The sequence below is a fragment of the Miniopterus natalensis genome, chromosome 12 (genome assembly GCF_054644295.1).
Source record: "Miniopterus natalensis isolate mMinNat1 chromosome 12, mMinNat1.hap1, whole genome shotgun sequence".
Taxonomy (NCBI): Eukaryota; Metazoa; Chordata; class Mammalia; order Chiroptera; family Miniopteridae; genus Miniopterus; species Miniopterus natalensis.
In genome coordinates, this window is record NC_142092.1 from 71447514 (window position 1) to 71694459 (window position 246946).

The 246946-nt window shown below is 52.3% G+C and overlaps 5 protein-coding genes, 2 non-coding genes and 1 pseudogene across 19 annotated transcripts; 3 read left to right on the forward strand and 5 right to left on the reverse strand.

The window, feature by feature from the left end:
* The first annotated feature begins 930 nt into the window (after nucleotides 1-930).
* On the forward strand, nucleotides 931-123246 carry RAPGEF1 (Rap guanine nucleotide exchange factor 1). Of its 5 annotated transcripts, XM_087823001.1 has the most exons (27): nucleotides 20134-20218; nucleotides 59416-59555; nucleotides 60096-60209; nucleotides 64734-64912; nucleotides 69402-69558; nucleotides 75415-75503; nucleotides 76118-76270; nucleotides 76741-76864; nucleotides 77251-77434; nucleotides 78714-79211; nucleotides 84496-84698; nucleotides 86221-86379; nucleotides 98245-98517; nucleotides 99310-99402; nucleotides 101138-101226; nucleotides 103763-103874; nucleotides 105651-105726; nucleotides 108522-108606; nucleotides 110414-110506; nucleotides 111319-111504; nucleotides 112184-112268; nucleotides 112372-112466; nucleotides 113674-113752; nucleotides 113891-113992; nucleotides 114678-114775; nucleotides 115820-115948; nucleotides 116482-123246. In XM_087823001.1, exons 1-27 carry the CDS (start codon nucleotides 20155-20157, stop codon nucleotides 116630-116632), a joined length of 3810 nt encoding a protein of 1269 aa, XP_087679127.1. In that variant the 5' UTR covers nucleotides 20134-20154; the 3' UTR covers nucleotides 116633-123246. The 5 variants fall into 5 exon arrangements, with proteins under 5 accessions (XP_087679125.1, XP_087679124.1, XP_087679127.1 ...); XM_087822999.1 differs by lacking the exons at nucleotides 20134-20218; nucleotides 86221-86379; nucleotides 98245-98517; nucleotides 99310-99402 and adding an exon at nucleotides 931-1002 and having other exon boundaries at nucleotides 116482-123243; XM_087822998.1 differs by lacking the exons at nucleotides 86221-86379; nucleotides 98245-98517; nucleotides 99310-99402 and having other exon boundaries at nucleotides 18048-20218; nucleotides 116482-123244.
* Nucleotides 123247-130616: 7370 nt separating this feature from the next.
* PRRT1B (proline rich transmembrane protein 1B) lies at nucleotides 130617-133927 on the reverse strand. The gene is made up of 3 exons (XM_087822568.1): nucleotides 133334-133927; nucleotides 132428-132568; nucleotides 130617-131117 (listed from the first exon to the last, which is right to left on the reverse strand). Exons 1-3 carry the CDS (start codon nucleotides 133925-133927, stop codon nucleotides 130968-130970), a joined length of 885 nt encoding a protein of 294 aa, XP_087678694.1. The 3' UTR covers nucleotides 130617-130967.
* An 8035-nt stretch (nucleotides 133928-141962) lies between these two features.
* On the forward strand, nucleotides 141963-146132 carry UCK1 (uridine-cytidine kinase 1). Of its 2 annotated transcripts, none has more exons than XM_087823010.1 (7): nucleotides 141963-142256; nucleotides 142488-142647; nucleotides 143466-143562; nucleotides 143752-143894; nucleotides 143983-144077; nucleotides 145135-145183; nucleotides 145544-146132. In XM_087823010.1, exons 1-7 carry the CDS (start codon nucleotides 141963-141965, stop codon nucleotides 145723-145725), a joined length of 1020 nt encoding a protein of 339 aa, XP_087679136.1. In that variant the 3' UTR covers nucleotides 145726-146132. The 2 variants fall into 2 exon arrangements, with proteins under 2 accessions (XP_087679136.1, XP_087679137.1); XM_087823011.1 differs by having other exon boundaries at nucleotides 142152-142229.
* A 1043-nt stretch (nucleotides 146133-147175) lies between these two features.
* Nucleotides 147176-161005, reverse strand: POMT1 (protein O-mannosyltransferase 1). 4 transcript variants are annotated; one of them, XM_087823002.1, is made up of 20 exons: nucleotides 160916-161005; nucleotides 160044-160196; nucleotides 158976-159082; nucleotides 158777-158827; nucleotides 158103-158249; nucleotides 157229-157340; nucleotides 156834-156899; nucleotides 156653-156746; nucleotides 156352-156507; nucleotides 155597-155727; nucleotides 155074-155169; nucleotides 153656-153748; nucleotides 152919-153015; nucleotides 151352-151444; nucleotides 151003-151123; nucleotides 150596-150693; nucleotides 149897-150010; nucleotides 149201-149327; nucleotides 148239-148416; nucleotides 147176-147622 (listed from the first exon to the last, which is right to left on the reverse strand). In XM_087823002.1, the coding sequence occupies exons 2-20, from the start codon at nucleotides 160163-160165 to the stop codon at nucleotides 147430-147432; spliced, it is 2196 nt and encodes a 731-aa protein (XP_087679128.1). In that variant the 5' UTR covers nucleotides 160166-160196; nucleotides 160916-161005; the 3' UTR covers nucleotides 147176-147429. The 4 variants fall into 4 exon arrangements, with proteins under 4 accessions (XP_087679128.1, XP_087679129.1, XP_087679130.1 ...); XM_087823003.1 differs by having other exon boundaries at nucleotides 160912-160987; XM_087823004.1 differs by lacking the exon at nucleotides 156834-156899.
* A 1081-nt stretch (nucleotides 161006-162086) lies between these two features.
* PRRC2B (proline rich coiled-coil 2B) lies at nucleotides 162087-241336 on the reverse strand. 5 transcript variants are annotated; one of them, XM_087822995.1, is made up of 32 exons: nucleotides 241270-241336; nucleotides 217037-217204; nucleotides 216053-216230; nucleotides 213215-213317; nucleotides 210524-210596; nucleotides 206355-206498; nucleotides 204247-204488; nucleotides 203678-203799; nucleotides 203099-203241; nucleotides 196990-197080; nucleotides 194061-194247; nucleotides 193093-193408; nucleotides 191823-192016; nucleotides 188777-188972; nucleotides 184545-184761; nucleotides 181772-183856; nucleotides 180643-180836; nucleotides 179921-180066; nucleotides 179222-179363; nucleotides 177443-177525; nucleotides 176695-176883; nucleotides 176353-176550; nucleotides 175895-175981; nucleotides 175118-175222; nucleotides 174772-174958; nucleotides 173756-173853; nucleotides 172764-172891; nucleotides 171992-172232; nucleotides 170229-170405; nucleotides 169476-169567; nucleotides 167404-167485; nucleotides 162087-166188 (listed from the first exon to the last, which is right to left on the reverse strand). In XM_087822995.1, the coding sequence occupies exons 2-32, from the start codon at nucleotides 217149-217151 to the stop codon at nucleotides 166054-166056; spliced, it is 6690 nt and encodes a 2229-aa protein (XP_087679121.1). In that variant the 5' UTR covers nucleotides 217152-217204; nucleotides 241270-241336; the 3' UTR covers nucleotides 162087-166053. The 5 variants fall into 5 exon arrangements, with proteins under 5 accessions (XP_087679121.1, XP_087679120.1, XP_087679119.1 ...); XM_087822994.1 differs by having other exon boundaries at nucleotides 193093-193405; nucleotides 194061-194253; XM_087822993.1 differs by having other exon boundaries at nucleotides 194061-194253.
* LOC148091890 (small nucleolar RNA SNORD62) lies at nucleotides 171154-171239 on the reverse strand. Its single transcript, XR_015715498.1, has one exon. It is a non-coding gene; the product is annotated as a small nucleolar RNA SNORD62 (small nucleolar RNA).
* Nucleotides 174164-174249, reverse strand: LOC148091891 (small nucleolar RNA SNORD62). Its single transcript, XR_015715497.1, has one exon. It is a non-coding gene; the product is annotated as a small nucleolar RNA SNORD62 (small nucleolar RNA).
* Nucleotides 198336-200060, forward strand: LOC148091892 (non-histone chromosomal protein HMG-14 pseudogene; annotated as a pseudogene).
* Nucleotides 241337-246946: the final 5610 nt, after the last annotated feature.

Genomic DNA, 246946 nt, shown 5'->3' on the forward strand with positions numbered 1-246946 from the left:
GACTTTTAACTGAACTCATCACTGTGCTGGAAAAGGCCCGCAGCTGAGCTCCAGGCTAGAGGGCGCCTTGGTCCCTGTTTGGGGGTTGAATGAATAGGGGTGGTTGTGCCCTAATGGGCTGGGTCCAGGCCTTACCATGGGGACTGGGAAATGGGGTCAGGCCCAGACCTGGCCAGGTGGCTTCTGCCCTCAGGGGTCACTGGGTTCCAGAAGAAGGGGGAGTGGGGAGGTAAGATCGGACTGAACCCCTGGCCAGGTCCGTCCCAGGTCTGGAGCTTCTGGGATGGCTGGGAGCGCGGAGTCTCGGCGGGGCGAGGCCCGGGCAGGGCCCGTGAACGAGCAGCAGGGGCTGCTGAGCCCCAGGTGGTGGCGGGGGATCATCTCATGCTCGGCGTGGACTCTGAGCCTGCAAGACCCGGCTGGGGCTCCGCCTTCAGAGGGCGCTGAGTCCTGCGCGAAGGGGGTGGGGATGGGGCGCCCGCCCCGCCCCGGGTCCTGCGGTGAAGGCTCCGCGTGGTCAGGGGCGCTCGTGGGGGGGCGCCTAGCGCGGGCGCGGGGACTCCGGGCCGCAGGGGGCGCTGCGTCCGGGCGGGAGGCGCAGAGCGGCTCCGGGCCGGCAGGGGGCGCTGCGCCGGCGGCGGACGCCCGGCAGGTGGCGCTCTGGCCGCGGCCGAGGCCCGGCGGGCGGGCGGCGGCGGCGGCGGCGCGGCTCCGGCTCGCGGGCCTGAGGAAGCGGCGGCGGCGGCGAAGGCGGAGCGGCGGCGGCTGGCGGCGGGGGCGGGAGCGGCGGCGGCCCCGGGCGCGCTGCAGCGCCGCTGGCCGAGCGCACAGGCCGCGGCCCGGACCCGCCATGCCGGCGCGCGTCTGAGGCGCGGCGAGCCAGCCAGGGCCGAGCGAGCGGCGGCCGCGCCGCCCGGGCTTCCCGCAGCGGCCCGGGCCCGAGGAGCGGCGGCCTCGGCCTCCGGCGCAGCCCGGAGATGTCCGGCAGGGTCGAGAAAGCAGGTGAGCGCGGGCGGGCGGGCGGGGTGCGGGCCCCCGGGGGCGCGCGGCCGGGCGCCGGGGCCGGAGCGGAGCCGCGCCCGGGCCTGCTCGGGGCGCCTCCGAGGCCCCGCGCCGCGCGCTCGGGGGCCCGGCCCGGGGGTGGGGCGCGGCCGGCGCGCGGCCCCGCGGGCACTGGCGGACCGCGGCGGGGCCCGGGCTTCCCCGGCCGGCCGGCCGGCCCGCCGCGCGTCCGAGCGGCCCCTGGGCGGCGGCAGAGCCGAGCCGTGAAATGTGTCACCGCTAACGAGCCTCGGGTTTAAATTTAACCGGGAGCGTCTGCCTCGGCGGCTTCAAAGGCAGCGGGCGGCGGCGCCCGGGCACTGCCGGGGCCGCGGAGTCGCCCTCGGGGGCCCAGCCGAGCGCGGAGCGGGGCGTGCGGGCAGCCGGTGGGCTGGGGGAGCGTGCGCCTCGGGGCAGACCCGGCCCTTTGTGCTGCGGCCCCGCGGGGGCGGCCTCGCCGCCGGGCTCCCGGCCCCGCGTCGCCTCCGCGCACACCCGGCGCGGCGCACGTGGGGCCCGGGCCCGACCCAGCCCTGGCCCCGGGGGGTCGGCGGGCAGCCCGGGGCTCCCGTGCGCGCGGGGCTGCTGCTCCCCGCAGCCCCCGTCAGCCCGCCCCCCGCCCCCCGCCCCCCGAGCTGCGGAAGGCAGGCTTGGGGCTGGGGGGGCTGCACTGATTTGCAAGTTGCCCGGGCTCCCCAGGCTGACCCAGGACACTTTTCTGAGACGCGCCTGGGAGTGGACCCAGAGGAGGTGCAACTCTCAGGCTGCGGTTCAAGCACAGGAAAGATAGTGTATTGTAGCCTTTATCGAGGGTTTTCTATACATCCGGCCCTGTGCTGAGCGTTGGGTTTTTTTTTGTTGGTGTTTTTTTTTTTAACACTGCTTGTTAAATCTACTTGCAGATTCTCTGTGAGCGAGAAATCGGTCCTGGTTTTTCCGGGGCTCGGGGCCCTTGGGTGAGTGCCTGCAGGCCACCCAGCAAGAGAGCCCCGGGCTGAGCCCGGGCGCCTGGCCCTCTGACCCGCAGCCCCGCTGCCTTCTTCAGGGGCAGGGCCCTTGGTTCCAGGCGGCGCTTCTTGGGTATTCTCTCTGTTCTTCAGACCTTGACGGGCGACCATGAGTTGCTTCCCTGCACATGTGCTGTTCCAGAAATATCTTGGGTTAATCTGGGAAGCATTTCCTAGGAACCCTCTGCTGGTGTCGTACTGGTGGGGAACTGGGATAATTTATTTTAAAGATAACATTAATAGGGTGCTCTTTGACGATTAGGATACGTTCATGGTCAAAAGCTCAGAAATTGTGGAAAAGCGATAGGAGCGAAATGAAAAGCACCTGTCGTCCTGTGAGCTGCTTTCCGGGGTCAGACCCCCCCAGAGTGAGCTGAATCTTCATTTGCCTTCCCTGTTACCTGGAGAAAGGAGGCCTAAGCCTGGTTTCTGTCAGCATAGGTTCTCCTTGGGCCTTCTCTGGGCACCCCCCTCTCCTAGGAGCTGTAGTGAAGATGCAAAGAGCAGGAAGCCCCTGCTTGTCTGAGGCTGGAGAGCCCGCCCCAGCGTAACCCCGGGTCCCAGGCCGCAGGCACACTGTGGTGTTACAGGAGTCCGGGCCGGTGGGCACAGCCGAGGGAATGGGGAAGGCTCTGTAGGGACAGCATTTGTGATTGGCTCTGAAGAGAGGGTATAAGGGTACCCTGGTGGAGGTAGAGGTGGGGAAAGAGGGCAGAGTGGAAGGGGCTGACCAGGGGCTGTGGAAAGCTCAGGAGGAAGGTGCATTTGGTGAGAGGCAGCTAAGCAAGAAAGTTCTGAGGTTGGCAAGACCAGGGTTTCTGTTGGAGTTTTCTAAGTGGACCTGCTGGTGAGTCGTCAGCAGAGTGTTTCATTCAGAGGAAAGGCCCTTAGGTGAAGCCGGACTCCTGTTAGCAAGTGAGCAGCCTGGTTAGTCATGGAGCCTGACGCCCAGTAAACAGTCATTGTCACCCGTGTCTGTTGACTTGAAGCAACAGAAGTGTTGCCTACACGTGTTCATAATCTCTTCCTTCTGAAAATAGAAGGACTTTGACTTCTCAGGGATTAAGTAGTCCAAGGTGTGTTTTTTTGTTTGTTTGTAAAATGTTTTTATTGATTTCAGAGAGAGGAAGGGAGAGGAGGAGAGAGAGATAGAAACATCAATGATGAGTCAGTTATCAATCGGCTGCCTCCTGCACACCCCCTGCTGGGGATTGAGCCTGAAACCCGGGCTTGTGCCCTGACCGGAAATCCAACCGTGATCTCCTGGTTCATAGGTTGATGCACAACCATTGAGCAACGCTGACCAGGCTCCAAGGTTGTTTTTTAGTGTAAAAGAAAACCCCTTTATCCATCCGTAGGGCCCTGCGACTCTTGCCCATTCTGCCATCCTGATTCGTCCTTGGTGAGCAGCGGCCCTGTTAGCATCTGGGGAGGTCTATGGGTCTTCCCTGCTGCTCTTCAGTACATTTAGTTATTCAGGGTGGCCTGGCTGTGGGCGGGGCCTGCAGGTCATACATGCTGCCCTCCTGTGAGGCCTGCCATTGCATAGGGACACTGGAAGGCAAACCTCAGATGGGGCTGTTCCCATTGTCTCTGCTCCAGGCCTTATGGGGAATAAGGACAGTCTGGGTTCCAGAGGCCAGCGGGGGTCATTTTGCTGTCTGGGGCCTATCCAGTTAGGCTGAGTGGGGGCGGGTTGAATTTGGAGGGCCAGGGAGAAGGTTGGGGTGGAGGGGGACTTTTCTAAATTCTGGTATTTTTCAGAGATAATGAGGTGGAGGGTAGAGTGGAGCCCCGTGGATTAAGGAGCACCCTGGGCTGAGCTTGTGGGCAGAAGTGGCGAGGAGAGGCGGTGGGTTCCTTTAGGAACTGAGAGGACTGGTTCTGAAAGTGAACATGGCTCTGGATAGGCACCAGTGGCAATGGGCCTCAACTGCTCATCACTGACTCCTGTTTCCTGCTTGGACCATTGACAGTGGAGTTTGCATCCCCCTTCCTTGGAGAAACCGTTTGCGTTTGTTGGCTTTCCATCTGCACTTTGAAAGCCTTGCCCTGTTCATTGATTGGTTCCTTGATTCTCTCATTGAGCGGCTCTGTCAGGTGCTCTGGGAGGCTCTGGGGAGCCCCTGGTGACCTCAGCAGACAGTGTGGAGGCACTGGGAGGTTAGAGGGGTGACATCGGCTCCCGGTGGAGGGGTGTCCAGCAGCTGCCTCTCTGGGCAACGGGGATGAAGGTGAGCTGTGGAGGATGTGTCAGTAGCTGGCACAGCCGTGCGGGCAGGGAAGAAGGGGCTTCACTTTTCCTTACGCATCTCAGCTGCTCACTCATTCCTTCCTGCATTAGGTAGCTTACCCAGCACCTCCTCGGGGCTTGGAGTTGTTCTAGGTCCCTGCCCTACCTTCTGCCTGGGGCAGACAATAAAATAGATGCCACAGAGATGGGAATGTCAAAACCGGCTCTGTGTTCCCAGCAGCCACAGTCAGTGTATGAGTTTCACCATTTAGAAACCATCTGGCCAGCTCAGGGTGGCCTCGAGCTGCACCAGGGGCAGGTGAAGCGGAGGGCTCACCCATCACCCACCGCCTGAGGACAGGAGTAATACGTGTCTCAGACCCAGTGCCATGCTTTTCAAAAGGCTGAGGATGCTTTTATTGTAACAGAAAGAAAATTTACAATGACCACATTCACAGTAACTCTTGTTATGAATTTTCTCAGAACAGATAGAAAGTGCGTGTACTGTCACATGGGCTGCACTTGTTTTCGCCTAGGAAAGAGTCCTTGTGGATTAGCAGTCACTGTACTTTGATCAATTTTTAACTCCTCTCAAATCTTATTAGCAATATTTGGGGTCAAAATGTGTCCAGTCCTTAAGTAGGACATTTTAGGCCCCTGGTAGTAATTCATTCACTCACTTCTGCAGTAGTTACTGAGCACCTCCTTGTTGGCAAACACTGTGGCGCCTTGCAGTGGCACAGAGCGTGCAGGAGCCCAGCCTTCCCCAGGTCACAGTCCAGCAGTGACATCAAAGCAGTCTTGAACATTTCTGCAGTTTCCTATGGTTTTCAGAATGCACTGACATAGGACCTCATTTCTGATCCTCACAGCAGTCCTGAGGGCTAGCGGGGCCGGTCATCCTCATTTTGCCAGGGAAGTTTGGTGACTTGCCCAGGGTCACAGCCATAGCACGGTGAAGTAGGGAGCCAACTGCCATCTCCAGTGCCCGGCTGGCCCTGTTTCTGCCTTCACAGAGCTCTGCTCAGTGCCTTTCGTGTTGCTGAGGGCATAGTGGTTTTCTATCTTAATGCTTATTCACATTACTTTCTTTTTAACCACCCCCCCAAAAAAAATCTCAGTTAAATTAAGGAAGACCCAGTGTTGTCTTTAGGCTTTATGTGGTATTGCTCATACTAATAACATTAGCAATAGTATAAGGAAGTAAGAAATAGCATGAACATAGGCTAAATAGGTTTTAAAAAACCAACCACAGCCACCCCAAATGTTCCTGGTCTCCTGAGCAGCTGTTGGCAGAGGTGGTTTGAATGGGATTCCTGGTAGCCAGCAGACCTGATAGGAGGCCTATAAAGATGAGTCATGCATGAGCTTGCAGAAAAATCATTTCCCAAATTAGCCTGGACTGGAGAATGCCTTGAGCACAGGGCTGCTCTTACCTCAGTCCAGCTGAATGTGTCCCTGTTGCCATAATAAGATGACGCACTGGAAAGAGGAGCGGCCTGGCAACGCTGCCTGCTGCCGCACCCACGCGGACTCCGGCTGGGCCCTGCTGCTGGGACAGGTGTTCTTCCGACTCTCCACCCACCTTGCCCCAGAGGCTGCTTTATGATTAAAAAAACAAAACCCACACTCTGAATTTCTAGGGGATCTGTCATCTTAGTTTCTGGTCCGTTGTTTCAGACCAGCTGACTAATAAATAACTTGAGACCTGGCATTGTGACCTTGAGCTGGTCTTTCCCTTTTCTGGTCCCATTTTCTCCATCAGTGGTGTAAGGAGGAGAACTCTGAAATTAGTGCTTTCCCCCGTTGTGTTGTTTTAAAGCAGCAGGTCCTTTCCAACATCAGAAGGCTGTTAGATAATGAGTAGCGGGGGCTACTTAGCTCCGCTGTGGCCCCTGAGGCTCCTCCTCGGTCCTCCACCCAATGCAGGGTGAAAACCCACTTCCTGGATGCTCTCAGCCTCGTCTACCCACCCGCTTCCTCGGACTCTGCACCCTCTCTTCCCCTAGCAGGCAGTACATTCCATGGGAAGCCCCCAAATAAACAAACACTAGGTAGAATAATATCGTTTAGCTCGTCCAGAGGCCGAAGCCCCAATTTCCTTTCTGCACGGTGAAAATCAGCAAATACAGTCTTAAATAGACTGTTAACTCCACGAGGGAGGGTGCCTGTCTGGTCCACCATGGGGTTGCCACTGCACAAAGTAGGTGCTCAGTAACTGCTTACTAGAAGAATGGGTACTGTCATAGAATGAACTTAGGTTTCTCAAAATTGTCTTTAAATTGAGCTGCTTCTGGGTTTTTGAATTGCCACTTTGGATGTTTCCTGGTGAATTAGCAGCACCAGTACTCTGATCAGGTATACAGTTAGTTGGGGCCTCTGTGTTACCCTGATCACTGTAGTCTTCTGAAAATCGATGGCGAGGCCAAGATCAGATTCCTGGACCCTGGAGAGAGGTCTAGGACGTGCTGAGAGGCAGCCCCATGCAACCCTGGCTCTGCAGCTGCCTTTGGTGGAGACTTTTGTGGCTCTGGGGACACAGAACCCAGTTCTCTAGGCATTGTTCCTTCACCTCCAGCAGCTGTGATCCTGCCTCATTTACAAACCAGGGCATATGCCAGCTCTGCCCAGCCTGCCTCCCGGCCAAGCATCCTGAGAGGAGTTCCGTCTCCATTTGTGATTTTCCTTGGGTGGCCTCTGAGCGTTATTTAGGACTAGTTCCCTGCACCATCAGCTCTCATTGAGAGGCTAGGAGAGGTAGGCTGTTGGGGTTCTCTGGCTCCCCCTTTCTTCCTTGTCAAGGGGCTTAGGAGAGTATCTCTTGCCAGTTCCTCCTCGTGAGCGAGGGAGACGCAGTGGAGAGACTTACCTAATGGATTGGGGACCTGGTCCCTGGTGATCACAGTTCCTCTTTGTCCCTACTTCTTTCTCCCGGCCTGTGGTCTGGAAGATGGATGACAGTCTCTGGACCTGTCCCAAAGCACCGTCACTGCCTCACAGCAGCCTAAACCCAGCGTGCCCACTGGGGTCTGAAGGTGGTCTTTCTCCTTGCTTTCCGCTGGCTTTCTGGCACCACACACTCATTTCATGAAGTTTTGTGATTGGGAAACACCGCCCTGCTTCTCAAGCATCTAAGAGCTGGGCCTGTCAAGCACATGGTGGTGTGTGGCACTTTCTGAGGCTGGGGACAGGAGGGCCGGGTTCAGGCTTTTGCTTTCTAGCTTTCAGAAGTGTATGCCATTGGTGTGGAATTGACAGTCACGCTCCCAACCATGCTGTTCGAAATGGCAGCCAGCCGTCCGGCTCCCTGTGCTTGCAGTCTGGGAGAGGAAAGGTGTGGACATGAATTAGGAGAGAGGACAGCAGAAGTCCAGTGGGATGTGATGGCTCTGAGTAGCCACTTAGTTGACTCAAGGCAGGAAACCTCTCGCAGGAAACAATTATGGTTATGGGTGCCTCTCTCCTTCAGGTAACTGCTGTGGGTCACTTAACCCACATGGAACGGCTACTCTTAACCCCTCCTATTCAATGCTAAATACAGGTAATAGTCATAGCTGACTCTCATTAAGTGCCCACTACGTGCCAGGACCATGCGCTGTTGTATGTTACACACGTGGTTTCATGTAGTCCACACAACAGGAGGTTCTCATTCTACTGAGGAGGAAACTGAGACCTGGCGCTCTTCCTCTTTTGTGCTTGGGACCCTGAGATCCTGAACAGTAGGATTTGCCTGTGCAATGTACCCAGCGGGGCCAAGTCCGACTAAAGCCCCCATGGCTGCTTCCCATTTATCCATAGTCTCACTGGCTGTGGTGACATTTTCTCTGGGCTGTTTTTACTTGGGTAAAAATGAGCCTTCACGTTGCCAAGGACTCCTCTAACATAGGCAGCAGCTGCTACACCAAAAGGACCACTTGATAACACTGGAGGGGATGCTTGAGAAGACGGATCCCCCAGGCTGGCTGGTCCCAGCTCACGGGGGCCTGTGAGCCCTGCCTCCTGGTTGGTGACCTTGGGCAAATGCGAAAGTCTTTCTGAGGCTCTGGCCCCTCTGTTGCAGCCTGTGGTCAGACCCATCTCAGGGCCCTTTTTAATGCTGACTCTTTGTGAGTCTAATCTGCAGTAGAAAAGGGACAGTTGGGATGTATTGGGATTGTTTTGTTGGTTTTTCGTGACACTAATGTTGCATGGCGCTTAACTATTCATCATCACAGTAAAACTTACATAATCCTTTATAGCGTTCAGAACACTGTAGGACATGAGCTTGTTTGCTGTTGTTTTAGGTTTTGTTCTTTTGTTTGGTTATTATAAGGTATTAGAGTTACAGAGCATTTTTTCCCAAATGAGTAACATTGAGTATTACTTCTGTGTGCCTTCAAATGCGGGTGTGATTCAATGAATTCTGATCTTACTAAAGAGAAATGGCAGGCATTGTGCCCATTTGACAGTTGAGGAGAGGGAGGCGGCAGGAGGAGAAGGCTGTGTTGAGTGAGAGGAAGAGCCAGTTGGGGAACTTGGGTATCCTTCATCATTCTCTCCCTCTTTGGTGTGTGTTCCCCTGGCCCCGTGAGATTCTGGATCTTGGGTCTAGTGCTGGTCCACTGTAGAGCCACCAGAGGCTGGCTTGGAGGTACCTTCATTGTCTTTGGTTAGAAGGGCTCTGGCGTTCCCCTGGGGGAACAGCCTCTGCAGGACTGTTAAGGTTGCCTCCACATCTGTCTATAGATCTATGAAGCAGCTTCCGGTTTCTCAGTTACAGAGGTGGCTTAAAAAGTGCATTTGCTGGAAGTGTTGCATGAGGATCTGCTTTGGATGTGAACAATGAAAAGTGACCCCACCCACCTATCTGTCCACTCACCCCCTCACCCACCTGTTCATTGATGCAACATTGGCCGAATGCTGAGTGCCAGGCAGCCTGCCAGGGCAGTGGAGGGTACTGAGAAGACATCTTTGCCTTTAGGGAGTTGACAGTCTTACCCACTGCCTGTGCTATGAGGAGACTTCTGATCTAGGCTTTCATACTTTCCTCGATGCTCATCCATGTTGGGAGCAGCATGATCCTGGGCTGGAGGTCGGGAGGCCCCTGGGTTTGCACCGAAGCACTCCATGCCCCTCTGAGCCCCCCGTCTCCCCATCTGCAAAATGAGCGGGTGGACTCAGTATGGAGCAGTTGTGGGATCTCGGGCAAGTCGCTTTGCCTATCTGAATCTCAGTTCCTAATCTGTAAAACAGAGTCATAGAAGTGCCCGCCGTATGGTGTTGATGGAGGATTGGACAAGATGGTGCAAGTAAAGCACAGTAGCAGTCTTGACACCTGAGTGCTCTAGAAACACTGGCCCTTGTTCTGACCCAGTGTCCCACTGTGCTCTGAAATTCAGACTTCAGGGGCACAGAAGGGAGGCCTCTGGCTGTTGAGGTACAGTTGACCCTTCAACATGGGTTTAAACTACACAGGCCCACTTATATGCAGGATTTTTTTCTTTTTAGAGGATTTTTTAAATAGTCATATGCTACTTAATGATGGGGATGTGTTCTGAAAAGTTTGTTGCTAAGCGATTTTTGTGTGCAAACATCCGAGTGGATGCTGTAGCCTACTGCACACCCCGGCTGTGGTGTACCACTGATGCACATGTGGCTTGTCCTCGACCAAAATGCCATATGCATCGCATGATTGTACTGCAAGCCCAGTTCTCTTCCTTATGATTGCTTTTCTTTAGCTGACTTTGTTGTAAGGATGCAGCATAGAGTACATACCACATTCAGAATATGTGTTAATCGACTATTTACGTTATCCATAAGACTTTTCCTGGTCAACAGTAGGCTATTAGTAGTTAAGTTTCTTGGAGTCAGTAGTTATACTTGGATTTTTGGCTGTGTGGGGGTCAGCACCCTAAGCTCTGTGTTGTTCAAGGGTCAGCTGTATTCCTTTCACGATCTCTCTCCCTCTCCTTATCCCCCTCCCTCCCTCCCTCCCTCCCTCCCTCCTTCCTTTCTCTCTCTCTCTCTCTCTCTCTCTCATACACACACACACAAACGTTTGAGAAAGTGAAATTCCAGGGAATAGATTTTTACAGTTAAGAATAAATCTCCAAAGAAATCATTTATAGGGAGAGAATGGCATTTCATTTCAGCTACACATGAGGCCCCAACTCATGGAGGCAGAAGGACAACAGTCCTGATTTTATTCTTTCTTCCTGTATCTGAAAGGAATGGGCCTGCCCTGGCCAGGTGGCCCAGTTGGCTGGAGCATCATCCTGTGCACCAGAAGGTTGCTGGCTCGATTCCCAGTCTGGGAACATACCTAGATTGTGGGTTCAACCCCCAGTGGGTTGTGTATGGGAGGCTGCTGGCCAATCAGTGTTTCTCCCCCCGCCCTTCCCTCTCTCTAAAATCATTAAAACACGTCCTCAGGTGAGGATTGAAACAAAAAAGTAAAAGGAACGGGTCTGTGCTTGTGGGGGGGCAGCTTATCTTAGAGCCAGAGCGGGGCTGATCACCGGCAGGTGTATTTTTGCTCCATCCCAAGAGACACCACCTCAGTTTCTCCTTGCAGAGGTGACTCAGGATTAATTAAACCACCTTTGTTCAGCACTGAAGGTGAAATATTCACAATGTGGTGCTTTTGTTCTATGACAGTTAAAATACCATATGCCATTCAAGGTCCTCGGTACAAGTCACTTACAAATTGTGTTCAACGCTGCAGCGGTGTGATTTTAGACCCTTTATTTCTCCCCCTTGATTAATTTTCACAGTCGTAAATTCAGAAATCCTGGCGTATTGTGCGTGTTCCTCAGCCTGAGCTGCCCTGGGTTTTTCTGATCTGCAAAAGTGAACGATCGCTGTCTCCTTGCTACTTTGTCCGTGCAGCCAGCTCAAAACACAGCTGAGACCAGAGCCCAGCCAGCCCTCTTCACTTTGTCTCATCTTTCTGTCCTAGGGTTACAAACCTCTCACTGAATTAGCATGACACACTGTTCCATGCTTCTGCCCCAGCTTGTCCAGAGCACCTTACAAATGTTAATTCTCTGAGCTCATCAGAAAAGCAAAGGCACAGATTGAGAGCATGCTTTCCTGCATGGCCTGTCCTTGGTTTGTTCTTCCTATTCATGAGGAGCTGTCTCTATTAATTGCCCTAAATGTGCATGGTCGTGGAATGCGAAAAAGAAATTGGGCTAAGGACCTGGACTACATTCGGCCCCACATCGCAGGGAGCCCAGAGTTCCTGGCCCTGGCTTGGTGGGTGGAGTACACATACCAGTGAGGAAATTGTGTGGCCTGAAGTCATCCTGGGGAACATGTGCATCACTGTCACTAAGAGGGCTTGGGACTGTGGCATCTTCAGCTCATGGAGAGAGGACTGGCCAGAGTGACACCACCACAGGCCCGCAGTGTCCTCCAGGGCAGGCCACTGTCCCTCCCTGGACCTTGAACTGGAACAGTTTCCTGAGCTTTTTAACGATCCTAAGTCCTGCTTAGGGTCTGATGGGAGCTCTGCCCATAGGGACTCTGCCCCCAGGGAGAAAGATTCATTTATGTTTGGACATGGTTCTACAAACTCTAAATTCCTGCTGTTATATGATAAATAATAACTTACAAACACCCCAGGTCCTGGAAATGCGAATGGAATCTTGGGCATCTGAAGTAATCAAGATATAGCTTCTCCTGGTTCAGTCAGCGTGGGTTCAAGTGCCAGTTAATACTTACACATTCCTGGAGTTTTATAAGGATTCATGGGATGCTGCTGGCAAGCTGCGTAGATAATGCTGATGTGGGCAAAAGGAGAAACCTTTGCCCTCTGCATGAGAGTATTTTTAATTTACATACAGGAAAATTGACCTTTCTGGGGGTATACAGTTCTCTGAATTTTAACTCACTTGTAGATTTGTGAAATCACTACCACAATTAGGACTGAGATCAATTCCATCACCCCGGGGGGCCAGGGGGTACTTGCTGCCCCTTTGTCATCAAACCCTTTCCTCACCCCTGGCAACTGTTGGTCAGTTTTACATTCCTGTAGTTTTGCCTTTTCCAGAATACTGCCTTTTCCAGAATACTGCCTTTTCCAGAATACTGCCGTTGAGACTCATGAAGTTGTTGTTTATCAGAAGTTATTTTTATAGCTGAATAGTATTCCATTGTATGGACATAATCACTGCTATCTGCATAGAGTGTGACTTTGGTTAACTAGCTCTGTTTCCTGGAAATAGATAAAGATGGCATTTGACCAACAAAAATCAAACAACTCAATTTAAAAACTTAAGTAGATATCTCCAAAGAAGATGTACGAATGGCCAGTAAACACATGAAAAGATGCTCAGCATCACTGATCATTAGGGAAGTGCAGACAGTGAGACACTGCCTCACACCCGTTAGGATGGCTGTCCTCAAAACAAAGTAACAAGTGTTGGCAAGGATGTGTAGAAACGAACCTGTGCACAGTGGAATGTACAGTGGCGCCGCCATTGTAGAAAACTGACACTCCCCAAAAAATAAAAATTAGAACTACCATGCGATCCAGCAGTTCTCCTGAGTCCACCCCCAAAAGAAATGAAAGCCAGGACTCAAAAGATATTTGTACATTCGGGTTCATAGCAGCATTATTTACAACAGCCAGAAGGTAGAGGCAACCAGGTGTCCATTGACGGACGAAGAGGTAAACGAACGTGGCTGATGCACGGAATGCACCCTCACACAGCCTCCCAGAGGAAGGGAACTGGCGCCTGCTTCAGCATGGATGAGCGTGAGAACAGGAGGCTGAGTGAAACGCCCACGTACAGTTCCACCAGTGTGCATGACATTCCTAAGGGGAATCGGAAGCCTAGGGACAGAAGGTAAGAAGAATGGTGGTTGCCAGGGACTGAGGGAGGGGAGAGAGGGGAGTTAATGTTTAACATCTAATTAATGTTTAGTTCAGTTTTGCAAGACGAGTTCTGTGGCTGGATGGTAGTGATCATAACACAGCAGTGAGAATGTGCTTATTCTGAGATGGGTTTATTAAGAATACACTGAACTAAACTCTTAAAAATGGTTAAGAATGTAAATTTTGTGTTATGTGTATTTACCACAATTTGTAAAAAATTACTATGGATAACATAGTTTTCAGTATTTATTTACATAATCATTATTTAATCTTAATTATCTTAATACAACAAATTATATTGAAACATTAAAAACACGACATGACAACTGTATTACTGGGCAACGATGCTTATGGTAAAAATGCTCGGCTTTAATTAACTCCATCTGGGCTGGGGACTCTAGATGGACTGCAAACACCTGGCAGGACATCCTACGTGGCACCGCCTTGAACGCAGTGACCCTTGTAATCAAGCATGTCACTTGAGGGATCCTGTGCGATCATGAGGTGTTGGCTGCTGTCGGGCAGGAAGCTTTGAAGCCAAGGTGGATCCCGTACCCACCAAATGTGGATCTTGTCCCCTTGGACCTGAGCTTCTCAGCTGTGCTGGGCTCCTTCACAGACCCTCACAGGGCACTGTCAGTGCTGCCCTCTGGCAACCTTGGTTTCCATCCTGTGTCCATCTAAATAGGTCAGTGCCAAGACCCGCTGATGGAAGCCCAGGGGCCTAAAGAGCCCTAGAGCCTGGTGGGGGCTATAGCCTGGCAGTAGGAGTGCTTACTGCATGTTGGCTGTTAATAAAGACTCTCGAGCTCCTCAGAGGCTTCTACATGAGACTCTGCCTGGGTCCCGTTGTCGGCACGTCCTCTCCGGGTTGACAGCACAGATGGCATTCACTCCAGCGCTGTTTGGCAGGGTTCCAGGTTGTTGGCCACATTCGTGAGACGGCATCACTGACCTAGGGGAGGGGAAGACAGAGGTTGATCTCTGAGTCAGGGTCCAGAAGCAAGATCAAGGCTTTCTCCAAGAATTTTAAGGTTGCAAAAGCTGCCCAGCTGTGATTGTCATGATAGGGTCTCTGGTCCCATGAGTGTCATTAACATGTTTCTGTATGAGTGTGGGCTGACAGGCACCAACACATGTAAGACATTGATTGAATAATACTTCCCAGGAAACAAAAAAATAAAATACATTAGCAGGATAGGTTATAAAACAATACCCTGATTTCAAAAGTTGTGCTAAAGAATTACACATCTTAGAATCAGGGAATCTGTATGAAGCGTTGGTTCACTCTTCCAGGTGGTTTCTTGAGCACCTACTGTCTACAGTTCCTGGCAGCAGGCGCTGGGATGTGGGGGTAGAATAGCCAGTGCTCCTGCGCTCAGGCACTCATGGCCTCACTGCAACTGGCCCGGGTTCCCGCCTCCAGGCAAGGCCTGGCCTTAGATCGCAGAATCAGACTCTAGAGTTCGGCTTATAAACGTAGCTCTGTTCTAGCCTCACAGCTAGATGTCAAGACAGCAGAGGACTGCTACTTGGGGATCACCGTGCTCATGTAGACTGTGACAGATGGGGTGACGCTCGCACATCCTGGCTTCCACCTGCTGTTGTGGCATGGTTATTAATAGCACCCTCCTGTCGCTCTCACAAGTGCCCTGGTTTGGAAAGGAAAACACTGAGGGGGAATCATTTACCACCACCGAGTTCTGCGAGTTTGCGTAGGTGAGGGCTGTGGTCTGCTCTGAGAACTAGCTCAGGGACGTACCTGGTCCTGCTAGGATCAAGCCCAGAGAGACCACAGTAGGGGCAGCTGTATTCGGGTTTGTCCCATTCTCCGTGGGCATCTGCCACTTCGTATGCTCCAGTCCCGAAGCATCAAAATCTGGAACAGATAGTTTCTTTCTCTCGATTCCAGGTGGAATTGATAAAATTAGAGGTGTGGGCTTCTCCTTGTCATGTCCTGCCAACTGGGTTGAGTTCTTGTCCCAGTCCTGACTTGAAAACGAAGAGTGAATAAACAGCTTCACAAGGCTGGAGGCTGACTAGCAGTGAGGCCTCCACCTTGACTGCCCTTCCTTTAGTGAACCAGCACCTTCTGCCGAAGCTGTCTTGAGGGGGTGCTTTGGAATTGGAGGCGGGGGGGCAAGCTCTGACTCCCTGTAATTTGCAAGTTAGGTTGGACCCCGAGAAGGATGGACTGACCCACTTTACAGTTCATTTCTGTCAAGTGTCACTTCTCGTCCTGCCTAGACAGAGAAACAAAGCAGCCTTGTTTGGGATACAGTATCAATATTCAGCGAGGATTAGTACTTTGTTGTTGACACACCCCTGCCAGAAGTAAGGCAGTTGGTTAGCTGTGGAAAAACACCAGACTGGGAGTTAGGGATTTGGGTTCTCTGGCCATCTGTGAGAGCTTGGGGAAATGTCTTTCCTCTCTGGACCTGTTTCTTCATTTCACAATGAGAAGGTTGGACTAGCTCTTGGTTCTTAGCCTTTTGGAATTCTGAGACATTGATCAGATGCCATGGACTTCCCGGAAAAGTGAACACAGGTGATTGGGCCAACACTATTGGAACCCTCCCCCCCCCCCAAAAAAAAAAAGCCCATAAGATGAAGTCCTGGACCTCTAGGGCCCTGGCCCATCTGACCTTCCCCCATTCACATACTGTCAGCTGCTCATGGCCTTTCCACTTGCTGCTCCTGCCCAGAATGCTCTTCACTCCTTTGCTTGGTCAACTCATGCTCATCCTTCGAGTCTCAACCTTCCCTGACCTCCCAGATTAGATTAGGTCACCCTGCTAGACTGTTCCCCTACCCTGAACTTCTCAACACTGATTACAGTGGAAACTAAGTAATTCTTTGTGCATGTTATCTGACTCTCCCTAAGCCAGGACATTCTGAGGCTGATTGTAAGAGTGTGTCAAAGAGAATCCCGACCCCTGCTTCCTGTGACCGTTTTCATGAGATGGACCTTTGCCTTCGATGATTTCCTCCAGGGCTGGGCAGGAAGTCACTTCCAGGTAGGGTCTTTGTGGTCCCAGAAGTCTGGCTACCAGGCTTTCTGCCTCAGTGCTCTGCGGGCCTGACCTCCAGGCTGATCGTTCCCCTTTGTTTATGTTCTGGACTGAGCTGGAACTCCCACTTGGAACATTCCCACGGTGCTGGCGCTTCCTCGTATTGTTGTATTTTTCTCTGGAGGGGAAATGACCAACATCAGACTTTCCTCTCAGCAGACAAATTCCATGCACCCTGTCCGTGTCAGCTACTGGGCACCGCTGGAGAGCCTGCCTGTCTCGTTGCCTCTGGGAGTGAATGTGCACAGACAGTGATTGCTGGCCTTTCCCTTCTGAGTCATTTCTGTCTTAATCTCCCTCAAGAAGCAGGACTCCCTGATTCTGCTGTCTTCTAAACCCAGTAGAACCTTGTGGGAGGGGAGAGCTCTCTGCAGTAGCCACAATGTTACCTCCCTGGTTTACATCGTTTTCCACAATCAAAATATTATTACCATGGGACAAATGTTTGTAAGTGAAATTTTATTTTATTTGAGCTAGTTACCAGAGTGTTGCAGTGGATCTTACTGTGATGTGGAAGAAGGATCCCTTGTGAGGTTAAAGATTTTCCTTTAATGTATTGCATCTAAAGCCTGGATGTTTATGTATAATAAAATAATATAAACAGCAACAGTAGCTGTTCTTTAAGAGTATCTCCTGAGTGTGAGCACTTTTTAAACATCGTGTTTAACCTCTAAACTGCCTTATGAGGTAGGCAGCATAGTAGTACACATTCTACAACACAGGTGAAAAAATCAGATCCAGAGAGGGTAAGTTCTATCCCAAAGTTGCCCAGCTGGGAAGTGCCTCCAGAGATTCAGACCAGGCCAGCTGCCCTCCAAAGCCAGCACCTGCCCACTGCTCTCCTACCTCCTCCGGCTGCGAGGAAGCAAGTAGCAGATATCCTGAAGGAGAAAAAAATCTGGGGCTGGGGCTGGCTACATACCTGGCCCTGATGCAGCCCCACCCTACCCATGGTCCCATCCGTAAGGTGTGGGAGGGGCTTGTGATGATAATGCCTCTGGGAATGACTTGGCCAATGTGGTGAAATACAGTGATTGAAAGCACTACATGCATCCACAGCATCCTCGAACCATGTGTTGGGGACATGGAAGCACGTTAGAGTGGCTGCACAGTGAGCGCTCACTTCTGGGGCATTTCATTTTCACTCTTACCCGTTAGAGTCCCAGGCTGTCTCCCCGAGGTGTGCACTGGGATGGGTCCCTTGCCCATTTTGGATTGTGAGCATAGGCACCTTTGGGGATGACTCTTAAAGACACCTTTCGAAGCTGGGCATCAGAGAGGCATTCTTAAGAACAGACTGTCCTGTTTATCTTCCCCTACCCCAGCCTGTTCGTGTTGGAACCATTTTGGGAGCCATGATTACCTGAGAAGCAATTGAACCACAGGGTCTTCTTTTCAGAGCTGTTCTCTCAAGAAAATTTCCAGGTTGGAAGGTTCATCAGTAAATTAGTGGTTTGTAACTTGGGATGCATTTTCTCATGGCAACAGTTAAGGATGTGGCAGTCCCCAGCTAAGGAAAGGGAGAGCCAGGCTTGAGCCCCAGTTCCCCAGCTGACCTGTTGATCTGCGTGTGCACAGGCATATGAGGAACTGACTTCGAGGGCTCTACAGCCTAATAAGGGAAATTAAAAAGATATGGATGAGACTCCAAGGCAGGGGAATTCTGCCCGAACTGAGGGGTGGGGACATGGACGAGACAGGCCCACACCCCTGGCTCTTGCAGGAAGGAGAGTTTATTTATGAATTAGAAACCCTGGTTAACCCATTCTCAGTGGTGGGGGCAGTCGGGGTGTGTGTGTGTGTGTGTGTGTGTGAGAGAGAGAGAGAATTCTCATTTGTTCACTTGTTTATCCCTTTATCCACCCATTTGTTAAGCACCTACTGTGTGCAGGTATTCTGCCAGTGCTGAGTGGCATGTGTGTAGAGCACTTGGTAAGTCGTTTGCCAAATGTTTGTAGTTAAAACTGTCTTTAGTTGAAAGGAGACTTTAAGATGCAGGTTCGTAAGGAGAGCCTTTCTGATCTGTTGTGCTTTTGCAAATACATTGAACTTCATGTCTCATGGAAGAAATGAGGTCAGATGTCATACATACATAAGGAAAATTGTTATGTATTTAGAAGGAAACTGAGGTCTCTTCCAAATGTATGGAAAAGGTGGGGTGATTATTGGTGGGGGTGGGTGGGGCACTGAATTGAAGTTGGACGTTTTGACCAGCTGTTAGGTTTCAGTGCCCCTCTGGCATGGCAGGACTTCGGGCCTCTGCTCTTTCCCAGTTGGTGGTTGCAGTTTGATGGGAGGAAGAGCTCGTCAGTGCAGCGTGTGGGGCGGGGAGCTGGCAGTGGTCCGTCCTCATGCTTTTCTCTCCTGCCCCACCACTGGAGGAGTGGAATGGGCCTCTGCTGCTATTTGCTTTTCCGAGTTTGGAATCTAAGGCTGTAGTCTTGAAATGTGGTTTCTATATTGTAGATCAAAAGATGAGGCCTGAGCGCTTGCAGAAGTTTGGATTTAGCTTCATTTGTTCTTATGCACCGTCAGGATTTCTCCCTCCCTCAGGACAGGCAGCGCTGGTGCCGCGGAGGCCAAAGCACGCTGAGCACAGGCCTGCGAGTCAGATCCCCGTGGCATTCAGTGCCTCTCGTACTCGGTCTCCTGGTTCTGAGGGCCTTTGGGAGAACATTGTCCTTAAGTTTTACTCTAGTTCTGTAATTTTCTCCCATATCTTACCACCTGATGCCAGTAGAATGAAATTCCCTTTGATTGTGTGCCTGTAGCTAAATTGACTGAAACCAGAAGTCTGCCATCTGAGCTAATATAGTTTCACAGCCTAAGATTGTAAAAATGTTGACGATACATGTTTACCAGAGGATTCCTAAGTGTCCGTCAGCATGCTGGGCTCTTCATAAACGTTTTCTTCTGTTTGATCCTCATTACAGCTGAGGAGGTGGGACTGGAATTATGCCCATTTAACAAATGAGGACACTGAGACTGCTGTGCTCAGTTGGGCAGAGCTGGGACTTGAACCAGGTGGTTGGGCCTCCAGGCTTACTTGCTCTGCGTGCTCCAGGGCATTCTTTAAGAGCGTTTCTGACCTCAAACTCTGGTATTGAAGTCAGTGAAATCTCTCCATCTACTTTGACATTTTCCTCTTTTTTTTTTTTACCAAAAAAGGGTATGATTCCTTGCCCTCCTTTTGTCCCAGGAAACCTGTTCAAAATTTAGGTGGTGTAACACTTTTTCCAGAAAGATTCTTTATTTACAAACTGTAGTAGATGATTGGAGCTTGAGGTTACAGATGTTAGCTGAGTTTGTCCTCTGTGGTCTTCCTCCTTTGGAAACTGGGGTGTAGCTAGCAGTTTGATGTTTGTTTGTTTTCCCTTGGAAACAGCACTATTGAAGTCAGTTTGTCTTCTCTGACGAACTCTCTTGTGATGTGCACTGGTCTGAGGGTGAAACCTTAAACAGAAGGCGTGGCATTAGGGTCTGTATGACAGTGTTTCTCCCAGTGGCACTCCCAGAATTGGCCCATTTTTAACTTTCATCTTTTCGATCACCTGATTCCCTGCTCAAGAAAAGCAGTAATGAAAGTGTTTGGAAATATAGTTCATACTCTGAGGCTGCTCTGTGCCCGTGACTAAGTGTCAAAGGAAGGCCGGGGAACGAGTTTCTTAATATAGACGGTTACTGAGACCCACCGGTAGGGCGACAGCAAGCCTTTTCTTCTGATTTCCTCCGTGGAAGTGGAGAGAGTTGGAAAGGCAGGAAGCAAAGACCTTTTAGAGTAGAATTCAAGTTTTACTTGCAGGGGTTTGCCAGGGCTTGCTGCTGAGGGGGTTAAGATGTCCCAGAGATGAATTAGCCCTCTTTCTGCTGCTGAGTGGGTTCTACTCGATGTTCATCAAAGACACCTGGCCTGGAAGGGCTCTGTGATCCTCTGGCTTTAGAATGGGCAACGCTATTGAAAAACAGGAGCCCCTCCACCGAAGCCATCTGTGCCCCTGGAGACAAGGTAAGAAGGCCCTGGACTCCGTCTCCAGGAGGAAGGAAGGCGACAGCCTTTGGTGGGAATACTTTGCCCAAAACCAGAGCTAAACTGCCAGGGGAAATACCCTCAGTTCACCGTAGGTTAAAGAAAATTAACAGGAAGTCCCAAGAAATAAAAGTATACTTGTGTATCAATATGATGGCCTGGTGCGGTGCAGCATCTGTCTGTTGGTTGAACATTTTTAGCTTTAAAAAATATTCCAGCCTGGCTGGGAGTAGCTCAGCAGTTGAGCATCAACCTGTGATCCAGGAGATGGTTGTTCAATCCTCAGTCAGGGCACATGCCCAGGTTGTGGGCTCGATCCCCAGTAGGGGGCATGCAGGAGGCAGCCGATCAGTGACGATGCTCTCATCGTTGATGTTTCTCTCTCTCCCATTCTCTCTCTGAAATCAATAAAGATATTTAAAAAAAAGAAAGAAAAAATATTCCAAATATTTTTATATCCGGGAGTTTAAATCTTTTGTGACAATTTGCTCTAAAGAATGTTATTAATAGCTTTTAAATGTATAGATCCTTTCTTCCAAAGCGTTTAAAGTAACTTCTGTAAAAGAACCTCATGTTTATCCATCCTGCCCGCCCGTGATGTGGGTCAGCAGCATCTGTTAACACCTACTCTTTGTCTCTCAAGGGCTGTGTTAGTGTCAGCTTTGAGGCAGAGGAAGCCAGCAGGGCCACAGAGCAACACGGTGGTGCTCCTGTAGCCGAGGACCTTATAGCAGCGCCAGTTAGTTCCATCTTCTAGTGCACGCGCTGCCTGTTTTCACTGTTACTAACCCAGCCTACCAGCAATTGGCAGACCCAGCAGGCATGTCAAACTGTCAGAAATGGTTCCCTCTGGACTTCATCAGGTCCTGGCTTTTTTACCTCCACCTGCCAAAAAACAACCACCATATAGGGAGCATTTGACCTGTAGCAAGACAGTTTGATCGCTGCTGTGTGTGGCTGTGTGGTTGTGCCGATGTATGGAAGAATTAACTGAAGAGCATGCCTGGTCATGTGATCAGTAGCAGTCTCCTGTGGCCAGAGTATGATAATCTTTTTAAGGGAAAAGTAGGTGAGAAACTGATAAACTGTCAGATTTTAGCCCCTCTGACTTTCCGTCAGCCATTCTTTGTCCATCCAGGTACTTTGACAAAGGTATTTTTTAGTGGTCTTCGGTCAGATCCTGGTTTGAATAGAACAGTGATAACACATTGGGGGCAGCTCAGGAACTTTGCATGGGAACTGGGTAATGGATAGTGTTTGGGACCACTGCTCATTTTACTGCGTACATTAAGGGTGCTGAGTCATGTGGGAGAATGTCCTTTTTTGGATAGTCATGCTGAAGTATTTAGGAGTGAAGGGTTATGCTGTCAGTAAATTTATTCTAAAGCAATTCAGGTTAATGAATGAAGATATACGTACATACAAAGCAAAATAGGGTAAGTTTAGCAAGTGTTAGAATCAAGGTAATTGATATATGAGGTTTGTTATATATTTTTAAATGTATTCTTACTCTTTTTTGTGGGGGGAAACAGTTGCTGATTACGACAGCATAGCACAGTGTCCTCAGGAGAACGAGCCTTAGCAGACCTTCACCAAGGCGGGTCACGTGCAGCACTCCTCCTCAGCACCACACGGGCTGGTAGCTCTGTCCTCCAAGAACAACATTGGCATTGACTTGATAACTCAGAAGCACCGCTTTGTAACAGGAATTTATTTACTTTCAGATTGTCTCTGGTTTTCCTTAGAAAAATGTATAGGAGTTAAAACATCTTAAAATTTCCATTGCAGGCAGCTGGATTTACAGAGAAAATTAAAGAAAGCTTTGTGGGTTTTGTTACTATGTTGTTTAGTCACATTCAGTAATTTTACTGAGAGCAGTTGTAGGACCACTGTTGATAGTAGGGACTTCAGGCTCCACAGTGACCGGGGAAGGGGAAGAGGAAGAGCAGCTCATTGCCCCTGACTGCTAAGTCTCCGTGGTCCCGTTGCCCAGGAGCCTGCCTCTCCCAGTGTCGGGATTTGTTTGCGCAGGTTAGACTCTGGGACGGCACTGTGTCTCCCCAGCCAAAGTCCATCGAGGCGCTGCCTGGGACCTAGGGTGTGTCCTTCACAGTTTATCTGTTTGTTGTTGTCCCTAAGGGTGGTTTATGTTTTAGAAATTCGATTTTAAAGCAGTGTTTGGGAACCAGATTTAGTGAATCCCTGGCACCACCCTGACCCTGAGTCCATTTTCCTCATTCCACGTTCCACACAGTTGTGAATCTCAGTGGGTGGCTGATGGCTCCAGGGCCAGCAGCATGGTGTCAGTGCCTGCTTTAGGGGCAAGTGGATGGTAAACTGGGCACGTCCTCATGTGCATTTTCTCCAGGCACCTGGTCTGCCCAGACTTCCCGAACTTCTGTCTAGCTTGTCTGTGGCTCTGTGATGGCAGAACCAGGCGGCCGTGGTTAGGAAGGTCAAGCCCAGCACACATTCTGAAGGGAAACTTCAAGGAAATCATTATCTGCCCTTTAGGGTATTTACTTTTCTGTTTCTAGGTTGTACACCTGGAGTGTTGAAAAATTGAAGTGACAGAAGACTTAGTTGAAGAAACATGAACCTCACCCACCCCACCTGTTGTTATTAAAGAGCATTTTACACCCAGTAGAGAAACGTCTCTCTGATCTTAAACAATGTGGGGTGTGCCCCCTCAGAGGGGACCAACATCTGACTCTTCCTGGTCTTGTTTTGCTTATAGCTCTCAGAATCCAAAACATAAGGAAAAAACAGGACTGCTCATTTTGGTTTTTACAGTAGTGATGCCTGTATTGGTTGGTCAAGTTGAACCATGTATATTACCAAAGTGAGTTCTAGCAGGCCCCCATACCAAAAAATAGGATGGGAGGTGGGGTGAGGCAGAGCGTGGCTTTGGGTGATCCTGAGAGTTCCAGCCAGCCAGAGCTCTGCCTCCCACTTGCCTGCTGACCTTGAACAAGTGAGTTTTGTAATCCCAAATCTCCTCATTCCCTCTCCGAATGAGTGCATCTTTATTTCAGTGCGGCCTTCCCACAGGGGCTTGTCTTTTATCGGTCTGTTTGCTACACTACCTGATCGGAAACTCCTGAGGGCTGTCTGTCAGGACCATTATCGATGTGTCCCTCCACACCAGCACAGTGTGTAGCACTTGGTGCTCCTACCCCACCTCCACCACTGTGAGTGCACAGAACAATGTTTTCTGGCTCCTGTATAAATGAGGTGTGAAAGATAGAGCCTGGTTCCTGGTGCATGGTAGCTACCAGTGCTGGCGGATGTAGGGTGGTTATATGGGGCTTGGAAATGTGCATCCTGAGCCTTTCTCTGCCTCAAGGCACAGGGATGAAAATTGACGCACCTTCTTTATCCCACTGCAGTTCTGGATTTACAAAGAGTAGATTTATTGATCACAGTGCAAAAGATTGATTCACAAAAGGCACCTAATTAGTCAACATTTAGTTGTTGATTCATTGACCCAGACACCTCAGAAGACACACTCTCTCAACCAACCTTCCTTTTTTCCTTCCTTTTTCAGAAATAATTTGAAGGACTGCTTACAGGGGTCATTTTGGCTTTGGGGAGTACAACACGGGCAGAGAAGTTTCCTTGGGAATAAATATTGCAGCAGTAATTGCAAATGGAATTGTTCTCCCTCAGAAATCCCCACAGCTCTGGGCTGCACCAGCCTATTAAATGGAAATGTTAATGATTTGCATGTTTGTACACAGTTGGGTGTGAGCTAACCAAATTAACACCCTCAGTGGAAAAGCTGACTATGAAAAGTGTCTTTAACAGGCCAGCTGACTGGGGTCTGCAGTGCTGGGAAGGAGACTGGCCAGCTGAAATGGAGTAGAGGTGGGGTGGGGTGGGGGGTGGAAAGTCAAGGCAAGAATTTGCATGATTTCCACATGCTCCTTGGTTCCTGTGCTGTGGGGCAGTTTTATTCCAGTTTTGGATTCCAGTCCACATTGGTGTTTAGACTTGCCTCTGCAAGCTTGGTGGTGAGGAAGCATCCAGGGCTGCTGGACGCCTATGGGCGTCCATGTGCCAGGTGATTAATGTGATGGCTTTTCTGGCCAGAGCTGAAGCCAGCCCCTCCACCAGCTCTTTTCTGGTCTTTGTCGCATTGCATTGGGGCTGCTGTGGTGTCTGGTATCCACCTCTCAGGCAGTAGTACTCCAGAAAGTGCAAGGGCTGGTTGCTGCACTCCAGACACCTGGCTCAGTGCCTTCTAGCTGGATGAGGCCAGCCACATGACTTCACAGTGGTGAGCCTGTGTCCTGTTCTCTACATAAGATTAACAATAACACCCCCCCCTCAAAGGACTGTTGCAAGGATTAAATGACATAAGTCGTGTAAAGGGGTCATAGCCTTTAACATACAGTAAGCACTCAGTGAATAATAGTAATTCTTATTATGCATCCCAGCTAACGGTGTGCATTTGGTTAACTCTGTTTCCTTCCCTCAGTTGAAGGGATCACATGTCAGATGATCTCAGAGGTGCCTTTGCAGACTGTGAATCAGTGACCATCCGCTTTGGCCACTGCCACTTACATCTGCAAGCTCCCTGGGTGTTGAGGACCTATAGAAGGCATCCGTTCTGCTGAGCACTGTGGTCACAGGGGGCTTTTTATGGTGAATTTCTTTGAAAATGGTTATCACAGGACCAGACATAATTGACCTATTCCTAGTTAGCTAGAATATTAAACTAACCAGGACGATTCATTTTCCCATTCTGAGTACTATATAGTGTTGAATTTTTTTTTCCCCCCATAATTACAGAGTAGTTAAGAGCATGACTTCAGGAGTCTGGGTGGCCAAGGTTGAATCCTTGCTCACCCACTTTCTAGTTTGCTGGTCTTGGGCCAGTTACTTAACTTCTGGGCCTCAGTTTCCTCGGCTATAAATAGTACCTCATGGGGTGACATAAAGTGCTTAGAACAGTGCCTGGCACAAAGTTAGTGTTCAGTAAGTGTTTATTATTGATGTTATTTTCAGGTTAAATACAGAGAAGTTGCATTTAATTTTAGTTGAAAAAATGTTACATTATTAAAGAAAAAATTGGAAAATATTGACAAAGTGCAAAGAAGAAAATGTAATGAGCTTCTGAATCTAAAGAACCTAAAACTGAGCAGCAACGTTAGCTGTCGGTGTTCATCTCCAGAGTGCTGCGTGCGTGCATAGTTTTCGTGGAGGTGTCATCGTGCAGATCAGTTCTTCTTTGATTTCATGACTCTGTGTGGTCTTCATAGCTACTGTAACAGCTGTGACCATCATGTTGATGTTCCGTAACATACCGAATCACCCACCTGCTGCTGGGTATTGGAATTATTTCCCCTTTTTGCTGTTGTAGGTAAAGCAATAGTGCATAGCTTTATTTATATGCATTTGTGATTCTACTAGATGATTTCCTTAAGACAAGTTCACAGTGTAGTTTCCAGTCCAGGAACACAGGAATAGCTTTAAGGCTCTTGCCACGTTGTTTCCCAGGAGTGTTAACATCTTCATGAGTGATGGCTAGATAAATCAGCCACAACCACATCAGCGTTGAGTATTATCATTTTGAGGTTGTTTCTCTTATAAAACTTTAACAGCATTTATTAATTCTATAGTGGTGAGTTACTTGATGACATGGGCATCAGAGAAAGGGCATGGGAAGTTCAAAAACCATTATCGGTGCTAAAAATCTGTTGTTTCAGAATTTCCCCCCACAATCGTTTGCATTAGTCTCATTCAAGCGCTGAGTTTCATAGAAAAGAGGCATGAGAGTTGAGGATACCACCTACCATCACAACTTTTGTCTTCTGCCTCCCAGGGAGCAATGATTATTAAGTACTTTAATTTTCTCACATGAAAGGGATAGAGTGGGCCCAGAAGTGTTATTAACATCGTTAGTGTGATGCTTACTGTTAGGCAGCGTGACTAATCACCAATGTGACTAATGACCCAGCTCTTCCTTTTTGCCGCTTCTGTTGAGGGCTCGCTCCTTACCATTTTCCCCAGCTCTTGTACATGATGGGGGCACCAACTGAGTTGTTATTAAAATAGATATCCTGCTATTAAACAGCTTAAAAGGGTGATTTGAGTAGACAACTGCAGAGCATCAGGGTGTTAGAGTAAATGTAATGGACAAAGATGATGTCTGTGCCTGTTCTTGGTGAGGTTCAAAGCTATATTTGGATGTGACCATAAATAGGCTTCAGGGTAAGAGAAGTGTTCAAAGCAAAGGTTATGTAACATGCTTATGGAATCACAGTCTCGAGCTAGAAGGGTATGGTAAAAATCTTCTAAAATGATTCCCTACTTTTACCAACAAAGAAATTGAGGCTTAGAGAAGAAAAGCAACTTGTCTAAAGTCCCACCGCTAGTTTGTGGCATGTCTCCTGTGACAGGATAGTAAGATACCAGTATGGAATAAGGCATGTAATGTTGCCCTGGCCAGGTGGCTCAGTTGGTTCAGCATCGTCTCATGCACCAAAAGTTCACCACTTTGATCCCTGGTCAGGGCACATACCCAGGTTGTGGGTTCGATCCCTGGTCAGGGTACATGCAAGATGCAACTGATCAATGTTTCTCTCTCTCTCTCCCCCCCCCCCCTTTCCCGTTGTCTCTCTCTAAAATCAATAAAAACATTTTAAAAAATAAGGAATGTAGTATTAATACAAAACAATACAAAGTAATATATTATGATTATATATTTTATATGTATATATTTATGTTATTGAATATAATATGTTCAGTACACTGTATATACATTATATATTATGTATAGCTATCATATATACAGTACATAATATATAATAACATGTAATAATTATACAATGTTAATATATTGGGCTATAATATTACAATACGCTGATGGCTTCCTGTATGCCAGGTGTGGTACTAAAAGATCTGGTGTACTTTGAGGGCTTCCATAAGTCAGTTTTTTGTTAAGTGAAAGATCAGATGCAGGAAATGGAAACCATGAATGTGAAGGAATTTTTCTCATGAGAAGTGTGGGTTGTTTTGGGTGTGGGTAAGAAAAGGGAAGGAAACGTCACTTTGTCATCAGATATTTCCAAATTTAGAACAATATCTGTGCCTCGCCATTGGCTTTAGGCTATGCTTTACCCTGGGAACAGGCATAAAATACATTTCCGTGTTTGGCTAATTCTTTTCTAGCTGCATAGAAGCTGTCACCATTATTTAAGATAATAGCAATGGCCAATGCCCACTTTATAATTACCTTTTGGCAGTTGCTTTTAGGGCACTTGATTTCAGAAGTCACTCCATGCTGAAATACCCAAATGACTGTTTCTGGAGACCATGTGAGCCACAGTTGAGGAATTTGCCCCAGGATGGTTCATCTGTGTCAAGTGGGTGAACTTCTTAAAGGGCCAGACAGTGAATATTGTAGGCTTTGCAGGGCCAAGAGGTAAAATCAAGACTATCGTAAACCACCTAAAATGAAAACACTTAAAAATGTGAAAACTGTCCTTTGCTTGCAGGCTATAAACAAGCAGCCCACACAGGCTACCAGGAGCCTGGTGATATTTAGGCTGTGGGCAGAAGTTTGCAACACCTGATCTCTGGGGTCTTCCTCGTTCAGATGCGCTCTGCTGTCATTATTACTCTAGAACTTGGAAGCAGGTTACTTGTCAGTTACCAGAACCATCTTCAAATTTTCAGGCCGGAGGACTTAACACCATCCAGCTGCCTCCTTTTCATAACTGAGGTTACATAGCTGAGCCCTCTGGTTTCTCGCCCACCGCACACACATTCAGGTCTTCATCTATAAGCAGAGTTTTTATCATTCCAGTGATGGGAAGATAGATGATGAGAGGTTTGAAGAACCTGGTGCTATTGAAGGTAGAGGCCTTAAATAGTCTTCTTTTACCATTAAAGGGAACACTGTTTTAAAGAACTCGAGTCATTCATTCACTGATCGATGGATACTCATTCATTCAAGAAATACTTATTGAATGGGTCCTATATCAGCCACTGTACTGGGCACAGGGATACCTAATGAAAAACTAAGACATCATGCCCTCCTGAGTTTATAGTATGTATGTAAACTAGTAAACATGGAGTCTGTTGGATGACAGGCATCATATAGGGAAGGAGGCTGGGAAGGGGATAGCAGGCTCTGGGCTGGGGGAGGGGGACGGGGGGTTCCCGGGGGAGGAGTTGGAGGAGAGTGCTGCAGCTGTCCGAGCAAGAGCACTCTGGAAGGACTGGCTGGGTGAGAGGGCCTGCGGTGGGAGCGCTGGCTTGTCGTAGGAAGACCACGAGGCTAGTGTGGTTAGAGTGGAGTAGACTCGGGGGGCCGATAAGGAATGGGCCAGGATGTAGCAGAAGATCGTGCAGAGCTCTGTGGGTGACTGTCAGGAGTTTGAAGGGAGAGCGGTGGGGTTTGCTGGGGGGTTGAGTGTGGGGCGTGAGACAAGAAGAGGGTCAGGGGTGACTGTGATGTTCTGGCCTGAGTGTACCGCCTGTTACAACAAGCAGGGTGCCAGGGGAGCAGACTGGGGGAAAGATCAGGAGTCATGTTTGGTGCAGACTAGGCTTGCGGTGTCTAGTAGAGATCTAGGAGGAGGCAGCCTAGGCAGGCAGATGTGAGAATCGGGAGTTCAGAGAAGAGAAGGCTGGACGTTTTGAGTCTTTGACGTGTGAGACTGGATGAGATTACGAAGGAAGTGAGTTAGAGAAGAGAAGGGGCCTAGGCTGAGACCAGGGCACTCTTGCATGAGGAGGTGGAGGAGGTGTAGCTACCCTCTGGTAAGGTAGGAAATGCAGGACGCTGTGGTGCCCTAGGTGCCAAGTGTAGAAAGTTACAAGCAGGAGGGAGCAATGGTGACAGATGATGCTGACTTGAGCCAAGTCACAAGAGGACTGAGACTTGACCATGGGATTTAGTCACGTGGTGGTCACCAGGGACCTTGACAAGAAGGTTCAGTGCAGGGTTGGAGGTGGGAGGGTTTAAAAGAATGGGCAGAGACAACTTGGACAGTGAGCATGGACAATTCTTTAAGGAGCTTTGCTGCAAGAGGGAACAAAGAAAGGAGGTGCTTGTTAAGGGTAGTGGGGTCAGGGAAGGCTTTTTAAAAGGAAGAAATAATGGCGTGATTGGATGATGATGGCAATGATGCAGTAGAGAAGGGAAAGCTGATGGCTGGGAGAATTACTAGACAAGAGAGAAGTTGTAATCACAACAGCTACTTGTTATTGAGTAGCCCTAGCAGTCAGCAAGTGCTGACAAATCACCCCAGTGTTTAGTGACTTAGAACAACAGTTATTTAGTTCATGCTTCTGCAGATGGCAGTTTAGGCTGGGGTCTGCTGGGAGGGCTCATCTCTGGGCCTCCAGCAGGCTAGCCCAGGGTCACTCACCTGGCAGCTGGCAGGTTTCCTAGAGTGTGGCACACAAGGCCTTCTGAGGCCCAGGGTCAGAATTGGCACAGTGTGACCTCTACCTTGTTTCACTGGTGAAAGCAAGTCCCAAGCCAGCCCAGATTCCAGGAAGCAAGAGAGAGGTTCCCCCCTCCCCCGACCCCTCCCCCCTTCCCCCGCCTTGATGAGAGGTGCCTAAAGTCACCTTTCAAGAGGTCGCTCCAAGGGGAAGATTGCTTTGGCCATTTTTGCTAAGGATCTGCTACAGCCGTGTGTGGGCCGAGCATGTGACCTCTGATCCTCATAGTTGTCTCTGGTAGGTAGTCTTACCTTCATTTCACATATGGGGAAATGGGTTCACTGAGGGTCCCATAACTTGCTCAAGATCACACAGCTAGTAAGTGGTAGAGCTGGGACCCAAACCGTGGTGTCTCCCTGATGTTCAGGTTCCTTTCCCTGTTCTGCTTTCCCGACAGTGTTGATTTACAGGAGCACACCAGTGTCGCCTCCTCTCTTTTCTTGTTTGAAGAGGGAATCACAGTTTTGCAGATAATATCTCATAATTAGAATGGCTGAGGGAGGTGATTATCCTGTTGTGGTTGGCATGTTTATGTGGGAGGATTGGACATCTGTCGTTATTAGAGTCCCATTGAGGTCACAGTGCTGTATGTAATTAGGACCTTTATTGACACATTCACGTCTCTACTCAGCTTGACCGTCAGCGCCCTTTGACAGTCTTTCCTGTTGTCCTTGGTCAGCGGACTTTCCTGTTCCTCGAAGCAGCCTGTCCAGATAGTCACCCCTGTCTGCAAGGCCCCCTTCAAGCCCCCTTTGCCTCCAGGCCTCTGACTTCCTGCATCCGCCTTTATCCCTGCCTTTCGCTTTCTGTCCCTGACAGGGGACACCCTGCCTTTAGTCCAAGGTTAGCCCCCTCTGCTCAGCTCGTCCTCCCTCCAGAACCTGTCATAATATCTGTCTCCTCAACCAGCTGGACTTCAAGCTTTCTAAGAGCGGAGTCCAAAAAGCAGAAAAATTAGCAGTAGCATCAGGGATCTTTGACTCTGCCACTGGTTGTGGAACCTTGGGCAAGTCAGTTCCCCTCTGGCTTATGAATCTGAGAAGAGTGGATGAATTGAGCCATTTCAGAGACCACTCAGGGAGAGCCAGGTCTGCTTATGCCCACATAGGAAACCCTCTGTCTAGAGCCCAGTTCTGTGTGTGGTGGCCAGCAGGGTGTCCTGCGCCCTGACCTTTGTGTGTATCTGACAGCCCTTGTTCTGTGCAAGAGCCACAGCGTTCTCTCTGCCCCTCTCATCCTTCCAGTGGCAGAACCTGTTGGCATCGGCGTTCAAGCAGCTCCCTCCACTTACCTTCTTAGGAAAGCAGCTGGAGAGATGGTCCATCTGGGTGCTGATGTCATAGTTTCAGAAAAGATACCTGGGTGGCAAGCAGGAGACTACAGTGAAAATATTTTTTAAAGCTGTCTGGATAGAGGGAGCAGATAAATGAGTGATTCGGTTAAATCAAGTATTTCTTTGCTATAGGGAGCCCTGGAGCTCTGCCCTTCCTTAAAGTCCCTGCGCTGGGATTCCAGCCAGCTGGGGGGGGGGGGGGGGGGGCTTCTGTCTGCTGTGTTCTCAGCCAACGGATGCCTGGGCATGAGCTTACAGAGGCAGAGCTGGTTTTTATTCTTACATACGTTGCTGTAAGAGTAAATAGTCCTGCTTCTTTCTTATGTAACCTGAGGAAAGTACTCAATTCTTTCAACCTCAATTTGCTCATCTGTGAAACAAAGATGACCAATAACACCTCCCTCCTAGAGTGTGAGGAGGGTGATAAGCGAGCATTTGGCAGAGTTTGCACTTAATACATTTCAGCTGTGATTGTAATCATGGACAATCCACATTTTGTCTTGCGTATGTTAATAAATCATTCGGTAAAGATTTTACACTTTTATGATTGCCGTGTGCTACTTTCAAGATGTGTCCTTGTAGTATTTCTTGCTCATTCATTCATCCATGTGCTGAGTTTGTACTTAGCAAGCTCAGGATGCCGTTAATTTTGTTCCTGCTCGGGCTGTAATGAGCTGTTCCTTTCTTCATGGTTGACATTACAGTATTCATAGCTGCCGCTTGCTGAGCACCTGTTTCAGTAGAGGTGCTCCCTGGGGTTGACTTCTAAAGTCAGGGCACAGGGAAACACTGCATGTAGTCAGAACTGCCCTTGAACTCACACCATCTGTAATAAGTACATTAGACTTTCTCTGTGAAGAGCCATATAGTAAATATTTCAGGCTTTACGGGCCATATATGTTCTCCGTCACATACCTTCTTCGTTTTCTGTTTTACAACCCTGCAAATGTCAAAAAATTCTCAGCTCTGGGCTATTGAAACACAGGCCTTGGTCTACCACAGGTGGCAGCCTCCAGGACAGCCAGTGATCCCTGCCTCCTGGTATTCATATTCCCAGGTGCAGTCTCTCCCATTTTGTATCAAGGTTTATCAGGTGACCAGTAGAATATGGCAGGAGTGACGGATGGTCTATCAGTTCTGACTTTGGGTGGTCTGCCTCCTTGCTTCTCTTGGATTCTCTGCTGTGGGGGAGACCGGCTGCCCTGTTGTGATGGGAGGCCCACTGGTGAGGAGCTGAGGCTTCCTGCTAGCAGCACAGGGGTGAGCTTGGAAACACTTCTCCAGCCCCAGTCAAGCCTCAGGTGGTACAGCCCTGGCCAGAGACCCTGAGTCAGAACCACCTGTCTTTAGATAATTACAAAATCCTCAGCTGTGAAAGGGAGAACAGCGAGGAATTCTAAAGAATGTCTGCTTGCCTGCAGAGTTTAATCAGTTCCTTTCTGATATTAGTTGTTTATATCGATTATTCAACAAGGCTGTTTATGGATAGGGTAGTAAGTTACCTGTGAGTCTGATGCAGCTCTTCTGGATGGGCCAGATGATGACGTAACCACTTAATCCCCACAGAAGCTCTTGCTAAGGCTACTATTGAAGCTAACTGTCTAGCTCAGCGATTTCCAACCAGTGTGCCACAGGAGTGTTTAAAAGATGCAATACTTGACTATTTAGTCAGGGACACTGACCTCTTTTCCCTGAGATTGTCAAATAATAAAATGACAACAGCCAGCCCAACAATAGCCGTCTGATGTGAATGAATCAATATTATACCTTATTTTTTTGTCGGATCAGCAAAAAATATATTTTTTGGTGTGCTGCAGATTTTTAGTAATTAGTTTATTATATGTGTCATGAGATGAAGAAGGTTGGAAATGGCTGGTCTAGCTCTGATTGCTTGCGCCCCCTTTAGGTTTTCCCCAGTATCCACCGTGGCGCTCTGCTCTACTGCAGCAGCGTGCTGTGATCTGGCAGGGCATGTCTCCCACACCCGATATCTCCAGACGGCTTTGCTCTTTTTCAGTTCCGCCCAGAGGACCTTCTGTACTTATGGCTCAACCACGGGCAGCTGTCCATTGACCTGTGTCGTGTGGCCTGCCTTGTAATGATGAGCTGGGCAGTTGATTCTGGCCCAGGAATTTGACCCAGGACTCAGAGAGACAGTCTAATCACTGATGGGCGTTTGAGCTAAAGAGGCTTCTGGATTTGGAGGGAAGCAGCCATGATATGCTTCAAATTATGAGGGAGCAATAACTCAGAAGCAGCATGTTCATGCATTTAAGTAACAAATATTGATTATTTTTGTCACAGAGGTTACAAGATCTCCATCCTTGGGTAACTTGCATTTCCAATAGGGAAATATAGACAATAAACACTGAACATTAGTGAATTATAATGAGTGTGAGAAGGTGCTAAGTGCTGTGGGGAGCAGAATCAGACATCAGGAGTTCCAGGCATGAGGGATCAGATCGTAGAGGTAAATAGGGCGTACTGGGTGGTCTCATTGGGAAGGTGGGCTTCATGTCAAGTGTTGGGGAAGGTGAGGGTATTGGCCAAGCAGCTATCTGAGGAGCAAGTGTTCCAGGGGGATCAGGTAAATGTGTTCAAGGAACAGTGAGGATGCTGGTATGAAGGGAACAGAGACAGCAAGATCCTCTTGCACCTTGAGGACCATTTTGAGGGCTTTGACTTTTATGAGAGAAATGGGCAGTTGTTGTTGCAGAGTTTTGAACAGAGCAGGGAAATAATCTGACTTCAACTTTACTAGGCTCTCTCTCTGTGTACTTGGGAAGTAAAGGGAGCCAGGGCCGTGCAGGAGGCTGGTGCTGGGATCCAGGGAGGGGTGGTGCAGATGGTGGGGAATGGTTGGCCCAGGACCGTTTGATGATTAGAGCCCGCAGGGTTTTCTGACTGCTTGGGTAAGGGTCGTCGGAGGAAGCGAGCAGCAAGGATGACTCCAGGGTTTTGGCCTGATCATCTAGCTGTAAGGAGGGAGTTGCCATCGACTCAGGCGGGGCCGACTTCGGGGAAAGATCAGGAGCTCCATTACAGGTGCCTGCTATGTTCAAGTGGAAGTACCAAGTGGACAGCTACACATGCAAGCCTTAAAAGGAGAAAGATCTGGACTAAAGGTATCAATCCGGGAGTCTCGGTGTAAAGACCGTAGTTAAAGCAGGGGGTGGGCCAGCTCCCTGAGGGAGCGTGCCTGATGGTCAGTGCAGTGGGGACAGGTGGGGGGTGGAGGAGCATCTTCCTTCCTACCTTTCTTGTGGTTGCATGTTTTGCTTTCCTTGGATTCCTAGGAGTCTCCTTACATTCTTTTTATTATTAGTATTATTTTTTAATTTATATATATTTTTTTATTGATTTCAGAGAGAGGAAGGGAGAGGGAGAGAGAGAAACATCAATGGTGAGAGTCATTGATCGACTGCCTCCTGCACACCCCTCCACTGGGGATCGAGCCCACAACCCAGGCATGTGCCCTGACCGGGAATTGCACTGTGATGTCCTGGATCCTAGGTCAATGCTCAACTGCTGAGCCACACTGGCCAGGCTTTTTTTTTTTAAAGTATTTCTTTTTTATAATCCTCACCTGGGGATATGTTTTTATTGCTTTGAGAGAGCAAGGAAAGAAGAGGGAGAGAGAGAGAGAAACATTAGTGTGAAAGAGAAACATCAGTGGGTTGCCTCCCATAAGCGCCCTGACCAGGGACTAAAATCGTGACCCAGGTATGTGCCTTGACTGGGAATCGAACCTGTGACCCTTCGGTGCACGGGATGATGCTCCAACCAGTTGAGCCACACCACCCAGGGCTTCTTACATTCTTATTTACCTTAAACCTTCCTTTCACTTGAACATGTTTCAGTGGGCTTCTATTTCTTGCTACCAGAAGAGCTGCGGCTAAAATGGTGGTATCATTCCCCTGTACAGGCAGAATCAGATTCGGGGGTTAAACTCGGTCAAGGTTATTCCAAGTGGCCTAGCTGGGATTAGTGTTTATGTACATCCCTCTGGCTCCAAAGCGGGTGGCAGCCCATTGTACTTCCTGAGCTGTGGGTGGCTTTTGTGCTGTGGGTGGTAATTAGTGTAATTTGAATGGTTTATATTGTCTCATGCACATTAGAAGATGGAGTGAGGCACCCTGACTGAGACAATCATTGGCTTGAATTTTAAATGTCAGGGGTCCCAATGCAGTGAAAGAAACTGAAGTGTTGGGTGGGTGGTTTCATTGGTTAATTTTTTTCATTTTTCTATCAACAAATATTTGAGCACCTGCTCTATGTCAGATACTATTAGGCACACATCCTTTCGAACCTGAGTTCCTCATCTGAACCACAGAACACAGAATTATTTGAGTGATTATTTTCTGAGATCTGTCAGGGATGGTACATAGCTGGGGTCATTCTAGATGCTTAGGGGAGAGGTTAATTTATTACAGCCAATGGGTTTAGGGTCCTAGGCTTCATTCTCTTCTGTAACCCACCTTAGCTGAGAAAGGCAGAAACCCAATTAGCCCCCAGGTAGATACCTATTACACACTGATAAATACTATGAAAGATCAGAGCTCTGATGGAAGGGTTAAATCAGCGGTAACAAGGTGAAGTGCGGTGGGCCTGTGGGTGGGGGAGCACTGTCTAGGTGAGGGAATAACGTGTAAAGGCCTTGAGGCAAAGGTGTGCGGGTTGGTAAGAGGTGAGCTCAGTGGGAGATGACTTGTACCTGTCTTGTCAAAGCCTTAAGTTTAAGAGCATTGACAAGCTGAAAAACCATGAAGTGTTTTGAATGGGGGTGTGTATGTGTGAAAGAGACTGATTGAGAGAGGAGATCATGTGTGTGCTTCTAAAAGATCTCCCTGACTTCAGCCAAAGAATGCACGAGAGAAGGCAAGAATGGACTCAAGCTGAGCCTCTCATCCCCACAGATGATGGGCACGTGGATGAGGGTGGTAGCAGTGGGACAGAGTCACTGGCTATTTGAACAGTAAAATGGGCAGGATCTGGGGGATAATAGGGCAGAAAGCAGGTCAAGAGTGACACCAGGCTTTTGGCTTGTGCTTGGGTGGTCAACATCCACTGAGATAAGACGTACAGGAGGAAGCCTGTTGTTTATTTGGTTTACATACAAACAGTGAATTGTGGTTCTTTTAGGCTTTTTCTATTTTTATTAATCACTGGAGTCAAAACCGTTGATTGCTGGTGTTGGCAAACTTAGAATAATTGACTAAGCTTTCCCTGAAGTTCTTGTGGGATTGGGGGCTTTTACAGGGAGGGACTTAGAGGGACTGGGCTCCACGTCCATCTCAAGAGGTCTTCCTTCTGCCTGGCATGACACCTCAGTTTGTCACATGTCCTGACCTTCAAAAGGGGTAAGGAGCCCTTGCCTGCGTGGCTCAGTGGTTAGAATGACGGCCCATACACTGAAGGGTCTCGGGTTTGATTCCCAGTCAAGGGCACATTCCTGGATTGTAGATTGGATCCCCAGCCCCTGTCAGGTGCATATGGGAGGAAACACATTGATGTTTCTCTCTCTCTCTCCTCCCTCTCTCCCCCTTCCTCTCTTCCTTCCACACTCTCTCTCTCTGAAAATCAATGGAAAAAATACCCTCAGGAGAGGATTAACAAAAAAAGGGGAAGGGGGGTAAAGACCCAGTCTTAGGCTCCTAATGAGATTGTTTTCTATTAGGCCCCAGAAGGCTCCATCCAGGAGTGACTCACAGGATTATCAGAACTGTGGGGTCAGAGGTGTGCTCATTCGGGTAGCTGACACTTTCTGGTGCTGTTGTCCAGCCATTGGGACCTGTGAGGGTGGAGTGTCAAGATTGACAAGTTAATTTTTGAAATTAACTTGTCAATTTATATGAAAACTAATTTCTTTTAAGGCATGGGGATGGAGAATGCTGGGGTGGATGGCACAGAGGGAGAGAAGACAGGGTCTCCAACTTGGCATTAATCATTTGTCAGCTACATTAAACTTGTCATCCTTGGCACTGACCCAGCGTCTGGGAAACTGAGTTCTGAAGAGGATCACAGGAGCTGGTTGTATAAGTGGCTGAAGTCTTTCCATGTGTCTCCTTCTTCCAATTAAGAAAAAGCCAGGGACCAGCTTACACTTGAGGCATTTTTTAGATATAAAATTGAAGGGAAGCATACTCACTTGAGAACAGGCTTATGCGGAGGCCTGGATAGGAGTCCCTGTGCAAGTTATTCGATTGGCCAAAAGTTATTGATTATGAGTTGAATCTGTTCCAGCTTGCTTTTTCATATTTTCCAGTATCATTAAGTCAGCAGCTAGCAATTTGATTTAACATAGCTAATGCTATTGGTGATTTTGTCTTTGTGTGGTTTTGAATTTCAACACTTTAAAATGTTCACTTTATTTTGTATCTTCTTTCATCAGAATGCCATTCATAGTTTGACTAAATAATTATAGTACAACTATATAATTACATTTAAGTGCAATGAATGACAAGTATGTGGGGCTGAAAAAGCATGTAATGAGGCCTAATCTTTTACTTCGTCCAACAAATATGTACTAATGAGGACTTTGTGTGTCTAGCACTGTGCTAGTCACTGGGGATACAGCAGTGAGTACAGTAGACATGGTCATTCCTCTCGCTGCCTGGTGGAAAGGGAGCAGTAAACGTAACCTGCAGTTCAGAGGGGTGGGTCTTATGCAGGGCCTCTGACCTAGTTACCTCGCTGGGAGGCCTGCGAGAGCAATTAAGCAGAAGGAGTGAGCATATTCTAGACTGTCTGGGTGGCGACTTCATTTTGATTCGACAGCTCTTTGTGTTGAAGCCCGGTTGTACAGTGGAGTTGCATTTTATGTAGGCGCAGGGGTTGAACAGTTGTGTATGGTCAAAGTTACCCTTGAAAATCCTTATTGGAGACCAGCAAAGCCTGTTATCCTTTCAGCACTGAAAAAATGCTGTCCCTGCAGCAGGGCCTGCCAGCCACCACCCAAGTCATTTCCACTTGGCTCCCTGTTTTTGTAAATAAAATTTTATTTGAACCCAGCCATGCCTATCGTACATATTGGCTTGGCTGCTTTCCCACTAAAAGGGCAGAGTTGAGTAGTTTAACAGACTGCCCCACAGAGCTGCAAGTATTTATTTACTCTCTTGCCCTCTAAAGAAAATGTGTGCTGACCCTGCTTCAGAGGCAGTACAGGAATTAGTTTTATATTTAAGCACCGTGTTGTAAAATAAAATGGTTATCTTTAAACAGCAGAATCATGTTAGTGCAGAGACGTTCACACCCCAGGAGGCATGAAAGAACTGAAGAGGTGGCATCTCACCTTTCCTGCCTCCTGTCACCTGGGGCCATCTGCTCATTAACCATAGGGACAGTGATTTGCCTAAAATAGGCCTCTTCCCTTCCCTCTCCTCCCCTCAGTCTGTGTCTGCTCTTCCCTGTGCATAATTGAGTCCATCTGAGGTTAATGGAGTCTGGCATGTGCTCTCTGTACTCCAGTTGTTGGCTGATGACTTAACATGCCAACGGTACTTTTCACAACCTGAAAGCCAAGATGATGTCATAGTGATTTCAGTAGAGAAAAGTGGTGAGAACGTTTGAGACACAGTTGAGCGTCCTGAACCGAAAACACCATCCTGCGCTCTCCACGCTGCATTGACATTATAACTGGTGATGCAGTCTCAGGAAACCACTGTCCGTGTGTTCAACCAGTATTGTTTGACTGGATATTTGGGGGGCTTCCTTTTATTTGCATTGAACTGTAAATTTGGTTTGATTTGATAGATGTATAGGGGCTATAAGCATGTGGCAGGCAGACTTTCAGGCGGCCTCATGGGTGCTGTCTCCTGATGCTCACACCTTTGTCTAGCCCTTGAGCGTGGACAATCCCTTGACTCCCTTCTAACATAGAACATGGCAGAGGCGGCGGGCTCTCCCCGCCTGCTTGTGAGCTGCTGTGTGAGACTGCCTTGCTAGCAGCCACTGTGGAGACAGTCTCCCTTGCTAGCTCGGAGAAGTAAGAGGCTCCAGCCTGCAGTCAGCAAGGTGCCAGGGCCCTTCACCTCATAGCTGCAAGGACATTACTTCCACCAACATGCGAGGGAGCTTGGCCACAACCCTCTGGTGGTCAAGCCTCCGTGAGACCTCAGCCCTGCCAGCGCCTTGGTGCAGTGTCAGAGGGCTCATCAGAGCTGCACTGGGACGCCAACCGACCCCCAGGGACCGTGAAATAGTGAATGTGCATGTTTTCGTTACCCAACAATAGAAAAGGAATACGAAGAACGAGGAGTCTGCGCCAGTTTTTATTGGTCTGTAGTTAACATAAAATCCACGCTGACCCTGAGAATCTGCAGGAGGTTTTTTGCCCCTCAAAAGTTGTCCTTAAATTGTCAGTTCACTCAGCAGAATTGGAATGGGACTGGTAGCTTAGATGAAAGTATTGCGTCAGTGTTAAATTTAATGAAGTTGGTAACTACTGCGGTGATGTCAGCAGTACTCCTGTTCTTAGGAACTGCTCACTAAGTGTTCAAGGGAACGTGCCGTAGTGTATGAAACCGAGTCTGCAGTGGTTCAGAGAAAACTCGTACATGTAGCATACAAATGAAGAAATGTGTGTGTAGTATTTCCCCCTCGTCATAGAAGTTCAGTCAGAGGTAGTCTTGCCTCTGAGGGTGGAGCGTTGGAGCTTGGCTGTTGCTTTTGCCTGCCCTGTGTTTACCTCCTGAGGCAGAGAGGCTCGCAGGTGGAGGGTCCCTGTCTGATGTGGCTACTTGTGTGAAAAAGCTTAATTCTCAAGTAAATACATACTCTCTCCTTTATTGCTCACAACAGCCCTTTGTGATAAGTGCTGTTGCTTATCTCCATTTTGCTAACGAGGATGTTGAATTAATTGTCCAAGTTTTCAGAGCAAAGTGGTGGTGGGCCTAGGTTTGACCGAAGTTGACCCTCAGCCCTGTCCCTGCCTGGTTACCACAGAGCTGCAGCCCAAGGGACCGTCCCACCTCATTCCCTTCTTCCCCTTGACCCCAGGAGGCCTCGACTTCCCAGGGGGTTGGCTGCTAGAGACCTCATGATCTGCCCTTCCTGCCGTGGCCTGCATGCCCTCGTCTTGTGAGGAAGGAGTTCCCCATGTGGCCTGGGCCTCAGTGGCTGTGGCGCTTTTGTTCACCGCAGTCGCCAGTGCTGTTGCTCCTGACTTTCTGATCTGTCTGTGCCTGCTGCCCTGTTTCGTCTCACTACTGCCCTTCTAGACCTTCTCCAGTTCTCATAAAAAGCTGGGGAAATGGTAAAACCAAACCTTCGCCTCCCTGTATAACCTTGGGCTCTTTGAAGCAAGATTCTCTGAGGAGGAAGTGGACTGCTTGGTTCTCTGCCCCCCCCCCCCCCAACTCGGGAGGTGGCCTCCAGGCATTTCTTCTGCTCCCTAAGTCCCTGCTAGTACCAGGAATGCTGACAGTCCCGTGGGCACAGACATGTGTCAGGCCTTAGTCATCAATACTTTAACCACAGAGTTCAGGCCTCACAACTCAGTCAGTGTTGATGTGACTGAATTCATTTCTGCTAAGAATGGGTGGGGAAAAACCATATTTCCATTAAGTTTTTTTTGTGTGTTTTTTTTAATATATCTTGATTGATTTCGGAGAGAGGAAGGGAGAGGGGAGAGAGAGCTAGAAACATCAATGATCACAGTCATTGATCGGCTGCCTCCTGCAAGCCCCCTGCTGGGGATTGAACCCACAACCCGGACATGTGCCCTGACCAGGAATCGAATCTCAATCTCCTGGATCCTAGGTCGACACTCAACCACATGCAGCCACATGGAGCCACATGCAGCCGGGCTCTGTTAAGTTCTTTAAGGGTTATTTTCGTATTAAGTTGGAGCTCCTGACACAACACACCAGGCTCTATATTAAGAGCTTAGATTCCCTAAGAAATGCTTTCACTGATAAAATTTTTTAAAATAAAGAGCTGATACTAAATGGTTATTTGAAGAATGTTGTAGAGTTTGTCAAATTAAAAGAAGACCCAGCTCACAGTGTTACTCCACACCCCCCTTGAAATCCCTTTTGGAATGCTGTCCCAGGAGAAGTTTCCCTCTGTTGAATTCATATATTTTCTGGTAATGGTCAAAATTAATCCATCTTGTTTACCTTTTTTCCTCTGCTACTAGGAAACTTAGAACCAGATGGCCATAGTTAAGTAGCAGTAAATCTTGTGTTCCAAGCTTCTGGTTCTTTTATTTATTTACTTATTTATTTATTTATTTATTATTTATTGTTACTCCTCATCTGAGGATATTTTTTCCATTGATTTTAAGAGAGAGTGGAAGGGAGGGAGTGAGGGAGAGGGAGAGAGAGAAAAACATCGATGTGAGAGAAGCACATCGATTGGTTGCCTCCGGCATGTGCCCTGACAGGGCCAGGGATTGAACCTTCAACCTAGGTACCTGCTCTTGATCGGGAATCGAACCTACAACCCTTCAGTGCACGGGGCGACGCTCTACCCTGCAACCCTTCAGTGCAGGGGGCGACGCTCTACCCACTGACCGACACAGCCAGCGCTGACTCGCTTCGCTTTTAAACTATCTCATTTGATATGTTTTAGTGTTGCCTAAATCAGTACCCACCGTCAAGGGAAGAACTGCTTTGAAACTTTGCATGTTCTGTGTTTTGCTTTGACCCCGCTTCTGAGTAGAGGCAGCAGTGAGTGTGTTACATTAATTATCAGGTGAGTGTTTTAACTACTGTAGACAAGAGCTTGTTGACCTGTGTGTGCCCTGGTGCGAACTCTGAATCCTGCAGGATCCTACTTAAAGGGGCCAAGCCCCATGATGTAATTTTGATTGAGGAGGATTGTTTTCAGACCTGGAGTGAATCTGTGGGGTTGGTGCAGACCCATACTCACCTACAGCGAGTGTTCAAGACAAGCCCTGTGGCAGATGGGTCACCTGTTTGCCTCCTGGCCATGTTTCATTTTTCATTTGCCCTCCCTGTCACTTGGACACAGGGGAGAGGAGAAAAGGCTCTTTGCAGATGCTGTTAGCAGGACCCTTAGGCTAAGGGAGGAAGCTCATTTTAGTTCTATTTTTAACATGGTAGCTTGGTTACGTTTTTCCTCTGAGAGTAGAGCATTTTAGCTTTTGTTTTTGCTTTTGCATTTCCTGTGTGTACCTCCTGAAGCAAAATGGACTGCTGAAAATGTCACTTGGTGTTTATTTTGTGCCAAGAATAAGGTTTAAGACTCGTGAGCACCGAGTCACTAAAATAGTTTCGGGAGGAAAGAAATGTTATCTGTTACTCTTGGAGGAGTTTCCTCCAGAAAATTTCCAGTTTATGTTCTGTGCATATTTTAGTTGGACGCACATAATCTATTTCTTTCATCAATGGAGACAGCAGTGTTTTACTTGCTGGCACCTCGCACCTCTGCTCATATGCAGAACACCTCATTTTTCAAAGGACGGTAAGTTTTGGAGGGAGATCCTGGTTAAAGAGGAAAGTTGCTGGCAAACACAGTTGTGCTGCTGCTCCAGTAAACACCAGCGAGCAGCTGTGTGCACATCCGTGTAATCAGAGCTTGCACACGTGTGCCTGTCAGAGTGCAGTAAACACTAGCTAGCAGCTGTGTGCACATCCGTGTGATCAGAGCTTGCACACGCATGCCTGTCAGAGTGCAGTAAACACCAGCGAGCAGCTGTGTGCACATCCGTGTTTTTAGAGCTTACACACGCGTGCCTGTCAGAGTGGACGTGGGCTTGTTCCCCAGGTGTCCTCAGTGGCTGGCGAACAGCAGACACTTTATAAATATTTCTGGGATAAAAAGTCAGTATAGTAAGTTCTTAATGTCATAGATAGGCTCTGTTAACCAGCCTATAATGAAACCAGTTTTACCACAGGCTAATGGGAACAAGAGTAAAAACATTCCTGCGGCATCTCATCAAGGTAAGAACGAAACAATGTTAAACAGATTAGTCAGGGATCTGCTGTATTTTGAGGTCCCTAAATTGGCAAACTGCTGTGGTGACCACATGCTCCAGTTTCTTTCTTGGCCTTTATTCCCAGGTAAATGACAACCTTGGGACAGAACAGGAGGACCAGGGTGTTTCAGGTGTTCATTAGTTACTCCTGCAAACCTGCCCTGAACCAGTAGCCCATTTGTGACCGGACAGCATCCTCCACCCATCAAAGGAAATGGTTTGCTTGGAGCCAAGTAAAGACCTCTCTTTATTTCCACTTTATTTCCACTTGCGTCCCTGAAGCCTCTCCACTGTCTTGGAGATCTTGACACAGCCCTCATGCTTCACCTGCTGTGGATGGGACGCTGCCTGCAGGGGAGTCGGCGGCACCTGCCAGGGCCTTTCCATGCAGTACGTAGGTACTCAGGTTGGGTGGGAGGAGCACTCTGGATAGACCGCTGGAGTTCGCAGCGCTTTTACTCACAGCCCTTCTCTTTCCCCTGGGTGAAGTGGTAAGGATCCCTGTGGGCAGCCGGCTTGGGGCAGAAGCTGCTCTATTTGGGTAGAAAGGTTATTGTAGGCATTTCCTGCTCACACTTTTCCCTTTCACTTCCCATCCAGTGTACTGTTGGCACCACCACCCAGGGCCACCTTCCCAGTACCTCCCACTGAAAAACACGGTCACTAGTGACGCTTAAGGAAGGCACTTTGATTTCATGGCTAAGAGAGTGAGTTTGTAGCCCAAATGAGCAGCTGAGTTTAGGCTGTTTCCCAATCGCTGTGTGACTTTGGACCTAGTTATTTTCTCTGAGCTGTAGTTTCTTCATCAGTAAAATGGTTACTGAAGTAATGTCTGCCTGTCAGGGCTGGCATAGTAAGTGCTTAATAAATTAGGGGCTGTTTGGAGGAGACTGTGGTGTGGGATAGGTTGGGTTATATGCAGTCCCTGATCAACACCGTCTTAAGTTCCTCTTTACCCTCACTTCCCGTGCTCTCTGTCAGAAGAAGGGCTGCACATGTGGATTTTGCCTGTGGCAGTTTCTTTAAGGCAGGGTTGGGGGGTTAATTTTTTCTGAATGTCAAGACCACCAGTATGTTGGTAATGAATCTCTGGTGAAAAGAAGACAGCCTCAGGGTGGCTTCTCACCCTGCCGGGCACTGCATTTAGATTTCTGACGCCTAGCAGGTGACAAAGCAAGTTGAGAACCCTGTGCTATATCCCCCCTGGAAACGCATTGTGCCTGTCCCCCTCAGGAGCTGAGGCCGGGTCCAGCAGCACCCACCTCCGCACCTAGACCTGCTTCCTCTTGCTATTACCTTGGGCTGCCATCTCACCTTCTGCCTGGTCTCCTGATTCCCTGTGACCCTGCTGGCCAGGCCTTCCCAACATGCTCTTCCCTCTGCCAGGAGCACCTTTTCTCAGTCCATACCTCAGCACCCTCCAGAAAGAAAAAGAAAACCTGCCCAGCAGCAGCCAGCCTTTGAGGCTTCAGTTGAAACCACCTTCCTGCAGGGTTAAATGCAGTCACCCACCTTGGAAGCTGACTTTAAAGCACACCCCTTCTCGCTTCCCTCCCCTTCCCTTTTCTGTCTTACTACCCACTCCACCAGCATTCCCTGTGCCTCCCTCGAAACTGCTTGCACTTAAACCCTGGTCTCAGTCTGCCTCTGGGGGTATCCAGACCAAGATTCAAGCATTCACCACCCTCCCCAGTTTGTTTAGGAGGCGTTGGCCCCACTTCTGTCATCACCCTTGTAATGGGGTGCTTCGGGTCTTTCTTCCCTGCTGCTTACAAGCATTGGTGCTGGGTCTGTCTGACACTGCTGCAGCCCTGGCACTGCAAAGCTTGAAAAGCGCTGTGTGCCGTGCTACCTTGTACAGCCAGCCTTCTCTGCAGGGGTCTGTTTTCTCTGGACAGAACTGAGGGAAGGGGACAGGATCTCCGGCACCTTCAGACTGGGGCCTGGTGAAGGCCATCCTACCCTTAATAGGTGGGGTCAGTGCTGGGGACATTTTCATCACCAGCTGGACACCATCAGATGGTTGATTCTTCTCTGAGCTCCTGCCATGCCCAAGCCAGCAAAGGTGCAAGAAGGGGGACATCATGGAGGAGAATAGGTTATTCCTGGACCAGGCGTGGAGCTCTAAATTTCCTTGTACCTGGGAGAGTCGCACTGGGGGCCACTAACACTTTGGGGAACTGGCCCAGGGCCCATTCACTGGCACAGAGCTGAGTTTTTACCGGGCTGACTTCTTTGAATAAGAGATCAGGATTTTAAGGCCAACCAGTGTTCTAGATTAGACAGGGGAGGCTTCCTGTTCTGGCATCTCAGAACGGGTTTGTCTCCATGTTGGCTTTGGTTCCTCCAGTGGATGTTGGACATCAAGTGGCAAAGCCCCACGTGAAGCAGCCCAACTTCCCCGAGCTTCAGGACGCATGAAGTTTTGATGAAAAATTTAAAAACTACTCTCAACCTCCACCACAAAGAATACAAAAATATCATAAAGAAACTAAATATATTTCAATTTCTGCTTTGTGGTGATGCTTCAATTTGTAAAGCGAGTTGGAACCAAAAACACTTTGAAAGGTGGCCTTAAAAACTGTGCTGAGCTTTCTGCAGAGTGTAGACCCATTCTCAGATCCAGTTCACTGATTTTCATGCATTTTTCAAATATAGCCACTAGCTTTTTGGGAGCTGTGTATTTTTATTAGTAAGGTACCCTTAGTGCTGAGGCCACTGGGGCTGGCAGGACACCGTAAAAACTATCTGTGAGGAGATCTCGGTCATGATGAGTATCCGAAGTAATGTTTTTCTCCAGGGTCCCTTGGTGGCTCTTAGAACTTTCTAGTTTACCCATTGGACTTTCCCCTGCCATCCCCTTTCCTCTAAAGGAGGTTTGGTAGGCCCCACGCAGACTGTGTGATGCACCTTCCTGCTGCCGTCAGATCTGCGGACCTGTACCTGAAGGAGCTGGGTCCTCGGCACAGTTCTTCTCTGTTGATTTTGCTTTCCTGGCTAGAAAATTAGACACTAACATCTCAGCCCCTCTCCTTTTGACCTCTAAGTGTTTTGTCCAGGTTTGCTTTCTCCTGACTGCAAATATGAACATGAATAGTTGTGTCGTGTCTGGTTTTTCAGACCAGGCACCCTGTCATTGGCTCACCTCTCTATCCTGTTGAGAATCACTGCCTTAGAACGGTTACTTAAGGGCAAAAACCACATTTTTGTCCAGCACAAAGTAGATGCTAAACAAACTTTACAGCCAAATATAAACAAGCACAGCCTTAAGCAGAAGGAAAAGCAATGATTGATCACTTTGGTCCACCAGTTCTGGGTGAAATATGTTGTCACCTCTGCACACAGTAGGTCTTCGGGAGATATTTATTGGCTTGTGCTCTGAGCCTTGTACTAGAAGAGACCTGGTTCAGCCACATTTCCTTGTTTGGGGTGGCTGGTTAGTTGGAATCTGGCAGCTGGGACTGATGCTTACCCCTCCCTGCCAAGCCCCATGGATGTGCTAATGCGGCCTGTTGTGGGTACGGCATTTACAAACCCACCCAATCAGGAGGGGCGTATCCCGAGAAATGTTCTGACCTGAGATGAGAACTTCCCCTGCTATCAAAGTCACCTGCCTGTCACTTTGTGTGCAGTAGGCTCTGCTGGGCTTGCAGTCAGCCCCTCCCCCTCTTCTTAACAGATGCACTGCTTTCCCCAGCTTCTGTCCTCTTAAACATTGTTTGCGGGTAGTTTTTATCGCGCGCTCTACTACCAGTCAACGTAAAAGGTATAAATACGTTTCCTGCATACCATGTGTTAAAACAGTGTGCTGCAGTCACCTGGAGGACTAGTTAGGGCCCAGGTTCCAGGGTCCCTCCTACAGGGACCCCAGTTGCTCGGTGAGTGTTGAGGTGGGGAATGGCATGCTGACCGGCTGACCGGCTCTGGTCATGTCGATGCTGCCATCCACTGTACAGCCCTCCCCTCCTCATCACTTCCAGTCGGGGGAGGATTAATACACTATTGGGTCATAAAATCATTTCAGTGGATTAAAAAGTGAAATCGAGCCTGGCTGGTGTGGCTCAGCAGTTGAGCATGACCTATGATCCAGGAGATCGTGGTTCGATTCCCTGTCAGGGCACATGCCTGGGTTGCAGGCTCGATCCCCAGTCGAGGGTGTGCAGGAGGCAGCCGATGAATGATGACTCTCATCATTGATGTTTCTGTCTCTCCCTCCCTCTCTCTTAAGTCAATAAAATAATAAATAAAGAAATAAAAAGTGAAATTGAATTTAAATATTTTAGATTTTTAAAATATATTTCGTGTACTGATTGTAATAGAAATTTCTTACTGTGGTTTGTGGTCAAAAAACATTTGAAAGCCACCAGTAGGCTCTGCCTTAGAAATGACTCTCCTGTTGGCAGGTGATCCTGAGTTTCAGACCGAGGGCAGGACGCTTAGCCAGTGTCCCGGTGCCTTTGGGTAAACATTGAATTTGCCCCCTCATAGGACCCCTGACCTGTAGCAGTTCCTCCTTGTCCTAGTGGGGATTTCTTCACCCCTGCACCCCAGGGAGAAAGGTCTTCAGCAGTTCAAATTGGTTGTAATCAAAATAAGTTTCATGAAACAGTGTTTAGTCTTATTACCTGCAGTTCCTTCTGATATTTTCTGTTCTGCTTCATGTTTAACCCACAGAATTGATTTGGGGACCTGCTCATGGTTGTGACTTGCAGTCAACGTGAGCAGGGGAAGTAGGCCACACATCTGCCCGCCGCCCCCCCCCCCCCCCCCCCCCCCGTGCATCCAGTGCCTGCTCAGTCAGCGCCATCTTTCAGGAACGCCCTTTCTCATTCACAGAGGATCCTGCAGGGCTGGCTCAGCTCACAGTTCTAGAGCTTCCTTCATGAGCTTTCCCTGGACATCTCAGGAAGTAAATCCATTATTTCTTTTGCATTTGACTCACTCTGCTGTGCTGGAGGCCTGGGAGTGTGACTTTCCTTCCATGTTAGCTTATAAACCACTTGAGGGCAGAGCCTGCATTCCCATTCAACCACGGACCCTCTGTGGATCCAGATGCCCAGCGCCAGGCTGGTGGAAGAAGCTCAGCCAAGTTGTGCTCCATGTGTGGGCGGCCCGGGGCCTGGCTCAGTTTTTAACATTGTTTCAATGGGAAAGTGCATTCTGATTCCACACAGCTGACTGAGAGGACAGGCCCTAGCCCTCTCCCTTCTCCCCAGTGTGGCTTGTGCCAGCCCTTCCTCTCTGGCTGCTGGGATGGAGCTTCAGACAGAAGGCAGAAGGCTGCCTCCTGTGGGACTGTTTGGTCCTTTAAAAAGAACTTCGATTCTGGGAGACTTGAGGAGTACAGCTGCTGAGGGAGAGCAAGGGGAAATGAGATTCCTTCCCGAAAAATGCCCACTGTTTCCTGCTCTGAGGATTCTAGGATAAAGCAACTGGTTGTCCCTACAGGCAGTCTCTGGGTAGGGGTGAGTTTTCGGTGTTCTGAACAAGAGAGAATTTGGAGAGGGGAATGCTGTTTGGCTGAGTCCAAGATCCAGGAGAGGAAATCTTGAGCCCTGGCCACTGAAGAACTAGCTTTTAAACACATATTGTGAAACCATTTTGTTACTATGCACAGGCTGTAAAGGTATAAACCTCGTGAGAACTGGGGGGCCTCTTTGACTTCAGAAAATCTCCTTTCATTGCTTTTCAGCCAAACATGGGCAACCTCAGCCATCACTGGAATATATAGTCTTCTGTAACTTGTTTTGGGGGCTGTTTAAAAATAGTGTGTTGGTTCCATCCACAATCCCACCTCTCAAGTTGAGAGCTGGTATATAAACTTGGCCTCCCCCCGGGCAGGAGACTGCAGGGGATTTCACCACTGACAGTGTTGCTAGCCCAGGCGCTGGCCCAGCCAGGAGGCTTTGATGTGCTGCTCTGGGGGGGAGCCGGTGTGGCCTGGGACTTTTGCAGAAGGATGTGATTCACTTTTACAAGCAGTACTGGCCTGGAAGTCTTTTCTTCTGCTCTTGTGGCGACTTGCTTCCTTGGTGATCAAAGTTGCAAACACATCTAATAAAAGGCACGTTTGCTAGGCTTCGGCTTGAAGAGGAAGAGGAGCCCTGCGCCTCGGAAGGTGTGTCCTCCGAGTCGGAAGCCAGGGGTGGTGGTGGGGGACACAGCCGCACAAGAGCCCTGCACCTCGTAGGGCTGGCTTGTTGCAAGTGGAACCCCAGCATGGTGGGAATAAGAAGACTCCTGCAGGGACAAAGGCCATGAGCCCTCCTTCCTGGGGACCTGTTTTCTGCTTTATTTGGGCCATCGTCTCCCTCTACTAAGTGTTAGGAGACTGCATGGCTGGCATGTGAAGCCGTAGTGGGTTCAAATCCAGGTCTGCCACTTACTCCCCAGCCTCAGTTTTCCTACCTTGGAGGGTCACTCTGAGTTTTAAATGAGATGGGCCTGGGATGGTGCTGGATACTCACTGTGCAAGAAACAGTCCCCGCTATTGCCGCGTGGTCACTGCCATCCACCCTGCCTGTTACTACCTCATACAGTGCCTTGTGCACAGGGACCCGTACATCTGACTGGAAGTACATTGGATTTCAGGCTCTAAGCCAATGAAATTCTGGCCTTGACTAAACCAGCATGACTTCAGATTTAGTCCCAGAATTTAAAGGGCCCTGGAGCCTCTGGTTGGACATCTGTGGCTGTAGGGAATTTGCATGTAAAGAGTAAGTGGTGTCTCAGGAGGAGAAATGATGGCTGCCAGGCTGGTTGGTACTTTTTCAGCCATTACTGAGGAAGGAGCTGGCCTGGCTTCGTTCAGGAGGCCTGAGTCCTAAGCGCCAGGTAAGTCAGTTCCCAGGCCCAGCTTCCTTTCCAGCTCTCACGCTGCACGAAGAAGCTGAGAGCCTCACCACTCGCTTGGCACCTGGGCCACCTTAGCCGTTACCTTGGAGAGACTGCAGCTGACCAGCACGTGATTCTGAATGTGTAGGGCACAGTGGGGTTTTCCCCCCATGCATATCTGAACTGTCATGTAGTAGATATTTTTGCCAGAACAGGCCCCCAGACCATAAACACATTTGAGAGACAGGAACAGAGGGTCTGGGTTTGGGAAGAAACGCTCATCACACAGCAGCCGTTCTGTTTCAGAGAAAATGGTGAGAATACCGCTGCCTCTCTTCCATCCCCCCCCTTCCCTCTCCCGCCCCTTGCCTCAGAGGTCAGAAGGGTGCCTTTGGAGAAGTGGTCGTTTCCAGAACCCTCTGTGTCCTCAGAGATTTCCCAACCAGCCCATTTGCTGACTCTGCTAACTTGCTGGCTCATGTGAAATGCCTAGAGCCTGGAGCTGTTCCTGTAAGCTCAGCTCTCCCTCCTACCCTGGGGGGCAGCCTGGGTTTTCATTCAAGGACCTTGGGCCCAGAGCACTTCCACTGGCACCTGGAGCCTGGAGCCATCCTCCCGAGTGGGGCTGTCTCCACCCCAGCACTCCTCACTCCCGGCTGTCCCCACGAGATTGGGGGCTCCTTGGAGGGAGGAGCTGTGTCTCCTCTTTCTGACCCTAGCACTTTCAGAGGCTTGGCATGAAAATATTTGTGGAATGAATGAATGAGTGAATGAATGCAGACTCCATATAGTACCAGCTCTGCGTCCTGTTTCCCTGAGGTGCTAGGGAAGCGAGGGACTACAGGTGACCCTTGTCCCTCCACTTTCTTCACTGTGCACAGTGAGCTCTTCCAGCAGTGTCCCAAGTTGCTGGGATTGTGGCTCCCAGCTCCTCTCCCTGGTGCCTGGACGTAAATGAACGGATATGTGCTCACTGACAAATGAAAATCTTTTTCCTCTGGAGCCCAGAGGGTGGCTTGATGAATAATGAGTTCCCAGGGCCCCTGAGCAGGGCCTAGCACAGCTGAGGCTGGGGAGTCGCTTTCTGCTACAGTGTCCCTGCCCACCAGTGCCCATGCATCCCATCACTGCAGCCTGGCCCCAAGTAAACAGGCTGCCTGCCCCCAACTCGTGCTGCTTTGCTGGTGACATGGTGCTAAAGAATATGCTTTGTAGCCCTTGAGGAGCATTGTTTGGATTCAAAACTGGCACCAGTCCTAACATCCAAGTTCGTCTGAGGGAAGGAGGCTGCTCCAAACAACTCCACCTAAAGGGCAAAGGTTAGGGCGGACTCGCTTCCCGCTGTGGCCAGGATCCCGAGTGGTGTGATGCGCCTTGGCCAGGGTACTGGTGTGTGCACCCAGAATAAACTTACTTCCCTCCCCCACCCGTGTGGTCTCCAGAAATAAAACTCTGAAGGCATCTCTGGAAGTTTGGCTTTAAGAATCTGTAGGTCAATTCCAAACAGTAATGGAAAGGAAATACTTCCTTGGGAGTAGGCCTCCCTGGGGACAGGCTGACCTTGAGTGGTTCACGGCCCATGTTAGGGCTACAGTTGTGTTGTCTGCGATGTGTGCATGACATATGTGGGGTGATCAGGGATAATATGTGGACTCCCCGCCCAGGGACCAGCTTCTAATGGGATGTTTAAAAACAGAAGCTACTGATCTAATCACTTAATTAGGCTGGGGGGGGAGAGCAGCTCTCCATCCCAGAAGAGGCTTCCTTTCAATCTCTTCATGGGATTGTGTGTTTATTTTTTTTAATCCTCACTGGAGGATATGTTTTTCATTGATTCGAGGGAGAGGGAGAGAGAAACATCAATTGAACTCACAACTTGGGCATGTGTCCTGACTGGGAATCGAACCCGAGACACTTTGGCACAGGGCATGAAGCTCTAACCGACTGAGCCACACTGGCTAGGGCTCTGTGTGTTATTTGATGAGTGTTTTATAATAGGAGGAAGTCTTAGGAAAACTCTGTGTGGGTTGATTCAGAGTCCTGTCTGAAGGTGGGGGTGCTTTCTTCACAAGTAAGTGTTTATTTGCTGGAGACTATGGCTTCTGTTGAAATCCTATAAGATACTGTAGTTACTGGATTCTCCTCTTTTTTTTTTTTTTTTTTTATGTTGCTGGAAGTTGAGAGGCAGTTGCGCATCAGGTACAGCTGGTTCTAGCAGCCCAGACAATGTCACCAAGAATCCAGCTTCTCTCCTCATCTCTGTTCTGTTTGTTTTAAATAAAACTTTTTTACTAAAGTATAACATGTAAGAAAGTGCTCAGATTATAAGAGTACCCACTCAATGAATTATCTCCTCTATTTTTAAATTAGAGTGTGTTAAATAAAAGTGGTCCACTAAGATGGCAATTACCTCAGAAACACTGTGTAGCAGCAGATGATATGCATGGGATGTTCCAGCGCTGTGCTAAGTGACTATGTGGAGTCCTTGATTGCATTCTCAGACAGCCCAGCGAGGTGAGGACAATCCTCATCGTACAGGGGAGAGAGGTGAGGCCCCAGGAAGCACACCTGTCTGCATCACACCATTGAGGGGTTTCACTTCCACCAGAGTTGGGGGTGGAGTGGGGGTAAGCTCACGGGGCTGTTCTAGGTTGTGTGTGGAGGTCAGCATCCCTCCTTTCTGCCACATTTCACACCACAATAGGCTATGAGATGAGTGCCACCAAATATATCTGTGGTTCCTGCCACCAGTGAAAATCTGTTTGCTTTGTCGGGAAGCTCTGATTGTCAGAAATTTTTCTGCTGAAACACTACTCTACTCTGCACTCCACCTCCAGACCTTGCCCTATGTTGTCCCCTTGGTCCATGGTCTAGCACGTCCCTGTATCGGATATTAGAGTGAGATCCTATAGCACCTCCATGTGGGATGTGGTCCTGGGCTGGGCCCTCTAGTGGGTGCCTCTGCTTTATTCGCAGCCACACGCTGTCTGCCCTTTTAGGGAGAGGTGAAGCAGCTTCCAAGACCTGAGCGACACACCCTGAAACAGTAAGATCAATCCAGCCCAAGGCGCAGTCTCAAAGTCCCAGCCCTCCCCAGCAGAGATGCCGAGGGCCAGGCCTGGAGCTGCAGAGCGCTGGAAATGTGTGAGTCCCATCGGTCATGCTGGACGAGTAAGATACACGGCAGAATTTGAAGGCTTAGTATGAAAGAAAAAGACAAGTTAAATTTGTCATTGACAGTTTTTGTTTAATTACATGTTGCAATGACAATATTGTGGACAAATTGGGTTAATTAAAAAACATTTTATATTCGCATTTGGCTCATGTTGTGTTTCTTTTGGATGGCACTGGCCCAGAGAGTCCTCTGTCCTCTAGAGATTGGGCGGGGGGGGGGGGGGAGGTACGGCTTTTCTCTTGTCTGTTCCCTGGAAGCGGCTTAAACAACAAACATTGTTACCCCAGGTAACCCAGACTGAAGCGCCACACCAGAGAAACCTCCTGACTGTCTGACTCGTGCGTTGGCACTGCTTAGAGAATGTTAAACCTTATAAACCATCCCCCCTCCGGTGCTCATCAGATAGCACTCTCTGGAGTGGTTGACTGTAGTTGCTGCCAGTTGTTACAGGCTTCTTCATTGTCTGTGTTGGCTAGCAAGCACCTAAGTACTTATTTTCACCATGCCAGTTATTGGGTTATGTGCCAGATTCCAGAATGAGTAAGATTTGATTGTCATCAGGGTCCCAGTGGTCCAGTGAGTAGAGCCCCTTTTCTGCTCTGAATTCTGTAAGTTGGGGGGAAAAAGATACTAACAGAAATGAGAACCAAAAGATTACCTTGATTTCTGATAAAGACCTAAAGCTTGCTCTAAGAGCCAAATGAGCTTCCCAATGACTGGATCCTGGGATTAGACTAAATTTACCCATCGCGTCATAGCCACTTTGCACTTGTCAGCTCTCCCCACATGGGGGACATCAGCACCCACAGCGGTGCCATAGTTCTCAGGAGACTTCCTGAGCACACGGACAATGGGAACAGATTTTCACATCAGAAGAAAGCCTTTGGTGTTGCAAAACTCCAACTCTTATTTTCCTTCCTTGTTAACAGGAATCGCTCTGTATTGTGTAAGACAGGATCTTTTAATGTGGAAGTTGTTGGGGGGAAATGAAACATCAGGTTGCTTTCCATTCTACTACGCTGGGAGTATTTTTAGCTTTTGCCTTTTTAAGTGTTGGCAGAAGCCTGGCAGTGTTATCAAATACCAATAATGGCTGTCATTTGTTGAGCATTGCTATATAGCAGGTCCTTGGCTAAGTGCTTTGCATACAGGATTGCGTTTAGCCCTCATAGGTCCTGAGGTTACCCTTGTCCTGTAGATGAGGAGCCTTTGGCTCAGAGGGGCGGAAAGTTTGTCCAAGTACGTGGCTGAGCCCAGGTTAAAACCCAGATCGCCCCACTCCAGAGCCCAAATGCCACCTGCTGTGCCACGACCCACTCATCCTACTCTCGTTTTCATCTTTATATTGGTCTGCAAAATCTCAGGGAAGTAAAAATCTGAAATCCTTATGTTTAAGAAGCCCTTCCTAGTGTCCTCAGGTCGCTTCTAAACGATAGTACTTTTGTGCGTTGGAGAAAGGGGGGTATGGGTTAGGTTGGTGGGATTGGAGAGAGGGAGGTCCTTGCCCGTTGTGCCACAGTTCTGTGCCCAGTGTGCTGTAGGAAACAAGGAATTGGCAGTGTGGTGTTTATCAAGATGAGCACTATCTCAGAGTGTCACCCACCATGACCCTGGCTTTGTGGTGCCTGTATTTACAGACTCCCCCATCCAAGGTGAAATTGAGCCCTGACAGAAACCACTGCTAAGTTGGGATCCCAGCTGCTGCTACAAGTGACATTTGAAAGGCCAGTTGACGTGCACATTTGTCAGCCACAGGCAGGGATGGTGGTTAAGCCTGGCCAAGGGGCAAGTTGAAAATGGAAGAATGAAATACTGACACCTGGCAGGCTACTTGGGACGGACTTGGTTGGCTTTGGTGGGGGGGGGGGTGGGGGTGTGTGTGTGTGTGTGTGTGTGTGTGTGTGTGTGTGTGTGTGTGTTGTTGAGACCTGATTCTGTGAGCTGCATGCCTCTCCTCCAGTGGTCCTCTTTCTCTCTAGTACAGAGGGACAGTCACCTGATGGCTGAACATGCAGCCTGCCCCAGGAAGTGTCTGTTCTCAGTAGCGTCACAGCCATTTATGCAGAAATTGTGAAGCTACACTTTCTGGAAGAAATGAGAAGTAGTTTGGTTAGTCTTTGAGAGCCTCTGACCTTCCACAGTGTAAATGCCACTGAGCAGTGGTCTGAGGCTTTGTTTTCTTAAGTTCTGTCAGTGACCTTTGAAGTTGCTCTCACAGATCTGATAGGTCACAATAAGATGGCAGCTACGGCATTTCCACGTGAAGGGGGCTTTGGTTTCCTTTGGTTAGCATGGCCATGTGGCATGTACAAGTCTGGCAGTCCCACGTGTCAGCGGACTGTGGAGCCTCTGGGACCTTGCTGGTGGATCTGCATAGTGCACAGCCACATTGGAGAATCATTTGGCAATGTCCATAAAATTAAATACAGTATATACTCTGACATCCAGCAGTTCTAGTCAGAGGAAACTCTTAACATGTGTTCCGAGAGGCATGTGAGAATGTTCATGGTAGCGTTGTTTAGAAAAGTTGGGAACAAATGCCCACTGGCAGGAGAGCGGCTAAATAAAGCTGGTACTGTGGGACACGTGCATGCCACGGCACTGAGGATGGAAGCACATATCTGCTTTGGCAGGGCTCACGGTCAGACCTGCTGTTGAGTGAAAACACAAGAACATGAGAGTATTTATAATATGCTACTATGTAGGCAAAGTTCACAGACATATGTTAAGCTATATTTAGAGATAAAAACTGTCACAAAAAGTGAGGGGTGATAAGCACAAAAGTCAGAACCATGGTACTGCTGTTGGTTTTACTGGGGCGTAACCCAGCCTTAAGTCGAAGAGCATCTGGATATGTATGTATGAAGTCTTCCAAAATTTTGTTTTAATTTCAGTTCTAGAAAATCTCTAAAGACACACATATACCGAATCTGCAGTGTAACCCTGAGGGAATAGTCGGGATAATATGAGGGGTTGGCGAGGCCCACCTGACGCACTGCAGTAGTGTGAGCACCTCTCAGGCGTTGCACCCTGCCCCAGATGACTGATGCGCGTGAGGGACGAGAGAAGAGGGGCGGCAGAGTGTGTACGTGCAGGGCAGGGGGGTGCTGTGTGAAGATTACCCTGGGAGAGCTGCCTCCTGCTGCTCCCTTCCACCCTGCTGTCATTGGTCATTATAGTGCTTTTATCAGCTCTCATAGGCACAGTCTGGATGGCCTTGCAAGTAACCTGTAACCTGTGTTGCTGACCTGTTGTTTCACGGAAGAGGCGACAAGCAGCCTCCAAGTCAAAATGTGTCCTGGTTCATGCTATCCTCGATTTCCAGAGTTGAGGAGGGAGGTTGGTGTCATTAAAGAACCTGCCTTCTCCACATGGTGTGCCACATCACGTGCTCAAACTGGCTATTTTGAGGCTGTTACATGCTTTGAGGAGAGATTTATTGGTAGATCCAGCACTTTCTTTAAATGCTGATGTTGAGTCCCAGCTATGCCCCAAGACAGTTTTGGGCTGTAGCTGGCAGAGCAGAGGGAGTGCTGTGATACACTCTGGGTTCAGTGTGCTCTCAGGTGGAGATGCCCTTAGTTGGCCCTGGGTCATGATCAGCACCAGCCCTGCACGTGCAGGAGGAACCTGAGAGGTATTTTGGGGCTCTCCACACCTTGCTTGCCTACCCTAGTTCCACCCTTGGTTGTGATGGCAGAGATGTGAATCTGGCAAGCCCCTCAGCCGCATGCCTGCCCATACAGCATCTTGGGGTAGCCAGCTGGAGGGGGCGGAAGTTGACTCACCCAGCCCATGTCTCTGAAGATCTTTGACCACCAAAGAAACTGCGCATCCTGCCTAGACTTCCCCATTTGTGTCTGCTTTTTTTTGCCCTGCGTTCAGTCTTACTTGCCAGGGTTGAAGTGGATTAGCGCATTGCTCTAACATCCCATCTGGTTTAGGAACCTGCCTGGAGAGGGATGTGCTTTGACTTTGAGGGCTGCCGAGGCCAGACATCAGGAGTGCGATGAGGGCAGCTCAGAAGGAGGCACAGAGAGGGAAGCAGATGAACAGGCTAAGGCTGATGGAGACCTCTGGTCAGGGCTGAAGGGAGAGGCCCGTGCGTCAAGTGTTCGGGGTGGCAGGATAGCCTGAGCAGATCAGCAGGCAGCTGGCAAATAAGGACTCAGAGCTTGATGAGCCTTGCTACCCCCTGCACCCTGTAGTTGGGTTAGCTCCCTGCATCAGTAGGCCTGTGCCTGCACTTGGGTAAGTACCTTTTTGCACTGTCCACAGGCAGCCTCTCATTTAATCTGCATCACACTAGACATCTCAGGAACAGTGTTATCAGTGCCATTTTCCAGATAAGGAAACTTAGAGAGGTGACTGAATTATTTTAACCTAAGCAGTGTGACTACAAAGCTCACCCTCTTAACCACCACATGAATGATTAGACCAGTCATGTCATTTTCAAGCGTAAAGAAGGAAGTATAAACTGTATAGAGGCTCCACCCTGCTTGGGTGGGGAAGGAGAAGCGGCAGGGCTGAGGGGAGTTGGAGAAATCACACCTCAGTTTACCTACTTTGAATCCCAGGAATGACTGCGGCTTCCTGTAGCTCTGGCCAGCGGACAGACAGCTGTGAATCCCTTTTTGGTTTGACTGCACGTGTAAATGAAGGTCAGGCCCTGGCTTTTCTTTTGGGTCAGTGGGCTCCTAGATAACTTGCAAATAGTTTGTCTGATCCTGCCTGCCACCTGGGAGGTCTTTGACAAAGGAATTGAACTTTGGTGCTGTTAAGTCAGTGTGCAACAATAATAGACAGCGACAGGCTTATATGTCATATATTTGGAAGTGTTTTTTAGTATTGATAGAAAAATTGAAAGAGTGCTTTTTATTTTAAAACTACAAGTACTTATGTTTTTATTGCCTAGGATCATATTCTGTTCCCTTCTCAATCAACTGCAAGTATTATGAATTTCTGATGTTACGAAAAGGAGCATTTCTTTTCATGGGGTGTGCTTGTTTTAAATTTTATTTTTAGTTTCAGGTGTAGAATGTCATGGTTAGACAGTCACATACTTTACAGTCATGGAGTATTTTTTGATTGGCTGACTCACTGAGTGAAGTTTACCAACCATCTTCTATGTTAGCCCTGAGGGCGCAGGTGTGAGCAAGGCAAGCACAGTCCTCAGCGAGTTTGCATTCTTGTGAGGACACACACATAAATCACTTAATAAGGTTGTTCAGACACTGGAAAACTCTATGATAAATGGTGAGATGAAGGAATATCCAAAATCATTTGGATGTTTGTGGGGTTTTTTTAAAAGAGCTGCATTGAGATATAATTCACATATACAGTTGATCATTTAAATTGTAGGATTCAGCATATTTTTTTAATGTTTGTTTTTATTTTAATCCTCACCTGAGGATATTTTTTCCATTGCTTTTCAGAGAGAGAGTGGGAGGGGTGGGGGAGAGGGAGAGACATCGATTGTCGCCTCCCGCTCATGCACCGACTGGGGCCTGGGATCAGGGATCAAGCTGCAACTGAGATACATGCCCTTGCTGGCATCGAACCTGGGACCCTTCAGTCTGCAGGCCGACGCTCTAACCACTGAGCAAGCAGGCCAGGGTGTAAATGGAAGCTTTTAAATTTTCATTTTGGAATGTTCATTGCTACTGTATAGAAATGCATTTGATTTTCGTATATTGATCTTAAATCCTGTGACCTTACTGAATTTGTTTATTAATACTAATAGTTTTTTAGTGGATTCTTGGTATCTTCCATATACAAGATCACATCATCTCCAAATAGAGATAGCCTTGTATCTTCCTTCTTAACCTGGGTGGCCTTTATTGGGATACTGGAGTACAACATCCAGTAGGAATGGTGAAGACAGACACCCGGTCTTGTTTCTGATATCAGGAGAAACCATCAGTCTTTCACTATGCCCCAGAGGGTTTTGAGCACATTAATTGTATTTCAGCCTCCACTGTCAACCCTGAGGCCTTGCCCCTGTCACTTGTTGCAGCTGCTGAACCAAAAAATGAGGGAAGAGGTTGATTCGAAAGGGCCTTCCTCTCTAGTTCATTCAGCCCACACTTCTCTAAGTTGGGTTTGGTGTTCATTCTCCTCGCCCAGTTCCCTTGGCTTTGGTTAGAATATCATACAAACTCTATAAGGACACTTGGGAATATTTGCCAGTTTTTTCCCATACTTATTTTGACTGACTTTGACTTCCACAATTCTGAACAACCTAACCTAGAGACGGAAATTGCAAGAATTGAAACATGCAACCAGAAATGTTTTAAGGAACCCATATTTCCTTTTCTTTGTAACTCTGAACAGCCAGGGGAAAGATTTATGTTGGGACGATGCTCACTTCCACGAAAGGCATGTGAAGTTCCCACTCTGCCTCTAACAGTCAGCACCCTCTTTGTTTTCAGACTCCCAGCGTTCTCACCTCTCCTCCTTCACCATGAAGCTGATGGACAAATTCCACTCACCCAAAATCAAGAGAACACCATCCAAGAAGGGAAAACCAGCTGACATGTCTGTGAAGATTCTAGAGAAGCCTGTAAACAAAGTAAGCTGATTCTAGGTGTTTGTCCTGCTTTGAGCAGTAAGAGTGTGTGGTTTTTGCGGGTTCATTCCCTGGGGATTGAGCGCTCAGTACAAACACCTGTTCCATAGTATTCCATGTTGCAGGCGCGGCCTCCCGCACTCTTGTGTAGTGTGAGCCTATAGCGTGGTGAGTGTTGCTCATTAATCAGCCAAGCTCAGTTGGCTAGAGCAGTTCTCCTTTTCCAGATGTGCCCTCTTCTGGGCCTTAAAACAGCTCAGTGCATCATGTTCACACCCAAGATGCTGCCTCCCTGCCCCAGAGAGCCCCACACCCCCCGGGCACACGCACACATACGGGGAGGTTTGTGATGTCCAGAGCGTCCATTCTCTGAGACATGCAAAGTCCTTGAAACCCAGCCAAAGATGTCCTCAAGCACTAAAAGCTTAATAGGGCCAGTCAAGCCAGATGTGTTGAAATAGCTGTTGATTTTCATCAACCCCTTTCTTCAGCCTAAAATGGCCATTTCAAGCTCTGTAGGAATCCAGGTTTCCTCTCTTCCAGGAGGCAACAGACAGATTTCTACCAGAGGGCTACCCTATCCCCTTGGATCTGGAGCAGCAGGCAGTAGAATTTATGTCCACCAGTGCTGTGGCTTCCAGGTCTCAAAGGCAGAAGGTCAGTGTGATGTTAAGAACATTGGGTTTGCCTTGCCTTCTACTGCAGAATCCTGGCCCATGGTTTTGGGGATGGAAAAACATCTATTACAATACCATTGTGTTCAGTTGGGTGGCAACTGTGGGCTTAATTGTTCAGGAAACCGTCCAAGGGGCCTTGGGTAAAAATAAGTTTATCCAAGCCCCCGTGTCTTTGGAGAAAACACAGTACTCCATGGCGAAAGCTTGGAGGTCCCTTCTGGGGTTGGTTTGGGTGTGCTGCTTGGGTCTAATGGGTTCTGGGGGAAGTGACTGAGTGTCATCAGTCAAGTTTAGCTGTTCTTTCCTTGAGTTGCTAAGATGGTCTGAATAGCTGAAGAAGGGAAGGGCATCTGAAGTATAAGGTGCTGTCAGACTGTGGTGAGATAGCCACAGGCCCAAGTGCTTGCAGAGCGAGGGCCGCTTGGGCCACTGGCACTGATCAAGCCTTGCCTTAGCCCCGTGCGCAGTGTTCTACGTGTATTCTCTTACTTAACCTTCATAACAACACTGGGGGGTGGAGACTTATTTTGCAGAAAAGGAAACTGAGGCTGTAGAGATATTAAAGGTTTGGCCAGAGGCACACAGAGAAAGGTGGCAAAGCTGAGATTTGAACAAGGTTGTCTGACATCTGAGTCAGAACTCTTGTGGTGATACAGTTCCTCTTTATGGAAGCCAGAGTTTATTTTTTAATATCTCCCAAATCTAAATGTTAACCCCACTTGTAACTAAACATAAAAACAAAATTAAACTTAGTAATGTGAAATCAAAACAAACCTGTGGACAAATAGTCCTTAATCCCCTATTGGTTACCCAGAGCCTTGTTTGTAGGAGAGCTGCTGTCAACCATCATCAGTTTAAGGCCACTGGCAAGCACACCCTGCTATGTAGACACAGCATCCTGGAATTTGCAGTGCACCTATTTTTGTTTTTATGTTCACCAGCAAAATACCTTAAAATCCTAGTTAGAAGTGGAGGAAATCAGGGTTTTAAATCTAAAAGTCTTGTTGACAAATCCCTTTTTCTGCCCCATCTGTTAACAACAGGAGGCTGAAGAGTAAGCGTGAAATGTTCAATGTTTGCCAGATTGACCCAAATTCCAGACTGAAGAAGAGTAGTAAGGCAGAGGATTTGGTCTGCACTGCAGTCATTTTTTATGATGATCTGTTTAGCAGCCTCTTGGAGCTGAGTTTCTTATTAAAGTCCAGACAGAGTGTCAGTGTCATCTAGCACTGGTCCGGGCAGCACAGAGTAAAATGATTTACTCACAGCCATGTTCAGCTAGTGAGCTGTGATAGGAAACTCTTTCAGTCACTCAGCCTTGGACATCCCTCCCCTTTCTTCATTACTCCAAGAGAGGTCATGGGGGAAGATTGGACGCTAAAGTGTCCTTTACTTTGGGCGCTTCCTATAAACTCCAGGGCACATTGGGCAATGTTTGGAGACATGTTTGGTTGTCACAACTAGGAAGGCGAAGCAGGAGCTACTGGATCTGGTGGGAAGAGGCCAGGGATGCTGGTAAACATCCCACAATGCACAGCACAGCCCCCCCCACTCCCAGACAAAGAATCTTCCGCCACAGAATGTCAGTGGTGCACAGCCGAGAAACCCTGTTCTATAGTGGGGAGCTGTGGGCGTGATCTGTGCCGCAGGAAGAATGTTGCCCAGCTTTTGATTGTCGCCCTTTAAGAAGGGCCGAGTACTATGCTCTGCCCAAGTCACCTGCTTGAGACAGAGTGAGTACAAACGTGTTGTGTAGTACAGGCCCACAGACAGGACTGGACGTGTTGGGGAGGCCGCCAGTGTGTGTGAACTTGGGAGACTGGCGGAGAAATCTTATAAGTCTGTCCTTCACTATTATCGTTATTTATTACTTACTAGCTCTCTTATTACTTAGGGGGTATTTCCATGTACATTGTCGTGTTACCCCAGTTTATATGCATGGCTCTCCTGTTTAAACCCATGGGAAACTGCAGTTCGGGGTCGATGCACAGGCTCAGATTCATCTGCAGCTGCCCGGCAGTCTCTCTGTGCCCAGGCCTGTCCTGGATGATTTCACGTGCCATCTTGTTGACTCCTCACCATGACCATGTGCAAAAGCTTTTATTATTCCTAATATATAGAGAGTTGGGGCTCTGGCCCAAGTTTTTTTCATCAAAACTTGTTTTCCCCTTAAATGTTATGAAAAACTTCCATGTGCATGCCCATTCGGTCCCCACATCAACCTCTTCGATCCCCAGGGCAGGAATTATTCGCCCTCTTGTGCAGATGAGCCTGAAGCCCACTGGCCCCCAAGCCCAGTGGTGGCTTCGGATCTAGGCCCTCCCCAGCATTGCTGCCCTCATGTAGTTCCCAGGTTTGTTGGGAGATGGTGGTACGTGCTCCCCACAGCAGTGGGTGCACAAGAGGATGTGTCTGCATCTCAGAGGCTCCGGGCTGGGCAGCTTCAGCAAAGCCAAGGCCTCGGGGTCCTGCTTCTAGGGAGTGCTCGCCTGGAGTCCCATTGAAACTCTCTGACTGACTGCTGGCTGCTTTTTGCAAGAAGCCAGTAAGTAGCTGAAGGGCTAGCGGAATGCACAGTGCTCAGAGGCCTGTGATTCCGGGAGTGGAAAGTGCCAGGGAGCTAATGGATGAAACCTGACTCTGTTAAGCTGTCACTCCTTGATTAGGAGTCCAGGCTCTTTGGTGGCTCATTTGATCTCTACAAAGGACAGGAAAGTTCTCTTTGTGCTCTGAAGTGCTTTGCTTTTTTTGGATGGCTCCCTTCCAGGTCAGCCCCTCTCTCCTCAGCAAACCTGATAACACATTGTCTTAAAGTATCTCCTGCCTCCTCCTCACATTTGATCATGGCTGGCTCCTCACACATCCTGATCTACTGAGATAGCAGTGCTGTGGTCACAGTCCTCTAGCCAGGCTGGCCGGCCATGGTTCTAGTCACATATGATGTCCGCAGATACCTTGATTCCTTCACACTCAGGCTCCTCCCGGCCCTGGGTGAGTGACAGTGAAGCAGACAGCTCTTGTCCATGAGGTGGAAAAACAAGTACCTGGCCTGTGGGAAACAAATATGTCAGAAGTAAAAAGAGAGAAGTGAACGGATGCCGGAGAGGCATGGTGATAGGACTGGGGGTGCTCCCTCTCCCCTTGGAGAATTCTGCCGTTTCCACAGAATACCTTTGGGGAAGTGCCCGTCGAGAGAAATTAAGTCGGGCCTTTGAAAGTTGTCTGACTAAAGACCCTATTTACTTCTTGATCCAGCTTATAATTTTCTTTTGCTATTTCCATGAAATGAATGCCTCCACTATAGAATTTTTTAATTTAAAGTGCATTCTCCATTTTAGAAGAAAAGAGCTAGTGTCAGTCATAATCACTTTTTATTATATATTATTTACTTATATGTTTACAGATTACTGTTGAAATCAACTTTTTCTAGAAATTATCCTCTTGCCCACAGTTGCTTTTATTTCTAATTCCCTGGACTTCAGAGAGGCCACAGGTGGCGGTTCCTCATTCACCCCACTCTCCATTTGCACTGGATGTGTCATCGATTTTGCTTGAGTGGATTACCGTTTGGGGATTTGTCCATTTTATAGGTTATCCTTGATTTCCCTTTTCCTGCCAGACAGCTGGGCCTTGATCACTGACATTAGGGCCAGTCTAGAGAAAGGAACTAGGGGGTGCGTACCCACTGACTGTGTACTGCAGGTACCCACAGTCAGGAGAAAGGATCGGGCATGGGACTCTGACTCCCGGCAGGCCCAGGGCTCTGTCTTCTCTTCTCTTAGGTGGACTTTCCTCAGGAGCAGGAGCAGTGGGGCCAGAAATGCCTCCAGCACTCCATGCTCAAGCAGCAATGGAATCATGGCCGTCTGCTCTGTTTCTTCACCTCCCCACCCCGAGCGTCTGCCCCCCCTCACCCAGAACATCTCCCCTTCCTCACCTGGGGTCCCCAGGTCCTTTGGGAGGGCCTGTCACTTCTTTGAGAGGGGCTGCGTCTTTGGGTTGAGTGTAGGAATGGAGTGAGGAGTCCTGGGAGAACGGTTGTGAGCCCAGTGCCTCTGACCGGCCTTACACAGTCCCTGGTGTCTTTGAAAGGCCTGGGTCTCTTCGTTTGGTTTACTGGATAGATACGTACCATGGGACTTAGCTGTCAGTTCTCTAAGCTTCCTGCAGCCATCAGCAAATTAGTCCTCACTACATTTAATGAGATTAGTGATGCTGTCTCAGTGGGAGAGGAGGGGACCCCCGGCCACATCAGTCTCCGTTCCAGGAGGGAACGTGGGAGTCTCCACGGCCTGCCTGGGCCCAAGTCCCCTTCTTCCTCCCAGCCTGGCCTCTATAGCCTGATGCTGTCCTTGGAACGTTAATTTTGCTTGGCTGCTGCAGCAAGAAGCCTTTTCCATTCGCATCAATCTCAAGATAGTTGATAGGAAAGTTTATTTTATTTTTTCAAAATAGCTCCCTTTAATCTCTCTCCTCCCTCCTTATGCTTAACATTTCCTTTCAGAACCTGAGCTGGCTGGAAGAGAAAGAGAAGGAGGTTGTCAGTGCCTTGCGCTACTTTAAGACCATTGTGGATAAAATGGCCATTGATAAGAAGGTCTTGGAGATGCTTCCAGGGTCGGCCAGCAAGGTGCTGGAGGCCATCTTACCGCTGGTGCAGAGTGACCCTCGCATTCAGCACAGGTGAGTTGCTCTGAAGTCCCTGGCTGTGTCCCAGCAATGGAGGCCTAGAGGCATCTTGGTTTGAGGGCATTTCAAATTCAAGGTTTCTAGGAACAGTGAAGAAGGTCAGGGGGGAAAGGAGCCCTCTCCTCACCCCCATGGATATCCCTTGATCTCTCCCGAGGTTGAGGTAATTGTCACTCAGGAGACCTCTCGCTGGGGAAGAGCTCTGCCATCACTGGGAACATATAGTCCCTGTGCAAGTCTGTGGTCGTTCCCTGGCATTAGCTCACTGGTAATAATCATGTGAATTTGGACACATTTCTCCTGCACCCTAGGTTAACCATAGTGTGTTATGACATGAAATCCTGTCAACATCCGGCCTGTTAGAGACCTCGGCTGCTTAGGTGATTAGGACAAAAGAGGCAGAGAAGAGCCTCATCAGAGCACGATTAGCAAAACGTTGAGCTGTGTCAGCTAGGAGCTCCCAAATGGCACTGCAGTCACTGGGAGCCAGGTGTGGGAGTTGAAACAGTCTGGTCCCAGGAAGCCTGTGTGGGGTGATGCTTTTATTGCTAGAGTGCATTTCCCTCTGCGGGGTTAGCCAGCAGCTTGACCCCATATTTGTTGTGAGCACAGAAAGAAAAGCCATAGTAAATGTAATCTTAAGTGAAAGGCCAGCAGGAGCTTTTCTTGAGAGGCTGTCGGATGTCTGCTGCTGTGCTTTTCTTTCTGGTACCTGTTCAGAGGAGTGTATCTGTCTCAGTTCCTCGAGACGGTGCAGTGTGCACGGAGCCCCACGAGGCTGTGCTCTCATGAACTGCTCCCAGAACCTGGGAAGGAGTGCAGTTTCCTTTCTCTGAGGGGCAAAGCTAACAACGTATTTTCAAGAAGCTCTGTGTCCTGGGCTTCCACCTGGAGTGTCCGCTGGCCCTTAGATTGTGGTCTTTTGGACAGAAGCTCACTGAAGCTAGCCGCTGGGGTAGATACAATGTTCGGACAGATTTGCCCTGCAACTGTACTCACTTTCTGTGCCATGCTCCTGTCATATAGGAAAAGCCTCAGAGGAAGTGACTCCCCCCAGTGCCCTGCCCAGTGCTTGTGTACTGGTCTTAAGAGCCCTGATACCAAGCTCTGTGCTTTTTTTTTTTAATTTTTTTTTTTTTAATATATCTTTATTGATTTCAGAGGGAGGAAAGGAGAGGGAGAGAGAGAGATAGAAACATCAATGATGAGAGAGTTATTGATCGAGCCCACAACCCGGGCATGTGCCCTGACCTGGAATCGAACCCTGATCGCCTGGATCCAAGTTCCATGCTCAACCGCTGAGCCACGCCTGGCCGGGTGCTCTGTGCTTTCTGATAGTGAGCCAGTGCCCAGCTCCAAGAAGGGCCCAGTCTGCCCTCCTCTGGGAATGGGGCTAGCATGATGCTGCGGTTGGAAGTGTGGGTGGCTTTTTATAGCACGCTCTCATGTACCTCCTCTCGTGTGATGCTCCCTACTGTGGAAGGGTTAAAATCTGGTTGAAAAAATAAACTCCCTCACCTATGATAAAGTGCGTATTGTACAGCCCAAGTAGAAGCTCTGTTAGAATTTGAAGGAGGGAGGGTTGCCGTGGTCCCATTAAATTTCCTGGAGGAGGAGGTCCTGGAGCCCGACCTGAAGGAAGGGTAGGAATTGGGTTGGCAGTGGGGGAGTGGGGGCAGGTGAACGAGAAGAGCAAAGGACCTGGGGCCAGCGGCCAAGTGTACTCCCGGGTGGGAGACTCGGCAGTCACTAAGCAGAATGACCCTGCTGGGGCTTCTCCCTGGGGAACAGTGGGAGCCGAGGGTGAGTCACATCATGCTGTATGGTCAGGTCCAGGACAGTTACCTTAGCTAATCCTGTAACTTACGGTGCTGACAGTGTTGCCTCTGGGATTGCTGCTTGCTGGAGTGTTAGCCAGCACCTCTGCATGAGAAATTACTGTCTAGACACGCAAGCCCTGGAAGAATCAGGCACTATGGTGATGATTTGGGGTATTTTTTGTCCATGGGGAGGTTTTATAATTATTTTATAGTTTATAATTTATTTAACGTCCACAGCAGTTCCCTGGAGGGGAAAGGAGGAATGCCTGGCTGTGGCCATAAGGGATGGGATTTTCCCGGTAGTCCTTTGGCTATTACTGTGTAAGGAGCTTCCTCCTGAAGTTCTTCTGGAGGATCAGTGTTTTTACTGCTCTCCCTGAGGTGACTGAGAATGCTTTCTCAGATGCTGCTTTTAGATTCCTCTATTGTCTCGTTCCTCCCAGTGCAGTTTATATGCTGAGGAGGAGTTTTCCTCCCTCTGCTCAGAGCCTCCTCTGTGGGCTGGCTCTTCCCTCTGTCCCCTAAGTTCCCAGGATGGTGGGGGGCCAACCTTTGAACAGGCAGCTGGCTGTCGGGTGTGAGTGCAGGATGGAGGGTTCCCCTGCACAGTGGAACCTGAGGCCTCGGAACAGGATCATGCTCGCCTGCCATGGAGAGGGCTTTGCTCCATTTCAAAAACAGGCAAGCTACTGGTCCACTGGACTGCATTTCCTTTCTTAATGTCTTAGCCCTTCACACAGGGATCTCTGCTTCCCTGCTACTGTGCAGGGGGGACACAGTTGCCAGCTCTTTAGGTGCTTTCGGGAAATGTTACCTTTCCAGGCAGAGGGAAATCAAGTATTATATTGCAGTGTCCCCCTCCCCCTTTTCACCCATGTACTGCCAGTAGGGGGGCCCTGGTGGAGTCCCAGGACACAGCGGTGGCAGGCGGCAGTCTGTTTAGAGACTCAGCTGGCCTGCCCGGAAGTCCCTCCCCTCCCCTCCCCGCTCCAGTGAGCCAGCCCAGGAAGGACTGTTTCACCCTCTCATCCCCTTTCCTAAGAGAGTTGGTCCAACACCAAATACCTTTCATTCGTGTTACCCTCGAAGCTGCCAGGCTGGCTTTCTTGGGCTCCTTGGTAGACCTGTAGTTCCTGATGGGCTGCGGGAGTCGGCCCGCGCTCCGTCTGGCTGCTGTTCTGCTGGAACACGCACAGAGGAGTGACTGGAGCCGCAGCAATCCCAGGCCTGGCAACGGCTCCCTCTTCACCTGGCTCGGAAGAGCTTCGCATTACAGCGGTGTGTGCTTCAGGTTTTTATTTAAATGGCTTTGTTTTTTGAACCTGTTTTAATCATATCTAACAACATTTTTTTTTTTCCCTCAAAATTTTTTTTTTTGCTCCTAAACATCTACCTTATTTTTTCTTTTTTGTTTTGTTTTGTTTTTAACTTTTTGAGAAGAGGGGACAGCCCACAAATTTTCTATATTCTTGCTTTTCTGTTGTTATATGTAATATTTAAAGTGGAAAAATAGCCCAGCCAGGCGTGGCTCAGTGGTTGAGCATCAACCTAGGATCCAGGTGATTGGGATTTGATTCCCAGTCAGGGCAAATGCCCAGGTTGCAGGCTCGATCCCCAGTCAGGGGCATGCAGGAGGCAGCCGATCAATGACTCTCTCATCATTGATGTTTCTATCTATCTCTCTCCTTTCCTTTCTCTAAAATCAATAAAGATACATTTAAAAAAATAAAGTGGAAAAATAGCCCAGCCGGTGTGGCTCAGTGGTGAGCGTTGACCATGAACCTGGAGGTTGAGGCTCGATCCCCAGTCAGGGCACAGGCCCAGCTGCAGGCTCAACCCCCAGTAGGGGGCGTGCAGGAGGCAGCCCATCTAGGCTCTCTCATTGCTGTTTCTATCTCACTCTCCCTCTTCCTTTCTCTCTAAAATCAATAAAAACATATTTAAAAAAGAAAAATAATATTTTCCATAATTCTTAGGGGAAATTATCGTCAGTTATTTTTTAAAATATGTGGAAGGTGTAGAAATTCTTTACTTTGCCCTCCACTCTACAGTTGTTGAGGCAGCCAAAGTCTTGGGGCTTCCGTCCCCCGCAGGTCCCCTCACCTCAGATTTGTCTTTTTTGAAATAGCCTTTGCAAGCTGTTCCTCTGCCATCGCAGCCATGGTGGTGCAGGGGAACTCTAGTCAGTCGTAGATCTGCTTTCACTCATGTTTAAAGGCTGTTTCTCTAAAGGGTCCTGCCTGTTCAAGTCCCACAAACCTTTGGGATCCTTGTGACACACCCGACCTGAAGTTCAGTCTAATTCCAGACAAGGCAGCAGACGGGTGTGGCGCCTTGACCGGCAGCTCGGAGTGGGGGAGGCAGGGCTCTCCTAGAGGGGCATTGTCTGAATCTTGTGGAGGATGTGAAGGTTGAAAAAGCATGTTAACGATCGCGAAGGACTTTTTATGTTATATTTGGGAAATGAAAATATATATAGCAGACTAGACTCTAACACTCCACACAGTTTTTGTTGGCTGGAGGAGATGGGTTCAGGGAGGAAAAGTTTGTCAAGGGAGGTGTGGATTGTACACTGAGAAACAGGTTCAGTGCTAAGAGCTGTCTTACAGGGATCTCATGCTTTAGATTTTTCATATTTTTAAAATACCTTCTCTTCCCTCTAGCTCAGCCCTCTCATCCTGCTATAGCCGAGTGTACCAAAGTCTCGCCAACCTCATTCGCTGGTCTGACCAAGTGATGCTAGAAGGTGTGAACTCAGAAGATAAAGAGATGGTGACAACGGTGAAGGGGGTCATCAAGGCTGTGCTGGATGGAGTGAAGGTATGCAGGCGTGAGGTGGTCCTGGTCAGGGACTTGGAGCAGCCTCCTGCTGGGTGTTCATCACAGAAGAACTCATTCCAAAGCCTCGTGGGTTAGAGTGGCTGTCTCCCAGGTCCCTGGTGTCGGTGTGCTCTGGTAGCTGTGTCATTCTCTCGTACAAGTGGCTCTTCCAGCAGTACAAGCCTTTGGAGTACTTACCTCCATAGTCGGAAAAGTTGCCAGAGCCGTCAGCCTTCACTAAGCATTGTATTAAATCCAGCGAGTCCTTATGGTAAAGCTGTGGCTGAGCGTGCTTGCCAGCCAGACAAAAATGCAACGGGAAGGGCTTCGCATTGACTTGTAGCAGGACTCCCAGCATGTCAACTGCTACCTTTTCACATTCTAAAAACTTCTGGGATCCTTGGTAGAAAAGCAGGATAGAGATGAGTAAGAAATGAAACTGTCTACATTTGAAGTCCATGATGTGGTCTATGAATCTACTTCTCAGGAAAGTCAGATACAGCGTCATAGGACATTTTGAATCCTAGTGAAGGCCATAGGGGTCTGGAATTATTGAGAAAATACGTCCTAGTAGACGAGGAAGGCAGAATGTAGTAGGGTGAGGGCCTGTAGGTCAGGACTAGGGCTGTGCGCAGTGGGAGTGGAGACCCTGCTGTTATGTGAGGCCGTATAATGTAGTGGAAAGAGGGCTGGCCTTGCGGCCCGGTGAGGTTTGAATCCCAGGTTCACCACTTACTAGTCTATGGACTTGAGCAGTTTACTCAAGTGTTGGCACCTTAGTCAACTCGCCTGTAAATTGGGTATGACAGTGGCACCGTGTATCGTAGTGTTGTAGGAGGGTTACATTAGTTAATGTGCGCAAAGCTCTTGGGCGTTGCCTGCCACATATTCAGCACCCAGACCTCAGCTACTGCTGATTAAGTAAGTGCACGATGTATGCCTGAGCAGGTCTCTTGGCTTGGAAAACGCTGTGTCTTCCTTACTAGGCCTTTCAGCCCAAAATTACAGCTGAGGTACTTAAACCAGGTCCGACAGGATCCCTTCCCCACTCGGCCATGCCTTCAGGGTTCTGAAGGCAACCTGTTGGGTTAACATTCCGCAGAAGCTCTGGATAGTACAGTGAGGACCCCCAGCGGGTAAAAACTTCAGGGGGAAGGCTAAGAAGGCATTGCTTAAACCAATTGCTCCAGCATGAACTGAGGTAGCGGAGGAAGACGGTGCCCCCCACCTCTGGCACTGTGCAGGACTGCTCTGTCTGCTGGGGACTTCATGGAGCTCACTTAGAGGGAGTCTTAACTAGATTACATCAAAGTTACTTATGATAGCTCCCAGGTTTTCTTCATTTCCAAAAATTATTAGATCCTACATTATATGTTTGGCCAGTGAGACTCAAGGGTGCAGCCAGGGTGGCTGCTATGTGAGACCTTCCGTCACACTCCAGATTCTGGAGCTCGGTCACATGTATCATCCCATCCATCTTCCCAGCAGCCCTCTGAAGCCAGCAGGGCACAGTGAGACCTGACCTGGGTCACACTCCTCAGCGGAGTTCAGAGTTCTGGCTCACACACCCCTGTCCTTCCTGCCCAGGCTTCTGGAAATGCTGTTACTGAAAATTATTATTTTTCAGGTGACATTGTTAAGGTTTCCTTCTTCCAAATTGATTATGATGAAATGTTCAAAACAAGTCAGAACGTCCAAAATAGAGAGTTTCATTGTGACATTCCCAAGGAGATTCTCTTTTGTGGAATCACTGAAACACCACTGTATTGGTTGATAGAACAATTTCTCTGATTTTTCATATTGACCTGGATGAGAGGGAGGGAGGGGTACTTTTCAGTGTCTGAAAGCAAATAACTTCTCCACAGTTGTTTAAAAATATTTTAGCCAGAACAGATATTCTCTAGGTGAGGGGCTCTGTAAGTTCAGTTTTGTTTCATTTATCCAAGAAACATTTATCACGAACCCCCTGTGTGCCAGGTAGTGTGATAGAGTTGGGACTATAGTGACAAGCAAAACCCAGAGTCCCTGACCTGATGGAGCTTACAATATAAAGGGGGAAAGAACAGCAAACAAACACTTGCAGTTCTGTCATTCTAACCAGGACTGGTGCTGTAGGAAGAAATGGCCTGTGGTGGTACCTGGGTGTACAGATGAGCTTCATTTTTCAGGATGGTCAGAGACACTTCCCCCAGGAAGAGACAGACAGACTAAAAGCCTGCAACATGAGCAGGAATTGGCCTTTGTTGCTGGAAGCTTTTTGTAGTTAAGTGTCAGTAAAGGCAGCAGGGACCATCGAGACTATAATGTTGACATTCATCACTAAGGTCTAATAGTAACAGAGCTAACACTTACTACCCACTCCTGCTCATAATGACTCTCCAAAGTAGTCACTATCGCCCCTTCACGGGGGTGGAAACTGAGACTCAGGCAGACCAGCCGTCAGTGGCAGGGTCGAGATTCACACACAGGCCAACTGGACCCCAAACCCTGTGCACTCACCTTCACCCTCAGCCACCCCACAGGAGGGAGGGCCATGGTCAGCCCGAGAGATTCACGCGCTCCCTCCTCCAAGTCAGCTGGCTGCCAGCCTCTCTCGAGGTCCCCTTCAGACTTAGGACTCCTTTCATAAGCCCATGTCCTAGTTTTGTGCCTGCCTCAGTGGGCTGGGAGGCGTGGGACTGCCGGAAATAGAGTACCTTCGTGAGGATGTGCCCTGCCCCTGAGAGGAGAGATGGCACCTTCCTTTAGACTGACTCACCATCTTTCCCGTAACTCATTCAGTTAAATGGAATTTTTTTGAAGGGTTGAAGTGTTTTAAAAACAGGATTACTTTGCTTTTGTCCCTGAATGGGTAGTGCCATTTATTATTTAACCTCCCCACAAACACCACTTGTTAGCCCTGTAACCTTGGGCAAGTTACTTCTCTGAGTTTCAAGTCTGTTTTTAAGTGTTTATCCTGAAGATTTGAAGAGAGATTCAGATAACATATATAAAGTACCTGGTAAGTGGTAGGTGCCCAGCAGACGGTGGGTAAGTCCTGTTAACTGTAGAAAAGTTCATTTCTAGAACAGCTCACGTTTACCAGCTTCACAGGTTGTGGCTCTTTTCCACAGTTTCTTAAATCCCAGGTTATAGTAAAAGATAAACCTGTTATCTCATCTGCCCCAGGCAGTGATACCTGTGGCAGCCTGAGGCTCAGAGATGATAGTGACTCTCCCAGGAAGGAATTTAAAGGGCTTCACTTTCCCATTTCTCTAGGAACCCCTCTAGGACACACACCCCAGTTGGGGCCTGGCTGCTGTGGGACCGACCTCCTCGAGGTCAAACAGATACCCCAGATTGTCCTTTTGAAACCAGCACCCCAGCTCTTCCTAACTTTACCATTTAAATGTCAGCTTTTCTTCTGATCTCAGATGTACAACTTCATACCCATTGCCCTGGGCTCTCTGCCCTATCCTCCTCACAGACTTTCAGGAGTCGCCTCCTCAGGCCTGAGCCTCTTTCTCTGACCTCCAGCACCTCCCTTCACACGCTCATTTTTCTTTCTTTTTAAAGCCTCATACTGACAACCTTGGGGCAAACTTCGGAGTATCTGCAGTTCTATCACTACCCAAAATTGGGCTGTGTACCAGATTTACTTGTAGAACAGGAATATTTAGAAAGAAATGCTCTCCTGACTGAATCAGTTAGGATTAGGTTTGACTGCAAGAAAATCTAAAATATACTGGCTTTTGAAATAATTTTATTTTTCTTTCATATCTCAGAAGCCCAGAGATAGGCCATTATGGCTAATATGATGACAGTTTCACAAAACAGTCAGGGCATGGTCTTCTCCCCTTGCCTTCCTGCCACTCTTAGCACATGGATTCCACCTCATGGTCTGTAATGGCTGCTGCATCTCACCCATTAGGACTGCATTCCAGCCAGCAAGGAGAGAGAGAGGGGAGGTTGTGCCCTCTCCATTTAAGGGTGCTTCCTCACAGGCCTCACAGAACTTTCACTTAAAACTTTATGGGCCAGACCTTAGACGCATTCCCAGCTAAAATTTTATTCATAAGGAAGGACTGATATTGTAGGGCACCTCACTGTCTGCCACACTGGCATATCTAATAAGCCACCTCTTTTTATTCCTCTTTCAGCCTATCTTTAAACAGGTATTTAAAAGGTACTTTTCCAAATTCCTTGTGGCTTTTGAAGACTGTGTTTCAATGAACTGGCAGGTCTCTGGTTCTCGTTTTTGGCAAATGTCATGGCCATCAGCACACTTCTCCCTGGGCTCTGGTCCACGGCCTCCAGCTCTGGGGACACAATCTGGTACCGGCTCAGTCTTGCCTCACCTGTGCTTCAGGAGGACTGAAAAGTTGGATGTCCCTCTAGGGAACCTGCCTTCCATGGGAGAAGCCGGGCTCTCCCCAGGTTACCAGTGGGAGCTCTGAATGGAATTAGGGTGTTGGCAGGTAGCCATGTACATGCACATCCAAGGGTTCTCCTCTGTGAAGGTGAAGGTCAATTGAAACTAAAGGCCTCTGGCTGGTCTCCTTGGGCCCAGAACCTGGGCAGTGGATGCAGAAAGCTACCCCCTCTCACCCTGTTCCCGCTCAGGCCAGCAAATGGGGGAAACGCAGAGCTGCTGCATCACCACAACCATGGCGTCGTCTTGCACTGTGGGTGCATGCTCGCACATGTGTGCCTGTCGTTCCAGGAAGATGACATTCCAATTATATTTGCTCGTGATTTAATGAAGAATTAGTGGCATTTTTTCCTGCGTCAGCAGTTACATATACGCAGACATCTCTCTCTTCCCATTGCCCTGCTCATAAAGTGCGACCGTGAAGTGTCCAAGGAACTGTGGTCTGGCCTCTGACCCCCCCGATGCCATCCGCGATGCTCTTCTGTGTGGCCTAGTGACCACCTTTTACGATAGGCTCCTTTCCCGTCGTCCTCCAGGCCCTGGGCTGCAGCCTTCATTCCACTTGCCAGCTCTTCTCATTACGTAGCCTCTCATCTCTCCATCCTGCCTGCAGTCCCCAGCTAGGGAGCTGTTTCTTACATAAAGCTGTTCAGAAAAGGGAAGTGGACACAAAAGAGTACATACTGTATGGTTCCATTTATGTCAAGTTCTAAACAAAAGCGATATAAGAAGTAAAAGTTAAAAAGCGGTTGGAGTCAGGCAGATTGACTGGAGAGGTTGGTGGAAATGTTCTATATTTTCTGAGTGGTTCTTACCAGGTAAAATGCATTCCAGTTGAAAACAAGTAGACCCTGATGTCACCTCTTCCTCCCTCCCCCCCTTTCTATTTTAAAAAGTATTTTTAATGTCATTTCTTTGCTAGGCGGTATGCCCTTAACTTTCTGTCCATTGACAAAGATCCTAACCAGTCATGTCACCCATACCCAGCTCACTTTGCAAAACCACCTTCCCAAAGCCAGAGGTGTGGTCATTAGTAGGCAGCTTCATAGTATAAAACAGCTTTAGAGAACTAAAGAATAGTTCTTCCCCCCTCCGCCCCCAAGCTGACTGGAATCTGTTCTGCCAGGGGAATTTCTTTCTGTGATGAACCTAGTCATTGTGAGACAATGGGGTTTGTCATTTCCCCTTCCAAGAGGAAGTACCTTGATGCATTTGAAAACTTCTCAACATGCTCTGAAGGTATTTTTGGAGCTTAGGGGACATTTGAGGAAGTCATGCAGATTACCTGCGTCAAAGAATACTTGGCATTTATGGCATGCAGGAGTCCGCAGGCAGAAAGATGAGACTCAGCCGTGGAGGTCAGGCAGCTGGCCCACCTGGCTGTACAGATGCAGCAGTGGGGAGCTGTCCTCAGGCCTTACTGCTTTTCTCCTCTGTGGGTGTAGGAGCTGGTCAGACTTACCATCGAGAAACAGGGGCATCCGTCTCCAACCAGCCCAGTGAAACCCAGGTCCCCAGCTTGCAAACCCGATGGGTAAGTGCTGACAAAACCCTCTAGTCACTGTGGTCATGTTGGGTCCACACTCGAGTGGGAGCCGGATCCGGCCACCCATGTCAGGTAGGCTGTTTGAGGCCCACATTCCTCTTTCAATGAGTCTGGTAAGTGCCTGTATTACTTTGAAGTGTGTACAGCTCACACATGCCCTGAAGTATTTCCTGGTCTCCAGGTTCATGGCCAACAGGACTCTTTCTAAGGATAGTGTGTGTGCACCCAGGGCCCACACCTTGTGTTTCCCCACCACCTTCCTTTCCTAACTGGAAAGAACTTTGAAGTTTTTTGGGGTTTTGGGGATTTGGCTTTATCTTCTACAAGCCCCTAGTACAGACATAAAACAAGTTTGGAGCCTTTTAGACAGCCTTTAGGTCATCTAGTTGAAGGATTCCTTCTAAAGACCAGGAAACTAAGATGCAGAGTCAGGGGACTTGGCTAGGCATCTCTGTTTTATTGGTGATCAAACCAGACTTGCAAGCCCACCTTGACCATGGGGTGTCCCAAGTCATCTCCCTGCCCTTGTCACATCCCAGCCCTCTTTGGACTTGTGTGTGCTCTGTAACCTTCTGTAACCCCAAGTTCTTTGCAATTCTCAGCCAGTCTGAGCTCCCCCTGACAGATCGAGAGATGGAGATTCTGAACAAGACAACCAGCATGTCACAGTCGACTGAACTGCTCCCAGACTCTACTGATGAAGAGGTCGCGCCCCCCAAGCCCCCCTTACCGGGCATTCGAGTGGTTGATAATAGGTAACTATTATCAACTATTATCTGTTTTTCTAGCACCTTCCTCTATTTATGACCTAATTTCATGAATGGATGGGTAGAGTGAGTTGAAAAGACGGTGCCATTAGGGTAAGAACTTGGAGCCCAGTTCCTTGCTTTTTAGAAACCTTGGAAGTTCCACCTTCCTCAGCCGGGACCCTCTGGAGGATGGGGACACAGCCCCAGCGCCTGCCCTTGCCCACACTCCCAGAACTCCCAACCGCTTGCCTTTTACCAAGCAAAAATTGGTCCAGTTTCTTACGAAGGAACAGAGAGGGTCTTTCTGGTCATAGTTTTCCCAGCAGGTCTGATAGGTTTGTTTTGGCAGAAGAGGGTAGGACAGGAGCGGAAAGTGTGGAGGTGGGCCTGTGTAGTGATGAGTAGTGCTCCCTGTGTCTGTCTGAAGAGTTTTGTTTGGATGGTTTGGTTTGATGGGATTTCTTGATTTGCTTCAGTCCCCCACCAGCACTGCCTCCGAAGAAAAGGCAGTCGGCTCCGTCCCCGACCCGCGTGGCCGTCGTGGCCCCCATGAGTCGAGCCACCAGTGGCTCCAGTTTGCCTGTTGGAATTAATAGGCAGGTAATGCAGCCCATTGGGAAAGGCGAGGAAGGCTCTGGGTTTGGGAATGTGACTCCTTCTATCCCCTTCCTTAGTCACCACACAGGCTCTCTCAGGGTTGAAGCTTCCCTGCTGGACTCAAGAGAAGTCATCCCGTGGGGGTGGGGCAGGGTGGGGCTCCAAAGACCTCTGCACGCAGCCCCAGGGCCCTCTAGCCACACTCTCCAGCATTCCTGGAGGCTTCTTTCTGGAAGCCACAGATAGTGGCGTGGTATTGCTGACATCACAGATGGGCCTTTCCCACCGGTGGCATTTTCTTCTCCAAGTAAACATTCCAGTTCCCTCCCCCCTGCTCTCGGCCATCATTTCTCAGAAGTGACTCGGTTGTTTTTATTTTTCCATGCGAGGATTTTGACGGAGACTGTTATGCCCAGAGGCGCCTTTCGGGAGGCAGCCACTCCTATGGCGGAGAGTCGCCCCGCCTGTCCCCCTGCAGCAGCATCGGCAAGCTCAGCAGGTCGGATGAGCAGCTGTCCTCTCTGGACAGGGACAGCGGGCAGTGCTCCCGGAACACAAGCTGTGAAACACTAGGTGAGCTGCAGGCGTCATCACTTCTGTCTCATCATCTGGTGGCTTCTTTGGGATCAAAGGGTGACTCCAGTCATCCAAAACCTGGGCCTCAGTTTCCTCACCTGCACAGTGAGGATACCGAAGCCTGTCTCTGGAGGAGGTTGGAAGCTGAGATGAAGTAATGATGTGAAACCACAGGGGAGATGCTCCAGTGGTAGCTGCTACTACGGCTATTGTGTCACTGTGTAACTTGACTCCCTTTGCCAGAATTGAGCCATCTGTGCTCAGAGCGGTGAGTGCAGGGAGCCCCTGACAGCTTCTGAGGGAGGAGGAGGCAGCTGAGTGGCACATGCTGCCCCACCCCCACCCCACCCCCGTCATTGCTGAGCGCCTGCGACGTGGGCTGGAGGTGAGGGCTAGTCTGAAAGGCAGTTTGGTGTGAGGCTGAAAGAGCATCAGGCTGCTTGTGTCCATGAACTGAATGTCTCACTTCTGAGGGTTCACCTTCAGAGCATAATTGGAAATTGGTAGCAAGGTTGCTATCCAGGGACATTGATCTCAGCAGTATTAGGACCAGTGATAACTGGAAATATCTGATTACTCAGGGCTAGGAAATCAGGCAAACTATGATACAACCACTTGGTGGAATGATATATAGCTATTAAAAGTCAATTGTGATCTATTAATCAGAGGACAAAATCCTAGACCACTTACATAGTACTTCCTCTGCTCAGTTAACAAATGAAGAATTCTGGGAGGGGAAATAGACTTTTTAAGAAAATACATCAAATTGTAAACAGATTATAGCTAGATTACAGCACTGTGGATGGTTTTTTATATCATTTTTTGCCACATTTTCTACAATGATCATGCATTTCCTTTTTTTTAAATGCTCATCCAAGGATATGTTTATTGATTTGAGGGAGAGGAAAAGAAACATTAGTCAGTTCCTCCTGTTTGTGCCCCGACTAGGGATAGAACCCACAACTTTTTGGTGTACGGATGACGCTCCAAGCACCTGAGCCCCCCGGCCAACACGATTTTCTTTTTCACTAAGAAGTTTTAAAAATATAGTAAAGTGCAAAGAATTAGGATAACAGAGCCACATTCCCGTCTTTTGCAGTTACAAGCAGGGAGGAGAGTGGAGAAGATAAAATAAAGCGTGGGCCTGTCTAGATGGGACGGGAGACACGTTTTTGTCCCGCTGTCGTGAACAGAATTGGGCAAAAGCAGGGGACAGGGTCCTTTCTTTCTGTGGGGTCTGGTGGCTGACGGTGTGTCTTTCCTTTTGTGAACACAGATCATTATGACCCTGACTACGAATTCCTTCAGCAAGACCTCTCGAACGCAGACCAGATACCTCAGCAAGTGGCCTGTAACCTTAGCCCGTTGCCGGAGTCCTTGGGAGAGTCTGGGTCTCCGCTCCTCGGCCATCCTTTCCAGCTGCCTCTTGGCAGCTGCCCCCAGCCAGACGGGCCCTTAGCCCCAGGGCGGCAGACAGACCTGCCGCCTGCTCTCCCGGAGAAGAAGCGCAGGAGCGCAGCCTCCCAGACCTCGGACAGCTCTGGCTGCAGGGTGTCCTATGAGCGGCACCCCTCCCAATACGACAACATCTCCGAGGACGACCTGCAGAACCCAGCCTTGGCCCAGCCCGCCCCCTTCCCTCTTGCTGCTATCCTCCCCTTCCAGCAAGGAGGCTCCTCAGCCTCTGTCGAATTTGTGGGGGACTTCACTGCTCCTGGACCAGCGGGCGACCCAGAAAGACCACCGCCCCTGCCAGAGAAGAAAAATAAGCACAGTAAGCTTTGCTGAGCCATTGGGATGCACGGGTTATGACCCATGGTGGTGGTGTGTTTTATGTAAGCTTTAGACCAGAATCCAACCAGTGGGCTTGTAAGTTCATAAAGATAGCAGCACAGGTACCCATGGGCACTTCCGGGAGCCTTGTTTTGTCAATACCAGTGATTGTTTTTAAAGCCTGAGAGGCTGACCACTCCTATGGCCTTGGTAAAATCTCAGCCTGGTCTCCACAGATCCCGGGGTTTGGCCTCTTGTAGATGGCAGCCAGTTGACCTTCTGGCCTGAGCACATGGTGACAGAGAAACAAGTGTCGTGGCATTCAGGGCACCATTATGGCAAGATGTGGGTGAAGTAGGAAGGACGTGTGAGTTCCCGGAAAGGTCCCCAACCCCAGAGGGGCTCTCGGGGGCCCTCGAGGTGTGCCAGGAGGCTGCCCGGAGATCCTCGACACCCTCATCTTCCCAGGCACCGAAATGTCACATGATGATGGGGAATCTGAAATGGTCTGAGGAATGCCTCTTGGACTAGTTGTTATATTGTGTGATGTCACTGGGGCCAGGGATGGAACTGAGATTTTGGTCATATTTTGAATATTTCCAACTGTGTATTTGCCGTCAAACTCCTAAGTAGAATTCTGCTGGACATTGTTTTTTCTGCTGGCTCCCCACCTGCTCCACGTTGCCTCTCTCTGACCCCTTCCCACTTCGCAGGCATGGCTCTACTTCGTTTTCCTTTGGCAGCCTGCTGTCACCATTTAGATATGTGTGTGGCCACGTCAGCCCCACAGCCATGGTTCTCTGGCCTCAGGTGAAGCATCCAGCAGACAGCTTCTGCATTCCAAGTTCCCCAAGGAGAGCATTGATTGGCTCTGCCTAGGGTGGGCCCCCCTCAAACAAGAGGAGACCTGGCCAGGTTAGCCACAGTGGGATTGACCCAGGGGCCATCTAGGTGGGCTGTGGAAGGAGGCAGCCACCAAGGATGGAGTATGTTCCCCAGCTTGTGTAATAGCCTGAGTGGTATGGTTCCCTGGCTGGAGGGAGAGAGCTGTCTCTGTAAGGCTAGTGATGTCATGTAAGTTGGCTCATTAGAAAGCAGGGCACTCGGGAGGGAGCTGCAAATGGCAACACCAGGAGCATGTCCTCCTGCACCTTCCTCTGCATGGCAAGTGTTTCAGAGCCATGGGCCTCCCCACCCCAGACTTGAGCAACATATTGTTTTTTGGGCTCACACCCTCCCCTCCCCTCCCCTCCCCTCCCCCAGAGCTCAGGGCAGGATTGCATCTGTGCAAACCACAAACCAAGGAGCCAGGACCACCGTTTCTGGCTTCTGGCTTCAGGACAGGTGTGGGTGGCAGTCCTGCAGGGCTGGAGAGAAGGGAAAGGAAGGGAGAGGTAGCCGTTGTTTCCTTAGAATAAGCAAATCTCCAGCGGGGGAGATGGTTTACATTAACTTGGGCTGCCTTTGTCTCCATCCATCAACACCTGTAGTGCTTGTGCCTGCAAGCCTTTCAAACCTGCTGAGAGCACGGGGTGTTGTATGCCCTGGGCCAAAGCTTCACACGCCCTGCATACTGGTCCTTACTGCTCCCTGGCTGGAGGGTGTCACTAGCTCCTGTTTTATAGAAAAAGCAACTAGAGCTCAAAGGAACTGAGCCTTGCCCAAGATCAAGAGCTGGGCTGCAGAGCAGGCCTGTGTCCCCATCTCAGTGCCCTGCCTCCCACACTGAGTAGGAAGGGAGTGCCCCTCCTCGCTGAGACCCTGTCCAGGTGGTGAGCCCATGCAGCAGGTAGCCTTTTCTGTGCCCTGTGAAAGGACCCCAAACGTGACTCTCTGAGGCTTGGTCCTAACCTGGGGCTAATGCTTCACTTCCCGAGGGGATCCTTGGCAAGCTCCAGCCTGTGACCCTGTGGAAACTCCTCGCAGTTGCTGAGGGAGAGAAGGAAACGGTTGTCCTTAAGTTTGTCACGCAAGAGCCACCCACGCGCAGCGTGGTGTCATAGCCTCATTCTTCAGGGACTGATGCCCTGAGGGTCCCTAGCCCCTCTGGGTGAGGTCAGCCCCACAAGGCCCTTGTGTCAGACAAGCTTCCCATCTTGTCTGCCCACAGTCGCGGGTGCCTCCGGAGCGCCAGCCTGCCCGGCTTCCCAGGGAAGCCGGCTACTCTGTCTTGGCACCCTTCCACCAAGCCGCCTTTGAAACAGACTGGCCCAGCTCATTTCTAGAAAGCTAGGGACATTAGCAGGTCTCTGTGCTCGGTTAGCAGGTCTTGACCAGGACTCCACAGTAGGAGGTCGCGTCTTACTGAAACGGCCCTTGTTGTCAGGCGAAGGTGGGGTGGTCAGTCTTCTTAGGGAGCAGTGAGCAGGAGTTTGGGATCACCTTCATAGACCCCAGTGGTGTCAGCAGTGTTATGGAACAGGCATGGTGGGCTTGAGGGGACTGTGAGCGCCACTCAGCAGCAGCCTCAGCCAATCTTACCAGGGGGCAGGGGGCATCTGTGCCTGCCCACCTTTTACAGCCAAGCTTCATTCCATGCTTGTTGGAGCCAAGGCATTCTTATTGATCCTTTTGATAAAGAGGGTGACTTTGAGCCCCCTCCTTCAGTGATGGGTGCCAGAGATACAGCCTGGAGAGGCATTTCCTGTCTACTGACCCCAGGTGACACAGAAGAGCAAGGTCATCTTGCTGCCTTTGTAACTGCTTTCCTCAGCCCAGTGCCTCTGTCCTTTCATTTGCTGACTGGTTTGGGTCTCTGATTAAGCCCCCAACTTTATAGTTGTTTGAAAATACAAAATTAAGCCCTGCAGAATTGTCCTTGCCACTTCTTGGTATCTGAATCTTAGCTCCACCCAGCAGGTACTCATGGCACTTGTGCCATGACCCATTGGGAAACCATCCACTCAGGATGGATCTCTGCCACCCCTGTGCCTACCACACATGCACTTAGGTTTTTGTGGGTTTTTAAAAAATATATCTTTATTGATTTCAGAGAGAGGAAAGGAGAGGGAGAGAGAGAGGTAGAAACATCAATGATGAGAGAGTCATTGATGGAGCCCGCAACCCGGGCATGTGCCCTGACCGGAAATCGAACCCCGATCGCCTGGATCCCAGGTAGACGCTCAACCACTGAGCCACGCCCTACCGGGCGCACTTAGGTTTTTTTGCTTCAAAACCCGGGGCCCTTTTCTTTCCAGCTCTCACCGTCACTGTAACTCCCCCATAGTGTGTGTAGCAGCTCTGCAGGTGAATTTATTAGCTCGTTCCTAACTCGGGCAAGGGGGCATAACAGTGCCTCTCCCTCCAGATGTTGGTGCACACGTGTGTAGGGATATTTCAACACCGGGCGCTTCCTCAGCTACCTGGACAAGGGGAAAGGTGCTGCAGGACTTTAAGCGTGCCTTGACCTAGACTTTGTCGTGGGTATGTCAAGTGCAGGACCCAGTTCAGAGGTGGATGTGGATGGGAGCAAGGGCTTCTCCTCCAACCCAGCCTTCACAGCTTCATGAGTACGCCAGGTGTCACAGTTGCTTCTCCCAGAACCCTCTGGAGTCTTCAGAAGGGCCCAGCTCTGTAGGTGGGGTTCAGATCACTAACCACGAGTCAGGAATACAGTGTACACAGGTATCCCTCGTGAATCCTGAGGGCTCCGCACCTGCCTCCAGAAAAGGTGCCTACGAGGAAGAGGTCACTGAGACATGGCAGCCGAGGTCTCCGCTGTTGTCTGCTTGGGGATCGCTTTGTGGGTGCTGCCACACTGTGCAGGCAAGAGAGCCTGTACCTGGATGCAGGCAGCTCCACCAAGAGGCAGCAGCGTGGCATTGGATGGCAGCGGTGGCAAGGGCTGGGGTTTCCCAGAGGATTTTTGGGGGTGGGAGGAACATGTATCTGACCCTGAACCCTTCCCTACCTGTACCCTTCCGAGGACGCTCTCTAGCCTCGCAGCGGGAGGAAGGATGGCGATGCTGTATTTCCTACACACCCAGTGGGTGCTCTACAGGCCCCCACAGCTTAGCCTGGGAGGTGCTGAGGTGCATATGTTCCGTTTGTGCCTTTATTCTTCAAATACTTGCAGACTCCTACTGTGTGTCAGCCACTAACGATACAGTAGTGGACAGGACGTTGTGTCCCTGCCCTCCTGCAGCTCCGACTCGAGTGAGAGGCAGTAAATCCAGTGGCACCTGCTTTGAAAATATACCCTGAACCACATCTCTCTCAGCACCTCCACCCCCCACTGGCACCTTTCACCTGAGCAGCCTCAGCAGCCCCAGATGGTCTTCATAAGACAAAGCAGCTACAGTCACACCCTGTGGACCCTCTGTGGGTTCCTGCCCGTTGACACAGCCCTGCCCGACCTGGTGATCAGCTCATCTCCCTCACTGTCCTCTGGACAGTATGCTTTGCTCGCCTGGAATCCTGGCCTCTCGGGCTTCTGCCTGGCCTGTAGCCTCCATGGGAAGGGCTCCTCACCATCCTCACATAGCTCATCCACACTCTAGACAAGCACCCACTGCCACCTACTGCTGTTGTCCACGTCTGCTGTCTTCTGGAGTGAGAGTGAGCCCCTGTGGGCAGAGGATTTGTTTTGCTAGCTTCTCTGAAACCCCAGCACCTCGGTCAGTGCCTAACACATAGTAGGTGCTCAATAAAAACCTGGCGAATGAGAAAAGACAAGGTGGGGCTCCTGTGTGTGTGAGGCTGCAGAAAGTTGCATTAAGGCGGAGCCTGAGCCACAAAGGAGGGTAAGAGTCAGCTCAGAGGGTGGGGGAAGCACAATGGGAACAGCCATGCACACAGCCATGAGGGTGTTCCTGGAACTGCAAGAAGACAGCAGAGCTAGGCTGAGGGTGGACAGCTGTGCTGCCCCATGAGCCCCACACAGTCTGTGCCCCTCGAGTGCCTAGAAACCCCAAGGGCTTTGCAGCAAGGGAGCCAAGTGCCCCAATGTGCTTTTAGAAATAGACTATTTCTTACAGTGGGTCCAGGTTCACAGCAGCCCTGAGCGGAAATTACAGAGTTCCCATATATCCCTGCCCTCCCCCCCCATGCTCAGCCTGTCTGCTGTCACCTCTCCACCAGGACGGCCCATAGGTGAACCTGCACTGACATGTCATTGTCGCCCAGACCCACGGCTACAGGGCTCCCTCTTGGTGTTGGATACGTGTGCCCACCATTGTAGTGTCCCACAGAGTGGTCTCTGCCCTGGCTGCTGGGAGATGGGGGGTCCTCCCACAGATCGGTCCCCAGTGACAGAACCAGGGGCTGCCCCACTCTCTGTCCCACAGTGCTGGCGTACATGCAGCTGCTCGAGGACTACTCAGAGCCGCAGCCGTCCGTGTTCTACCAGATGCCGCAGAATGAGCACGTCTACCAGCAGAAGAACAAGCTCCTCATGGAGGTGTATGGCTTCAACGACTCCTTCAGCAGCACTGAGGGCATGCAGGAGCTGGCGCCGCCCCCCGCCCTGCCTCCCAAGCAGCGGCAGCTGGTAAGCGGCCCCTCCTTGGTCCTCTCTCTGCTGCTGCCACAGTGACCAGAGCTTCCATCCCGATAGGCCTCTAGGAACAAGAACCTGCTCCTCGGGGGCAGGCTTAACCCACTCTCCTTCCAGGCTGGGGCCCTGGGCTGGTGCGGGATGCCCCATCTCCCCCGTGGGGCTCTCACATCCCCTGAGCAGCTCTAGTGCAGCCTGTCTCCTGCTCTGCCATCTCCCCACCCTGGGGAGGGGGTGCCGATCTTTCCCGAGCAGCCCGTGCAGCTGGGACTGGCTTATACCCAGAATACTGGCTTTCTTTACTGACAGCCTCTTGCATTTTTTTCTCTCTTCTTTGGCTCCAATATAGACCTCCCAGAAAGAAGGGACTCAATCAGCGCACAGGGCAGGGTCTGTGGAGGGCCATCTGTGGACTACTTTTTTTACACAATGGGCCTAACTATACAGAGTGGCATACTCCCATGCTGGCCAAGGATGCCCAGTGTAAACAAGCTCTACTGAAGCAGGGTGGCTTTAAACAGCCATGCTGTGCGTCAGGCATAGCAGCTGCCTCTAAGGAGCACCCGGGAAGGGCCCCACGGAGGTCATGAAGCTTGGCCTGCACGGGACAGGCTGTCCTGGGAGGCCCTGGGCCAGGCAGGAGAGCGCGTCGTGCCTGCCGTGCGCCTCCAAACCTGTTTCTCTCTGCTGCCAGTGTGTTAGCCAGGTGCGCTCTGGCCAGGTGTTAGAACCCAAGCATCCCGCCCAGCCATGCTGTTCAGGAAGAACTCACCCCACGCGGGGTTCTTGTCTTTTTCAGAGCTGCATCTGCTGTTTTGCCCATATGCCAGCCAGTGTGGCTAGCTGGGCTATCCTTTATCAACCGCAAGAGACCTGAAGGTGCTGCCCTGACTTTTCTGGGAGGCATCTGCCAACTGTAGGACAGAGGTCCCGGGGTTACTCCTTGCAGCCACCTGGGGCTTGGCAGTTCTATGCTTGGGGCTTGAGCCCATACCCAGCCCTAGAAGTCCCCGAGCCTTCCTACATTCAGTGGGCTCAGGGGCGGACCAGACAGAACCACAGCTAGCCTTTTGGGAGACAGCATTTCTAGTAGAGAAAAGGCCAAGCTCAGAGTTTGGAGTCCTGAGTTCCAGTCCTGCTACTAACTAGTCATGTCTCACAAGTTGTGCTCAGAGTCTCAGTTCTTCACTGTCCTGCCCACCGCTTGAATGCCTGGATATGGATGTAAATTACTCTGAAAATGCCTGAGAAAGGGATTTTTCTCCACAGAAACTAAATGCCTTCCCCGGGGACCCACCACTTCCAGTAGACACAATTTGTGTGAGGTTCAGATCTACCGTAAGGAAGTGAAGGAGGGTGCCCGCCTGCCCAGGTAGCCTTGGCGAGTGCTTCTGATCCCTGCGCTGAGCCAGGACGTCCGAGCAGTTAGGTCGCTGCCAACTTAGCCTTTGTGCATACGTGCCTGACCGTTCTCTGCTTTCTCCCTCCTTCCCGCCTTCTCTCACCCTCTGTCCAGCAGGCCTCTTACGCTGCTTCTTCCTTCTCCTCTGTCTCCTACTGTGTCCAGCAAACTAAAGTGGCCTTCACCCCCGAGGACAGCAGTGCCACTCAGGGCATCAGTGTGTCCGTCTCTAACTCCTTTCTCAGCCGGCACGGCAACTTATCTGTGCCCTCGGTGAGTCGCTCCCTGCCGCTCTTTACTTGGAAACTGGTTAATGTGACTTTACATTTGTAGCCTGTGCCTCCCAATGTGTATGCTGCTGCCCATCGCTGACTTTGCCCTTCTGCAGATCCCTGTACCAGAGGGGACAGGGTATGCGGGGCGGCTGTCTGTGCTGGAGGACAGTGTGAAGCGGTCGGGATGGGGAAGTGGTAGCGGCCACACTTGCGGCATTATCGCTCAGGCATAGACTGCAGAGATGTTTCAGCCTCTTTATTGTAATCTCCCCTTAGGCCCACCCTTCACGAGCTCTATGGTAAAAGGAAATATTCCTCACAAAGGAAGCAGAGCCAAGGAGAGCAGCTCTCCTAGGGCATGAGAGAGTTTGAGTTGGAGACTGTATCAGTTAGCTTTTGCTGTGTAACAAACCACCCCAAAACTTAGTGGCTTCAAGCAACAGTAACCATTTCTCATTGCTTAGGACACAGGCCAGTAGCATGACGGTGCTGATCTGGCCCAGGCTGACTTTGGCTGGACTTGCTAACATCCCTGGAGCCTCAGCCGGGACAGCTGGGCTGATCTGGCCGCAGTCCACATGATCCACCAGTCTCCAGCAGGCCAGCCTGGGCTTGTTCACAGGGCAGCTGGCAGGGTTCCCAGGAAACAAATGGAAGCGTGCAAGGTATCTTAAGACCTAGCTCAGAATTGGCACTCAGTCACTTCCATTGCGTTCTCTGTTCAGTCACGAGGCCGGCCGCCCAGGTTCCAGGAATGGGGAAGTAGGTCTGCCTCTCAGTGGGAGCAGCTGGCAGAGGGAATGTTTGCAGACATTTTTGTAAATAGCACCCTCCTGAAACTTAGGGGACACTAGCTCTTTAGGAGGCACAGTGTCTTTAGGAGGCACAGTGTTGGTCTGTTGTCTTTCGCTGGAATCTGCATCTGTCCACAAACCTAAGCAGCCACTGGAAGTTCCCCTTAATCCATCCAGGTGAAGAACTCGGGAAAGGAGCCACACCTGGGCTGCACTGCAGCCAGCTGTCCTTATGCACCATTCATTCGCCCTCCCAGGCCATCTCCTTCCTTTAGGATTGTACTTTTACCTGCCTCTGATTTTGTGGACGTGAGGGTTAAGTAAAACCCTGGGAAACTGCCAGGCACACGGTGAGCTTAGAAAAATTCCTACTAGTGCTCCTGCTCTTAGAGTTCTGGAGTCCGGTCTTGGTTCTGTTCTGATTCTGTACGTGAGAGCTTGGGCAAATGGCTTACCCTGCTTGGACCTCCCTCTCCTTCTAAAGCTATGTGGTTGCCCCGGTGACTTTCAGAGGCCTCTCCAAGCCTGGGGTCCCAGTGTGGTATTTCCCACACTCCACCTCGGAACCATCAGTGCCCAAGTGAAGACGGCCCTACCTGTTGTGGGGACCTTGGGGTGTATTCTCCCTCTGGGTGCCGGGGCCCAGCTCCGCAGAGCCCTCTGCACCCCTACACTTGCCAAAGAGAGGCTGAACGCCCCCTCCCCCCCCCCCCTCCCGGCCCGGCCCTGTGCACAGATGCCCTCTGTTTCCTCAGCAGGCTCTTGCTGGCAGACTCCTTTCACAAAGCGTGCAAACTTGGCCTTCAGACAATCCCAGCTCTTGACTCTATTTTTCCCTCTGTGAACAGAAAGTGAGTGTGAATTATCTTAAGAGTATCTACAATATCCCTTTTGAGCAGTTTGGGGTTACAGGACTGTCAATGAACTGGACTGTTTGCTACAGAATGAAAGAAAACATGAGGGCGTCTTAATTAAGTTTGGGTATGAAGGAGGCTAAGGCATCTAGCATCAGGAATATACTAGGCGTTCAGCACCAGCTCCACAAAGGAGCCCAATGAGATGAGCTAATGAAGGTGTTTCTTTCGCGGAAAGGAAGGCCACCCCACGCCAGGCTCGGGAGGCGTTTGTAGTGGCCTGAATGTTTGGAACATTGGACAGCTGATTCAGTGTAACGCCAACACACTTTTCACGTGACCTCTGCTCACACTCTAAGATGTGCCCCTAATAGCCCTCAGCGTTGCCCTCAGAGCAATCCTTTATTTCTGAATTTCTTCATTTCCTGGTTCTGGGGCCTGTCATCAGTCCAGCGTGGAACTCCACAGGGTGCCACTGAGAATATAGCATTGTCATAGCTAAAGGCAGCTCACACTGTCCTTGGCCCAGTGACCTCCCATTTCTACCAGAAGCTTCTAACCATTGAAAACCACCTTGCCAGGGGAATTTGTAGAACAGTAAACCTGCATTGACCAATTCAACTGGAAGTGGGCACTGGAAAGGCATTCCTGTTCACTCTCCCAGGACCCAGCAAGCACGGGCGTGGGTCGGGCAGCAAGAAGGGCCCAGAGCTGGGAGCCCGTCATCCTGAGAGGGAAACATCATTAGGCAGAATGAGACAAGCATAGGGGACCCTGAGGCTGGGAGTGAGTAACCCCGTGAGAGGTCAGGTAGTAGCCAGGGCTTGAAGGACGGTTAGGATTTCAGTCAAGGTCGGGGCAAACAAGTCCCAGATGTTCCCCGAGGTACCTGCCTGAGCATGGGGCTAGAGAGCCTGGCATACATTCTGGAAGGTACCTTGAGTGTGAGCACTCAAGGATTGAGATCAGAGGACAGCTGCTAAAGGGTAGTGACAACAGCCAGCCCTTCCACATGTCTTCAGCCATCCCTACACCTTCACAGAAACCGGCTGCTTCCTGAGCTGCTCTCTCCTTACAAGGCCTCAGGCACTCACGGCTCCCCACCGCCCGCCCTTGTCCCCCACGCCTTTCCACTCCTATTCCTGGCACTGCCCTGTCTCCTCTTGACGTCTTCCACTGGGTCTGCCTGGCCGTCTCATTCCATGGAAATGTGAGCCCCCGAGGCCACAGACGTCCTTTCCTCCCTGGCATGTGCCGTCATCCTGAGAGGCCCAAGCACCTGCACAGACCAGCACCTGCCCTGACCCGTGGTGTCTGGACATCAAGGGTAGTCTGATAGAACGAGGTGTTGGGGAAGTGATAAGTGATTGTGAGGCAGGAAAGAGGTGGAAAGCTGGGTGTAGCCTCCCAGGCCGGGCCAGAAGGCAGCTCCATTGTCCTGCTCTTCTGATGCTACAGGGCTTGGTGTGTCTGCCTCCTGGGGGCACTGGAAAGTGTTTGAGTGATGAGTCCTCCTCAAACAGCTCTCTGACAGGTGCTGGGGTCACTTTTCCTGGGCCCGGACTTTCCCTTGGTTGCTTGTACCCTGGGCTGCTTGCTATGTGGTCCACGGGGCCCAGTGTCTCCACTCTACTCCATCTCTGGTCCCTCTAGCATCAGCCCTTCCCCTCCACATGGAATTCCCATGTTCCATCTCCTTCCCTGCTTGCATTTTCTCTCATTCTGAACCCAGCGGTACCAATCGTAAAAATTGAATTGAGTCTGTATGTTCATTTTACTCTTGACCAGGGAATGACTGGGACTCTCAGGAACCATTAGGGTTGCCGGTCCTTTTGGGTATCACAATGTCGATGTTAGAAAACCACCTTCCTTTATCCCCAGACTCCTTTCTGGGGTACCTTTTTTTTGCTCACTGCAAGTTGCAGACATTTACGATCAGCAGATCTGTCCAGGTGCTGGAAGTCTGCGGAAGTGTTTCTTAACCCTCTTGGCTCCCCGAATGAGTCTGATGATAAAACTGCTACGAGACTCAGGTTTTGAGTAGAACTTGAGAAATACCCATAACTCATTTGTTTTAAAATTTAGGGCAAGGAAGTCAAATATGTATCATCTTGAGGACTTGATTGAAGGGGGGTCTGCAGAGCAGCTGGTATCCCACTCTGAGCAAACCGTGTTGCTCTGAGATGTGGGACCCAGGTTTCCCACATCACCACATGTGCCCTCAACAGAAGGCCTGCGTGTCAGGGATTCTGGGGGTGTCTGCTGAGCTGTCCCCTCACTGCCCCTCCCCCTCAGTCCCTGAGACACACGGCTCCTGAGGTTCCCCTAGTGCACCTGTCACTCACTCTGTCACTCACTCGCTCCTCACCTGGTCGCAGCCAGCTTGAGTATAATGCAGCAGCCACCTGGAGACCTGGGCACTCTAGCTGGTCTAAAGGTCACACAGGAAAGGGGCGGAGGCAGGAGGTGGAGAAGAAAGGAGAGACTCTGGAGGGGGGTAAGGAGGAACGGCAGGCAGAAAGTGGACCAGAGTCCCAAGGGCACTTGGGCTGCTTGACACAGCACGCGTCTGTGTCCATTATAGGAAAAAATAAGTTCCCGCCTTCCTGCCTCTGTCCCTTGTTTCTTCCTGATGTCTTCACTGGCTCCCTGCTCAGGTTAGAGCTCACGAATTTGGAGAGGAGGGGAGGGAGGGTGCAGGGGTAGCCCTGGTTGCCAGAGGTGGGAAGGGTTTCTCTGAGCCTCACCTCTCCTGGCTGGGCTGCTCCATTGGGCCTGCCTGCCTGCCTGGTCAGCTCAGGAAAATGGCTGGGAGCGTCTCTGAGGGCCCCTGCAGCCCTGCCAATGCTCCTCCTGGCCCAGCCATGGCTTGAGTGTCATGTGGGTGTTTCCAATTATTTGGAGTCCTAGACTCTCAGACTCTGTCCCATTCTTGGGGGCCTCACCAGAGTGTGGTTTCCACGTGCAAGGGCAGGTGTCTTCTCACTGGACTTGGGGCTCCCTGCAAGGAACCTTTCCCTGTCCTCTTAACGTTACAGGCACTTAGTGGATGTCATTTGCTCTTACCCGGCCAGACCCTCTGCTCTCCATCCTATTTATGTGAACAGCCCACCATCCACTGAGTTGCCCAAGTAAGGGACGAGGTGTCATTTTGTCCGTTCCCCCCTGCCCCCCCCCACACCACGTTTCCACAGGCACACACCCTGCTGCACTTCCCCAGACATGCATGGCCACTCCCTCCTGCCCCCGGCGTGGGCATGTGGCCTCACTGGCCTTCCTGCCGCCACGGGCAGGTTCCCTCCTTCCCCTTCTAAGTGCTTCAGTCGGAGGCAGGCCCAGTGTTTCCCTCAGTCTTCTGTCCACCCATCCCGTCCCTGTGCCCACGACCTGTGTGCCCTCCACTCTCTTGGCACGGGCTCCTCGCCACTCCCACATTTACTTGCCTCTGTCTTCCACTCCACCCTTCCCCACTGTTGTGTGGACCTGGGCATGGCACTCCCGGTTCACTAGGCCTCGTTTGCTCGTCTCTCCAGTGGGGGCTGGCATTGTGAGGGTAAAGGGAAAGCACGTGTAAGAGTGACATGGTGTAAGATGCATAGCCAGCATTCAGTAAAAAGGGAGATTATAGCAATATTATTTATCACATTGAGAGGTGGTTTCTTTCTTTAGTTTGTACCGTCCAGGTTCTTTTCTCAAGTTTGTAAGTCCTGTAAGGTTAGGGACTGCGCTTTTTCCATGCTTGCAGCGTGGTACATAGTTCAGCAAGTGGCAGGAGCTCCATGACCCTCACCTGACCCAGAGGACCTTGCTTCACCCCCAACCATGAGCAGTGACCAGGGAGGCTTGTAGGTCTCTCCTTCTCCCCATTACCCTGCTTCCCAGCACCTCATCAGAACAAGTGAATGCTGACATGTCACATGATGGCCTCTCTGTTCCCATGAGTCAGACACACTAGTCCCAGGCTGTGGCTGAGAACCCTGTTTCTTCCTCATTTGACCCAAGAGGCTCTGGCTGCTAGTTGTCTGGCCAAGAGTTTCACAAGTAGTTCCTTTCTGCTGGGCTCCTCAGGGCATTCGCCCTGTGCCTTTCTACCCTTCCTGCAAGGCCAGCACTGCCTCTCAAGTGTGAAGTCTGGACTCGATCCCACTCCCACTTGGAGCCTTGACACGGCCTTGGGGAGGGACGTACACACAGACCAGCACCTCTTCTGGGTTTCTGAGACCCTCAGGGAAGAGTGTAGGGCCTGCCTTTGTGTGAAGCCCCAGCACTGAAGGAAATGATTACTGCCTGAGCCGAGGAGCATGCTGGCCTTGCCTGCTGTAGACAGCAAGGGCCACATCAGGGGACAGGACTGGCCCCAGCCCAGCAGCAGGACCCAAGCCTGAAGATCCTCGCCCTGGGGGCTTGCAAAGCAACCCCGGTGACTGGGCCTTTCTGCCCTCACTGGGAAAGACTCCTGCCTCTTTTGTTAATGCTCATGACTCTTTGGGTGGTCAGTGCTCTCGGACCAGCTTCAGACATGGGAATGCTGCAAATGGCTTCTGACTCCATGACAGTTCAACTGGTCGGGCACTGCCCTGGGCCTTGGGAAGATCATGTGGTGCCATGAACCCTAAGGGTGCTGTCCACACACATTGGTGCCTCTACTATCACGTTCTCAGCCACATGTCTGCCTGTTGGGCCTCCCCGCTGCTCTGTGATGGAATGTTCACCCACATCCCAGAGATGGGGACTCAGAATGGAGAAGCCAAACCATTTGCTCAGAGTCTTAAGTAAGAGCTAAGGTTAGAATCCAGATCCCCATCATGAAAAATAGTGTTAGGTTGACATTCATGAAGCGCTTATTTGCAATAAATAAATATCGAGACCTGGGAAGGCTAGGTAAACAGAAAAGTCTGCACATAGGCTGCCATCACAAGGCCTTCGTGGTGCACTCTCCCTCCTGGGAGCACGCCCCTGCCTTTCTTCCCCTTGGGGCGTGCATCTCCTAAACTCTTAAGAGTCCCCACAAGACTTGCAGCCAGGAGAGCAATGGGCAGTGGCAGTTCATCCCAGGCTAACCCCTGAACCTGTGTCCAAGGCCCCCTTTTCTCTGACTTCTCAGTGAGCCAAAGCAGCCCCACCCAGGCTCTCTCCTGTTGCTGCTTCTATCCTAAGCCCTTCCTTGTTTCACTGTCCCCAGTGAGTACGTTTGTACTCTCAAAATAAAAATTAAAAGAGGCCTTCGTGTTCTGACACATTGCAGGGTGTAGCTACAGGCTCTAAATAGAGTCCTAAGAATAAGTATAAATTAGAGCCCCTGCCATGCTGTTTAAATCCAAACCGAGTAAAAATCGTTCAGTCAAATTTCTAGAGCTGAATTCACATCATTTTTTAATCTGTAGTAAATCTTTCTGTAAGGAGTGGGTGCTGTTGAGGTCAGCGATCAGTGACTATACAGATCATCCTCCAGTGTGTTAGAAGGTTTTGCACGAGTATAATTAGCCATGAAATCATTGGCCAAAAATGTAGTGTTTTCAAGGAAGATCTTGTGACTTAAGTTGCAAAAATGTCACATGAGAAGAAAAGTAATAAATCCCCACTTTTACCTGTCCTACTACCTAAAATTCTCCCGAGCAAAAGATTTTTGCCCTTTTACATTCTTTGTTATAAAATACACTAGAATTTTCTAGTGGTTTTTAAGAATAGTCTCGAAGAAGTAAATTTAAAAAGAGCGAGGATATTTTTTACCCCACCATGATGCTGATGAAAATGGGACCAACCGGGGTGCCTCCCCTTCAGTAGCAGAGGGTCTCTCAGGTGCTCGCTGCTTCAGCCTCCGCATTCGCCACTGATGTGAAGTGTCGTCGTCATAAATGAGCACAGGGGCATCAAGTAGGGACGGTGCCTCTGGGCCTAGGGTGGATCCAAAGGATGGCATTTGCAGACAGGACCAGGAAGGAGAGAGGAGACAAAGCCAGCACTCTCCCCTGCAGCCAGCCACCTGGAATGACAACTGTTATCAAGGGTCCTTCCTGGTGACCTAGGCAGGAGCGATCACGTCCCACCTCTGAGAACCAGCTCCACGTGCCTCTCTCCAGGCATCTCCTCCCCTGGAGATAACAGAGGGTGTTGTGCTGTGGCCAAAAGCTGACTTCCTTCCAAGGAAAATAACTTGGGCCCACATTGTGTGGACACTTGGAGTGCCTGCCTGAAGAAAGCACGCTCTGAGCCCAGAGCCAGTGCTGAGCTGTGTCCCGGGGGTTTTCCATGGGGGAAGGAAGCCCAGCCCACACTACAGCTGCTTCCCTCAGTGTGTTTTCTCACAAATGATGGGTGAGAATTGAGGCCCCAAACCAGCTGTCCAATCGCTTGTCTGTTTTGCTAAGTAGCATCCAAAATGCTGAAACCATAATCTTTGCTTGAGCCAGGATTGCGCAGTGATGACCCGTCACCACAAACGCTTCCATGACGGGAAGCCAATCACGGACGTGATCGCATCTCCCATAACTCACAGGGCTGAAGGTTCTCAAGCTTGGAGCTCATGTCGTAGAACAGCCACCACGATCAAGGTCCTTTGGCCTGTGGTTCTAGCTGCAGCTGCTGGCACATAGATGGCCTTCTCCAACCCCCCAGTCTTATATTCAAAGGAATTCAGGGACCCGACATGTTATGTTGAGGAATTGGGGCTTTTCATTTAAAGATCTGCTTTCTTGCCAGCACAACACAGGGCCCATCCCTGGTCGTTTTTCATGCCAGGACTACATTGGAGAGACAGTGTCATGAAAACTGGTGCCTGGCCAGCTTTGGGTGGTTTTGCCTTACAGGGTGTGAGTGGCCTCCTGCTAACACGCAAGGCCATCGGGCTCCACTATCCTTTACACTCAGGAGACTCAGTGGTCCCTCCAAGTGTGTATTTTCCAGAATGGGTGCTGGTTTCTGGGTGCTGCGTCCTGGCTTTGTAGCCTGTCCAGCTCTGGCTCACTGCTGTTTGCATGCTGGTCATCACAAAAATTCAGCTACGGAGAGCTTGGACGGAGTTAGGGGGTTGGGCCCTGCTGTCACGTGCTCAGGACACTTGCTGAGTGAGGGCTGTCCCTACGCATCACTCAGGAGCTGAGCCGTGTGTTACCGCCTCACTTGCCAGCCTGTTTCTTCATCATTGTGATCAGGATCAGGACCACACTTCATGCCTATTCAGTGGGATGGTTCATGCAGAACCCTGGGCACCGCCTCTGACCGGCAGGGAGCATTCTGTCCGAGGAGCTGTCATGACCATCATCCGGATGTGGTCCTTGTGGGCCCGTTGAGGGATCATGTGCGTGGGGGGTGCAGCACCTCCTCTCTTAACAGCTCTCCTTCCCAGGAACAGGCTCTGGAACTCCTAGGACTTTGCAGAAACCTGCAGTCTCCAGACAGGCAGCCAGCCCCTACGGTTATAAAATCCTCAGCCCAAACAGTCTTGCTCTGGCTATAAATAAAAACTCCTGCTGCGGAGAGTGCAGCCGCTCTGTCAGAGGCAAAGCTGCGCACCCGCCAGATCCTAAAATTAACTTCAGGCTGTGCTGAAGTGGCGTTTCTGTTCGGTGGCCAGCTCTGCCTTTCTCCCTGCTTGTAGGAATAAATATGATCTTACAGGGCCTGGAGATGTTTCTCTGGGGAGGCAGTGGAGACCAGACTTGTTGAAAATGGAATGATAATGAGCCCGACGTGGCCCTCAGGTCTGCAGCCGCCGGAGAGGCACCGAGCCTTCTGGTGATTAGAGAGCAGCGCCTTGCATCTCCCCGCCCCCTCGAAGGTACTTCTCAGGCTTGGCTCCTGTCCCTACACGACTGCATATCTTGAATACCAAAGGTGCTCTGGAGCCCAGGAGGGAGGGAGGGGAAGGGTGGGGCGGACACTTGGTCCTAGAGATGCAGAACCACCTCCCCTTCTCCTCGTCCTGCAGTGCCCTCCTTGATGCCTCCCTGAACCGCCTTCCCCAGTCTCCCTCTGTGAACCTTGTCTGCTGCCCTTCCACACTTAAAATTGGGGTACTGCTGAGTCAGGCAATATTCCAGCTCTCTACTAATATCAGCAGTAATTCATAAGTATCCTTCATTCAGTAGATATACATTGGCTCCTATTAAATGCCTCAGCTCTGCCGTGTAGGGTAGTTCTCAGGTTAGTATTTGGGAGGGCAGGGGAAGACGGCTGGTGCTGATCGCATGCTGGTCACATGCTAGGCCTGCTTAGGACTCGCAGGGCGTCACTGTTAAGTCCACACACAGAACCTGCCACAGAAGTGTCGTCGTTTCATCCCAGGTCCCTGTGACTTGAAAATGTGCCCTCTTAGCAATTACCCTGCCCCAGCTCCCAGAAAAGGCGCCAGCGGGGTGGGAGTCTGCCACCCTGAGCTTGTCACATCAGACCTGCTTAGCACGCCACACGATCAGTCAGGAAGCTATCAAGCACGACGCGTTGTGTGGTTACACAGTAGCTGTTTGTGTGCATGTAAGGGTCTCAAGTGTGGCAGGGCCTGCTAAGTGCCGAGTGAGTGTTCGGGGGTGGGGTGTCAATGAGGACAGTGTCGGGACTCTAGAAGGGTCCGCCTTTTTGTCTTGGTCCATTCTGTCTGCTATAACCACCACAGATCAGGTGGCTTATAAACAACAAATTTATTTCTCATGGCTCTGGAGGCTGGAAGATCGGGGTGCCAGCATGGTCTGCTGAGGGCCCTCTTCCAGGTCCCAGACTTTTCATTGTATTCTGATATGGCAGAAGGGCCAGCATCTCTCTGGAGCGTTTTGTGTGTGTGTGTGTTTTTAATTGATTTTAGAGAGAGAGAATGTCAATTTGTTGTCCCACATATTCACCCATGCATTGGTTGATTCTCATATGTGCCCTGACTGGGGATCGAACCCGAAACCTTGGCATATCAGGGCGACTCTCTAACCGAGTGACCCGGCCAGGGCTCTCTGGAACCTCGTGAGGGCGCTATGGACACTCAGGCTGCACAGCCGTCAAGAGTGAGAGCAGCAGGGCTTGGGTGCTGAGCCAGTGGTCCACTCACCCAACTTTCCTGGAAAGAAAGATCTGAACAGAACTTCCCTTCAGCAGGAATCAAAGCTTTAGTGTTAGATGGTCCACTCATTCATTCAGCTGTCCAGGGGTTGGCCTTGAGTTTGTGTCAGAAGAGGAAATAAAATGTGTGAGTCAGTACCTAGCATAGGTCCGCTGGGTGTGATGTAAACCAGCATCCCCTGGTGCTCACGGGGTGAGAGGGCTTTGGTCTCCCCAGGGAGGGAAGAGGAGCTTTCCATTCAATGGTGCAGCGAAGGCGCCCGGCTAGGACTTCAGTCACAGTCCCTTCCAATGCTCTCCCTCTTCTCTGTGACCTTTTAGCAGCGTGTCGGCAGGCCCTTTGCAGGACATGGTGACGTGGTCACATCTTTAGCTGGTGGTCAGTGGTCTCAGCTCCTCTGCCCTCCTCTCACAGAGCCCACGCCTGGAGAGTGCTCACTGTCCCATCCCAGCCTGGCCTCAGGTCTTCCCCCGGGTGGGAATTTGGGGAGTATGGCCCTGGGGTTCTGCAGGGCATCAGAGGCATTCAGGATCACTTCAGTAAGGAAAGGAAAGGGGAAGGGGAGGGCAAGAAAGGAAGGAGAGGGGGGGAAGACAGGAAACAAGAACAGATTGGCTGGAAAGGGAAATGAACTCAGAAATTTTTAGCATTTTGATAGCACAATTCTTCCAGCTGTTTTTAAGGTTCATGCCCTTCCAAAAGGATTTGAGATGAGTTACAATACTGAAAGGGCTGTAGGATTTGACTTTTAGGGGATAAATCCAAAGAGATTTACTTAACCAAAAGATTCAAAATGAGTAAAGATGACCAGGTGTCTGACTACACATGTTGAATTTAGCCACAAGGTTCCTGAAAGGACAGAAGGCATAGAGTGGGATGTGTGACGAGCAGAGGACGTGACCACCCCTGCAGAGCAGGGGGCTTGCTGTCCTCAGGGGCATCCTGCTGTGTAGACCTGAGGACAGGGCTGGTCAGTCCCAGGCCTTCTCGGGAGGGTGGCTGGGCAGGGGCACCTCAGGCCAGAGGACCGCGGGTTGGTGGGGCCTGGCCAGTGGCCCTCGTTGCGGTTGCTGCGAGCAGCCTGTCAGCTCGGCCGAGTTAACCTAATTGCTTTTTCTGTTTCTTTTTCTCCCCATCTCCTCGTCTGTTTGTTTTCCACTTGGATTCTCTAGTATAAATCTGTGTTTAGGTCCTACTCCCAGGACTTCGTGCCTCACAACCAAGCTTCTGTACAACCTTTCCTCCCGCCTACCTCTTCTTCCTCTCCACACTTCCCGCCTGTCCACCAGTCTCAGAGCTCGGACTTGGCGGTGCCGGCCGTGGCCAGCCCGCCTCCCAGCACCGTGGACGGGCCTCTTTCATCTTCTCAGGAGAGCACCTTTCATGGGAACACTGTCTGCCTTCCTCCCGAAACCTCTCTCTCTGACTCGCCCCAGACGCCTTCGGTGAGAACTCAGCACTCGCACCCCCTGGTATGGGCTGCACGTTGTGCGGACGCGGTGTCACTGTGCGTGAGAGCAGCTCCTCCACCAGCGGTCAGCTCTGCGGCCGCCGTGTGCCCTGAGCAGCACGGCCACGTGGAGGTCTGCGCAGGTCACAGGGAAGCAGTAGCCCATTCCACAAAATCCCCTACAGGCTCGGGATCTGAGTTTCCGCAAGTGGGCCCGTGACCATTTAGAGGCTGTCGGTGATCGTGAGCGTGAGAGGAAATGCTGCTGGTTTTCTGTTCGGTTGGTGGTGTTTAGAGGAAGGTACAGAGATCAGACAGTTGCCCTCTAGTTGTGTGGTGCTGAGCACAGGGCCTGCTTTCCTGTGCTGTCTAATGGACTGCAGAGCCTCCTCTGGGCACAAGGACAGGGCACAAGGACAGGGGCAAGTAGATGGGGCAGAGCAAATGCAGGCAGTGGGAACCGACTCCAGCATGTTGAGTCGTCTTGATAGCTGCCTCTTTCCCTCCATAATTTCCCCCACCGCGCTGGGGACCCTGCAGTCCCAACGATGGCCGAGTGGGGAGGGTTGTGCCTCCCCAGGACAGTTGAATGGCCCTTGACATCTTTGGAGAAAGTACAGCATTTGTTCCCTGTACAAGTTAGAGGTGGCCAAGCAGCTTTGTTCTCTGACACTGTCACCATATTCTCTTTCCCATGAAAGGAGCATCCTGGTGGGGCTCCCAGCAGGCTGCCCTTCGATCCTGAGGGCCTGTCACATGTGCTTTCCTCTCGTCCTGTCTCCCCCAGAGTGAACACGCCAGCGAGGAGGCTGGTGAGGGTGAATACGTCAGTCTGTACTCCTCTGGCCCGAGCGGCGAGGAGCTGGCTCACTCTCGAGGAGTAAGTAACCTCGGCTGCCTTATGCATGTGGCCGGCCCGACAGGGCTTGGCCCGGCTTCTGTGTGGCCAGCCTCCCGGTCACTAGCAGACCGGGCCTATTGGGGAGAGGATGTGACTCCTGTGGAGGTCTTCTCGTGGCTTTTGCTTCTGTGCATGCGGCGCTCCGCGAGCCTGGCCCATGGGTCCTCTGGAATCTGCAGGGCAGCCTGCTGATGGCCTGGCCGTGTACCAGCTGCTCTCGGCATTCTTTCTGTCCCATCTTCTAGCGTGAGGTCCATCCTCAGTGCCTCTCGCATAGGGAGGGCTCTCTCCCCACATGGAGCCTCCACACCTTCGCTTCTCTTCCTTCCCAGCTCACCCTTCACCCCTTTGCCAACTGCTTCCCCGGGAGCACTGAGTGTGGCAGGTGGGCCCTGCTGTGCTTACGCATACCCCTTCCTGAGAGAGTGGAGGACCACCTGACACTGTCCCCCATGTTTTACTGCTGTCCCAGCTCCAGTTGAGTGAGGTTCAGCAGTTCTGTCGAGAGTCAGCTTCCAGATTTTGCTACAGCAGAACATGAGCAAGTTCAAAAGCCTCAAAAGTAACTCTCCCCGCAATCTTGAGTGGGACGAGTCCTTGAGGGGAGGGGCCATGCATCCTCCATGTGATCCGTCACAGGGTCCAGCCCCTGAGTAGTGTACTCACTACTGTTAAGACAGCTCCCAAGGGGATCCACACAGGATTCTAGGTGTCCACACAACGCTGCCCCACTTCAGGTGTTAGCAAGTCGTAGAATGTTGTGGGATTTGACCCCATGTGTGAAGGCTTAGCTATATCTCTCCTGGAGTTCCCACCTTACCTATCCACTCTGATGCCCCTGCCCCCGGCATCATCCAGCTCAGCCTCCACAGGGTGGCATCCACCCTGGGCTGGCCCTCCAGGGCCCACTTCTTTACCTGGAACATGTTCAGTGCTGACTGCTTCACCAGGAACCCTCTCCATGACTATGTCCCATGGATTCTTGCCGCCCCGTTCTGACCTGGCCCGGATAGCAGACCAGGGATGTTGTTGCTGAGTGGAGTGGGCCCAGATTCCCAGAAAGGAGTGAGGCTGCTGGAGGAGGGGGGGGTTGTACTCCTGCATGGGAGCAGCTAGACCCTTTGGAGCCATCCCTGGGAGGCCAAGTCGAGCTTAGCAGTCCTGAGGACGGCCTTTAACAAGGGGGTCAGCGAAGCTTAGCTGCCCACCATTAGGGCCCAGTGATTAAGGACACACGTTTAGGGGGTAGACAGCCCTGGGTCTGAGTCGAGGTTGCAGCCTTCTAGCTGTGAGGTCTTGGGCAGGGTCCTTCCTTTGTCCCAGCCTCTGTGTGTGTGTGTGTGGATGGGCATGATGGTGCCAGCTGACAGACAGGTCTTAGTATGGGCACGGTGCCTAGCTGAGCTTTGCTGAGCAGTAGCGACTGTGACATCCTATCTTCCACGGGGTGGTTGGGATAGCTTCATCTCGGTTGGCAGCTGACACGTGTTACAAGTAGTGGCATCTTTCACTGTCCCTGGAGGGCGAGATGCTAGTCTGAAGAGGGCCTGTGCTTTTCTGTGTAATGAACCACATTCATGGGCAACTGGTTCACATCTTGGACCGCTCCCTAGGAACTTACACTCCAAGGCCACTTACAGGCAGGAATGTTGGGAAGCAGATCGGCCTCAGCGTGGGCACCTGTCACAAACCCAGCACTGACTTGTCTTTTCAGGAATCACCAGCTGTGAAAGACGGACATCCCAGAGATCCCTCTTCAATCGGCAATGTCCCCGGGAAGGAAAGCAGAGATGGTGGAGAAAGGTAGGAAGTGGCCCAAGTGGGGTCAGGGGTTCTGAGAGCAGTGAGTCTGCCCTGGGAGTGGCCCGACTGCCCCTTCCAGCCAGCACATCAGGCCTGCGAGAGCTTTATGTCCAGGTTCTTTCTTTTTTATGGCTCTCAAAATTATACGTGCTCAGGGTAGAAAACATGGAAAGTACAGAAAAGTGCAAGAAAACAGGAAAAAAATCACAAATAGCCCATCCCTCGAAGGCCTTCATTCTGGCATGCAGCTGGCCATTACTGCTTGATCTGCACACGTGACATCCACCCTACAAGTTGCCTATCACAATCTTTCAAATCCTAGGCCAACCTTCCTCGACCTCTCCCAAGTTCAGGTGCAGTGAGGGGGTATAAAAAATCCCCCCAAAAAGACTTTATTGTGAGTTTATAGATACACTGTATATATTATATTCTTAAACCACTTGAGAGTAAGTTACAGACAGGATACTCAGTTCCTCCCGAAAACTTAAAGGCCTACCTGATTACAATACCTTACACACCCAAGAAAGCTAATACCGTTCCTCTTGCCGGCACGCCATCGCAGCTCCCTGGTTCTCCCTAACACGTCTTATGCAGCTGGTTTGTTTGGAACCAAGATCAGTCAGGAGTCACCTTTGCACTTAGTTGTATGTCCCTCTCATCTCTTGCTCCATTTTTCAGTATTAGCCTGAGTCAGACCCGACCGGGTTTGGAGGTAGGTAGTAAATGTCCCTGACGTGCTTTTACGAAACATGATGTGTGTGGCCTGCACGTCGGCCCAACCACCTGATGCTGCACATGGGCTCCGCTGCTGTGGAGTGTGCCGTGTACGGGTGGGCAAAAGCAGGTTTACAGCTGTGAGCACGGGAGCAGAGTTATTCTTGTGTGGTCATTTATTAATTATTGTGCTATTTTCCACACAAACAGCTGTGACCCTCCTTTTGCCTACCCCCCGTTTTCAAGCTTTTCGTCCCTCTCCAGGCCAGGGTTCAGCTACCTGTGGGGTCCTGGTTGCAAAGCTAAGCAATACCCAGTTGTCATTGTCAGGCCTAAGCATAAACAGTTGAAGAGGCAGTAAAATAGCAAGAGACAGAAGAAAACTACCAGAAAGCATCCTCTAGGGGCCCGCTGAAGAGCGCCGGCCCACCAGGCTGCTCTCAGCCAGCTCTGTCTGTGGAAAGCCTGATTCATCCGCTAGGCTAAGGCTCCCCAAGTGTTAAGTAAAGGTAGTGGGGTTTCTCATTCAACACCCAGTGGCAAAGTGTGTCTGTGCCACACAACAGCCACTCGTGGGTTCTGTCTCACTCACTGAGCCTGAGGGTGCCATTTCTCAGAGTCCCCCTGGCTTTGTGAAAGAGGCAGGGGACAGGCACACAGACTAGTGAGAAACAGCACTGGCACGTTGTCCTCTTTCTGTAAAAGCCAAACCACAGACCTTGATGAGAGGTATTGACACAGGGTTCTGTCCAGGACCACAGAATTCTGCTCTGGCCCTTCAGTGTTGGCACAAACTTTTATTTTTTTTATTTTTTTAAAATTGATTTTAGAGAGAGGAGGGGAGAAGGAGAGAGAGAAACATCAATGATGAGAGAGAGACACTGATCGGCTGCCTCCTATAAGCCCCCTACTGGCGATGGAGCCCAAAACCCTGGCATGTGCCCTGACCAGGAATCGAACTGGTGACCTCTTGGTTCATGGGTCAACACTCAATCACTGAGCCACACCAGTCAGGGAGGCACAAACTTCCGTGTCTTAGATACTTAGGGTTAAAAATGTGGCTGGCCTGTGACCACAAGGGCTGCCAGTGCCTCATAGGACCCATCTGTAAATCTGAAATCTTAACTATAAATCGAGAATGGGAAAAAACTCAGGGAAAGTAAGGTGCCTACAGAACCAGTGCCCATGCCCCCCGAATGCCCCCCAGCCACCCATCTGCTTCCTGTCAGGGAATCTCTCCTCCCCCTTCACCGGCAAACACCTACTCAGCTCTTCAGTCTCAGCTTGTGTGTCCCATTCTCAAGGGGCCTTCCCTGCTCTTGGGACAAAGCTTGGACCCCTGCTTGTTTTAACGTCTTGTCTCCTGCTAGACCCAGAGGCCTGGGACAAGGGTAGTCTGTGGGTTCACAGAGAGATGGCCCTCAGCAAAGACTTGGGCAGTGGCATTGAGGCCACATGAACACTCTCCCATCCGCCCCGCCTTTTGCTGTTCCCCTCCTTCAGTACTGACCGCACACAGTGGGCGTTGACAGAGAGTGACGGAGACCAGTGCTGATGTAAATAGACTGCTGGAACCTCCTTGCTCTCCTTGCCTAACCCCTTCTATTTCCAGCGGCATCATCCAGAGAGAGCAGGGAAGGGCCCAGGGTCCCACAACTCCTGAGGTGCGGTGCGCAGTGAGTCTGGCTGCCCACTGTAGCTATGATTAGGGCAACTTGCTCAGGGCATGATTTCCATGACCAGGGATGCACTGCCTCAGCCTCCAGGCCTCATGGGGTCGGAGCCTTTCTGACATGTGCAGGACAACCCGTTTTTCCCTCAGGGCCCCGAAGTCACCAGATGCTCCCGACTCGGCTCAGTCGGAGGAGGAAGTGGACGAACTGTCCCTCATCGACCACAGTGAAATCATGGCGAGGCTGACACTCAAGCAAGAGGTGAGTGCCTCGTAGGCCTCTGTGCAGGGTCTGACCGGTGGTGAGGGTGAGGGTGAGGGGCTTCGAGAAGGTAACCTTGAGGCGTGTCATAGAAAGACCAGGCCAGGTTTGGGCCTCCAGGTGGCCACCCAGGCTGTGGGCTCCATGCACCTCTTCTGTCCTGGCTTGGTGCCCGGGCCGTCATGGGTGCTGACAGATCCTAGGCAGATGGAGGAGTAATGGGAGAGGTGCGCTGTCCCCCTCTCTGGATGTCTAGTGAGTGATCTGGGCGAGTTATGGATCATCTCTAAGCCCCAGGTGGATGGTCTGTGAAGATGAAATCCATGTAAGGTGCTCAGCATAGGGGCCAGTGTGGTGAGCCCTCATTAGCATAAGACAGTTATGTTGTAATTGATAGAATAACCCCCCCCAGTTCCAGCAGCAGATATAGCTGGTGCCTTGTCAGGAGAGCCTGATTGGTAAAAACGGTGCTCAAACCTGTCAGATAAAGAGGAGCTAACCTGAAAGTACTGCACGTCTCCCCTCTACCATGCGATTCTGGAGACAGGAATGGCTTAATAACATGGCCCACTCTGAGGACACGACCACTTTCCTGGGCTCTGACCCAGCGGCAGCACATAGACGCACGGACACGCAGGTGGATCCTGCCCTTTGCACACTGCAGGGCCGGGCTGAGCTGGCCAGGCAGTGCAGAGGGGAGTCGGGAAGGCAGGGGTGACAGGGCACATGGACAGCTGGCTCCTCTACAGAGAAAAGTGCTGGTTCGTGACCCTTCCCAGAAATTTTTTCTGAAAAATCAAGTCATGGGCATAGCAACCCCACTCTTCGCTGGAAATCCAAAACACTTTCAGAACTCTGGAGCCCAGGAGTAAGCACTGAAGCCCTGATGAGGCACATGCATCTGAAAGAACAGGAGCTGCAGACACCAGGAGGCTTGTGATGTGGTTGCACTCCCTTCAGTCACAATGACGGAGTATGGGCCCGGCCAGGCCCAGTGCTCTGTGACCTGGGCTTCTAGGCCAGGCCCTGGTGACAGCTCTTTTTTGGCTCCAGGCCAGGTTAATGGGCTAAGGCCTCTCTTTGCTCACATGGAAATAAGGCCGTTTCCTTAACTGGTAGGTGGCAGTCACAGCCGTGGGTCATATAAGCAATGTGAGGTGTAGTTCAGATGTTTTTGTGACACTACACTCCTCTAAGAAGGGCTCCCTAGAAGAACCTGTGACATGATAACAAGTGACTTCTCCTTCTACCAGGGGAAGCAGGTTTAGATTTAGGGCAGCTCGCTGCAGTCATGAACATGCCTGAAATAGTCCCGTTGCTCCAGTTATTCCCGGAGAGGTGGTGGCCGTCCTGCCTGCCTCCCCGTGGGGTCCCACTGTCCCCAGGATGTGAGAACTTCCCTCCTCGCCTCTCTGACCCATGGGCTGGTGAACAGGGAAAGATGGATATTGCCGTGTACCCCTGGCCCAGGTGTGTCTCAGAGCAATGTGCCCCGGTAGCCACCATGTCTGGGCAGCCCCAGGGCCATCTGTCCACCCAGATGAGTTCATTCTGTGCCTGCCTGCTGAGCTCAGAACAGTGGATGAGCGGGATGGGCATGCCTGGCCTCCACAGCATGGCCACATTGTCCCCAGGCTGAGGGAGAGCCGAGGGAAAGGAAACCTGTGACCTCTGTGGCACAGCATCTTTGTCACCTCATCCCTGCCTATGGCATCTGAGACTGACTTCCCACAACTACATGCTGCCTTGTGCCCTCCCGGGCTGCTGTCGTTGCAGGGCGATGATGGGCCTGACGTCCGTGGAGGATCCGGGGACATCCTGCTGGTTCACGCTACTGAAACAGACAGGAAAGGTATGGCAGGGCCTCTGCAGTTGCCTCTGTCCACTTCAGAGCTTCCTGGGTCTGGGCGGGCCTTGCTGCAGCCGTCCACTACCCTGCCCTCTCCGCCAGCCCTGAGTGGGTCAGGATGGTGGTGCTGCTGGGTCATCACGGTTGGAGACCACCTGGGGAACCAGCATTGAAAGCCAGGCCTCTGCTTCCGGCCCTCTTGGAGTGTGCCCCCATTGGTGCAAGGTAGTGATGACCCTGGGACCCACCGGAGTGTAGGGAGGGCAAGTTTCAAGCACAGAGCTTGGCACCTAGCTCAGCTCCACAAACAGTACCTCAGTAAAAACATGTTCAACAATAGTCAAGATGACTCGCAGGTAGCTTTTTATACTTCTCCTATTGTTCCAGACCACTAAATGGGATTCCACTCATGTTCTGCCCAAGAGCCTTCAGCCTTACACGGTTTGCTTCCTTCCAGGAGGGGTTCCCGACCCTCAGCGTCCTGATCCTCTGAGGGGTGGAGGAGCGAGGACCCTCCTACTGGAGGGCTCTGCTAGCAGGAGAGCTGTCCTTCCAGGCTGTGGTCTGCCAGGGGAGAACGAGGGGCCACGGAAGGTGCCAGTGACCTTAGCCAGGATGGGGGAGGGGCAGCGGTACCTGTGCCCCCATAGCTGGGCCAGGTCTCTCCCCACACTCATATTCCTTTTACATCTTTTAAAATATGTCTTATTGATTTCAGAGAGAGGAAGGGAAGGAGAGAGAGAGAGAAACATCAATGATGAGAGAGTCACTGATCGGCTGCCTCCTGCATGACCCCTCCTGGGGATCCAGCCCGAAACCTGGGCATGTACCCTGACCGGGAATCGAACCATGACCTCCTAGTTCGTGGGTCAACGCTGAACCACTGAGCCACACCGGCCTGGCCTTCCTTTTACATGTTTTAAGTTATTGTGAGGTGATGTAACCACAGTGCCAAAGTAAGGTGTGGATCGAATTCAAACACCTCAAATCCTAACCCCCCCAATTTTGTTTTTGTAAATGACCAAATCCCTGTTTTTATAGCAGATTTCTCAAAGTATGATTCTGGGAACTTTCTAATTATGAAAGTAGTACGAGAATGTTTACGTTGCAGAAAATTTGAAAAACAGTAAAAGAAGAATCTGCTCTCACTGACTCCCCACAGCCACCGTTTTGCCCTCTAGGGTGTCTCCCTTCCTGGGGCAGACCCAGGCCTGAAGACTGATTCAAATCCTGGCTGTGCCAGTCACAGGCCCAGGCAGCCACTGGGCACAGCCTCCCCTCTCAAGCTCAGCTGACTCAGCTTCTGAAGAGGTTAGCAGTGCCCAGTGGACGTGACAGTGGAATATACAGACATGGCACACGTCTGCACAGATGGAGTGTCCCTCCACGCCTCAGCCCGGCAGGAGGAATGATTTCCACTTTTGCCCAAAAGTATAGGGGTGAAGTGGGAGCTGGCTCCAGTCCTCAGCTCTGAGCAGTGAAGACTGTCCTGCCAGGTGCAGCCAGCTGTGGCCAAGGCAGAGGGAGCCCTGCAGTCAGGGCAGCCAAGAACCTTGCAGTCTGTGCCGGCTGCCTGGGCAAGGAGGCTCTACTGCCAGCTGGGCTTCTGCTTGATTTTATTCATGGAAAGATTTCGAGGCTGCAGGGAACCAGAGTTGTTTGTACCTGGGGTGGATTGCTGAGGTAGAGGCCCCGGGCCACACAGCAGGTTCCACAGCGTGGCTTCCTGTGGACCAGAGACTGCACCGGTGGCTTTGGACTGGGAGGCCCCGCAGCTCAGAGGTGTGCCAACGTGGGTCTGGTCTTCCAAAAGCAGGCGTTGGCTTGGCTGGACCCATCTCTGCTTCCTTGCCCAGCCCCTCTGAACAAAAGCCCAAACTTGACAGTGAGCAAGTGGGTTTGGGGGTCCAGGAAGCAGCCTGAACATGATGCTGTGATTCCAGCCTGTGAGCCTCCCTCCTAACACCTACTCTTTCAACTGACCTCCCCACCCCCTAGTTCAGACCCCAGACACAGGAGCAGGTGTTGCTTTTCCTCTCCTTTGTCCCGGGAAGTGATTGCAAGGGCAGGGGGTGGGAGCTGGGTTCGGCCAAGCCTGCACTTCTCAGCCAGAAAACTGGTGATAGGGGAAGGGGATCTGTGTCCAGACAAGAACATGTCAGTAGTATGTACGCAAGCTCAGCCTTGCGGTGAAGAGCACATACTTTGGAGTCAAATCAGGACTTGGACCTCAGCTCCAGCTCAGAATAGCTCTGAAGTTCACAAGCCTGGCCAGGCCGGCTGTCTCAGGGAGTGACCTGCGTTAAAGCACTCCACTCCTTTTCTTTAGTGTCAGGGACTATATGGCTGGGAGTGGGTCACAAACGAACATAAATGGAGCTGTTGTGACTAGAAAGGTCAGGAACACCAGCCCCTGCAGAGGAAGGGGAGGCCATGTGGGAGCTGCCAGCCCAAGGGCCCCTGACTGCTGGAAGTGGGCTCCTCCTCGCTGGCCCTGCCCTTCCCTGGCACCCAAGCATGCCCACTTGCATTTTCCAGCAGCATGCCAAGCTCTGCCCTTTCAACTTTTCCTTCCGTAGATCTCTCAGTTTGTGGAAATTCCCAACATTTTTGTTCCTGGGCTCTGCTATCCGAAGATATTAGCTATGATTTAGCTTCAAAATCCTGCTGATGAGTTTGAGTTAGTTTCTCTGTGCCCATGACTAAGACCCTTTGAATAGCCAGATCTGAGCTCTCAGTGTCTTAACCAGAGGAGGCCCGTTGCAGCAGAAATGGCTAACCACTGTTCTTCCCTCTAGACCTGGTGTTGTATTGTGAGGCCTTCCTGACCACCTACAGGACCTTCATCACCCCCGAGGAGCTCATCAAGAAGCTGCAGTACAGATATCCTTCCCTGGGGCCTGCTGCCCACTCAGTCCTCAGGGGCTCATCCTCAGGGGCCAGGCGGCCGTGGAGGGCAATGGGATGGAGGTGCAGCCCTGTCTGCCCCATGTCCTAGCTTTTGGACCTCAGGCAAGGCTTCCTCTTTGCACACCTTGGCCCGTCTGTGAAAGGGCTGAGTGAGACTGTGAGAAGGGCCGGGTACATAGTTGATCACTGGGTGATGCTGAAACAGAGTTGACAGCCTGGGGGAGGGAACAGACAGGCCCCTGCAGAGGCCCAGGATGTTGGCACCTGCGGCTTCTGAGGGGAGCCCCAGGGCGTTGGGCTGACCAGTGCACAGGGGCAGAGCTGGAGGGAATCACGCCTCAACTGAACAGCCTCGGGTGGGCGTGGCCTCCCCCTCACGGCAGACTTGGCTGTGGACAGAAGCTCCACGTCCAGGACAGAATGGGCTCCTGCCCCTTGACCACACCTGCCTGCGAGGTCACCTTTTCCAGTACCACTGCCTGCAGTCCTGGCTCAGGGAGACCCACTTCTGATGCCTCTTTGTCCCAACCTGCCCATCCTGCCCCAAAGGGGGCCAGCCCAGGGTCCTTGGCCATGTCCCCACACAGATGGCCAGTGACTGCCATCTGCTGGATAGCAGCTGTCATGGGTAGGAAGTTGGGTGGGAAGTTTGGGGTCCCAGCTCTCCCCTCCTGTGTGCCCTGAGGCTTCCCCTGCTGGCTTCTGTCTCCCCCACAGCCCGAGCCTTCCACTCTCCCCTTGTCCTCACCCTAGAGGGCCTGGCCCCTCTGCACTGAAGCAGACAGTCCCCATCTAAAGATGTAGGTTTCCTCTAGCCTCACACATTCAGTTCCTCGCAGGCCCAATGCAGCCAGTGACCGTAACTCATACTTGCTGAGAACTTGCTGGTGTTGGGCATGTGCACATGTGATTCCACCCAGCTATAAAACCAGTTTATACCTGTATTACCATGTCATGTATGGTGTCTTTATATTCCTGTATGTAATTAAACTGAGGCTTAGAGAGGTTAGTGATCTGTGTGGCTGTTTGGAGAGAGCCACCCCCAACCCTGCCCAGGCCTCTGTGACCCCAGAGCTCAGGTCCTCAGCACCTCCTGGCTCAGCCATTTCCAGGGTATTAGTGGAAATGTTCCAGCATCAAGACCAGAGCACAGCTGGCTGGTGAGCCCTCTGTGCTCAGGCCCTGAGGCCTGTCCCCAGTGCACTGGCCCTTCCTGACACTCCCAGTCACTAGGCAGCAGGCAGGCTGGAGCGGGAGAAGGGTCTGCAGCGGGTGGCGGGAACCCTGGGAATTGCTGAAGGTGGTCAGGTGTTTGAAGGGCTGCTGTGGGGGAGGAGCAGATGCTCCTTGGTGATTCCTCAGGCTGTAGGAAGAGGGTGGGAACTCGAGTGCAGGAAGCCACCTCGGCTGTGCGCCTACCTGGGACATGGGGGTCAGGGCGTGTGATTTGTGACCCGACCCCCGTTCTCTACTTGGTGCTCAGCAGGCAGGCCTTGGCATTATAGAAAGTCTAGCAGGAACCTCAGATGAACCACCTGGGCAGTGCAGTGGGGATGGACCTGCGAGCAGAAGAGGGTGGTGGCTGAGGACAGTCAGGTCTATACTGAGCCCACTTTAAGGCCTCTGCCATCCCCGTGCCCTCGCTCTCGGGTGGCAGGGCCTCATCCAGGCTCCCTGGCACATCGTGGCACTCAATAAGTGGTAGCTGGCAGAAGGCGGCCTTCCCACTCACATCCTCCCATCCCCCCATTAAGAACGCTTTCTTTAACCCGCACTCCACATACGAGAAGTTCTCTCCCTTCGCTGATACATTCAAGAAGCGCGTTAGCAAGAACACGTTCTTCGTGCTGGTGCGGGTGGTGGATGAGCTCTGGTAAGTGTGGCCCCCGCCCTCCCCAGGGTCTTGGATCCCTGCAGGGTGCAGGCCTCCCCGCTGAGCTCAGGGCATCCTATCACGTCCCACCAGCTTCTTGCCCACTGTTCTGGATCATGCTCACTCCAGCCTGCTCTAACATGACCCTGGGTAAAATAACCCATCCCCGAAGACCCACGCTGGCGCACACCCTGATTTCCTGGTGGGAACTATCCCTCGCCACCCTCCTCAGCCCTCCATGCTGTGCTGATATGGCCTCTCCATTTCTATTATTTAACAAATACTCATCAAGCCAGCCCTTTCCTAGGCTGGGGAAGGAAACCACCCAGGCCCTGCCTTAAAGGTGCTTTCCTTTGTTAGCGGATAGCCTTAACCGGTGACACATAGCTGTGAAACCTCCACGCCTGGAGAGTGCTGTGCATGGGCGGGTCTGGGGTCCTGTGGGCCTCTAGTCTGAGGGCCAGGACCTCTCAGTGACTCCTCACCCTGCAGAACCTGGAGCTCCTCCAGAGCAGGATTTCAGTGGGATTTGTCTCCACGGCCCTGGCTCAATCTCCAGGGCCAGCAAGTGTTTGCTGAGAGGACAGTCGTCACTTATTACCACTGGGGTCACCCCCAGCACTCGTGAGGATGTTAGCAGCTATCCCAGGTCCTTTTCTTGCTCTCAGCCCATAAGAGGTTTCCCAGCTCTGCTGATGGCTGCCGCAGGGCCCTTGGGTATCTTGAGGTGGCTCTGGACCCAGTGGCAGCAATCCTCTTCTTGTCCTTGTGTTCCTACCCCTCACCTCTTGGCCTTGGCCTTGGCCCTGTAGCCTAGTGGAGTTGACAGAAGAGATCTTGAAGCTGCTGATGGAACTGGTCTTTCGCCTGGTATGCAACGGGGAGCTCAGCCTGGCCCGTGTGCTCCGGAAGAACATCCTGGACAAGGTGGACCAGAAGAAGCTGCTCAGATGTGCCAACTCCGACCAGCCCCTGGCAGCCAGGGGGGTAGCAGCCAGGTGAGCCGCCCGCCATCTGTCCATGGCACCTCCAGCCCCTGCCTCCTCTGGCAAGAGCTGAGCCCAGCAGCTGCCTCTGCTTCCCGCTTCCTCAGTGCGCCTCCCAGCCCACAGCCGCACGTCCAATTCTGCCAGGCCCTCTGGCGAGGTGGCTCGGGGACAGCCCAGCAGGTTCCCTGGGCACCGGGCCTCTTATCCAGGGTTCTGTTGTATGATGAGTCCCCTTTTTACCAGGAAGTGGGGCACCAGGGCGTGTGGGGATTACCAGGATAAGAGGCAGGTGAACGTGCTTCAGGCTATGGTCAGCTCCTAATTTTCTTCCCCGCACTAATGTGGCTGCTGTTAATTCTCACCCAGCCCTGCTGTGCTGTGCCATCCTGAATGTTCCCAAGACCCTATATGTAGGTTCCAGTCTGTTGCCTGCTCCCTCTACTCCAGCCGTAGATGGTTTGTTAGTGACCATTTCCGCCTTCGTTCATATGGCACCCATCTCTGCTCCCCTGGGCCCTCAGTTCTCGGGCAGCCGAGCTGTCCATGGGCTCAGAAAGGGGCTGGCACCATGGTCCTAGGCAGGAGCCCGTGTTCTACTGTGGAGGTGGTCACTCCCTCCAGTCTCAGTTCTGTGGCCTGCTCAGCTCCCACCATCCTTGTCCACTCATCTCACGCGTCTGTCTTCCAGGCCGGGGACCCTGCATGACTTTCACAGCCATGAGATAGCTGAGCAGCTGACCCTGCTGGATGCCGAGCTCTTTTATAAAATAGAGGTATGCCATGGGGGCTGCTGGGAGGGCCGGCTCTGCCTGGTGAACTGCCCCACTGCAGGAGAGCCAGAGGGCCCAGCCCAACTCAGCCTGCTTCCTCTTTCAGATCCCTGAGGTTCTGCTTTGGGCTAAAGAACAGAACGAGGAGAAGAGCCCCAACCTGACACAGTTCACGGAGCACTTCAACAACATGTCCTACTGGTGAGGCCCCCACATCCCCCACCCTCGTGCTGCTGTCTCCCACAGAGAGCTCCTGCGGCAGGCAGGAGGGGCCCTTCACCCTGCCCAGCTCCTGAGGCCCTGTGGGCGCTGAAATGGGCACCCAGAGCAGAGGGCTGGTGGAGGGGTCAGGCCCGGCAGGGGAGGGTCCGGGATTGGTTGACACTGTCTGCCATAGGTGAGGGGTGACGTTCACTTTCCCACTCTGGTCCTTGCCAGCCTCCCCACTCATGTGGGCAGCCTTAGGGCTTATCCTCACACTGACTCTGCCCAAAAGAGAATAGCAAAGGAGTGGTAGCTGTCAATACTTTCATGTAGTCTTTAGCCCTTAAAGCAAAATAGAGCCCAAAAGTGTATTTATAATATTCCATGTAACAGAACTGTTGGCTCTTTGAGGTGTGACTCAGAAGTGCCCACAGCCTCTCAGCATCAAAGAGGCAGCACGGTCAGGGCATGGCAACTGTGCCCCACCCCACACACAACCCATTGCTGCCAGCAAGGGGGACGTCTAATATTTTTCAAATGCTCCAAGGGCTGCTTGTTGGCGAGAAATGGGTCATTCTCAGCTTTTCCTGCCTTTCTCCCCAACAGAGCACACGGTCGTTTGTAGCCACACATGGCCCTGAGCCTGGTCTCAGACCCAGCCCCATGGTGGGCACAGAGGGCTCCGGGCACACCCTTGGGGGGGGGTCTGCAGAGCCACAGTCCTCAAGGCAGATCAGTGCAGGCACCCTTTAACGGGGAGAAGAGGCAGATCAGAGGAGCACTTCCTCCCAGTGACTGACAGCGGATGCCCTCCTCGTGTCTGGCAAGGTGGTCTCTTAACCCACGTGCCTGCTCCTCTCCCAAGCTAGTCCTAACGCCATGCAGGAGTGCTTCCATCTCAGTGGTGCTTGGGGTCAGCACTTGTCAGGAAAGTTCTGCTCTGGTCCTCCAAACCCTGCACAGTCAGAGGTCCCCATCCTGGTGTTTGGCACCAGCCACCAGATACCTTTGTGGCCTCTTGCCTCCCTCTGGGATTCTGTGAGCTCCTTGAGAGCCAAGACAAGGGCTGCAATTGGTGCCTCCCAAGCCCCCGCACTTACTACAAGCCACAGATGCTTCCAGCTGGCCCATCTCCACCAGGACCACACTGCACTTGAAGGGAGTGCAGTCCACTCAGCTCTCTCCTTCCCTTTGGTCTGTGCAGGGTCCGCTCCATAATCATGTTACAGGAAAAGGCCCAGGATAGGGAGCGGCTGCTCTTGAAGTTTATCAAGATCATGAAGGTAACCATGGCGCCCTCCCCAGAGCCTGCTCCCTCAGGCCCTGCCCAGGGAGGTTGGAGGTGGGAGGTAGGAGGTGGGAGGTGGGGAGGCCCCAGGCCTGCCCGCCCCAGTCCTCATGGCCACCTCGCCTCTTTGCAGCATTTACGAAAGCTCAACAACTTCAATTCCTACCTGGCCATCCTCTCGGCGCTGGACTCGGCGCCCATCCGCAGGCTAGAGTGGCAGAAGCAGACCTCAGAAGTGAGTGGTGGGGAGCACGTGCTCAGCACAGGAATGGGGACCTGGGCTCAGGCCCCTGATCTGCCACTGCCCTGCTGTGTGGCTGGGACAGCCCAATCCCGCCCGCCTCAGTCTCCTGTCTTAATCTGCAGTCATTGGACCCTGAAGGGCGTGGGTGGTGCTGGGGGGTCACGTCACAGCGTCCCGCTGCCTGCGCCATAGGCCCGTCACAACTTCACCTGGTCCTTCCTGCCCTCGGCCTGTGCCTCTAGAATGCCTGCTTTGGGCAGGGGCCATGTTAGTCCCTGGGGGTGTGCTGTGCACAGGCAGACACATTGTTGGGCCTTTTTCTTCAGGGTAAGTGCCAAAGGGAGGAAGATGGGCCTCAGGGAGCGGGAGACGCTCTCTGGGCTGCAGCGCAGGGCCAGGCCATGTGGGAGCCTGAGCTCCAGGTTACGTGTCTGTTGAGCCACCAATCAGGAAGAATCTGGCCCTAGCAGGCACAAGCAGTGCCATAGATGGTTGGCCCCAAAAGGCCTGGTCTCCTTACTGGGCTGGGGCAGAGACCACGTCCGGTTCTGGGTCGGTATGTGTGGGTATCCTCGCGCACTGGCAGAGGGTGGGTGATGAGTTGGTCGGTGAGGAGGGGCCGGGGCTCAGCGCCCAGCATTGGCGCAGTGCTCACGGACTCCGCTACCCCTCCCAGGGCCTGGCTGAGTACTGCACGCTGATTGACAGCTCGTCCTCCTTCCGTGCCTACCGGGCCGCCCTCTCGGAGGTGGAGCCGCCGTGCATCCCTTACCTGTGAGTAGAGCTTCCTGCCTGGATGTGCCCCTCGGTTGCTCTGGGGATTCTATAGCAGGCTCCTTGAGAGAGTCGTGCTTAAGGGTTTCCAACCAAGACGTGTACTTTCAGCAGTCCTCAAACTCGGCTGCACGTTACAGCCACCCGAGAGCCCTGAATCACATCAGGAACCCTGAGAGCACTTGGTGTGAAGCAGCTCAGAGAGTGTGTCCCCCAGTATGGGCCCTGGAATGGAGTAAATAGATGTTTCCTAGGAAAGCATCCCATGGTCAGTAATCATAGGAACTAACAGAAAATCATAGCTAAACAGGCTTTTTGGTTGCAGGTCTTATCAGAGCCCTTAGTATGGTAGTGGACACTGGAATCTCTAAAAGGGATGGAAGAGTCAGTCGGCACTGTCCCAGGGCTGGGTGTCTGATGGGACGTCTCTCAGAGACACAGATGGGACAGCTGATTCCTCTTCTTGCTTCCCAGCCTTCCGGCCTCACTGAGCACTAACACCCCTTTGGTGTGGGCTCTGACAGTGTCCCGGGGCCCTCCAGCTGGGCCTCCCGGGTGCAGGAACTGCCATCGCTGGTCATGTGGCTTCATGTCCTCTGTATTCAGAGGCACTTTCCCACACCTGTTACGAAGAAGGGCTCCGTCTGCCCAACTCCCAGTTTGGGGTTTTATTTTTTCCTGTTCATTTATGAATTTTACATCAGCAAACCCACAACTCTGCTGGCTTTTGGTGCAGCAACCACTTCCCTGATAGTCCTCTGCATGCTGGGACTGTCACCGAGGGCTTCTGTAGTAGGCAGGCATTGGACGCTCCTTGGGCCCTGAGCTGGCTTTCCCGGGGACCCAGGGCTTGGGAGCTGGGACTTCACACTGGAAAAAACAAACACATCCCGGAAGTGCTGGTGGCTTTGGTAGCTCCTCAGGCACAGCCCAAAGGCCTAGGCCGAGTCCGCACTGACTCGTCCTGGTGGCCCAGCCGACTTGCCTGAAAACCACCACCTCTGAGTCACCCCCGGAAGGTAACTGGTCTCTCCACCCTCCCAGGGGGCTCATCCTGCAGGACCTCACCTTCGTGCACCTAGGGAACCCAGACTATATTGACGGCAAGGTGAATTTTTCCAAACGGTGGCAGCAGTTCAACATCCTGGACAGCATGCGATGCTTCCAGCAGGCGTGAGTGCTCCTGACCCTCAGCTCCTGGGACCTGAGCAGAGGTGGGAGGTGATAAGGACCAGTGGGGATCCAGCACCTGCTTGTCCAGACTGTCAGCAGGACAGAAGTGTGTGTGAGGGGCTCGGCACAGTGTGGCCCACGGCCGCCACAGGTGGCAGGCAGCCAGCTCATCCCCATTGCCCATACAAGGAAGCTGATAGCTGGTCTTGCTGCAAGGAGGAATTTGGCAAACCCTGGCCCGCCGGACCTCAGAGCAGTGGGGGTGGGCCAGGGGCATGCAGTGGGGCCTGAGGAGCCCGAGCTCCCTGGAGCACCTTGTAGAGGGAGCCCAGCTACAGGGGTGCTGCTCAGGGAGACCTTGCAAGAAGCAGAGCACGACCTTAGGGCCCAGTTTGAGGCCTCGTCTCAGCACTTCTACCCTCCCCTGTAGACCGTGGGCAGCAGTGGCCCCTGCCACAGCTGTTTGCTGGGTGGTAATGGGTCACCTTCGAGAGGTCCTGGACTCTCACCAGCTGCCTGCCTTTCCCCACCAGGCATTATGACATCCGGAGAAATGACGACATCATAAACTTCTTCAACGACTTCAGTGACCACCTGGCCGAGGAGGCCCTATGGGAACTCTCTCTGAAAATCAAACCCAGGAACATAACAAGGCGAAAAACAGACCGGGAAGAGAAGACCTAGGAGCAGGTGCTGTGAGCAAGGAGAACGCTCGAGAGAGGCTCAGAGTGTGGCTCCGAGACCGGAAGGGACTTTGGACCTGTTATGTGGCGGCAGCACCTGTTCTGGTCTCAGCCACAGGGCCCGGCATGGCAGGAGCCCATAGCCTGGGCACCCTCCTGCTCCCTGCCCCCATGAGCGGAGCCCACAGCCCAGCGCAGAGCCAGCAGGCAGGTCTCATTGCTGATTGTGAACCGGTGGTTTTCTCGTTTGGTTTCTGCTTTCACGTCTGTCTTCCCTCTCCCTGTCCCTTCCGCTCCCCCTCCAGCCTAGGAGTAGACCAAGGAGCAGCGGAATCTTCACCGCTCCCTGACTTCCAGGGTCCTGGATCTGCTGAAATGAGTGAAGGCTCAAGGACCCTCATGGGGGCTGCACTCCCGGTGACCTTGAGTGCACGGGACATTTAGCTTGGTAGGCAGAGAGCAGAGAAGACTGGGGGTTGGGGGCTGCTTTTACTTCCCAGCCCTGCTTTTTAAAGTAGAGGATGGTGAGCTGCTCACCTGGCCCGGAAGGTACGACAGGTGGCCTCTCAGCAGCCTGGAGCTCTGGCGCTCCTGTCACGGTACTGCCCTTGGCACTGCCCTGCTGCCTGCTAAAACCCCAGGGCCCTCTCCTGGACCGTGAGCAGTAAGTAGCAGCGTCCGCCACCTTTGTGCCCCTTCTCTCTCCCACCCAACCTCTGGCATGCTCCCATCACCTGGCGCTGTGGGGAGCTGGGAAGAAGAGGTTGGAGCGAGAGGCCTTTACCATCCAAGAAATGCATTTCAGCTGAGCTGGGCCCATAGGTCTTGGGTGAGTTAATCCAGAGAGAGGGGAGAGTGGAGGGGCATTTCTGTTGGTGGTCCCTCCTCTGTCGCTTGCTGTGTGCCTTAAATTCCATCTCCTGTCTCCTCCCGCCCCACGGGCTCCCCTCCTACTTTGCTCCATCCTGATGGGTGACAGAGGCTCTTTCTCCTGCTCATGAGACCTGTCCACCAATACTGTTGGCTCTCCACTGGGAAGGACAGTGTCCCTGAGAGGCCAGGGACCTAGGGCTGACCAACCACACCCTCTGCCCATGGGGCATCTCCGGAAAGCGTCTCAGGAACAGGTGCTTCCCCTGTCCAAACCACGCGTGCTGCTGAGGTTGACAATCTGAGGCCAGGCTGCAGGGCCCCACACACGGGTGCCCGGCTGGAGCTCCCGCCTGCTGTGGGCTCCGGCAGGCCTGCCCTCTGCGTCCTGTTGTGCGTGGTGGAGGGTGCACCTGTCCCGGGGTTGGCACCTGGTCATGCAGACTCCAGACCTAACTGTGCTTAGCCCAGAACAAAGAAAAGCAGAAAGCAACATCTGTTGATTATTTAGATTTTGTTTATTAAGAAACAATCCTGTCACGTTGAGTCCTTCATGGGTTTTGATAAGCTTTTACCCAGAAGAAAAGTAGGGCTGGTCTTTTCCCTCATTTGTCCTATACACAGAGGGAGTGGCTATGAAATGTCAGTCACGTCCCCCTGGCAGCGATCCTGCCGGCTGCAAGTGGAGCACGTCACTTTATTATTTAAGGAGTGTGTGTTGAGTTGCTGTTTACTGACAGTGCTGCGTGTGGGGTGGGTTTAGTCTGTGCCTGTGGTCCTCAGTCTTCATGTCAGTCTTCCCTGGCCCCCAGCTCTGCCAATGCCACTGGGCCCTCGGGGCCTCTGTGTTATGGGAACTGTGGTTCCCTCTGCATTTGGAGAGCCCCAGTCTCCCTCCGTTGCACAGGCAAATACTTAGCCTCAGACACCCAGCCCCTCTCAGACAGATGCATATCTGCGGCCTGTCATCCTGGTTCTCAGTCATGAGCTGGTGGGGGTGGGGCTCTACCTGCCCTCCGTTTAGAAGTGGTCCTGCCCAACCCTCCCCTCCTCAAGCCCTCGGTGCTCTGAGCAAAGGTGCCAGACACCAGACAAGCAGTGCAGGTGGACAAGGGGCTGGTGTGTCCGGTGGCCCCAGTGTGAGGAAAGCAGGTGCAATGTGTGTGTTAACTTATTGATGATGGGTTTCCCCACCCATGTCTCATTAAGACACCCTCTTAGCTCGGGGAGTTGCTGAACCCCATGCCGGAACCAAGCGTGGCCGTGAGTTGTCTGTCTTGGGGGCAGGGTGTGGGAATCGATCTTTAGGACAGATAGACACGACCAGTACGGTTTGGGTCCCTGCAGGTGGGGTAGAGCCAAGGAGAGGGCAGACTGGCGCCATGTATGAACTAAACCCTGATTCTGAGAAGCACCGCCCTGCCCTGCCCCTGCCCCCACCCCCGCCCCCAGTGTTACACTGTAATATGTACCCCCAATAACCGGGCTGTGGCGGCATCTCCCTGCAGACATCTCAGACCTGCAACTTCTACACAAACGGTGAATAAACAGAGGGCAGCCTGGGCACACGTGTTGTGGGGATGGTTTGGGCGCCTCCTCTTCGGTGCCTCTGCTCGGATGGGGCTGCTGTTGGGGTGGTTCCACAGAGGGGTCCGCGTCCCCAGCACCAGCTGCTTCCAGAGGCCTGGCTCCCGCCCCACCCTCGAGGGCTTTGGGAGCTGCTTGCTTAGCCACAACCTAGGATCCAAGTCTGTGGGTGGCACAAGGCCAGGCTTCTGGGGTGCAGTGGCGATTTGGTGTCCCCCCAGGTGGATGAGAGGCAGACCCCTCACTCATGTAGACTGCCACTCTCGTTCACTGGGGGTGTATCACTTAGGAACCGGTGAGGCCGGGTTTGGGTCATTCCTGACCTGCATGCTTGTCACATGCTGTAGAAATAGGCTCTGGCTAAGAAGGGCTCTGCTCCTGGCTCCCAGCTGATGAGCCAGGTGACCATGGTAAACGGTGCCCTCTCCTCTCCGCAGTTGCTCCATCTGGAAGTGGAAGTGATACCAGCTTCTACCTTGTAAGGTCTGCGGAGGCTCAGTGAGTTACTGCCTATGACAGGGCCTGGTCAGCTGTTAACACTGTTAATACCTACTGAGCATGAATTGGGTTCCAAGCACTTTGCAAACAGCTTTACCTCATTTAATCCTCAATTTAAAAATCACAAGTGAAATGTTACAAGCATGATAAGTGCTACAAAGAAGAGGCACTTGACATCAAAGAAATTAACTCTGGTTTGAAATCACTTTCAAACATCAGGTCTAGACAGGCTTTACAGGTAATTTATACCAGACAGGTAGTGTCAGCCTTGCCCAAGCACCCCCAAGAACAGAAGGGAAACACTTCTCAACCCACTTCATGAGTAGAATACAACCTGACATAAAATCCAGACACAGACATGCAAGAAAATTATAGGTGCGTACTGATGCAAAAATTCTAAAGTAACCTTTAACAGCCCCAAACCAGCACTGCATAAAAATCCGCACTCCCTGACCCTGCAATTGGCTTGCCCTCCAATGCAAGGATGGAGTGACAGTAGTAAGTTGGTGAACGTACTCTAGACCCCAATTTGGGTGCCCCCTTCTAGTGCTCACTAAGGGCATGGTCATTCATCCTAGTCCCCAGACTTGCTGGCTACTGTTAGGTGGTTCTGGCAGAAGGGGATGGATATCCCCTCAAGAAATTAAACGTAGAACTGCCTCATGACCCATTCATTCCACTTCTAGGCAAATATCTGAAGGAATCCGAAACATTAATTCAAAAGAGTATCTGCACCCCTATGTTCATTGCAGCATTATTGACAACAGCCAAGATTTGGGTGCAACAAGCGCCCATCAGTAGACGAGTGGATAAAAAAGCTGTGGTACATATATGCAATGGAGTATTACTGGACTGTGAAAAAGAATGAAACCTTACCATTTATGACAGCATGGATGGACCTAGAGGGTCCATTGTCTTGAGTGAAATAAGTGAGAAAGACAAATACCATATGATTTCACTGATATGTAGAATCTAAAGAACAAAATAAACGAAAACCGGGTGTTCCTCTTCCCCAGACAACAGACTCCAGGGGTTCACAAGCGGAGCCCAAGTGGAGGGAGCCAGACAGGATCACCCCACTGCCCACACTGGACTTTACAGAAAGAGAAAAGGAACCTGTGCTAACCAAGCTGCTGAGGTCTTGGGGTGTATAAATTCTCATGCACGGCCTAGCCTCTCCCAAACGCAGATTAACAGACTCAACACCTGCAATCACCTCAGTGGTCAGGAAGGCATTTGCTGAAAATGCAACACACACTCAATTTTTATTTTAAAAAATTCTTAACTAGAAATCGAAAACCTCCTTAATCTGGTAACAGTAACTTTCCAAAATCTTACACAAACATACTCAATGTTGAAATAATCAAAGCATTTCCTTTAAAATCAGAACACGGTAAGGATCCCACTGTCAGCATGTCTGTTCATTGTGCTGGAGAGCCTAGCCAGTGCTGCAAGAAAAGAAAAAAGTAGCTATGGGATTATGGAAAATCCACCCGTGTTCAGCTGGACAGCCAGATAAACAAGGAAAAACATTCCTATATACAGTCACCAATTAGGAAACAGTTCTCAAAGGATTCTGTTTATACTGGCATCACAAGTCTTACGGCACCAGAAATAAACCCAACAAAAGATATGTGAGACCTTTATAGAAAAAAATGATAATCCAACAAGAGAATATAACATTGGTAAATATGTATCTAATATAGGAGCACCTAAATTTATTAAAGCAAACATTAACAGACCTAAAGGGAGAAACGGACAGAATGTGGTAATAGTAGGGGACTTAAATACCCCACTTGCATCGATGGATACGTCATCAAGACAGAAAAAGCAAGGAACCATTGGCCTTCACCGACACATTAGACCGGATGGACTTCACAGAGAGATACAGAACACTCCATCCAAAACCAGCGATACACATCCTGCTCAGGCACGTAAGGAATATTCTCCAGGATAAACCCCAGGGTAGGCCACAAAACAAGTCTTAATAAATTTGAGAAGACTGAAGTCCCATCAAGCATCTTTTCTGACACGACTATAGGAAACCAGAAGTGAATTACAGGAAAACTAGAAAGCACATTAACAGCTGGAGATTAAACAACATACTGCCAAACAACCAATGGGTCAGAGGAGAAGTAAATACCCTGAAACCAAAGAAAATGGAAATACCAGCACTAACAGGATGCAGCAAAAGCAGTCCTAAGAGGGAAGTTCATAGTGATAAGCGCCTACGGTGAGAAACAAAAATCTCAAACAACATAACTTTACACCTCAAGGAGCTAGAAGAACGCACAGGGCCCCAGGTTAGTGGAAGGAGGGAACAGAGATCAGAAGCAAATGAAATAGAGACTCGAGAGACAACAGAAAAGATCAATGGAATGAAGAGCTGGTTCTTTAAAACGATAAGCAAATGGACAAACCTTTAGCTCGGTTCACCAAGAGAAAAAGAGAAAATTCAAAAAATCAGAAGTGAAAGCGACGTTACAGCTGATGCCACAGAAACGCTATGGGACCACTGAATAATTACGCGCCAAACAAATCTGACAACCTGAAACAAACGGATAAACACCTAGAAACCTACAACTACCAAGACTGAATCAAGAAGAAATAGAAAACCTGAACAGATCAGTTACTAGTAAGGAGCTTGAATCAGTAATCAAAAACTTTCCAACAGTCTGGCTGGCATGTCTCAGTGGTTGAGCATTGGCCTAGGATCCAGGAGATCGCCGCTCGATTCCCGGTCAGGGCAAATGCCGGGTTGCGGGCTCGATCCCCGGTGGGGAGTGTGCAGGAGGCAGCCAATCAATGGTTCTCTCATCATCGATGTTTCTCTCTCTCTCCTTTTCTCTCTCTTTGAAATCAATAAAAATATATTTAAAAAAAAAAAACTTTCCAACAAACAAAAGCCCAGGACCAGACAGCTTCACTGATTAATTCGACCAAACATTCAAAGAAGACCGAACACCACCAGCCCTTCTCAGCCTCTCTGCAAAAAACAGAAGAGGAGGGAGCACTTCTGAACTCATCTTACAAAGCCCACGTGACCCGAGACCAAAAGCAGCCCAGGATGCCGCAGACACAACAGTCCTGTTTCTACCAAACGTTCAGAAATGACAAGACGACTCAAAAATGAGAGGCTCTGCAGCACTTTTGACAAAAGCCAGGTTAAAAATACATAGAAAAAGCCCAGAGCTCACCCCGGAGGCACCGTCCAGGTGTCCAGGTGGCTGCAGGTGTCCAGGCACCTGCCAGGAGCAACCGCAAAGCCTCACTGGAGGAGGCGGACATCTTCCGAGGCCCCGTTGCGTCTTTGATTTTTCACATATAATTAAAAACAACCACGAACAGGAGGAGACCAGAAGCGTGAACAGAAAAAGACCAGAGAGAACAGACAGACTCAGACCCACAGGGGCCGGGATTTGGGAGTTTCCAGGTGTCGTTGGAAGCACACAGGTGCTCTGCCCCTAGGAGTGAGACGCGATGGAGGCTTGAGGCCAACGACTGGAAAATATGAAAAGAGAGCGAAGGGGAATTCTGGAGCCAAAAGTGCACTAACTCGGAAGAACTCGGGGAATGTGTGGAGTAGAATTAGTGGAGGTGGACAGGGAGTTACGGGTGGGGTGAAGCATGAAGGGAGGGAGGACGGGCGAAACCGGAAGGCAGGAGGAGACAGACGGGGAGTCCCAGTGTCGCTGGAGGTGTCGCTGGAGCGCCGGAGCGACGGGAAGGGTTGGAGCAGAAACGGCGGGCGCAGCGGCGTCACTGTTCTGACAGCCAGGGAAGCGCTCGCCCGCGCGTCCCTCGGCCAGGGAAGGGTTGCGCGGGCGTGGGATCTCCTGCAGTCTCTTGGACAATGAAACACCTGCCGCAACACGGGTGAACCCCGAAACCTGGGTGTCCAAGAAGCAAGACGCCGGAAGCTACGTGTTGCCTGCGCCTGTCTGTGGGAAGCGCGCAGAAGCCGGGACCGAGACGGGAAGCACGCTGCTTGCCGGGCGCGGAAACACTGCGCGGGCGTGAGGGGCCTTTGGGGAGAAGGAACTGTGTAAAGCTGGATCGGGTGACGGTTGCACAGCCCTGTACATTTATTAAATGTAACTGTGCGCTCCAAATGAAAGAATGTTACAATATTCAAGTTCCACCTCAGTAAAACTGTTTTAGAAAGTCCAGGGCTGATGGTGCCAGTTACCAATCGCCTGCTCCTGGTGTCCCGGCCACCCCCGAGTCGCTGCTCTGCCCTGAGCATCCCGCCCCCGCAGCCAGCCGTGTGTGCTGGGCGTTTGAGCTCAGTCCGACGCCCTGCCCCGACACGTGGCTGCTAGGGGGCCTGGCGCACAGATGCCAGCTGGGCACCCACCCCTCACTGTCCCTCGGCAAGCTCTCAGCCCAGCCCTGGCCTGGCCGCCATCCGTCTCACTGTGGCCCCCCAGACTTGGACACTGCACACCCAGCCTGTGCCACCCTGCTGGCAAGCTGGCTCCCAACTCCCTCTGCACCCCCACCGGGCCGGCCTCAGCCCACCCGCCCCTCCGAGGGAGCGGTCCCGCTCACCGCGCACAGCCAGCCGGGCCTGGCACCCCCGTGCGTCTGAACCCAGCCTGTGGACTTGGGCCTCGGAGCGTTGCCTTCCTAGGGTGTGCACGTCAGCCCGCGGCTCTGCTCTGGGGCGAGCAGTTCTTCACCTTAATGGCCTCCGCTCGGTGCTCCATGGCTTATCTCCTGATTGGCCCCTGGCTGGAACCCCCAGCCCTGGGTCAAGAAGCCCACGACCCCCAGCAGGAGACCTGGGGAGGAACACAGGTCTCAGCAGCGTGTCCGACTTCTGGAAACAGACGAACCCCTTTAAGCCGACAGAGGAGCAAAAACGGGCACGTTACCCTCACAGGTCCCGCAGCGAGACTCCTGGGCAAGCCCCGGGGGACAGAAGTCGGCGGGAGATACTGTCTCCACTGAAAGAAAATGCCCACCAAGCAGACTCCTCTGTTCACTCAAACGTCTGAAGAATGAGGGCAAAAGTCAGGATGTCCCACGAACAAAAACGGGATTCATCCCGAGCAGGGCGCTCAGGAAACAACTGTCCTCAGGCAGCAGGAGAGCAATCCCCATGGGCGGCCGGACCGGCAGGAGGGGACGGCGACAGAGCAGGTAAACCCAAGGGGCACTCCCCCCGAAGCCAGCGCCTGAGGGGTTTAAACTGAAGGAAACCGCAGGGCGGCCTGCGGCTCGGGGAGAGGACACCGCCCTCGAGTGGTCCGGGCGATGGCATCCCTGAGGGCTGGGCTTGGAGAAGTCCGGTGCCGCTGTGGCCCCCGGGGAGCCCCGGGCAGCGAGAAGGGAGAGAGCAGAGCCCGGGAGCAGCGGAGAGCACGTGGGGATGCAGACCCCGGAGTGTATCTTCGTGTTCAAGCCACATAAATAAATGCAACAAGTTCCCCAGGTGAGAGGCAGGCGGTCACCCTGTATCCCTTTAAATTTACAACACGTATCTATCTAAAACACGAAGGCCCAGAAAGACTGCAAGTAAGAATATGGGAAAAGAGAGTGTGCATCCAGACCCCGAAAGTAAGCACAGCGACGTTATGTCAGAGCAGGGAGAGCTGAAGGGAAAGGCCCCGCCGGGGTTACAGGCACCCCGGGAACAGGTGACGTGCGTTCGACCAAAAGATTTGGCCATTTCTAAACCTGTGTGCGTTTCATTCCACAGCCTCAGACTCTGCCAAGCAAAGGCAGCAGGTCTCCCAGGGGAAAGGGACGCCCCCGCGACCCCGGGAGCGTTAGCCGACCCCTTAGGAACAGGTGAGAACCCGTTCTAATCGCACACAGGACCTCCCAGCGCTTGGGAGGGGCCAACGTACCTGATACCAGACCCGCAACAAAAGCGAAAATGACGGGCCAGTTTCATTCATGGACACAGACGCAAAAGTCCTAAACAAAATGCTAAATCGAATCTAATGCATAAGGCAGATAATGCATCACGAGGAAGACGGGCTTACTCCCGAATGAAAAGCTGCTTCAACATCTGAAAGTCAGTGAGTAATTTTTTTTCAGTAGATACATAAAAGTAATAAAATTCAGTGTCCATGCATGATTTTTTTTTTTAATTAGCAAACTCGTAATAGAAAGGACATTCCCTAATCTGAAAAGGGATGTCTGTGTGTTCAGAGCCTTCCTGCCGTCTACCCGCATTGTATTGGGGGCCCAGCCAGTGCAGGGAGACAAGAAAAACACAAAAGGGGGACGGATTGGAAAGGACGCCCAACTCATTCAACAGAGAGAGTCCCGTGTAAATAGAAAATTCAACAGAAGCCACGGATAAGTTATCAGAGGTCAGTGAGTTTACAAAGATTGCTGGATACAGTCAGTAATCAAGAAATGGTATTTCTGGCCCCTGCGGCGCGGCTCAGCGGTTGAGCATCGACCTCGGATCCAGGAGGTCGCGGTTCGATTCCCGGTCAGGGCACAGGCCCGGGTCGCGGGCTCGATCCCCAGTCGGGGGCGAGCAGGAGGCAGCCGGTCAGTGACTCTCATCATTGATGTTTCTCTCCCCCTCTCCCTTCCTCTCTCTGAAATCAATAAAGATATATTTTAAAAAAGAAGTGGTATTTCTGTCTACTGGCAAGTAACAACAAAGGAAATGTAAACGTGACATTTATAATAGCTTCAAAAAATCAAATAACCCAGAGATACTAACAGAACGTGTAACGTTTCTGCACAAAAACTACAAAATCGGCGGAAATGAAAGTCCTGAACAAATCAGGAAGCTCGGCGTGTTTGCTGGAAGCGGCACCCTGTAAAGATGCCTGTGGTGCCCGAATTAACTCATAGATGTAAAGCAGTCGCAGTCAAAATCCCAACCTTTATTTTGGCGAAAATCGACACGTTAACTCTAAAACTCATTATAAAAACAACTGATTTTAAGCGGCCAAGACTTAAGAGTGGCGGGAGGCCTTGACTGCCCAGAGCCAAGTGCGCGGCCCAGGAGCAGGCAGGCCCTGGGCCCGGCCAGGGGGCGGCCGCCCTGAGCGTGACCTGACGGGCACAGCTGGCAGAGCCGGAGACAGTGCAGGGGAAGTCCCCACGGTCTAGGGGCGAGGAAAGCTTCCTTAAGACACACAAAGTGTTGTCCACAAAGGAGGAGAGAAACTCGAACAGGGTGGGCAGGGGAGGCTGACAGTTGCGAGTACATGGAACCGTTTATTCGTCAGGGGCCTTCGCCCGGGGGGGACGTACGGGGCTTGTCGAGAGTTAAACAGACTTGTTGGAAACCACCTGGGTGCAGGTGGGTGAGGCTCAGTGGGCAGCCGCCCCCGAGGGGGTAGAGGCTGTTTTCTGTGGGCTCCGTCGGGCAGGACGAGCGGGGAGAGGAACCAGCCGTGTCGCGCTGGGGTCGGCACAGGCGTTCTCGCCGGCCGTTTGTGGTGTGGCAGGGCCTTGCGGTCGCTTTGCGGTTGTAGGTTGCCAGGGACCTTGTATTACTCCCGTACCACTTATTATATTGTTCATGTTGTATTACGACCGTGAGCCTACCCTCGCCCACCCCGAATGTTAACAACTTTTCATCAGATGTCACCACGGAGCGAGGGCGGCTGGGGAGTAGGGGGAGGCTTGCCACAGCTTTGCCGGACGTGGGACTCGCCAGGATGCAGGGGACCCCGAGTGGCCAAGACGGTCGGCATAGAATGGGCACAGGCTTGCCCCCGCCGGGTGGCTCGGTTGGTTGGGGCGTTGGCCTGTGCACCACAGGGGTTACGGGTTCAATTCCGGGTCGGGCGCAGACCTAGGCCGCGGTTCTTCGCCTGGTCAGGGCGTATGGAAGCCAAGCGAACAGCGTCTCTCTCCCCTTTCTCCCCCCCTTCCTCTCTCTATAATCAATAAAAACACGTCCTTGGGTGAGGGTTTTTTTTTTTTTTTAATGGGCACAAGGCTTGAACGGACACGTCACACAGAGAATCTGAAAAGCACATGGTAAAAGGCTCACGTCACTCGTCAGGGAAAGGCCGTGGAAGCCGCAGCGAGACACCCACAGTGTCACCACCAGAGCGGCGGAAACACCGCTGACCAGCACCGGGGTTGGGGGGGACCGGGAGCACCTGGGACGCCCCGTGGCCGGCAGGGCGGCCCCACAGCCTCTCGCTGGGTCCAGCGCGACACAGTCCCAGCTTCCCGGGGGAAGCCCCTCCGTACCCGGGGGCGAGCGCCTCTGTGCCCCCAGCGCGCTCGCAGACAGGTCTCCACCCCTCTGAAATCGGGGCGCACTCAACCCAACCCTCTCTGGGCTGCACACAGTCGGGTTGGCCCCGCCGCCTCCCCTCCTCGGCGCTTCAGCACCGTCTCTAACTACGCCGTCTGCTAAGTGTCCCCCACGCCGGGCAGGAAGCCCCTGGAAACGGACTGTCTCCCCCCCACGGTGAACCCCGAAACTGGGGCTGCGGAGCCCAAAGGCACGTGCATTCCCTCCAGCTATCCTTGATGAGGCGCACGAAGACCTCCGTCACACTCAGCCGCCCGGCGGCCTCTGGGCAGCTTGGAACCTGCTCTAGACTCTGTCTGCACGCGGGCGCACGTAGGGATGTGGCACACACGGCCGGCCGGTGCCCTCGGTCTGTGCCAGTCCTTGACCCGTGAGCGGTCGGCCTTCCTGGCATTTCCCCAGCCTGGCGGGCAGTCACCGCGGGGTCTGAAGCTGCGCTCCTCGGCCGCCTGGGACCCGGCTCTCGGTCTCTGCCTGTGGCTCCCCGGCTTTGAAGGGGCTCCCCGGCCCCCCAGGCGCCCTCGAAAGCTCTCTCCCAATAGGACTCACTCTCTGCTTAGCTCTCGAGTCCGTCAGGAATTTATTTTTTACATACGATTTGAGAATCACTTTTTTCCAACCCGAGAGCCAGCCGAGTCCCCGACCACTCAGCGAGAGCGCCGTTTTGACGGGGAGCCCACTTCCCGCACACATGGGGGGCGCTTCCCGGATGGTCGGGGGGTCGCCGGCCCCCCTGCGGCAGAACCGCGCCGACCCGCGTGCCGTAGCTTCATGGCCAGTGTTGGTGTCTGGTGGGGAGTCCCCCCCATGCAGCTTCCTCTCTTCTTTAACCTTCACCTGAGGGTATTTTTTCCATCGTTTTTCAGAGTGTAAGGGGGGGAGAGCCATCGATGAGACACATCCGCCGGTCGCCTCCCGCGCGAGCCCCGAGCAGGGCCAGGGATCGAGCCGCAGCTGAGGTTCATGCCCTTGGCCAGACTCGCACCCGGGACCCTCCAGTCCGCGGGCCGACGCTCCAGCCCCTGGGCAAGCCGGCCACAGCCCTCATTCAACCTTCTAAAAAAATTGTAGGTTTTTACACACTTTCCTTCCACATTAAATTTTAAAAACATTTTTTGTCATGGTTTTAAAAATCTGGTTTTCTCATTGGGATTTCATTAAATCTCTAGAAATGCTGGATATTTTCATATTACATCTTCCTATCCAGATATTTTGCTCATATATATATAAATTTTCTTCATTTGGGTCCAGTTCTTGTCAAACTTATTCCTAGATCTTACTGCTTTTATCACGATTGTGAGTGGAATTTTTTAATTTTTTCCATTTTAACTGATTATTGCTATTGACTATCAGATTTATTTTGTACCCAACTATTTTACTGAGTTATCGATTTTTTTTCATTGATTCTTGGATATTACAGCTAGAAAATCACCGTCTCTCCGGATTTTCACGCTACAGATCGCACTGTTTTGTACGTTGGCTAGAACCCTAAAGCCGCGCGGAGTGGCAGAGACGCGAGGGGCGCCGTGGGGCGTCCTGGTTATAACGGGCGCGAAGGCTCTAATAGTTCCCCACTCGACGTGCCACCTGCCGCGCCCTCGCCGGGAGCGGGGCCCACGGGCGGGCCAGAGCCCGAGCCCCCTTCCCGCGGGACCTCCCGGCTGCTCCGCGCCGGTGAAGGAGCTCCGGCCGGCGGCTTCCTTCTGCTCCGATTTCACTGGAGAGTCTGGTGGGAGCGGCTGTCGCTGTGGGACTGCGCCGAGTCCTCTCCGACATCGACTGGGCCCTGGGCAGCTGCTTCCTCTCCTGTCGCGTGGTCCTCATGCTGGTGGCCGGCGTGCCCACGGGCCCAGCGCGCAGCCTGGTCCTGCCCTGGCTCCCCACGCGCAGGGCTGGGTCGGGGCCTCGCCTCCGCCCGGGTGTCGCCCCTGAGCAGCCCCCAGGGTGCGGCGAGCACAGGAGAGGTGAGCGGTCACCTCCGGCTCGGGGCTCCCGCCTCCTCTCCGTGCAGATGGTTTGTATTCTGTTGAGTCACAGGCCCCTTCGAGGATCTGGTGAAAGCCTTGGGCCCCTCCCCAGGAAAGCCCATGAATGGCTCCCCATCTGCTGATTTGGGGGTTCCTGGCTGTCCTGCAGCTCACGGTGAGGCCTCTCTCCCTGCTCTCCCCTCACCTTTGGCTGTGGAGGACCCTCTAGGAACCCCCAGTGCTCACCGCGAGCCGGGCAGTGCGCTGAGCACCCACAGGGCCCCTCCCTGCGACCGCCCACAGCTCCGGGCCGGCTGTGCTAGGGCCCCACTTTACAAATGAGGAAACCCCGCTTCCCGTGAGCAGCGAGGAACTCGGAGGCCAGGACTGTTCTTGGGGCTTAGACTGGACCAGCCAAGAAGGTTACTGTGGGTCACAGTGGCCCCCGCTGGTGAGCCGGGGGCAGGCGTGGGGGCGGGCCCAGCTGGGGGGCCAGGGCCCAGCTGGGGGGGGCAGGGCCCAGCTGTGGACGCCGCTGCTGGCCCTTGAAGGAGTCGGAGGGGCCTATGAAGCTCCTTCCAGGGTGTCCTTGTTACTGACCAGACACGTGGCCTTGGTTTCTGGACGCGGGGCCAGCATGAGCCTGTCCTGGGTTGGGGACAGGCCCAGGGCAACCAGCCAGGAGCCACCAAGGAGGGAGCAGGCCACAGGGAAGCAGGAACCGGGCCAGTGTGCGCTGTGATCCCTGAGCAAGGCTGCAGGTAGGGAAGCGGGGGCCGGTGGGGGGAAGGGGTGCAGCGTCCTTCCGTCCTTCCTGACGGCACTGAGGAGCAGAGCTCTGGTCCCTCTGACCGTCCCCCAGGAGACGGTGAAGGCAAGGGCCGCAGGCCTGCCAGCAGTCCCAGGAAGACCTCGGGAGGCGGCACCAGAGAAACAGGACTCCAGGGGCCCCCATCCCACAGCTGGGCCTGGGCCCTGGGGACACCGCAGATTAGAACTCTGTCCGAGGCCACCCGCAGGGGTGCCGAGCCCTCCAAATCCCACCCTTGCCTGTCCCTGGGTCTCCTGTGGGCAACAGATGGCCACCAGCAGGGATCAAAGTCCACAGAAAGAGTCTGGCCACGGTGGGTGTCTCTGGGCATCTCCGAAGCAGCCACCAGCCCTCACGGAAAGTAGAGAGCCATCAGCACGTAGATGACCCAGCTGGTGGACACGAAGACCCCGAAGAACAGGCTGAACAGCACGAGGGAGCGGGCCTTGCGAGAGGCCTCCTCGGCCTGGGCCAGGTCTCCCCGGCTCAGGGCCGCACGGGTCTGCAACGAGAGGACACCGGGTGAGGGTGAGCCAACCCGAGCCCCCTCCTCCCCTCACTCCCTCCGGGGGCCACACCATCGGGCCAGGCCCCAGTGAGCAGCTGGGGTGCCTGCCCAGGGGCAATGCAGGTGATTCACGGCTGCCAGCTCCTGGGCACCTGCCATGGGCCTGGCATGATCCATACCCTCGCCCTCGCCGCCTACAATCCTCAGGACACCCCTGACATCGGTGTCTTTGCTGCCCTGGCTTTGCAGATGGGGAAACAAAGGCTCAGAGAGGTTAAGTGACTCGTCCAGGGCCACACAGCCGGCGGTGGAGCCAGAATTCACAGGCAGGTGGTGGCTTCCGGAGTCCCACCTCTGAGCTGTCCTGAGAGCTGCCCCCTCACAGCCGCGGCTGGCTTATGACCGGGGGCTTGACCAGTGAGGGGACGTCAGGCACGGCCGGGTCAGCCTCCTGCCGAGCACCCCAGGGGCACGGCCGGGTCAGCCTGGGGAAGAGCCCAGGGGCACGGCCGGGTCAGCCTCCTGCCGAGCACCCCAGGGGCACGGCCGGGTCAGCCTGGGGAAGACCCCAGGGGCACTGCCAGGTCAGCCTCCTGCCGAGCACCCCAGGGGCACGGCTGGGTCAGCCTCCTGCCGAGCACCCCAGGGGCACGGCCGGGTCAGCCTGGGGAAGAGCCCAGGGGCACGGCCGGGTCAGCCTGGGGAAGACCCCAGGGGCACTGCCAGGTCAGCCTCCTGCCGAGCACCCCAGGGGCACGGCCGGGTCAGCCTGGGGAAGACCCCAGGGGCACGGCCGGGTCAGCCTGGGGAAGACCCCAGGGGCTTGCCTACTCTGCCTACTGGACCCTCCTCCACTGTCCACTGGCATCATGGGTGCCCAGAGCCTAACCCTGTGCAGGGTAAAGCGGGGGGGAGACGGGGGCCATCCAGATGGAGGTGGGTGGACGGGTGGATGGATGGTGGTGAACAGATGGAGACTGGAGAGGAGGTGGGGGGTGAACAGACAGGTGGGCAGAGGTGGGTGGGTGGGAGGAATGGGGGGGTAGTCTCCACCCCAGTGCACACCTGCCCCGCTGGGAGGGGCCCCTCCCTGGGCCTCAGTCGCCCCACCTTCACTGTGAGTTGCTCCAGCCCAGCCCCAGAGCGGAGCTTCAGCCGCGGGGCAGACGGGAGGGCAGGAGGCGTCCGTCCAGGAGGGACAAGGGCCCGAGACGCTGGCAGTGACTCCCGGACCCCGCCACCTCCCGAGGGGCTGGGGGAGGGGCCGCCCACAGGGAGGGCTGCACCCAGGGCCGCGCCCCTACCTCGTGGGAGTAGACGATGGCGATGAGCCCGGTGAGCAGGCAGCAGAAGAGGGTCACCAGCACCGACTCCATCAGGTAGTCCCTGGGCAGGGGCCTGTGCTCCACCGCGGCGGGGCCGGGCACGCCGGCCATGGGGCTGTACTGCGGGGCGCAGGCCGCGCGTGAGGGAGCCAGCCGGCCGGCGAGGACGGACACAGCCACCCTCGGCCCCACCCGGTGCGGCTGCAGGCCACCCGGGCCGGGTCAAGGCCCCCCTTCTGCCCTCGCCGCACCCCGTCGGCCACCCGCCCCGGGGGCCCCTCAGTTCTGCCCTGTGCACATTGCTCAGCCACCGTGTCTCATCCTCAGGGGCTCCCGGGGACCTCTAAGCTCCCTCCGAAGGCAGCCCAGGCGTTTTGTTTTATTCTAAGTCAAATCCTACCCCACCCAGAGGCCTGGCCCCTCACAGTGGATCCCACCTGCCCCTCCTCCCCCCCCCACTAAGCCGAACCACCACCACTCCCCAAACACTCCGGCTTGGCCACCCTCCTCGCCAGAGTGCCCCTCCTCCTCTTCTCGGCCCGAACTCTCCTATTCATCCCTCAGAACCCAGCTCAAATGCCCCCACTCCTGGGAAGCCTCCTGGGCTCCCCCGCTCCCCAGGCTGAGGTAGCGCCTCCCTCTGCAGGGCTGAGGAGGCCCCACTGCAGGGTTGCTTATGGTGACTTCTCACTGTCTGTGAGCCAGACTCTCCCACCCAGGGGACAGGGCACGTGGGGGCAGAGTGAGGGATGAACGAGCAGGGGTGGGTGGACATCAAGTGAGGGGTAAGTGGGAGGCAAGGGGTGAGTGGGGGTGAAGTGGCCACGGAGCGGGCATCGAGCAGGGGGTGAGCAGAGTGACCAGGGCTGGGGGTGCCCTACTCACCATGGGGAAGGGCGCGAACAGCTGCGGCGGGGTGGGCGCAGGGTAGAGGGGCGGGGTGGGCGGCTGGTACAGGGCCTGGGGCGAGGGCCCCGGCTGGAAGACGACCGGCCCCTGTGGGAAGGGTGGGTACAGCAGGTGCACGGCCTTGGGGTCCGGCGGAGGTGCATAGGGCGGGGGATCGCTCACGAAGCCAATGTTGGAGATGCCACCAGCTGCCACCTTGGGCCCCTGCCTGGCATCACCCTCGGCCTGGGCCTGGGCCTGGGTGGGGTCCGCCGCCGAGGCTTCGCCCTGGGCATCAGCTGGAGGGTTCTCCGGGGCTGGGGTGCTGCCCCCGTCTGTGGCTGCTTCCCCACCGGGCCCATCCTCATCTAGGAGCTGTGGGCGGCGCGGGAGCTGCGGGAGCTGCGGCAGCTCAGGGGGCCGGGGGGCCTCGGGGGCCTCGGGGCCAGTTCCCCGTTTCGTGTCCGCTCCTGGGAATAAATGACAGATTTGATGAGCCAATGGGCCAGGTGGGACTCCTCCCTCCAAGCCCCAAAGCAGCCCCTCCAAGGAGAAAGTCACGATGCGATCTGGCCCTTCACCTACCTGCATTTGAGCCTCTCCAAGCTGGGCCCTCGAAGGACCTTTACTTTAAATGTAAATGGTCTAAATTATCTAATCAAAAGGCAGAGTGGCTGACTGGATAAAAAAGCAAGACCAGCCTGGCCAGTGTGGCTCAGTGATTGAGTGTCGACCCATGCACCAAGAGGTCACCAATCTGATTCTGGTCAGGGCACAGGCCCGGGTTGTGGGCTTGATCCCCAACAGGAGGTGTGCGGGAGGCAGCCAATCGATGTTGATGTTTCTCTCTCATTGATGTTTCTATCTCTCTCTCCTTCTCTTCCTCTCTCTCTAAAATCAATAAAAATATAATTTTTTTTAAAAGACCAATCTATATGCTGCCTACAAAAGACGCACTTTAAAAAAAAAAATCCCCCTTTTTTCCCCCATTGATCCCCTCCAGCCCGCATCTGCCACCCCGCCACCCCCAGGCCTCCACCACACTATTGTCTGTGGCCATGGGTTATGCATATGTGCATATAAGTTCTCCAATTAATCTCTCCCCACCCAGCCCAAAGTTAGTAGAACAAAATGATGATCAGGGTAAAAATAAATGAAATACAGGCTAAAAAATACAATAGAAAAGATCAATGAATTAAAGAGCTGGTTCTTTAAAAAGATAAACCTTTAGCTAGACTTGCCAAGAAAAACAGAGAAACGAGAAACCTCAAAATCAGAAATGAAAGAGGTGTTACAATTAATACCACTGAAATATGTACAAAGGACCGTAAGAGACCACCGTGAACAACTACGCACCAACAAATTTGGCAACCTAGAAGAAATGGATAAATTCCTAGAAACATACAACTACCAAGACTGAATCAAGAAGAAATAAAAAATCTGAACAGACTAATTACTAATAAGGAGATTAAGTTATCAAAAACACTCTAACAAAAGTCCAGGACCAGATAGATGGCTTCACCGATGAATTCTACCAAACAAAAAATTAACACCAATTCTTCTCAAACCCTTCCCAAAAATAGAAGAGGGAACACTTCCAAACTCATTTTACAAAGCCAGCATTACCTGAGACCACAACCAGGCAAGGATGCCACAAGAAAAAATTACAGGCCAATATCCCTGATGAACACAGATGCAAAAATCCTCAATAAAATATTAGCAAACAGAATTCAACAATATACTAAAAGGATTATTATATACCATGATCAAGTGAGACTTATTCCAGGGATGCAAGGATGGTTTAATACCCACATATCAATCAATATAACCACAGAAACAAAATGACAGATAAAAATCATATGATTATCTCAATAGATGCAGAAATCATAACAACAAACGCTGTTATTTCAAGCCACTAAATTTTGAGGTGGTTTGTTACGCAGCAAAAGCCAGTCGGTAACTGACGCAAAGTTTTCTCCTGCAGCCAGTGCCCAGAGCGTTGGAAGTGACCAGAACAAGGACAGGAGAGTGGGGAGGAGGCAGTGGCTGAATAAAGGGAGAGAGAACAATGGCCTGAGCCAGGATGGAGGCAGAGGGCAGATGGGATGTGGGCAAGTGGATGGACTCAGGCAGCACTGAGAGGGTGCCCGGGCCGGACAGTACCCGGAGGCGAGGAGGGGAAGGGAGTTGTCCGGAGTGACAGGGCAGAGCAAACCTCTGTCCTCTCCTCCCTCAGTGCCCAGGGCGGGGCTGCTGGCCGCTGGATCTGGGATGAGGGTCTCCTACAGCCAGGGTGCAGCTCAGGGCCCAGGCCGCCTGGGCGGCTTCACCCCTCTGTGCCTCCTGAGTTGCCTCCTCCTTAAAAACACCACCTCGGGGTTGTGGGGATTAAATGAGTGTGTGAGGTGAACCGAGCAGGCTCTCCATTAACAGAGGGAAAGCTAGAAGGTAAGAAAAGGCAGGGTGTCTGGCCAGTTTGGGAAGCTGTGGGGGGGGGGGGTGCATGTGTGTGTGTGGTGGAAGCTACTGGGCACTGAGGTCCACGCTTAAGGTCAGAAAGGTTTGTGGCTGAGTTTGACCCACAGAGCTGGGCTCTCCCCGAGGACCTACCTGAGGGCGGGGTGGCACCCCCAGGCACCCCCAGCCAGACCCGGGCCAGCAGAGACCCCACTGGACACCCTGGGGTTTCCCGGGCAGCTCCCAAACGCACCCACCCAGCCTGGGGCTGGAGTTTTAGAGTAAGAGAGGCAACAGCTCCACTGGGGCGCCCTGGGGAGCCCGGGAAGCGCCGTTCGCTGCCCAAGCCTCAGGTCCCTCGGGCGCCGCTGGCTGACTCAGTGACGCAGCTCGGGGCCAACACCCGCACCCCCCCCGGGGCATCAAGCCCCAGCCACCTCTGAATCTGCGGCCGGGCAGCCCCCTCCCCGCACGAGCTTTTACTGAGCCCCTGCTACGGGCCCGTTTTCCGCGAGAAATGCAACCCGGTACCGAAACCCTGCGGGGCCGCCCTACGGGGTGCGCGCGGGGCCGCGCGGGGGAGGGGCCGGGCGACAGGCCACCACGCTCCCCTCCCGGCCGCTGCCGCCAGGCGCCCGGCCCCCCGCGCGTCCGCGTCCCGGCGGCGGCCCCGCCACCCACGCGCTGGGCCGGGCGCCCCCACGGGAACGAGACAGCGCGGCCGGCTGCCCCCGAAGCCGAGGGTCGAAAGGAACCGCCGGTTAAAAACGCTGGGGTGCGCGCAGGCCCAGGCGCCCCGAGGGCCCCGCGCCCGCGCCTCGGGCGGCCTCGCCGGCTTTTCCCTTTCTCCCCATTTCACGGAGGCGGCCGCCGAGGCCCACGGCGGGTAACCCGAGCCTCAGCCCGCGCCCCGGGGCTCAGACGGTCCCGCAGCCTCCCCGGGCCCCGCCCCGCCCCAGTTATCGGACGGTCCCGCAGCCTCCCCGGGCCCCGCGGGGCAAACGCCCGGCCCGACGGCGGAGACCGGGCGGCGGAGTAAACAAAGGCGCGGGCGGGGCGCCGGCCGGGCGCTCAGGTTCCCGACACCCGAGCCCCCGCGGGACACTGCGGCGGGAGGAGACCGGGGGTGCGGGGCGGGCGGGGGCACCAAGGGTCGCGGGCAGAGCCAGGCGGAGCCCCCGGCCCCGCGCGTCTCCGCAGCCGCGTCCCGAGAGGAGCGGAGGGTGGGAGGAATCGAGGGGTCCTTCCCCGCCCAGGAGGCGCTGGCACCGCCGCCCCGCCCCCACCGCCCCGCCCCCACCCTTCCCCCTCCCCCACCCCTTCCCCGCCCCCACCCTTCCCCTCCCCCACCCCCTCCCCCACTCCCTCCAGCCTGGGAAGCCCCGGGGCGGGCTCGTCGAGACGCAGAGGGGGTCTCGGTTCACCTGGTTGGGGGGGGCCGTCGGGGTTCCCCGAATGAGCCTTTCCCTGGGTGCGCCCGTCTGCCCCCCTCTCGGGCTCGTCCCCACGCCCCGCCTCGGGGTCTCTTCCCCCCGCTTGGCCCTGCGTCTGGGCCCCTGTCCCGCGTGGCCCCCGCCCGCGCACTAAGGGCTTCAGCGTGGCCGGGGGGGAGGATGGCGCGCGGACGAGGGGAGTGGAAAATGTCCCCCAAATTGCCCTGCTCGAGCCCCTGCTGCCGCCCTGGGGGGGGCGGGAGGGCTGCAGGGGCCCCGGGGCCACGCCGAAGCCGCCCCTTCCTCGCTGCCTGGGGGGCACGGCCCACGCCGCCCCGACTCTCCGCGGCAGCCTCCCGGGCGCCCCGGGGCCTGAGCGGGGGTGTCCCAGGGCCCGACTGGGGGCCCCGCGGGAAGAGCCTCCCGCCCCTCCGCCCGCGGGCCCGCCGGGGGACCCCGGGAGCGCGGGGTCCCCGCGTCCTCACCTGTGTCCATGGCGCGGGCGGCGGGCGGGGCGGCGGCTCCAGCCCGGGCTCCGCTTTCGCCGCGGGTCGGGTTTCCCGGGCGGCCGCGCGGCCGGTTAATAATTGACCGCCCGGGTCGCCGCGCCGCCCGCCGCCGGGACGGGGCCGCGGTGCAGACGCGGGGCCGCGGGGGTCTAGCGGCCGAACCCGGAGCGAGCCGGGGGCAGGAAAGCGGGGCCCCGTCGGAGCAGCGCGGTGACCGCACCCACGGGGGAGGCTCCGCCTCGCGGGTCTTTGGAAACAGCAGAATTACGTGCACGAAGCGCCTCCTGCAAAACACTCGGGGAGCCCAGCGGGAGCCCAGCGCTGACCCCCCGACCCCTCAGCCAGGAGCCCAGGGTCAGCACCGCTGGTGACACGCGGGGACGCGGGGTGCCCCGGGGTGCACTGAGCTGGCGCCTCTCCCCGGGGCACCCCGCCCGGGCGTGCACACCCCAACACACCCTCTGAGCCCTCGGGCGGGCCCAGCGAGGGGCCCTCTCCCAAGCACTGCGAGGTCTTCCCTTTTCATTAGAATTTCCATTTGGCTTTTAAGATCACATTCCCCTCCCCCCAATATCTCCTTTGCTGTTACCCCGTCTCCTCCACGTGCTTTCTCTTCAAGGGGTTTTGAAAACTTGTTGCTTGAAAATAATTTCGCTCAGCGGAAAGCTGCCAGAAGGGCACACGCGCCCTGAGGATGTCTTTTCTAACATAACTTTCCTGCGTGGGGAGTCCGGCTCAGGGCGGTGCTGCATTCAGGGGGCCCGGCTTCACTTCTGGGGACACTTTTTTTTTCAATCCTCACCTGAGGGTGTTTTTTCCGTGGCTTCTTCAGAGAGAGTGGAAGGGGGAGAGAGGCGGGGAGACACATGGATGTGAGAGAGACACGGCGGTTGGCTGCCTTCCACACGCGCCCATCAGGGCCCGGGATCGAGCCTGTAGCCCCGGACGTGCCCTTGGCAGGAATCAAACCCAGGACCCTTCAGTCTGCAGGCTGACTGTCTAACCACTGAGCAAACCGGCCAGGGCCGCGAGGACATTCCTCGTTCGAGGGCCTGGACATCCTTGAATGTGGCTGCATTTCTTTTTCTTGCCTCGGATCGGAGAGACGGGCGCCTGGCGCGCTGACTGCCCGCACCTGCTCCCTGGGCTCTCGTGACTGCAAGTCCACTCGCAGCCCCAAGCCTCGGGCAAGCCCCGGGACACCTCTGCTCCTCAATTTCCCCATCAGGAGAAGGGGGTGACCATGGGACCCACACCACAGGGTTTGTTAGAACTAAAAACAGAGCCCGGCCGTGAACATCCCCCGAGCAGACAGAACCAGTTCCGTGGAGCTGAGCTCAGTTGAGCTTGTTTTGCAAGACTGACTTGATCCGGGTCATTTCTTGCTCATGCTGCTGGAAATCACGTACAAAAACAGTTTCCCAAAAGTGACACACGGTAACCACTGGCCAATTTACTATCATTTAGGGAAAGTCTAAGGTACCCGATCCGCGAAAGGAAGTCGCTGCCCCTCGCAGCGTCAGCTGCTTGGTGCCAACACGCCTCTGAGCCTCATTCCGCATTTCCGCGGGAGTGCTCCCGGTTCCCAGCTGTCCGGCGTGTGCAGAATACACTTCGACTAATTACTGCTTCAGGGGCTCGTTGGTTTTACTTTCCAGGCTTTCGACAGGTGGTTGTGAGGCTCGGTTGCTATTAGGACACGTAACCAAACGTTTAAGTTCATGCTCTTCAGCCACAGCCGTTTCAGGCCAGGAGAGCAAACACCGGGGGCCAGGACCACAGTTTCCCCGCCAGAGGGCTTATGGGTGAGTCTAGTTTTCCCTGTCTGTGTGTATCTTTTTCTCCCGTGGGCTTGGTTACTTCTGGGACTAGGAAAATGGCAGAAAACGCTACTTGAGACGTTAGGCACCTGGTCAACTCAAAGTGCCCAGCGCCGGCTTGTGTCCCAGGAGAGCTTAAAGACGAGACTGGAGCAGACACGTTTCTGCGGGCGGCTGGAGGCCAGTGGCCCTGTTTCCTGTGCTTGAGTGAACTTGAGGGGGTGGGGGATGGCGAAGAGAGGAGCAGAATCCCAGAGGGGCATCACGGGTCACTCTTACAAGTTCTGCCTCCCCTGGTTTTGAGAAACCCATCCGGAGAGCGACAAGTCTCAATCCCAGGCCTCATTCGGCCACGTCAGTGCCTCGGTGCATGGCAGAGGGGGGGGGCCAGCAAGCCAGCATGGCCCTGCCTTCATAGGGCTCCTGCTCTCCGGACGAACCCCAAGCAGGGGCCTGCAGAATCCACTCCGTAACTGTAGCTGTTAGGGGCTCTCTAAGAAGAATGCCCAGGCTGCTGAGGGCAGACTAGGCTGGCCCCGTCCAGCTAGGGAGGGGCCAGAGCGTCTCTGGGGGGGGGGGTGCTGGGAACAGTCAGCTGGGCACAGGGTGGGGTCTGGAAGGGTGTGCAGGCCTGGGCGTGGCGGGAGTGTGGGAGCTAGATGAGGTGGGGGGAGGGGGGTGATTGTATATGAACGAGGGGCTCCCTTTGCTGCACCTAAGAACTGGCTGGCGCAGGAGGGGCAGTTCCCCGCCAGTCTGTAAGGGCCCAAAGGCAAGAGCATCAAGGACACAAAACATAAGAAAATAATATGATTAACTGTGAGGAATGGATGCCAAGTAAACAGTTACAGAATCAAAGAAAGCCCCCAACAGGCACCTCGTGGGGGCTGGGCCCTGGGCCCGCGCGGGAACCTCACGTGTTGCTTCCCTGTCCCGAGTCTGGCTCAGCTACTCCACAGTATTGCTGCCTCCACCTCCGTTCTGTTTGGCCAAGCAGCCTGCACACCTGAAACTGACACCAGCCCCTTCACACACGCGCATGCCCCAGGCGGCAGCCCAGTCACAGCAAATGTAAGCTCCTGATACGACTTCTCCAGCAGCCCTTGGGACCAAGTCTCCCCTGCCCCCCCCATGTCTTATGCAGCCCTTAGATAAGACCCCCCCTGGGGCTTCCCAAAACTCTCCTCTTTTGGTTTGAATCGACCAATCCAGCCCTAGCCCAGGAACCCCAAAGCACTCCACCCACAGGCGTTAAGGGCCCTGCTCCCCGTCTGCACTCTGCCTTGACCGCCCTGTGGCCCCTCGGGTGGAGCCCTGTGCGTCCTCCAGGACCCGTGAGTAATCACTTTCCCTATTTCGATTCCTCTCCCCGCCGGCTGCCCACCTTGCTCACTCTCCAGCACCCTGTCCCCCACTTACCAAATGTTAATTTAACAAAGTCAGAACATTCCCCCACTTGGGAAGAAAGGAGACAGTGACCACATCACTGCCCGAGTCACTCCGCAGAGGCAAGGCTTGTACCCAGCTCTCCTCCCAGCGCCTGGCTCCTGACCTTGCCAGGCTCACAGTGAGCGGGAGGACGCCCGCAGGCTCCTCTCCGGTTGCGGGGGCTTTCTCAGCTTCCCTCTCTCCAGGTCCATGAGGCTCAGGAGGCCCAGGCCCCTTGCACAGCCCGCCCCTGGCCCGCAGGAGCTGCCGGTAACCCCGGGGACAGGTGAGCGCCTCCGAAGCTGCAGACAGGGACCCGGCGCCTGCACAGGGCTCTGCTCTGTCCTGCGCCGCGCGTCAGCAGCACCGAGGACTCACGCAGAGCTCACACGCAGCAGGCGCTAGAGCTGCGGGGTCCTGACCCGAGGGGAAACCTACAGCTAGAACCCATCAGCATTCGCCTCCCTGGGCCAGGCGCCGGGGTGCAGGCGGGCCCCCCTGGCTCACAGCCCGCCCAGGACATGCGTCTGGAAGGTCATCCCGTGACCTCTGCCCACCATGTGGGAGAGGCCGAAGGAAGGGGCGGCTGTGGAGGGCAGCGGGGAGCAACGGAAGGTTCTAGCGGGGGGGTGGGCAGTGCGGAAACTCGGGTGGCCAGCGAGGAGGGAGCCCCGGCGAGCTAAGGCCGTGTCTGGGGAGGGGGTCGGGCCCGGGTGGCCCACTCGAGGCCGCAAAGCCAGTTCCAGGTTCCGCCCGGGCCGCGGGCTCGGGAGCTCCACGGGCCGGCGCTGCAGCCCCGGGGCCTCATTCCCGACGCCCCGGGCCCCGGAGGTGTGGGGGGAGGAAGCTTCCCAGCGCCGGCCCCCGGCAGGGGAGGCCGCCCGGCGCCGGGCTGAGCGCCTTTGGCTACTTTGCAGCAAACACGAGCCGCGCGGAGCCGCGGGACCGCCGAGGAGCAGCTGCCGCGCTCGGCTCACACATGCGCAGCGCCCCCCGCCGCCTCGGACTACAACTCCCGGCATGCCCCGCGCGCGCCCGCCGTCCCGCGCGCTCCCCGGAAGTGGAGCCCCGAGGAGGCGACTCCGGTCGCGGCGAGGGGGCGGTGGGGTCGGCTGGCTGCGGGAGGCGACGGCAGCGAGGACCCCGATGCGGGCGCGCGGTGCCGGAGATGGCCTCGCCGGGAGGCGACTCCGAGGGCGCGGGGCCCGAGGCGGAGCGGCCTCACCAGCGGCCCTTCCTGATCGGGGTGAGCGGCGGCACCGCCAGCGGCAAGGTGAGGGGCCGCCGGCCGGGGCCTGCGCGTCAGCGCCACCGGCCTCTCCCGAGGGGCCCCCGCCCCTGGCTGCGGGGCGCGGGGCGGGGAGCACGGGCAGCGAGTGGGGCGCCCCCCGCCTGGCCCCGCGGAGAGCCCGGGCACCCGCCGCCCCCCCCCCCGCCGTTCCCCCGTCGTCCTGGCCTCGCGGGCTGCGGTCAGCGTCCGGGGGTCCCCGCTTCTCCTTCCCAGTCGACGGTGTGTGAGAAGATCATGGAGCTGCTGGGGCAGAACGAAGTCGACCACCGGCAGCGCAAGCTGGTCATCCTGAGCCAGGACAGGTTCTACAAGGTCCTGACCGCCGAGCAGAAGGCCAAGGCGCTGAAGGGACAGTACAACTTCGACCACCCGGGTAGGGCTGGGGGCCTGCGGGCGCGCGGACCTGGGACTGGGCCCCGGTCGCCCAGAGACCCGAGTGGCCCCAGGCAATTCCCCAGACCCCCGAGGTGGAGCGGGTTTCGGGGCGGACTTTGCTGAGCTCTGCGGGCCCTGGGCAGGCCTGCGGCGGGACCACCCCTCCGCCTGTGGTGTGAGAAACCCAGTCGCCTTCCCGGTCAGGGAGCTTTGCACACACTGCTGTCCACTGTGGCCTTTCGTTTCCCATCCACGCCAGGCAAAGGTCCTGAGAGGCCAGCGTGGGAAGCAGTGGGTGAGAGCCCAGAGCCTGAAACTATTTCCTGGTCTGGTCAGGGGCCAGGGGAACAGGTGGCAGCGGCCGGGACACAGGGCACTACATGGGCCAGTTGGGCCCTGCCTGCCACACTCTGTGACTCACCCCCAGCTTCATTCTCTTCCTGGGGAGATGAGGGAAGAGGGCCCGGCGAGCCTCTGGGGTTATTTCCCAGAAAGAGAGAGGCAGGTGCCTAACCCACCCACCTGTCAGGGTTAGCTGGTCACGAAACCCGTGTTCAGACTTCCGGGCGGGATGGCAGCCTGGGCAGTGACATTGCCCGAGGTCAGTGAGGACAGGTCCATCCTGTGGTTTGCAGGACTGCAGAGGGCTCTGCAAATGTAAACTGTAGGGGCAGCTGCCAGTCCAAATGCTCCTTAGGGTCACTGGTATCCCCAGCCCCCAGCTGTGGCTGGCTGACCCCGCCCGAGGCTGGGGAAGTTCCCTCCTGTCCCAGCACAGACACCTGGACTGTCTTGCCTTTTGTCCCATCCCTGCAGATGCTTTTGATAATGATTTGATGCACAGGACTCTCAAAAACATCGTGGAGGGCAAAACTGTCGAGGTCCCAACCTATGATTTTGTGACCCACTCAAGGTAAGCAGGTGGCTGGGTCCTGGGAGCCAGTCAGGGCGACCCCTCCAGGGCTTATACAGAGCACCTGCAGCAGGCCCTGACCCACTGGTTTCTGTAGACACCCCTCTCCCACTGTGATGTGTCCTCTGTGGAGTTGGTGCCTAGGAGACCCCATCTCCAGCAGGGCCGTTTCCTGCTCTTGCCTCGCAGGTTACCGGAGACCACGGTGGTCTATCCTGCAGACGTGGTTCTATTTGAGGGCATCCTGGTCTTCTACAGCCAGGAGATCCGGGACATGTTCCACCTGCGCCTCTTTGTGGACACCGACTCTGATGTCAGGCTGTCGAGAAGAGGTAAGGCGGCCTCAGCCTCCCTGCCCCTGCCTGAGGCTGGGCACACATCCTGAGGTCTGACGTGGCCACCTGGCTCCTGTTGCTGCAGTTCTCCGAGATGTGAACCGCGGGAGGGACCTGGAGCAGATCCTGACCCAGTACACCACCTTCGTCAAGCCAGCCTTCGAGGAGTTCTGCCTGCCGGTACCCGCCTTTTGCTTACTTGGGAATGCCTTTCTCCCCTTTCTAAGACACACGATGCCCACGCTTTACAAGGGCTGAATCGTGGATGGACGTGGTCTGATTTATAAATGGAGAATTTAGTTTGTGCATAGCTCTCAGCTCTCCAGGCCTTCTCTGCCTTTCCCCCGTGTCCACACCGGCTCCCTCCTCCCTGCGTCAGGCCTTTACTCAGGTCGCTGGAGTTGCCTTTGCAGCGTAACCCGGGAGACCCCACTGCTCCGGGCCTCTGCCTTCTCTCTGTGTCCCTGGGGTGCTTCTCGTCGTTTGACCACACAGTCTATCTTGCTTACCCCCTTTGCTGGCCTTCAGCTCTCCTGCTCACTCAGCAGTGAGCCCGCCCAGGGGAGCCACACCTGGCCCTCATGGGTCTCCACTGCATGCAGACACAGCTGCCCCAGGGCTTGTCCCTGCCTGCTCTGTGGCTCTTTCCTTGTGACATGTCTCCTTGGCCCAAATTCACAAGCCTGCAACACCAGACGGTCCACAGGTCCATCCCACGGGCCACACCATTCCGCCTCTCCCTAGCACAAGCCTGGCAACAGTTAGCAACGCTTGGTGTGTCAGCAGCAGCACTGCTGCTGCCCTTGCCTGCAGAGCACCTGTGCTGGCCTGTCACTCCTCCGGGTTCTTGCAGAAGGTCCCTATTTGCAGAGGAAGCGCCCCGTGTTGTAGAGGCTGCCATGCTCCACCTGGCCAAGTGAATTAAGTTGTTAGCACAGACAGCTGTCCCCGAGACTGTTCATGGGATTAATAGCACAGAGTTTCGAAGATACCAGGAGAGGCACTGTTTCTTCCAGCTGCCTTGGCCCACCTTCTGCCTTACTTCCTGGAGCACCATCCCTCACCCCTGGTTGATAACCTGTCCCAAACTCTGTCCCCCTCCGGCCTGTGGCACAGGCATTTGGGCACCCCAGGGCTGGCTCCCCTGCCACTGCATCTAGCCGAGCCCTGAGCAGCTGGGTGTCACCTTGGAGTGGGGAGGGTGACAGATCCTTACAAGATCTTTTTTGTGTTGCAGACAAAGAAGTATGCGGACGTGATAATCCCCCGCGGGGTGGACAACATGGGTAAGAACCAGACCTGGGGGTCACTGCCCCCGTCTGCCCCCAGAGCCATGAGGCAGGCGCTGCCCCACCGCAGCCTTGTTACACACATTGTGTGTTACACCTCGCTAAAGCTGATGGAGAATAACTATAGAAAACTGGAGGAGTTACTGTTAGCAGAAGGTCTCTTACCCAGGCTCCCAGTCAGCAGAACCCTCGCTGACGAAGCAGCAAGTCTGGTGCTCAGGCCCGCGTGCATTCTGTCTGCTGAGACTCAGGGCGAGACAGATGTCACTGCTGGGTTTCACTGAGCGGGGCTCTCTGGGCTGGGCGGTCGCAGTGGAGGGTGCATGCGACTAACACTCTGTCGTCTCTTTGCCACAGTTGCCATCAATCTGATCGTGCAGCACATCCAGGACATCCTGAACGGGGACATCTGCAAGTGGCACCGCGGAGGGGCCAATGGGCGGAGCTCCAAGAGGACGTTTCCTGAGCCAGGAGACCATCCCGGAGTGCTGACTGCCGGCAAACGGTCGCACCTGGAGTCCAGCAGCAGACCACACTGAGGAGCGGCGCTCAGCCTCCAGCAGGTCCCCTGGAGGTGCCCGCCTGCCCCCAAATCACACCCTCCGCTTCCTCTCCGTCTGGGACAGCCTGTGCTATGAAGGTCAGGGGTCCTCAGTACCGGGAGCCTGGCTGCGTGCTCCAACCCAGTTCGATGGGTGATGGCAGTGTTTGCACCTGCTTCCTCGCCGTGCGGAGGGTTGGGAGTCTCAGGTCACTGAGAAATGCCAGAGTGAGCGGTGTCCTGTGGCGCTTACCTCCAGAAGGTGGCCAGGTGTTTTGGAGGACCGGAGAAACAGCCAGGAAGTGCTGGCTGTTCAGTGTTTTTGACTGATCTCACGGCAAGTTTTTCTAGTAGAATCTGATTGTCAACTGAAAGTTTGAAAATACTTTCCCATTTTGTTATACATCCCAGTGTTTTCTGTTCTATTCTGTTTATAACACCACGCCAGTGTTCTATTAACCCAGTTTCGTGACCCGCCAGTGGGTGGTGATTTAGCCTAGAACAGAGAGACGCCTCCTTTCTCTCGGCCTGTGCTCCAGGGAGAGCAGGGGAAGGAGCCCTGGTGACAAGCCCTGTCTTAACCACTTAACCAGCATCAGACAGAAGGCAGGGTCTCCTGCTCACCTGGCCCCCGAGCCTGCCTGTCCTCTCCTGGGGGGCGTCCAGCATGGGGTCCCTAAGCGCAGGGTGCTTTCTGGACAGCCTTCCCTAGTGTATCCCAGGGCGAAGTCCAGGATTCGCCACCTCTAGCCAAGGTGTGTGCTGGACAGAGAGGCTATGCTATGGCCCAAAGCCAGCCAGCTCCCTTGCTTACCCAAACCCTCGTGGCCTGTGTCGTCCTAGTGTCTTCCCTCCCCCATGGTGGCTGTGTGTAAAAGTGGTCCTTCCCCGTCACCACCAGCTAACCCGCACGAGAACTTCTGGTTTCTACCATAGTAACTAGTCACACAACTCGTGACATCAGCTGAGCACCATGGCTGGCTGCTGATGACTGCGACAGTTTTGTCAAGTACGTTGTTCCCTTTTGGAGAATCAATAAATAACACCAATATGAACACCAATTTGTCCCTTTTTAATTATACCAAAAAAGGCAAATCTGGGACAAGGAAACATACAGACAACACAAACCTTGACTATTGAGGACTCTGCTCACTTAGCAGAACCTCATGGTGGGGTTTGAAGAGTCAGCAAGAGTGTAGAAGACACAGAGAGGGTTAGTCTCCACCACAGTGACCAGAGGCCACGGACGGCCACCGCAGGGGCTTGACACTAAAGGGTTCCAGGGCAGCAACTCAAGGTCTCAAGGGGGACAGGCTATAGCTCGGCAGGTCCATTGGGTGCTTGGGAGGGAGGGCCAGGCCCGTCACCAAACCCCGCCACCCACATCTGTTAGGAAGACAGCCTTGTCTGGTCCAACCTAACTCGCCCATCACTGCCTGCTCCCAGCCTGTCCTCCTCAGTCACCAGGTCCCACACCAGCCACTCAACACTCAGCGAGCCCTAGTTTAGGGCCCCTAGGAATTTGTGGACACGGACACATTCTTTATTGCCTGGATAAAAAACCTGCTTAAAGTAAGGTGCTCATCCCAGGGCTGTTTTGAGAATGAAACCAGAATAGAGCCTTTGCCAGGCCTGGTCAGTCTCTACTGTGCTTGTCAAAAATAGCAACGACGGTTCTGCCTGGTCCTGACCCGGCAGAGGTTCACTGTGTCGGCTCCTGCTGGTGTTTTCGGATCAAGATGTCCCAGCTCTCTTTCCAGCGAAGGGCCTTAAGTTCACTGGGTGAGAGCGACCTGTCCCCGTAGGTCAGTGGGCGCAACACGTTAAACACGTGGCAGGCAGCGGAGAACCACGCCACCACCAGGGCGCGCAAGAGGCTCCTCTGGAGCTCGGACCTGTGTACGCCAGAGCAGAGCCAGGTGTGAGGGAGGCTGGCTACTCCCCATGACCACCACCTGCATGACGTCTCGGCCTCTGTCACCCTGGTGGTCACCAGCCTCAGCCTTTCTGTTCCTCCTGCCACTCCACCTGTCATCAGCCCTGCCACATCCTGGCTACACACAGAGCATGACCTTCCTCACTCATCTACTTCTCAGGTCTCCATGGCCTTTGCTCCATCTGAACTCAGACACCAGCGTAACCACAGCCCTCATGAGAAACTTCGTGGCTACTGACAACCGAAAAAGAGTCCACACCCTTCTCTGGCCTCCAGGGTGGCTCAGGTTTACACAGCTTTCTGGTTTCTCTCCTCTGTGCCCCACACAATCCGGCCAATAACCACTGACTATTTGGGAACACTCCCTGTGTTTCCGAGTTCCTCGCCCCTCGCCTCTGCCCGGTCTCTGGGCCACAGGCGTCTTTCCTGTTTCCCATCCACACCAGCTGCTCTCACCTTCCTGGCAGCCACAGCTTCATCCTCTGAGCCTGTGGTGCCTTAACCCATTCCCCACCATACTGAAGAGGTCACTGAGGAGTCCCCTGCCTCCTCAGGCGTGGCTGCGAAGCCCATACCTGCACAGGTGTTCGCTGACGTGCTGCAAGACCACAGGCAGCAGAAGGATCTGGAAGGTGAGTGCAGGCAGGTAGTGGTAGAGGAAGAGCGTCTTCTCCATCAGGAAGAACGGGAGGTAGTTCATTGCCCAGCCACCGGCACACAGGGCCCCGGCCAGCACCCAGCGCAGCCAGGAATCTGGGGAAAGGCGTCTTAAGCCAGCACTGTGACTGCGGACAGATCTGGCGGGGCTCTGCCAGTCAAGTTCCACCCCTGCTCACTTGTCCCTAAGTCACATGCTCAGCTCTCCACTCTCGACTTCCTACCCTCCCACCCCACCCACTTCCCACCATCCTGAAGAAGGAACAGACTGTGTCCTAAGAACCTCCTGCAGCTGATGGGTCCTCACTGTCCCTCTCCTCTGAGAAATACCAGCCCTTGGGGGCCAGGCCAAGCCTCTGCTGCTGGTCACCATCTGCAGGCTGCCATGTATTAGGAATATCTAGCTGGGTCCGATTCCTCAGGAGCTGGGGAGGGGCCACGCCGCCCAGTGGGGAGAAAGGACCGGTTCTGGAGCCCAGCAGCGTGAAGGTGCCTTCAGGGCCCTGCCTGCCCTGGGGCTTATTCCTTTTCTGTTTCAAGATGGTTTTAAGCGGGTTCCTGTTACTAGCAAACAACCAGCTCTCTGGACTGGGCACCCACAGTGGCTCTGTTCCAGCCATTTCGGAACCTGCCAGAAATGTGGCACCGAAGCTGCTCCGTCCTGGGCTCATGAGCAATCCCTGCCAGTACCTGCACCTCCCTGGAGAAGCCACTAAGGCCATGTGGGGGACGAATTGCTACATTCTGTCTCTGGGAGACAAAAACAATTTAAGTTCCCCAGAGAAAATGCTGTCACCTAAAAGCAGAGCTTCCTGGTGAGCTGAGCTCTGGTCAGAACTAGGAGGAGGGGGCAGGAACACCTGTGGTGCAGCTCACTCACCCTCGGGGAGGTCGCAGATGTTTCTCCTGCGTCTCAACAGGTACCAGCAGAAGAGCAGGGTGTACAGCACAGTAGCGAGGCCGGCTGAAGCCCAGATCACCACGTTTCCCAGCAGGTGGATCTGAGCCTACGAGGGTGGAGATGTTGTACGCATGGCCTCCATCAAGGGAGCGCCTCCAGCCCATGGCTGAGATGGACTGGCCTGTTCTGGATGAGCCCCTTTCTAGAATGTGCAAAATTTCTCTACAGCTGGAGGAGCTGGGACTGTTTTCAACAGTAGAGCTGCCCCCAGAGGAACTCACAGAGCAACGTAGAGCTAAGAGGTGCCGCCCAGCTCTGCCTTTACGGTGACCCTCAGCTGTGCTGGGCAGGGAGAACGGTGAGTGCTGTTAGCTCGAGTCACCTGTGAGTGGTGGCAAAGCACGACTCTCCACCTTTCTACCGGGTGAAGCAACATCTGCCTAAATGAGGCTCTGACGGCTCAGACACCAGGTGCTGTGCATGAAACAGCAGGGACACGTTAAAAAACACTTTTGCTAGAAAGAGGAGCAGTGCTCCCACCGAAGAAGAGCTTGGCTTCCTTCCTCATGGAGACATGATCTCACTCCCCAGGCCTCGGTGAGGATGGCCCTGGAGAAAGCCAGACTCGTGGGAAGCAGAGGGAGGGCTCTCAGGGCACGTGGCAGCCCTGCTTACACTGGTCCTGGGGTGCAGCCAGTAGGCGATGTTGGTGTCCAGGGTGACCCAGTCCAGCGGTGTGGAACTGTATTTGTGCTCCGAGTCGTCGCTCCTCACTGTCAGCATCCTCCACTGCAACACAGCCAGGGGCTCAGTCAGCCAGCTGGATACCTGCATCACTCAGGGATGTGTTGGGGGCTGGAGCAAATGCTGCCCCTGCACGTGGGAAGGGGGGGCGGTCCAACCTCAAGCTCATTTGAACAAGCAGCAGAGTTAGTGTGCAGGCCTGATAGGCAGGCTCGTCAGAGACCTGAAGTCCAACCTGGGGGTGGCCGGGAAGTGGCCTGCCCCAGGGGCTCCTGTCACTTGTCTATAGATAAGCAACTGCCTGGAGCTAAGGGCACATGTAGATAAGGGACCCCGTTTCTGGTTTTGATCCCTTTAGGGCTCCTCACATTCTGACCTGCCCTGGGGCTGCAAAACGTGGCCTGCTGACTAGCTGCAGAGGCTCCTGCCTGCAGAACCACAGGCCTGGGACCCACAGTGCTGCACGTGTCACTTGCAGCGAAGGGAGGGACATGCTCCTCACTGCTGACCTGGGTCCCAGTTTAAAGACCGACCTTGGGAAGATGTGAACCTTACAGACCATGGTGCTTTCCCTGGCAAGGAGCCAGCTCTCGAGGAGCAAAGTCATGCCTCCCTCCACCCACAAGTCACCTGCAGCTCCGAGAATCTGGCCATGAAGCTCAGGTTTCTGTTGATGTCCACCTGAGTAGGTGAGTGCAGCTCCAGCTCCCTCTCCTTCTGTTCCTGGCCTGACCAAACACACCAGAACCCAAAGAACATAAGCGGAGTAAAGGCAGGGAGCTCAGAGACTGTCAGCTCATCCAAACTGTCTGCCCTGCCTTTCACACCCACAGTGATTCATACGCAGGATCATTTCCTTCTCCCCATGCACAACGACTGGGAAATTAGGATCCTTTGACCCATGGAAAGCGGGGCTCACAAGACCTGCCAATGACCATGCAGCCTCAGTGGGGCGGGCACAAGAGGGGACATGTTGACAGAGCGTGGGAGACATGGCTGGGAGCTCACTGGGGTCTCCACCACCAATGAGGACTCACTTCTGCCGTAGCGATGCTCCTCCACGGTCCACACTGCGCTCTCGTGGTAGCCCCGGGACAGCTTCTCCCCAACCACCTCCAGCTGCCGAAAGCCCCAATCAGGGAGGTGGGCCCCACTCAACTGGAAGAGGGGACAAGAGGGCATGAGATGACAGCCCAGTGGGGAAGGGAGGGCCTGCTGCCTGGTCACTCTGCCAGCCCCCAGCGAGGGCACAGACTATCCTCTAGCTTCAGGGGAAACAGCATCCACTTTGTGCACACGTCCTGGGGGCAGGGTCGCTCGGCCCAGAGGTCCCACAGAGTGTGAGAGTGCAGAGTGTGGCCAGGCCAGGCCCAGCAGTGCCCGTACCTTCAGGATGGCAGAAGTGTTCAGGTGCACGAGGCGGACCTCGGACAGGATGGTCTTCCAGGTCTCGGCTTCTGATTCTCTGTTCACAATGTCCTGTAAGAGTGGATCTGCCCATTATGTTTCTTTCTCAGGTTTCCTCAATGTGAAGGTGAAGCCCAGTCAGCAATCACTGAAACTGATGTGGCTGATTCTCGGGGTGGGGGGCACAGTGCTCTACTACAGGGGAGCTCGGGCTTCACAGCAGAGACCAAAGACCGATGCCCGACCCACACTTCTGGGTGCCTGGTCACTCACAGGGCTCAGAGCCTGGAGGTTAGAGACTGTCCCCAAAAGGTATCCTCAGGGAACTCCTGATATTGGGTAATAAAAAACTAACATCTAAGAGGGCTTGGCATTGTCATAGCCTTGAGATGGCCCCATGAGGTCACACAGCCGTTGATAAGAATCAGAGAACCCCAGAGGCTGTGCTGTGTTCAGCAGGCCTCCCTGTTCTGTGAGGGGCTGAGGGGGCCACCAGTAGGAACTGAGGAGGTGGAGGCAGAGGAAAGGGATGATCAATGAACCTTCAGCAGCAAGGGGAGGGGCGGGATCCTCAGAAGAGGCTCCCTCAGGAGAGCTCCTGATGGCAAGGGGTGGGAGCAAACAACTCCGACCAAGGTGGAAAGGCTGGGGGAGAGGAAGATGAAGCAGGTACACCCGACATCACAGCACAAGAATGTCTGTCACGTGCAAAGGGGGCGCAGAGGTGCCCCAGGCCTTGCTGAGGGTCTTCCAGCCACAGTGCATCAAGCTGGATGTGTAATTCACACCATCGAGAACCAAACAGGGCTGGGGGGCTGGGTTAAGTGGGGAGCTGCTGCTGCAGTCTCGAGGCTGGCAGGAATCTGACCCACAGGAGGTGACTCCAGTGCCATTACTGAGAGCACTGAGTGCGGCTCACATCCTTGAAGTTAAGATAGTCCAATGGTCTAAAACTCTATAATGTCCCTCCTGCCATCTCCCCCAGGACTCCTCGTGCAGTTCTGGAGATCGAGACTCATTGTGTAAGGGACAACGTTCCCCTGGTCACTCGGAGGAGAGTGGCCACCGTCCTGTCTCTGGAAGGGGCAGCCCCCAGGAATCCCCCACTGGAGGGCCAGGCCTCTCCTGGGGAACCTGTGACAAGGGCAGGTGCTAATACGACGCCAGGGTTCCCCGAAGGCTCCCAGGTTGACTGAGGGTGGCCAGAGCACCTGACCCCGTATTCAGTGACCCAGTCGTGAAGCTGACCAAGTGACCACATCAGAGGGCACCTCCTCCTGGCAGAGCCATGTGGGCCACACAGGCCCAGCACCGAGCATTTACCAATTGTTGGTAAACTGTTTGCCTGATACAGGCACCCCCCCCTCCCCCCAACTCATGGTCTGGGGAAGAGGAAATCTGTTCCCTGTGAAAACCACTGACCTTCTGTAACTAAAATCGCTTTCCCAGTTTTACACCTGGATCAGAATTAGGCTAAGTGGTGGTTTCAAATGTTGTTAGGAAGTGTGCGTGCTGCCCACCATCACGACCAGTCTCCCAGACTCACCAGCCTCCAGAGGCTCTGGGCAGGCATGGAGATATTGTAGTCAACATAGCAGGACACCTCCTGAGCATGCGGGTTCAGGGGAGCGGCCACATCATGCCTGCAACACCAAACAGCACTCACAGGGGATTCCTCAAAAAAGCTGCTTTTCAGAAACAAAGCAGCTTGGCCTTAAGAGACAGCTGGTCGCACAGTGGCTGCAACCCAAGGATGCAGCACCTGAGCAGGGCGTGGTGATAAATGAAACTAAAACAGCAGAAACGCTGCGATAACCATGTTTCCAGGGGGAAGTATGGCTAGGTGACTGGAGACACTGGCGGCAGTGCAGTAAGGGGCAGCCCGGGCACCCCAAAATGTAGGGGCTGCTCAAAGGTCAAGTAGGGTGAGGGCTGAGAGCCAATGTGTCCCAACCCCCCAACCCTACTGAACCCCAGTTCCAGTCCTGCTGGGCTCACTGAAACTTTGGGAAGCACCCCCAATAGAGGAGCTTCTTTGCTCCCTGCACGGCCAACCCACGTGCTCTCCCACCACCTGCACCCTTGAAGCTCCCAGCCGGCCAACGGCTTCCCAGGCCCTGGTCCCTCACTAAGGCATCTCCTCCCCTCTGCTCAGCTGCCGTCCCTGGGTTCCTGCCCACATCAAGTGCAGGCTGGTGCTGCTGCAGCCCCAGGGAGGAGGGCAGCAGGGTGAGCACAGACGCGGGGACTCTGGAAGGGAGGAGGGCAGATAGTGGCACTCACGTGTTGAGAAAGCGTGTGGTCATGCCGTGCACCAACTGCACCACGTCTCCGTGCCTCACGGGCCTTGGCGGGCTGTTCACCTCCAGCTGGTGCCTGGGGAGACAGGCTGGCTGGAAGGCGCGGGGCCCACTGCCCCCCCGCCCCGGAGTCACACACCTCGCTGTGTCCAGGGCTCCAAGTGCTCCCAGTGGGGACAATATGGAATTGTGCAGCCGCCCAGCAGTCAGTCCCTTATCCAAAGTGAGCTCGTGTAAACAGAAAACGTTACTAAACCCATTTCTGAAACCTATGGCCACATTCCGGGCTTCCAAACATGGTTCTCTGCTGCCTTCATTCTTGAGCTGCTCTGTTACCTACGATGCCACGGTGACCACTCAAGAGACCAGAGACCCTTCTCTACCAGACAGATGTTCAGTGCCCACCAATGAAAGGTACTCAGGGCCCAATAGGTCCCAACACAAAGCTGAACACGAGGCACGGCTGCTGCCCCAAGTTACTGCAGTAAGTGGAAACCCATGAGTAAGTGAGCAATGAGTAAGTGACGACCGTTGTGGGGAAGCCATCGGGACAGTGACTAAGAGGAGTGTGTGGAGCCCTGGAGGTGGTCAAGGCAGTCTCCTGGAGGAGCTGACCCCCAAGATTTAAGTAAGAAGGAGCCAGTCAGGTGGGATTCTTCCAGGTTGCGGGACAGGCAGTAATGCAAAGCTCTTGGGAAGGAGCTGGAGCAGTGAGTGTGTGAGGGACGGGCAGGAGGAGCTGGAGCAGTGAGGGAGTGAGGGGCAGGAGGAGCTGGAGCAGTGAGTGTGAGAGGGGTGGGCTGGAGGAGCTGGAGCAGGTGGTGTGAGCCCTACAGGCCACCATGTGGGGTCTGGAGTTCATTTGAGGGCAATGGAAGCTGGGCCAGGGGGTTGAGCATAAGTTGTGTTTTAAAGGACCACTCGGGGGGCCCCGCTGAAGCTGGGGGCGTGGGGGAGTGGAAACAGGCTGCGAGGGGGATGGGGAGGGGGAGATAGAGACCTGGGTGGGTCGTTTGGAGGCAGAACCATTAGGACTGGCTGGCTGGTTGGCTGGCTGGCTGACTGGCTGGCTGGCTGTGGGGAGTGAGAGCGTGAGAGACCTCCATCTGTGAGACCTGAGCATGGTGGAGGGGGAGGAGGAGTAGTTGGACCAGGCCTGTCAGACACCAGGACAGACTGAGCAGGCAGCTCACTGTGGAAAGATCTAACCCCGGACCGAGGGATCATTAGCACAGAGGTAGACTCCAAGCTTTGAGGGGAGGAATGTGGACAGAGATGAGGGCCTGGTACTGCCCCCGGGGGCACCGTCCGGCCAGGCCGGGAGGTGAGCTCTGTCAACCACACTTGAATTTTTTAAAAAAATTGTGAGCCCTGACTGGGAGGCCCAGGACCTGTACACACCTCCCGGGGTCCTTGACAATCCACCAGTTGTTGACGTCTTTGAAGGGGTAGCAGGTCACTTGCTGCTGGTGGGAGCTGCCTCGGCCGTTCTCATATCTGCATGAAGGAGCCAACAAAGACTGTGTGTGAAGTGGGCAGGCGGAGGGCCAGTCGGCCCCTCTCCCACGGCTCCTGTACACACTTCCTAGCAAGGTGTTCGTGGGAAAGTAAGGATGAAACAGAGAAGTTTAAATCTAAGAGGAGCTGGAACACATGAGCCTACGCAGCACACACAACAGGCAGAACATGACCCGTGTGGTGCCACATGGCTGTCCTGTGACTGTCACGTGCATGTACCGGAGCGTCAGCCCAGCGAGACCCTCTCCCTGGTTTACACACAGAGTTGACAAGACTCTGAAAATCAGATCTAAAAGCTCAATTTCTTTTTGTCTCACAAACCTCTTCATACAATGTGAATGATGGTAACAGAACAAATATGAAAAAACATCTTATGACCTTCCAATAAAATGGCCACTTTCCTTACATCATGGGGTAGGTGCTCTGGTGCGAGTGCAGCCAACAGGGCACAGGTTTGCCTGAGGCGCTCTTCAGAGTCACCTGGGAGCCGTAGGCCACCTCCAGGGGCTGGCCCTGCGTGATCCGAGCCAGCCCCCCCTACAAAAGCCAAAAGGGGGCAAGTGAGAGAGACAGTCACAGAGCCTCTGACAGCCGCGTCTCCATCTGGGGAGCATATTTGGGGTGCTGGTAATTATCATTACATAAGACAAGACCAGTCATGTCACACTAATCGGAACTGTAGCTACCGCTGACTGAATGCCGCCTCAGGGCCAGGCGCTTGGCTGACCCTTCCACACACCTCACCGAGCTCTGACCGTGTCCCGGGAGACAAGACAATGACGTCTGCTTAGGAGATGAGAAAACAGACTTGAGTGAGAGTTGCCCAGCATTTCCAAACAGGTCCCTGGGACTCCAGGCCACGATTCCTAACCATCTCAACTGGGACATTTGACTATTTCTGCAAAGTTCGTGTAAACGAAGCCCAGCATTGAGTCTGTCCTCGGGAGCCTATGCGCCCGCCTGGAGCCGGTGGGACTTCACGGTGGTCTCAGGGGTCACAATGACCAGAGCTAACCCTTCACTCATTTCTACATCATCAGTATACACAGAACTAGTTTAAAATACTGAAGCGGATTCCTCATTTCTTGATTTGGCTTTTCCTCTACCGCTCATTTTATAGTGTTTATGTAAGAGACTTTGAGTCTACTACGGCCCTCTCACCTCCAGGCTGGCCTGGAACGCGCTGGACATGATCTGGTCGTGGGGCCCGGAGCGGTAGAGCAGCGTCAAGTGGATGTAGAAGAAGAGCAGGTACATGACTACCGGGACGACTACCAGAGCCACTGCTCGGGCCAGCACATGGCCAAGCACACAGACCTGTGCACAGAGGCACGCCCACGTTGCACAGAGCAGGCTCCAGCCTCCCAAGCCCTCCTGAAGCTTCTCCACCCAAAGCCCCATCCCACCCCTGCGCACCCCACGTGGCCAGCCTCGCATCACACGCACCATGATCAGCACCTACATTTGACAGAGTCTGGTCTCCGATCAGGTACCAGGCGTGGACGGCGGCAACTCCGAGCACCAGCAAGTAAGTGAAAACACCCATGTATTTGATGCTGAAAAGACCGATGGAGAGGACGTTAAAATGAGACAGAGACGAGGACTGGGTGTGGCTGCTGCCTCAGACCTGGGGCCAGACTCACCCGACAGCACAGGAGCAGGCCACACCCGTCAGCATCAGCCACAGCCACCAGTTCAGGGAGAAGGGCCTGGGGATGGGGGGGAAAGCGGAGCTGGGACAGTCCTCCCAGATCTCTCGGGCTGGCTGGCTGCACCGAGCTTCAGGGAGAAGGAAAATGAATCCCCATCTTCCAAAACATCGGTCTCGGCAGGTTTTCTTTTTGGCCAGAATGTTTCTCCAGTTAGTTGAAGTTACAGAAAAAGGAGAGTGTGTTAACGGTGTTTATGAAGTCACAGGCCAAAGGCCAGTCTGGGTGACCGAGTGAGAGAGCCAGCAGCTCCCCAGACTGAAAAGGCACCGGCCCTTCCTGGCCTCTTCCTTCTCATTCACTAGAAGCACAGGTCCCACGCGCCATACCTGTGTTTCTGGCAGTTGGAGAACTTCAGGTAGGACAGCACGGCCAATAGATTAAAGAATATTAGCACCGATTCCAAGAGCATTAGCCTTGACTGAGTGATCAGCGCATTCTCTGTTGGAAAGAGGACATGAGGGCAAAGGTATAAAACCACCACAAAAAAGCAAACACTCCAAACCGCTCAGAACATGAAGGCGGGATGTCTGGAACCGGGCTGTCTGAAGGGGACTCGCTCCCCAACCATGAAGGCAAATTCTTAGGTGTGAGTCACACCTGCTAAGACCGTGTGACCTTGGGGAAGTCACTGAGCTTTCCAGAGTCTTTCTTTTTCTCACTTGCAGAAGCAATTCCAACTCTGTAGGGCTGCTGTGAATGCTCTAACATTGTCAGCACAGGGTCTCCATTAGAGCTGTCACCGGATAAACAGTGATCTTTTTATTTGATGGTATGACTTGGCAGGTGAGGTCATTTCACTTGTTTAGAAACGGGGGCTGGGAGACCCTTTCTGAGGAAGATCAACTAACTACTCAGTCCATCTCAGCAGGTTGGGGCCTGGGAGGTGGTAGAACAAGGCAGGTTGTCCGTGAGTGGCAGACATGGATGCAGGTGAAGGTGCTCAGTCACCTAGGCACACTGTCTGGACAGCCCCGATTATATGGCCACACCTCCATACTCTGAAGTCTGGCTACCCTCCGCAGCAGCCCACAGCCTGGGAGCAGGGTAACTCCCAGAGTAAAATGTGGACCAAGTGCCTGAGTTCCATCCTGTGAGCAGAAGCCGCTGTGGAGGGGCACGTCTACTAAACCTGAGCTCTCCTGGGCCAGCACCTGGTTCCTCTCTGCACCACACCAGGGCAGGCAGCAGTCCAGGTCTTACCAATAAGCATCAGGAGAGCAGCTCCCATGGCGGCACAATGAGAGAAATGAAGCTCCCACAGGATCTGGTAGGCCATGGGGACTGACAGGGCCCCTGCAAGGGCTGGCAGCAGGCGCAGGGACCACACAGGCACGTTGCTGCTGTATTCTAGAAAGCAACCACAGTGAAGCTGAGCGCATCGTGTTTTCAAATGGAGTTTCACATTCACACACTCCAGGAAGAAAGTTTACAGGCCTGGGACCTCATCAGGAACTGAGTATGGGAGTATGCTTTGAAATGAGCTTGCTACAGTCAAGGATCAGCTCTCATTATGCCCAGGAATGATTACTAAGGATCTGAAATTAGTTAATGCTTTACTTATTTATAAATTCACCCCACCTATTTCCTAAAACATGTGGCAACACACATACAACTTATACAAAAGATCATTGAGATAAGCTGGACATAAAGACTGTGCCATGTGTACCAAAAACCAGAATGAAGATAATTATCGTAACTAAATACTAAGATGTTTGCCAGGTTTTTTGAAAAGTCTGTCACTTGTATCCAAGCTATTTATCGTGCCCTGGACTCAGATGAACAAAACACAGCTGTTAATCCCTACGAAGGCCACTAGCTCTCCATTCTAGTACAGGGTGTGCAAACTAACAAGGGATGTGAAGATGACCATTTACCTGCTCCAATTCTGTTCCACAGAAAGTTACCGTCGAATCCTCCTAAATAACCTAAAACAGGATTAATCAGTAACGGTCCCATCCAGCGGTATCTCAGGAATGCCAAGTGGGTGGCAGCCAATAGGGAAACAATGGTAAATAAGTAGTAAGATGCGGCTTCCACCCTCAAAAATGACCTGTAAGTTTTAAAGGATCCTACCTCCCAAGGCCAGCAACATGTGGCCAAATGGCGGTCCACTGCTGTCCACAAAGAAGACCCGCTTCATGTAAAAAGAGATGTACTGCCCATAATATACTTCATCGAAACTGAAAAACAAACCCATGCTGTATTTTATTATAAACTTGAGCTGTGAAAAGGTGCCAGGATAAACGTACAGCTGGGTTTTCCAACCGGATCCAGGGAGCAATCAGCAAAGGTCAGATGTCCACCCCAACCACGTCGGGTCCCCAGCATCCTCTATCCACAGGGACGGGCCTTCCCTAGCTTTCCATTTAGGGATGTGCCATCAGCCTGCCCCCTGAAAGGCCTCGAGGACCTGAGGCTAATCCCCTTGTCTGTCAGCTCAATGTGGGAACCAACTGCAACAAAATGTTTCCAGATGAGGACCTGGAGGAATTGTTGTCAATTCTTATTAGGTGTGGTGATGCTACTGTGGTTGTGGTTTTTTTAAGAATCTGATATTTTAGAGATATACGTATACTGAATTACTTGTGAATGATACATGTCTATGATTTGCTTAAAAAAAAAAAATCCACTATAGGGAGGGGGTGGCTATGAGTTGGTAACTGTAGAAGCTGGGTCATGAATACATTGGTGAGGAGGTCATCATACTAGTTCCCCCACTTTTGTATATGTTTGATGTTTTCCACAATAAAAAGTTAAGCAAGAAAGAACACATGTATTAGATAATAAACAGTCCTTTAATAATAAAAGGAATCATTTCCCATTATGACAAAGAACGCCCTCTAAGGTCAATGAGGACTCACTTCCACAGTCCTCAATCTTCTGCCTTCCGATCTCCAGGTGTTAAATGGTCACCTGGGGAGACTGGCACCTGCTACAGACCCAGGGGGCAAGGCTGAGCAAATGGACGCCGCAGGGGTTTCCCTGGGGGACAAACCAGCATCTCCTCTAACTGCCGCAAACATCCATCACCAAGAAGCCCAGAATTTCACTCTCCCATTTATGCTGTTTTAAAAAAAGGCACTTCCTGTCACCAACAAATGACAGTTCTTCCCGACTCGCTCAGGGCACGGTTTGGCTTACACCACAGCCCTGGGATAGGTGAGTCGCCACAGCCGGCTCAGCAGCCCCGCCACCGTCAGAGCCACCACGTTCAAGTTGACGTCCGCGGTCACCACTACCGGGCGCTGCCAAAACCCCATCATCTTGTAGGAAAGCAAGCCCGGGGAGCAGACCCTGGAAAAGACCGACAGAGCTGTCACCAGGCAAGGTGGCGACCAGGAAGGCTCCCGGAGGCTGCGACAAGGACCCGAGGCGCCAGCGAGACCACGCTGTGGGACCCTCGAGAGTCTCAACCACAGTGGGAGTTCAGGGACCTCAAGACTGAATAAGCGCTCATTCAACAGCTCGCCCAACGCCTGCGGGGCGCTTCCCGGGCCCGAGGCCGCCGGGAGGGAGCAGCCGGCCTTCCCGGCCTCCCGCCCGGCAGGGCGCCGGCGAACCCCGGCCTCCACCTCCCGGGCCCGCCCACGCGCCCCCCCCCCCTCCTTGGGCAACAGCAGCCCAGGCGCCCCCTTCGCGCCCCGAGGCCTCACCCTCCGAGGAGCCCTGCTCCGCCCCGCCCCGCTCCGGCCGCTCGGCTCCCGGCGCCCCCGCCCTGAGGCGGCATCGGCAGCGGGCCCCGCTCCTCCCCGCGGCGCTCCGCTTCTCTCCCGCACGCCGCGCTTTCCCGGGCCTCTCTCTTTCCCAAAAGTTTCACCTGCCCCCGCGCGCCCCTCTCCTTTCCCCAGGCGCCCCCCTTCTTTCCCCAGGCGCCCCTGTCCCGGCCCCGGCCCTGTTCCGACAGCACCCGGCGGCCCGGTCCCGGCTCGCCCTCAGGCCGCGCGGGCGCTTCCTGCGCTCTCTCCGAGGCCCCCCCGACCCGCCTCTCGTCCCGGCGCCGCAAACGTACTCACGTTTCTTTTGGTCCTCACAGAGCAGCTTCTCCGGCCCGGCCACGCGTGGGACCCACCTGAGAGTGCGGACCCGGCGCGCGGGGCGGGGCGAGGCAGCTCCAGCGACGCCGGTCGCCCCGCGCGATTCCTCGCGCCTGCGCCGTCCGCCCGGCAGCGGCGCGCGTGCGCACGAGGCGAAGGCGGCGCGCGTGCGCCCTGGGCTGGCGCCGGGGACCTTGGCCCGCGGGAAGCCTCCTTCCCGACACCTGGTCCACGCGCACGTTAATGCCGATGGGCTGCTGCAGGCTGCGTGGCTGCAACGCCGCTGCCCGCCAAGACCTGCTCACACATCGGCCACCCCGCCCTGGCACTAGGTGACTTACCCGGACTCGCCCGGCGGCGAGGGCTCCCCGGGCCCGGGAGGAGCGGGGCTGGGCTCGGCCCGGCCTTCCTCGGGCTCCTCGGGCAGTTGTGTGAACCCGAGCCCAGGGAGCAGTGGACTGGGGGGGGGGGGGGGGGGGGGAGTGAGATCCCCAGGCCCAGGTCCCGTTGTTCCTTAGGCAGAAGACTCATAAGGAATCTGCCTAGGAGCAGGGTTTCCTCGCGGAGACCGTGTCCAACTTACTTGGGAACCATTGATAAGCTGCCTGTATTTGTACCTGGTGCCAGGCGCTGTGCTCAGTGCTTCCCGTGACCTCTGAACCCACACTACCCCACTCGGTTGTACTGTTAGGAGTCCACGTTTTACAGTTAAGGAAATAGTGGCTGATACTGTCTCTTCTGGTCACACAGCCGGGAGATGGCAGAACGGAGAACCACCGCCTGAACCCAAATCCAGGCCCTTGACCCTTCTCTGTCCCTGACCCTCGGCCCTTCCTCTTTCCTACACCAGAGTGCAGTACAATCCTCCTTTACTTCCAGCAAAAGAAAAGGGACACTGGACGCAGCAGCAGAGCTGAGCAGGTACCACCTCTGACCCACACCCCCTCCCAGGACGAGGGGGAGGGGAGAGGGCAGGCAGGTGTTACTACACCCAAGGCCATCCTGGGCTAAGGGTGGGGACTGCTAATGCTGACCCCTTTGGAAAAGACCCGTTCCCACAGGCTTCAGTATCTTCTCTCCCCCATACTGCTTTTAGGCACTTCAGCCAAGTCCCTCCTAATTAGCACGAAAACTCTTAAGAGAACGCATGTTCAGCTTTAGGGGTTTTTTTTACTTTTTTTTTTTATTTAAATAAGGAGAATTCTTTCATATGGAAAGAGTTAGTACAATCACATATTTGAAAGGAGAAACAATAGGTACTGGACCGGAGGGAAAGGGCGAAGGGTGAGTGTGCCACCATGGCCTGGCGAACCCATGATTCCAATTCCCATCCCAGTAAAAGCTTCCCAAAAATAACATATAAACAAGCTGCACATGACACCTTTAGCCATCGTCTGCCCTTTCAAATATCTGGTCTACATGAAAAGACAAAGAGAGGAAAGGCCAAAATAAAAACAAAGGAAACAAAGCCCTCTCGAGAACAAAAAAATCCCAAACCCTTTTTACTATGCAAGGCATGAGGCCCAAAGCTTACAGTACAGTATCCCCTTTTAAACAATGGAAGAAAGTCATCCACACAGAGCCTTCCTAGAAATTTCCACTTGGAGGCTTTGTAACATGCTGAAGGCAGGGCCCTGGGGACGCTGCTACCATCCTGGAGGCCACCCAACACGGGTGGAGAAACAGTGAGCAGCAGGTTGGGTGCGCCTGGAAGATCACTACCCAAATACACGCTGGTGGTCAGGTGGAGAGCACGGCTGGGGGACAGTGTCTGACCCCAACACTGAGCCATTCCTGTCCTGGGTGATCTATTTGTCTTAGGTCCGTCTCACGTCTTGAAACAGGAAGGGCTGGCTTTCTGACGTCTCCATTTCCCACTCATCACAGAACACGACAAAGCACAAACACTTGAGTATCCTCGGTTGCCGAAGGCCATTTCCAACAGACCTTCCAACCCAGGCTTGCTCTGCAGGTGAAAAAGGACAAGTGCAGGTGAGGCAACGTGCAGCTGCTTGGTGGAGGGGAGCCAATGGGCAGGGAGGAGCTGTACCAGTGCCCCACGGTGGGCCAGTTCAGAACACGCACATGCACGCCCTCCGCCTCCTTGGTTCTGAGCATCAGTCAAACCTCACCAACCATCCAGGAGGCAGATCAAGAAGACAGAAGGGCGAGGGCACAGCTGGAGAGAACGGATGCCAGTATTTAACAAGGTATTCCTAGAAGTTGCCGGAACAATTTTTCTGAATGTGTTACAGTCATGCTTTGTTTTTCCTCTTAAGGAACCTAAAGCCAGAAGTGTATGAATTCCAAGTTTGAAAACAACAGTGTGGATAAAAAGGGGAAGTAACAGTAAAGAAAACCAGACCAAACACAGCTGGCAGAGAAATCTCCAGTGGGTGGACGATGCCTCTCAGACAATCGACCCCACATGCTGGGATTTCACTCCACTGAGTGGTTGACACTGGACTGACACTATATCACGGCCCCTGGGTGGCGAGTGGTGGGCTGCACCATCGATGGCCAGGGCAAAGCTGCCAGCATCAGGAGGGAGGGCGGCTTTAGCAGGCAAAGGTGCATGAGAGGGATCTGACACCACCCCCATCTCAGCAGCAGAGAAGGTAAGCTTGGGTTTTCATCTGTTCCTGCCAAAGGCCCCAAGCCATCCGGGCAGAGGCCTCTGCATGGATTTGCATTCTGAAGGGGGGGGAAGGGGAGGTTGAAACCAAAATAAGACCGAAAGTCCTACTACCTCGAGCTTGGCTCTAAAACCACATGAAAGGAAGATTGCACCTTAAACATTGCTGCAGTGAAGACTGCATTTAATCAGACTGAGGAAGGGAGGGGTGTTGGGCAGACCCAGGCCTACCCTCTGTCCCCAGAGTTCCAGTGGGAAGAGCCTGCAGCTGGGCACACGAGGTGTAAGCACTGAACTTCACATGCAATTTCCTGGCCTTTTCTGCAGAGTAAGTCAGACATTATATATAAATAGAGCAGTGAAACATTTACTTTCTTTACCTAAACCTACAACATCAATACATATAAATAAATTCTAGTGTTTTCTGTTTTTATTGGGGGGGGGGGTAGAAAATACAGGGCAGAGAAAGGATCTGGAGAACAGGGGACCCCTTTGTTTTTATTTTTTCTCAAACACAAGTACTGTCGCTCTGGCAGGGTCACCTGGAGGGTACATCTTGAGTTTGTAACAGCATCCAGGACTCTTCTGTTGACTTTCACAATGAGAAAATCTTTTCTTTTAGACAAGCAGTGCATCGGGTGGGCGGGGTCTGGAGCAATCAGCACTTGATCAAGGGGGAAGAAGGGGCAAATGAGTGCCGACAGGACTTGAGTAAAGACTCCGGGGATGAAGGAAAAAAAGAGAAGCCAGTAAAAAGTAAGGTCTGAGGGTTGAGGCAAGAAGGGGGTGCTGAAAGCTACAGAGTGAGCAGTAAAGCACCTTCCAAGGAAACTGGCCCTCTCCAGATGACACTGGGTACGAGCCAAGAACTGCTGGGCGGCTGTCCCCCCATCCTTCAAGCAGTCAACAGCAACACCAAGTTACTTCAGCAGTCCTCAGGCACCTTCTCTGTGTCCTACACCAGACAGAGCTGAGAAACAGCTTGACTGGGGAAACACAGCTGTGGGGACACTGAGGGCAGATGTCCAAGCCCACCTTCCACACCTGCTCAGAGTCAGGTTCCCTGGAACCAGAGGCAGTGCCTCCTCTCGGTAGACAGCTGCCGAGTTCCTCAAAGGGCATGTGCAAAACTTGAACGTTCCCCTTCCCTTTCCTTGGAATGGCAGAATTGGGATGACTCTAGTTCTTATTTTAAAAAAACAAAACCCAGCGTAAACAGCTCACAGAACATTTTGCCAGAGGCAGCTCTGCAGACTTAGGAGGCTGCCTAGCCTGTTTTGGAACCACAGTCAGCCCTGCAACACAGCCTCCCTTTGACCCTGCCTGGCCCACTGCTCAGCACAGGCCCCGTCCCAACAACCTGGGCCTGCTGCTAGGCAAGAAGAGGAGGAACAGGAAGCCCCCAGCAGCCACAAAGACGGCAGGCCCTGCCTCAAACCCAAGTGCATGGTGTCTAGGGAGGAGGGACGGGGGGGGGGGGGGAGGCTGGAATCCAGACAAGAAAGAGGTGGGCCCAGGAGGAATAAGGGAGAACGGCACAGGGTGAAGGGCTTCCAGGAGAGGGAGTGTATGACCAGCAGCCCTGCGGGTGCTAGAGCCCCATGAGCAGAGACGCTGGCGGGCCCTGTGGTACTGTCTGCTCACACGTCCAGGCCAACCTGAAACACACCAGTGACTGTAGCTCTAATTCACCATGGGGCCAGCAGTCAGCATGTCCACTGGCTTTAGAAGAGTCCAGGACAGAAATTCGTACGCTAAACTCCACCTCACTGGGGTGCCCATGAGCCTCTGGGCCAGGCTGGAGCCCACGACTTCCAGAGCACGCAACTGGATACCAGGGTGCGCAGGCCAGTGTCTTATGTAACCTCAAAAGCTAACCAGCCGAGAGAGAGCAGGAGGGAGTGTTGCAGTGACACATCAACTTAAACAAGGAAAGGGAAAGGAAAGCACTGGAACATGAGAGCCTGGGAGAGGCTAGCAAAGAGCACATATAGTTCAGCTGCACAGACACAGCTCGTGTTTTGTTTTCCCTCCTCCTTTGTAAAAACCTTAGCTGCTTTTTAAAACAAATAGCTTCAAACTGAAAGGACCCTGCTGCCACACCACCCTGCTGGGGACGGGGGGTAGGAAGCACTGAGAAAAAGCACCCGCCTGGCTGAGGAGCAGCCCCGATGCGGGGGGTGGGGGAGGGGGGCTGCTCTGCGCTGATCGAGGCTCAAGTCCTCACACAGGCCGGGCGAGAAGGAGGCGGGATGGGGTCGTTTGCTGTTTGTTCCGTATTAAAGCAAGCAGGTCAACGCCACACATCCACGGTGCAAGCTGGTTGGACGTCGGAGCTTTCAGGAGTGGAGAAGAGAAGGGACTTCTCTCCGCCTGGGCCAGGCGGTTGGACGGAGGAGCTGCTGAGATTCCGGAGCATCTGTGCTGAGGCGAGGCCGAGGGCAGCACTGTCCCCGCGGTGAGGCGGTGCGGCGGAGCACCTTCAGGCCTTGCTCTCCTCCACGTTCACCGCCCGAGGCTTGATGGCTCCTGTTCGCTTCATCTGGGGGGCGGCTGAGGGGGCCTCCTGCAGTTTCACGGCTCCCAGGCTGGGCTTTTCATCCACTCGTGGTTTTGCCTTTGGACAGATGAAGGGAGATGAAGGGGTTACCCTCACTCAGCAACAGCCACCTGGATACACAGTTCCCACCACCCTTCCCGCTCCTGAGTCACAGAGAAAAGCCACCCTAAGGAGCCCACCCCTTGGTGGAGGACAGACTCAGAAGCAGCCCTCCTGAAATGACACAGGGGGCGCTGCTCTCCCTGCCCACTGGCACTGTGGGCAGTGATTGGGAGAGGCAGGAAGACGCCGGGTCCTCCGGGGAGCATTCTGCGATACCCGGGGGCCTCTGCAGGGGCAGCACATCCAAGGCTGACTGGAAAACCTTTTCAAATCAGTGCACCCCATGCCCACAGGTGACAGCCCCTGCATAGACCTGCCTGTCTCCTGAGGGGCGGGGCCTCCGGGCAGACTTGGTTCTCTCAGACCTCTGACCCTCCAGACTCGCTGTCTGTGGGAACCTTGCCCCAGGACTGAGTCTGACCTCGAGATTCGCAGTCAGGGTCCCTTATCTGCAGGTCTGCACTGGGCAGTGTGTCACAAAGTGACCACCTCAATCTGCCCCACACTGTGGTGTGGACTCTGGAAGAAGGCTTTAGAAGCTCAATCCAAGAACTCAAGGAGCTGCCTCCAAGGAATCACGTCGGGAGTGAAATGAGTGGCCAACCCTCCACCTCCACCAGCAAGGAGCCCTGCTTTCCTAAAATCCCAGCTGACACGCCTGAGCTCTGGAGCCCTGACACATTTTGGGGCAGCAGTGAAGAGAACAGTGCCAACGGCAAAGACACTGAGGAATCAATCCCGTAATTACAGAATGGGACACACCACTCCATCACAGCCCCTCCCAGCCAGGACAAAGACGAGACAGCACTTACTAGAGCTAGCACGGCACGCACACACGCCCCGGGTCTAAGCCAACCCCCAGACCTAACCCCGTCCCAGCGCCTTCACGGCCCAATCGCTACGGAGGGATAGTCCACCTCCGGCGTCACCTCCTCCGAGGATTCCGCATCCTCCCTTCTCTGCAGGACAAGGAAGGATCCAGACGCCCATCAGGAGCCATGCCTTCGCCAGAGGGACTCAGCTCCCGGCTCCCGGCCATGCTCTAAGCGCCAGGGCACGTCTCTCTTTATAAGAGGAGCACGCAAATGGGGTGGACAGTCCCTTCTCTTTTGGCGCTTGGAGACGGGCCTAAGCGTCCGGGGCTGGAGGGTCTGGAAAGCCATCTTCTACCTGGTGAGCGTAGTGTCCCTGCACAGAGCCCATGTTAACTGCTGGTCCAGAGGGCTTCCCACTGGGGCTAGCAGAGCTAGGCCTGAAAAAACCAAAGGCAGGGGGTGAGAACACACGTGTCACCACAAAACGCAGTCAAGCCCGGCGCGGCCCTGGCTAGGCTCGCAGACCTCCAGGCAGAGGAAAACAAAGACCTCAGACAGCTAGAGCACAGACGGGGGAGTGCGGTGGGCACCGGCAGCCCTGGCACCTCCAACACAGCTCACGGAGATGCACCCAAAGGGCAGAGGCCGAGTCCCCACTCCGGGCAGACACTGACTGGACAGATGGACAGACACTGTCTCAGGGCTTGAAGGGTCTGGACCAGCATGATTCTATGACCAGACAAAAGGTCTCTAAACCTGGTAAGAATTATGCCAAGTACTTTCCTAGTCTTCCCCTTTTTTGGGTGGGTGGGGGGGAGTGGGATGGGTGGGGTGGAGAGATACCAAATGGAATCACACTGTAGAATACCTTTCTAACTGTGTTCCATTGCCCAGACAACTAGTTCTTGGGGGAGGTTAATTAGGTGTTATGTGAAAAAGAAAGATTTTATGTCAGAAAGCATGAAGGGCTGTGTGCAGAGTTCATCAGGACTCTGGACAGTTCATCAGGGCCTGTACCAAGGAGCTCAGCCCCCAGTAAGCTGTCTCACACACAGCACCCCTCAAGGACCTGATTGGGGAGCCCTGCAGCAGGGCATGCTCAGAAGCCGTTTCCAGAAAAAGTGGGAAACACTTCTCTCTAAAAGTATACCAATGTTCCCAACCCCAATGAAAACACCAACAAAACAAAGGCTACTGAGTTAAAGATGTTTTTCCAAACAGTCTCCACTGAGGAAAGCAACCGCCATTTCTACACAGGTGGCTCTTGTTAGGTGAGGGTACCTGGGCTGGGTTTGCCCGAGGAGCTCAAGGCCAGATGCTGCTGACTCTGCCTGTGGCTGCAGGGAGACAACAGCACTTGTTTATACTCCCAGCTCCCTTCCTTCCTCCAAATTCCACACATGGCTCTGTGCTGCTGCCCACATTTTTCTACAGTTCTCCTGTTTAGACCTAAGTAAAAAATAGGACCGGCACACAAAGCAAACTAACAAAAAAGATGAGTGAAGCCAAAGGAGTAAAAATAAGAAGAGATGGTGAAATAGGGAAAATTCACGAAATCCCTCTCTGGAAATGCAGTTGGAAGGATGGAACAAAGTGGCAGGAGGCTGAGGCCTCGGCGCTCCAGGAGCAGCGGGCAGAGTGCCCACGGCCAGAACGACTCACACAGGTGGGGACCTGACTGGCAGGGCGCTGCTCCGTCAGTCAGGACCCGGGGGGTGCTGGAGCCTCCACTGACATCTCACAGGGCACTGCAAGCCACACGTCTGTCTGACTCATTTACAAATGAGGGATTCCCAGGCATTCCACACATAACAAGAGTCGACTGCACCAACCCTGGGCCCAGAGCCGGGATATGCTGCCTGCCAACCCTACACGCTTCCTTGAGTGAGAAAGCCAGCAGACCCAGAGCTTCTCGGACTTCTCATCCAGAGCCTGGATAACTCATCCAGGGCCATCTCTGAATCCAGCTAAGGGACCTGGGACTGTTACTGGAGGCAGAGAGATACAGAGGAAGCAAGGAGAAAGTGCAACCCACGGCCCAGCAGTAACAAGTCCAGGGGAAGGAATCTCTCCTCCCCGCCTAGGGCTGTGCCTTCGTGGCCACTGGCTCCTCGTAAAAGCTGGTGAGAAAGCTGTGTGTAGCCAGGTCAGCCCGACTGCTACAACATTAGCGGTTCCCTGTTCCTCTTCCTACCTTCCCAGCGAGCCCAGCGAGCTCTCCCGACCCAGAGCATCCGAGCGTGAGGATCAAAGAGAGAAACCTGGTTCCTGGTTTTCCCGTTACTGAAACTTGTGGGCGACATGTGGGTGAAGGGGACCCAGCCTTGGTGCCCTGCGTCGCCCTCCCTGGGCCCTCAGCTTCTTCTGAATCCCCAGCCCCGGCTACAGCGAGCACTCGGCAGTCTCCACCCCCAGGCGTGTTCTTACCTGTAGGTCTGTGGTGACTGCACAGAGCCTCCGGAAGGAACATTCTGTTTACTGTCGGCAAAGTGGAAGCCCTTCATCTCCATCTGAGAGGACTAAAGAGACCAGGAAGTAAAAGCTGCTGTCTGGTGGCCCAGGAGACAGCCTGGCCCGCGCTGAACTGCCTGGCAGAGCTGATAGGGGCCCCTGAGGACCCAGTAGAACTCCAGGAGAGAAAGGAATCTTCTGAAGGAACTCAGGCTTGAGGGCTTGTTCTTAGAAGTGTGGTACTGATATTTCCTTTTCAAGTTGAGCAGGGAGAGTGGCCTGAGTACCACCACAGGGCAGGCTGTGACCACAGTATCTATACCCCAGGGAAGGCTTCCTCAGCAGAACCCTGGGAGCTGGTGAGGAACACAGGTCCCCGGACCTCAGCCCCAGACATACTCTATCTGGGACCTTTGGGACTTGCCCCTGAACTGGCTCCACAGGTGCTCCCTTGCCTAATAAGGGAGCTCAGGCACAGACTGCACACACCTTCCTCTCTACTTGGGCATCTCACACACCCGAGTCCACCTACGTTGCTGGTTACACACAAATCGGGGTTCCTGCACAGAATGCCGAGAGGACTCTGAACAAGTGAGGAAAACTGGGGTGCTGAGGTCAGGAGGTTGCACCCCCGGCCTCTGGCATTTCCTGCCCCAACAGTAGTGCCTGACTAACCTGAGGGGTTTGTAAGGACCCTCCCAGGATCCCATCAGATGGAGTCATGCTTACCTCTCTGCTGGTGTTAAGGACCGAAGGCTGGGACCCAGGTGGAAGAATTCTGCGGGGGGCCCCAACAGAGAGGCTCTGCCCCTGCGGCAGCTGGATGGATGGTGGCAGGATCAGGGGCTGCTGCCCAGAGCCATATCGAGGCAGAGGCAGCTGGGAGCCAGGCAGTGGCATCGTCAGCTGCTGACAACAGGGAGAGTCAGGAGGAGGAGTGGAGGAGGCTGGGTGTTTATACATGTGCCTAAGAGCAACCCCACTTTAGACTTCGGATTCCTATTTTAAGGTTAAAGTGAGGCCTCTGCACAGTAGTGAAGACTCTGGCTTTCTGTTAGAGCCAAGGAGAGGGCACCCTAGACTTTATACTCGACAGCAGGGGCAGGCCTATCCTGGAACAGGGTGGGTGGTGGGGAAGCAAGTGCAGGACGAGGCTGCCTGCGGCTGGCTGGCACCACACAGCTCCTCTCCAAGTCGGCAAAGGGCGTGTGCCCCAGCCCGCCTTGCTTCCACCCAGCAAAGGCTAACTGAATGCACAGTCTGTGCTGGGGAAGTACCGAAATGTGTCAAGCCCAGAAACGCAACAGCAGCGCAGTGACATGCCGGACACAGCCGCAGGCTGCCAGAGCACAGTGCAGCAGCAAACCCATGTGCAGGTGTGGGTGGGGGAAGAGTCGGGGAAGGGCAGGGAAGCTCTGAGGAAGTGATGTCCATGTGGGTCCCGGACGACAAAAGCGGTAGAGAAAAGGCACCTGTGTGCCTTCTGTGCATCACAGAGGCCAAAGGTCATAGAGAACAAAACAACTGGGTCCTTGGACCCAAACTGGAGCCTCCTGGATGCTTTCAAAGAATGGGTGACTGCAAGGCCTAAGCAACCACTTCTAACGTCCAGAACAAGGTGGTAAAGGAAGGGGCAGGAGTGGGCCACTTTTTGTCTCTCAGTCATATTCCTCTTCATCTCCCTGCTATTGAGTCCACAGTGGAGGGTCAGAAGGATCTACTGGGACTACATCACCGAGACATGTGGCAGCCAGAGGCCCCAGGCTCCGCCTGTGCACAACAGGATGGGATGGACAAGAGGACGGCACTAGCTCAGCGTGTGCATGACCAGACCTGTGTTTTAATGGGGCCCCTGGCTGCTGTGCTGAGAATGGAGTGTTGGGACCAAGAGCAGGAGCAGAAGAGATGGGGCAGGAGCTCGTACAGGAGCCTGGACAGGGAGGGGGTGGCAGGGACGAGAAACGGCCGGACTCTCACTACTTTTCAAATGCAGAGCCAAGAGGAACTGCTGAAGGAGCAGAAGGGGTGACTCGAACTGGACAACCTCAAGGACTAGGAATAAGATCACGCTTTGGACACACTGCACAAGTTAAGTTTCAGATATCATGAGATACTAAAGCAGAGATGCAGCAGCCCACTGGATTTGAGTTCAGGTCCCAAAGACAGATTGGACTCAAGATATAATTTGGGAGAACCAGGAAGCATCAGTGAGTATGCAAAGGACACTCACCCACCTCCAAGCCCACAGCCCGAGGGTGGGAGTGGGGCTCCAGGAGGAGCAGTGCTCTTAGAGGAAGCCAGGTTTCAGGGATAGAGGTGACGGGACTACTCAGAAGGGGCTGAGCATGTGGCCCTGGTTCTAGTGGCCCAGGAACCAGTCACAGTGGCTACAACAGCAGGTAGGTCAGCACACATCGAGATGCAGACAGAGGAACAAGCAGTCATGAGGAAGCAAGGCCTGAGTCTGGGGTGGGAGTGAATGAATTCCTGACCTGTGGGAGCTGGGAGTCCAACATCTGGGAGGCACCCAGACTAGCAGCCTGGCCGAGCTGGCTCTCGTAGACCAGGGCTTGGCTTCCGCTCATGGGCTGGTAGGGTGAGCCAGACTGGGGCTTCACCATCTCTAAGGGCTGCATGCCGGGGAACGCAGAGTACGGAGGCTTCAAGGCTGTGCCTCCAGAGAGGATCATGGTGCTGGGCGGTGACAGGCTAGGGTGCATGTACACCTGAGATCTGCAAAAGCCAGACAGATGGTCGGGGTCGGTGGGTGAGTACAGCAGAGGATCTGAAACTTGAGCCCGCATCAGAACCTCAGAGGGCTTGAGAAAACACACTGCTGGCCACACCCCTAGTTTCTGACTCAGAAGGTCTGAGTAGGAATTTGCATTTATAACATCTTCCTAGACGGTGCCAATGCTGCTGGTGCAGGGACCATAGTTTGAGCATCGCTGGGTTAAATGGACAAGCGTACAAGACGCAGGAAAACCTATGTGATGCCAAAAGTACTGGACATAAGACACAGCAAGAGCAGCTGGAGGCGGTGGGAGAAGGGCGTTGAGCATGGTAGAGGCGCACGGAGGGAGCAGGTCCACAGCCTCTTCTGCAGCTCAGTTAATAATGACCTGTAACTGACCACAATTACCCCCACCCCACCCCTAAAGCGGACAAGCAGGGAGGAAAGCAAAACAAAGGGAACGAGTGCACAGGATGCAAAGGTCTGAGCTCTGCTAGTGAGCTGCCAGCTCTTCAGTGCTCTCATCTCACCTGAAGGGCTGCAAGGAGCTGAAGATCTCCTGTGACTGGGAGACGGGCAGCCCGCCTCTCAGTCCCAGTTGGGCTGGAGCCTGTAGAGACGTGTGAAGGGAAATGGGGATCTGCTGGGCAGCGGCAGCCTGTGGGGGGAAGCCAGGAGGGTTACTATGGTACCCTTCAAGCTGTTTTTTCCTCTTCTCCTCTCCGCATGGCAGCTAGAACACCACCCAAAATGCAAATTCAAGAGCAACCTTCCTGTGCTTTTGCTCTACACATATCATATATTTTCGTACCTACGTTCATCCATGGAGGTGGATCTCAGAAATATGATGATGGACAATCACATAAGAACACACGAAGTGTGACCCAGTTATGTAAAGACCAACATCTTGCAAAACTAAACAATGTAATATTTAAGAACACACTTTAAAGAGAGGTCAGGATAGGCCAAGTCCTCTGTTCTTGGACCCCAATCTGCACTTGGAGCAGGGTTTCCACCCAGGCGCTCCATGGTGCAGGTCTGTGCGGGCACACAGGTCTGGGGGTGCTGGGCCATTCAGAAGGCCCTGCAATTACTTCAAGAGACTTCCAGAAATCATCCCCTTGCAGCACAGAAAATATGCCAATCCTGCATAAAAACAAATACCTGCTTGCTTCTAAAACTACCTCTTTCTAATGCATCCGTGCCTGGGAGTCTAGGCCTTGCTTCTCTTCATCAGAAGGATACCTGATCACCAAAGAGAATTCCGTTTCAGCTAATTCCCCAGCTAGAACACAGAAGGAGAACTCTGAGAAAGGAAAACTAAGCAGAGTCTGGAGCACTGAGCTCCATTCCTCTTCCCTGTCTCTCATTTACTCGTTCCACAAACATTGGCTGGCTGCCATGACAGGCCAGGTGCTGGGCACTACATGTGAGGGATACAGAGAAAGAGACAGATGACAAATAAAGAAAGTAATGACACCGCCCCTGCCCCCTACAAGGCCACTGGGCTTGCTGCCATCACCTGTTGGTAACTCTGCTGCTGAGGTATCGTCTGAGGAACCAGCCGGGGCTGACTTGCAAACACATGGCCATCCAGGTAGAGAGGCGGCAGGTGGTTGCCTGGAGACAGAATCCAAGCAGGCAGAACAGCATCAGGTCTCACTGTTCCTAAGGTCCCTTTTAGGGTACATGCTGAAGGTGCACGCTCTCCCAGGGAGCGTGTACAGGGCCTGCTCTGTTCCCCTGCTGTAGGCCCTGGGCTCCTGCAGCACCATGCATGCTGATGACACCCCTGGCTCCCCCACAGGGCACCTGGAGAGGTCGCAGCACCAGGCCCAGGAGGAGGGCAGCTCCAGCCCACCCTTGCTACCTAGCTACTCGCCCACTGCCCATACTCAGTAGGGCATCCCTGTGAATGAGGCTGCATTGGTCTCTCAGTCACGTTCCTCTTCATCTCCCTGCTATTGAGTCCACAGTGGAGGGTCAGAAGGATCTATTGGAATTGCATCACTGAGACCGCGGCAGCTGGGTCCTCGAAATCCCCCCTCCCCGCCTCAGGCACCAACACAATGACTAAGACACTGACAGGAAGAATAATCATGGCCGCCACTGAGGGTTCAGCTGATACAAAGCACTTTCCAGGTATGGCCTCCTCTGGGCGTGGCTACCGCATGGAGCACCATCCTCACCCTGGCTTATTTTACAGAGCAGAGGACAAGTCTCAGAGCTGAGCTTCTCACTGGTGGAGGTGACACAGCCCCCACATGACCTGGGTTCAACTCATAGCCAGTCTCTGCTCACTCCTCCCTCCAGGAGGTGGGAGCGACTTGCCAGTCACTGGATTCTGCTTCACGAGCAGGGAAGGTGGCGAGCGGGAAAGCAGGAAGTGTGAGCTATCTGCAGCACGTGGGAAGCTATGGTCACCCAGCCTAGAGATAAACTCCTAGTTGTACAGACTCCACAAGTCAAGGTGGGGTTGGGGCTCAGGGCTGGCAGCCCCGCTTCTGTCAGGGGGTAAGAAGGCTCGGGCTGAGGTACCTGGAAGAGAAGGTGCTACGGAGGCCACAGGCATGGGTGGCATGGAAACTCCGCCAAAGGAGCTGTAGTTGACCCCGCTGGAGGCTCCCAGAGAAGATGGGGGCTGGATGCCCGAGCCAGCACCTCCTGGAGAGCTCTGCTCCGGCAAACTGGGCGAGTTTTCCCAAGCCTTACGCGCAGACTCCATCTTTGGAAGCAAGGGAAGGGGGAGGGATGCAAATACTAGGGTGAGGCAGCAGCACCATCAATCTAGGGCTCAAGGGTGGGCAGGGTGGGTGGGGTTGCTCCTGACTCTTCACAAGCTAAGGCACCGTGTGGGCCTTGCCTAGCTCAGGGCAGGTGTTACCTTCAGAGTGAGGTCAGCAGTGGGGAAGGACATCTGGGAGAGGCCGATGGCCCTCTGGATGTGATGATCACGCCTCAGGATGGGAATACTCTGTGTCAACCCAGCCTGGAGGGGAACAGGAGACCACGGGACAAACAGGCACAGAAGTAAGACAATGTGTCAAAATGCACCTTCAGATTTGGTCGTGTGCACTTGAGACCACCAAAGTGACGCTGCCTGCAGCCAAGACCAGTTTATTTCCTCCAAAGAGCTGCCTCCATGGCTTCCCGTGACAGAGGCCCAGGAGAGCCACCCGCACATCCTCTAGAGCCCTCCAGCAGGGACAGTCGTGTGCCAGCAACATAACAGTAACTGGCTGCCAGCACATAGGCTTGGATACCTCCAGGAGACTGAAAAAGAGGTCCCCATTGACAAATATTCAGGAATGGCTACTAGACCCTCCTCCTGCAGATGCGCAGTGCCCACGGGCATGTTACAAGGTCCTGAGACCTCAGAGAACAAAAGCTTGGCGAGCCCTGCGAGAATTCTCAATATGTGACATGGAACTTCGAAGGACACAGAATCAAAGAATGCCAAACACACCCGACCCGAGGAAATGTATGACCCACTTTAAGGTCGTAACACTGGGGTGTGCACATTTAAGCAACTAGTTGAAATACATAACTAGCTAGAACCTGCACCATGACTCAAACCTGGGGCTGCCTGACCCCAAGGCCAGGCTCTCTTCTCCCAGGGCCTACCAGGGCAGGGACAGAGCTGGGATGGAAGCACACTTACGTTACTGGCCAAGGCGTCTTGGAGCTTGACAACCGGATTCCCTGGGGGACCAGAGGCAGAACCTGGTGGCAGGCTGAAGTCGGAGTCCTGGAAAAAGGGGACAGAGTCCAGGGAAATCATCCCGGTTCACCTTGCAGCAGAGACAGACACAAAGACTCAAGAAATCCACTAAGCAGCATCCACCATGTGAGCAACATGGCCAAATGTTTCCCAATGGCACACGAGGAAAGGATGCCACCTCTCATCCTCTCTCCCTGCCCATGCCCACTGGCTGACCTGACAGAGACAGTGAAGACCACCACCCACTCAGCCTGAGAACCTGCCTGGTGTGAGGACACTCCCCTGGAGTGCTGCTCAGCTCCCATCTCCCTGCTCTCTCTAGAAGACAACTTGTTGAAGCACCCTCCTTCCTCTCCAAGTACAAAAAAAGAAAGGAAGGAGATAAATCCAAGCCTCACTTTTGGACTAACTCCAAATTCGATGGGCGGCACTGGGAGCACGGAGTCCACGTGAATCTCCACTCCGTTAACAGGTGGGACGACAGCCCCTGGCAGCCGCTCGGCGCCCTCCGAGCCCTTTCTGTTCTTCAGAGAACGCTCATTGCCAATGGGTCCCGGTCTGTGCTCCTTGCTCTGTCCTGAGCCTTGTTCTGAATCCTTGATGGGAAAGCAGAGAAACTAAAACACACAGACAAGACGACCCCAAGCTATAGCTCCTAAGCATCCAGGAATCGGGCAGAAGACAAAAGACAATGAGCCCTTCTGCTCAGCCCTGACCTGTGAATGGGACTTGCACGTTACCTTTTGCTCAGGTTGCTTCTGAGCCTGCTCCTTGTGGCTGTCAGCCTTGGGCTCGAGGCCGGTCCCGTTCATCTCCTCTGGTTTCATTGTGCCATACGGTGAGCTCCGCTGCGAAGAGGTCGCAGAGGACTCTCGAGACTCAGCGCTCAAGTCGACACCACTATCTCCCTGGCTGCTCTTAAAGCCCGGCTGTGCAAGGCACAAAATGGGTTAGAGTCCTGACCCCAGACTCTGAAACGCAATCATCCGAGAAGCGAGACAGAATTCAGCGCTGAGACAAGGCTCCCCCAAACCGCCTGCCTGTGCATGGTCTTGTCCTGTGTTGGGTCCTGCCTGACAAATGAAGGCACATGGCCAAGTGCACTGCCCTGCCGGAGCTCAAACCTCCAGATCTCCAGCGGGCCTGGGCTGAGACCCCCAAACTCATTTCCCTTGTGGCCCAAACCAAACTGAGTGAGCACAGTCACAGGTTTGAAGGAGAGCCCCCCAATTGCTCACCCTACACTAGGGGTGGGTTTCCCTAGTAATCCCTTCCCTTCCTCTCTCTCACACAGGCACATTATGTAGGTCAAAAATCGAGACTGCAGTCCAGCAACAAGCTGGGGCCTGTGGAAATGGCTTCTGGTCCATGCTCGACTGCTGTGGCTAAGGGAGGGCTCAGGCGGGCTGCAGGATGAACAGGGCCCTGGACAGGCCAGCCATGTGGACAGGGAGCACACCCAGCAGGCAAGCAGCACAACACACTCACCTCGGCAGAGCCGGACTCAGTGCTGTTGAAGGCAGTGGCAGCTTTAGTCCAGGAGTCACTGGTCGAGGCCTGAACAGGCAGGGCTGCCAGGAGGAGAAACAGATAGTCAGGACATCAAAGAGGAACAACCAGGCTGCAAAGACGAGCATAGGCTGCTTACACAAACCCCCGTGGCCCTCGTCGACATGCTAGTGAACAGATCTGATACAGGGAGCTAGTCTGAGCTTTCCCCACCTTCCCAGATCCTCAGAAAGACCTCAATAAATGTGTTTCCTCATCATCTCACCAAATAGATTGTGCATGAACACACCAGCCATGCCATTCTCTCCTGCTGGAATCCTGTCACTATCTCTGCTGCAAGGAAGCTCCCTTCACTCAAGCTATTTACTTCTCAAGCTGGGAGCTGCTACGAAGCCTCTGAAAGGGCCAAGCTGCTATTCCTTAAATTCTGTTAGCTCAAAGGTTACTCTGAGCCTAACAGAAGCCATGGACCCTGTGTGTGTACACAGAATTTTACGTGTGATCTTAAAATCTAGGGGCCCTCTGAAGCCACCTGGGCCCTGGTCTGAGCACTGCAGAACCTGGAGGGGAATCCTGACAGCAGGGGCCACCCCCTGTGCCTGGTCTGCTCTAACCAGACTGGGGGCAGGTACCTGCAGAAATTCACATTACACCTGTCACTCACTACCAGATGTCTGACATCAATATCTCACTGAAAGGTCAAGCGCACTTGCAATCAGAGCTGAGCACCATCAATGCTATTCTGCAGTAAGGACAGGCCATGAAGTGAGACTGAGGATCCAGGCCCAGAACTCAGAATATCAGTGCCCGTCCTGTGGCTCCGAGGATGAATCCCTGCACTCTGAAAGCCTGGGCTGCTTTGTTTAAAAACAAGCTGGCAGTGGGTGATTTCTCCATGCTCCCTGGGGAGGTGCCGTGTGCCCTGGTTTTATGCGTCTTTGTGCCCTGCAGGGCCCTGGCCAAAGTGGGCATTCAAGAAAAATCTGCTCCCTTCAAATGGTTCTGCATTTTTAAAGTTACCAGAAAAATAGCATTAAGTAGAGAATTTTTTTAAAAAGTTTAGGGAAGCCTGGCCGGCATGGCTCAGAGGTCGAGCATTGATCTATGATTCAGGAGATCAAGGTTCGATTCCTGGTCAGGGCACATGCCCAGGTTGTGGGCTCAATCTCCAGTAGGGGGCATGCACGAAGCAGCTTATCAATGACTCTCTCTCATCACTGATGTTTCTGTGTTTCTATCTCTCCCTCTCCCTCTCCCTTCTTCTCTGAAATCAATAAAGATACATTTAAAAAGTTAAAAAAAAGTTCAGGGAAACCAATTTTCTAAAAAGCAAGGTCCACCTTACTCTGGTCTCAAGTCTCTTTCTGAGAGAGCATTTAGAGGGACTGATAGACCTTCCTTCTGGGCTGGGAAAGGGCACAGAGCACCCACCAGAAAGCTCTGGACTCTGGCTCCCCTCCCTGCAGCCAGCTTAATGAGCACAGGGACAGGGCACTGAGTGGGTGGGGCAGGGCCACCCCTTCCAGGTGTCTGGACCATGGACTGCTTGGCTCTTCCACCAAATGCAAGGCAGGAAAATGTTTACACCTGCTCAGGGGCTGCAGCAGCAAATGGCTAAGATGGGGCCTAACCCTCTGGCTCAGCAGAGGATGCCAGGAAGCAGGTTATGCTCCACCTATACTCACGGCCCAGAAAGCAGACACACCCTAAGAAAATAGCCACGGGATAACCACTGAGTCTAGCCACCCCAACTCTTACCCTGGCCGCTGCTCTCCCAGATCTCAGTGCCCAAGCTACTGCTTGGCACAGGCACATCGCCCTGCTCCAGGCACAGGTTGTTCTGCCTTTTCGCAAACCGAGGAGGAATACGGGAGGAAAGGCCTCGGCCTTTGACAGGCACCTAAGGAAAGAAATGCTGGTGGAGGCCATCCTAGACATCAGGCATAAAAAATGACAAATTTTCCCCAGGAAAAGTCTCTGGGGCATCAAAACCAAGAGACCTTGCTCCAGAGATGCAAGAACGTTCGTCTCTCAAGATCTCAACCACATGTGAGTTTCAATGCCAACTAAACCGCACCTGGAAAGGACTGATGGCCAAGGGACTGTGATGAACTCTGACAACAGAACATGTGTGCAGTGCCCCACCAATCCCATCTGAGCACAGGGTCCCCACCCCTTGTCACTCCCAGGGTGGCACAGTGGGAGGAGAATGGAATTAGGGGCTGAGGAAGGTCTGCACCTTGCTCAGCTACGCTTTGGCTGCTCTCCTGGGGAGACAGGAATAAGGCCACCTCCTGCTACAGGGCCACAGGGAGAACAGGCGCTGGGGAATGTGCTTACAGAGCACTCCTCCCCTCCTCCCTCTACCCTGGGCTTCATTCAGAATGCAGAGCCTCCTGGCTCTAGTTTCCCTGTCAGCCTGTCCTCCGCCCTGCCCCCCTCACCCTGTGCCCCTACCTGCACAGCCTGCTCCTTCCTCCTCCTCTCTTCCTCCAGTAGGCGTCGCTGCTTCTTGGTCAGGACTTCGATGAAGCCTTCACCTACCATGGAGCCCACCTCAGTCTCCTCCCCTGGGCTGGACCCACAATTCTCGATGATGGAATCTGAACCAAGAGTTCCCGAGAAGGTCAGTGTTCCAATCACCAGAAGCCATGAATAACCCAGCCCTACAGGCAGGGTTATGTCTAAGGATGGCTCAGCTCCAAAGGCTAGGCAGTGCCTGGCTTGGTATCTCCAAAGCCCCGCGCTGTGTAAAACCAGAGTCTACAGAATCCAGCTGTGACTCTATACCCTTCTCACACCCGCTCTAACACACCGTTAACTCAAGCCAAAGAGGCCTAAGTGACACTACAGCTCAGAAAAGTCTTTGGAGACAAAGACACTTAAGTCCCAGCTCTGCTCCTAACTGGCCATGTGACCATGAACGAACCACAATCTCTCAGGGCCTCAGGATCCCTTCTTTAAAACTAGGGTACCATAGGGCAGTTATGGGGGTTTGGGAAGCTGTGAGCAACACAAGCGCAGGGGTAGTATCTGTTCTGCTCACCACTACAGCCCTGGAAAGTGGCCCAGGGCCTGCAGAGGCTCAGGCATTCAGTGAAGGGCAAGCTAGGCAGCCCGTGCAGCAAGGCCCCATTTCACCTGGCTCTTCCCCTGAAGATTGGAGGGGAAAGACTCACTTCCATAGTTTAGGTCAAACTGCTTCATGGCCTCTCCCTGTTCGCCTGCCCTCTGAGCAGCCAGCGTGGTTTCCTCTGCCTTCTCACAGGAGGCTTCAGGGATGTCAGAGGTGGCATGGGCTGCCCGTTCCAGGGTATAGTGGCCACTCCCACTGCTGCAGCCCAGACCTCCTGGCAAGGCCTCGTCCGGGGTCCTGTAAAGGAAGGACCTCATTAGCTCAGAAGTGACTGTAGGCTGGGAAGGAGAGGAAAGGGAAAACTGCCTAAGCACACAGCACGCACACGTGCCCTGACCTGTGCCTATGTCCCCCACTGCCCCTTGTTGCACGGAAGCTCCTCCCTGGCAGCAGTGTGCATGCAGGCCACAGGGAAGGCCACCTCCACTGCACCGCTGCCTGGAAAGCTAGACTAGGTGGACACCTGAAAGAATCCACATATCCTGTGGCTCCTCCTCTGGGGTAAGAATCAATCCCCAGGCTTCTGCCCTGAATTCTGAGGGGTAGGTGGAAGCAGCATGGCTGACGTCGCCTCTCCCTGATCCCGGGCAGCCTATGGGCACTGAGCTGACACAGACCATCCATATCAAAGCCCCCAATTCCGGGCCAGAGATACTCACCGGGCCTCAGGCAGCCCACTCCCTGTTGCTACTGCCTGTCTCACCCACCAAGGTGGCAGTCCCTAAAAGGTGCCATGCCTCCTCACTGCTGAGAAGCAGAGTTGCTCAGGGAGGAGCCGCCTCCGGGGCCAGGCAGCAGCCACACAGCAAGGGCATCTGGCGGCCTGCGTGGTGCTGACCAGGCCCCTCACTGGGACCCCAAGCACACATATGGAGGCTGAACTCTTGGGACAGGCGCTAGGCAGCCACCATAAGAGAACCCCTGGGGAGGGGACTCTAGTTTTGGTTTTCAAGCCACAACAACAAAACACCACAGAGAAGCAGACAAGCAGTGGAAGGGCGAGTGATGGAGACGCTCACACACAATGGCTGGCAGGCAGTCGGCCCCTGGTACAGGGGAGCTGGGGCACCTGACACATGGTGGGACACACATGCATGAAGTGCTGCTCAAAAAACTAGCTCAATCACAGAGTGACAGCAACAGGAATAACCCGGATTGTTTTTTTGTTTTACCTTTTGGCTTTCAAAGGCGTCCCACTCTGTTGGCTCTCATAACGGGGAGGAGTGTCACCACCGTGACCTGGCCTAACAGCCTTCTCCCCAAACCCTCCCGGCTCCAACTTCCGGCTCTGTCTGTCCACCAGGGGTCTCTGACCGGAGAAGCTCCTCTTGGCCAACTCCTTCTTCTCCCCCAAGTTGGCCCCAGGCAGGCTGCTATCCACTTGGGAGCCGGGCTCGGCCCCGGGGCCGTCTCGCCGCTCACGCCTCTCGCTGAAGTCGCTGCTCTCAGAGGCAGTCTCCCACTCTTCATTGGCATGGTCAGAAGAGTTCTGGTAGGAGAGCTCAGGGGACCTGCGGCCCACGGTGCCATTCTTGTCCCCAGTACACAGTTTGGACCTAGCCGGCCACTGACCTGGCAGCAGGTGGGGCTCCTCCTCAGGCCCCCACAGGCCTAAGGATTCGCGCTCCTGCCGGAGGCGCCTAAAGCGAGGGGGTTTGTCCTGGCGCGGGGGGCGCCTCCTCCGGAAGGGCCGGTTCTCTGCGTTCTCAGAATCTGCCACGTGGTCATCTTGGAAGAAGGCCCTCTTGTCCTCCAGGCGGCTGTCCTCGAAGGCCCTGGCACCAAATGAGTCAGAGTGTCTATAGGCCTCTGGGATGTAGTCTCTGTCTGTGGGTCGCCGGGAGCCACAGGTGTCAGGGGAGCCATGGTCCTGCCAGCAGGCGCCGGGACTCTTGCTCTGCCAGTGGGCCACCTCTCTGGACATGAAGGTTCTCCGCCCGTAGCCACAGTTGCTCAGCCGGGGAGGGAGGGCTCGTCCAAAGGCCCGAGGGCCTCTGTTCTTCGCCTCCAGACTGCTGTGGTCATCGGAGTACATCTTGTTGGACCGCCAAGAGTCTTTGAAGTCACCTTTCTTCGAGACGCCCTCCTCCCTGTCCAGGAGTGAGCCTTCATGGCCGCTGTCCGAGCCTCTCTGCCGCCGCCGCTTGGGAAGCTCTTCGTATTCGGAGCCCTCGCTGTGGGTCTCGCTGGCAATGCGGCGCCGGGGCTTGGCTCTGGAGAAGTCCTCGGGCTGACCAAACTCACGTAGTCCCCGGCCCCGGCTGCTTCTCTGGCTATTGGTGTAGATGCCCCGGGCCCCAAGGATCCCCCCACCGCAGATGCCAGGGCTGCTGCCGCCAGCGGGCCGGCCACGGAAAGCGAACTCTCGGAACCCACGGCCGTGGCTCCGGGCCTGCCCTCGGCCCCCAAACGCTTGCTCCTCATCGATGAAGATCCAGTTGTTCCTCTTCGTCAGGGGCGTGTCGCTGGGCTCCCGGGAGGGTCTGGGCTCCCAGGTCCTATCGGGCGTCTCGTCCTCTTCAGGCTTGCTGGCTGAGCAGCCAGGCCGAGCACGGGCCGTGCCCTGGGCCTCCGAGGCGGAGGGGGCAGTGTTGGCCAGCGTGGGGTCGTTCTCCGCGTCCGGGTCCTTTTCCGCTGGGTGGCTCTGCGCCGCCTCCTTGGCCAGGCGGGCGCTCTCCTCCCCAGGCTCCTGCTTGCTCCTCTCCAGTTCCTTCTCCTTGTCTTCCACCTTGAGGGCCTTCAGCACGGGTTTCTTGATGGGCCCCGACCTCCGGGTCCTGCTGGTCTGCTCCTGGTGCTGGCTGCTGGAGCCCCGGGACTCAGGGGTCCACTCAGGCTCCAGGGACGGCTGTTTGTGGGGGCTCCCTTCCTTCTCCCAGGAGGAGACGTGAAAGGGCGGCTCCTCCCGGGGCGCCTCCTCCTCCACACTGTTGGCTGTGTCAGCGGCCTTGGGCTGGTGGCTAACGTCCCAATTGCTATACTCTGGCTTTTTCTCAGCTGGGGCAAAGTCGGGCTCCAGTGGGGAACACCTGAGGTTTGGGGTGTGACCCCCAGGAGCACCTGCTTCCTGTACATTTTCTTGGGGTGGAAACAAAAGCTCCTGGCCTATTCTTTGAGAAGAGACACAGCTGTCAAAGTCTGCTTGGGCCTTCTTGTCAAAAGCACTCAAGTACTCCTCCACTCTCTCCTCAAGGAGATCGCGCTGGGCACTTACGCCCCCTGACCTTCCGGGTGAGGCAGAGTAAGAGCTTTCACTCCTGAAAAGGAACCAGAAAAACCAGTCAATGTGATTGGAGCCTGGTTCCTGCTTTCCATGCTGAACACAAAGCTTAGTTTTAAAAAGAAAAAAGTATAAAAAAAAAAGAAAAAAAGGAAAAAAAAAACACTAAAAAAGAAAAAGAAAAAAACCATAAGCACCAACATTTCCTCTATCTTTAAACAGGTCTCAGAGCGAGCGGCTGGGCCATGGATGGGTTGGTGGCCCTGGAGTCCGGAGTGCAGAGGGCAGTGGCTGCGGGTGGACTCAGCGTGCCACCCTGGAGACAGAGAGCAGCTGAGGATCCTCTGGTTCGAACAGCTGGAGCCTGGGAGTCCGTGAAGAGTCTGGGGCGCTGGGCCGGAAAGGCCAGCTTGCTTTACTTTCACAGGAAGGAGCCCTCACGTGCTCAACCCCACCTGCTGAGCCCTGAGCCCCACCCTGCCCCCCATCAGAGATTCGCCTTTGACCCATTTCTCCTGGGCCTTCAGCCCCACCATCAATAAGCAACTCTCACACAGAAGCACTCAAGCCATCCTTGCCACACTCCTTCCCCAGAGGGCACTGGCAGGCCCTTCCCAGGTGCCCTCACCCCTCGGGCAGTGGCTCCTGGGATAGTGCCTCTTCCCAGAGCCCCTCTCAGGAGAGTCTTCTTTGGGTGCAGGCCAGCAGGACCAAGTTTGACTCACCTGACGTGCATGTCCATGGCCAAGGTGTCGCTGGATTTTGGGTGAGGGAGCGAGTAGCTCTTGCTCTGCAATGCCATGTAGCCCTCGGGACTCCACACAGGGGCTGGATCTATGGCAGTCACTTTTCTTTCTTGCAGTGGGGGGACACGGCTCTGATCCTCAGATCGACAGCCAGTCCCATTGACAGAGTCCTGGGCCACCATGGGCTTCATCAGTCCTGGAGAAGGAAAGAACTGATCTAGGTCACGCCATTAAAGACTGTGCTCCAATCTCAAGGTTGACCAAAGGCTCAGAGGAGACAACAGTTTCCCCAACCATCACATGGACATGGCACCCCAGCTGACCATCCCTGGGATCTTCACCTGTACTGACCACAGCACATTGGAGCCATAGTGTGCAATCTGAGTTACTGAAAAACCTCTGACATCCAGTTTGTTTCCAGATTAAGAACCCCTGCAATGAAGGGTATAGAAAACTGGCAAATGGAAACATCAAACCAGAGTTCATCAATGTCGGAGAAGCTCAGCGAGGGCTGGTCAGTCAGCAACGAATCTCGGTGAGCAGAGGGACCTGAGGTTTGTGTACAGACATAGGAAGGCGAGCGACGGAACGAGCTGGCACTTACCTGCTTCAGAATCTGTGCAAGGAGACTTCCAAAGAGATTTTGGTTTTAGTTCCTTTCATTTCTAACCCTAAGACTGACAGCAACACCCCACATTTTCGTACAGGAAGGGGTAGCACGACACACCAAAGGAGACTGTTAACTGGCCCAGGGAGTTCAGGACGACGACAGTATCTCACTCCTACCAGACACAAACCAGCTGGGGAACTGCGCCCCTCTATGGCCTCACTGTCCAAATGAGGAAGTAGGGATGGTGCAAATGATATTAAAGGACTTGTTGGGCCTCAGTCTATGGACAAAAAAGATCTGACTTTTCAAATATTTTCTTCACAAAGCTTATTAGTAGCCAAAAATTTTGTGGTGCTCATCTTTTAAGTTGAGCCCCAGCCTCAGCAGTGGTTCCAGCCTTTCTTGGGCTATGGGGGCACTCCATTCAAATGCTGCTGACACAGGACTCCAACAGAGTCAGACTGTCAGGTGTGGTGGGGACTCTCTCAGGAACCCCCAAATTACACAGCGCTTATTAAGTATTGACTGAGGCAGGCTAAACTGTTCAACGCTGTGTATGGCTGAGCCTTATTACCTGAAAAACCCTCCTGCAACAAAAATGCTGGACAGAATATATGAAACATTGGGCTTACAGAGCTGTATATCCCTAAAAACGGGATCGACCAGGGAGCAAGAACCACAGCCACAGGCCTGAGCCATGAGCTGGTGCTTCCTGGAGGGGAGGGCACACATTCGTCAGTCTTTATAGCCTATGGGCTTCTTCTTCAACACACTCACAGCACAGGGGTGGGGCTTTTCTGCACAAAACAGAGACCCTCAAAGGGCCGTGTCCTCAATTAAAAGGCGGATTAGAAAACCATAAGCTCTTTTGTATAGGGAAATAACCGAGTCTGTATCTTGGCCTGGGCCAGGGTAGGTAACCACTCTAGAGGGATGGACTCTCTAGAGGGATGGACTCTCTAGAGGGATGGACTTGTCTCCCACAATAAATAAGGCTCTGTTAAAAATGAACTTGTAATCCAAAATTACCAGCATACCTGTGGAAAGGAAGACACAGGATTATACGCCTCCCCAAGAACTTTGGGTAACAGAATGATCTGTTAAACACTAGGAAGCTATGTTTTAAATGATTAAAAAGCATAAAAGCTATTAAAAATATGACATAAGAAAAAAATAACAGGTTTGAGAAAAATTCTAGTGATAGTCACTGAAATGAAAAACTCACTGGAGAGTAAAAAAAAAAAAAACACTCAGCAGAATATACACAACTGGAGCGAAAACTGAACTGTAAAATAGTTCTGAGGCATTTTCCCAGAAGGCACCCCAGAGAACCTCTCTTTCATATTTAAGAGACTTGGAAGCCGGAATGAGAAAATACAAAATATTCCAAGTGGAAGTCCTAAGAAGAAAGGATACAAAGAACAAAAATAAGGCAATATTTGAATCGGTAATTAAAAGAGAATATTCTGAAGCGATGAAAGACATCCTCAACTCGAGCCGGTGAGTTCTCAGCAGAATGAAGTAACGTAGACGCAGATATGCACCTGGAGAGGACATCACGCCAGAATGGGAGAGACCAGAGACAGAGAAGACAGAGAGGAACACCGCCCTCCCAGCAGCAGCAGGAGCCGGAGGCAATGCAGGCATAGTAATACCCTCTTCCCAGGCTGACAGTAACTGCCAACCTAGAACTCGACACCCAGCTGCACTACCATTCAAGAGAAAGAGTGGCAGGAAAACATTTCCAGGCAAAGGAAATCTGCCAAAAACCTTTCCTGAAGGACTCGACAGAATGCACTTCATAAAGAAGTGAACCGAACCCAGACGGAAGGGAAAAGATGCAAGAAGGGAGAGCAGCAAAGAAACTAGTAAGCACACAGGCAGGTCTGAACAAGCACAGGCTGGACAAAACAACAGAAAGTGCTGACTAATCCGGTGGGCATAAAAACAAGGCACAACTAACAGGTGACCGACGAGGAGGTGCTCGGAGTTCAGGTGGAGAGAGAAGAGATTGATTAGCCTTTGCTAAGTAGAGGGCACATGATGGAATTTAATATAACTACCAAGATGGAGACAGAATGCAGAAGCGAAAACAAAAAGAGGAGGAAAACTTGATCCGAAGAAAAAAAAGAGTAAAAGAAAAGCATAGAAAGAGGGACAAACAGAAAGTATAAAATAGGAGAAGGAAATCCAAACATCATCCCAGTAATAATGAAGGACCGATTTGGCAATAAAGCAACAGGCTTTTGGAGTAAAACCACACACATTTTACGTACAAAGATACACTCTCCAAAATGGGCTCAGAGAGGCTGATGGTAAAATGTTGGAGAGGAAACCAAATGATCACTAATCAAAAGAAAACTGGAATGATACTACTATTAGACAAAGTAGACATCAAAGGTAGGAAGCACAATTAGCAGTAACAAGGGTGCGCCTCCAGAGAAAGCAAGTACTGCCTGGCTCACAGGACTGGACAGGCCCGCGATCATCGTGGGGATGGGAACACACCTCTGAGCGACAGAAAGGACAAAAACTGCAATGACATACACATGCACATAGCACAGGCAGCAAGCTCCATTCTATCCAACTGGAGAGTACCTATTCTCTTCAAGCAAACTTAGAATGTTTCACAAAACCAACCAACAATCATGTAACAGCCTGCAAAGAAAATCTCAACGAATGTCAAGCAATCTAGACTGGGGCCTGGCTAGCACACTCCAGCCCTTGAGTGAAACCCGACCTGCGCCAGTTTTAAATATGTTTACTGGAAAGCGAGGGCGCTCTTTCACTATTGTTCTACAACAGCAAACCTAAGTAGCTGCTCAAAGCCTAAAATAGCATTTACCACCTGGCATTATAGAGAAAGTCTGATGACCCCTGGACTCCATCACACAGACCATATTATCTGACCACAAAGCAGACACTTTAGAAAATCACACCGTAAGGACAATCTTTAAACTATGTATCTGGAAAATTTACAACACACCATTAAAAAAATCATAATAAAAAAAGATAAGTCAAAATCAGACTAACATTTAGAACTGCACAGTATCAAAGGTGCTTTCTTGTAAAACTTATGGGAGTTCAGAGCTCAGATGATACTTAAATGAATCAGAGAAGCCAAAAATTAGTGAGCTAAAGCATCCAACATAATTAGTCAGACAAAGAACAGAATGATTTCAAAGGAAATAATGGAAAAAAGCAGAAATTTATGAAGTAACAATCAAATAAAATAGAGAAATTAAAAAATCCAAAGGCCACTTTTTAAAAATGGCATTAATTAAACAAACCTTGGGGAAGATTGATCAAGGGAAAAACACAGAAAAGGCACAAAGAACTTAAGAACAAAAAAGGGACAAAAAGAAAGGAGAGAGATAAAAATTATTTAAAGCAATTGATAACGCACAATCTTAGGAATCTTCGCAGCAATTCTGTGTGACAGGTACTACTATCCTAGCCTCATTTTGCAAACAAGAAAGTTAAAACTCAAGACTGGTCATGTGACTTGCATAAGAGTCCGGAGTGGAATCCTGTGGATCTAACTCCTGAGGCAACATCCTTCACACCACCCTGTCCAGGGCCACTAGCTCACGGAGCTTACCTGAGGGGTGCAGGGCCGAGGGGTAGAAATCCACTGGGGTCCGAGCGGGTGTGATCCGTGGGTCCATGTAGGAAGGCATCATCATCCACCTGGGATCGAAGCCCAGCATCTGAGGATGGTGTGCGTAGAAGGGGCGCTGCGGGTGGGAGGGTGGAGGGTACACCTGCGGCCAGTGCTGCATCTTGTACAGCTGCTCCTGAGCAGGGAGAGGGACCTGGTTAGACAGGAGCTGCAGGGCACACAGCGCTCCAGCAGGAGGCACGGAAGGCCCACCCAGAACAGAAGACCAAAAGAGGCACAGATGGACCCCAGTGTAGTAAGGCTTTCAAGGCTGCCGTCCCGCTCCCAAAACTGGACGGACAATTGTGCTGTTATCACAGAGGGAGCCCATGTGCTCCTCCAATACAAGCAGACTGGGTTTCCATTTGGGTCAAAATCTCCTGGAACTGACCACTGACCAGCAGACACCTCCCAGGGACTCTCTTCTTGCCTACAACCACCTGAGGATGGTTACCAGCCTCTCCCTCCTCACCGCTGCCCTCTTCAATCCATTCTCCACACTCAACTAGAGCAATCTTTTACACACACCTCTGATCATGCCAACCCCATGCTTCAAAGGAGCTTTCGATGGTTTTCCACAGGGCTACACATCGGCTTCAGCGTCCTGCGGGACCCTGCCCACCTGCCTCCCAGCTTCACCTCACACCACTGCCCAGGCTCCCTGCTCCACAGGACTGCCCGCCACTTGAGGCTCTGGTAACATACTAGGCCCTCTACCTGGGAAGCTCCTGTTCCCTCCATCCCCAAACCCGGCTCACTCGCACTCTTTCTTTAGGTTTCAGCTTCAAGAGCACTTCCTCTGGGAAGCCTGTCACGACTCCCAAGGAGAGATCAGGTCTCTGTCCTCTGCTCTCACCACACTGACATTTTTCCTTTGTAGCACCAACAATAAGTCATTATTTTCTATAGCTGGCTTGCTTCGCTGTATCACAAGAGACAGCACACCGAGTTACATGGTATCCCTGCCCCTACCACCAGACCTGGTATATAGAAAGCTCACTGCACGAGAGGATGAATGTGAAGCATCAGTAGAATATTCGACATCAAGGAGCTGGAGGGGGCTCACTGCAGACCCTGCTCCACACACCAGTGACCCCCAGACTGCCTCACAGGTGCATGCTGAATTGGCCACCTGGCAGGACTCAGGTGCAGAGTCAACCCAGGAGGAGAGCCCGGCTGCGCCATTCCCTTCCAATCTGTAAAGAAGAGGCCGCCCACCAGCTGGCGGCCTGGGCTGGATCCCCTGGACGCTCTCCATCGGCGCTCACGACACTTTCTGAGGAGCACTCAGCATTCAATAAATAGCTCTCCCAGCCACACGGGAGGCTGCAGGCCTCTACCCAAAGCAACTCTGCACAGCTAGACCCCAGGTCCCCAAGGAGCCTAACCGTCTGACTAGACTACTCCAGGCTGCCCTGGTGCTTTCAGACTCCTCTCTATTCCTAAGAAAGGACTGGCCCATCACTGGCCCCCAGGAGAATTACCTCAAGTGACTGCTACTACTGTGTCTGGCTCGAGCTACTTCAGAGATCTCCCCAGTTGGTAATTGCCCACAAGCCATGAGTAACTAACTGCATAGCGTCCCCCACACTCCAATGCTAACGCGCACGAGTGTCGCTCCCTATTCAGAGCATGGGACCCGGGGGCTCCTGGAATGCTTCCTAGGAGCCCAAGCAAAGCATGATCTGGGGGGGAGGGGTTTTTGTTTTTTGGAGTTTTTAAAAAATTGATTTGAGAGAGAGAGGCAGGGACAGTGAGAAAGAAAGCAAAACATCAATAAACATCAATGTGAGAGAAAAACATCAAGTGGCTGCCTCCTGTTCACTGTGTGACTAGGAATTGAACCCGACACCTGGTATGTGCCCTTTCAGGGCACAAGACAACGCTCCAACCAATTGAGCCACATAGGCCAGAGAGACGTGTCGATTGGTTGCCTTCCGCACGCAACCCGACCAGGGCAGGGGATGGGATCTAACCTGCAATCCAGGCATGCGCCCTAGACCAGGAATCACACACAAGACCCTTCGGTGTGCAGGCCGACAGTTTTGAAGGCAACTAAGAGATTCCAGAAAGAGGCTCAAGCCTGGGCTGGCTGCCCCAGGGCATGCACGTTTTGAAGCATCTTGGCTGTTATTAGTCATAATTCACTGCACGCCTAATTGCTGGCCTAAGTAACGCCCACGAATCACCTGTTCCCACCAAAATGCACTGCTTGTCAGTGATAAATCTGTTGGCTTATTACTCCCATAAGACACATAATGGCTACGAGGGGTTCCAGCTGGACGAGATGGCCAGGCTTACAAGAGCCTGGGTACGATTGTAACCATTACCCACACGATCTCTTTCGGGGCAAAAGTGAGTCCCTTTTAAGGTTTATGAAGCACTAATAAAGACGATACCGATAGGTCAGTTTCCAGGTGTCACAAAACCCTCGCTGCCACGCTGACTGGCAGGTATCCCTGCTTCCTGGCTGACGCTGGCCTGTCTAGGCCACACACAACTAGATACGCTGCACCACTGGGACGGGGTCCCAGTCTCTGGTTCAACACCAACACACCCACCACATCCTTCACCCAGAGCTCACACGCCTCTGACAGCTCTGAGCAACTCCCAGGCCGCCCTCACTCTGGGAAGGTCCCGGGGGGCCACTGTCAGTCTACAGTGTGGCCACGGTGTGCTGCTCTGAATAAAGAAACACTCTTCCAGCTGACCTACACCAAGTCCAAGGCACACACATGAACACTTCCTTGCTAACGTTAGACCAGGTCAAAAAACCACAGCAGGAGAAATCACAGAGGAAGGTCAGCGCTTATCTACCAGGGCCTAAGTTCTGAGGTGCAGCTCCTGTCGTCCCCAATGTGCCTGGAACATGTGATGGTAGATTTCTGTTATCTGTTTAAATGTAAGGGGCATGGGGAAGGGGAGGGAACGTCACTCAGCAGTCAGGTCTGTTTACAAGGACCTTCTCAATGTCTTCTCCATTTACCTGTTGCTGCTGCTGCTGCTGCCGCTGGAATCTGGGAGGAAGTGACTTCTGGTACTTGCTGAACTCCTGTGCAGGGGACCCAGCCTCCCTGGCCCCCTCCTCACTGCTGCCATTCTGAGCCACAGCCGCAGGAACTGTGGGGGCCTCTTCTGAAAGTGTGTTGGGGGATTCCTGGGCAGAGAACTCAGGGGAGCCTAGAGAACAAATAACCAGAGAAATGGCTGCAGTGAGCTCACAAAAGCTTAGTCGACCAAACGTTTAACAGCAGCTGCTTTTTACTGTTGCACTGCCACCACTGCCAGGCTGGTCACATTCTCAAGCCCTGGCACTGTGCTAATGCTCCACAGGCTTGAGCTCATGGGCTCCCACGCCATCACCACCACCTCAGGCTCACCCCACGGACTCACACCAAAGCCATCCCCTTCCTGGACTCTCCAGGCCCACCTCAGCATGGACAGTGAGACCGACACGGGCTTCACTCAGACTTCAGGGAAAGGAAATGGACACAGGAAGGCTGCCAATTTCTGAGTTCCTGGCCCATAAGGGCACTGATGGCTATCAGACAGGCAATACGACCCCCATCTGAGAGAGTTTCAGGGACTGAAACTAACATCAGGGCCTTCTCTCCTGCAAAGAGCTGGTTTGCAGTTGATTTTTTTTAATCACAAAGAACAGAGCTGATTCTATTCTTTAACAGCACTGCAGGAAACACTTCAGTACACAGAGCTGTCAACGTCTCTGACGCAGCCCTGCTGCCCAGGCCTTTTAGCATGAATGCTTAAAAATGTATATAACACGCAGGTAGGCTTCCTTCCACATCCTGTACAAGGACCCTGTGCTTTCAGTAAAGTCCTGCAGCACCCGCACCTTTGGTTGGGCAGGGGCAGTAGTGAATGACAATGACGACAAAATGGGCACCATTACCAGCACATGCGTGCTTTTTATATCCAGAAACTGCCAAGTGCTTCGTGTGCATCACCCCATGTGGCCCCTCAGCATGCAGGGAAGGGCAATACTGTTATCATCCCATTTCACAGATGCCAAAACAAGCTCCAAAGAGTTGAGGCACGGGGCCAGTCAGTGTTAGTGGTTGAAACAGGCTGTGAATCTAGGTACTTGGCCCAGGCTGGAACCCTTAACGACAGCTGCTTCCCAGTATCCTCTAGCCGTAAGCCACAGGTTGTACTTGGAAGCCAGGGAGATGCAAACACAAGTCAGTGAACCCAGCCACCAGGGCTTCCAGTTCGTGGGGCAAAAGCTACCAGCTTACCTTTGCGGACAACAGGGCCATTCTCCTGTGGGGGCACCTTCTCGGTGCCCGGAGACCGGGGCACTTCCTTCTCCACCTGCTTCTGGGCCTCGCTTGCCTTCTGAGCCTGCTTACACTTCTGGTCCAGCTGTTTGAGTTTGGCAGCACAGGCAGCCAACCTCTCCTCCCGGGCTCGGCGCTCCTCCTCCTCCCGGCGTTTCCGGGCACGTTCCACGGCCTCGGACATCTCTGACTGGATGAACTTCTGCCGTGGGGGTGGCTTGTCCTCTTTGTCTTCGACAGACTGTTGCCGGAACACGTTGCCCATTGAGGACTTCTGCCAAGAAAACAAAGTCTCTGATGAAACCAGGAGACAGGGCAACTCCCACTGCGGGGTCAATTCTCCTTCTCGAGCACCTTGACCACCTTTAAGAGGCCACCCAGTCCCACGCTAGGCAGACCTGAGTTTTAACCCTGCTCTGCCCTTGACTACATTTGGAATGAGACTTGGGCAAGTGACAACCTTCTGTACCTTAGCTCATTTGCAAACCGGGGATAATACAAGAAACCCTAGGGATTGTGAAGATGCCCTAGAATGTGACTGAAATGAAGACACATTCAGTACAGAAGTGTGGTCTCCACTCCTAAGGGCAACTGAAATTAGGGCTCCGTGGCTAATAGATAGGCTGAAAAACACACCTTCACCATTTCTCAGTCACAAAGCCACTCTACTCCCTTCCCCATGGATATGGGTAAACCTCTGGGTATAAAGAGCCACGAGAAATGAAAATTCATAGCTAGTGTATGGTTTGAAGGTGATTCTTTATATAAAAACAAAAAAGCATCTCTAAAAACAACTCCTGTGGATGTTCCATCCACCCCGCGTCTCTCACTGGCTGCCAGTTACTGGACAGCTTTGGTCAAATGAACGTGGAGAGAGAGAGACCCAGCTAATCACAGGTACAGAGCCCCTCTAGTGCCCAGGGTACCTGGTAGTCAGGGCCTGACGCCCAGCTGTGAAGCTTCCTGGATGGTGGCTGAGGTTCCGGCACCTTCCGGATGACCCGGGTCATGCCCCCCGTTTCACCCCAGTCCTTTCCTTCCTCTTGGGTCCTCTTGGTATCAGCACTGTCTACAGAGCTCATTGACAACTGCCGCTGCCTTCTTGGGTCCCAGCTGTTCCTACGACAAACCACATGATGTGAGTTTTCCCCGTCAGCCCAACATGGTCTGATCTTACTAGCCAGAGGCACTTAGCTGTCTATACACCAATTTCCTTCATTAGAACAGATCTAACCCCCACCCGCACAGGGGTGACAGGACATGCCAAGAACACCAAAATTCAGCACCAAAATTTACCAAATCACTCTCTCACACAAAGCTCCAGCTAGGATGGTCCACACCCATTACTTCATCTACTGGCGTGGGGGGGAGGGGAGGGCCTCACTCTCCCCATTTTAGAGAGCTGAAAAGAGTCTGAGAGAGGTTGGGAAGCTGTTCCCAGGACTCCAGGTGAAGGTTCTCCTTCCCTGTGCTTTGCATAAAAAAAAGGGTGCAGAAAAATGCCCCCCAACAGTGAAAAAGAGCTCACTGAATGATGCCACAATAAAGAGCCAGAGGAGAAAAGCAAAGCACACAGTGTGGACAAGGAGGGATTCCAAAGGGAGGGTGGAAGAATAGGGAGCTGTGCAGTGCTCACCTTTACATGCAACAGGGTAAACACCGGCACCGGGCAAAGCGCACGTGCATGTGCATATACTGAGCCATCCTGTATGCAGAAGGAGTGTGCAGTAACCTAACGGGAGTCTAGAGAAGAGCAAGGCCCAGGTCCAGCTAATCCGTGTGTGTCTGCACGTGTCCATGCACACACATGTACGCAAATCAGGGGAAGGTGAGGCAGGCAAAGTAGTTAGGAGATCACAGCAGGACAACAACTGCTAGTGACTCCTGACTTCACTTTGAGAGACATGAGAGACCACAGTAAGGTTTCTGACCCACCAGAAAAGACCTGTGTCTTCAGAAGACAACTAGGCACAGTGTGAGGGGTAGGAAAATAAGATGAAAGGAGGGAGACACGCTGGCTGACCTATGCACAGTCCAGAAAAGCAACGATGCTGGTTCCATGGCCCCAGACACAGTGAACAGGAAGGGAAGGAGTCGAGGGAAGTTTCAGGAGTCATCATGGATGGGGAAACGAAGATGTCAGAGGGGACTTGGAGCTTGTCGTAGGAGTCTCTGGGGGTTGGGCATCATCAACCAGCTCAGAGAATATCATAAAAAGGGCAGGTTTAGGGATGAGGTGCCCTCAATTTGAGGTGTCCTTGGTCATGGCTAGTAGCAAAGCTGGGTCCATGTCTAACTCTTTCAGTTGAATATTCAATTAACATCAACTGAAAGAGATAAGAACAGAGAGAGTGCCCTACTGCTCCAATAAATCTGCAAAATTTTATGCCTTTGTTTTTGCCTTAAATCCTTGGCCACATTCCCTTCTGAGCTCAGTGTTCTAAGAACTGACCCACAGATAGTTCCCAAGTGCATCAAGCAGCATGAAAATAAATTACAGAAGCCTCAGTTACTTGTGTTTCATCAGAGTGGCAGAAGAGCATTACCAGCTTCCTCCACAAGAGGGCACTTAGTCGGGAGCTTTGCCGGGAAAGATGGAACACAGAGAGGGCTTGCAGACTAGCCTGCGCACACAATCAGTGACAATAAAACAAAGGGACACATTAAAGCACTCCTACCTAAAAAACACACATTTTCTAGGAAAGCACCGTAAGTCCAATACGTGACATACAAAGAAACCAGGAAATTCCACACAAAGGAAAATGTTCACATTTGCTGGTACTCAAAAAAAAAAAGCAAATTAAGGCAACCAAAGGCACTATTTTTAAAAGTACTAGCCAGCCCCAGACAGTTTGGTTCAGTGGGTAGAGTGTCGGCCCACAGACTAAAGGGTCTCGAGTTCGATTCCAGCCAAGGGCATGTACCTCGATTAGCACTGTGCAGGAGGCAACCAACCGATGTGTCTCTCTCACATCAATGTTTCTCTCCCCCCCCAAAAAAAATAATGGGGGGGGGAGTGGTAGCCAATAATGTGGTAAAGGCCTGGGGGGGATAGAGGGGGCAGAAGGGGGAAATAGGGGACATCTGTAATACTGTCAACAATAAACTTAAAAATGATGATTATCTCTGGGTTTAGGGTTAAAGGATTTCTGCCTTACTTTTAATTAAACATGTTTCTGTCTTTTACAAAACATATTATTCATACGGCTTTTAAAAATAAAAATATGTCAAGTGCAAAATAAAAGTGCTGGTCAGTCAATACTACTGATACTATGATAAAAAACAAGAAGGGCTAGAGTACAACGAAGTATTTTCCCAAGGGCATTATGAGTAAAATTAGTCCAATAAAATTATCCAAAAAAAAGAGGGAAAAGATTAAATTGGTCTAAAAGGTTCAGGAAACCTGGCCTATACTGCATACAGCTTCTCCCACCTCCCCGAAGACTCCCAGCATGCTTCTATACACACATTCCAGGCTGAGGGCAACCCTGGAGGAAAGGAGTAAGTTGAACCCAGGTAGTTTCCCAAACTCGCTTGGCCACAGGAGGCTTCTGGGGCCTAACACCCATAATCAACCTGCAGAAAGCATGGTCTACACCACATCCTCCGGGAAGTACTGGAACAGTGGTCACAATCACTAGGAATCAGCTTGCTACACCTGGATGCAAATCCTGGTTCCATTCTCCAATGGCTGTCCCCAAAGCTTAGCCCGCTCATCTGCACAATGAAACAGTATCTGCCATGTGAGGTTGCTGGAAACTAGGAAACACACTTGGCATGGGGCCAGCACCCAGCAATACTGCGGAGCATAAAGTGGCACTGGAGCGTGCCACAGGCAGGGGTGCAGAGCCTTACCACTGAGGCCTGCCGTCCGTCACGGCGTCTTCCTCCTCCTCATCATCACTGAACTTCAGCTTCTCAGAGTAGTCCACTTCCTCATGGAGGCCTGCAGCAGAGGTGAGGCAGGAAGGAGGGGAAAGATGAGGATTTCAACTGCGCAGAGTGCCACGGGGGATTCCTCCAGTCTGGAATCATGCCACCCAGCTGCCACCACCGGAACGGCAGAAAAAAGTGAAGGGCAGTTCTGGCTTCTGGTGACAGTACAGCAGCCTGGTCAGACTAACCGTCCCCCACATAACAGTTCTTAAATTTGGGCAAAATATTTTAAAAAGGTATTAGAAGGTGCAGGAGAGTGAGCAAAAGCAGGCGGAATCCAGACAGGCATTTACCTTAGCAATACAGAGGCTCTGCCTGCGAGATCTGCCCAGGGCACTGCTCCCCACACCCTGAGTGGTGTAGGTAGCAGACAGTGTCCATCAACTGATGAATGGGTACACAAAAAGTGGAAGATCCACACAATGGAATTGCAAGTGGCCATAAAAAAAGAATACTGACATGCTACAATGTGATGAACTTTGAAATCATTATGCTGAGAGAAGTCAGATACAAAAGGCCACAATATTGTATGATTCCATTTATAAGAAATGTCCAGGTACAAATCCACAAACACAGAAAATATAGATTTAGGCTCTGGCCAGTGTGGCTCAGTTGGTTGAGTGTCATCCCGTGCACCAAAAGGTTGCTGGTTCCATTCCTGGTCAGGGCACATGCCTGGGCTGTGGGCTCAATCCCTGGTAGGGGACTTGCAGGAGGCAGCTGATCAATGTTTCATTCTCCCATCAATGTTTCCCTCCCTCCCTCTGTCTCCCCCTCCTTTCTCTCTCTCTTAAAAAATTTTAAAACTATTCTTAAAATAAAAAAAATTAAAAAGGCATCAATCCAATTAAAAGGTAGCATTAAATTTGATGGAAAAGCAAGTACAACTATGTGCTGTCTCCCCAATAGTCACTTTAAATACAACCACAAAAGGTGTGTGCGGGGAAGATGGACAAAGACATATGGTGAAAGCAACAAAGCCAGAGCAATGATACTGGCCCGGGCAAATCAGGCTCCAACACAGGAAGTGCTACTAGAGGAGAACACCTGACAACAATTCAAGGGTCAATGTCAGAGTCAAAAATCATAAATGTGCATAAGCCTAATAGCAGCTTCAAAATAAATGAAGCGAAAACAGGAGAAAGAGATAAATCCCCAATTATAAGTAGAAAGTTTAACACCTTGTTTTCAGTTACTGATAGAACTAGACAAAAACATCAGGAATGTATAGAATCTGAATGACACCATTAACCACCTTGACTAACATGACCTCTGTAGAACAGGGTACCAAACAGCTGTGGAATACACATTCTTTCCAAATGCATTTGGGATGTTTACGAAGACAGACCAGATCTCGGTCATAAAATATGCCTCAAGTCAAAAAGATCTGAAATTATCTGACTCTAATGAATTAAATGAGAAATCTAGAAAGCCCCAATAATTAAAATGAACTGACCAATGGAACAGAAAACAATCAAAAAATGGAGGAAATTAAAGCCAGAAGCTGCCTTTTCATAAATATTAAAACTAATAAGCCCTTGGCAGAAATGAATAAGAAAGAGAGAAAAAAACAAATTACCCAATTATCAGGAGTGAAGAGCGTCTACCACTTCAGATGCTACAGACATCAAAGGAAAAGGAATATTTTCAACAACTTTATGCCAATAAACTTAACTGTAAAGAAATGAACAAATCCTGTGAAAACATAGTTATCAAAAACTGACACAGGAATCTGAGCAACTGCATAACTAATCAAAGAAATAAAACTTTATTATCACAAATGTCTCCACAAAGAAAACTCCGGGGCTAAACTGTTTCACTGGCAAGTTTTATCAAGCATTAATGAAAAAAATAATACCAATCTTACAAAAACCCTCTCAGAAAGTAGGGAAGGATGGAACATTTTCCAGCTCATCTCACAAGCCCAGCATAACCTGGCATCAAAACCCATCAAAGATATTAAAAGAAAAAAATTATAGACTAATATCCACCAAGAACCTTTATAAAATATCAGCAAATTGAATCAAGGCATACAAAAAAGTGGAGTTTATTCTAAGAATGCAAGGATGGTTTGGCATTGAAAAAAAGCCAGGGTTCTTCCACTGCCCCACTGCGGGTCTGAGCGCCTTGGGCGGTGGGAGAAGCAGCAGCAGCCGGGCAGCCCAGGTTCAAGGATGCTCTAGGCGCGCCGAGGCCTCAGGCCCTCAGCGAGCACCCGCTCGGCCGCCTCGGTGCCCAAAAGGAAGGTCAGCTCTGCTGATGGGGCAGCAGAGGAGCCCAAGAGGAGGTCTGAGAGGCTGTCAGCGAAACCTGCTCCTGCAAAAGTAGGAACAAAACCAAAAAAGGCAGCAGAAAAGAATATGCAAACGAAAAAGGGCCAACAGAAGGGAAACAGGCAGAAGTGGCTGACCAGGAACCTAAAGATCTCCCTGCGGAAAATGGAGAAACTGAAAAGGAGGAGTCCAGCCTCGAGTGAAGCAGGAGAGAAGGAAGCCACGTCTGACGAACATCACACGCACTGTCCCACCAGTGGTCCGTCTCCCTTCTTGGACATTCCAGAGGAATATTTTTATCACCTATTTTGTAAATGCAAGTTTTTAGTAGCTCTAGCAACATTTTTGAGAAGGGAATTCCACCTCATCCTTTTTTTTTTTTTAAGTGTAAATGCCCTTTTTCTAGAAGTGAAATCATGTGCTAGTTGTTTATTTTTTGGTAGAACCAGAAAATCATGGGATATTGAATATGGGAGACTTTGATTGTCCTGGGTGGGTGTCAGCTTAACATTCCATAGATGGGGCAGTTTTTATACCCTATAATACAAAACATACTAAATGGCAATTTGGAGTCAGTTGTGCATTTAATATGCCTTGAACATTTAAAATTATTTCTATTCCCATGTTTGAGGTAGAATTGTTTCGTAAAGAAAACCACTCCTTGGTCTTGGCTCTCCCTGTGAGAATTTCATGCACTCTGTAACATCTTCAGTGTAGTGGTCCAGTTTTCCTAGTAACTTTGTTAATGTGCCGTGAAAGAGCGAACAATTGATTACGTAGCTAGCATATATGACATTAAATTGTGAATCAGTGGGACTTTGGTGTAACAGCACATCAACATTTGAAGACAGTGGTACTTCATACTCTAGTAAGGGAAATTAGCCTCCACATTTTAAGCTGGAAAGTCACTGGGATAACTGTTTAGAAAAAAATCTTTACATTTTTGGTACCTATGTCAAGAATTGTGTACAAATTGAAATGTCTGTGTACTTATCCTCAAAACAAACAATAAAATTGCAATTATGGGGGGGGGAAAAGTAAATAAATAAATGCAAGACAAGATTACCAAAATAAAGGAGGAAAACTGTATGATTACAAAGACAGGGAAAGCATGTAGCAAAATGCAATACACACCCATTAATGATTTAAAAAACAAAACCATTCAGCAAACCAGAAATAGAAGGGAACCTCCTCAATCTGATAAATAACATATGGAAAAAGCTACAGGTAACATCATATTTAATGGTGAAACACTATACCTTTTATCCCTAAGATCAAAAACAAAGAACCTGAATCTACATTGTACTGGAAGCACCACAGTGCAACAGAGCAAGAATTAAAAGGCACAGAACCTGAAAAGGAAGGCATAACACTGTCCCTATTTGTAGGCAACATGATGGTTTATATAGAAATACTAAGAAATCAACAGAAATTAAAAAAACTAGTGAGTACATTCAGCAAAGTGCCTGGTACAAGGTTAACACAGAAAACCCAACTGTATTTCTACATAATAACATCAAACACTTGACAATGAGTTTTAAAAAAAGGAACAACGCCATTTTTAACAGCACCAAAGGCTGCCAAATAAATACCCAGGAATGAACGTAACAAGAGCTAGTCAAGACCTGGACCGTGAAAACTATCAAGCACTGCTGGGAGAAGGAAAGACCTGATAGATTCACCAGGTCCCTGGACAGAAGATTCAAAATTAGGATGTCATCTACCCAGAAATAAATTCAACACAATCCTGACCAAAACGCCTGCAGGCTTTTTGTACATACTGCTAGGCTGATTCTAAATTTAAACAGGAATGAAAAAAACTTAGAATAGTCAAAGAATCAAAAAAACAAAACAAGCCCTGGCCGGTGTGGCTCAGCTGGCTGGAGCCTCATCCTGTGCACCAGAGTCGAGGGTTTCCCAGTCAGAGCCATACTCAGGTCTCGGGTTCCTCTCTAAAAATCAGTGAAAACATGTCCTCGCGTGAGGATTAAAAAAAAACACACACAAAAACACAAAAAAACAAAGTTGGAAAACTTACACTACCTGGATTTTCAAATTTTGTCTGTCCGTTTATTGTCCATTTGCTTGCACTGCCTAAACTTCAGACTTACTGTAAGGCTCCAGCGTGGCACTGACACAGGGGGAGCAAACAGGTCAATGGACAAACAGGCCCAGAAAGAGATCCACACTTACAAGAGGTCAGCTGAGTTTTGGCAAAGGTGCCAAAGCAATTCAATAGGGGAGGGAAAGTCCTAACAACAAATGGTGGGGAGCAAGTGGATGTCCTTACGGAAAAAAGTGAACTTCAACTCCCACCATACACCACACACATCAGCTCATTCACAATGGGCCCGGGCCCTGTGCTCAGTGGTCAGAGCATCTGCCAGAGCACAGAAGGGTCAAGGTTTCTATTCCTGGTCAGGGCACAAACCCAGGTTTTGGGTCAATCCCCAGTCGGGGAGCATATGGGAAGCAGCTGGTCAATGTTTCTCTCTCAAATCCATGTTTTTCTCTCTCCCCCTCCCTTCCTCTTCTCTCTCTAGAATCACTGAAAAAAACACACATATCCTCGGGTGAGAATTTTAAAAAAAAGAATAGACAAGGCAAACTAAGGGAAAAAATATTTGTGAAATGTAAGTCACAAAGGACCTGTATCATATCCCCTCAAAAGGGAAAAACAGATACACCTGTAGCCAAAGAGCACGCAAAAGCGTGTTCATGGTCACTAGGCATCCACAAAACGCAAATTAAAAAGCACATGTACCACTACACACCCACTAGAATGGCTAAAATTACACAGACTGACAGGAAAGTGTGGCCACTGCTGGGAATGTGCCATGGCACGGCCACCACGGACAAGGTCAGAGTGGCCCTTGTGAACCTATCGCACACCTACCCTTTGACCCACTACCTCTCCTAGATACGTACTCAGGAGACATGAAAATATTGTTCATAATGGAACTTTTGAATGGACCAGCAAATTAAAGTATACTGATACAATGAAATATAGCCTAGTAATTAAAAGCAACTACTGATTTATATAACATTGATGAATCTCAAAAAAGTGACACCAGAGGAAAAGCTGCATGACTGCACCTGCCTGAAATTGTCTAAGAGACAAAACTACTCCATGGTCTGATTCTCCGGAAGAGTGATCAGCCCTGGGCCACCGGGGAGGCAGGGTGACGGGAAGGCACTGGGGTTAGGAGGGAAAGGCTCTCTGTCTTGCCGGGGGAGTTTTACACAGGTGTATCCCTCTGTCAAAATTGTACAACCAAGATGTGTACCTTTCAATGTAATTAAAATTTACTTAAAAACAAACAAAAAGGATTATAAAAGAATATAATCAGGCTGGGGGTGGAAAGTGGGTGAAATGATAGACATAAGAATGGCAGAATGGTAGTACTTGCTTAAGCTGAGTGGTGGATAGCTGGGAGTTCATTACCCTATTTTGTTTGGTTTAACTTTTCCATTATAAAAAGTCTCTAAAAAATGTTAACAGCAAAATCTACCATAGCTCTAAGATCAAGACCGAAGACCAAAAGGAGACACAGATGGCCCAATAAACAGCCACTGGTGTGAGTGCCAGCGAGGATCCACTCAGGGCACTGACGCTGTTCCCCAGCCGCACGTGCTCATTCCCCACTTGCCCAGGAAGACCACACGATGGATTTGCATCCTGGCTAGGCAGAGATAGGCTTCTGTTCTGCTTCTCTAAACCATCGGGTGTAAGGCCACCGAGAAACACAACCCACCTGCCCAGCCATCGTCGGCGTCGGTGTCCAGATCATCGAGGCCCTTGAGGTTTTCCGCATTGATGATGGTGGGTCGGGGAGCCCGCTCCACCAGCTGCCTTAGTGGGCGGGGCGGGCGAGTCATTCCCAGCCTGTTTTCTTTTCTGATGAGAGAAGAGTTAAAGACAGTGGACTTATGTCAAGTACACATATGGAAGCAAAACCAAATACTTTTCAAAAATGAAGTCCTAGATTGCAAAGGTTCATATTTGCATTTAATATGTGTCATCTCCTTTGGAAAGAAATACACAATGAACTAATGCATCACAGAGAGAAGTCCTGCCTCGTTCTGCGTTTTACTGCTCAGTGCTAATGCCTAAGGTAGCAGCAATCGGCATGTGCCACAACTTTGTGTCAGGACCTTGAAGTCATAATCCAACCTCTCACCCAGCCTGGTCCCGCCGTCCCACACACCCTGGGTCTGCATTAGTTTTTAGGTGCACTGTGGTCTTTAGAAGACAGTGCACTTTCATTCATCAGCCCATCATCTTGTCCACTGGGGCAATCTCTACATGTGTGACTACAATGCCACAGCCTTACCCGTCTTGGTCATTCATCTGGAACTGTCTAAAAGGAACGCGGGGCTCCAGGCGGAGCTGGGGAAGGGGGAAAGATCCTCGTTCCACCGTACCCTGGTTCTCTGACGACTGTGGCGAACACATCTGAAACATAACACCAATGAATAGGATTTCCTGGTAATGACCCAAATTCTAAGTTCCATTCGCATTAGAATTTATTTTGGAAAATGAGAAATGGGAAAAAGGAACAGGAAATCTTGGGGTTTCCCATTTAATCTGCCACCGTCTCCCCCATTTCTCTCCTGTTGTTAGTGAACATGGGCCTGTGTCTTAGGGAAAACCTGCCTCTCCTTTGTCTAAAGAACCAAGGCTGACATAGTGTCCAGTGCAGCAGGGAAAGAAGCCAGAGGACTTCAAGATTTGAAGAGGAGGCAAGAAAGTGGAAACTAATGGAAACCTCCAAGGCAGGGTATCAGGGCAGAGAGTGAAATCAGGAGGGAGAACCTAGGTGGACATTCAGTCACGTGGAGCAGGCTCTGTGGGACATGAACAAGCCAACCTCGTGGGGAAATGCACACTCTGAAGACTTACAAAAGCAGGAAGCATGTCATGGTATGTAGGTGGGTGGTATGCATTTCCCATGAACTGTGAAGCCCCTTTGCGAACAGGCTGAGCCGGGCGGAGAGAGGGGTCCTTAGAATCGCTGGTGCATGCCGAGGAGGGGGCTCCGTCTCCCGTACTCGAGTTCCTGCTGCCCAGCTCAGTTGGGGAGGCGCTCAGAGACGTGGCAGAAATTATGTTTCGCCCACCGCCCTCCCTCCAGCTTGTCACATCTGGAAATTGAAAGGGGCAAAAGGGGAGAGGAAAGAGGAGGGGGGAGGAGGGATTGTATGAGGTTCTGAAGGTCAGGGGACCCCCCTCATTCACCAAAAAACTCCCCCCAAAAAGTGAGGAGTCGAGTCCACTGCTCAAGTCTGTCAGGGAAGATGGGGGGCAGACACCTGGCCAGTGAGTGTGAACTTGCTGAGGGAAGTCTGAGTGTAAGAGAAATATAAAACAAGGTCCACTCAGAGAGATGGCGTGTGAACAAGATGTGGTCTTCACTGATTAACAGAAATCACATCGCCCACAGAGCTAACAGCAGAGGAATCAGGCAGCCCCAATGGAAACAGCCTTGGGTGACTTCTTCCACAAATACCACCCAGCCCCCAGAGGACCAGGACTGGACTTGACATTAAAACTAGTGAGTTCTGACACATTTTCAAACTCTGCTTAGCAGTGGCACCTCTAGTCAAAGAGGCCTCCCTAGTTCATAAGACAAAGCAGAACCACTCTCACCCAGGGGTCGTAGAAGGGTCTGGGCCTGCCACAGGCCTTGGCCCCCACCTGTCCTACACGAGTCAGAGGGGCCCTCCTGCAGGGCATAGGTGGAAACCTGCCGAACCACCTAACTTTCCTGATGATGCCTTCCACTGCCCAACGTAGCAAGCTCTGGTGGAACTATAGGCCAAGGAGAAGCTGCATGAGACAAATGACTGTTTTTTTCAGTCAGCTTTTGGTTAGGGGTTGAAACATGAAAGGTCCCTGAGTATGGAACCCCTCAGAGAAAGACTGAGGGATGGGAGCCACAAAACAGGGCTCTGCTCCTGCTTTCCAACCCCACACGTGGTCTTGGGGAAGCCCTGTCTGTGGTTGCCCTGCTGGCCATCCACTTCTTCATCTTCACAAATGAGGAGATAGAACTGATCCCAGAAGCTCCTCCTAGTTCGAAATTTTTACCATCCTATAAAGCAGCTCATCTTAATTAAACCCAGGAAGTTATAGTTCTTGGCCTACGGAACTTGATGCTGTCTTTGGAGTAGATGGAATAATACAGGGCAGGCCACTGAGAAAGTGGTGCGTCTAAGCAGAGCTGCATAATGACCATTTCATCTACAGGACATCAGCCCTGACGCTGGGCACCTTGGAGATTAATCAAGACAAACAAACAGAAGTCTCTCATGTTTCAAGACCTGATCAAGCACCTCCCGCCCACCACAACACACACCTTAAAAAAACAAGGGCCATTTCAGAATCTCTGGTTAGAGCAGATGGAAAATCTCATTCCTAAACACCTTAAACGCTAACCACCCAACACCTCTAAAAAAATGTTACCAGCAAGTTATCACTACACACACCTGCCCACTCCTTGCCCAGACCTCAGAGGAGGGCCGTGGAGACCAGCACAGAGCAGGCTACCTAAGGGAACATGTTAAAAAACAGAGATTCTAAGGTGGCTGAGGATGGGGAGGCCTGGAAATCAGACTTCATAACATACTCATGAGGTGATCCTGCCACCATTCAGCAAGGTTTGGGCACCGCTGGTTTAGAAAACCAGCTCCCAAATCAGGGGGCCAAAGTATTGGCTATTGGTCTGTCCACCCTTGCCATGACAACCCAAGCATAGCAGAACCATCTGACAGCTAGGAAGGCCTCACCCGACCCAACAGACAAGAAAGAAGGGGTGACCTCCAGACCAGCCTAGGGAGAAGTCCAAAGGAGGCAGAGATCGGGCAAAGGGTCAACAGGCTTGCTTTCCAGGCAGGGAGCCTGGCTCAGGAGTGACAGTCTTCAAGAAGTTGCACACTGCTGTCTGACAGGGCAGGAAGAAAGGGAGACTGCTGTTTTGCCTGTGCCCAGGCAGGCTGCAGCTCACTTACTCTGAGGGCGGAGGCTTGGTCCTGGCCCATACGACAGATCTAAGACGCCCTTTTCTTTGCCAGCCTTGTCCTGCCCTCCAGCTGCTTTCAGCGTCGGAAATTCCTCGGGAGAGAAGGATAATAGTCGGCTTGAGCCCCTTAAACCTGTAAAGAAACCGGGAAGATTTATGGAGCAAATGAGGGCGGCACCAACAGTCCTCAGCTTTAGCAACTCCAAGCACCAACAGCCACGCCGGCTGGGAGTGGGCTTCTCAGGAGTGTGCCGCGCCCTGCTGGCATCTGTGCTGATGGAGCGGCACTAGGGCCCCCCGAGGGTCCCAGTCCCAGATGCTGACAGGAGCTAGTTGCAAAGGGTATAGGGTAAAATATGGCAGCTGCTCCAGCCAGGATCCTTCCTGGCTCCTGGAAGAAGGTAGTAAGGTCCTTCTGGGGGCCCAAGAAGCAGACAAGAGCGGTCTTTGGCAAAATCAGCCCAAGGAAGTCAACTGCTTTCCCATGGAGGTAATGCCAAGAGAAGGTAAGGTACCCCTCCCAAGGCCCCGGCCCTAGATTTACACTCATGAGCACCTCCTCATTTATCTGTCCTTTACAGTTATCCATTTTCTACAAAGTTCCTCCAGCCCTGCACAGCCAAACATTTTACTGTCATAATCCTGGGAACAGTTTATTTGTTCCTTCGTTCACTCCCCAACACTATAACCTCCTCTAAGAGCCTTTTCTTCGTCTCGTTCCTCTTACAGCACTGAGCACGGGGAGCTGGCAATCACCTTCTGGATGAAGAGAGGACAATAAATGATGCATTTAAGGGTCAGGAGTGAGAGCCAGTCCTTTATCTGGACACGCAGCCCATGTCCAGCACCAGGTGCACTAATAGTAGTGTCACACAGCACCATGTCCACTGTGACACACCTTGCTCCCAATCGCCCCCTTGGTATTATTCTTGGCACCACTGATTCTCAGACCTGTCAGCCAAGGCAGACTTTGCCAGAAAGATGCAGTGGATAGTGTAGAAGCACAGGCAGCAATTCATTCACTCTCCCAATTAATAAACAGGTCCGGAGTCAAATAAACCTGCCAGGAGGATACCTGGATGCATTCTTCACCAGGGATGAGCCTGAGAGACAGTCTCCAGGGGCCACAAAGGAGCCCCACTGCTCTGGAAAGGAGGCCTTGACTCACACAGTTGCTTCACTATGCTAAGAACTGAACAGATGAAACAGGAAAGGCATGCTTTAGAAATATGGTACAGCCTGGCAGGGTATGGTTCAGCAGTTGAGCATCGACCTAGGATTCAGGAGACTGCGGTTCGATTCCTAGTCAGGGCACATGCAGGGTTGCGGGCTTGATCCCCAGTTGGGGGCGTGCAGGAGGCAGCCGATCCATGACTCTCTCATCATGGATGTTTCAACTCTCTCTCCCCCTCTCTCTGAAATCAATAAAGATATATTTTAAAATTAAAATAAATAAAAATATGGTACACTATTTGCCCTGGCTGGGTGGCTCAGCTGTTTGGAGCAGCATCCTGCATAGTATACCAAAAGGTGGTGGATTCAATCCCCGGTTGCAGAGGCAACAGATTGATGTTTCCCTACCTTCCGCTCTCTCTAAAAATCACTAAAAATGTATTTCAGGTGAGGATCAAATGCCCAGTACTTCTCGGCCTTGCAGTCACGAAAGTGTTATCATAAGCACTGAGTTAAACTTGTCCTCCACAGATGAAAGCGTAAAGAGAACTCAAATCTCACATCAAAGTGCCACTGCTAAGGTTTCAATGTCCTGTAATGTTCACCCACCGATGCCTTATGCCATCTTCTCTGCCAGGAGACACTAAGGCAGTAAAATCAGGGGCTTCTTCTAAGCTCCCAAATCAAGCTGTTGGTGGTGTCGCTGGCACCAGACCCACGTGCCATGAGCCTCTGGCCTCTGCCCCAACCCCACCATCAGACCTCCTGGTCTTTTCAGGTAAAACAGACCAATCAGCCACTTTCAACACGGACAGAGTCTATCAATTCAGAAAGAGTCCTTTGGAAAATGTCTGTGGGTGACCTACCCCCAAATCCTCACAGCCTTGATGGCATTGCGAACGTGTGACCCCAGCACAGGAGGGGGACCCAGAAGCCTGATTCCCACCCCAGCCCCACCTGGGCCCAGCACGTGTCTGTTCTCTCCTCTTGGGCTGCGGGTTCTGCCACCTCCCAGACAAGCTGTTGCATGTTTACAAAGTATTTTGCTGTGGTTTAGAATTGCTCTAGCAATCACTTTGTTTCTGACAGGTAACACAATCACAAGGTGCAAAAGGAAAAGGCTATAAAAAGGTCGAAACTGAAGCCTTTCTCCAGCCTGTGTCCCACCTGCACTTCGGATGCCCTCAGAAGTAGGTACTTCCCCTCCTCGTGTTCCCTTCCAAACTTTTAGAAGTGTATTTTTCGTCACCCCAATTTTCTGCATGAATGTAACACACTCTATAAACTCTTGTGCACTTTTTTCACTGAAGAATATGTCCTATAGATCTTGTATCAATAGAAAACTGACTTTTTCCCTTATAGCTAACTAGCATTTCATTCAAGTGCCATAAGTTGATGGACATTTCTGGTGACTGTTTCCAATCTTTTGCTATAAACATGCTGCAATGAATGATCTTGTGTGCATGTCACTGCATACACGGCAATACAATTTACAGGACAATCTCCTCACCCCAGAGCTGCCAGGTCAAAGGGGAGACGCACAGTATCTTGAGTGGCAGTGCCAAACTGCTCTCCGTAGGGGTTGTACCCATTATACTACTTTGTTTTTAGTCTTTGTGGATCTTTCTAAATAAAAATACATTTGATATACTTAAAATCTTAATCTTGCAGAAAGACTGGCTACAAAAAGCCAAAGAACCACTGTCAACAGTCTAGTGACTGCTCATTAAAAAGCCTGTTACGAGACCTAATTTGAGGGCATTGAAATGCTTGTCACTGGCCTCCCACGCCCTCTGCTAACCTTGTCCCCTCCTCCTCACCCTTCACACAAGCTGAGCTTCCCCTGCCCCCTGTGAGGTCAGGAGCAGTTGGGCTGTGCCCATCACTCCTCTGGCACATTAACTGTCACTCCCCACTGGAGACAGAAGAGAGCCTTCAACTACACTGTGACTCCAACCCAGAAGGAACATGTGTTTTGGGCAGGGGGTAGGGGAGGTCAGGGAGGGTGGGACAAGGAGCTGTTTTTCTAATATGCACTTCATAAAACATAGGTCTGGAGAGACCTTGGATGGCATGGCCACACAGCAGGCAGAGGGCAACTCCAGGATGGGGGCACAGGGTAAGAAGGCAGCCAGTGCTGTTTTCCAGAAGACTAACCCTGATACCAGCACTCCCAGCCCAGAGGTGGCACCCAGTTTGGTCTGCACAGTGTGCTAGAAATATTTGCACAAACACTGGAAAGTCAGAAGAGCTGGCTTCTCTCATAAATGCCCGTGACCCTGGGCCTGCGTTCTGGAATGGTTCCAGTCACTGGAGGGCCTGGTGACCTCTGCTGGCTCCGCTGTTCCATCTGGCCTTGGAGGCCACTGCCTGTTATTGTTCAACATTTGCATAGAACTCGGCACACGTTCCCCTCTACTTCTCTCCCCCACCTTCCTAATGAAGACCCACAGCAGCTGCTAGCCGACCCACTCCAAGGCTCCCAATGCCAGGCCAAGCACCAGCAGTGACACACCCCACACAGCCCCCTGAACGCTCTGCAGCTACTACCCAGCAGCAGGCGGCTTGGTCCCAGGGCTGGCTGATTCATAAACCCGGGTCTGAAGCGAACACCACAACTGCTCATAACACCTCCCTGCGGGTCCAGGAGAGAGGAAGGAGTGCATGTTGGCAACACTGCTGAGCAGATATTACTTCCAGCAGCAACACAGCGAAAGACAGAGTGACGGGGCCAGCCACCCAGTCCCCTCCACACACCTTAGCAGGGATGTCTTTGCCATAACACTCTATGAAATCCAAGAGTCAACATGCTTCCAAAATTGGCTCTGCCTCCCTAGGGCAAAGGCCAAGCCCCACAGAGCAGTGACTCAGGTGAACGGTTCCACAAAGCTTTAGGCCAAAGATAATCTAGACCCAACCGGAATGGTCCAGAAAAGGTATACATCCCTCTTGCCCCCTGCCAAGTGCCCACCCCCATGCACTTACCACCTTCGTGTCCTACTGGCTTTCCATTCAGCTGTGCCCATGACTTTGGTCCACCTGGCACTGAATTTGTGTTCTGAAAAAAGGAAGAGATTAGAAGAGAGCCAGCCCCGTCAGCCTGCGTCCATTCCCCTAGCCAGTTGGGATAAGGTGCTCACGGGCCACCCCTTAGGTTCCACCACGAGGCATACAAGTCCACCACCACTTGCTGAGTGCATCAGCCATGGGAGCTTTGCAGGCAGCACCCCACGGGTGTAGCAGCCCATGTGTCAGTAACTGCCGGCCACGTGACTGATGAGGAACAGGATGAAGGGGCGTGACCAGCTGAGAGTCACACAGTGAGTTTCACAGCAACGCCAGGACTCAGACCCGCATCCACCTTCAGGCTGCGGTCTGGAACATTGTCAGGTCACCTCTCCTGCCCACACAGAGCTACTCTGTCTTGCTACAGAGACAAAGAACAGGCCCCAATTCCAGCACGTGTCTCAAAAACTGTGTGCCGCTAACAGAACGTGAACATGGGAGAGCGACGTGTCTGATCCTCACCAGAGGGGCCATGCGCCTCTTTCCACAACCACTGCCCTTCTACAAAGCACAGCTGCCCATGAGGCTTCCTCCTCCACCAACTAGGACTTGCCTGGTTCAGGCTCAGTCCCACCTGACCACCTCTGCTTAAAGCTCACTAGGACTTGGCATTACGCTAGGCACACCGTCCAACCAAAGCCCCCCATGCCCTGGGAGGGCTCGTCACACCCCTGAGGCTTAGGAAGGAGTAACTCGATTTGGACACCCAGCCAGAGAGGCAGAACCAGGACCTGTCCCCATCTTGCCTGTGTCCAAAGCCCCTCTGGGTCCCCAACCACGGAGCTCATCTGCCTTTTTCCACAGCATTCAGCTTACCAGACTTCTCCGCCCACCTGAAGGTGAAGCTACAAAAACAGAGCTTGGTGCAGCCAAGTTTTATCACTTACTGGGTTAGGTACCAGATTAAATAACTACCCTTTCCCATGACCCCTCCTTTCCAGCCCACCCCCCATTGCCACCACCAGCACACACTCAAGGCAGCCGACTATCTTACTTTCAGTGCAGAGTGACCAGGTCTAACAAGCCATTTACTTATTGAAAGCTGCCCTAAATGCTTGATATGGTGGCCAGAATGCTCCTAGGTCTCTCCCATAAGACTACATGAGGGGGCCGTGCAGGTGGGGTGGCCACCGGTCCCTAGAGACCAGGGCCAACTCACAACTTCCCACCTGGTGTTGGTAAGCACCCACCAAGGGCACTCAACTGGACAGAATGCCTGCAGGGCCCAGGGGTGAGTCCTGTTATTGTTGGTGACCTTCATCCCAGGAGTAGAACTATACAAACTCTGACTGAGGTGAGGTTTTACAAACTGGGAGTCTCTTTTTACCACCTCTGCATATGAGAAAACCAAGTAACAGCTGAAAAGAGCTGAGCATGGGGAAGGTGACCTGTGCTGCTCCAGAACGGGATCCCAGACAGTTCCCTAAGCAATTTCTTTCCACAGACGCCAGGCCCTATCCCAGACTCTCCCCTGGTGGGATCCAAGCACATCTATTTTCTTTCAACAAGCTCCAAAGGTGAGTTTGCTATACAGCCAGGGCTGAAGCACTGTGGCTCTACAATCTCACTTAGTTTCAAATCCTGAGGAACACATGAGTTCAACTCTACATACTCAGCAGCCCAAGTGGATTTAGGCCAATGAATAAGGAGCCTAAATCACATGAACATGGTTTCTTTTTTTCTCTCTTTAATTTCAAAAGCATAGTTCGGGGGGTGTCCTTCTGGCAAAGCTATAAACTTCCCCCACAGATGGGGGATGGTGTCTCAGACGTCCTACTGCCCAGGCAGCAAAACAAAACTAAAGTTCGGCAGTTCAAGTTGTTTTTCAGAGGGCTAGTTAGTGCTAAGAATCTGAGTTCTTCTGATCTAAAAGACTCAGACTTCTCATCCAGGGTTCTAGCTTCCAGCTAAGCAAGCATGAGCTCTGCTGATCTCTGTGGCCCACACAGTCTCTAATGGACTTGGTCTATTATAAGCTCTTGCTCAGTTAAATCATGCCTTCCTGTTTAGAAAACATTTTAAATGCATCAACAAATGAAAGGGTGATTATAGCTAGTATTTCCCAAGGTGGCTCTGAGACACCACTGGTCCCTAGAGACCTTGTTAAAAAGGTTTCCTAAGACAAATCAATTTGGAGACTGCTGTCCTTTATGTCGTCTTCTCAGAGAGCCAGAGCGCACATTAGCATATCAAAAATACCGACATGTCCACCCGTAGGGAGCTTGCTTAATTCTGTTTTCCAAACTCACCTTTCTGTGACCTAACACATCTTGTCTGCTTATGGCACTTGTTTCCCTGGGACACATCTGGGGGATCCTGATCTAGCCTGTACCTACCTGAGCGACCTCACCTAAACGTAAGTCAGCAAAATCAAACTAGGTATATGTATTCTACTCTCCATCTGGGGTCTTCTCCAGAAGCTGCAGGTTAAATCACCTCATCAGTGACCATGACAATTTCCTGGGCTCATTTCCCAAAATCGCCTATCAAGGTTTGCCTTTGGTATAAGCAAGTCACTCAAAACCACCCTCCTCAGCAACAGTTCCTACCCCAGACAGGGGCACCAGGCAGCCCCAACGTCGACATCAGGATGGGATCCCCAGCACCTACCTCCTGACTGATTGACTGTGTCGGTTTCTGTAAATTGGAGACAGATTTCTGCAAACCCGGCTGCGGCAGCGACTCCGGCGGCTGAGAGGCCGTTGCACTGGAACTAGACAGAGGCAGGACATAGGATTAGATATGGCACAGGCCATGCAGACAAGATCCCTCTGCATTTCCAAAAGCTACAGCTGCTCACTGGGAGCAAGACCCCCTCTGGTCAATAGAAGTAGCACCTTCCCCAGGAGAAGCTTATGTTGGCAAAGACTAATGAGAAACAGAACCATGTCTGAGGTCTACTCACTAACATCTTTACAGGGCAGGACAGGTCTCTGCCTTCCTAGAGAGCCTCTATCTGCAAACACTGAAAGCTCATGTAAACAATGAAGTAATGGAGGGTTTGAAAATGGGAAAACTGAGTCACTCTAGGGAAGGGGCTCTGAGCCCCTTCCTCCTGACCAAGAGCTCACAGCTACTCAGGGGGCTGACTGCTTTGAAACAGCAGATTTTAAAAAAAAAAAGTTTTACCTTCTCTTAGCTTGTAAAAGAAATACATGCTTATAGTAAAAATAAATGTATAAATATATATAAAATAGAATTCGTCATCATCTCACCCTCCAGGGAGAAACTCTAAAGCAGATTTTTCTCTACATAATAGTTTTTTTTTAAACGCAAGTGGAATAATGCCATGCATACAACTCTGTAACTTGTTTTTTTACTTAATCTAACATCTTTCGTGACAATACATAGGGACCTACCTCTTTCTTTTAATAACACAGTATAATTGGATGGGCCATGACTTACGAATCTCCATTTTTTCCTATTACAAATATAACTGCAATGAGTATTTCTGTATAAATATCTTTGCACACTTTTGTGTAAGTAATTCCGTAGTGTAAGTTCTTAGAAATGGAACTGCTGGATCAGAAGGTGTTTTGAAGTTTAAAAGATACTGCTAAACTGCCTTCCAAAAAAAGTTGCATCAGTTTACACCCCACAGGTAATCTTTTGAGGAGGTAACAAGAAGGCGTCCTGAAGGAAGGTTTCTGCTGACTCAACAGCCTTCCAGTCACTCTATTCAATTTGACAAGATTCGAGGAGGGTGGCCACCCACTTGGCTAGAATCCACCCATTGGCGGTGGTTCCTCTATACCTGAAGTTCAATCCCACATGACACTCTTTCAAGGTTCACTTAACCCAAGTAACTCATCACCACTCGTGACCATTACAAAATGAAAGCTACCGATCCCCTCACATGACCTTCTACCCAAAATAGGAGCTCCCAGGCAGTGTCACCTAAGTGTCCTCCCACTAAGCAACTGCGCCATTCTACCATCTCTTGATTCCCCCATGGCAGGCATGGCCCAGTGGCAGCAGAGCACCGGAGTCTGGGTCTGCGGCCCCCTCCCCCACACTCACTCCTCCCGGCCCGGCAGACACGCCTCAGCACGACCGGCCTCATGAGAGCTGACGCTGTCTGTGCCAACACTGGGTTGGGATGGATACAGGGAGGGAGCAACGCTTTGTCCTCTCTCTGGAACTTTCGACAGCACGGGCATTTCAATGCCTACACTGAAATGTGTAACATCCACTTCACTACAGAGTGCGCAGTGTTCACATTTGAATGGAATGGCAACAATAATGGCTGACATCTGCTGTGCACACCCTCCAGGCCAGGCTCTGTGCTGAGGACCTGGCTCATGTTATCTCATCTATTTCTTGTAACCACCAGGAGCCAGGTATTATTCTTACTTCACAGGACAATGAAGCTCAGAAGTCAAATGATTCTCCAGGTGCCATAAAACTAACAAACCGCCTGGCTGGGCACCGCCCACATGTGTCCATTCCAAAGCCACACTCTACCATCAACCCGTATGATCCCTAAGCAAACTGTCAGAAAAAATTTAAATAGCATTTAAAACTCTATTGAGGTTACTGCTACTTTATGACCATCTGGTTGAATTATCTGCTCACTCTCTACACCGTCTGAATACCTACAGGGAAGTTTTATAAAAGTTCGTGTAGCCATTTCTGGTGAGAGGAAAGGACACTGGTCAACAGCTGTGTTCTGGATCCCGAGCTTCAGCAGCCAGACCATGAAATGCAGGGCAAGAGGTGCACAGGACAGGACTGGGGAGCTTTCATTTCCAAACAGGCTAACCCCAGCGTAGGTTTCTGCCTTCCAGCCTTAGCAAGGCCCTGACCCCCTCAGTCCTCCCAGCACAAATCCCAAGTCCTCTTTCCTAGACACCCTTATCACTGGCCAGAACCCAGTCAGAGGAGACACTCGGTGAAGGAGACAGCTGGAGGCTCAGCACCAAGGGAAGGGCCTGGCTATGCACCCACTGTACAGTAGCAGCCCCTACAGTTGCTGCTTCTCTAACAGCGACTTTTGTGCCAGACCCTGGGTGCTGGGCTGCTGGGCTGCTCTCCGTGCCTGGGTCCATCTGGAGCCCCTGCAGCAGTCTCCTCTGCGAGAGGCCCGCAGGTGGAAAGACTGCCTCCGCAGCCTAGAGCGCAGCACACAGGGACCACCAGATCGAAGTGTGCAAGCGCCATCTCTGTCCACCATGGCTCATACAGGACCTGGCTCTGAGTCACCGCACACACTCCCCCAGGCTGATGAGGCTTTTCCAAATACAGCACAGAGGACTAGTCACTGGGACCAGGCGGCCCACAGAAACGCTGCTGCACTGGCTCCAAGAGCCAGGAGAAATGAAGGCAGGGAGTGAGAAACAACAAGGCAGCAGGGTCAGGGCAAAGATGGTTCCTTTGGAATCTCTGGTTCTCCTGTGCGGCCCTGTGCAGACGAGAAGGGTGCTGGAGCTGCCTGCCCTCTGCTCTCACCTCTTTGGGTCTTGCGGATCCTGCTTGTTTGCCCATCCCGTTCCGTCCTTGGGTACTATAACAATGTTTGGGTCGTTTCCTTTGTTTTCAGACTTTAAGCTTGGCAGGTTTGCAGGCGGTGGCATACGCCGGGCTGTGGCAACTTTTCCGAGACTCTGTAAGCCATGTCTAGGAATAACTGCAGGAAGACAGGGATGGAGACAGTGCACAGGGAAATTACAGAAGAAAAGAGGCCAGAATCATTCAGCTGCTCTTTCAAACCCTAAGTGGTAACGACAAAGGCAACAGAACAAAAAACAAGGGGTAGCCCCGCTTGTAGAAACACACAAGCAATGCCTGGTGGTCATTTAGTCACTTGACAAGCTCTTCACCAAGGCCTTCAGACACACAGGAGTTGCCGGAATCTGTGGAGGCTTCCATTTTATTAGCAGGCAGGAGAAGGCTCAGGAGTTTATGACATGGGTGAGGAGCCAGGACCAGAAACCTCGTCCCACATGGTAACTACTCTGCAAGTTGAGACTGCTCTGGCATCATTACAGCAGGACTGAAAAGACAGTCTCTGCCTAGACCCAAGCCAAGCCCGAGCACTCATAAAATCCTCATGGGGTGTGGATGGTATCGGCAGGAACTTTCCCACCAAGTTCCAGAATATTGGAACCATGAAATCTAAACCGGGTAACTCTCATGCAAATTAAGCTCCATTCTAACCACTGGGCTAAAAATATCCACGGTTTCAGTAAGATAAGAGAGAGGGGGAAACAGCCCCCCTACAGCCAAGTCAGGGTATTCTAGGCTCTGAAATCAGACCTCAAACAGGAGCAAGGGGAGGCTGCTTCCCAGAACTACCGGGTGAACTACCTGGCATAAGACTGATTTGCATGGACCTCTGACCAAGTGGGGGACTCTGGGTTCCCATGGTCCTTGACCTGGAGTTTCTCAATAAAGGAAAAGTGGAAAGGCCTGGCCTTGGACCCCAGTTCTTACCTGAGGATCGAATTGCGTCTACTGATTTTCCTTTATACTTATCAAACAGGCTGAGAGTCGAATACTTGCTTTTCCCATCCTTGCCCTTGGTTATTTGCCCCAAACGATCGGACATTGCGATGAAATGTCATCTAGTAAGGAAATTTTTCTCGGCACCGCCCGATCTGCCTTTGAAATGGAAAAAAAGAGCATGTCAATCCACCAGAACCTGATCCAGTGAGTAAGTCCTTTAGGGATCATGCATCTCCTTGAAGATCTAAAGAAAGCTTTGGACTCTGTCCCTAGAAACCGCCCTTACCATGCACGGGCAGTTTTACCCACATTTACAGAGCATTTTGTAGACTTGCTGACCCCACCCCCAACGCTTACCCTCACCCTCACCCTCCTCATTCTGAAGTGGCTGGAGGCTACTGCTCATCAGCTACACTGAAATGTCAACTTTCAGAGTCCTCTCTCCCAGACTCAACCTCTTCAAAATGGAAAAACAAGTACACACCCTTTTAGCACCTCCATGTAACATCAAAAATAAGGCAGGCAGAACAGGGGAGGTAGGTACACAATCCACTATGAAAGTCTGTTCATTTCAAAGACAAGCAAAAGCAAATCCAAGGGAAGCAACTAAAGTTAGTAAATCATCCAGGATCGTCGGGTGTATGCACTTTTCAAAATCAAGAATCAGCATCCAGAGAGAAAGCATGTGCTTAGGCAATAAGAGCTGGCTCTCTGAAACTCAGGCTAGAAAACAAACAAAGTGCTCCCCAGGGAAGGCCCCACGGGGGGGGGGGGGGGGGGGGAGATACCAGCTACTCCAGCCCACTCCACAACAAAGAAGCTGTCCTCTGCCTCTAATTTTCTACAAGCATCTCTAAGTCTACTAGCACTCTCCTTATCAGTTCATTCATTTGCTCATTCACTCAACACACTCAAATCTTTAGTGAGTGCCCGCCAAGAGCCAGTGAATGCCATGTGCCAGGCACCAAGGACCAAGAGCTTCAATGCCTTTTATTCCACACTCAGTCTTGGCTACAGGTTCTACACTTGATCATGAAATAAACACTTGCATGAGTGACCCACTGTTTCCCACTGGAATTGATGTTAAGGAAAAGAAAGCGAAAACCTCAAGTTAGGCACAGTGATACGTCTTTAATGACAGGATAGAGGAAGCTGTAAGAACACCCACTGACTAATAAAAAGGCAGTCGCTGCAGCAATGAGCTCTGTCATCTCATCCTGTTCTGAGGCCCACAGGCCAGAAGGAACACATCGGTGTGCTGGGGAAACATTTCACACTCCCAAAGACAATTTTAAGTAAAACTCTATATATTATGATCCACGACTATAAAACACAGGGAACACAGTCCTCCTGACACCTTGATTCTACCCCAGCAAGACTCATTTCAGACTTCTGACCCCCTGAACTGCAAGAGAACACATTTGTGTTATATCACTAAATTTGTGGTAACATCCTATAGCAACAAGAGAAAACTAATACGCTCATTTATTCAACATATTTTTATTAGGCACGATGACCGTATGTCCAGCACTAAGATAGGCCTGGGATATAACAGAGGACATGCTGGACACAACCCCACCTTACAACGTCCAGCTACATCCATGCTGTCCCTGGCCACAGCTTTCACTGACCACTGGCCCTACAAACATTTCTAAATAAAACGAGTGGTGCCTCCTTCACAACCACATACCTTACAGGACTACAGATTTAGCATCATTCATTTAAATTCACATAACTAGTACTTACTAAATCAAAAACCAAATTAGCAAAGGCAAGAGAAGGAAAATCATCTACCAGCCATTCAGGGCCATCAAATTCCCACATTAAATGTTAACATGCCTGATTATTAAAAATCAGATGTCTTTTAATTCTGAAATTTGACCAGAAAATACTTATTCCTATAGACTTTGCTAAAAGATCTTCTTAAAATCTGTGAGTCCAAACTTCTGCCAGTTTGCTGATTTTTCTTGGGTTCTGCACTGCCTGGACCTGGGCCTCTGGGCAGAGGTTAGTGTGGACACAGAGAGCTATCGGGAGGTCTTCCTGGGGACAGGACCCTTCTCTGAGAACTAACCAGTTCCCACCCCCACCCCCAGGAAGCACTAGGAGACCAGAAGCCTGACCACACCTGCAGTGGCATCCCTGATAAACGAGAGAGGAGGGGAGGGGAGGGGAGGGGAGGGGAGGGGAGGGGAGGGGAGGGGAGGGGAGGGGAGGGGAGGGGAGGGGAGGGGAGGGGAGGGGAGGGGAGGGGAGGGGAGGGGAGGGGAGGGGAGGGGAGGGGAGGGGAGGGGAGGGGAGGGGAGGGGAGGGGAGGAGACACCCTGGGCAAGCGTGAGCCCCTCTCCTGGGAACTTGGAATCACATCTTCTTTGTTCCCCCAGTAAGGTCAGCCATTCACCAAACGCTGAGCCCGTACTGTGTTCAGGTGAAATGCTTCCCACCAGAGGCTCGACAGACAGATTCACGAAGCCAGACGGGGAAAATACTGGACTAACGTCTGCGCTAAACCTCTATGTGCGATTTTCTTAAGAGTGCCCCTTCCCCCATTTTTTTAACCAAGTTTTGCACCAGCTGGACACACTGCTGGCTTCTCTAGACCTTGGTTTCCCCATCCAAGACCAGATTTCCCAAGTACCAGCCAGTTCTAAATACTAATAACCCACAGCCATGGAATTACAAATGATTCACTATCAAAGCAGCCATCTCTTACCACACTTCTGAGGTTGGGTTCTATATTCCTATATAAACCTGGGTGCTAACAGACAATGCAACTGAGTAGCCACTGCTATGGAAACAGCACAGTGGGGGAGGGCTGGTATGAGCTCACTTTAATCTCCTACAGTAAGGCTGCTCAGGCGGAGATTCTTGCAGCCCCGACTTTCCCTCAGAGCAGGGGCTGGCAAACTACAGTCAGTCTGAGGAGGAACATGCCAGGGGCCATCCAAGGCCCACAGAACATAAACAAAGTTTCAGAGATTACCGATGGGTCCTTTCATTCAGCCAGACTTCACGGGACCTAAATTCAAAATACAGATATAATCGTTTGGTTTCCCCCAATTGTATGCACCTGCAGTCAAGCGGTGCCATATTTGGGGCCTAGCCCAGCCCCATGCCCATGTGACTGCTCTGCTTACCTGCTGGTTTTCACAAACATCAGGCTAGGGGCACTAACTGTTAGTAGGGATTTAATCAGCTTCCAAATATCTGCTGAGTTTCTATTGGGCACGCACGTGCGTGCCCGTGAGCGCACACAAACACAACACCACCACCACCCCCCCAAGCTCAACTAGCCCTTCCCTTGGCAGAAAGAAGTGCAGGCAAACAGCTGGGTGTGACTCATGAGCTGGCTGAGGTGAAAGAATACATTTCTCCATGGGTCAGAGGTGAGCTCATTCAAGCATGACTCACGCCTGGATCGGTGGGGCAAGAACAGGCTGAGAGGCACCAGGTCCTTGCAGGCAAGCACAGACTCAGCCTGGCTCATGGCCACAGCATCCCTGCTGCTTTCTCTCCCTTTTGTAGGCAACAGAATTCATTTGTCGCCCCCCCCCCCAAAATCTAATTGGGATCCTCAGTGTCACACATAAAATAGACACAAGCCACATGTGCCCTCCCTGGGGGAATCCTGCCTGCGTACCAATCCCTCCTTGTAGCCTCTCCTTTCCAAGGCATTGCCATGGGGGCCAAGAGCATTTTGAAAATGGCTGGCCTAAAATCCAGAGCAGAGAGCTTTGGGGAATAAAGAAAAGGACATTTAAAAATGTTTTCAAGTCTGCGTGTTTTGGGAAGTCACCTAAAGACCTGCTCTGAGAGGCACAGGCTTCCCTGGGATAAAACACATCCCCAAACATCCACAAAGGCACCTGACACCAAGCCCCGCCTCTCCAGACAGCAGTCCTGCCTGTCAAACAGGTCACGGGGCCTATCTGTCCGCCAGAGAGAAACTCTCCCTGCGCTCGCCCCATCTTATCGAAGGCCATTTCCGGGTAACAGGATTCATTTCACTCTGCACTTGGACACCAGCCAGTGTCAGCCACCCAGCCAGACGGGCGATTTGGGATGGCCTTGGGATGGCCTGTAATTCACTAGGGAGCCACTACAGCTACACATTCAAGGCTAATGACAGTGGCAGGCAGCATTCCTGAGAGCAAGGCACCCTGCTGAGCACCCATGCCCTCACTAAGGACTCCTCACAACAGTCCTTTCTAGAAGATACTACTGTCATCAGTCTGCTTAGCCAAGGACATTAGGATGCAGTCAGAACATTGAAGTAACTTGTCCAAGGTCAAGGGACTACCTAGTGTTGGATCCAGGCTTGGAGCCCAGGCAGGACACGACCAGACTGCGGACCACATGCCCAGAGGCCCCAACTCCAGGCTGCTGTGCTCTACCTGTGGGAGGGCATCTGCACAGACAGGAAAGAGGTGTGCTGGTTCTGAAATAAGTCGACCGAGGATGAAGGCAGCCCTGGTCAGCTCACAGATGATGGCCCTGGACAGTCTCCAATAACAGCATTTTCTTTACCCCAATGCTACCAACAGCCAGGTGTACATGCGAGGCAAACCAAAGCCCTTCACTCTTCACAGGTCTTCCTGATTCCAGTGACATTTGGTCAAAATCATCTTCTCCTTCCCTAAGTTCTCCTCAACCCTCAGGACATCTGGACACCTCACCACGTGGCTCTTTCCTTCAGTCACCAATGCTGAAAAAGGACCCACTGCGTCCTCCAGCGGAAGGCTGCCTTCCAGAGCACAGACAGTCATTTGGTGAAGACCCACCACCCGCCAAAACAATGAGGTCAGCATATGTGCCACGGTTGTGAGGCCCAAGCAGAGGCCCCCACACCTGAGTGCGGGAGAAAGGAAGGCGCAATATCTCTGTACAGAAGGAATGGAAAGATCCTACCATCAGACAGAACATACCAAGAAGCCTGATCCGGCGGGAATGGAAGCTTAGACAGCAGGCCGGATCAGCACATCAGGAAGCAACCACACGGGACAGGCAAGGACATGGTCATTAGACAGTACATGTGTTAAATTCCACTCAGAACGTAAGGAACCATCAGCACGAAGTCCAGGTACAAGATTGATAACTAAACCCGTCCTTCTCCAACATGCCAAATCTGGCAAAAAGGACCTGAACATAAGGCGGGCACCACATATACTCCAAACGCTCGGACATCCCCTGACCACTCTGCATGCCAGACTCCACGCTACTCGGTGCTGGGATGTGGAGATGCCTTGTTGTGGGCTCCGCAAACGTTTTCTGCAAAGGGCCAGATAGTATGTTTGGCTTGCTGGCCACATGACCTCCGTAGCAACTCCTGAAGTCTGCCCATCGCTGCTACAGCAGACAACAAAAACAAAGGGCATGGCTGTGTCCCAATACCACCTTCACACCGACGGGCGGTGGCTGGCTGGGGGCTGCAGCTTGCTGGTCTCTAGTCTAAAGGGAGAAAAGGTGTGAGAAGGAACATGTGACAGTGAGATGACTTCAACAAAAAGGGCTCCACTTGGCACCAGATGGGCAGGAGTGGGGGCCAGGTAGGAAACCCTAGCTGAGTCTTGGAGGAGGACTGATGTGCCTCACTCAGCAACAGCAGCAGCTCACCCCCCTACACACCACTCAAGCCATCAAAGGCTCCCTACGGGCACCAGTCAGAAAAGCAGGGCTGGCTTTCAAGAAGCGCAGAGCGTCCACATTTCCCCACTCCCTAGTCGTCGGGGCAGGCCATCTGGGAAGCTGGAGCCCAGGCTCGGTCTGCAGCACAAGACAGTCATTCTACCTGCAGAAGCCCATGGGGGGGGGGGTTCTGCAGAAAAAATATGTGGTGCACCTGCAGAATACAGACAGCCCCAACCTGTCCAAGATTAAGTGGCTTGAAAACAAGACAGGGGGAACAAAGGGGTGAAAGTGGATTCGTGGTAACCCAGTGTTCCTTACAGCAGACACCAGCCACTAGGAGAGGGCCACCCCCTGAGGAGACAGCACCTTTAGGAAGCAAAAGAAATTAAAAATAAGAAGCAAGGCCTGTGCTGTGGGGAACCAAAGAACTCCCCATCCCCAATTCTCCTGCACACTTGGGTTACAAGCCCCATCCTTGCCTCCCTGACCAGAGTCAGCACTCCTGGCCCCATCCCCAAGCCTCTTCTAGCAGAACCAAACCACAGCACAAGCACCTGCTCAGGCACCTTCAACATCACTGCTACAGGGTCAAGTGCAAAACCCAACACACTGGCCCCAAACTGCCACCCAATCTCATGCCCACCCCCACCAGCCTCCTCTCTCCAAAACACACAGTTTGCATCTCACCTCCACCCCACACAGACTTCAGGCCTGTTTCCTCAGGGATTAAATACGCACAACATGCTATTAGCCACCTCACAGGTGTAGTCAGGAATAAAAGAGGACACAAACAGCACAAGTGACCCAGTACTCACCGCCCTTAGATGGTTCTCAGCCAGTGACAGCTATTACCCTGGCTCTGCACTGTTCAATTCTCAGCTGCCCATCCCACTGTCACCCTTACAACTCTCTTCTTCCCTCCAGACTCCTATGTAAGCAGCGAAGCCTCCGATTTCCTGCACCTCTGGGCTCCCACAGCCCTGGGTGCTGAAATACCTGGTACCTGGGGCTTCCACCCTTTGTGCTCCAGGAACCTGTCCCCACTTTGGCGTACACAGCTTAAGGGCCAGGATGCAGAGGGCAGGCCTTCAAAGCCAGAAGGATCAATCACTGGTGCCGAGGACCTGTTGATGGACCCCTTAATTCTCAGGAGAGAGACATGCACTGTAATTCTCAGAAGTCCCTCTGAGATAAACTCTCCACTGTGACTCCATTTTAAACACTGCTAAGCTGCCTCAGTTTCAGGGTTCCCCACCACAGCACAAGCAGTGCAGACATCGAAGCTATCACGTACTGGTGTTAGGATGATAGCTGGCCTATGGAGGTGGGGGACTCCAGTCTCCCTCACTTGTGTATCCCTAACATTTTAGTAACAAAAGGAATATATGCTTGATAAGGAAAAACCGTAAAGCTTTACAAAAATACAGAAAAACATCACCCGTAAGCCAGCTCCTAGCTACACTGCAGGAACTCTCTTCACCAGCTCACGTCACAATTCTGGAGCCATCCCACTGCAATACTAATTAGCGACTCCTACTACTCTCTTCCATGGTATGTTTATTTCCTATTCCAAAAGAGTTCAGCAATAAAGGTCAAAAAACACAGTACATAGCCCAGCCGGCAAGGCTCAGCGACTGAGCATCGACTTATAATCCAGGAGGTCGCAGTTCAATCCAGTCAGGGCACATGGCCGGGTTGCAGGCTCCATCCCCAGTAGGGAGTGTGCAAGAAGCAGCCGATCAATGGCTCCCTCATCATTGATGTTTCTCTCTCTCTCCCTTCTCCCTTCCTCTCTCTGAAATCAATAAATAAAATATTCAAAAACAATGCTGTATATATATTCTAAACGGATTTTGCTATTTGTTTTTAAAAATTATGAACATGATTTTAAGGAGAGCTTAGAGAATATAGCAGACAGGCAGGCTGAGTAGAGGTACGGAGGAAGTTGTCCCAGCCACAAATGTCCCCATGCCTGCGACTTTGTTTACACCCAAAGCCTTTCCCACAGGAATGACGTCACCCGTAGCAAGCTGGACTCTGGGCACAAAGAGGACAAACTAGCAGGAAGCCTTTTGTTAGCTTAGGAGAAAGTATTCCTTCCATCTTCCCTAACTCATGCCCTCACAGACACGCTGTGGGAAAAATAGAGGAGAGTAGAGAGACAGAGGGTGGCTCCACCATCTACCAAACGACAACCACTGCTGACCACATACAGTCAAACGGACCTCAGAGAAAACCAGCCCTCCCACCGAGGATGATAGAAGCCAGTGGGACCAAATGCCTCCTTGGCCCCTTGGTTTGCTCTTCTACACAATGGAGACAGGAAGGACTAGAGATAATGGTCACAAGTGTGATACAAACACCCACGGCACTGAGACGGGATTCAACAGATAGGTGCACTTCCTCCCTTCATGCCCTCCTCCCAGCTCCTGCTGCACGCTCTGCCCCTGCAGGTCCCCTCTCTTCTCAAGCGTTCCTGAGGGAAGGACCGAGAGTTTACTCTCCATACACAATATATATAAGGAGCTGGTGACAAATGACCAGAAGTCTCCGCCTGCCCTGACAACACTCTGCAGCAACTACAGCAAATGGTAGCTCTAGCTGACACAAAAAACAGGCATGACTGATCATGTGAGAAAAGCGGCCGAGCGCTGTAATTGGCACAGATAACATGACTCAGACACCTGCACACAAATACAGCTGGCTAGCTGTACACACATCCCAGAGATGACCCTGAATTCAAACCCATTTGATTCACAGAAACACTATTTAGAATAAGGGGTCCTAGTTAAGCAAGACAGAAGGACCGCAGGCATTTATGGCTCACCCTTCCAAAATCCCCTAAAATGAAAATAAACAATAAAGAGAACAGAAAAGACAGAGAGACAATTTGGGCAGACTGGAGGGTCCTACAAGGCGAGGACTGCAGATGCTAGAGCTGTAAGATGGGAGGTGGGGGATTGAAGGTGGGCAGCTGGGGAGAGGCTGCACCTGCACCAGCTAGCCTCCCACCTCGCCTCCCCTCTCTGCCCCCCCCTCCCGATAAATTATGAACAGGATAAGTCTGGGCTGGAGAACACCAGCGTCAAAGGGGATGGGGTGAGGAAAGAAGGTAAAAAGAGAAGCTAAGTCAAACTGGAGTAGCAAATCATGGAGGCCTCAGGCCCCTCTGCTGTGAGCCATACAGGAAGTGGCAGACAGATATATCCCGTCCCTCTGTCCCTCAACACACCCAGGGCAAAGGAAGAAGGAGTCTTCTCTTGAAAACCTATATACAGACACTTGGGGCTCAAGAGAAAAAGGCTGGCCACCCATACACCTGCAGTTTCCAATCAACTGTGTGTGCTCAAGACCATAAACATCCAAGAGGCCTCAACTAAAAGACAGAGACCATGTAAACAGACAGAGGGCCCAGAGGAAATAGACAATGCCAGAAACAGAAGATTTTTACAAAGTAATATAAAATTAATATTCTCAGAAAATTAAGAGAAGATATTGCACCCATGCAACCAAAGCAGGATTTTTTCCCTTAAAGGACAATCAGAAAACAGAATGCCCTTGGAAGGATTAGATGCACAAGAGCCGAAGCCCTGCAACCTCAGGTTAATCATGAGAAAAATGGCAGACAACCCCTACTGGGATATTCTATAAAATACCTGATAGTGCTCCTGAAAACTCAAGGTCGAGAGAGACAAAGAAATCTGGTAACTGTCACTGTCCAGAGGAACCTAAGGAGACATGAAAAATAAATGTGGTGTCCTGGAACAGAACAAGATGTTGGGTAACCATGAAGGAAATCCGAATGAAGCACAGACTTTAGGTAATAAATGACCCAGTACTGGTTAGTTTGTTGGGACATACGTACCACACTAATGTAAGATCTTTACAACAGGGGAGACTAGGAGCAGAAACTCCAACTTTCCTGTAAATCCAAACATTTCTAATTTTTAAAAAATCTTCATTTCAATGGGACAAATGGAAGATAAAGTCAAGGAAATCTCAGAAAAATTAACAAGGAGATGAATGCTAGCCTCTCCTCCACTCAAAATTAAAGGATTAATCAAGGAATCCAAATTTAACTAGGATTTCCAGAAACACCGAAAAAAAGAAAGAAAAAAAAAAAAAGAAGAAAAAAAAAAAACCCAGAGGGGAAGAAATTAGCAAACAAAAATTACAAGAAAAAAATTCCCAGAGTTGAAGTCCCCGAGGTTGCAGAGGCCTACCAAGGGCTCAGAACAATGGATATAAAAAGAACACAAGGTACCACGTGGAATTTCATTCCATTATGGGTAAAGAAAGCACAGCCTCTGTACACTCCTCTAACTGCCCCCCAAGGTCCCAGGAAAGAACAATCAGAATGGCAATGCGTTCTCAGGGGCAGTAACAGTGTTTCTCCAGCAACAGTCCCCCCTTCCTGGGAAATTACTTTCAATCCAGAACCCAATACTCAGCTGAACCAAGTCAACTGCAGAGACAGAAAAAGACTTTTCCAGACTCATACAAAGACTCAAAAAAGGAGAGCAAGACAGAGGCTAGTGTCACAGGGGCGGTTCCCGCCCCCCGCCTTCCTAACAGAAGTTATCTTGTCCTTCCCGGGGCAGCCCACGGGCCTAAAGGGGCCGACCCACATCCAGCCGGGGTGCCTGAGGACATGCCTGGACTAAGAGAAAACCATCCCGCTTGCTAGTGACTGGCTCGGAATGGGTATGTGATCCACCCAGGCAAATAAGACACCTGGTTCCTTAACGACAACATGGAAGGCTGGGCCAACCAACCCATCTGGAACCTGCGCACCTGTAGACTTCCACTTAATGGAGCCAGCAAGTGTCTAATAAGCTGTTGCTTATGGCAGCTTTAAATAGTTGCTGCTGTTTGATGCTCAAATTTCCCAACTGATACACACGAGATCCAGGAACAAGGGATCCAACACGGGGACCAAAGACAAGTCCCAGAACGACAACCAAGGAAGCCCAAGATGGTGGCTGCACTGCAGGCAGGAGAGCGGCGACCTGACGAGAGCGGGGTGGAGGGCTCCAGGAACCCGCGGAGCTGACAGACTATCTACCGTATCAGAGCAATTAGAAAAGAGCATTTGCTGAGTTTTATTGAAGCATATGTAAAATGTATAAGACAAGTTTTAACACAGTTCAATTTATCAATCTTTTCTACTTTGGTAGTGCTTTCTGTCCTATTGAAGGAATTCTGTCTTCTCCCAGATCACTGTTTTCTTCTAGAAGCTATATTGCTCTTTCACATCTGGCTCTATATACTAAAACTGACTGTATGATTTGAGATAGAAGATTCATTTTTTCCCCATATGGAGAATCTAATTTTCCCCATTCCTTTTCAGAAAAGGCCACCTTTTGCCTTTGTCACGTGGCGCCTGTCATAAATTAAGAGACTCCCTGCGTGCGGGCTGCCTGAAGCCTGCCCTCTGCTCCGGGCCTGTCTACCTTCCACCAGCGCCGAGCAGCAGCAGCTGCGTGAAACCGACACAGCCAGGAGGACAGTCCTGCAGCCTTTTTCTCCTTCGGCCAGGCTTTGACTGTTCCTGGCCCTTTCATTTCATATAATTTCAGAATCAGCTTTTCAATTCCCAAACAAAACAACAACAAAAGAAGAGCCTGGAGAAGTTTGACTGAAATTACGCGAATTCTAGAGATCATTTTGGAGAAGACCCTCGTCTTTACAATGTCAAGTGCCAGTGAGTGCACGGAGCAAGGACAAGTCTCATGTACTACCGGTGGCCGTGCCAACTGGTACAATCGCTGGAAAACTGGCAGCTGAACGTGTGTGTACCTCGTGACCCAGTAATTCCTATCCTACGTATATAACCAACATACCCAACACAACACGTGCACACGTGCATCCGAGGACAGGTGTAAAACTGCTAGTCAAACTGGAAACAGCTACAAGTCTATTGCTGCCAGAATGAGTACATATTATAAACACATAAAGGAATGCTGTTCACAAGCGCAAATAAATCCACACACAACTACAGGGGTGAAACTCACAAATATAACATTAAATGAAGAACCAGATGCAAAAGATTAGGTTTTGGGTTCAATCCCTGGTCAGGGAGCATGAAGAGGAAGGCAACCAATCGATGTCCTTCTCTCCCTCTCCCTGCTCCCCCCCCCCCCCCCCGGGGCCTTCCCTCTCTCCCTCCAAAAAATAAAAATAAAATTTAAAAAATCAATAAACATATCCTTGGGTGAGGATTTAAAAAAAAAAAAGACACAAAAGAGAGTCATTTTTCAAGGGTGAGGGGACAATCCATAATGAAATATAACTAACGTGAACCCATGTATGCAGAGTAATTTTAAAATTTTTAAAAATCATAAGTAGGAAATATTAGGAAAAAACAGAAATCTCTACACCTTAGATCAAGCCCACTCAAAGTAGATGACAGATGACCTAAGGTAGTGTCACAAACAAAAAGTGACTATGAGAGACTTTAAGGAAAATCCCAAACTCTGAAAAGCAAAACCCTCTGACCACAGTGTAATAAAATAAGAAGTAACGAAAGCAGAAAAATAACAGTCAGGTGGGAAACTTAAAACGCTCTATTAAAAAGCTTGTGAATCAAAAGGGACGCCAGAGCCACAGCTGCAGACTCCTCGAGAGCAGCATGATGCAGGAGGAGCGCACACACCAACCCCCGGAGGACACAGGCAGCTCTGTGCTCAGAGCGGACTTAATCATCTAAAACTCTACATTCCTAACAGGAAGTAACGAGACTAAGCATTCAGTTTAAGGAGTCAGTAAAAAACCTAAGTGGATGTGAAGAAAAGCCAAAACAATTAATGAAGAAAAAGCCAAACGTAATTTAATGAATTTAATGAAAATATTTTAATAAAACAATTAAAGTTCTTTGAAACAAGAAATAAAACCACCAAGACAAAGGTCTCTGTACCCTCGTTTTATAGACAAGACACGAAGGCTCAGAGAGGATAAGTGACTGGCCCAAGGTCACCGCCATCAAGCTAGGGGAGTGTGAAGCCTGATCTTGAACCCAGGGCAGTCTGACACCCAGGTCTGCTCTGGAAGCGTGGACTCTCAGTGGGCACTAAAGAAACAATGCTGTGGGCCCCAGAGAGTGGACATGTGGCTACAAGGGGCCCAGAGGCCCAGCATAAATGCCCAAAGCATACCAGGCTCTGCCAGTGCTCCTGGGGCTGTGGTGAGTGTGCAGGGCAAGTCTGGCCTGGGGTGAGCTGGGGTCTGAGCAGGCAATGCATCCTGTGAGAAGTTCTACTCTGCTACAGGGCTTCAAGCTCCAGATTCCTCACCCACAGGGGTTGGTCTTGAGTCTCCCCAAGCACTTGCTGGATGGTCCAGTGACCCTTGTTATCACTGGTGACCAAGTTAAACTCCGTTATGGCTTTCTCCATGGGCCATGGAGTCAGCCCCCACCCACCTAGCTCACAGGCACACAGGCTGGACTGAAGCCTGGGCTATGGGGTCAGTTCCCACCCAGCTAGCTCACAAGCACACAGGTCTCTGGCTAAAACTCCACTTGCAGTCTGCAAAGAGTCACTGGCCTACCTCACATTTTAAATATGCAGTTAGTTAATTTAGCAAGCTAAAAAAAGAGAGAAAATTTCAATATATAGCTGGGAATGGGCAGTTGGAGAGACACCACCACATGACAGCCTCACTCTCCAAGGTCAAAATTTACCAAGGAACTGGCAAATAAAACAAATATGTAAGATACAAAGCTCTATTTCAGCTTCTCCTTGCTTTTCTACCTCCAAATAATGGTGAATTAGAAAGTGAGAGTTACTTTGCAAATGCCACCAAAATCTATGTCTGCACTGTAAAATCTGATTTAGTAGAGAACAGAAATTGGAGACGGCATTTGTAATGGACTGTTCCTTGTAACCAAATCAACAGAGCGGTTTCTGAGGGCCACTGACACAGAGACAGAGCCAGGTGATTAAATCAGCTGGATCTATGTGAAACACTGGGGCCCAGCAACAGGAACCAGGGCACTCGGGATGGTGCTGAGCAGGGTGGAGTGCCTGCCAGGGAAGAGCCAATAATGCACCAGCGCCCAGGCCTGGCCCAGACCACTCCTCACAGGCAAGTTTATATGGGTTACCTTCCTAATTAGCTATTTTTGTAACTAATACCTGTTACTAACACATTTGGTATAACCAATTCAAGTGATACTAAAGTATACAAAACAAGTCAATCCAATTAAAAAAGTAACCACCGTTAACTTGGCGGATGTCCTCCACACCCCTTTTCTCAGCTTGTGTAACTCTATCAGTAGTTTGTGGTCTTCAACTTTTATTCTATAAACGTGGGACGTGACCATCATGCTGCAGCTGTATTATACTATACTGTTAAATAACAAGCTACACTGTAATTGCATTATGAAGTGCAACGCTTTCTTCTCTTAATATACTATGGTTATCTTCCCAAGAAAATGCATGCCGACCTCCCTCATTCTTTCTAACATCACATAGTTTTCACTCTGTAGTTGGACCACATTTACCCACTGCCCTACAAACAGACATGTAAATTATTTCCGACTATGTACTATGACAAATAATGCCACAAACATCCCAGTACATGTATATTTACACACTTGGACCAATATTTCTGTACCACCTGCTATTTCTATGAAGCACATCTGTAGTTTGTGTACAAAGAACTGAAAAGTAGAAGAAAGGCAAGGAAGGAGAGGAGGAGAGTAACCCCTCCCAGAGACCCCAGACCTTCAGTTAGGTCAGCTACCAGTGAGTCAGATGCCCTCTAGCAGCAAATGCCCAGAGGGACAGACAACTCGGCCCACTGAACAAAGCAAAATCCCATCTTCTTATTCCAGCCCTCCCCCAACTGCTCCTGTTCAGCCTGGAGGAGGCAGAAGAGGCAACAGGGGCTACCTTGGAAGCCCCAAAGGAGACTCCTTAGCAACAAACCCTTCCAACCTGAATGCACCGCCTCCCTTTACTCCCACTGAGGAACTCGGCCATCAGGCTGGCTGAACAACAATTACAGCTGTGCAGAGGGTCCTGCTAAAGGGCTGTCCTTATTATCACCCCCACTTCCGGAGAAGGAAATGGAGGCTCAGAGGGCAGGTAACAGGCCAAGGTCACTCTGCCCATCCTCACTCTATCCCATCATCTCAGAGCTGAGCCCTGTGCAATAAGCTGTCTGCTTATTCAGAGATGGTTTCTCAACAACTCAGCCTCCCCAAATCAACCTCTCTTTGATGAAAATAAATAAATCCAAATACACTGAAGGCAGAGAGGTTAAAAGGGCCGAGTTGGTCTAAATGATCCCCAACAGAATGAACCCACATGCTATTTATTCTCCAAGCCTCAGACACCAGAGGGGAACCAGGACGGTTACAAGTCACTGGACTACCAGGCAGGCAAGACCAGGGTTTAAGTAACAAAAAAGAAGAACCCCAAAATAAGGGCCAAGTGTTCCCCCGGGGCCTTCACGCGTATGTCAACCCGTCATTTCACTGAGGGGGAAAGAGGAGCTTGTGCCCTCCTGCAAACCCACTAACTTTATTCACGACTTTTAATACTAAACGAGTATTACAAAGACCTTCCTCACGCTAACAGAACTACTCTCACAGCTCCAGGACCCCTCCCTCCTCCAGTCTCTCCCTAGTTCCTAGACCATCATAGATCGTGCTGCTTCTCTTCACCCTAACAAGTTCACATCAGAGCTCACGGCTCAGCTTGCCCCTGCACCTCAACTCCCACGTCAATACCAAATTATGAGCTTTCAGATCTGTGGTATGCAGCACTTGCTAGTTAAATCTGATCTTTACCACTGCCAAGTACTCGTATCTTGATCTGAAAAAGTCATAAGGGGCAGGAAGGAATGACTTCTATTTCCTGCTCTGTACATTTCTGAGTATCTGGGTTTTTTTTTAACAGCCTGTATTGTTGCCATTGTTGCATTGTTTTTAAGGTCCTGGTAAACTGAGCAACTAAGTTGACTGGTGCATGCCCTCCACTGTGCTAAATGCATCACAGGAACTGTGTCAACCACCAGAGCGACACTGAGACAGGTTCCAACCCCACTAGGCTGATAAGGAAACAGGCTCAGAGGGATAAACAAGACTTGTTCAACTGCGGGTAGGTCTCAGAGGCGGAAATGAACACTCCTCGCCTGACTGCCTGTAGCCCACCAAGGTGCAGAGCCTCCCTTGCACCCAAGAACTGCCTTAACATATACCTCCCAAGACCTTTTCCAAGAACAGAGCAGACTCAGTGTAGGGGGCCAGCCAATGGATCAAATGCCCTTGTTAGATGGTATTTACCTTGGAGATAGGGAGGTCCTTGGTTAAGGTGTCTGAGCTCCTGGAGGTGAGGGCAGGGGATATCTGATTTGGGTCTAAATCCTTAGCATTCAGCACTGGGCTCAGCTCACAATTAGAAACACCAACATCTAGTAAACAAATGAGCCCCAAGTGTATGAGCCTGCCTACTGCAAACCCCCAGGCCCTCAGCTCCTGCTGAGTCCAGGAACCATTAATAGCTGCTGTTTACCCGGAGCGGGCTTGCCCTGTGCCAGGCACCTTATAAACACTTCAGCACATGACCACTGAACCCTCCCCCAATTCTAGGAGGAAGGTGTTACTATCACACTGTGCAAAGACAAGAGAGACTCCGAAAGAGTAAATCATCTTAATCTCCCAGCTTGCAAGTGGCAGAACCTGGACTTGAAGGCAGCTGACCTCAACACCAGGGGCTACTCTCCATCAGGAAAGGGGCGGCGGGGTGGGGGGTGCGGGGAGGCACAGCATTCCCAATTTGGAGTGAATTCTCTCTAGGTTCAAGCTACAGTAACAACCCACAAGGGCCAGAGCAGTGTAATTCCAAACTGCACCTCCTCTGGGCATTCGTCTCCCCAAGCGCAAATCCTTCCCAACCTGGCCTGATGAAACACCACCAAGGCTGATTTCTAGTCACTAGATACCATTGCCTAGAACAGCTAGATGGAGAGAGTGGGGGCCCAGAAACCACGTGGTTGAGTCAGGAACTGAGCAAATGTGCACAACAGCCATTATCAGGAGATGCAATAGAGGCCTGGCCTCCAAATAAATTCTACACAATAGGAATCATTAACAGCAACAAAAGCAAGGGCTGTGCGCCTCGGAAATCTCCAGAGGGACTGTGTGTGAACACGTCTCTGAGCTTTCTCTGCCATGCTCTTGTGTGTCAAGTCTGGAAGAAAACATCAGTGCCAAGCACCATCATTTTAGTTGATACTGAAAACTAAACTTAGACTGGCTTCCCGTGCCTCCCTCCACAAGCCTCTCTAGTCCCCCACATCAGCCTTCACCTAACAGGGTGCCAAGGGCAACTCCTGCCGTGGCCGCTTCTGCGGGAGGACCACAGTGAATTCTACGCTACACTTATCCAAACGGATCAGAACCTAACATCCTCCGCCAACTGCGGTGAGCGTGACACAGCGACCGCTTCTACTCTGGAAACACAGACACCCAAAAGGGCCCAAAAAGGCTCTTCATTTAAAAAGTTCAGAAACACCCACTCATGTACTATAGTGTATAAACTGACACTGTTTTTTGAAGAGAAACTGAGCAGAATTCTTCCTAAAACAATATTCAAACTAGAAGAGCCAACACTGCAAAGACCCTCTCACACACTACTATATACAAATCATATTTTTGAAGAGAAACTAGGCAGAATTTTACCAAAGTTGTGTGATATCCAAAAATTAGAAACAGCTCGAGTCCAATAGGAAATGGGTTAAATCAAGGATATCCACATAATACCCTCTCTGGTTGCTACAGCCGATGAGGCAATGCTGTGCCCGGGCGGTGGCGGAGGGCGCCAAGACACCTTACCAAGCGCAGGGGGCGGCGTGCCTTAAAAACAGAAATACGCGTGTGGACAACGTGCAGCATCTTGTCTCGGGACGGAATCAAGAAACTACGTGCAGCAGCTTCGTCTCAGAGACTGGGCAAGAGCCTTCATACCCTTCAAGTACAGCTTGAATTTTCTAACTACTTTTTTAAAAAGCCAACTGGGAATACATGGAAAATGGGATTGTGAACTATTTTTGTTTTCTTCACACACTTGTCTATTTTTTTAAACCTAATAAACATTATTTTTAGAATACAGAAAGTGTGGTACATCTGTGTATGTTAATATGGAAAGATGCTCGATAGACGTTTGAAAATGAAAGCTGCAGTACAAGAAAGAAAAGTACCGTTTCATGTTTGCCTTTTAAAAAAATCCTCCCTACGTGTGTGTGCACTAAGAGTCTAGAAGGGTCCACACACCGGCTGGAAGAGCGGAAAGTGCTGGGAAGCTGGAGGGAAAGAACCTGCATTTTTCTTCACACACCGGCTCTTCCTTTCTTGTTACGAGTAGGTACAGTTCTTTTATTTATCTTTTTAACCCTCACCCAAGAACAAGTTTTACATTGACTCTAGGAAGGGACGGGAGAGGGAGACAGAGAAAACACACTGATGTGAGAAACCACCATCAGTTGCCTCCTGTACCCGCCCCCTCCCCCTGGCCACGGGTCAAACCCAAAACCTGGGCATGTGCCCTGACTAGGAATTGAATCCGAGACCCCTCGGTGCGTGGGACGGAGCGCTAACCACTGAACCACGCCGGCCAGGGCACGAGTATGTGTACTTTTGTAGTTAATTATATACAGGGGGGAAATTCCACTTTCTGCTTCAGGACGACGCTCCACCCTCCCCAGCTATTTCTGAACACTCAGCCCATTCAGGCGCACAGACAGGTTGGCCAGGCGGCAGTGATGGTGCCCCTCCCAGGCAGGCTAGCTTTCTGTACCACCTGGAACAGAGCAGTTCTTTAAGCTCAGAGCTGTATGTAAACACCACCTGCCGAAAAAAGCTCTGAAGACACAAAGGAACCATGCAAAGTGCTGGAGATGACCTCCTTTCTCCAGCTGGTCCAGCACCGATCCGTCCCACCGGATGGTCATGAAGCGTGTTGGGAGAGTCAGCGGGAGCTTCCTGGAGCCCAAGTCCTATCTGCCCTCTCCTCCGGGCTGGCCACTGGCCACTCTAGGCCACTGGCATCATGCTCACATTCCTGGGGCTCTGGAACTCTGGAAAGCAAGCTGACCCACAGGCTCTCTTCTAGGGACCATAGATTTTTTATTTCAACTTAGAAACACATTTTTAATACTCAAAGGCTTGGCACACAGTTTCCAAGAGGTGCTTATTTCAAGCCTACTACATTTTCCAGAAGGCCCTCCTTGGCCCCCCCGGCACCCAGGCTGAGCTGGGCCTGCCTTCTCAGTGGGCTCCCATGAGAGCCTCTTAGGTAGCTTCGTGCTCGCTACACACACTGCTGAAGGGCCCTGTGTGAGACACAAGAACATGAGAACCACGGAGCAACAGGGTTCCGTTTCATGTGCACTCATTCATCTCGCTGGGGGAAGTTATTCACTAAATAAAAACAAAACTGTATTCCAAAATTGTTGCCCAACAGATGAGTTGGTAAACAAAATGTGATATGTGTATGTAATACTCCATTATTTTATTTATATATATAGTATGTTTACATGTAGTATATATAAAATAATGAAATACTACTCAGCCTTTAAAAGGAATGGAATTCTGAAATGCCAAAATATAGATAAGTCGTGAACTAAGCCAGTCACAGAAGGACAAATATTGGCAGATTGCACCAACATGAGATACCCAGGGTCATCAAAGTCAGAGACAGAAAGCGGAATGGTGGTCACCAGCGGCTGGAGAAGGGGGAATGGGGAGCAAGTGTTTAATGGGGACAAAGTTTCAGTTTGGGAAGATTATAGAGTTCTGAAGAATGGTAGTGGTTGTACAACAATGTCAATGAACTTAAAGCCACTGAATTGCACTTAATAATGGTTAAGTTATAAATTTCATTGTGTATTTTATCACAATAATTGTTTTGAAGCCCTGGCCAGTGTGCTCAGTGGTTATAGCATCAGCCCTCGCACGGAACTGCAGGTTCAATTCCCAGTCAAGGTCACATACTTGGGTTGCAGGTTAGATCCCTGGCCCGGTGGAGGCGCACTGGCAAGGCAACCAATTGATACGTCTCTCTTACGTCAATGTCTGTCTCTCCCCCTCCCCCCTTCCTTCCACTCTCTCTAAAAATCAATAGAAAAAATATCCTCGGGTGAGAATTAAAAATAATAATTGTTTTTAAAAACTAAAGTTGTGGAGAGAGCAATAAAGAAAAGCAACAGGGGCTAGAAAGGAATCACGGAGGGTGATGATGACGTTAGGCTGACGGGTTCCCGAGGCCTCTTTAAGGAGACACCTGCCTTTCCCCGCTGGGCGACGAGCTCGAGGAGTGCAAGTGGGGCACCCACCTGTGTTCCCAGAACAACTCTGGTACTGAGCCAGAGTCTAAAGAAGGACCCTACACTCTCTGACCCGGGAATCCCGCTGATGGGAACGGATCAGCCATGTGGACCACGATTCACAGGCAAGGGTAGGTCCTTCTGTGAGTTCTGTCAGAAGGGAAATGGGTAACCATCTAGTGAATCATGTCACACCCATGTAACAGCAATTACTAAAAAAACATGTTTTCAATAACTTAGAAAAATACACTATTACGTTAAGAGAAGCTGTAAGCTGTGAATAGTGTATGTAGTATTTTTTTTCTAATTTTGAAAACACACACGCATAATCAGAGGAAAGAAACGCACTAGTCTTCACTCTGTCATGAGGTTACAGGTAATGTGTGTTCTTACTTTCGTCTTTATTCTTTTCAGTATTTCCCAATTCTTTTCAGTGAAAATGTTACTTTTTTGCCCTCAGACACCTCCTGCTGCAGGCAGAGCTTTACAAACCAATGCTGCTGCCAGGAGCAACCCAGCCCTCGGCCCAGGCCACAAGGAAAATCAACCAGCTAGGCTAACAACACTCAACCAGTCTAGACCTCTGGCTCAAGCCCCGAAGGCGGGTCTCCCCCCTAGTGCAGAGATCTCCCAACATGCTGCCACAGATAGATCAGCGATGCCACAGGCAGCAAAGCCCAGTCTCGGAGCTCCCACATGAGGATGTCCAGTCCAAACGACACCTTTTACACCTAAAGGCTTGTCATGAACAATTTTATTCCCCCAGAAAGCTCATCATCTTTTTCTCTTATCTCCAGCACTACAGCCAATGCCTTTCTTTCTCCGTCCAAGATGACAGACCCAAGGTTCCTAAGGCTATGCAAGTCTCAGGGGAAAAAATCTTAAGAAAAAAATCGAGTTATGACTTGCAAAGAGGATAGTCTGGTTAGCCTGGACTAAAATATGAGATTCAGAGCACAAAATCCAACAGATCTCTGCAGGAAATTTCATTTTTCAGAGGGAAATGTGTTGCTTAAATGTCCAGTGTTGATAGGTCCTGTTTCATACCTGCCCACCCATAACAAGATGTGTACATTCAACAGTAAAGAAGCCTCAGTATCAAACTTAGAAATATGTGTACTGGCCCACCTGGCCTATGAGGGTTTGAAACAGAAACCAACGGAGAACTGATCAATCCTGAAAGGTAGACTAATGAGACATATAACCAGCCTACAGCCATTAGCAACATGAGTCAGTACTCTGTGCAAGGCAAAGAAAAAAAAAAAAAACACACAAAAAATACCTCCAAAGTACAATACAATAATCCTTCAGGGAAAAAGAAAACTGAAATTTAAAAACGGGGTGGTGGAGTGAACAGGCCAACCAAAAGGCATTAACCAAAGGAAAAAAATCTCAGCCAGGCCCCAGGCAACCAGACTACGCTGGAATCAGTTTGGACCTGCCATTCCTGAAATTCCACTCTCCCAAGGTTTTCTGGCTTTTCCTTCCCGAGGCTTTTTCATTACCCTTTTGGGCCTGAAGGAGCCTAGAGGGGACGCATGGAGCTGTAGGAGGTGCCGGCCCCCACAAGGGTAGAGTCAAGGTCCCTCTGCGCCCGTGGGTAACTAACATAACTGAAATTCACAGGTAATCAAACACTTGGTGGGAGGGACAGCTGACTCATCTCCTTCCCTAACCAACAGCCCAGGATCCGCCTGCCTGCAGACTGAAGGGTCCCAGGTTCAACTCTGGCCAAGGGCATGTACCTCAGTTGAGGGCTCCATCCCCAGCCTGGACAGGAAGGCAACCAATCAGTGTGTCTCTCTCACATGGATGTTTCTCTCTCTCCCTCCCTTACACTCTCTGAAATGCAATAGAAAAAAATATCCTCCAATGAGGAGGAAAAAAAAAAAAAGCTGGGATTGATATGACCCTGTTAAAACATCTTCAGTCCCACAGACAGCCAGGAGGCCTGAGGAGGTTACAAGATTTTTTTTTGTTTGTTTTTTTAATTTTTTTATTTTACTGAACAGAACCAAGATGGCTGTGGGAATGCCAAGAGCCAAAACAAATTTCCCATCAGATGGCAGAACCAGCAGAATCCAAGCAGTGTCTCGTTTACAAACAAGCTACAGGTTTGGCCGAGAAGTGACCGGTCTCAACCCTCACCTGTGGCCAAGACTGGGGTCGGTCTCCCCGTTAGCCTTGGTCCTTTCCTATGGTCTCCAATAAACAGCAGGAACCCTTGCTGGGCCCAGCAGTATAGTTCTAAGCCATTCTGGTGCTTCCACGCAGAGGAATGGTCATCACGATATCAAAACATTAGACAGGGACAGAACATGGGGTGGGAAGGTCACGCAGGTCCATCGAGGAGGAGAATTGGAGAAATAGATCAAGGAAATAGGAAAAAAGAACCGGAAAACTAGGTAACCACAAAAACACATATATTTCCATCACCCCCTATGAACGGAAACGCTTTGTTACAAATAGTACCTGAGGCTCTCAAGGGCCCTAACTGATTAATTAAAGACAAGACATAACTATTCCCATTTTACAGATACAGGAGCGGAGACTTTAGAGACTTGGCCTAAGGTAACCCAGTGAGGACCAGAATCCAGGCTCTGAGAGACAGGCTTGCCCAGACAAGCAGAGGCTCCCCAAATGATTCCCAGCCATTCCCAGAGGAGAGCAGTCATCCCCCAAAGGCAGGCCTCCCGGGGCCTCTGCCTGCTGCCGCCCTGGGCGTCTTGCGCTGTTCTAGCCTCGGAAGGGACAGGCACCCCGCATCCAGGCCCGGGGACCACTATGGCCACACAACCCAGGCCTAATTTAGTTCTTGAGGGCACCAAACGCTACACTCCCCGGAGGCCCAGCCGGGCACGAGCAAGTGGCCAACGCTGCTCTGTGCGCCTCGAATTCCTCCTCCCTGGTCCAGGCCTTGGCCCAGCACCTGTGGCACCTGCAGGGAGGCGGGGCTCCGGGGACGGGCACCTCAAGAGGCTAACCTCCCCCTAGGACTCCACGGCAGTGACACCGACGGCGCGGGAGCAGCGGCTGCGGGGCGCCGAAGGCTCCGCCACCTTCCCAGCCCCGGGAGGTGGAGACTGCAACGCCCCCCTTTATGCCGATGGAGACTCAGAGAGCCCCAGAGCCCCCGACCGAAGCGGGATGGGCACCCCCCCAAAGCCCGGGCTCCCCCCAGCCCTGCGCACAGACGAGCCCCCGTGGATGTGCACAAACCCCAGCTAGGACTTCAAGTGCGTGGTTACAAAAACCGAACTGGACGGTAACGTATGAAGGCCACATAGAAATGCTCAGGAAACCCTAAAGGAAAAAAAAATTAAAAAAATAAAAATCTCAGGGACGGCTAAGCAGCCTGTAAACCGAAGGCCTGCGAAGGTGTCTCCCAGGCAGCCATTTGGCAAATGACACACTCGCGGCGCTCCCGGCCCCCTTCTCCCACTTCCTCCCCGCGGGCCGGTCCCGGGAGAAACGCCTCCTCGCCGGGCCTCGGACCCGCGCCGGGCTCGGGCTCGCGCACCCCTCGGAGGCCTCGGCTCCCACGCGCGGGCTCCCCGGGAGGAGGGACGGGCGTCCCGGGCAGGCCGCGCGGCATCCTGTTTATTCTTCAACCTCCAGCCCGAGCGCCAGGCTCTTCCAAGTAACCCTCTGGCGCCCGCACTCCACCCGCGGCCGCGCCGGCGCGGGGACCCCCGCTCGCAGGCCCGCGGCCCCCAACTTCAGGGGCACTCGGGGGGAGACCGCCGGCCCCGCGCCCCGAAGCCGCTCGGCGGCTGCCGCCCGCTCCCCACCCCCCTCAGCCCCGAACCCCACCTCCGCAGGGGGTGTGAGGCGTGCGCCGCGGGGGTGGGGCGGGGGCCGGAGCGCGGTCCCGACGGCCCCGCACCGCACGGGCGGCCAGGCGACTCCCGGGATCCGGGGCCCGCGCCGCGCCGCCAGGCCCTGGCCCCGGGGACCCCGGGGGCGGCGTGAGGAGCGGCCGCGACCCGCCGCCCAGGCCGTGCGGCGCCGCCACAACAATGGAGGGGCCCGGCCGCCCGCCCAGGCCCGGCCCGCGGCCTGCAACCCCGCAGCCCGCAGCCCGCGGCCCTCGCTCGGCCGGCGACCCAACGGCAGGCGTGGGCCGGGCCGGGCCGGGCGCGCTCGCGGACAAAGGTCGGCCGGGCCCGGGCCCCTGTCAGTCAGCGGCGCCGAGACAAAGCCGGCCGCGCCTCCATCTTAGCGCCGCCGCCCCGCGCCCGCGCCCCGCGCCCCGGGCCCACCTGGTCTGGTTCCGCGGGCACGACGGGGCCGGGCGATGGCGGTCGGGCGGCGGTCGGGCGCGGAGGCGGCGGGATGGCGGCGGATTGCGCGGCGGCGGCGGCGGCGCGGCTGCTCGCTCGCTCGCTCCCTCCCTCCCGGCTCGCTGGGCGCTCGCTCGCTCGCTCGCTGGAGCCTCCGCCTGTGTCTCGCCGCTCACCAGCCTCTCGCTCCGCTCCCCGCCCCCCGCCGCCGCCGCCCCCGCCTCCCCCGCCTCCCCCTCCCGCCGCCGCCGCAGCCGCCGCCCGCGCAGCGCCCCCTGCCGCGCCTCACGGGAACGCCGCCCGGCCGACCAGGGCTGCGGGCGCGCGAGCCGAGGGGAGGGGGGCAGGGGCGCGAGCGGTCGGGAGCCCGGGGAGCGGGGCGGGGGCGGGGCGGAGAGGGGCCCCGGGCGCCGCGAAGGGGCCGCGGGGCGCAGGGGGAGGGCAGGGGAGGGGGCGAAGGGGGCGACGCCGACCGGAAGCGAGGGGCGGGGCGGGGGGCGAGCCCGGCGCGCCGCCCCTCCCCTCGGAGCCGCCGCGCCCCCGCGGACCCGCAGCCCGGGTTTGGCTCCGACACGCGCTGCGCTCGGAGGCTCGGCCGTGCCCCCGGCGGACCCCGCGCCCTCCGCGTCGCGGGGGAGCTGCGGCGCCCACCCTCCCGCGCGCGCTGCGAACGCGGAACAAAAGGTCCGGGGTGGGGGGGGCGCCGCCCGAGCCGCCTGAGGTCGCGCAGAGGTCAGGGGACCCGAGGGGGGGCCGAGGGGTTCGAGGGGGCGGCGAGCACGCCCAGGGAAAGCCCCGACGGGACGAGAGGGCGGCGGCGGGCGGGGGTCCAGGCGGCGCCCCCCCCCCCCGGGCTCGTCCGCACGCCCAGCCTCCGCCGGCTTCCCCGCAGCGGTTCCCTCGGTGCATCACAGCCGGCCGCCCCGGGGAGGCTCCGAGAGGTTAAGTAACTTTCCCAAGGCCACACAGCTCGGCCTAGGAGGAAGGTCCACCCCCTTCAGCCTCAGGAGCCGGGTTAGGGCCTGCGCTGGGCGCTCCGCAAACACGGGTGGGTGGGTTGATTGGGTTGGTTGGTTGGTTGGTTGGTTAGTTGGTTGGTTAGTTGAATGGAGGAAGGACGGTCTGGCCCTTGACCTTTCTGGCTGTGAAGTCGGGAACCCTGGGGCTCGCTCTTGTTACCCTAGGACCAGAAGACCCTGCAGTGCTCTGGAAGACAGACGAGGGGACAGTAAAGGCGGCAGAGGGGGAAGAAAGGCCAACAGATGTCCTGCTCCCCTGGGGGCAGCAAGGGCTGCTAGTTCCCTGGGCATGAAATGACGGCAGGTGCCCCGCTTGCACCAAAACAAAACAAAACAAACCCAAGGGTTTATGTCCCCATCTTCCGGGAAATCCTTCTCTTTCTGCACTTCTGGGGGGGGGGGGGGTGACAGGTGCTGTCAACTGGGCACCTTTTCTGGGCAGCGTGCTCAGCGCTGTGCAGAGAGAACTCGGTCCCTGGGAGGTGGCTGCTATTGTCCCCACTCAGTGGAAAGGGACATCGAGGTCAGAAGTTCAGTGACCTTAAACAAGGTCACCAAGGAGGCACCTGGGTGGCGGAGCAAGGATTTGAGCCCAGCGGTGCCAGCCTTTGAGGTGTGAGCCTGTGCTAGAGGGAGGCGAGGGCTAAGGTGCTGGGATAGGCATGGGGGCCGCTTTCTGTGGTCTGAGGCCACTCGGCTTTCTCCAGGATCTGAAGGTGCCCCTCCCAGAACTCAGAGCAGCGCATGAGGGCTGGACCTTGAGGTCACATCCCCAAGAGACTCCCCACGGGGTGTGGGAGACATTCAAGGAGACGTTTTTTTGTATCGTGAAAGTTACACCAAGGAAACAGCTGCTCTTCCCGACCCAGGCCCTGGAAAGAATGTAAGGAATGAGTGGACCAAGCGGTTCAAAGCTGGGGAGAGTTTGGCGTGAACCAATGAGCAAGAGTTTATTTAGCTTTTGTCACTTTCTTCCTCTTAAATATGAGGAAAATTGGCAAGTCTGCTTATGGGTGGAGAAATCTTTTCAGGCTCCCACACTGAGCCAGAGGGGGAATTCCACCCATCCCTCTTGGCCTAATGCCGGTTTTATAGAAACATAAGTTTTTCCCCCCCCAAAATGTGATCACTGCCTTTGGTTACACTGAAATTTAATGTTTTTGTAAAATGCTTATAACTGCATTTCTTAATCCACGATTTCTTTTTTAAACCACATCATGGCTAGAGGTGGGTCTCCTTCACATTAATTTCACGTGGAATATGAAAAGCCCTTATCGTTGGTCAGATTTGGGTCCTTTTTGAAAAATAAAAACTCACGCGGGAAGTTGCCTCCTCGTGCTCTCTCTCCTCGCTCTTTCCTGTACTCAGGCTCCTTCCTGTCTAACCTCCGGCACTCATCGACACTCACTGTCACACTCCCAGTCTTGCTCTGTTCCCTGCAAGACAAGGAGCTCATCCAGATGCACCGAATCATTCATTTTTTTAAAAAAAAATATATGTTTTTATTGATTTCAAAGAGAGGAAGTGGGGGAGAGAGAGAGAGAAAGATCCATCCGTGAGAGAGAGAAATATCCATCTGCTGCCTCCTGCATGCCCCCTACTGGGCGTCAGCCTGCAACTCGGGCATGTGCCCTGACTGGGAATCAAACCAGTGACCTCTTGGTTCCTGGGTCAACGCTCAACCACTGAGCCACACTGGCCAGGCAACCATTTGTTATTCCTTAGGATTTGGTGGGTTTGGGGATGGTTCTTCTGCCCCACCCGGCATTGACTGGCGTCGGTCATGCTGCTGCACTCGGTCCCCTGGAGGTGTTGCATCCTCCAGGAGTCTCCTCGCGGCCTCTTGTCTCTGACGGAATAGTCTGGGCTTCCTGTAGCATGGCAGCTGGGTTCCCAGGGTGGGAAAGTGGACGCTCACAGGCCTCCTAAGGATGTCGCTTCTGCGCGCTGTGGGTGAGAGCGCGTCTCAGGGCTAGCTTAGACTCACGGAGGGGAAGTAACCCACACCGCCCCCCGTGGGAGGAGCCATGTGCTTGTACCGGGAAGGGAAGATTGACTGGCAGATCATTTGTAGACAACCTCCCCTGCTCTCCGGACCCCCTGCTTTCCCCCACCCATGCCTTATCCAGACCTCTACTCGTCCTGTCTAATGAAAGACATTCCATCCAACTGCAAAGGACGTTTACCGAGCTCTGTAATGCCAAGGCCAGCCGGAGGGCTGAGATAGAGCAAGATGAGAAATAAATGATCTCTGTGCTCAAGGAAATCCCAAATTCAGGGGCATTAAAAACAAAAAATGACAACCCTAGCTGGTTTGGCTCAGTGGTTAGAGCGTCGCCTGTGGACTGAAGGGTCCCAGGTTCAATTCTGGCCAAGGGCACATACCTCAGTTGAAGGCTTGATCCTCGGTCCTGGTCAGGACCCATCTAATCGATGCACCTCTTTCACATCGACCTCTCTCTCCCCCTCTTCTTCTCCCCCAACCTTCCACTGTCTCTGAAAAGCAATGGGAAAAATATCCTCAGGTAAGGATTAAAACAAAACAAAAAATCCAACAATAAAAACTGTGACTTCATGAGCTCTCAACCCCTGCCAGACATGGGCCAGAGACGGCCCTGAATCATCAAGCCTGGTGCTGGCCTGGTCTCCCTGCTCCCTCCTGCCCCAGAGCTGCAGGAGGACAGTGAGTGGGTGACGTGCCCACAGCTCACGTGCGATAGGAGCCCAGGCGTGGGAGGCCTACGGCGTGGGTAGTGACCTCATGTGCCAGGACTCCCAGACAGGCCTGCTTTCCCGCTCTCGGCACCTGTTCTCATGAGTGCAACTGTGCGTCCCCATTTCAGCTCAGAAAATGTGGTCATATTAACTGGTGGGGGCAAAAGCACCGTCCAGGGAGAAATTGATTCCAGCTGGGGAGACGGCGGGAGCCCTCTGGGTTCGGGTGCCTTTGACAGCAGGCTTTGAAGGAAGAGTGGAGAGTTTAATCAGAAGGGACTGGGGAAGGACATTCCAGATGGAGGGACTGGCTTGAACAAAGGCCTGGAGGTGGGTGTGTCTGGGCCCTGAGAGGGGCCCACCCGCTGGCTGGTGGCCCCATCCCAGGGAATGTGCATTCCATTAGGGGTGGGAGCCTTGAGCTAAAAATACAACACTTGAGTCTGAACAGGCAGCAGGGGCCCTGCACAGACCTTGGTGCTCACTCCAGGGTTTGGGGGGTAGCATCTGAGTTTCAGCAACTGACACACACACACAAGAGCTAAAAGTGAAGTCTCCTCTGGGCATGGAGCACTGGCAATTTCTCTCTGCATCACACCTGATTCTTACCAATTTGAATTCAACCTTCATTTTCCACCAAGGGAAAGACCCTGGGAGGTAGGGGGAGGAGGGAAAGAGCTGGACTGGGAACTAAAAGAGTGGGGGCAACTTCAGCTAAGAAAATGCAGCAAAAAAATATTGAGGGATGGGGCTTGGGGAAGGAAAGAAGAGCCAGCTCTCTAAGGAGGCTCCCAAGGGAAGGACGCGGGTGGCAAGTTCAGGAGGCCACCCTACCCGCTCCCTTTCTTGCCTATGACAGAACGCTGATTTGTGGTCCTCCTTCCCGTGAGCGCTTCAGAATCCTCCTCAAGAGGGACCCCAGGAAGCCACACCCACTGTGGAGCTCACCTGTGAGGAGGCAGAGGTAGGAAAAAGGAGGGTCGTTGGCAGGAGAATTAAGGAATCCGGTCTCGCCTGTGTGGCCAGTAACTCAGAAATGTAGATCCGGAAGAAACAAAAGACCTCGAGCCCGGCGGAGCGTGGCTCAGCGGTGGAGCGTCGACCTAGGATCCAGGCGATCGGGGTTCAAGTCCCGGTCAGGGCACATGCCCGGGTTGCGGGCTCCATCAATGACTCTCTCATCATTGATGTTTCTATCTCTGTCTCTCCCTCTGCTTTCCTCTCTCTGAAATCAATAAAGATATATTAAAAAAAAAAAAAAGACCTCGAAAGTGAGAAGACAATCCACAGGATGGGAGGAAATACTTGCAAACCATATATCTGATCAGGGTTCAGCATCCCACATACATAAAGAACTCTTACAGCTCAACTGCAAAAAAAAGAGAAACAACCCAAGAAAAAGTGGGCAAAGGACTTGCCTAGACATTTCTCCAAAGAGTACACAAATGGCCAGCAAGCACATGGGAAGGTGCTCAGCATCACTCACCATCGGGGCAATGCGAGTCAGAGCCACAGTGAGATACAGCTTTACACCCACTAGGACGGCTGGAATAAAAAAAATGAAAAGTAACGTGTTGGCAAGGGTGTAGAGATGTTAGGGCCCTCACATGTTGCTGGCGGGAGTATAACACAGTGCAGCTGCTGTAGAAATAGTTTAGTGGTCTCTCAAAAAGCTAAACACAGCCCAGCCCGCATGGCTCAGTGGTTGAGCATTGACCTATGATCTGGGAGATCGTGGTTCTATCCTCAGTCAGGGCACAGGCCTGGTTTGTGGGCTCGATCCCCAGTAGGGGGCGTGCAGGAGGCAGCCGATTGATGATTCATCATTGACGTTTCTATCTCTCCCTCTCCCTTCCTCTCTCTGAATTAAATAAAAAAAATTTTATATATATATACACACACATATACATATATATATGTAT

Coding starts and splice junctions, on each gene's coding strand:
- RAPGEF1 (XM_087823001.1), top strand. CDS start 20,155: ATGGGCAACGCTATTGAAAAACAGGAGCCCCTCCACCGAAGCCATCTG. Junction 59,556..60,095: donor TAGAGAAGCCTGTAAACAAA/GTAAGCTGATTC, acceptor CCTCTCTTCCAG/GAGGCAACAGACAGATTTCT. Junction 75,504..76,117: donor CCAGCTTGCAAACCCGATGG/GTAAGTGCTGAC, acceptor TGCAATTCTCAG/CCAGTCTGAGCTCCCCCTGA.
- PRRT1B (XM_087822568.1), bottom strand. CDS start 133,927: ATGCAGGTAGGTGAAGGGCCAGATCGCATCGTGACTTTCTCCTTGGAG. Junction 132,569..133,333: donor TGTTCGCGCCCTTCCCCATG/GTGAGTAGGGCA, acceptor TGCGCCCCGCAG/TACAGCCCCATGGCCGGCGT. Junction 131,118..132,427: donor CCATCGTCTACTCCCACGAG/GTAGGGGCGCGG, acceptor CTCTCGTTGCAG/ACCCGTGCGGCCCTGAGCCG.
- UCK1 (XM_087823010.1), top strand. CDS start 141,963: ATGCGCAGCGCCCCCCGCCGCCTCGGACTACAACTCCCGGCATGCCCC. Junction 143,563..143,751: donor GATTTTGTGACCCACTCAAG/GTAAGCAGGTGG, acceptor CTTGCCTCGCAG/GTTACCGGAGACCACGGTGG. Junction 145,184..145,543: donor CCGCGGGGTGGACAACATGG/GTAAGAACCAGA, acceptor TCTTTGCCACAG/TTGCCATCAATCTGATCGTG.
- POMT1 (XM_087823002.1), bottom strand. CDS start 160,165: ATGATGGGGTTTTGGCAGCGCCCGGTAGTGGTGACCGCGGACGTCAAC. Junction 150,694..151,002: donor GGAGCATCGCTACGGCAGAA/GTGAGTCCTCAT, acceptor GTGTTTGGTCAG/GCCAGGAACAGAAGGAGAGG. Junction 148,417..149,200: donor CATCTGCGACCTCCCCGAGG/GTGAGTGAGCTG, acceptor GCCTTTCCCCAG/ATTCCTGGCTGCGCTGGGTG.
- PRRC2B (XM_087822993.1), bottom strand. CDS start 217,151: ATGTCCGATCGTTTGGGGCAAATAACCAAGGGCAAGGATGGGAAAAGC. Junction 176,551..176,694: donor AGAAGCAACCTGAGCAAAAG/GTAACGTGCAAG, acceptor TTTCCCATCAAG/GATTCAGAACAAGGCTCAGG. Junction 174,959..175,117: donor CTGCTGACCTCACTCTGAAG/GTAACACCTGCC, acceptor TTGCTTCCAAAG/ATGGAGTCTGCGCGTAAGGC.